General features: G+C 45.3%; 4 protein-coding genes across 12 annotated transcripts in view; 3 read left to right on the forward strand and 1 right to left on the reverse strand.

Annotated features, from left to right (window-relative positions):
- The first annotated feature begins 18207 nt into the window (after positions 1 to 18207).
- On the forward strand, positions 18208 to 104176 carry ECEL1 (endothelin converting enzyme like 1). The gene is made up of 17 exons (XM_068112028.2): positions 18208 to 18837; positions 21070 to 21138; positions 21297 to 21407; positions 23855 to 23944; positions 49817 to 49941; positions 52359 to 52581; positions 56575 to 56673; positions 61679 to 61753; positions 65149 to 65252; positions 75218 to 75276; positions 75736 to 75787; positions 77888 to 77955; positions 80500 to 80624; positions 80945 to 81010; positions 92622 to 92717; positions 93987 to 94063; positions 103739 to 104176. The coding sequence occupies exons 1-17, from the start codon at positions 18235 to 18237 to the stop codon at positions 103836 to 103838; spliced, it is 2142 nt and encodes a 713-aa protein (XP_067968129.2). The 5' UTR covers positions 18208 to 18234; the 3' UTR covers positions 103839 to 104176.
- A 234-nt stretch (positions 104177 to 104410) lies between these two features.
- Positions 104411 to 151069, reverse strand: LOC137425826 (uncharacterized). Its single transcript, XM_068114550.2, has 2 exons — positions 150973 to 151069; positions 104411 to 109992 (listed from the first exon to the last, which is right to left on the reverse strand). The coding sequence occupies exons 1-2, from the start codon at positions 150995 to 150997 to the stop codon at positions 107909 to 107911; spliced, it is 2109 nt and encodes a 702-aa protein (XP_067970651.2). The 5' UTR covers positions 150998 to 151069; the 3' UTR covers positions 104411 to 107908.
- A 5920-nt stretch (positions 151070 to 156989) lies between these two features.
- Positions 156990 to 194574, forward strand: LOC137414574 (uncharacterized). Of its 4 annotated transcripts, XM_078775529.1 has the most exons (13): positions 156992 to 157090; positions 160230 to 160340; positions 163582 to 163811; positions 164088 to 164142; positions 164232 to 164293; positions 173220 to 173266; positions 174282 to 174327; positions 174642 to 174938; positions 177140 to 177190; positions 177727 to 177868; positions 180580 to 180691; positions 192806 to 192905; positions 193824 to 194574. In XM_078775529.1, exons 3-13 carry the CDS (start codon positions 163591 to 163593, stop codon positions 194074 to 194076), a joined length of 1386 nt encoding a protein of 461 aa, XP_078631655.1. In that variant the 5' UTR covers positions 156992 to 157090; positions 160230 to 160340; positions 163582 to 163590; the 3' UTR covers positions 194077 to 194574. The 4 variants fall into 4 exon arrangements, with proteins under 4 accessions (XP_078631654.1, XP_078631657.1, XP_078631655.1 ...); XM_078775528.1 differs by lacking the exon at positions 160230 to 160340 and having other exon boundaries at positions 156990 to 157090; XM_078775531.1 differs by lacking the exon at positions 160230 to 160340 and having other exon boundaries at positions 156990 to 157090; positions 192806 to 192909; positions 193824 to 193963.
- A 6223-nt stretch (positions 194575 to 200797) lies between these two features.
- EXOC8 (exocyst complex component 8) overlaps positions 200798 to 220000 on the forward strand; it is a 69621-nt gene continuing 50418 nt past the window's right edge. For 2 of the 6 annotated variants that reach the window (XM_068112035.2, XM_068112034.2), the window contains exons 1-11: positions 200798 to 201157; positions 201262 to 201417; positions 204916 to 205011; positions 205359 to 205459; positions 206708 to 206850; positions 207003 to 207082; positions 207169 to 207242; positions 208130 to 208244; positions 208451 to 208597; positions 208706 to 208757; positions 208985 to 209123. In XM_068112035.2, the coding sequence (XP_067968136.1) occupies positions 201097 to 201157; positions 201262 to 201417; positions 204916 to 205011; positions 205359 to 205459; positions 206708 to 206850; positions 207003 to 207082; positions 207169 to 207242; positions 208130 to 208244; positions 208451 to 208597; positions 208706 to 208757; positions 208985 to 209123 (1164 nt within the window). In that variant the 5' untranslated portion in view covers positions 200798 to 201096. The remainder of the gene's footprint in view (positions 201158 to 201261; positions 201418 to 204915; positions 205012 to 205358; positions 205460 to 206707; positions 206851 to 207002; positions 207083 to 207168; positions 207243 to 208129; positions 208245 to 208450; positions 208598 to 208705; positions 208758 to 208984; positions 209124 to 220000) is intronic. The other 4 variants (XM_078775533.1, XM_068112037.2, XM_068112036.2 and 1 more) reach the window with 3 other exon arrangements.

A 220000-nucleotide genomic window follows, 5' to 3' on the forward strand; every position in this document is an offset into this window, starting at 1 on the left:
CTGCATCCACCACACATCGACTGTCTGACATGTTTTTATATTTATTTTTATTTTTGCATGGCCTGTGGCTAAGCAATGGAGTTTCTGCATCCACCACACGTCGACTGCCTGACATGTTTTTATATTTATTTTTACACAGCCCGCGGCTAAGCAATGGAGTTTCTGCATCCACGACACATCGACTGTCTGACATGTTTTTATATTTATTTTTATTTTTGCATGGCCTGTGGCTAAGCAATGGAGTTTCTGCATCCACGACACATCGACTGTCTGACATGTTTTTATATTTATTTTTATTTTTGCATGGCCTGTGGCTAAGCAATGGAGTTTCTGCATCCACCACACGTCGACTGCCTGACATGTTTTTATATTTATTTTTACACAGCCCGCGGCTAAGCATTGGAGTTTCTGCATCCACCACGCATCGACTAGCTAACTTTTTTTATATTTATATTTATTTTTACACGGCCCGTGGCTAAGCAATGGAGTTTCTGCATCCACGACACATCGACTGTCTGACATGTTTTTATATATATTTTTTTTTTACATGGTCTGTGGCTAAGCATTGGAGTTTCTGCATCCACCACACATCGACTGTCTGACATGTTTTTATATTTATTTATTGTCTTACAGGGTCTGTGGCTAAGCAGTGGTTTGTTTGCATCGACCATGCATCGACTATCTGACATATTTTTATTTTTGTTTTTACATGGCCCGTGGCTAAGCATTGGAGTGTCTGTATCCACGACAGATCGGCTGTCTGACATGCTTTTGGTTGTACTGTAGACAATTTATTTTTTCCATGATTCAATTCATAATTTCACAACAAAATGTCCCCGCCAGCCTCACAACAATTATAGAAAGGTTTTTCTGCAAAGCAGCTTGGGTTGGATGGTTTGTGGCAATGTGGAGAACTCTCTTCCTCTCTCCCACTCTCTCTCCCCCTGTGTTGGTCGATGTTAATCGAGTTACCGGTTGCTTCACCATCAATACGTATATAACGACAGTAAAGTGAGTTCAGAAAACCTTTTGCCATCTGGTTCGGTATATAAAAATAAACAAAAACAGTTCACACGGTACATGGAGAATTGAATGTCTGCGGCAGACATCGCATGCAACCTTCGGTGTCGCAACTTGTGACTGGTCACTGTCTCGCGGCATTGCGGATGAACTCTGGCGTCAAAATGAGATCTTTCGATAATAAACGCCATGTTCTCCTGGACTGTAACGATGTGATCAATTTCATTTGATGGCAACATTCATCTGCGGACATCAACTTTTTGTGTGTTGTGTTTTTTTTCTGCAGGGTTGGGTACGTTGCTCATGGAAGAGCATTTTAAAAACAACGTCAAAGAGGAAATGCATTAAAGTGTGTTTATGTGAAGAAATAATCTATACCATGAGAGCTGTTTGTCTGTGTTGCCGTTTTTGCGCAGATGGCTGAACGGATCTTCATCAAACTTTCACAGGTTCATCAGTGAGTGCCTGGGAGTGTTTTCGGGGAAAAAAATTTGGAAATTTATTTGGCCTGAAATTTGGCCTGAGCCTTTGTAGCTTTGTGAAAGGGAATATTAAATTGTCTCGGATTAGTGTGCATGTGTGTAATATTAAATATTACATATAAAGTTTCCTTGGTGGGTGTAGGGACATGTTTTAGGCACCCACCCACAAAACCCGCAGAAAAATAGGAAAAAAAAAAGTTTGATTTCTTTAAAATGCAACAGGATTAGAAACTTCACCGGGCAACGCCGGTACTCCTGCTAGTAGATTGTAAAACAGAGGAAGCGAAGTTGGGGGAACATATGGCATAATCAGGGCTGTGGTCCGTGACCAAGCGGCTATCTAGCGCTTGCCAAGCCAGCCGTTCTTTATCAACGGTTTCTAGTGGAGTACTTGCTTGAGTGCTGAAGCCAATTGGCGAGCGCTCCACAAGAAACTTGGTCACCGAACACACTCACTGGCAAGAGGGAACCCTCATATTACATCATACAAATGTCAAATCCTTATTTGACACACATTCACACACACTCACACACACACACACACACACATACACACACACACACACACACACACACATTCACACACACTCACACACACTCACACACACACACATACACACACACACATTCACACACACTCACACACACACACACACACACACACACACACACACATACACACACAGTCACACACACACTGACACACACACACACACACACACACAAATTGTTGCTCACAGCTTGCCGCCTCGATGACAGAAGAGGCCATTTGCATTGTTGCTGCCCCATGACCCGTTTAGAATCCCAGGTGGGTACAGGTAACTTGCTAGTCATAACGAATACAGTCTTTTGCTTTCCTCAACGCTTGTGGCCTTTCCCGGACTGGTTTAGGGCAGTTCTAGCAAATAGGCCTGTGGGTCTGTCTATGTGCGGAAATTGCAAATTGGATTCGGGTAAAATATACAGTATATTATTACACAATGCGGACCTCATATTAACATGTGTTTATTACCTCCGATGTGTTCGCTTCATCTCTTATTTGCGCTCTCAGTTGGAATTACCTCCCGTTTTCGGCAGCTCCAAAGATCCTTCCTCAGCATCCCAAATTGGTCAATAAGATCGCACGGTCACGTCCCATATTTATCGCAAAACAAAATTGAAAATTTTCTTCAATGATTCGGGATTAACCGTGATCAATAATTCCAAGATTTTGCTTTTGATATTGCGTTGCGTACAACTAATCCACTACAAATGGACGAGGTGTGTGTGTTGTGTTTTTTGGTGGAGTTATAATGGAGCTCTCTAATGTGGAATATGATTCATAACTAGAGCTTCCAGGGAAGCAGAACTCAACTGAACTGACTACCTTGTGTGGTAAGAGCCTCACACACCAAGTTTGATCAAAATCCATAAATATTTGTGGACGTTAAAGTCTTAACGTCATTTCGGAGCTGAAAACAATATGGCGGCCTATGGCGGCCATTTTGTGACGGATCGGGTTGGAATGCAATTGCAACCTACCTTGTGTGGTAAGGGTTAAACATTCTAAGTTTGATCAAAATCCATAAATATTTGTAGACGTTAAAGTCTTAACGTCGTTTCGGAGCTGAAAACAATATGGCGGCCATTTTGTGACAGATCGGGTTGACATGCGATAGCAACCTACCTTGTGTGGTAAGAGTCTCACACACCAAGTTTGATCAAAATCCATAAATATTTGTGGACGTTAAAGTCTTAACGTCGTTTCGGAGCTGAAAACAATATGGCGGCCTATGGCGGCCATTTTGTGACAGATCGGGTTGACATGCGATAGCAACCTACCTTGTGTGGTAAGAGTCTCACACACCAAGTTTGATCAAAATCCATAAATATTTGTGGACGTTAAAGTCTTAACGTCGTTTTGGAGCTGAAAACAATATGGCGGCCTATGGCGGCCATTTTGTGACAGATCGGATTGACATGCGATAGCAACCTACCTTGTGTGGTAAAAGTCTCACACACCAAGTTTGATCAAAATCCATAAATATTTGTGGACGTTAAAGTCTTAACGTCGTTTCGGAGCTGAAAACAATATGGCGGCCATTTTGTGACGGATTGGGTTGACATGCGATAGCAACCTACCTTGTGTGGTAAGAGTCTCACACACCAAGTTTGATCAAAATCCATAAATATTTGTGGACGTTAAAGTCTTAACGTCGTTTCGGAGCTGAAAACAATATGGCGGCCTAAGGAGGCCATTTTGTGACGGATTGGGTTGGAATGCAATAGCAACCTACCTTGTGTGGTAAGGGTTAAACATTCTAAGTTTGATCAAAATCTGTTAATATTTGTGGACGCTAGAGTGTTAACGTCGTTTTCATGACCAAAAACAAAATGGTCGCCTAAGTCCGCCATTTTTCAACGGATCGGGCTGAAATGTAATACCAACCTGGTCCTTGGGGTAAGGATGCTGCATCTCAAGTTTGATCAGAATCGGTTGATATTTGTGGACGCTGCAGTGTTAACGTCGAAAGGTTAACGGACGACGGACGCCGGAGGGTTCAGTATGTGATGAACTCAACTGGACGGTCGTCCAGTTGAGTTAAAAATGATCCTCCTGAAATTCCTCAGTTGATTAGGATCATTAACTACAAATAATCCTGGAGAATTCCCATGTTACTAAGCGCACGCCATATTAAGGTGTATAGAGAAGCTTAATAGGTCCTTCCACGACATGGCATTCTAATTACAAAATAAATAACAAAAACAATGATAACATTGTAATATAGCATTTATTCATTAAAACTAATAATATTAACAACAACAACAATAACTAGATGGTATTCATAGAATACTTACAATGTGCAGTCAACTTGTTGCGAGCCAACTCTTCTGTTTTTGAACATTTTTTTTTCTTTCATCCAATATGGCTGCCAGACCACGTGAGCGATGACATCATGAATTTATATTCTCTAATATAATTGTTGCATAGATTGTAATGACATAATGGTTAAGATATGTTGTAGTTCCTCCCCGGCGGCTGAGATAAGCACATAGTTGTGAATTGAAATCATCACATAGATTACGCTCAATACATTTCAAACTGATCGGACTAAGCGTTGTCCCTGTCGAATTATGACGTCCTAATTATGGCACCAATGACGTCATCGTTAACAGCACCTATTCCCCATATGGAGTTCTTTACAATGAGCCACGTTTAAATTTTTTCCATGCAGCGGTTATGGAGATATAGAGGTGTAACATTTTTCGTTTTTTCCAAGATGGCGCCTGTACCACATGACCTATGACGTTATAATTATCATTTAAAATTCTACAGGAGGAGCCGCACATATTCTGAAAAGTTCGTGTCCATCGGTCTAACAGTTGCAGAGGATTTTTTGTTTTATTCATACTGATCAGATCAAGCGTTGTACTTGTCGAATTATGACGTCATCGTTAAGGCACCGATGACATCACCATCAACATATCTTATTCTTCATGGTGAGGACTTGACAATTAGCATGTTTAAATTTTTTCCATTGAGCGGTTTTTTTTTGTGTACAAGATCGAGGCTCGTGCAAGAGCTAAGAGCGTGTAAGAGCTCCTTCCACTCATCCATCCTTCCGTCCACTCATCCATCCCTCCTTCCCCTCCTCCATCCCTCCTTCCACTCATCCATCCTTCCTTGCACTCATCCATCCCTCCATCCACTCCTCCATCCCTCCTTCCACTCATCCATCCTTCCTTCCACTCTTCCATCCCTCCTTCCACTCCTCCATCCCTCCTTCCACTCATCCATCCTTCCTTCCACTCATTCATCCCTCCTTCCTCTCCTCCATCCCTCCTTCCACTCATCCATCCTTCCTTCCACTCATCCATCCCTCCTTCCACTCCTCCATCCCTTCTTCCACTCATCCATCCTTCCTTCCTTCCACTTATCCATCCCAACTTCCACTCATCCATCCTTCCTTCCACTCATCCATCCCTCCTTCCACTCATCCATCCTTCCTTGCACTCATCCATCCCTCCTTCCACTCCTCCATCCCTCCTTCCACTCATCCATCCCAACATCCACTCATCATCCATCCGTCCTTCCACTCACCCATCCCTCCTTCCACTCATCCACCCTTCCTTCCACTCATCCATCCTTCCTTCCCCTCATCCATCCCTCCATCCCCCCTTCCACTCCTCAATCCCTCCTTCCACTCATCCATCCTTCCTTCCACTCATCCATCCCTCCTTCCACTCCTCCATCCCTTCTTCCACTCATCCATCCTTCCTTCCTTCCACTTATCCATCCCTCCTTCCCCTCATCCATCCCAACTTCCACTCATCCATCCCTCCTTCCCCTCATCCATCCCTCCTTCCCCTCATCCATCCCAACTTCCCCTCATCATCCATCCGTCCTTCCACTCACCCATCCCTCCTTCCACTCATCCATCCCTCCTTCCACTCATACATCCCTCCTTCCACTCATCATCCATCCTTCCTTCCACTCCTCCATCCCTCCTTCCACTCATCATCCATCCTTCCTTTCACTCCTCCATCCCTCCTTCCACTCATCCATCCTTCCTTCCACCCATCCAATCATCCATCCCAACTTCCACTCATCCATCCCAACTTCCACTCATCCATCCCTCCTTCCCCTCATCCATCCCAACTTCCACTCATCCATCCTTCCTTCCAATCATCCATCCCTCCTTCCCCTCACCCATCCCAACCTCCCCTCATCCACCCCACCCTATCCATCCCCCCCATCCATCCCAACCTCCACCCATCATCCATCCGTCCCTCCACCCACCCATCCGTCCCTCCACCCACCCGTCCGTCCCTCCACCCACCCGTCCGTCCCTCCACCCACCCGTCCCTCCCTCCACCCACCCACCCACCCGTCCCTCCCTCCACCCACCCGTCCCTCCCTCCACCCACCCACCCACCCGTCCCTCCCTCCACCCACCCACCCGTCCCTCCCTCCCTCCACCCACCCACCCACCCACCCACCCGTCCCTCCCTCCACCCACCCACCCACCCACCCACCCGTCCCTCCCTCCACCCACCCACCCGTCCCTCCCTCCACCCATCCACCCGTCCCTCCCTCCACCCATCCACCCACCCACCCGTCCCTCCCTCCACCCATCCACCCACCCACCCGTCCCTCCCTCCACCCATCCACCCGTCCCTCCCTCCACCCATCCACCCGTCCCTCCCTCCACCCATCCACCCACCCTCCACCCATCCACCCACCACCCACCCGTCCCTCCCTCCCTCCACCCATCCACCCATCCACCCACCCACCCACCCACCCGTCCCTCCCTCCAAAGTCCCTCCCTCCACCCACCCACCCGTCCCTCCCTCCACCCATCCACCCACCCGTCCCTCCCTCCACCCATCCATCCCCCCCGTCCCTCCCTCCACCCATCCATCCCCCCCTCCACCCATCCATCCCCCCCTCCACCCATCCATCCCCCCCCCCCTCCACCCATCCATCCCTCCCTCCATTCACTCATTGATCGGCACATGTGCAAGATTGGAGGTCACGTCTCTTCAAAGCTGTCCATGCGCGCACGCTTTCGAAGTTAAGTAACTTTTCACAATTGTGTTTCCGTCGAAACTGTATCCCTCCCTCGGCGCGTGCAACCGCGTTTGAGAGATATTGAGGTGTAACTTTTTCCAAGATGGCGTCCGTACCACGTGACACCAATGGCACCAATGACGTACCACGTGACCTATGACGTCATAATTATGAATAAAAAAATTCTACAGACGGAGGCGTTTCTATGGTAAACTTTCGTGTCAATCGGACCAATGGTTGCCGAGGAAATGAATGTTTAAAATGCAGGCACGTACGACACACGGCACACCGCACGCGAACACAACTGAATACTTAACCCCGGTTTTCGCTTTGCGAGTGAAGGGTGATAATATTAGTATAACTCCTCTGCTCCCCCCTGCTCCACCCCTCTCTTTGGAGGGCATTGAGGAGGATTAATTTAGATCATTATTATTAGGTCAACACAATTGTAACTAGATGGTGTTCATAGAATACTTACCCTGCGCAATCAACTTATTGTGAGCCAACTCTTCTGTTTTTGAACATTTTTTTTTCTTTGATCCAATATGGCTGCCAGACCACGTGAGCGATGACATCATAAATATATATTCTCTAATATAATTGTTGCATAGATCACGCTGAATGCATTTCGAACTGATCAGACTAAGCGTTGTCCCTGTCGAATTATGACGTCATAATTATGGCACCAATGACGTTATTGTTAACATCACCTTATTCCCCATATGGAGTTCTTTACAATGAGCCACTTTTCAATTTTTTCCCATCCAGCAGTTTTGGAGATAGAGGTGCAACATTTTTCGGTTTTTCCAAGATGGTGCCTGTACCACATGACCTATGACGTCATGATTATCATTAAAATATTCTACATGAGGAGGCGAGGCGCTCCTATGGTGACAATTTCGTGCCCATCAGACCAACAGTTGCTGAGAATAAAAAAATTCACAATGATCGGATAAGTGTTGTACTTGTCGAATTATGATGTCATAACGAAGGCACAGATGACATCATCATTAACATATCTTATTCCCCAAGTGGAGTACTTGACAATGACCCATGTTTCTTTTTTTCCATGGAGCGGTTGTCTGTTTGTGCGCAGTACTACGTCTACATTGTTGCACATAGCATCGCCATACTTTACACACATATTTGCCTTGCCCTGGAATAGACTGTGCCCAATTTTTAACTCTCAAGGCCCAAGGTCAAGCTCAAGGTCACCCAAAACTTGAAAATCGGTTTTTGCTAACTAGCAACAGTACCCACCATCACGGTCATCTTTCCAACTTACAATCCCACGAGATATATGGAAAGGATGACCCAAAACCAATTATGTTCTTTTTGATTCGTATATAAACATCATTAAAAGTAAATAATCACCTCTGCCAAAGTTCAAACGACATGACTTTAATTTCTACATGAGAGAATTCCACATAGCTATTTGGGCGGTGTATAAGCTAACAGATCCCTGTCTCCATCGATCTTGCCAAGGCCGTAACACCTATTGGCTCAAAATCCTTTTAACTGTTGACTTGGTGGTTTTTACAATGAAGGAAACACGTATCGGGAGTACATACGACATAGCGATTGTGAATGTGACAGCTCTGAGGCGTCTTTCGCTTCGCATCGCAGTGACGGTGAGCACCAACATGGATGGCGGCTGTAAGATTAAAATCTGGCTTCAAGCCCCCTCACCACCCAAAGCCTTCAACCACACATATTAACACGCCCCTCCCCTTCATTCCCATTCTTCAAAGCAAAGCCATAAAAATTGTTGTATCGCCATTATATATTACTAGCAACGGTACATTCCGGCAAGTCCTCGGTCTCTGACCGATTTTTCATTACTTGCCGGAAAAGATTCCGGCAAGTATGTTGGTTGGTTGGTTTGTTACTTGCCGGAAAAAATTCCGGCAAGTATGTTGTTACTTGCCGGAAAAAATTCCGGCAAGTATGTTGATCTGTTCGTTTGTCTGTCTGTTTGTTACTTGCCGGAAAAGATTCCGGCAAGTATGTTGATCTGTTCGTTTGTTTGTTACTTGCCGGAAAAGATTCCGGCAAGTATGTTGATCTGTTCGTTTGTTTGTTACTTGCCGGAAAAGATTCCGGCAAGTATGTTGATCTGTTCGTTTGTTTGTCTGTCTGTCTGTTTGCAGCACTACGTCTACACCGTTGCATGTAGAATCGCCAAACTTTGCACACATATTGGTCTTGCCCGGGAATAGACTGTGCCCAATTGATGACGTCATCGGTCACGTGGTTCGGCCGCCATCTTGGAAAAAATTTGCACCTCTATATCTCAGAAAGTGCTGAACAGAAAAAATTGAGACATGGCTCATTGTAAAGAACTCTCCATAGGGAATAAAATATGTAATGATGACGTCATCAGTCACGTGGTTCGGCCGCCATCTTGGAAAAACGGAAAAAAAATTGCACCTCCATATCTCCGAAAGTGCTGAATAGAAAAAATTGAGACATGGCTCATTGTAAATAACTCTCCCTGGGGAATAAAATATGTTAATGATGACGTCATCGGTCACGTGGTTCGGCCGCCATCTTGGAAAAACCGAAAAACATTGCACCTTCATTTCTCCGAAAGTGCTGAATATAAAAAATTGAGACATGGCTCATTGTAAAGAACTCTCCATGGGGAATAAAATATGTTAATGATGACGTCATAGGTCACGTGGTTCGGCCGTCATCTTGGAAAAACTTAGCACCTCTAAATCTCCAAAAGTGCTGAATAGAAAAAAGTGAGACATGGCTCATTGTAAAGAACTCTCCATGGGGAATCAAATATGTTAATGATGACGTCATCATTCACGTGGTTCGGCCGCCATTTTGGAAAAACCGAAAAACTTTGCACCACTATATCTCCAAAATTGCTGAACAGAAAAAATTGAGACATGGATCATTGTAAAGAACTCTCCATGGGGAAAAAAATATGTTAATTATGACGTCATCGGTCACGTGGTTCGGCCGCCATCTTGGAAAAACCAAAAAACTTTGCACCTCGATATCTCCGAAAGTCCTGAATAGAAAAATTTGAGACATCACTCATTGTAAAGGACTCTCCATGGGGAATAAAATATGTTAATGATGACGTCATCGGTCACGTGGTTCCGCCACCATAGTTGTCCTAAATGGCCGATAAAAAAGTACATTCTGGCAAGTCCTCGGTCTCTGACCGATTTTTCATCTGTCTGTCTGTCTGTTTGTCTGTCTGTCTGTTTGCAGCACTGCGTCTACACCGTTGCACGTAGAATCGCCAAACCTTGCACACATATTGGTCTTGCCCTGGAATAGACTGTGCCCAATTGATGACGTCATCGGTGACGTGGTTCGGCCGCCATCTTGGAAAAACCGAAAAACTTTGCACCTCTATATCTCCGAAAGTACTGAATAGAAAAAATTGAGACGTGGCTCATTGTAAAGAACTCTCCATGGGGAATAAAATATGTTAATGATGACGTCATATGTCACGTGGTCGGCCGCCATCTTGGAAAAACGGGTAACTTTGCACCACTATATCTCCAAAAGTGCTGAACAGAAAAAATTGAGACATGGCTCATTGTAAAGAACTCTCCATGGGGAATAAAATATGTTAATGATGACGTCATATGTCACGTGGTCGGCCGCCATCTTGGAAAAACGGCAAAACTTTGCACCACGAAATCTCCAACAGTGCTGAACAGAAAAAATTGAGACATGGCTCATTGTAAAGAACTCTCCATGGGGAATAAAATATGTTAATGATGATGTCATATGTCACGTGGTCGGCCGCCATCTTGGAAAAACGGCAAAACTTTGCACCACTATATCTCCAAAAGTGCTGAACAGAAAAAATTGAGGCATGGCTCATTGTAAAGAACTCTCCATGGGGAATAAAATATGTTAATGATGACGTCATATGTCATGTGGTTCAGCCGCCATCTTGGAAAAACCGCAAAATTTTGCACCTCCATATCTCCAAAAGTGCAGAACGGAAAAAATTGAGACATCATGGCTCATTGTAAAGAACTCTCCATGGGGAATAAAATATGTTAATGATGACGTCATCTATCACGTGGTTCAGCCGCCATATTTGTTCTAAATGGCCGATAAAAAAGTACATTCCGGCAAGTCCTCGGTCTCTGACCGATTTTTCATTACTTGCCGGAAAAGATTCCGGCAAGTATGTTGATCTGTTCGTTTGTTACTTGCCGGAAAAGATTCTGGCAAGTATGTTGATCTGTTCGTTTGTCTGTCTGTTTGCAGCACTACGTCTACACAGTTGCATGTAGAATCGCCAAACTTTGCACACGTAGTTGTCTTGCCCTCTAATATACTGTGTCCAAATGATGACGTCATCGGTCACGTGGTTCGGCCGCCATCTTGGAAAAACCGAAAAACTTTGCACCTCTATATCTCCGAAAGTACTGAATAGAAAAAATTGAGACGTGGCTCATTGTAAAGAACTCTCCATGGGGAATAAAATATGTTAATGATGACGTCATATGTCACGTGGTCGGCCGCCATCTTGGAAAAACGGGTAACTTTGCACCACTATATCTCCAAAAGTGCTGAACAGAAAAAATTGAGACATGGCTCATTGTAAAGAACTCTCCATGGGGAATAAAATATGTTAATGATGATGTCATAGGTGCCTCCATTATGACATCATAATTCGACAAGTACAAAACTTCGTCCGATCAAGATGAAATTTCTTGAGCATCATCAAGGAATAAATTAGTTTAGAAAAATAATGACGTCATCGGTCACGTGGTTCGGCCGCCATATTTGTCTAAAATGGCCGATAAAAAAGTACATTCCGGCAAGTCCTCGGTCTGACCGATTTTTCATCTGTCTGTCTGTCTGTCTGTCTGTCTGTCTGTTTGCAGCACTGCGTCTACACCGTTGCACGTAGAATCGCCAAACTTTGTACACATATTGGTCTTGCCCTGGAATAGACTGTGCCCAATTGATGACGTCATCGGTGACGTGGTTCGGCCGCCATCTTGGAAAAACCGAAAAACTTTGCACCTCTATATCTCCAAAAGTACTGAACAGAAAAAATTGAGACATGGCTCATTGTAAAGAACTCTCCATGGGGAATAAAATATGTTAATGATGACGTCATATGTCACGTGGTCGGCCGCCATCTTGGAAAAACGGCAAAACTTTGCACCACTATATCTCCAAAAGTGCTGAACAGAAAAAATTGAGACATGGATCATTGTAAAGAACTCTCCATGGGGAATAAAATATGTTAATGATGACGTCATATGTCACGTGGTCGGCCGCCATCTTGGAAAAACGGCAAAACTTTGCACCACTATATCTCCAAAAGTGCTGAACAGAAAAAATTGAGACATGGATCATTGTAAAGAACTCTCCATGGGGAATAAAATATGTTAATGATGACGTCATCAGTCACGTGGTCAGCCGCCATCTTGGAAAAACGGCAAAACTTTGCACCACCATATCTCCAAAAGTGCTGAACAGAAAAAATTGAGACATGGCTCATTGTAAAGAACTCTCCATGGGGAATAAAATATGTTAATGATGACGTGATATGTCACGTGGTCGGCCGCCATCTTGGAAAAACGGCAAAACTTTGCACCACTATATCTCCAAAAGTGCTGAACAGAAAAAATTGAGACATGGATCATTGTAAAGAACTCTCCATGCGGAATACAACATGTTAATGATGATGTCATCGGTCATGTGGTCCGGCCGCCATCTTGGAAAAACCGAAAAACTTTGCACCTCCAGTGCTGAATAGAAAAAATGAGACATGGCTCATTGGAAAGATCTCTCCATGGGGAATAAAACATGTTAATGATGACGTCATCGGTCACGTGGTTCGGCCGCCATATTTGTCCTAAATGGCCGACAAAAAAGTAAATTCCGGCAAGTCCTCGGTCTCTGACCGATTTTTCATCTGTCTGTTTGTCTGTCTGTCTGTTTGCAGCACTACGTCTACACCGTTGCACGTAGAATCACCAAACTTTGCACACATATTGGTCTTGCCCAGGAATAGACTGTGCCCAATTGATGACGTCATCGGTCACGTGGTTCGGCCGCCATCTTGGAAAAACCGAAAAGCTTTGCACCTCTATATCTCCAAAAGTAATGAACAGAAAAAATTGAGACATGGCTCATTGTAAAGAATTCTCCATGGAGAATAAAATATGTTAATGATGACGTCATCGGTCACGTGGTTCGTCCGCCATCTTGGAAAAACCGAAAAATTTGTACCTCCATATCTCCGAAAGTACTGAATAGAAAAAATTGAGACATGGCTCATTGTAAAGAACCCTCCATGGAGAATAAAATATGTTAATGATGACGTCATAGGTCACGTGGTTCGGCCGCCATCTTGGAAAAACCGAAAAACTTAGCACCTCTGTAACTCCAAAAGTGCTGAATAGAAAAAATTGAGACATGGCTCATTGCAAAGAACTCTCCATGGGGAATAAAATATGTTAATGATGACGTCATCGGTCACGTGGTTCGGCCGCCATATTTGTCCTAAATGGCCGATAAAAAGTAAATTCCGGCAAGTCCTCGGTCTCTGACCGATTTTTCATCTGTCTGTCTGTCTGTCTGTCTGTTTGTGCGCAGTACTACATCTGCATCATTGCACATAGAATCGCCAAACTTTACACACATATTTGTCTTGCCCTGGAATAGACTGTGCCCAATTTTTAACGCTCTCGGCCCAAGGCCTCCATTATGACGTCATAATTCGATAATTCGACAAGTACAAAACTTCATCTGATCAAGATGCAATTTCTTGAGCGCCATGTCAGCATAAACTGGTGGAGAAAAAAATAATGATGACGTCATCGGTCACGTGGTTTGGCCGCCATCTTGGAAGAACCGAAAAACTTTGCATCTCTATATCTACGAAAGTGCTGATTAGAAAAAATTGAGACATGGCTCATTGTAAAGAACTCTCCATGGGGAATAAAATATGTTAATGATGACGTCATAGGTGCCTCATTTATGACGTCATAATTCGACAAGTTCAAAACTTCATCCGATGAAGATGAAATTTCTTGAGCATCATCGAGGAATAAATTAGTTTAGAAAACAAATAATGATGACATCATCGGTCACGTGGTTCTGCCGCCATATTTGTCCAAAATTCTGCAACTGGACCCGACGGCATCAGCCCACGGGTCCTAAAATCCTGCTCTGCTGCTCTATCTCACCCTCTCTCTGTTCTCTTCACCCTCTCTTTTGCTCAAGGTCAACTGCCATCTGCTTGGAAATCAGCCAACATCACCGCTTTGCACAAAAAAGGTGCAAAAACAGATCCTAGCAACTACAGACCAATCAGCCTTCTCCCAATTATCAGCAAAGTCATGGAATCCATCATTGCTTCTGATATGAAATCTTTCCTCTTCTCCAATGGCTTGATCTCTGATCATCAATTTGGTTTCAGACCAGGTCACTCTACTCTGGACATGCTGCTTCTGCTGTCTCAACAATGGATGGAGGTCCTCAATGCCAAACAGGAAATTAGAGCTGTCTCCCTCGACATATCACGTGCCTTCGACACGGTCTGGCACCCCGCTCTGCTCACCAAACTCTCCTCCTTTGGTATCCATGGAAATCTCCACGCATGGCTGGCGGACTTCCTCTCTAGTCGTCGTCAACGTGTGGCCCTGAATGGGTTTCTCTCATCTCCTCTTCCTGTTCAGGCTGGAGTTCCCCAAGGCAGTGTTCTGGGCCCCGTGCTTTTTCTGGTCTTCATCAATGATCTCTCTGACTCTCTCGAAAATCCTCTCTATCTCTTTGCTGATGACTCCACTCTCTGCCGCTCCATTCCTCTTCCCTCAGATCGGCAGTCTGCTGCCTCCTCACTCTCTGAAGACCTGGACAAAATCACAGACTGGTCAAACAAGTGGAACATGTCTTTCAATCCTGACAAATCTCACACTCTTACTATGTCTCTCCGAAAAGATCGACTGGACAACCCTCCCATCTACTTTCTCAACAATCCTCTCCAAGAAGTTCTGTCGCTCAAGATTTTGGGTCTCACTATCTGTCATGATCTTTCTTGGGAAAACCACATTTCCAAGCTGGCCTCCAAAGCCAGTCGCCGACTGGGCATCCTCCGTCGTGCGAAGTCCTTCCTCGGCACACCTGAGCTCCTCACCACATACAAGGCGTTCATCCGCAGCTCAATGGAATACTGTTCTCCCCTATGGGCCGGTGCTCCTGCCTCACACCTAGCTCGGCTTCACGCTGTTGAAACCAAAGCTTTCAGAATTATTGGAATCTCCCGCGATGAAGCTATCTCTGAGGGCCTTTCACTCACCCACCGCAGGCAGGTAGGTGGTCTTTCTGTCTTCTACCGACTCCTCTCCGGCCTTGCACCCCCAGCTCTCTCTGTGCTCTGTCCCCCAAATATTCCTACAGGTCGCACAAGATCTGCCAGCAACCCTCTGATGGTTAAACTGCCGAAATCTCGGCTCTCCGCTCACCTACACTCTTTCATTCCTCTTTTCTCCCGCCTCTGGAACAAACTCCCTCACTCCCTTCAATCCCACTCCTCCCTCCAGGTCTTTAAAACAGCTGTTCACCACCATCTCTTATCTTCCCCCATCCAAAACCTTGATCTTTTCTACCCCCGCTAATTCACCCCAGATCCACCTTGTTTGAAATTCCAACTTCTTTCCTGGAAGTCCCGGCAGTGTCCATATGTTTTATACCTCTCCCACCGCCCCCTTCCCACGCCCCCCCCCCCCCCAAAGCCCTCGCCCTCTCTCAGATCTCTCGATGTCTCCATGTCTCTCGGTCCCTGCTCTCAAATGTTGTGTTTGTGTCCTTCCCCCTCTCTCCCCATCTTGTCTACCGCTCCCTATGTTATATGTTTTATGTGTCGGTTTGTCTTTCTGTGTAATTAATGTTCGCTCTTTCACGAGCCTCGATCTTGTATACAAAAAAAAAAAAAAAAAAAAAAAAAAAAATGGCTGATAAAAAAGTACATTCCGGCAAGTCCTCAGTCTCTGACCGATTTTTCATCTGTCTGTCTGTCTGTTTGTCTGTTTGTCTGTCTGTCTGTTTGTGCACAGTACTACGTCTACATCGTTGCACATAGAATCGCCATACTTTACACACATATGTGTCTTGCCCTGGAATTGACTGTGCCCAATTTTTTAACTCACTTGGCCCAAGGCCTCCATTATGAAGTCATCATTCGAAAAGTACAAAACTTCATCCAATCAAGATGAAATTTCTTGCGCCATGTCGGCATGAACTGGTGGAGAAAAAAAAAGAAATGATGACGTCATCGGTCACGTGGTTCGGCCGCCATCTTGGAACAATCGAAAAACTTTGCACCTCCACATCTTCAAAAGTGCTGAATAGAAAAAATTGAGACATGGCTATTGTAAAGAACTCTCCATGGGGAATAAAATATGTTAATGATGATGTCATAGGTTCCTCAATTATGACGTCATAATTTGACAAGTACAAAACATAATCCGATCAAGATGAAATATCTTGAGCATAATCTAGGAATAAATTAGTTTAGAAAACAAATTATGATGACGTCATCGGTCACGTGGTTCGGCCGCTATCTTAGAAAAACCGAAAAACTTTGCACCTCTATATCTCCAAAAGTGCTGAATAGAAAGAATTGAGACATCGCTCATTGTAAAGAATTCTCCATGGGGAATAAAATATGTTAATGATGATGTCATAGGTGCCTCAATTATGACGTCATAATTCCACAAGTACAAAACTTCATCCAATTAAGATGCAATTTCTTGAGCGCCATGTCGGCGTAAACGGATGGAGAAAAAGAAATGATGATGACGTCATCGGTCACGTGGTTCGGCCGCCATCTTGGAAAAACCGAAAAACTTTGCACCTCTATATCTACGAAAGTGCAGAATAGAAAAAATTGAGACATGGCTCATTGTAAAGAACTCTCCGTGGGGAATAAAATATGTTAATGATGATGTCACAGGTGCCTACATTATGACATCATAATTTCGACAGGTACAAAACTTCATCTGATCAAGATGAAATTTCTTGAGCATAATCTAGGAATAAATTAGTTTAGAAAACAAATAATGATGACGTCATCAGTCACATGGTTTTTATTCCGGCAAGTCCTCGGTCTCTGACCGATTTTTCATTTGTTAGTTTGTTTGTTTGTGAACAAAATATCTGAAAACGTTGTGGACAGATTCGGACGAAATTTGGCAGAGATGTAGTGTATGTCACAAGGACGAAATGATTAGATTTTGGTTAAGATCCCGATTCGGATCCGGCTACTAGAAATTTTTAAATGATTCTTCACCATTGGGAGATCTGGCCAAAACGACATATAGCAGGATATCTCAAAAAGTTGTGGACGGATTTGGACGAAACTTGGTGGACCGGTTGAGTGTCTGACAAGGAAGAATCGATTAAATTTTGGTGAAAATCTTGATATGGATTGGAATATGAGAATTATTTAATTTTTTAAGTGATTCTTCACCATTGAGTGATAAGGCCAACCAGGTGGAGGTATACTCTCTACTGAGTACTGTTCTAGTTCATTACTAGATTAGCTAGAACCAGGTGGAGGTATGCTCTCTACTGAGTACTGTTCTAGTTCATTACTAGATTAGCAGAGTAGATCGAGTTACTTTTTTGGTTGGATGCACCTTGTTCTATATTATGTACTATATATATGTATATATGCATGTAGATTGTATCGGTGGTAGTAGAGAGGGGGTGTTTATGATGAACCGGGCCAGCTTGCTTCATTTCATTACGAGTTTGATTTATACGACATTACACAAATTGCCATCGGGCGGTCAGGGGACTAAAATGAAGGACGTCCATTAAATCAATTTTCTTGGCACCAGTTTAGCTCCGAGAAGCCTCGGTTATTGTGATACTTTAGTCCAACCCACCGGTGTCTCACGGGTCTGCGCCAGGGACCTGGTGAGCTTGGGAGACTTCAGTTTTAATACTCATGAGGGGAGCACCAATCGACGGTGTTCGCACGACTGAAGACCCTTCATGTTTCTAGGTACCGCGGAGATGGCCAACAAAGGTCGCTCTCAATCTTTCGTGTGTAATTACCGAGACCTAGAGAGTCCATCGGGGACCCTTTCGCGGGGTGCTGGGCCCGTGCTGGCGGTGTGTGTCCGCCCGGCGGGTCTCGCCTCGAGCGGTGGTTGCAGCGCCCGGGAGATGGCCCTGCTGGTGGTGTGTGCGCTGGCGCTCGGGTTGTGCGGCGTGCTGGGCAGCGTGCTTCTGCTGGGACGACTCGCGGGGACAAAGCACTCGTTCTTTCCGACGGGAGGAAGCGGCGACCGGACTCCACGCTTCGGACAGGCGGCTCGGTTCCTGCGGCTCAATGTGAACGCGTCTGCCGACCCGTGCCAGGACTTTTACGCGTTCGCATGCGGAGGATGGCTCGCCCGGCATCGCATGCCCGAGGATCGACAGAGCTTCGGGTTAGTGAGCGTTATCGAGCTGGAGAACGAGCGCAAGCTCCGGGCGCTGCTGACGGAAGGTCAACGCTCCGGGAGGGCGACCTCGTTCGCTGAGGAAAAAGCGCGGAAATTCTACCGGTCGTGCACGGACACAGCCGAGCTGGATCGACGAGCCGGAGAGCCTCTACTGGACGAGGTTCGCACTCTCGGGGGTTGGGACGTGCTGGGTTTCTGGAACCCTGAGCAATGGGACATGAATGAGCTGCTGTTTCGAGCTCACGGCGTCTACAACGTCCCGGTGTTCCTCTCCCTTATTGTTGACGTCGATGGAGAGAACTCCAGCAGGAATGTCATTCGGGTAGGAAAGTTTCTCGCGAATGCTGAATACATATATCGAACTGCCTGAATTATCGTTAAATACCTGAATTTGAGGCTTGAGCGAATGACGTGAATCGTGGCGAAGGAATGCAGAGAAATACCTGAACTAGTAATTATAACTCATCCACATAGGTGTATAATTATCCAGGAATTTTTTTTTGACTTGTAATACCCCCACCTACCAGGAGCGGCACTATAACATACACGTGCACAGTGCCTTCAAAAAGTATTCACACCCCTTGACTTTTTTCACATTTTGTCGTGTTTCAGCCTGATTTAAAAATTGATTGAATTGAGATTTTTTTGTCACCGATCTACACAATACCTCACAAACTTATTGAAAATGAAATACAGAAATATCTAATTTACGTAGGTATTCAACTCCCTGAGTCAATACATCGTATAAGCGGCTTTGACAGCGATTACAGCTTTGTGGCTTCTTGGGTTTGTCTGTATCAGCTTTGCACATCTGGATTTTGGGGAGTTTCTCCCATTCTTCGTTGCAGATTTGCTCAAACTTTGTCAAGTTGGATGGGGAGCTTCGGTGAACAGCAATCTTCAAGTCTTTCCACAGATTCTCAATGGGATTCAAGTCTGGGCTTTGGCTGAGCCACTCAAGGACTTTCACGTTCTTGCTCTAAAGCCATTCCAGTGTTGTTTTGGCTGCATGCTTGGGGTCATTGGCCTGTTAGAACGTAAATCTTCGCCGCAGTCTAAGGTCTCTTGCACTCTGAAGCACGTTCTCTTCAAGGATTTGTCTACATTTGGCTCCATTCATTGTTCCCTCTATCCTTACAAGTTTCCCAGTCCCTGCCGCTGAAAAGCATCCCCATAGCATGATGCCGCCACCACCATACTTCACAGTCGGGGTGGTGTTGGACAGATGGGTGATGAGCTGTGCTTGGATTCTGCGAAAATTAGTGCTTTGCATTCAGGCCAAACATTTCAATCTTCGTCTCACCAGAGCACAGAATAATTTGCCTCATGCTCTCAGAGTGTTTCACGTGCTTTTTTTCAAACTCCAGGTGTGAGGTCATGTGCCTTTTTCTCAGAAGTAGCTTCTGTCTGGCCACCCTTCCATAAAGCCTAGATTTTGGAAGTGCTGCAGAGACTGTTGTGCTTCCGGCAGGTTTTCTCATCTCAGCCAAGGAACTCTGTAGTTCTGCCAGAGTGGTCATTGGGTTCGTGGTCACCTTCCTAGCCAACGTCCTTCTTGCCCAATTCCTCAGTTTAGTTGGATGACCAGTTCTAGGAAGAGTCTGTGTAGTTCCATATTTTTTCCATTTCCTAATGATGGAGCTCACTGTGCTCTTGGGAACTTTCAACACTCTAGAAATTGTTTTGTACCCTTTCCCAGAACCCTTTTTATACCCTTTTATACCCTTTTTATACCCTCGCTAAGCCTCCTCACAATTCCATCCTGGAGTTCTAAGAACATTTCCTTGGACTTCATTGTAGAGTTTCTGCTCTGACAAACACTATCAACTGTGGGACCTTGTGTAGAAAGGTGCGTTTCTTTCTAAATCATGTCCAATCAATTGAATTGACCACAGGTGGACTGCAGTCAAGTTGTATACACATCTCAAGGATGATCAAAGGAAATTGGATGCACCTGAGCTCAATTTGGAGTATCATAGCAAAGAGGTTGAATACTTATTGACTCGAGACATTTCAGCTTTTCATTTTTGATGAATTTGTAAAAAAAAAAATCTAAAATAAAAATTCCACTTTAACATTATGAGGTATTACGTGTAGATCAGTGACAAAAAGAAATCTCAATTCAATCCATTTTAAATTCAGGCTGTAACACAATAAAATGTGAAAAAAACATCAAGGGGTGTGAATACTTTCTGAATGCACTGTATATAATAATACGCTAAAGCTCTTCTGTCGTGGTATTTTTAGCATGGGCTTCTGTTCGTATATATATTTATATATTGGTTTCGTTGTCTTGGGGATGCAATCCAGGATGGCTCGCCATTCTGGCCCGAGTGCAGGAACTTGTAATTTCCTCAGGGTTCTGGTGATGTCTTACCTATTCTCCACAAACACCATAGGATCCTTAATGTCGTCTAACTATAATTATTTACCATACTCCCTGTAACCTGGATATGTACATATATTTCCATGTCTTATAATTATGTGCAGTACGTCTTACATATTTTCGCATCCACCTCCTTGCCCCCACCTGCGCACATGACAAATCCAACAGATAGACCAAGGAGGTCTCACTCTACCAGAATGGTCTCTGTACCTTTGGCAAGATCGGGATAGCCTTAAGGTCTGTGATCCTGTCCAATTCTGACAGACATCTGATGGGTCTTACGCATCAGTCTATCTGCATCTGTAAAGTTTTGTCCCATTGTGTTCGTTTTCCTTCACATTAAATTTGATATTTGATGAAATGTGATCGCTTTCGCTTTTCTTCAACTTGTACAGGTGATCAAGGCATACAAGACGCTGATGAGAAAACTTTCCACTCTACTTGGGGCCAGGAGACCCGGACACAAACTCGCACACGTGTTCGAACTTGAGAAGAAGCTTGCAAAGGCAAAATTATTATTAAGTCTACGTTAGATGTTTAATTCGTAATTGTATTTGCCATTTACAATAGCAATGTAATTACAAGGATATACAAGGAATGTTGGCACAGGGGGGAGGCCATTCGGCCCATCATACCTGCACTAAACCAACCCCAGATATCCTCACCCATCCACACACAAGCATTCCTCCAAGTCCTGCAAATATCCCTGTACCCCTCTATCTCCAATGCATTTAGGTACCTATTAAATCATACTATAATTCGCCAAATGTCTGTCTGTCTGTCTGTCTGTCTGTCTGTCTGTCTGTCCGCAGGGTACCAGGTACTGCAAAAACGGCTGAACCGATCGCAAGGAAATTTTGTGTGGGTAATCCTGGGACCCCCTGGAGTAAAATAAGCTATATTATTTTTCCAATTTTTTTTCCAATTTTCCAGTTTTTCCAAACACGATGGAATGATATTTACCGATATGAACAGTGATGTGGCTTATATTGAAATTCTACAAATACTGTTTAGATTTTGATGATTTGCGTGTGATGTGATTTAACGGATGTTTATATAAATCGTTTAAAATAAAAAAAGGCTTCAATTTCTGATATTTTGCCTTTTCATTTGGGCCTCCCAATTGAAGCCCCGCCCATAGGGCGGGTACCGTTGCTAGTATATATAATTTCAATTTCAACATATATACTCTTTCTCCTGGTCCTACCTTTCTTTATATGTAGACCATTTCATACATTTACTACTCTCTAACTAAAATAACCTTGCCTCATTACTGTCCTAACTCTCTTCTTCTTTACTTCCAGGCCAATCACTGTCTATTCTGCTGAAAAACTCTCTGCTTATTTTGTCAATACCCTTCATTATCTTAAACATCTCCATCAAATCCTTTTATGAGCTCACTTCCTTTCTCCTCCACCAGCCTCATAACTAAGTCTACCTATCCCTGGAATCAATGTAGTTACTTTATGCTTAACCCTTTATAATGGCAGCTATGTCCCCCGACGTGGTGACCAAAACTATGCACAATATGAGGCCTCACTAAATTGCTGTTCAATGTTAACACTACCTCTATTGATTTATAATTTACCCCCCTCCGAATACAACCTAACACCCTGTTAACTTTACCTGTAGCTACCTGGCACTGTGCTGTCTGCATTACAACCCCTCCCCCCCCCCCCCCCACCCACTCCACTCCCTATGTATTACCACCCCCTTATCTCTGTTTTACATGCTCTAAGACCACCCCTTGCATCAGGTAATCCCTCTTTTCATTGTTATTACCCCTCCCCAGCTCCTTGCATCTCTATGTTAAATTGATTGCATCTGCCAATATTTTGCCAAATTTATGAAAGAATGTAGACTTTGCTAAATCTGATCAATAATCCCCCATAAACCCCCACCTCTCTGCTATCTATTTTACCTACAAGCGTTGTCATCTGAAAATTTACAAAGCGGACTCTTGACCCCACTATCCAAATTGTTGATGTAAATTATGAATAATAATGGTCCCAGTACTGATCCCTGAGGTTCCCCATGACTTATATCCTCCCAACCAGACATCCTCCCACTTACAGCCACTCTTGGATTCCTATCACTAACCCTCTTTCAAATCCAGGTAGCTACCTGACCAGCCACTCCACAAGCCCTCGCCTTAGTTAACAACCTCCAATGCGGTACCTTATCAAATACCTTCTTTAAGTGTAAATATACTATGTCCACTGCCATTCTTCCCTCATGCACCAATTCAGTAACTCATTCATAGAACGCCAAAAGATTTGTTAGACAAGACCTGTCTTTAGTAAATCCATGCTGACTACCTTTAATCAGATTGAAATTATTGATACTAGCAACGGATTATTGATACGAGCAATTATTGATACCCTAACCCTAACCCTAACAACTCATATCTACAATTGGGAGGCCCAAATGAAAAGGCAAAATATCATAAAGTGAAGGGTTTTTTTTTAATTTTAAACGATTTATATAAACATCCGTTAAATCATATCACACGCAAATCATCAAAATCTAATCAGTATTTGTAGAATTTCAATAAAAGCCACATCACTGTTCATATCGGTAAATATTATTCCATCGTGTTTGGAAAAATTGGAAATTGGAAAATTGGGGAAAAAAATTGGAAAAGCAATATAGCCTATTTTACTCCAGGGGGTCCCATGATTACCCACCCAAAATTTCGTTGCGATCGGTTCAGACGTTTTGGCGGTACCTGGGAACAGACAGACGGACAGACAGACAGACATTTGGTGAATTAATAGTAAGATGGTTCCCTATCTGTTCCTTTATTAACGTCTCCAACACCTTCCAACAAATGAAGTCAAGCTAGCAGGCCTCTAGTTGCTTAATTATTCCCCAGACCTTTCTTAAATAAATATTAAATAAGATAAATCATTGTTAGTTATCTAAGTCTATAATTAAATTCTCTTTTCTCCAGGCCATGTCAGATTCAAGGCGAACACACGGAGACGGGAACTCCAGACCCGATGGCATTTCCATCGAGGCCCTGCAAACCATTACCCCAGTGGTGAGATTATTTTTCCTTACCCTCGCCTGAGGATAGGGTATTGCATTTGAGTCCGTTTGTTTGTCTGTTTGTTACTTGCCGGAAAAATTTTCCGGCAAGTATGTTGATCTGTTCGTTTGTCTGTCTGTTTGCAGCACTACGTCTACACAGTTGCATGTAGAATCGCCAAACTTTGCACACGTAGTTGTCTTGCCCTCTAATATACTGTGTCCAAATGATGACGTCATCGGTCACGTGGTTCGGCCGCCATCTTGGAAAAACCGAAAAACTTTGCACCTCTATATCTCCGAAAGTACTGAATAGAAAAAATTGAGACGTGGCTCATTGTAAAGAACTCTCCATGGGGAATAAAATATGTTAATGATGACGTCATATGTCACGTGGTCGGCCGCCATCTTGGAAAAACGGGTAACTTTGCACCACTATATCTCCAAAAGTGCTGAACAGAAAAAATTGAGACATGGCTCATTGTAAAGAACTCTCCATGGGGAATAAAATATGTTAATGATGACGTCATCAGTCACGTGGTCGGCCGCCATCTTGGAAAAACGGCAAAACTTTGCACCACTATATCTCCAAAAGTGCTGAACAGAAAAAATTGAGACATGGCTCATTGTAAAGAACTCTCCATGGGGAATAAAATATGTTAATGATGATGTCATAGGTGCCTCCATTATGACATCATAATTCGACAAGTACAAAACTTCGTCCGATCAAGATTAAATTTCTTGAGCATCATCAAGGAATAAATTAGTTTAGAAAAATAATGACGTCATCGGTCACGTGGTTCGGCCGCCATATTTGTCTAAAATGGCCGATAAAAAAGTACATTCCGGCAAGTCCTCGGTCTGACCGATTTTTCATCTGTCTGTCTGTCTGTCTGTTTGTCTGTCTGTCTGTTTGCAGCACTGCGTCTACACCGTTGCACGTAGAATCGCCAAACTTTGTACACATATTGGTCTTGCCCTGGAATAGACTGTGCCCAATTGATGACGTCATCGGTGACGTGGTTCGGCCGCCATCTTGGAAAAACCGAAAAACTTTGCACCTCTATATCTCCAAAAGTACTGAACAGAAAAAATTGAGACATGGCTCATTGTAAAGAACTCTCCATGGGGAATAAAATATGTTAATGATGACGTCATCAGTTACGTGGTCGGCCGCCATCTTGGAAAAACGGCAAAACGTTGGGCCACTATATCTCCAAAAGTGCTGAACAGAAAAAATTGAGACATGGCTCATTGAAAAGAACTCTCCATGGGGAATAAAATATGTTAATGATGACGTCATATGTCACGTGGTCGGCCGCCATCTTGGAAAAACGGCAAAACTTTGCACCACTATATCTCCAAAAGTGCTGAACAGAAAAAATTGAGACATGGATCATTGTAAAGAACTCTCCATGGGGAATAAAATATGTTAATGATGACGTCATCAGTCACGTGGTCAGCCGCCATCTTGGAAAAACGGCAAAACTTTGCACCACCATATCTCCAAAAGTGCTGAACAGAAAAAATTGAGACATGGCTCATTGTAAAGAACTCTCCATGGGGAATAAAATATGTTAATGATGACGTCATATGTCACGTGGTCGGCCGCCATCTTGGAAAAACGGCAAAACTTTGCACCACTATATCTCCAAAAGTGCTGAACAGAAAAAATTGAGACATGGATCATTGTAAAGAACTCTCCATGCGGAATACAACATGTTAATGATGATGTCATCGGTCATGTGGTCCGGCCGCCATCTTCGAAAAACCGAAAAACTTTGCACCTCCAGTGCTGAATAGAAAAAATGAGACATGGCTCATTGGAAAGATCTCTCCATGGGGAATAAAACATGTTAATGATGACGTCATCGGTCACGTGGTTCGGCCGCCATATTTGTCCTAAATGGCCGACAAAAAAGTAAATTCCGGCAAGTCCTCGGTCTCTGACCGATTTTTCATTTGTCTGTTTGTCTGTTTGTCTGTTTGTCTGTCTGTTTGTCTGTTTGCAGCACTGCGTCTACACCGTTGCACGGAGAATCGCCAAACTTTGCACACATAATGGTCTTGCCCTCTAATATACTGTGCCTCAATGATGACGTCATCGGTGACGTGGTTCGGCCGCCATCTTGGAAAAACCGAATAAATTTGCACCTCTATATCTCCGAAAGTACTGAACAGAAAAAATTGAGACATGGCTCATTGTAAAGAACTCTCCATGGGGAATAAAATATGTAAATGATGACGTCATCAGTCACGTGGTTCGGTCGCCACCTTGGAAAAACGGCAAAACGTTGCGCCACTATATCTCCAAAAGTGCTGAACAGAAAAAATTGAGACATGGCTCATTGGAAAGAACTCTCCATGGGGAATAAAATATGTAAATGATGACGTCATCAGTCACGTGGTTCGGTTGCCATCTTGGAAAAACGGCAAAACGTTGCGCCACTATATCTCCAAAAGTGCTGAACAGAAAAAATTGAGACATGGCTCATTGTAAAGAACTCTCCATGGGGAATAAAATATGTTAATGATGACGTCATCAGTCACGTGGTCGGCCGCCATCTTGGAAAAACGGCAAAACTTTGCACCACGAAATCTCCAAAAGTGCTGAACAGAAAAAATTGACATGGCTCATTGTAAAGAACTCTCCATGGGGAATAAAATATGTTAATGATGATGTCATATGTCACGTGGTCGGCCGCCATCTTGGAAAAACGGCAAAACGTTGCACCACTATATCTCCAAAAGTGCTGAACAGAAAAAATTGAGACATGGCTCATTGTAAAGAACTCTCCATGGGGAATAAAATTTGTTAATGATGACGTCATATGTCACGTGGTTCGGCCGCCATCTTGGAAAAACCGAAAAACTTAGCACCTCTATGTGTCCAAAAGTGCTGAATAGAAAAAATTGAGACATGCCTCATTGTAAAGAACTCTCCATGGGGAATAAAATATGTTAATGATGACGTCATCGGTCACGTGGTTCGGCCGCCATATTTGTCCTCAATGGCCGATAAAAAAGTACATTCCGGCAAGTCCTCGGTCTCTGACCGATTTTTCATTACTTGCCGGAAAAATTTTCCGGCAAGTATGTTGATCTGTTCGTTTGTCTGTTTGTCTGTTTGTTACTTGCCGGAAAAGATTCCGGCAAGTATGTTGATCTGTTCGTTTGTTTGTCTGTTTGTCTGTTTGTCTGTTTGTCTGTTTGCAGCACTGCGTCTACACCGTTGCACGTAGAATCGCCAAACTTAGCACACATATTGGTCTTGCCCTCTAATATACTGTGCCCAAATGATGACGTCATCGGTCACGTGGTTCGGCCGCCATCTTGGAAAAACCGAAAAAATTTGCACCTCCATATCTCCAAAAGTACTGAACCAAAAAAATTGAGACATGGCTCATTGTAAAGAACTCTCCATGGGGAATCAAATATGTTAATGATGACGTCATCAGTCACGTGGTTCGGCCGCCATCTTGGAAAAACCGAAAAAATTTGCACCTCCATATCTCCAAAAGTACTGAACCAAAAAAATTGAGACATGGCTCATTGTAAAGAACTCTCCATGGGGAATCAAATATGTTAATGATGACGTCATCAGTCACGTGGTTCGGCCGCCATCTTGGAAAAACTTTGCACCTCTATATCTCCGAAAGTGCTGAACAGAAAAAATTGAGACATGGCTCATTGTAAAGAACTCTCCATGGGGAATAAAATATGTAAATGATGATGTCATATGTCACGTGGTCGGCCGCCATCTTGGAAAAACGGCAAAAAATTTGCACCACTATATCTCCAAAAGTGCTGAACAGAAAAAATTGAGACATGGCTCATTGTAAAGAACTCTCCATGGGGAATAAAATTTGTTAATGATGACGTCATATGTCACGTGGTTCGGCCGCCATCTTGGAAAAACCGAAAAACCTAACACCTCCATATCTCTGAAAGTGCTGAATAGAAAAAATTGAGACATGACTCATTGTAAAGAACTCTCCATGGGGAATACAATATGTTAATAATGACGTCATCGGTCACGTGGTTTAGCCGCCATCTTGGAAAAACCTAGCACCTCCATATCTCCGAAAGTGCTGAATAGAAAAAATTGAGACATGGCTCATTGTAATGAACTCTCCATGGGGAATAAAATATGTTAATAATGACGTCATCGGTCACGTGGGTTAGCCGCCATCTTGGAAAAACCTAGCACCTCCATATCTCCGAAAGTGCTGAATAGAAAAAATTGAGACATGACTCATTGTAAAGAACTCTCCATGGGGAATAATATATGTTAATGATGACGTCATCGGTCACATGGTTCGGCCGCCATATTTGGCCTAAATGGCCGATAAAAAAGTACATTCCGGCAAGTCCTCGGTCTCTGACCGATTTTTCATCTGTTTGTCTGTTTGTCTGTTTGCAGCACTGCGTCTACACCGTTGCACGGAGAATCGCCAAACTTTGCACACATATTGGTCTTGCCCTGGAATAGACTGTGCCCAATTGATGACGTCATCGGTGACGTGGTTCGGCCGCCATCTTGGAAAAACCGAAAAACTTTGCACCTCTATATCTCCGAAAGTACTGTACAGAAAAATTTGAGACATGGCTCATTGTAAAGAACTCTCCATGGGGAATAAAATATGTTTATGATGACGTCATATGTCACGTGGTCGGCCGCCATCTTGGAAAAACGGCAAAAATTTTGCACCGCTATATCTCCAAAAGTGCTGAACAGAAAAAATTGAGACATGGCTCATTGTAAAGAACTCTCCATGGGTAATAAAATATGTTAATGATGACGTCATCAGTCACGTGGTTCGGCCGCCATCTTGGAAAATGGCAAAATTTTGCACCACTATATCTCCAAAAGTGCTGAACAGAAAAAATTGAGCTCATTGTAAAGAACTCTCCATGGGGAATAAAATGTTAGTAATGACGTCATTGGTCACGTGGTTCGGCCGCCATCTTGGAAAAAGTTTGCAACTCTATATCTCCGAAAGTGCTGAACAGAAAAAATTGAGACATGGCTCATTGTAAAGAACTCTTGATGGGGAATAAAATATGTTAATGATGACGTCATCAGTTACGTAGTTCGGCCGCCATCTTGGAAAAACCGAAAAACCTACCACCTCCATATCTCCCAAAGTGCTGAATAGAAAAAATTGAGATGTGACTCATTGTAAAGAACTCTCCATGGGGAATAAAATATGTTAATGATGACGTCATAGGTAACGTGGTTCGGCCGCCATCTTGGAAAAACCGAAAAACGTTGCACCTCCATATCTCCAAAAATGCTCAATATAAAAAATTGAGACATGGCTCATTGTAAAGAACTCTCCATGGGGAATAAAATATGTTAATGATGACGTCATATGTCACGTGGTTCGGCCGCCATCTTGGAAAAACCGAAAAATTTTGCACCTCCATATCTCTGAAAGTGCTGAATAGAAAAAATTGAGGTATGGCTCATTGTAAAGAACTCTCCATGGGGAATAAAATATATTAATGATGACGTCATCTATCACGTGGTTCAGCCGCCATATTTGTTCTAAATGGCTGATAAAAAAGTACATTCCGGCAAGTCCTCGGTCTCTGACCGATTTTCTGTCTGTTTGTCTGTCTGTTTGTTACTTGCCGGAAAAGATTCCGGCAAGTATGTTGATCTGTTCGTTTGTTACTTGCCGGAAAAGATTCCGGCAAGTATGTTGATCTGTTCGTTTGTTACTTGCCGGAAAAATTTTCCGGCAAGTATGTTGATCTGTTCGTTTGTTTGTCTGTCTGTCTGTTTGTTACTTGCCGGAAAAATTTTCCGGCAAGTATGTTGATCTGTTCGTTTGTTTGTCTGTCTGTCTGTTTGTCTGTCTGTTTGTCTGTCTGTTTGTCTGTTTGCAGCACTACGTCTACACCGTTGCACGTAGAATCGCCAAACTTTGCACACGTATTTGTCTTGCCCTCTAATATATTGTGCCCAATTGATGACGTCATCGGTGACGTGGTTCGGCCGCCATCTTGGAAAAACCGAAAAACGTTGCACCTCCATATCTCCGAAAGTGCTCAACAGAAAAAATTGAGACATGGCTCATTGTAAAGAACTCTCCATGGGGAATAAAATATATAAATGATGACGTCATCAGTCACGTGGTTCGGTCGCCATCTTGGAAAAACGGCAAAACGTTGCGCCACTATAACTCCAAAAGTGCTGAACAGAAAAAATTGAGACATGGCTCATTGTGAAGAACTCTCCATGGGGAATAAAATATGTTAATGATGACGTCATATGTCACGTGGTCGGTCGCCATCTTGGAAAAACGGCAAAACTTTGCACCACTATATCTCCAAAAGTGCTGAACAGAAAAAATTGAGACATGGCTCATTGTAAAGAACTCTCCATGGGGAATAAAATATGTTAATGATGATGTCATCGGTCACGTGGTTCGGCCGCCATCTTGGAAAAACCGAAAAACTCTGCACCTCCACATCTCCAAAAGTCCTGAATAGAAAAAATTGAGGTATGGCTCATTGTAAAGAACTCTCCATGGGGAATAAAATATGTTAATGATGACGTCATATGTCACGTGGTCGGCCGCCATCTTGGAAAAACCGAAAAATTTAGCACCTCCATATCTCCGAAAGTGCCGAATAGAAAAAATTGAGACATGGCTCATTGTAAAGAACTCTCCATGGGGAATAAAATATGTTAATGATGATGTCATTGGTCACGTGGATCGGCCGCCATCTTGGAAAAACCGAAAACCTCTGCACCTCCACATCTCCAAAAGTGCTGAATAGAAAAAATTGAGACATGGCTCATTGTAAAGAACTCTCCATGGGGAATAAAATATGTTAATGATGACGTCCTCGGTCACGTGGTTCGGCCGCCATATTTGTCCTAAATGGCCGATAAAAAAGTACATTCCGGCAAGTCCTCGGTCTCTGACCGATTTTTCATCTGTCTGTTTGTCTGTCTGTTTGTCTGTTTGCAGCACTGCGTCTACACCGTTGCACGGAGAATCGCCAAACTTTGCACACATAATGGTCTTGCCCTCTAATATACTGTGCCTCAATGATGACGTCATCAGTGACGTGGTTCGGCCGCCATCTTGGAAAAACCGAATAAATTTGCACCTCTATATCTCCGAAAGTACTGAACAGAAAAAATTGAGACATGGCTCATTGTAAAGAACTCTCCATGGGGAATAAAATATGTTAATGATGACGTCATATGTCACGTGGTCGGCCGCCATCTTGGAAAAACGGCAAAAATTTGCACCACTATATCTCCAAAAGTGCTGAACAGAAAAAATTGAGACATGGCTCATTGTAAAGAACTCTCCATGGGGAATAAAATATGTAAATGATGACGTCATCAGTCACGTGGTTCGGTCGCCATCTTGGAAAAACGGCAAATCGTTGCGCCACTATATCTCCAAAAGTGCTGAACAGAAAAAATTGAGACATGGCTCATTGGAAAGAACTCTCCATGGGGAATAAAATATGTTAATGATGACGTCATATGTCACGTGGTCGGCCGCCATCTTGGAAAAACGGCAAAACTTTGCACCACTATATCTCCAAAAGTGCTGAACAGAATAATTGAGACATGGCTCATTGTAAAGAACTCTCCATGGGGAATAAAATATGTTAATGATGACGTCATCAGTCACGTGGTCGGCCGCCATCTTGGAAAAACGGCAAAACTTTGCACCACAAAATCTCCAAAAGTGCTGAACAGAAAAAATTGAGACATGGCTCATTGTAAAGAACTCTCCATGGGGAATAAAATATGTTAATGATGACGCCATCGGTCACGTGGTTCGGCCGCCATCTTGGAAAAATGGGAAAACTTTGCACCACTATATCTCCAAAAGTGCAGAATGGAAAAAATTGAGACATGGCTCATTGTAAAGAACTCTCAATGGGGAATAAAATATGTTAATGATGACGTCATATGTCACGTGGTTCGGCCGCCATCTTGGAAAAACCGAAAAATTGTGCACCTCCATATCTCTGAAAGTGCTGAATAGAAAAAATTGAGACATGGCTCATTGTAAAGAACTCTCCATGGGGAATAAAATATGTTAATGATGACATCATAGGTCACGTGGTTCGGCTGCCATCTTGGAAAAACCGAAAAACGTAGCACCTCCATATCTCCAAAAGTGCTGAATAGAAAAAGTTGAGACATGGCTCTTTGTGAAGAACTCTCCATGGGGAATAATATATGTTAATGATGACGTCATCTATCACGTGGTTCGGACGCCATATTTGTCTTAAATGGCCGATAAAAGAGTACATTCCGGCAAGTCCTCGGTCTCTGACCGATTTTTCATCTGTTTGTCTGTCTGTTTGTCTGTTTGTCTGTTTGTCTGTTTGCAGCACTGTGTCTACACCGTTGCACGGAGAATCGCCAAACTTTGCACACATATTGGTCTTGCCCTGGAATAGACTGTGCCCAATTGATGACGTCATCGGTGACGTGGTTCGGCCGCCATCTTGGAAAAACCGAAAAACTTTGCACCTCTATATCTCCGAAAGTGCTGTACAGAAAAAATTGAGACATGGCTCATTGTAAAGAACTCTCCATGGGGAATAAAATATGTTAATGATGACGTCATATGTCACGTGGTCGGCCGCCATCTTGGAAAAACGGCAAAAATTTGCACCACTATATCTCCAAAAGTGCTGAACAGAAAAAATTGAGACATGGCTCATTGTAAAGAACTCTCCATGGGGAATAAAATATGTTAATGATGACGTCGTCAGTCACGTGGTCGGCCGCCATCTTGGAAAAACCGAAAAACTTAGCACCTCCATATCTCCGAAAGTGCTGAATAGAAAAAATTGAGACATGGCTCATTGTAAAGAACTCTCCATGGGGAATAAAATATGTTAATGATGATGTCATCGGTCACGTGGTTCAGCCGCCATCTTGGAAAAACCGAAAAACTCTGCACCTCCACAATTCCAAAAGTCCTGTATAGAAAAAATTGAGGTATGGCTCATTGGAAAGAACTCTCCATGGGGAATAAAATATGTTAATGATGACGTCATCGGTCACCTGGTTCGGCCGCCATATTTGTCCTAAATGGCCGATAAAAAAGTACATTCCGGCAAGTCCTCGGTCTCTGACCGATTTTTCATTTGTCTGTTTGTCTGTTTGTCTGTTTGTCTGTTTGTCTGTTTGCAGCACTACGTCTACACCGTTGCACGTAGAATCACCAAACTTTGCACACGTATTTGTCTTGCCCTCTAATATACTGTGCCCAAATGATGACGTCATCGGTCACGTGGTTCGGCCGCCATCTTGGAAAAACCAAAAAATTTTGCACCTCCATATCTCCAAAAGTCCTGAACAGAAAATATTGAGACATGGCTCATTGTAAAGAACTCTCCATGGGGAATAAAATATGTTAATGATGACGTCATCAGTCACGTGGTCGGCCGCCATCTTGGAAAAACGGCAAAACTTTGCACCACGATATCTCCAAAAGTGCTGAACAGAAAAAATTGAGACATGGCTCATTGTAAAGAACGCTCCATGGGGAATAAAATATGTTAATGATGACGTCATATGTCACGTGGTCGGCCGCCATCTTGGAAAAACGGCAAAACTTTGCACCACTATATCTCCAAAAGTGCAGAATGGAAAAAATTGAGAGATGGCTCATTGTAAAGAACTCTCCATGGGGAATAAAATATGTTAATGATGACGTCATGTATCACGTAGTTTGGCCGCCATATTTGTTCTAAATGGCCGATAAAAAAGTACATTCCGGCAAGTCCTCGGTCTCTGACCGATTTTTCATTTGTCTGTCTGTTTGTCTGTCTGTTTGTCTGTTTGCAGCACTACGTCTACACCGTTGCACGTAGAATCGCCAAACTTGGCACACATATTGGTCTTGCCCTCTAATATACTGTGCCCAAATGATGACGTCATCGGTCACGTGGTTCGGCCGCCATCTTGGAAAAACCGAAAAATTTTGCACCTCGATATCTCAAAGTGCTGAACAGAAAAAATTGAGCCATGGCTCATTGTAAAGAACTCTCCATTGGGAATAAAACATGTTAATGATGACGTCATAGGTCACGTGGTTCGGCCGCCATCTTGGAAAAACGGCAAAACTTTGCACCACTATATCTTCAAAAGTGCTGAACAGAAAAAATTGAGACATGGCTCATTGTAAAGAACTCTCCATGGGGAATAAAATATGTTAATGATGATGTCATATGTCACGTGGTCGGCCGCCATCTTGGAAAAACGGCAAAACGTTGCGCCACTATATCTCCAAAAGTGCTGAACAGAAAAAATTGAGACATGGCTCATTGTAAAGAACTCTCCATGGGGAAAAAAATTTGTTAATGATGACGTCATATGTCACGTGGTTCGGCCGCCATCTTGGAAAAACCGAAAAACTCTGCACCTCCACATCTCCAAAAGTCCTGAATAGAAAGAATTGAGGCATGGCTCATTGTAAAGAACTCTCCATGGGGAATAAAATATGTTAATGATGACGTCATCGGTCACGTGGTTCGGCCGCCATATTTGTCCTAAATGGCCGATAAAAAAGTACATTCCGGCAAGTCCTCGGTCTCTGACCGATTTTTCATTTGTCTGTTTGTCTGTTTGCAGCACTGCGTCTACACCGTTGCACGTAGAATCGCCAAACTTTGCACACATATTGGTCTTGCCCTGGAATAGACTGTGCCCAATTGATGACGTCATCGGTCACGTTGTTCGGCCGCCATCTTGGAAAAACTTTGCACCTCGATATCTCCAAAAGTGCTGAACAGAAAAAATTGAGACATGGCTCATTGTAAAGAACTCCATGGGGAATAAAATATGTTAATGATGACGTCATATGTCACGTGGTCGGCCGCCATCTTGGAAAAACGGCAAAACTTTGCACCACTATATCTCCAAAAGTGCTGAACAGAAAAAATTGAGACATGGCTCATTGTAAAGCACTCTCCATGGGGAATAAAATATGTTAATGATGTCATCAGTCACGTGGTCGGCCGCCATCTTGGAAAAACGGCAAAACTTTGCACCACTATATCTCCAAAAGTGCTGAACAGAACAAATTGAGACATGGCTCATTGTAAAGAACTCCATGGGGAATAAAATATGTTAATGATGACGTCATATGTCACGTGGTCGGCCGCCATCTTGGAAAAACGGCAAAACTTTGCACCACTATATCTCCAAAAGTGCTGAACAGAAAAAATTGAGACATGGCTCATTGGAAAGAACTCTCCATGGGGAATAAAATATGTTAATGATGACGTCATATGTCACGTGGTTCGGCCGCCATCTTGGAAAAAAATTGCACCTCCATATCTCTGAAAGTGCTGAATAGAAAAAATTGAGACATGGCTCATTGAAAAGAACTCTCCATGGGGAATAAAATATGTTAATGATGACGTCATCTATCACGTGTTTCGGCCACCATATTTGTCCTAAATGGCCGATAAAAAAGTACATTCCGGCAAGTCCTCGGTCTCTGACCGATTTTTCATCTGTCTGTCTGTCTGTTTGTCTGTCTGTCTGTTTGCAGCACTGCGTCTACACCGTTGCACGTAGAATCGCCAAACCTTGCACACATATTGGTCTTGCCCTGGAATAGACTGTGCCCAATTGATGACGTCATCGGTGACGTGGTTCGGCCGCCATCTTGGAAAAACCGAAAAACTTTGCACCTCTATATCTCCGAAAGTACTGAACAGAAAAAATTGAGACATGGCTCATTGGAAAGAACTCTCCATGGGGAATAAAATATCTAAATGATGACGTCATATGTCACGTGGTTCGGCCGCCATCTTGGAAAAACGGCAAAACGTTGCGCCACTATATCTCCAAAAGTGCTGAACAGAAAAAATTGAGACATGGCTCATTGTAAAGAACTCTCCATGGGGAATAAAATATGTTAATGATGACGTCATATGTCACGTGGTCGGCCGCCATCTTGGAAAAACGGCAAAACTTTGCACCACGAAATCTCCAAAAGTGCTGAACAGAAAAAATTGAGACATGGCTCATTGAAAAGAACTCTCCATGGGGAATAAAATATGTTAATGATGATGTCATATGTCACGTGGTCGGCCGCCATCTTGGAAAAACGGCAAAACTTTGCACCACTATATCTCCAAAAGTGCTGAACAGAAAAAATTGAGGCATGGCTCATTGTAAAGAACTCTCCATGGGGAATAAAATATGTTAATGATGACGTCATATGTCACGTGGTTCAGCCGCCATCTTGGAAAAACCGAAAAATTTTGCACCTCCATATCTCCAAAAGTGCAGAACGGAAAAAATTGAGACATGGCTCATTGTAAAGAACTCTCCATGGGGAATAAAATATGTTAATGATGACGTCATCTATCACGTGGTTCAGCCGCCATATTTGTTCTAAATGGCCGATAAAAAAGTACATTCCGGCAAGTCCTCGGTCTCTGACCGATTTTTCATTACTTGCCGGAAAAGATTCCGGCAAGTATGTTGATCTGTTCGTTTGTTACTTGCCGGAAAAGATTCCGGCAAGTATGTTGATCTGTTCGTTTGTCTGTCTGTTTGCAGCACTACGTCTACACAGTTGCATGTAGAATCGCCAAACTTTGCACACGTAGTTGTCTTGCCCTCTAATATACTGTGTCCAAATGATGACGTCATCGGTCACGTGGTTCGGCCGCCATCTTGGAAAAACCGAAAAACTTTGCACCTCTATATCTCCGAAAGTACTGAATAGAAAAAATTGAGACGTGGCTCATTGTAAAGAACTCTCCATGGGGAATAAAATATGTTAATGATGACGTCATATGTCACGTGGTCGGCCGCCATCTTGGAAAAACGGGTAACTTTGCACCACTATATCTCCAAAAGTGCTGAACAGAAAAAATTGAGACATGGCTCATTGTAAAGAACTCTCCATGGGGAATAAAATATGTTAATGATGACGTCATCAGTCACGTGGTCGGCCGCCATCTTGGAAAAACGGCAAAACTTTGCACCACTATATCTCCAAAAGTGCTGAACAGAAAAAATTGAGACATGGCTCATTGTAAAGAACTCTCCATGGGGAATAAAATATGTTAATGATGATGTCATAGGTGCCTCCATTATGACATCATAATTCGACAAGTACAAAACTTCGTCCGATCAAGATGAAATTTCTTGAGCATCATCAAGGAATAAATTAGTTTAGAAAAATAATGACGTCATCGGTCACGTGGTTCGGCCGCCATATTTGTCTAAAATGGCCGATAAAAAAGTACATTCCGGCAAGTCCTCGGTCTGACCGATTTTTCATCTGTCTGTCTGTCTGTCTGTCTGTTTGTCTGTCTGTCTGTTTGCAGCACTGCGTCTACACCGTTGCACGTAGAATCGCCAAACTTTGTACACATATTGGTCTTGCCCTGGAATAGACTGTGCCCAATTGATGACGTCATCGGTGACGTGGTTCGGCCGCCATCTTGGAAAAACCGAAAAACTTTGCACCTCTATATCTCCAAAAGTACTGAACAGAAAAAATTGAGACATGGCTCATTGTAAAGAACTCTCCATGGGGAATAAAATATGTTAATGATGACGTCATCAGTTACGTGGTCGGCCGCCATCTTGGAAAAACGGCAAAACGTTGGGCCACTATATCTCCAAAAGTGCTGAACAGAAAAAATTGAGACATGGCTCATTGAAAAGAACTCTCCATGGGGAATAAAATATGTTAATGATGACGTCATATGTCACGTGGTCGGCCGCCATCTTGGAAAAACGGCAAAACTTTGCACCACTATATCTCCAAAAGTGCTGAACAGAAAAAATTGAGACATGGATCATTGTAAAGAACTCTCCATGGGGAATAAAATATGTTAATGATGACGTCATCAGTCACGTGGTCAGCCGCCATCTTGGAAAAACGGCAAAACTTTGCACCACCATATCTCCAAAAGTGCTGAACAGAAAAAATTGAGACATGGCTCATTGTAAAGAACTCTCCATGGGGAATAAAATATGTTAATGATGACGTCATATGTCACGTGGTCGGCCGCCATCTTGGAAAAACGGCAAAACTTTGCACCACTATATCTCCAAAAGTGCTGAACAGAAAAAATTGAGACATGGATCATTGTAAAGAACTCTCCATGCGGAATACAACATGTTAATGATGATGTCATCGGTCATGTGGTCCGGCCGCCATCTTCGAAAAACCGAAAAACTTTGCACCTCCAGTGCTGAATAGAAAAAATGAGACATGGCTCATTGGAAAGATCTCTCCATGGGGAATAAAACATGTTAATGATGACGTCATCGGTCACGTGGTTCGGCCGCCATATTTGTCCTAAATGGCCGACAAAAAAGTAAATTCCGGCAAGTCCTCGGTCTCTGACCGATTTTTCATCTGTCTGTTTGTTTGTCCGCACAGAATAAATATGATTTTCTCTGCAACATTTGGTCCGTTGTTGTCATAGGTCACGTGGTTCGGCCGCCATCTTGGATAAACCGAAAACCTTTGCATCTATATATCTCCGAAAGCGCTGGAAAGAAAAATTGAGACATGGCTCGTTGTAAAGAACTCTCCATGGGGAATAAAACATGTTAATGATGATGTCATAGGTGCCTCCATTATGACATCATAAATCGACAATTACAAAACTTCATCTGATCAAGATGAAATTTCTTGAGCGTCGTGTGGGCATAAATTGGTGGAAATAAAATAATGATGACGTTATTGGTCACGTGGTTCGGCCGCCATCTTGGAAAAGCTGAAAATTTTTGCACCCCTATATCTCCGAAAGCGCTGCATAGAAAAAAATTGAGACATGGCTCATTGTAAAGAACTCTCCATGTGGAATAACATCTGTGAATGATGATGTCATAGGTACCTCCATTATGACGTCATAATTTGACAAGTACAAAACGTCATCCGATCAAGATGAAATTTCTTGAGCATAATCTAGGAATAAATTAGTGGAGAAAAAAAAAACGACGTCATCGGTCACGTGGTTCGGCCGCCATATTTGTTTTAACACAAATGCCTTAAAAACCACTAAAAATACATCCTGGCGAGGGTTTGCAATCCCTGATTGCTCTTTTTCTTGTTACCGTTGTTATTAGAAGCGACCTACGAAAAATGCAACGTTGAAGTGCTATCTATACTCCTTAAAATTGCATTTGTCCAATGTGGAAAAACCCCTGGGTGAGGGGGTAGGGGTCTCTCTCTCTCTCTCCAAAAGGACCATCTGACTCATATCTACATTATTTCTTAACAACCTCTTAAAGAAGTTCAGTCACTCAAAATCTTGGGTCTCACTATCAGCTTTGATCTTTCTTCGGCAAACCACATTTCTAAGTTGGCCTCCGAGGCCAGTCGCCTACATCCGCCAATGTCCTTGGCATACCTGAACTATTCTCCACCAACAAAGCCTTCACCCACAGCGTGATGAAGTATTGCACTCTCCTCTGGGCAGGTGCTCCTACCTTACACCTTGCACAGCTTGACGGTATGGAAACCAAGGCCTTCAAGATCATTGCAATCTCCCACGATGAAGCTGAGTCTGTGGGCCTAACGCTTCGCCATTGCAGACAGGTTGGTGGGCTCCCTGTCTTCTACCACCTCTTTTCTCGTACTGCACCCTCTGTCCTCTCTGTACTTTGTCCTCCCATAACCCCCAGGTTTTTGCAGGGTGCTTGCAGTCCACCATCAACCCCTTTCTGGTGAAAATCCAGGATCACTGATCACTTCCAATCATTCATTCTTATTTTCTCCCACTTGTGGAATCAACTTCCACATTCTCCTCAATCTCATTCTTACCTTCAGTATTTCACAACAGATGTTCAATTCCATCTCAGATCGTCCCCCATCCAAAATGATGATCTTTTCTATCCCCGTTAACTCTCCCAAAGTCCAACTCTTTTCCAACTTTTCTGTTTTCCTTCGTCAAAGTTTGCTTCTGTATCCATCTTCTCCACTCCTTTTGTCATCCCCTTGTCCTCATTCCCACTCACATCACATTGGAGGATCTCGCGAGATCTTGGAGACGGCGGCAGGGATTTTCGAAGCTCCACACGGTCTCCACGTTTTTCGAAGTTAAGTCTGTTCACAATTGTATTTTGTCGAAACTGTATTTATCTTTCGGTGTGTGAAGTTATTGTGTGCAACTTTGGTTGTTTCTCGGTGTTTATCTTTCATAAATTGATCGTCTGTTTGCCGTGTCGTGTCTTGAGGCCTTGTACAGTGTGCACTGTACAACCTTGAGGCTTTGTTTTTCTCTCAGCGGTCCGTCTTTTGTGATCCAATAACTTTCGTTCTCTGTATTCCCAGTCTTTTCACCCATAGCCTACTTCCTTGTGTAAATCTCAACTCAAAAAAAACAAAACAAAAAAAAAAAAAAACAGTTTCCTTCTCTGTTCTCATTCGTTTATTCATTCTTATTCGTTCGTTCGTTCTTCGACCACGTTTTTCTCCCCCATTTCCCCAGATAGTTTTCACTCATTAACCTTCAATGTTTACACTTTCCCCTCAAGTTATGTATTCCGTCATATTTTATAACACCTTTTTCTTCTTCTTCTTTAAAAGGCTGCTTTCGACTTGCTCACCAAATCAATTCATCCCAAAAAAAATATCCATCTCCTATAGTGCCTTTTTTCTACATTCCCTAAACTCTCCTGCACTCCATCCTCCATCCAGCGTCCTTAAACGTATTTTTAACTCGAAGGTCACAAGAAACTCATTTTGCAATAAATGTTCGTTTCCCATAAATCGTACACTTTCAAAAATCCAATCTCACCCCTCCCCTCCAAATCTTCCCCATAACCCCTCCCCTCCAAATCTTCCCCATCACCCCTCCCCTCCAAATCTTCCCCATCACCCATCCCTTTCAAATCTCCCCCCTTGCCCCCTCCCTCCTAAACTACCCCCTCACCCCTCCCCGCCAAGACGCCCCCTCGCCCCTCCCCTCCTAGACTCCTGCCTCACCCCTCCCCTCCAAATCTCCCCCATATCCCATCCCTTTCAAATCCCTCCCCTTGCCCCTTCCCTCCCAAACTCCCCCCTCACCCCTCCCCTTCAAATCTCCCCACCCTCATTGCTTCTCAATTTCCCCCCTCTCACTCCCCCTCCTCAAAGCGTCCTCCCTGCTTCTTCCCCCTTCAAACTCTCACCTCCATCTCCCCCAACCTTCTGCCTGGCTCTTCCCCCTCCTCAAATAACACCTCATTGTGGCTCACCCAATCACCATCAAACCTTTTGTCCGCCCCATCCTTCCCTTTCTCCGAGCTATTCTGAAATCTCTGACACACCTTCAACAGCTCTCCCTACCTCTTCCACCTCTTCCACATCTTACCCTACCCCTCCTCCCCCCTGTTCTGTATCTGATGCTCCCCCTTCCTCTTCATTAACGGTATGGACCTCAAACATCCGGGGCCTTCGTTCAAACTTAACTGATCTCTCCATACAGGTTGCTTCTGTCAAACCAGACGTGATCTGCTTAACAGAAACTTTCCTCCTTTATGATGTCTCTGATTCCATACTATCTCTCCCGGGCTACTCCCTCCTCCGGTATGATAGACCTGAGCCTCGTCCTGGAGGCGGGGTTGTTATCTTTATCAAAAACTCTCTTCCTCACTCGCCCTGCACTGCACTCTCTCCACCTCACCCCCAGGAATACCTCTGGCTACGGCTTCCCCTTCGCTCCCACCTCTTGTTCATATGTGTGTTGTACCGTCCACCAAACAGTGATGACTCAATCTACATCTCGCTGTCTGATGATATGGACCAACTTCTATCTACTCATCCCAACTCTCTCTCCCTCATATGTGGTGATTTCAACTGTCATCATGCCAGTTGGCTGGGTGTGGGTACCTCTCTCACCAGCCATGGCTCCTCAGCAAAGGACTTCTGCGACTCACTGGGACTGACACAATCTGTCAATTTCCCGACCCGGATCTCAGTCAACGGAACATCTTCTCTTCTGGACTTGGTTATGACTAACTTCCCTGAAAATGTCTGCTGCTCTTCTTCTGCTCCGATCGGATCATCTGATCATGTCCTTGTTAAAGTGGACATCTCTCTGACCATCCTCAGGGAGCCTGCTCAGCGTCGACGAGTCTGGCATTTCACTCAGGCCAACTGGCACGGTCTTCAAGCAGCCATCAATCATCTGGACTGGTCTCCCATCTCTACCACCTCTGACATCAACTCATCCTGGGAATTCTTCCAAAGTAAATTGCTCTCTCTCATGCACAGATTTATCCCATCTCGTCTTCAGTTGTCATACCCTTCCTCCCGTCCATGGTACACGGAATCTTGTGGTGAGGCTGTTGCCCAGAAACAACTTGCCTTCGTCTCCTGGAAAGCAAATCCAACGGAAGGAAATCTCATTTCCTTTCACAAAGCCCGAAACAAGTGTGTGTCCACCCTCAGGAGAGCCAGGAAACAATATCTCTCCGTTCTCAAGACCGAACTCTCTTATCTGTCTCCCTCTTCCAAATCCTGGTGGCGTCTGGTCAAATCCGTTTCTGGTGTTTGTTCCCCCTCCATCCCCTCCCTTACCTCAAACGGCTACACAGCTGACTCCGCACGTGAAAAAGCTGAATGCCTCAACTCTGTGTTTGCCTCTAAATCTTGTGTCCCAAACCCATCCCTCTCTGTACCCACCATACCCAGTCGTACCCTGCTGCTCCTGGACTCCGTGTCCTTTCCTCCTGACAAGGTGGAAAAGTTTCTGTCAACCCTCGACTCTGATTCTGCAACTGGACCCGACGGCATCAGCCCACGGGTCCTAAAATCCTGCTCTGCTGCTCTGTCTCACCCTCTCTCTGTTCTCTTCACCCTCTCTTTTGCTCAAGGTCAACTGCCATCTGCTTGGAAATCAGCCAACATCACCGCTTTGCACAAAAAAGGTGCAAAAACAGATCCTAGCAACTACAGACCAATCAGCCTTCTCCCAATTATCAGCAAAGTCATGGAATCCATCATTGCTTCGGATATGAAATCTTTCCTCTTCTCCAATGGCTTGATCTCTGATCATCAATTTGGTTTCAGACCAGGTCACTCTACTCTGGACATGCTGCTTCTGCTGTCTCAACAATGGATGGAGGTCCTCAATGCCAAACAGGAAATTAGAGCTGTCTCCCTCGACATATCACGTGCCTTCGACACGGTCTGGCACCCCGCTCTGCTCACCAAACTCTCCTCCTTTGGTATCCATGGAAATCTCCACGCATGGCTGGCGGACTTCCTCTCTAGTCGTCGTCAACGTGTGGCCCTGAATGGGTTTCTCTCATCTCCTCTTCCTGTTCAGGCTGGAGTTCCCCAAGGCAGTGTTCTGGGCCCCGTGCTTTTTCTGGTCTTCATCAATGATCTCTCTGACTCTCTCGAAAATCCTCTCTATCTCTTTGCTGATGACTCCACTCTCTGCCGCTCCATTCCTCTTCCCTCAGATCGGCAGTCTGCTGCCTCCTCACTCTCTGAAGACCTGGACAAAATCACAGACTGGTCAAACAAGTGGAACATGTCTTTCAATCCTGACAAATCTCACACTCTTACTATGTCTCTCCGAAAAGATCGACTGGACAACCCTCCCATCTACTTTCTCAACAATCCTCTCCAAGAAGTTCTGTCGCTCAAGATTTTGGGTCTCACTATCTGCCATGATCTTTCTTGGGAAAACCACATTTCCAAGCTGGCCTCCAAAGCCAGTCGCCGACTGGGCATCCTCCGTCGTGCGAAGTCCTTCCTCGGCACACCTGAGCTCCTCACCACATACAAGGCTTTCATCCGCAGCTCAATGGAATACTGTTCTCCCCTATGGGCCGGTGCTCCTGCCTCACACCTAGCTCGGCTTCACGCTGTTGAAACCAAAGCTTTCAGAATTATTGGAATCTCCCGCGATGAAGCTATCTCTGAGGGCCTTTCACTCACTCACCGCAGGCAGGTAGGTGGTCTTTCTGTCTTCTACCGACTCCTCTCCGGCCTTGCACCCCCAGCTCTCTCTGTGCTCTGTCCCCCAAATATTCCTACAGGTCGCACAAGATCTGCCAGCAACCCTCTGATGGTTAAACTGCCGAAATCTCGGCTCTCTGCTCACCTTCACTCTTTCATTCCTCTTTTCTCCCGCCTCTGGAACAAACTCCCTCACTCCCTTCAATCCCACTCCTCCCTCCAGGTCTTTAAAACAGCTGTTCACCACCATCTCTTATCTTCCCCCATCCAAAACCTTGAACTTTTCTACCCCCGCTAATTCACCCCAGATCCACCTTGTTTGAAATTCCAACTTCTTTCCTGGAAGTCCTGGCAGTGTCCATATGTTTTATACCTCTCCCACCGCCCCCTTCCCACGCCCCCCCCCCCCCCCCCAAGCCCTCGCCCTCTCTCAGATCTCTCGATGTGTCCATGTCTCTCGGTCACTGCTCTCAAATGTTGTGTTTGTGTCCTTCCCCCTCTCTCCCCATCTTGTCTACCGCTCCCTATGTTATATGTTTTATGTGTCGGTTTGTCTTTCTGTGTGATTAATGTTCGCTCTTTCACGAGCCTCGACCTTGTATACAAAAAAAAAAAAAAAAAAAAAAAAAAAAAAAAATCCCTTATCTTCAAAGTCTCTCTCTATTTTGTCCCTCAATTAACCCTGCTGTTATGTGTTTCACCCTCTCCTTCTGCTGTTCATGTTTTGTTGCATCCTGATCCATTTGATATCTAGCTCCTCCACGAGCCTCAACTCTGTATTAAAAAGGGATGTGGGGAAGAATGTGAGCTCGGGGAGGACACACAGGGTTGACAAGATAAATATAGAAGCAAACTCTCTGGAAGGAAAGAGATAGGCTTGGGGGAGAGGGTTAATTGGGGTACAAAAGGTCATGGTTTTGGCTGCTCTGTGATGGTGGTGAACAGGTTTGAAGACCTATGTGAAGACCTATGTGGTAGAATGTGATTGAAGAGAATGTAGAAGTTGGTTCTACAGGTGGCAAAAAAGAGGAACGAATGAGTGGAGGTGAGCAGTCATTCTGGATTTTGAGAGTTTCACTATAAGGGGGTTGATGCTGGACCACGTGCACCCTGCAGAAATCTGGGGGTAGGAGAGGACAAAGCATGAGAAAAGCAGAGGGACCAAGACCAAAAGGAGGTGGTAGAAGATAGAGACCACCAACCTGTCTACGATGGGAAAGTGACAGGCCTATTGACTCAACTTCATCACAGGAGATTCCAATGATCTGGAAGGCCTTGGTTTCCACTGTGTCAATCTGAGCAAAGTCTGATGCAGGGGTGTCAGCCCAGAGGGGAGAACAGTACTCTATCAAGCTGCAGATGAAGCCATAGTAGGTAGATAAGAGTCCAGGTGTTCCAAGGAAGGACTTTGCATAATGGAGGTGCCGAGTCGGCAATTATCTTTGGATGCCATCTTTTAAATGTGGTTTGCTCAAGAAGCATCATGGCAGATAGTGAGGCCCAAAAGTTTGAGTGACTGAATTTCTTCAAGAGGATTGTTAAGAAAATAGATGTGAGTGTTTGCCAGTCGGTCTTTTCAGAGATAGACAGTGTGTGGGATATCTCAGGTGTGAAAGCCAGTCTAAGTGTTTAACCAGCTCGTGATTCTATCAAGGTCTGTAAAGAGGGAAGAAGCTGCAGCCTGCCTATCTGAGGGATAAAATATGTTTTGGCGGAGGGTAGAGACATCATCAAATTAATAAAGAGATGTTTCCAAAGAGTCAGAGAGATTGTTGATGAAGATTAGGAAAAGGGTGGAGCCCAGAACACTGCCTTGTGGCAACCCAGCCTTGACAGGGAGAGGAGATGAAAGGTTCCCAATGAGAGTGACACATTGGCTCTGAGAATAGAGGAAGTACGTATGCCAAGTGTGGAGGTGGCCTTGGATGCCATAGGCAGAGGGTTTGATGAAAAGGGCAGTGTGGCAAACTGTATTGAATGGTTGAGATATATCTACAGATATGGCCCTGATCTCATGACTGATATTGAGGGCCTCCATCTATTGTTGGGAGAGGAGAAGTAGCATGTCCAAGATAGAGTGACCTGGTCTGAATCCAAACTGTTGGTCACAGATCAGACTGTTGAAGAAGAGGAAGGAGTTGATGTTCACTGCGATGATGGATTCCATGACCTTGCTGATGATTGGAAGTAAGCTGATAGGTCTTAAGTGGATCGGTTTTTGGACCTTGTTTTTGTAATGTGGTGATGTTGGGCCGTTGGATGACTTCTCAGCAGATGGAAGATGATCGAGGGTAAATGATACGGTGAACATAGCAGAATGAGGATGTGTAACAGCAGCAGCGCAAGTTTTTAGGACAAGTGAGCTGATGCCATCCAGTCCAGTTGCTGAATCAGAATGAAGAGATGCAAGAAATATCTCCACTTACTCAGGTACAAATGACACAGTGCACGAGCAGTTTGGTGTGACAGGTTAGGTTGGGTAAAGAGGTGAGGAGTTGTGGACACAATCTGATGAATCAGAAATGACCATACTTGAGAGAAAATAAGCGAAAATTAAGTACATGGTGTCAAAGCAGAGAGAGTAGTGGCAATCCGACTACCCGAGGCCTAGGCGAGTAGGCCGGAATTTACAGAGACACAAGTTCGACAATTCAACATGACTAGGTTTGGTTTCACACGAAAAAAAAGATCATTTCCCCCTGTTACTGGAGCTGAACACAAAGGCCCACATACCTTGCGGTGTCCTTGATGACTTTTAAAACACAGTCCCAGAATTGCCTCACGATCTTTGGCTACTTCACAATGATGTTGGTTGCGTCTTTGCACACAGCATTAAAACACGATTCCCAAAGACTAACTCAGGCACCGATGATGAATAAGGGCAAGAGTAGTACCTGTAAATCTGCTTATAAGCTGAGGCAGAGGGTCAGCAGCTACAGTGCCGTGCAAACGTATTCAGAAGTCAGAAATAAAGAAGTCAGAAATAAAGTCAGAAATAAATAAATAAATTCAGAAGAAATAAATAAATAATAGAAATAAATAATTAATAAATAAATAAATAATAATAAATAAAGTATAAGAAATAAATAATAAATAATAAATATAAATAATAATAAATAAATAATAATAATAAATAAATAAATAAATAATAGAAATAAATAATAATAAATAAATAAATAATAATAAATAAAGTATAAGAAATAAATAATAAATAAATAAATATAAATAATAAATAATAAATAAATAATAAATAAATAAATAATAAATAATAAATCAATAAATAATAATAAATAAATAATAATAAATAAATAATAATAAATAAATAAATTAAGAAATAAATAATAAAAATAAATAAATAAATAAAATAAATAAATAAATTCAGAAGTCAGAAATAAAGAAGTCAGACATAAAGTGGTGGAGAAGCACTGTTCAGGAGAGGGTTTAAGAGGATTTCAAAGTCACTCATTATCCCTTTGAGTACAGTGAAATCCATCATTAAGAAGAGGAAGATGTATCACACCACCCAGAGTCTACCCAGATCATGGCCACCATCCAAACTCAGCAGCTGAGGAAACAGGAAACTGGTTCATGATTTCATTGTAAATCCACCAATGACTTTGAAAGATCTACAAAGCTCTACATCTGAGATGGGAATCAGTGTTCATCAATCAACAATATCCCACTCCCTTCACAAAGATGGCCTCTATGGACAGGTGGTAAGAAAGAAGCCATTACTGAAAAGGACACATCTAAAAGCTTGTATGGAGTTTGTGAAAAAGCATCTTAATGATACTGCAGGCTTGTGGAGAAAAGTTTTGTGGTCAGACGAGACGAAAATTGAACTTTTTGATCTAAATTGAAAGTATTACGTCTGGCACAAGCCTAACATTGTATATTATGCAGTCAACACAATCCCGACTGTCAAGCATGGTGGTGTGAGCATCATGTTATGAGGCTGCTTTTCATCAGTAGGGACTGGCAACCTTGGCAGGATAGAAGGGACAATGGATGGTGCAAAGTACAGGAGAATCCTTGATGAAAACCTGGTTGAAATAGCCATGAATCTGAAGCTGGGTAGGAGATTCACATTACAACTGGACAATGATCCAAAGAACAAAGCTAAAGCCTCAGATTGGCTGAATAAGAGGAAAATAAATGTTCTTGAGTGGCCCTGTCAAACTCCTGACTTGAACCCAATTGAACATTTATGGTGAGACCTGAAGATTGCAGTCCATCGACGATCCCCATAAAACTTGGCAGAATTATCACAATTTTAACGTAAAGAATGGGCAAAGATTTCACCATCTCACTGTGAAAAGCTCGTAGAGACCTACCCACGTGAAGAATGGGCCGAGATTTCACCACGTCACTGTGAAAAGCTTGTAGAGACCTACCCCAAAAAACTCGTAGCAAAATTACTGATCTAAGTGGCTGAAAACTTTTGCAACCAGTGAATTTTGATTTGTACATGTTTTTGCAACTATTCCTGACATGTGACTTCCTTCAACTATAACAGTGTTTAGTCTGATCTCTTCAGTTATGGATTTTTAAAAGTTCATTTGGAAAAATTGTTTCCACATAATTTGTATTTCATCTGAATGTGGCATTATTGGTAGGGGGTGAATACTTTTTCAGGCCAGTGTAGTTGCCATTGTTATTATTAAGTAGCAGAAAAGTGTTGTAAAGTTTCTCATCTGTGTTTCATTGTAAAGCATCATGAGTGACGCATTAAAAGCTTAACACAGTAAAAAAAAAAAAAAGTTTACAATGTCACAGGCACTTGGTTTTTTGTGATAAAATTGCAAGCTGTGTCAATGGTTCCCAGAAATGTTGAGAGCATTTCCCTGCTGCTTGTTTTTTCAGGTTTTCTCATAAAAATTAATAGGAACTTGATGTAGTATGTGCAGGAAGAAGGTTGTGAAGTCACAATGTCACCAAGACATTCTGGCGAGGGAATGGATTTTTCAGGGCGCTAATCGGTTGTGCTTAACCACCAGGATTGATCGGCACTGACAGCAGCTCATCAGTGAAAGTTTCCAGATTGAATTGGAAAATTCAACAGGAACATTTAAAAGCAAAGCCTCAATTTCCAGAAAGACGCATTGCCTTGAAGACAAACAGATACTTGAGAGAACTCTGTAGGAATGTAGGTAATCGGAGGTACTCGGAAGGAGGCCGAGGTGCGTACGACTTGCTCCTGAGGTATCATTGAGACAGGTTGGTGGCCGAGCAGTTTCAAATTGCCTCATCAATGGTCTTGCCATACCTTCAAATCCAGAGTAATTTTGTCCCTCTTTTCTCTTGACTGTTGAATCACCTCCTCAATTTTAGCCAATCATTTTCTTCTCTCCATTCCTTCAAAATGGCGAGTCATCACTACCTCATGTTATTCCTTATTCCTAATCTTTTCACTTCTCACTGACTCTCCTCTACTGACCATCCACACTTTTCCCACATCAAACCCGATTCGTCCACATTTCCTGTCTGCTTACGCGTTCTTCATCTATTCGTTCCACTCAATTCCCTCCTCCTCTCTGTGTGTCCTTACTTGTGCTGCCTGAGTACTCGTTCCTTCTCCTCCCTTGTCTGCCAACTCCCTCGACCCCATTCCATCACTTCACTGTGTCACTGTCACTTCTCTGTTATTCAGCTCTTCCATAATCCTCGACCTCTATAAAAATACACAGGACTTTTGCTGTTTCTGCAACTGAACAAAACGGACAGTTGTTGGCCATTGCTGCATAAGTTGTGTCTGACGCATGTGATAAGCCTAAATTTTAAATATTAAATTATTTGAGATAAAGCTGAACCAACGTCATTCCTCCACATAACTTTGCCATCACAGAGATTGTTGCACGCATAAGAGATGCTGCCCGCGATGAAATGCCATTGCTTCATCTCATTCTCTACTTTTCCTGTCCATTTTCTTGAATGTTGTGATGCAGATTAATTGGAAGCTTCTGCTGGAGAAGATGACACAGCAGGAAATGCAAGATGAAGATCTAATTGAAGTTCTTGCACCAGAATACCTTCAGAAGGTGTCGACCATTATTGCGGGAACACCAGCGAGGTACACCTGCTGAGTTGGAGATTTCACTTCAGGGTTTTAAAAGATTTTATACCAGGAAATATTAGGAAGTTTGATGCAGGAGGAGGCTATCAGGCCCATCATTAAAAAATAACCTTCTGCACTTAATTTGTCTCTATCCTTCATTATCTTAAATATCTCGATCAGCTCCTCTCGTGTTCACCTCCTTTATAATGAGTAAAGCGCCATCTCCTTCAGCTGCTCCTCCCAGATCAGACTAGCGATACCTGGAATCAATCTAGTTGTTCTACGTTGAACCATCCTGATGGGAATTTTGTCCTTCCTCTGATGTGGTGACCAAAACTGTACACAATATTCCAGATAATATCTCACTAAAGTCCTCTACAGTGTTAACACTACCTCTTTTGATTTATATGTAATCTCCATTTCCATTATTCTTACTCATCTCCAGCATCTTACATTTCCTTCTGTCAAACTGCATCTGCCAATCTTTTACCCAATCAATGAAGGTAGCTCGCTAGACATTCCTGAATATGATCACCCCCATCTCTGCCGTCTACCATACCTCCAAGCTTTGTGTCATCTGCAAATTTGTAAAGCCGATTCTTAACCCCACTTTCCAAGTCATTGGTGTAATTTATGAATAACAAGAAAGAGCAATCAGAGATTGCAGACCCTCGCCAGGAAGTGTTTTCAGTGATTTTTAAGGCTTTTGAGTTAAAACAAATATGGCGGCCGAACCACATGACCGATGACGTCATCATCATTATTTTTTCTCCACCAATTTATCCATAGATGACGCTCAAGAAATTTCATCTTGATCGGATGAAGTTTTGTACTTGTTGAATTAAGACGTCATAATTAAGACGTCATACCTATGACATCATCATTAACATATTTTATTCCATGGAGAGTTCTTAACAATGAGCCATGTCTCAATTTTTTCTATGCAGCACTTTCTGAGATATAGAGGTGCAAAGTTTTCGTTTTTTCGAAGATGGCACCCATACCACGTGACGTATGATGTCATAATTATCATTAAACATTATAGAGGTGGAGGTGCACCTATGGTGAAAATTTCCTATCAATCGAACCAACGGTTGCAGAGAAAATCATATTTATTCTATGTGGACAAACAAACAAACAGACAGACAAACAAACAAACAGACAGACAAACATTTAGGCTTACTTTCTTTATCTTTCATTCACTAGGCTTACTTTATCTTTCATTCACTAGGCTTACTTTATCTTTCATTCACTAGGCTTACTTTATCTTTCATTCACTAGGCTTACTTTATCTTTCATTCACTAGGCTTACTTTATCTTTCATTCACTAGGCTTACTTCATCTTTCATTCACTAGGCTTACTTTATCTTTCATTCACTAGACTTACTTTATCTTTCATTCACTAGGCTTACTTTATCTTTCATTCACTAGACTTACTTTATCTTTCATTCACTCGGCTTACTTTATCTTTCATTCACTCGGCTTACTTTATCTTTCATTCACTAGACTTACTTTATCTTTCATTCACTAGGCTTACTTTATCTTTCATTCACTAGGCTTACTTTATCTTTCATTCACTAGACTTAATTTATCTTTCATTCACTAGGCTTACTTTATCTTTCATTCACTAGACTTACTTTATCTTTCATTCACTCGGCTTACTTTATCTTTCAGTCACTAGGCTTACTTTATCTTTCATTCACTCGGCTTACTTTATCTTTCATTCACTCGGCTTACTTTATCTTTCATTCACTCGGCTTACTTTATCTTTCAGTCACTAGGCTTACTTTATCTTTCATTCACTAGGCTTACTTCATCTTTCATTCACTAGACTTACTTTATCTTTCAGTCACTAGGCTTACTTTATCTTTCATTCACGAGGCTTACTTTATCTTTCATTCACGAGGCTTACTTTATCTTTCATTCACTAGCCTAACTTCATCTTTCATTCACTAGGCTTACTTTATCTTTCAGTCACTAGGCTTACTTTATCTTTCATTCACTAGGCTTACTTTATCTTTCATTCACTAGGCTTACTTCATCTTTCATTCACTAGGCTTACTTTATCTTTCATTCACTCGGCTTACTTTATCTTTCAGTCACTAGGCTTACTTTATCTTTCATTCACTAGGCTTACTTCATCTTTCATTCACTAGGCTTACTTTATCTTCCATTCACTAGGCTTACTTTATCTTTCATTCACTCAGCTTACTTTATCTTTCAGTCACTAGGCTTACTTTATCTTTCATTCACGAGGCTTACTTCATCTTTCATTCACTAGGCTTACTTTATCTTTCAGTCACTCGGCTTACTTTATCTTTCATTCACTAGGCTTACTTTATCTTTCATTCACTCGGCTTACTTTATCTTGACTTGCCATCATTTGACCTTTTATGATGAATGCAGGTTCCTTAAGAGTTTCTCTTCTGCAGGACTTTGCAAAGCTACATGATGTGGCGCCTGGTTGTAACGCTCAGCGTTCACCTCTCTGCGGAGTTCCGCGCAGCGCTGCACGAATTTCGCCACCACCTGAACGGTGTCGTTGAGCCAAAAAAGTGGCGGCACTTCTGTCTGGAGCACACCAATGATCACTTTGGCCTTGCGCTGGGGTCTTTATTTATCAGGCAGAATTTCCCCGGATCCAGCAAGCAGCGGGTTTGCCACTCGAAGCATGCACATGGAGATGATTTGATTGTCTATCGTGTTTGTATAATGTAATATTGTTGGAGATCATTCCAGCGAACCCACAGCCAAGGGAACGGGCTTGGCGGAATCAGTGGGGAAAGAAAACCCTTTTGAGCTTGACTCTAGCCCGACTCTGTGAAGGGACTTGAGAGGCCGGAGGCACTCAATAGGGCTGGACCCGTGAAATTTCGGGGATTTTTGGTAAAATTACCTCAGGGTAAAGTTACATAGGAAAACACCGTGTTAAATTTCCGTCGCCGAAGGACTTTATTTTTATTGCAAAATTCATCCCGACTTCGCCTCTAGGAGGATAGAGGGGTATCCGTGGGTAGCGGGAACCTTTGTTTGGCGAGGATTAGGCAACAATTGACCGAGTTATTGAAAATATGAACTTATATAAAAATTAGTTTTCTAAGACTGAAGCGCAGTGACGTCATCACGCCCCCGCCACGAGTGTCGAAGGTCCTTCGAAGAAGAAGAGTTCGGAGTTGGACTGGACACGAGGCAGAGCAGACACCATTTGGGAGAGCTGAGAGGATTCAGTCGTGATAGAGTGCACTGGACAGTTACCTGTGCGAGGGTGAGTCTGAGTGAGTATATCAAGACAAGAACAAGAACTAGAAGGAGGTATGTACGGTGCGAATCATATAATATATTGTTTAGTTATCGTCGATGAGGAATTTGGGGTCGGGATGCGTGGTCGGCCTGGGTGACTTGGTCTTGACTAGATGCTAGGCCGCACCTCATTTTGTCCAATAAAGTGGTTTTAAAATATTTTTTGATGGGTCTTATGCTTATCATTAGATGCATAACGTTCGTAGCGAGGTGTGGATATATGGATTGACATCGGATGGCATGGGATTTGGGATTTAGGAACTCTGGAGTTTTTTTCATTAGAAATATATGCGATTTGTTGTGGGGGGCCCTTAGAACTAACGGAGGCTCGGATTTTAATTCTGATTCCGGATTTCGCAGTCGCTAGTATGTCTTAACACTCGACAGAAACTGGCCCCGCGAAATTTCCAGGATTTTCGGTAAAATTACTTCAGGGTAAATTTACATAGGAAAACCCCATGCTAAATTTTCGTCGCCGAAGGACTTTATTTTTTGTGAAATTCATCCTGACTTCGCCTCTAGGAGGATACAGGGGTATCTGTGGATAACGGGAACCTTTATTTGGCGAAATTCGGACTGGTATTGACCGAGTTATTCAAAATATTAACTTATATAAAATTGCCGGTTAAGCCTGTAAACGCAGTGATGTCATCACGTCCCCAGCACGACTCGATTCCGAGGAAATTTTGGTTTTATGGTGCACGGCTCCATTTCACAACGAATGTGAATTCTGTGTACAGTTTTGCCACGAAAATGAGATCCCCGCATCAAGTGTGGTATCTTATTTGGTGAAATTCGGTCGATTTGAAGTGGTGAAAACAAAATGTGATCGTGGAAAATCGTAGCGAGGGGCCATTTTGAATCGGTTTTCGATTATTGCACCGGGTTATTGCAAAGATTGGGCAAAAATTGACCGACGAATTCAAAATATTAACATATCAAATAGGTCTTTCAAGGTGAAAACGCGATGACGTCACCACGTCACGCGGCACGAATGCGCACCTGTGTCGTTGGGGGTATTGACTTATATAGGGTTGGGTTTCTAAGGCTTATATCAAAATATTAACTTATATCAAATAAGTCTTTTAAGGTGAAAGCGCGATGACGTCACCACGTCACGCAGCACGAATGCGCGCCTGTGTCGTTGGAGGTATTGACTTCTATAGGGTTGGTTTTCTAAGGCTTATATCAAGATATTAACTTATATCAAATAAGTCTTTTAAGGTGAAAGCGCGATGACGTCACCACGTCACGCGGCACGAATGCGCGCCTGTGTCGTTGGAGGTATTGACTTCTATAGGGTTGGTTTTCTAAGGCTTATATCAAAATATTAACTTATATCAAATAAGTCTTTTAAGGTGAAAGCGCGATGACGTCACGCGGCCTTGCCTAGATGTAGGCCGCACCTCATTTTGTCGAATAAAGTGGTATTCGGGTGGTTCCTGTATTTGGGACCGCAGGGACGGAAAGTGCAGGTACGGGGTGCCAGTCACTCCCCAGCCGGCCCGCTCTGAAGGTTCGGATCGGGACACCGGGATTCATTCCGGTCGCCCGGTCGGCCCGGAGGTGGGGGTGCGGGGCCTGTCACGGAACGTCAAAACAAACGGCCTGCCGGGGCCGCCCAAAAGTCGGGCGTGAGGGGCGCGTCCACTAATGGAACGCCTCTCGCTTCCCAGATCGAGGGCCACGTGGTCAGGAGAACCTCATCCCTTCTGGTTGCCTTGCCGTCCCACCGTGAGCGCTGGTCAGGGTGTACTTCAAACTAAGCTTAAGTGTCAAGCGTTAAGTTCCTCCTTGCCCTCGCAAGGGAAAGGCTAGGGTCAAGCTCTTCCAAATTTCCAAACACTAGAAATCGGACGTCTCAAATTAATTAATTAATTTGTTAATACATCTCAGTCGCCCGCGACCTCTCCAGCGCGGGCGTCGAACCAGTTCATTCCCGGTGCGACCGGGCCGAGTATCGGCCCGACCGTGGCCGAAGCCGTTGATTCCGCCGTAGCACGCTAACGCGTAGGCTCGCGCGTCCCTGGTCCGCCGGGGCTCCGCGGGTGTCCTACCGTGCCCGGCGCCGCTATTCTCTCAAACTTCCGGGAGTAGGTGCCCGGGGACGGAGTTCGCTGTCTAAACATGGTAGCGCTAGGCCAGTGGGACCGCCGGGACCCATGTGCACTCACAAGTTGTTCTGCGCGTGGGCGGCAGTATCAGACCGGGGCGCCCAAACGCTCCCCGGCTAAAGTTCATCCTGAAAGCACCCACATTGTGCGGACAAACCCCACCAAGTCGAGGGCCACGTGGTCAGGAGAACCTCGTCCCTTCTGGTCACACTGTGCCTATCGGCCGGCCTCGAAGACCGAAATTGTGACTATGTCACCCGATCCTGGTGTTGGGCTAGCGGCTAGGGTGCCGGCTTAGGATCCCAGGATCCTGGGTTCGAATCCCGGTCGATCGCTGAATTAACGCCAGGGGGGTTGACTCAGCCTGTCATCCTTCCGAGGTCAGCTAATTGAGTACCAGTTCACTGGTAATTCCCTGTTTGTCGCTAAAGGCGGCAAAAAGGGTTGGCGTCAGGAAGGGCATCCGGCCGTAAAACATTGCTTCAAAAAGGGGACCAAAAAACAACAACAACCACGGTTCCCGAAAAAGGCCAACCCCCGCTTGCGGGGAAAAATGGCCTCTAAAGGTGGTTATATATATCATGGAGATCAATATGGAGGCAAACAAGTGTGAATGATCAGTCGAGTTTACATTGTAAACTAGATGGTATTCATAGAATACTTATCCTGCGCAGTCAACTTTTTGCGAGCCAACTCTTCTGTTTTTGAACATTTTTTTTCTTTGATCCAATATGGCTGCCAGACCACGTGAGCGATGACATCATACATTTATATTCTCTAATATAATTGTTGCATAGATCATGCTCAATACATTTCAAACTGATCAGATTAAGCGTTGTCCCTATGGAATTATGACGTCATAATTATGGCACAAATGACGTCATCGTTAACAACACCTATTCCCCATATGGAGTTCTTTACAATGAGCCACGTTTCAATTTTTTCCATGCAGCGGTTTTGGAGATATAGAGGTGCAACATTTTTCGGTTTTTCCAAGATGGCGCCTGTAACGCATGACCTATGACGTCATAATTATCATTTTAAATTTTCTAAAGGAGGAGGTGCTCCTATGGTGAAAATGTAATGTCAATCGGACCAACAGTTGCCAAGAAAATGAATTTTTAAAATGCAGACACGTACGGCACATGTACGCACCTGAATGCTTAACGCCGCTTGTCGCTTCGTGAGCGCAGGGTATTAATAACTTAATGTTGTATCGATTGTTTGATCGTAGGTGCAGCAGATGGTGGAGGACATAAAATATACGTTCTCTCAACGCCTGGACTACCTTGACTGGATGGATCGACAAACTCGAGAAGCAGCACGTGACAAGGTCTGCATCCCTCACCTTTTACCTATATTTGAAGCAAAATTACAAGCGTTTTTTGTGTTATACAAAGGATGTGAGAATGGAGGAAAATAAATGAGATTGAGAAAATAAATGGAGGCAGTTACACCAAAACGTCCACCAATCAGAGCTGAGGATCTGGTCACATGACTGGGGTACGGCATATTTTACTAAAAGGATACAATAACATGTGTAACATGTCCCAGTGGGTGTCGTAAGGTAGGTATGAGGTTTCAAAAATTCCCCAATACAATTATGATCATCCGCCACCAAAGGCGGATGGAGGTTATGTTTTCACCCCTGTCTGTTTGTTATTTGGCAAAAATATATATATATTTGACAAGTTGTTGATCACTCTTGTTTATGTGTTTGCGTGTGTGTGTGTGTGTGTGTGTGTGTTTGTCTGTCCGCTCACTTATACTTGCCTGCAGATTACAATTTTAAACCGATATTCTCGAAACTTCACCGGAATCCCATATATTTTTTAGGCCAAAGGTCAACCACTGTTTTTTTCAAGTTTTTCTAAAATCCTCAATTTTCATCCGATTGACTTGAAATTTGAATAGGATTTTTATATTAGTGAACTTATTTCAACCACCAACTATTTTTGAGATCAAAATAGGCCAAAAGGTCAACATAGGCCTAAGTTCAACCACTTATTTCAAATTTCTAAAATCCTCAATTTTCATCCGATTGACTTGAAATCTGAATATGATTTGCATATCAGCTCACTGAAACCAACCACCAACTACTTCTGAGGTCAACATAGGCCAAAAGGTCAACATAGGCCAAATTTTTTAAATTGTAAATTTTCATCCGATTAACTTAAACTTTGAAGACGATTTGCATATCAAGTTAGCTAATTCAACCTTCAATTATTTTTGAGGTCAAAAGGATGCTCTACCGAGTGCCATTCTGCTTTGTTCTCTTTTGCCATGTGTCGCTCTATGAGTGATTTTTTCATTTGTCTGTCTGTTTGTGAACAAGATATCTCAAAAAGTTGTGGACGGATTCGGTCGAAATTTGGCAGAGAGGTAGTCTATGTGACAAGGACTAAATTATTAAATTTTGGTGAAGACCTGGATTCGGATCCGGCTAGTAGAATTTTAAAGTGATTCTTCACCATTGGAAGATGGGGCCAAACACTATAAATAGCAGGATATCTCAAAAAGTTGTGGATGGATTTTGACGAAACTTGCTGGAGAGGTCGGGTTTTTTCACACAAGGAAGAATTGGTTCAATCGTGGTGAAGATCCAGGTCCGGATCTAGCTAGTAGAGTTTTTTAAAAGTGATTCTTCACCATTGAGTGATAGCGATAAAAACTGATATATAGCATGATATCTCAAAAAGTTAAGGACGGATTTGGACAAAACGTAGTGGATCGGTTCGGTGTGTGACAAGGACGAATCAATTCGATTTTGGTGAAGATCTGAATATGGATATGAGAATTATTTAATTTTCACGTGATTCTTCACCATTGAGAGATCGGGCGAAAAGCGATATATAACATGATATTTAAATAAGTTATGGATGAATTATGACAAAACTAGGTGAATGAGTTGGTTAGGTGACAAGAACATGCCGATTAGACTTTGGTTCAGGTCCGAATCCAGATCCGGCCTATCAGTGGGATAGAAAACAAACTGTTCACCAGGTGGAGGTATGTTCTCTACTGAGTTCCATTCTAATGTTTCTGCACGTTTAGGTCTCGGTGTCACGATGAACCCATCTCCTTCCAACATCCTGTTCCAATATCCAATAGCCATTGCACAAATTTGTAAATAGATTTCCTTCTATCTGCACAATATTACCCAAAATCTGCTCGCACTGAAATCTGAAGTCTACTGAAACTCTGGTTCATGGTCTCATAACGTCACACTTGCATTGCTGCAACTTGCTGTTTACAGGCTTATCTCCTGCTCTCTCATCCTTTATCAACTTAAGAAATGGCAGCCAGGCTCGTAGATAAAACTCGTAAATTCTATCACGTCACTTCAATCCTCAAACACTTCAACAGCTACAATTGCGCTAACGGTTAGATTTTCAAAACTATGCCGTTAACCTCTAAAGGCCAAAATAAATTAGTTCTTACTAAACATTTCTAACTCAATCGCTCCTTACACCCTCCGGAAAGGCTACAATCCAACAATGGGAATCTCGTAGCTCCTCGCACTAGGATGAAGACTTTATGCGATCAGAAATCTTCACATGCATGGAACCCTCTGCCTTTTATCATTTGCACAGACCCATCAATCATGTTGCATGAGTAGGTTTCATTATACCTTCATTTAACTTTTTTACATACTTTTCCTGCATGCCTCCACTCATTTTTGGGAAGCATCTTTAGATTTCACTGAAATGAAAAGAACTAGATAAGAAATTAATGGATTGCTCCTCGAATTGTAGTTTTTCTTTTTTAAGTTTCAACAATATCTCATTCAAAGTACAATGTCTGGGTTGCACAAATCATATTGGAATATCTAAATCCCAGACAACAATGGTAAGTAACTCGGGTTTTGATGAGACAACAATGGTAAATGACTAGGGTTTTGACGAGACAACAATGGTAAATAACCTGGGTTTTGATGAGAAAACAATGGTAAATAACTAGGGTTTTGACGAGACAAGAATGGTAAATAACTAGGGATTTGACGAGACAACAATGGTAAATAACTAGGGTTTTGACAAGACAACAATGGTAAATAACTACGGTTTTGACGAGACAACAATGGTAAATAACTAAGGTTTTGACGAGACAACAATGGTAAATAACTAGGGTTTTGATGAGACAACAATGGTAAATAACTCGGGTTTTGACGAGACAATAATGGTAAATAACTAGGGTTTTGACGAGACAACAATGGTAAATAACTAGGGTTTTGACGAGACAACACTGGTAAATACCTCGGGTTTTGACGAGACAACAATGGTAAATAACTATGGTTTTGACGAGACAACAATGGTAAATAACTAGGGTTTTGACGAGACAACAATGGTAAATAACTCGGGTTTTGACGAGACAACAATGGTAAATAACTAGGGTTTTGACGAGACAACAATGGTAAATAACTAGGGTTTTGATGAGACAACAATGGTTAATAACCTGGGTTTTGACGAGACAACAATGGTAAATAACCTGGGTTTTGACGAGACAACAATGGTAAATAACCTGGGTTTTGACGAGACAACAATGGTAAATAACTAGGGTTTCGACGAGACAACAATGGTAAAGAACCTGGGTTTTTACGAGACAACAATGGTAATTAACTAGGATTTTGACGAGACAACAATGGTAAATAACTAGGGTTTTGATGAGACAACAATGGTAAATAACCTGGGTTTTGACGAGCCAACAATGGTAAATAACCTGGGTTTTGACGAGACAACAATGGTAAATAAGCTGGGTTTTGATGAGACAACAATGGTAAATAACCTGGGTTTTGACGAGACAACAATGGTAAATAACCTGGGTTTTGACGAGACAACAATGGTAAATAACCTGGGTTTTGACGAGACAACAATGGTAAATAACTAGGGTTTCGACAAGACAACAATGGTAAATAACCTGGGTTTTTACGACACAACAATGATAATTAACTAGGATTTTGACGAGACAACAATGGTAAATAACTAGGGTTTTGATGAGACAACAATGGTAAATAACCTGGGTTTTGACGAGACAACAATGGTAAATAACCTGGGTTTTGACGAGACAACAATGGTAAACAACTAGGGTTTTGATGAGACAACAATGGTAAATAACTCGGGTTTTGATGAGACAACAATGGTAAATAACCTGGGTTTTGATGAGACAACAATGGTAAATAACCTGGGTTTTGACGAGACAACAATGGTAAATAACCTGGGTTTCGACGAGACAACAATGGTAAATAACCTGGGTTTTTACGAGACAACAATGGTAATTAACTAGGATTTTGACGAGACAACAATGGTAAATAACTCGGGTTTTGATGAGGCAACAATGGTAAATAACCTGGGTTTTGACGAGACAACAATGGTAAATAACCTGGGTTTTGACGAGACAACAATGGTAAATAACCTGGGTTTTGACGAGACAACAATGGTAAATAACCTGGGTTTTGACGAGACAACAATGGTAAATAACTAGGGTTTCGACGAGACAACAATGGTAAATAACCTGGGTTTTTACGACACAACAATGATAATTAACTAGGATTTTGACGAGACAACAATGGTAAATAACTAGGGTTTTGATGAGACAACAATGGTAAATAACCTGGGTTTTGACGAGACAACAATGGTAAATAACCTGGGTTTTGACGAGACAACAATGGTAAACAACTAGGGTTTTGATGAGACAACAATGGTAAATAACTCGGGTTTTGATGAGACAACAATGGTAAATAACCTGGGTTTTGACGAGACAACAATGGTAAATAACCTGGGTTTTGACGAGACAACAATGGTAAATAACCTGGGTTTCGACGAGACAACAATGGTAAATAACCTGGGTTTTTACGAGACAACAATGGTAATTAACTAGGATTTTGACGAGACAACAATGGTAAATAACTCGGGTTTTGATGAGACAACAATGGTAAATAACCTGGGTTTTGACGAGACAACAATGGTAAATAACCTGGGTTTTGACGAGACAACAATGGTAAATAACTAGGGTTTTGACGAGACAACAATGGTAAATAACTAGGGTTTGATGAGACAACAATGGTAAATAACCTGGGTTTTGACAAGACAACAATGGTAAATAACTAGGGTTTCGACGAGACAACAATGGTAAATAACCTGGGTTTTTACGAGATAACAATGGTAATTAACTAGGATTTTGACGAGACAACAATGGTAAATAACTAGGGTTTTGATGAGACAACAATGGTAAATAACCTGGGTTTTGACGAGACAACAATGGTAAATAACCTGGGTTTTGACGAGACTTTTACCACTCTTTGCTTGTTTCTAATGGTAATTCATCCACATTGCCTTTACCAGCTTCAATATATGGTGGACATGATTGGTTATCCGGACTTTCTCCTGCATACAGAAGATGTGGACAAAGAATATGGGGTAAGAATCATATTTTTTGTCATTAAAATAATGTGTAGCACTTAATGCTGAACCTCTTCCATCTATGAATGGACCAGGAGCCACAACCTTAGAGTAAAGAAGAGGAGTGTTAGTTCAGTAATATAATGTGGGTCTTCCACTCAAAAAGTAGTAAATGCATGGAATAGTATCCCTCAAAATGTCATTACCACATAAACAGTAGATAAGTTTTAATTTTAGTTAGATCGGTATTTAGAGGGGTACATGCATACTGGCAGGAATGATAGAGAGCTGAGGTATCAATGGGTGATTGTATATGAGTGTTTGATAGTGAGGTCTGTGAGAGTGTCTTGTCAAAAGGTGAAAGTGCTGTCCGTGTTGGTTCATTCTTCACCCTACAAATGTAGTATGATGATTTCCCCACTTTTATTATGTTTTTTTGCAGACAATTGGCGTCTTTTGGTATAACTTGCAATACTCGTTCACACCGAGAGTGGCGTATGACATACATACTTACATACAGAAAAATTGCCCCCCCCCCCCCTCACCTTCCCCCCTATCCCGCCACCATGATGTTCGGGGGGGGGGGTGGGTAGGTATAAAACTCTTTATCGCCGAAAACCCTCGGGCTCTTACCCGGGTACAACCACCACTTTAACCTCATTCCATCCAGTGGAGTAGCAATGTATCCCAGTCAAACAATCAAAGAAGCAAACCCACAAAATTATAAATAGACTTCTGAAATTACATATCGTTTGATAATAATAGAAATAATAATAATAATAATACTGATATATTTTTGTCGTATTATGTTTGTGTATAAAACTCCCTGGAGATGTCTGTGTTTGCCCAATGTGCAATGTGCTGAATATTCTGACTTGCGCTGCAATGAAATGAGGGAAGTCGGCCACAGGGCTTGGTTATTTGATGGACAATATCAATGGTATCCAGAGCTATAGCTTCCACTACATCCAATAGTAAGTTGATGATGCAGACATGGAAGTTACTGGTGATTAAACTAGAGTGTCCATAGAACACCTAACCCCGCACGGTGTTGAGAAAAGCGATATTGGAAGGGACTTTTAAACTCTTGCTTTGCGTTTCCGAGCACAATCTATATCTCCTATGAGCTGCCATTTTGTATGAATCTTGATATTCCCCAATACTGAGAGTGCGAGCGTCAAATTTTATTGGTCGAGATGGCGTAAAATGGCATGATATTTTGTCCAATTACTGCTAAATTGGAGGTTTATGGAAGTGCCAAGAATGTGATTTGTGTTTCCAGTGGTCAAGTATATAATTCACTTTAAATAAAATAAAGGCTTCAAAGACTGCAGGAAAAAATAAAAAATTAACTTTTTTCGGAAGTTTACCGCCATTGATGCACCATCTTTTACACCACCTTATTTGCACGTTCAGTCTGGTTTTCATGCCTGTTGGTTGTGTCCTTTATGACGTCGCTAAAACCAGTAGGTTTCCTGTTTGGAATGATTTTCAATTTAGTTTGACTGCCAGACAAACAAAGTAAAAAAATATTAACTCACTCCACTCTGCGCATGCGCGATCGAGACGAGATTCCGTACAATTTGCCAAATTCAGAACCAAAGTACCGCTAAACTACAGGTTCGTGTTCCGATTTGTGTTCAAAAGAAATATTTCAATTGTAATAAAGTAGTTCCTCGATTATTAGCTGACGTCGGAAGACAGACAAAATTAATCAATTGCTTTACCCTGCTTTTTGCTTTGCGTGCGGGATAATAAGATGGGGGTGTAGCGGTTACCTTATGCGCATGTGGCGGTTACCTTATGTGCATGTAGCGATTACCTTATTTGGTCATAATACACGTGCACGGGCCTGTGGGGCTTTTTGTTGTGTGGACGTGACGCACGCGCGGTTGTCGGAGCCACGCCCTCCAAAGAGGGTTTTGGCTTTATAAAAGCGTGACGACTTCCGTTCGCGTGAGAGTGTGCTGGAGATTCCTGTTTGAATAAACAAGCTTTGAACCCTACGAAATGGCCTCGTCATCTCGCCTTCCGCAACTTCTAAACTGGTGACCACGGCTGCCCCGGAACGGATTCGGGGGCTGCAAACGAACACGGCAGTTTCGATCGAACTGCCGGAGTTTTGGCGACGACGAACGGCCATGTGGTTCGCGCACCGCGCTCGGCTCCTCCTCTACGACCGGAGGGGCGAGCCTGCTCCAGGACCCTCCGAAGGGACGCAGTTACGGGATGTGGGTGGCACTGCTGCTCATCTCTTGCGTGCGCACTGACGTTGGTGGCACGGCTGCTTCGTTCCCTTCGCGCGCGCTGCTGCTCATCTCTTGCGCGCGCACTGACGTTGGCGGCACGGCTGCTTCGTTACCTTCGCTCGCGCTGCTGCTCATCTCTTGCGCGTGCACTGACGTTGGCGGCACGGCTGCTTCGTTACCTTCGCGCGCGCTGCTGCTCATCTCTTGCGCGTGCACTGACGTTGGTGGCACGGCTGCTTCGTTACCTTCGCGCGTGCTGCTGCTCATTTCTTGCGCGCGCACTGACGTTGGCGGCACGGCTGCTTCGTTACCTTCGCGCGCACTGCTGCTCGTCACCTTCGCGCAACTTCACTCTACAACTCCAGCTGCAACTCGCGCAACTACTTCTCTGACTCTGCCACCTCGGGAGGCCCGCGAGGAACCTCGGCAGCCTCCCCCGAGGACTTGACCAGCCCCTCGGTTGGCTCAACCGCTTTTCGCGTGCACCGAGGCCGAGCACTGCTCGAGCCTTCTCGGCACTGCCCGCGACCTGCAACCTCGGGAGGCCCGCGAGGAACCTCGGCAGCCTCCCCCGAGGACTTGACCAGCCCCTCGGTCGGCTCAACCCCACGGCAGCGTTTTTTTCGCGCGTACCGAGGCCGAGCACTGCTCGAGCCTTCTCGGCACTGCCGAGCGCGCCTGCGAACTACGTACATGCCCGTGGAGTGCATTCTGGGGGGACGCATGTAGCGGTTACCTTATGCGCATATGGCGGTTACCTTATGTGCATGTAGCGATTACCTTATTTGGTCATAATACACGTGCACGGGCCTGTGGGGCTTTTTGTTGTGTGGACGTGACGCATGCGCGGTTGTCGGAGCCACGCCCTCCGAAGAGGGTTTTGGCTTTATAAAAGCGTGACGACTTCCGTTCGCGTGAGAGTGTGCTGGAGATTCCTGTTTGAATAAACAAGCTTTGAACCCTACGAAATGGCCTCGTCTTCTCGCCTTCCGCAACTTCTAAAGGGGAATGAATATGAGCTTTAATAATTAATGGGGTTGCACAGAGATGTTGCAAGTATAATCCCTAAGCATTAACATTTCTTGTTGGATTGTTGGATTGTTTCATTTGGCAGCCATTAACCATATGTGTCTGTCTGCTTGTGAAATGTTCTGCTTTTCACAGTTTGAAGTCAATGAGAAAACTTACTTCCGGAATGTGTTGAACAGCATCGCGCACAAGTTAAAAATATCCGTGCGGAGGAATCGCCGATCCAGCAAGCACAGCTCGTGAGTCACTTCCTGGGACCTCGGCTGTCCCTAAAATCATGGATCAACACCAAAAACAACTGTGGCCTGCCTCTTTACTAATAACTTGGTCGTTGGAGTTTACGACCTTAATCTGCGTTGCATGAAATGGAGGACAACTTGTGAAGTGTTTTTGTTCGTCAATGACAGGGTGATAGAGTAAGTGGAGGCAAGATGTCTGATCTGGCCTGAAAGTTGGTGCAAGATTCCCCCTCCTTCTCTGTTTAGCTCGTCGGCCATGATTGTGTTCAGTATCCTGAATGTTGGCAGCACTGTGCTGTCTGGCTGCCTTTACAGTGGTAACTTTCTAATGGGAAATTTACAGTTTACCAAGCAAAATGAGTGAGTATATGTCGTGGGTTTAATAAGCACCTGGTCGAACTCGGACAGTGTACAAGATATTTATTATAGATAAGAATACATGCATGGAAGATGTTGGCGTCCACAGCCGGCCCCAACATCTCAGCGAGCCACAACCCGTAGTCGGCTTAACATACTTCCCTCAAAGATCAAAGAACTCAAAACAATGTCCCAAGTTTACAAGGCAGAATAAGCCTCATTCGGAAAGAATGATTTGCCAAGGCCAAAGCATGGGACAATTGGGACATTGTCAACAGTTTTTCAGATCAATATAATCCCAATTTCTCTCTTTCCCCCTCTTCCCCTCCCCACTCTCTCTCTCTCTCACCCTCTCCCACTCCCTCCCCTATCTCCCCCAGTCCCCTCTCTCCCCTACTTTCTTCACCCTCCCCCACTCCCCTGTCTCCTCCACTTCCCTGTCTCCCCTGGCTCCCCCACCTCCCTCCCTCCCCCACTTCCCTCTTTCCCCTACTTCCTTCTACCTCACCCACTCCCCTGTCTTCCCCACTTCCCTCCCTCCCCCACTTCCCTCTTTCCCCTACTTCCTTCTCCCTCCCCCACTCCTCTGTTTCTTCCCCACTCTCTTCTCCCTCACCTCTCTCCCGTTCCCCTCCTACCGTTGTCCCCTTCCCACTCTCTCTTCTCCCTCCCTCCCTCTCTCCCTCCCTCACTCACTTAGCTTCCCCTCCCTCTTTCCCTCACCTCTCTCCCGTTCCCCTCCTACCGTTGTCCCCTTCCCACTCTCTCTTCTCCCTCCCTCCCTCTCTCCCTCCCTCACTCACTTAGCTTCCCCTCCCTCTTTCCCTCCCCTCTCTCCCATTCCCCTCCTCCCTTTGTCCCCTTCCCTCTCTCTCTTCTCCCTCCCTCTCGAGTCTCTCCCTCTCTCACTCACTTATCTCCCCCTCCCTCTTTCCCTCCCCTCTCTTCCGTTCCCCTCCTCCCTTTGTCCCCTTCCCTCTCTCTCTTCTCCCTCCCTCCCTCTCTCCCTCCCTCACTCACTTATCTTCCCCTCCCTCTTTCCCTTCCCTCTCTATATGTCAGTGTCCAACCTTTTTAAGCAGCTGTAATTTTTGTTTCAGTTTTTTTTTTCCGCTTTCACTATTCTGTTGTAACTTTTATTTGATATTTGATGCACAATACTTGTTACAGAGTGTCTGTTCCGCCAAAGCAGCTTCCTGAGCAAGGGTTATACTGGGTGGTTTGCCATTGCCTTCCCAGCAGTAGTTCAGGCAGGAATTTGTAATTTGTTCAGGGTGCCGGCGATAGCTCCCCCCACTCTTTGTGAAGGGCACCATGGGGATCTTTAACGTCCATCAACTAATGTTGAAGTTTCACGTCCATGGGAGGGACAACACAAATTGATGCATCAAACAGTCTGTGAAACATCAGGATGATAGTTAATAGCTGGGTGGGGATTCAAACCCAGGCTAGACAGTTTAGAGGTGATGGTGGGTACCCCCAAGGTTATCCTGTCAGCATAGGTCGTATCTTAATGCATTGTGAACAAACAAACTGCGATTCCATGTTGTTGTATCACTATGCATTAAAAATGTAAAATAAAAGTAGAATCTGAATCCAAAAAGATCGCGAATGATGTCCCTGGACGATGTAATATAAAATCAGACATACAATAATTACCTTTAAAAGCGTGAAAAAATGAATTTTGGAGCCATTTTACCTCACATTTCATGGAGCCTATTATTTAATTACTGGTAAAAAGCCTGTCAAAAATGACGCTATTATAGCTGCCGCATGAGTGACACTGTCGTGAATCGACGGTGCAGCCTCGTTAGCGTGCCAAAGTCTGAAGCCTCGGCCTAGTAGTAGTGTAGCGGTTACCGCTGGATGCACACAATCGCCTTGCACCGGCCAGAACACGGCCAGACGCGCCTCTCCCGGGCATGCCCGGACTCACTGTTCCCGGGCATGCCCGCTCTCGCCTTTCCAGGGCTTGCCCAGAGCGTCCGGGCATGCCCGCTATCGCCTTTCCAGGGCTCACCCAGAGCGTCCGGGCATGCCCGCTCTCGCCTTTCCAGTGCTCGTCCAGAGCGCCCGGGCACGCCCAGCCTCGACTTGCCAGGCCGCAGCCAAACACGCCCGGGCAGGTCCAGACTCGCCTTTTCAAGGCTCGCCCTTGACACCCGGGCATGCCCGGTATAGCTTTTGCCGGGCAAACTTCCCGACATAAATGTGTATATATATTGCTGCCCGATAAACGGGCTTTTGTCAGAATACCTGAGCTGTTTTGTTTCAATAAAGCAACTCGGACGAATTCCGTCTTTGGTCGCGTCAATTCTCTCGACTCACGTTGGAGCGCAGCTCCTTCACTGGTGACCTACCGACATGGACACGGCAGTGACTCTTAAACTGCCTACCTTCTGGGAGGCTCACGCGGCTGTTTGGTTCGCCCAGGCGGACTCCCAGTTCGCCCTGCGAGGCATCACCGCGGACGACACCCGCTTCCACCACGTCGTGGCAGCGCTCGGTTCCGCCACCGCGGCCCGCGCCCTGAGCCTCCTCGAGCACCCGCCGGCTGCCGACAAGTATGACGTGCTGAAGACACTCCTCCTCGACGCTTTCGCCCTCTCACCGGCGGCACGCGCACGGCGCCTGCTCGACCTGCCCGAGCTCGGCGACACGCGCCCGTCCGAGCGCATGGACTATATGCTCTCGTTGCTCGGTGAGCACTCTCCGGATTTTCTGTTCCGCGAGTTGTTCCTTCGCCAGCTGCCTCACCCGGTACGCCTCGCCCTGGCTGGCACGTCGATCACCGATCCCCGCGCCCTCGCCAGGGAAGCCGATAAGATCTCCTCGGCGGGCCAACACATCGGCGCGGCTACCTGGAGCCTGCCGCCGTCCGAGGCGACGCCCACGATGCCCGAGCGCCCTGCGCGGTTGGAGGCCGAACTGCCGGTGAAACTGGCGGCCGCCACGCTGCACCGACCGCTTCTGACACGACGGCCGGGGCCTCCACCTGACCAGGCGTGGTGTTATTACCACGCCAGGTTCGGACACAAGGCTCGGACGTGCCGACCCCCGTGCACTTTCGGCAAGTCGGGAAACGGCCGGGCCGGCGTTCATTCACAGCCATGAGCGCCGGCCACTCGGGCAACTTGCTTTTTATTCGGGACAAAGCGTCCGGGCGGCGTTTCCTTTGTGACACCGGCGCCCAACTGAGCGTCATACCCGCCTCCGAGCAGGACAGGCGGGACGCCGTTTGCGGCCCCTCTTTGGTCGCTGCTAATGGCTCAGCCATACGCACTTTCGGCCCGCGCAACGTCACCCTCTGCTTCGGCAGCCAGCGCTTTCAGTGGACCTTTGTGACCGCCTGCGTCCCCATGGCTTTGCTGGGCGCCGACTTCCTCTGCGCGCACGGGCTGCTGGTCGACGTCAAACGTCGTCGCCTTGTCAACGCCGAGACCTTCAGCTCCCTGGCATGCACGATGAGCAGCTCCGCGCCGACCGAACTGGCGTGCGCCCTCCCGACGGCGAACGAGTTCGCTCACCTGCTCGCGGAATTCCCGGCCCTCACACGGCCGACGTTTTCGGCCGTCGCAGTGCGGCATGGGATCGAGCACCACATACCCACTACGGGCCTGCCGGTCTACGCCAGGGCCCGCCGCCTCGACCCGGCCAAGCTCGCCGTGGCAAAGGCCGAGTTCGACGCGTTGGAGCACCTCGGCATCGTGCGGCGCTCCAATAGCGCATGGGCCTCACCACTGCACATCGTGCCAAAGCCGGGGGGCGGATGGCGCCCGTGTGGCGACTACCGCCGCCTCAACGACGCTACCACCCCCGACAGGTACCCGATCCCACACATCCAGGACTTTTCCGCCCGTTTGGCGGGACGGGTCATATTTTCCAAAATTGACCTGATACGGGGATACCACCAGGTACCTGTCCGTGCGGCTGACGTCCTGAAGACGGCCGTCATCACACCGTTCGGCCTGTTCGAATTTTTGAGGATGCCGTTTGGCCTCAAGAACGCGGCCCAGGCGTTCCAGCGCTTAATGGACGGCGTGCTGCGCGACCTGCCATTTCTTTTCGTCTATCTGGACGACATCCTCGTCGCCAGCACGTCCCGCGCCGAGCACCTCCTCCACCTCCGAACACTGTTCGGTCGCCTCAGCGAGCACAGCTTAATTGTCAACCCGGCCAAATGCCACTTCGGCACGACGACCGTTGACTTTTTGGGCCACCGCATCACCAAGACCGGGGCCGTGCCGCTGCCGACCAAGGTCGAGGCCATCACCACGTTCCCGCGTCCCCGTTCCATCAAGGCCCTACAAGAGTTCCTCGGCATGGTTAATTTTTATCACCGATTCGTGCCCCGCGCTGCTCAGCTCATGCGGCCCCTTTACGAGGCCCTCCGGGGCAAGCCGGCCAAGCATGACATCGTTTGGTCTGCGGCCATGGACGCGGCCTTCGCGAGCGCAAAACGGGCCCTCGCCGACGCAACGCTGCTGGCTCACCCGGTGCTCAACGCGCCCATCGCCCTCACTATGGACGCCTCCAACTACGCGGTGGGCGCCGTCCATGAACAATGGGTGGACGGGGTTTGGCAGCCATTCGCTTTTTTCAGCCGGCAGCTCCGGCCGAACGAGTTAAAATACAGCACGTTCGACCGCGAGCTGCTCGGTCTATTCCTGGCCGTTCGCCATATCCGACACCTCCTGGAGGGCTGCCCATTCACGGCTTTCGTCGACCACAAGCCGTTGGTCTACGCAATGGCCAAAGTCACGGAGCCGTGGTCGGCCCGCCAGCAGCGCCACCTCTCCGCCGTGTCAGAATTCACCACGGACATCCGGCACGTCGCCGGCAAAGACAACGCTGTGGCCGACTGTCTTTCTCGGTCCAGCACGAACGCGGTCCACCTCGGCGTGGACTTCGCGCTAATGGCGGCCGACCAGACCACCGACACCTCGGTGCAGGCCCTCCGGGCGGCGGACACGGGCCTCCACCTGGCCGACATCCCCTTCGCGGGCACCGTCCTGCTCTGCGACGTCTCCCAGGGCCAGCCTCGCCCCATCGTGCCCGTTTCCTGGCAGCGCCGCATCTTCGCCTCCATCCACGGCCTTTCTCACCCGGGCCGGAAAGCTTCTCAGAAGCTGGTGTCGGCGCGTTTCGTCTGGCACGGCCTTCGACGGAACGTCCGCGACTGGGCCAATGCCTGCACGGCCTGCCAGCGGGCCAAGGTCCACCGCCACACCCAGGCCCCGCTGGCACATTTCACCGTGCCTGCACGGCATTTCGACCACGTCCACGTGGACCTGGTGGGTCCCCTGCCCCCATCGCGGGGGTTCACCCACCTGCTCACCATGGTGGACAGGACCACCAGGTGGCCGGAGGCTGTGCCCCTCACCTCCACCACCACCGCCGACGTGGCGCAGGCGTTCATCGCCACCTGGGTCGCGCGCTTCGGCGCACCGGCGGACATCTCGTCCGACCGCGGCCCACAGTTCACGTCCGAACTTTGGGGCGCGGTCACCCGCTCGTTGGGGGTCACGCTGCACCGCACAACGGCCTACCAACCCCAAGCCAACGGGTTGTGCGAGCGGTTTCACCGCTCCATGAAGGCCGCACTCATGGCCGGCCTTCAGGACGACGGTTGGACCGACCGGCTGCCGTGGGTCCTTTTGGGCCTCCGCACGGCCCCCAAGGAGGACCTCCGGGCGTCCGCCGCCGAGCTCGTCTACGGCCAGCCGCTCCGCGTCCCGGGCGAGTTCGTGCCCGACGCTACCTGTCCCTGGTCCGCCGCACACCAGCGCTCGGACCTCCAGGAGGCCGCCCGCCGATTTGCCCCCGTGCCAACGTCCCGCCACGGTGGCCCCCAGTCCTACGTCCCCCCGGCGCTTCGCACAGCGGAGTACGTCTTTGTGCGTCATGACGCGCACCGGGGGCCACTCCGGCCGCCGTACGACGGGCCCTTCCGGGTCCTGCGACGGGGCGACAAGTCCTTTGTCGTCGACGTTGGCGGCCGGTCGGACCGGATCTCTGTGGACCGCCTCAAACCGGCGCACATGGACGTCGACCGACCACCACGGTTGGCCCTTCCTCCGCGGCGAGGCCGCCCCCCGTCCACAGTTCCCCCCGCTCGACCACCCACCACCACGTCGGACCCCTCCCCACTACCCTCCAGGGGTCGCTTTGGCTGGGTCATCCGGACCCCCCTTAAATTGACCCTGCCGGTGCAGGTCGATTCTGGAGGGGCGTGTGTAGCGGTTACCGCTGGATGCACACAATCGCCTTGCACTGGCCAGAACACGGCCAGACGCGCCTCTCCCGGGCATGCCCGGACTCACTGTTCCCGGGCACGCCCGAACCTCCCGGGCATGCCCGGTCTCGTCTTTCCCGGGCATGCCCGCTCTCGCCTTTCCATGGCTCGCCCAGAGCGTCCGGGCATGCCCGCTATCGCCTTTCCAGGGCTCGCCCAGAGCGTCCGGGCATGCCCGCTCTCGCCTTTCCAGTGCTCGTCCAGAGCGCCCGGGCACGCCCAGCCTCGACTTGTCAGGCCGCAGCCAAACACGCCCGGGCAGGTCCAGACTCGCCTTTCCAAGGCTCGCCCTTGACACCCGGGCATGCCCGGTATAGCTTTTGCCGGGCAAACTTCCCGACATAAATGTGTATATATATTGCTGCCCGATAAACGGGCTTTTGTCAGAATACCTGAGCTGTTTTGTTTCAATAAAGCAACTCGGACGAATTCCGTCTTTGGTCGCGTCAATTCTTTCGACTCACGTTGGAGCGCAGCTCCTTCAGTAGGGTCAATATACGAAAAAAACTCACCTAACCCCCAAAAAATTGATACAAAAGGTTTTTCAATGGATTCTGGTACCATTGGGCATGCTAAATAACATACTAAAAATCTAGTAACATCTGACTTCCGGAAAGGGGTCATTTTCAAGATGGCGTCCAAGATGGCCGCCGGGAGCTTAAAATGGCCATATCTCAATTATTATTCAACCTAGAAAGGTGGTTTTGGTGTCTAACCCTAGGTTTAAGGGCCCAAGGAATCCAATTGAATCAATAAAATTACCATCAGTTAATTATTTATTGACAAGTCCAAGATGGCATCCAAAGGTGACATCCTGATCCACTAAAATGGCTCTGTCGAATAGTAGTCAACCTAGAGAGATTTTTTCAGTGTGTATACCTAGGTTTAAGGCACCCAGGAAATCATCAAAATTACTTAAATAAGCACAAAGTAATCAGGTAATCCAGTAAGCCAGGTTTACCAGCCCATTAGGCATTTGTTGTCTTATACAGTTAGTCGCTATTCATCGTCATCCTCCGACTCCTCTGGAAGAAACTTGTTATGTGGATTGTCACATTCTTCTTTAGCATGCCCAATGGTACCAGAATCCATTGAAAAACCTTTTGTATCAATTTTTGGGGGGTTCAACCATATATTGACCCCTCTATACTTTTCAGTATCCACGAGACTCCAGAAATTTGTGACAGATTGCCTTAAGTTTCAACTGAATGTCATTTTGAAGGCTGATAATATGGATTTTGTTTATGCATACATGTACCAAATAATATACTTATTCCTTTTGAGATGAAAATAAATTGTTTGTCAGATTATTCAGTCCCCCCCCCCCCCTCCCCAATATAAAATAGTCTGTCCCTTGCCATAACCTCTCAAGCTTTGTACAAACCTTTGTCTGTAATGATCACTGAATACTGTGGACTGGAGTCACAGGTGGCAGTGGTGTAGACACATTACACTCTTATCTCCAATCTGAAACACACACTTGGTTCATTAGCTGGTGAGTCGGAGGATGACGATGAATAGCGACTAACTGTATAAGACAACAAATGCCTAATGGGCTGGTAAACCTGGCTTACTGGATTACCTGATTACTTTGTGCTTATTTAAGTAATTCTGATGATTTCCTGGGTGCCTTAAACCTAGGTATACACACTGAAAATATCTCTCTAGGTTGACTACTATTCGACAGAGCCATTTTAGTGGATCAGGATGTCACCTTGGGATGCCATCTTGGACTTGTCAATAAATAATTAACTGATGGTAATTTTATTGATTCAATTGGATTCCTTGGGCCCTAAAACCTAGGGTTAGACACCAAAACCACCTTTCTAGGTTGAATAATAATTGAGATATGGCCATTTTAAGCTCCCGGCGGCCATCTTGGACGCCATCTTGAAAATGACCTCTTTCCGGAAGTCAGATGTTACTAGATTTTTAGTATGTTATTTAGCATGCCCAATGGTACCAGAATCCATTGAAAAACCTTTTGTATCAATTTTTTGGGGGTTCAACCATATATTGACCCCTCTACTAGTGCCAGATGTGCTTATATCTTTTTATGCCTCCGCTGACAAAGTCGCCGGAGGCATTACGTTTTAGGGTTGTCCGTCCGTCTGTCCTTCCGTCCGTCCGTCCGTCTGGGCTAAACCTCGTTTTTCTCAGCAACCATATAATCCAATTGAGACGAAACTTTCAAGGTAGGAGTGACACCCATGCAGAATGTTTATATGATAATTGTGACGTCATATGTCACGTGGTATGGCAGCCATCTTGGATTAAAAGCAAATAATTAAAATAATATTTCTCGGAAACCGCTGAATGGAAAAATTTGAAACTTGGCACATTGTCAAGTACTCCCAATGGGGAACAAAAGCATGATAATGATGACATCATAGGTGTAGTGGTATACCATCCAAAAATGTTTTAATCGAATTCCTTATTCTAAAAATCAGAAATTGCATGCACATGATCTCTGACCCATTTGTGTTGAAATATTAAATTTATGACATCATAGGTCACATAGTTTGGCAGCCATTTTGGATTGAAAGAAAATATTGAATAATTATATCTCTGAAACCGCTCACCCTATCAATGCAAAATTTTACAAATATCATCTAACAGCACTGTTGCATATAGTTTGAAAATGATGATGTAATAGGCCACGTGGCTTGGCAGCCATCTTGGATAGAAAAACGAACCTATCCGATCAACACGAAACTTCCACTGTGGGACTATGCGGAGGCCTATTGGTGACACAGTCACATTGTTCTCGTTTATTTATTAGACATCATACGGATGTAAATGAACACTTGTTTTACTCTGCGCGCTGTGCACATCACATGCATCGAATTTCACCTTGTATTTATTGTTATTTAGAAAAACGTTTCTGTACACCGCCCTGGAGGCTCGGTTTGCTAGCCACCGTCTACAATTCCAATAGAAGAGACATAATTACTCTTTTATGGAAAATGTTTTTCGAGCTTGTTTTATCTAAAAAAATAGACCGTAGTGCACACATATTCATGTTAAAAGATTGGCCTTTAAAACCTACCCTTATGAAGGGGACAGACATACACAAAAATACACAAACTGACATTGTGTTTTATATGGTAGATTTAATTTTTAAAACCACTTTTTAGGGAGTATGGGAATCTTGACGCAGGTTGCTCTATCTACTAAGTTCTGATGTGACATCCTTAAAAGTAATATGGCAAAATATCCTTATAAAACAATAGTTGTTGTGCATCCTGCTTATGGTCATTTACCAGTGTGGGTAATATGGGAAGCACTACCTTTTTGTGCTTCATGTGTGCAGCTGGTTGCTACCACCTCAGTCTCTGAACGCTTATTATCTGCCGACCAAGAACCACATGGGTGAGCAGCATGGCAGGAGAGTGGCAGTTCCAATGTTCCAAGACTTTCATTGGTAACACTCATGTTGTAATGTACAGTCGGAAGTACCTTCCTGTCATCGGTCCGGTTGGAGGAATGATTCTACCTTTTCTATTCCTTCACTGACTTAACTAAATTGATTTGTTTATACAAAAGCTTCCATGTAACATCCGCTTTTGAACACATCATACATGTGATTGTGTAATAATAGCATCCTATTTGAGGGGTAATGTGGATACGCAGAGGCAGGTTTACGGCTGAGCATACCTCTGTTGCTTGTTGAGACACTTTTACGGTACAAACATATTGTGGTAGTGTGGCATACTTACATGTGTGCATATTTTATTTACTCACGATTAATGCAGAACCCTTGTTTTGTGCATTCTGTTACTGACTATATTGCATGGAATACCTGCTACCCTCCCCCCTCCCCCACCACAGTGTTCCCTGCTGGAATCCTGCAGCCTACGCTCTTTGACCCCAACTTCCCACAGTAAGTGATTTACCACATGTATACGCCTCATTCCTCCCCCCCCGCCCGCCCCCCCTCCCACTCCCACATTAATGCTACTCTCATTAAAAGGAATACAGTAGTTTATATTAAAACTAGAGCAATGTGACTGCATTGCCAATATGCCTCCGCATAGTCCCTGCCCGTGACAACGTGTAGATGCCCTCATTAACGGTCCTAAAAAAACAAGTTTGATTTAAATCCCTTTAGCTGTTCTCAAATATCACATTTTTACCAGACATGACAGGTTTCACATCAATCGGGGAAGCGGTTTCGGAGAAGGTTTTTTTAAATATATATCGGCTTTCAAGCTAATATGGCTGCCAAACCACGTGGCATATGACATCATAAATGTACACTCTGCATATGTATGGGTAGTAGATCAAGTTTGTGAAGTTTTGTGTTGATCAGATAAGGTTCGTTTCTTTATCCAAGATGGCTGCCAAACCACGTGACCTACACCGCCATCATTTTCGAACTATATGCAGCAATGGAGTTAAATACCGTTAGTAAAGTTTTACATTGATAGGGTGAGCAGTTTCTGAGATATAATTATTTAATCTTTTCCTTCAATCCAAAATGGCTGCCACACCCTGTGACCGTTGACGTTTTTGTGATCAACTTCGAATCACCATGCCTAGTCGATGACGCACGCACGTAGTTTCAAGTCGGGTTTGGGAGAAGTTGTTTTTTTGTATTTAACTTCATCTGAACTTTGTTTGTTTGTCCCGTTTCAAATCTTTGAGCCGTTCGTCTTCTATGTTCCATACATCCTATAGAGCTGAAATTTGGCCCACGGTCCTCTTTTAGGGTACATTTTTATCAATAAAAATTTAATTGTAAAAAATTTTTTTTTTTTAATTGGTTTAAAACTTTTTAAAAAAAGAAGTGTGTAGCCCTAAAACATGTTTTTTCGTTTACCTGTTAAGGTTTTAGGTTGAATCCAATATGGCTGCCAAACCATGTGACCTATGATGTCATAAATTTAACATTTGAATACAAATGGGTCATCGTTCATGTGCATGCCATTTACATTTTTTCCGATAAGGCATTCAATTAAAACATTTATGGCTGGTATACCACTTCGCCAATGATGTTTCCATTATCATGCTTTTGCTCCCCATTGGGAGTTTGATACCTCATAAACTGACAATGTGCCAAGTTTCAAATTGTGGTCCATTTGTAAGTCCCTTACCTCGTAACCTGACACTGTGCCAAGTTTCAAATTTTTCCATTCAGCGGTTTCCTATTTAAAAAAAATATATTTGCGTTTAATCCAAGATGGCTGCCATACCATGTGACCTATGATGTCACAATTTTGATAATTACTACGTGGCATATTTTATGGAATTGCTGCATACCCAAGTTCATTTTACTTGGGTATCCCTCCTATCCTGAAAATTTCATATCAATCGGACATGTAGTTGCTGAGAAAAACGAGGTTTAGCCCGTACGGACAGACGGACGGACGGACAACCCGAAAACATAATGCCTCCGTCCACCTTCGGGGGTGGAGGCATAAACAAAGTCGTTTCATATATGAAGACATACTACTGTGTAGGTAACTCAAACCCTTGAAACAGCATCAGGGTATCCATGACAAGTCCTGAACATTTTTGTGGCTGAAGAACCAATCATGGACAGATTAGAACTCCATTGCAGGATGTGAATATTGTTCTGAGAAGCCGTTGGAATCGAACCCACAGCAGAGGGCAAGGCACGTTTTTCTTCTAAATTTTATGATTTCCAAAATGTTTTTAATTGGAAATTAATTCGCTTGTCATTTATCAATTCCCTCGTATATGCTTCATTCTTATTTTGTCTTAATTAAACCTCCTGCTGGTTCTTTCATAGTGAAATTTTGCATCAATAATGGGAATAAAAAGTGTGCGGAGTTGACATAATATTTTAACCTTGGCCTAATTTTAAGGCCATGACCTAATTATAGACATTTTAACATTTTTCACCATAACGTGACTAAAGTTTGTCCGATCGGAACGAAATTTCCCTCAGAACGAAACACATATTGAAGAAAGATGTTGAGGCATTTGATAAATGCTTTGTGGGGCTGCGTGCTTACAGATCAATGAATTATGGAGCAATCGGGACGATCATTGGACACGAGCTTACTCACGGATACGACGACTGGGGTGAGGCAGGCGTGGAACACCAGCTTGGTGTAGGCTGTGCCATTTATGAAGTGTCATGGACCAACCGTTACATAGTATGGAGTAAGGATGTAAAGTTGTGCGTTCAAACTTGGATTTCGATTCTCTGGAAATTGAGTCTCAGAATAATTACAGTACCATGCAAATAGAACTCAGTGACCTTGATTTTGTGTGGTTTGACCTCGGTGCACAGTTTGTGGTCCATTTGTAAGTCCCTTACCTCATAACTTAATATAAAATGTTGTGGGCAAAGCAGTGCCACCCTCATCCACCTATCCAAATAAGGAGAATACATTAAGTGCAACACCAATATATTGTGACGGTTGTTAGCCCGGTGAGGACTTTGTGCACCTCCTGGGAGAATAAAGCACATACACGTAGGATTAAGGTTAGTTATATCATAGTGTTATGTTTGGCAAATAAGTTATATCATGTACTGTACATGGGGATAGATTGGCGTTGGGAATGTGAGTTAGAATAGGTTTATGTTCTTTCATCTTCTCTATCTTCTACATCTCGCACCATCTTGCACCAAACGCACAACTCACACGGACCTCAACGTGCCTCTTCCTTTAGCGGAGAAATTAGGGTGAGCCTAACACAATCAGTTTGAGTCAGTGAGGGTACGCAACAGCTGTGTACCAATTCCTCCCTCCCCGTTCCCAGGAAAGGGATCACTACGGTGAAGCTCTGACAATCAGTCACAACAGTTGCGCTGCAAAGTGCCGAATGAACGAAGCTTGAGAACGCTTCACCCTCTGCCTTCTCTCTCCGCAACTTTTTCCACACCGACATTGCCTTTTCTTCTACACTTTCCTACTTACTTTTCTTGACAAACTTCCCACCTTTCTGACGCTTTTCATTTCCTTATTTTTGGTCTGTTTGTGGCTTTTTCATACGGCACGATCTAGCCCCCGGCGCGCCTTCCACGAACCCCTGTTACCGGCAAACTGCTGGAAGTTACTGCCTTCCCTTGCACCTCAACATGAGATACTGCAGACATGTACACCATCACATTTGGCCAGAGATTCCAGCAACCACCAAACAATCGGGCACTGTTGGAATGGAAGAAGCTGTCCAAGAGGAGGTGTGTTGGAGGCAAGCCCGAACCGTTGAGTGGTGGGTAATTGCAGCCTCAACCTGGGTTGAAAAAGGTGTGTCGGTGCATAGAAAACCACACACTTCATCTCTCACACTCTCACTTCCTAACCCCTCTTCCCGCACTCTCTCTGTTCTTCCTCTGGGTGTCTGGATACATTTTTAACGTAAAGGTGTTAAGTCATTGTAATAAGGCTTCCGAGGGTGGAAATTATCATGTAGGGGACAAAGAAAACGTGCGTGCCTGTAAATCGATTCATATTTATTGCGTTACCCATCCTGCCATTTCCCCATTTGAATGCCCCAACTTGCATTCCTCCCGCCAATTTCCCACTCTATATTAAATTAAAGAAGAGTTGATTTTGTCTCTTGCCTTATCCTGCTTGGGTTTGGTTCTTTGATAGCGTTTCTGGGAATAGTTAGCTCAATTGACCAATTGGCCCATTGGATAACAACAGTGTGACGAGTAACATTGGTTCGTTCGGCCAACTATTAGCCGCTACACAGCCATAGGCACAGTTCCCCATCTGCTTCATTAATCCCACAGGTACGGTAAACTGACCCTGGGCCTGAAGATCGGGCCAGAGGTGAGTACTGTAGATGGCGTCCATAGTCTTTTAATAGACTCGTTGGGTTTTGGAGTTATCTGACCCATGACCATTACAGTGGTGTGGTGGGGGATTTGCAACTCAACGACGACCATCCTACTATAATTCACCAAATGTCCATCCATCCGTCTGTCTGTCCGTCCGTCCATTCCCAGGTACCGCAAAAATGGCTGATCCGATCGCAACGAAATTTTGGGTTGGTAATCCTGGGACCCCCTGGAGTAAAATAGGCTATATTGTTTTTCCAATTTCAGCTTTGGTCTCCAGCATTTTCAGGTTTGAACTCCCGCCGAACGTTATTGTCCCGGGTACCGCAAAAACGGCTGCACCGATCGCAACGATACACCTCCATGCCCGTGGGATTCCCACGGGTGACCCCACGAGTAACAATAAATTTCTACACACAGCCACATCCTTTACAAAAATCTATCTTGAGATATCCTGAGCTGATCAACAAACTTCTTTCAAGTTCCATGAAAAATCATAGGATTTGTTAACAGTTTGAACTGCTGGTTGGATTTGAGATTATTAGAGGAAATCAGCAGGCGGTTGATCAAGGTGTGCTAAGCACTGTGGGAAGCAAGGAGAAGCTGATGTTTCCGGCGTTAACTCTTTAACAGAGGAAAAGGGCAATTTTTATTCCTTGGAAATTGAGATTCCCTCGAAACCTCGTTGCCATCGTATTGCAAATAAAACCCAGCTAACTCACTAATGATCTTGGTCAAGCCTGCCTCACATGATTTGGCCTCGGTGCACATTGAGGGCAACCCAGGTGTTTTACTTAGTTAGTTAATTACTTTCTTTTTTTTATTGTTTCCAGGTGGTCAGTATGACCGGCATGGAAACCTGGCACAATGGTGGACTGAGGAGTCCTATACACATTTCCTGAGAAAAGCCAACTGTGTGGTCAACTTGTTTGCAAACTTTTCTATCAATGAGCACCACGTGAGTCCAGAAACATCAGCGTAACACCCACGACAGATACATTTTACGTCACTGAGGTCATTCGGCCTTGTGAATCCCGGGCGATTCGCTTCTATGTTGCTGGAGCAAAAGCCTCGGCCTAAAGCATACCCCAAAGACCCCACAAAACACCTGGGATTTATGGCAGTGTTGGCATCATTGGGAAGACATGTTAATTGCCTGGGATGTCCATGGCCAAACTACCTCGGTGTCTGTCTGGCATAAATGACATATTCCAATTTTTCAACATTTCATCAACAAACGACTGACTATTGTTCCTTGAACATTGTTGTCACCCACAGGTGAATGGGCAGCTTACCTTGGGCGAGAACATCGCAGACATGGGAGGCCTCAAGTTGGCCTACTACGTATGATGTCTTTTGTATTTTTACTGATGGGTACAGTGTGAGTGGCAGTTGATCCTATGATAGTTCTTCAACTTGATTCCAACACGTGATCCATCAAAACCCCCAACTCAATTCTGATGCACACGGTTCTTTGTTGGGAAGTCGCAGAATCGGCACACACAACAACAAAAACATTTCACCAACAAAACCCAAATGTGATTATCTATCTATAATTCCAGTAATCTCTGTACGTTTGTACGTTTGTACGTCTGTACGTCTGTACGTCTGTACGTCTGTTTGTCTGTGACCGCTGTTTCTCGACAACCACGGGTCCGATATACTTTTAACTTGCCAGGTATATTGCTGGGGACCCGAGGATGTGCCTTTTCAAGGTTTCATATTAATCGGACAATTACTTACCGAGCTATGTCCAAAAAACGATTCAACCAATCAGAGAGCAGCGAACTATCGCGTGTGCCGAACGTGGCGGACACACTCTGCCTCGGATGGCACATTTGAGAGCGTATTCATTTATTTCACGTTTGCAAACTATGTTGGCGCTATGTTGGCGTTAAACGATGTTTTAAAACTAATAAAAACGAATTTGCGATTCATTCGCTTTCCTGCGCGTTTGTGCACGCGATGGCGATTTCTTTACCAAACTCCGGAAGCCGTTCGCTTTGGACCAAACCATTTCATGTAAATAGAGGGGGGGGATATAATTTTAGATATAGATATAGTACGGGCAATGCCCTAGTGTATACAATGATAATAATTACAACTAAAAGCATCTGAAAATGCAAAACATGTCCACGTATGCTTTGTATTCATACTTCTTCCGTATCCTAAACATAACGAAAACAGCTAAAAAAAATTGCAAAACTATTGACGATTTAGGTGAATTTGACCTTTTGAGCGCAAATGCAATAGGCTTCAGTGACCCAAAAATCATCATTTCAGTTTATTGGGATCGTCAAACACTGGACAAGGCAGTCTGAAGACTGATATTTGTCAAGTTTACAATAATAAAACAGTGTTTCATGAAACTTACTATCTACCATATAAAACACAATGTATATTTGTGTGCTTGTGTATTTGTTTGTGTGATTTTTTATTTACAATATTTACAATATTTTACATTATTTTTTTATACATACACTATTTTTATACAATACTTACAATATTTTATTTATTACAATATTTATTTTATTTACAATATTTATTACAATATATATTATTGTATTTTATATATATATATACATATATATATATATATATATATATATATATATATTATACAATATATATATATATATATATATATATATATATATATATATATATATATTATACAATATATATATTGGATATATATATTGGATATACAGACTTGGCATTTAATATGGAATATTATTTTTTTCTTGACTTGGGTTTACTTTCTTAACTCAGTATATCAATCTGGTGAGTTTCTTTTACACTTTGATGATTTATTTGTTAAAAGAACCATGTCACTGATTGTCTGTCGCAGCAAGAAGTCAGCAATAGGATTATACCACAGGTGGCGTGGCAAAATGTACGGACAGGTGCATTTGATGATTGGCTTCACAGTCGGGTATACAAGGGTTGTTGCGTTCTGTATTAGTGGAAAACAACTGCTGCACGTCTCCAAAAGTTATTGCCGCTTCCTCTGGAGATGGTCCGTCAACTCGACAATGCTGTTTGTCATGGAGTAGTGGCTTTACGAAATTACGGCATGAAACAGCGTGCTATTGCTCGGCAGTATGGCACCACTCAAGGTCAGGTGTCAAAGATCGTGAAACGAAATGCTCAGAGGGGTGTCCCTACTCCAATACCGAGGCCAGGACGTCCCCGCAGAACCACAAGGAGGGATGATCGCCAGCTGCACCGGTTAGTCCGCAATGGCCGAACCAAGTCAGCTAATCGACTTAGGGCTGAGTGGCAGCAACTGACAAATGTGCCTGTATCCCGAAGGCTAGTCAACCAAAGACTGGTTCAAGCAGGCTATCGTGCCAGGTGTCCCCTGAGAAAGCCACGCCTGACCAGACAACAACGCCAGTGCCGATTGCAGTGGGCCAGAGAGCACCATCAATGGCAGCCAGGACACTGGAATCACGTGATCTTCAGTGACGAGTCTAGATTTCTGGTCTATCGTCAAGATGGCCGCGTCCGACTGCGCAGACAAGTGCATGAAGCCTACAACAAAGATTGTATAGTGCCAAGAGTCCAAGCTGGAGGTGGTGGGGTGACTGTTTGGGCTGCTTTTCATGCAGGGGGCAAAACTGACCTGGTTGTTCTGAATGGAAACCTGAACCAGTTCAAGTACAGGGCCATTCTGGAAGAAACATTGCTTCCATTTGCTCGTGCAGCCTTTCGAGGAAACTTTGTCTTCCAAGATGACAATGCACGGCCTCATCGTGCTCGCATGATCCAACACTTTCTTGCTGACCGTGGTGTAGAGCATATGGAGTGGCCTGCCATGTCCTCGGATATGAATCCGATAGAGAACGTGTGGGCAGAATTAACGCGTCAAATCGACAACTTGGACCAGCAGCCTGCCTCTGTGCGTGAATTGCAGCAGACTATTGTCACTGCATGGCAAGCGATTCCTGTCCAAACCTTGGCAAATCTCGTGAACAGCATGCCTCGACGTGTACGTGCTCTCCTGAATGCTCGTGGGGGTTACACGAAGTATTGAACTGTAATTTTACTGTCCGTAATCCCAGTCGTAATTTAACTTTTGTTTTTGTTTAAAAAATTTTTGGCTAATGTGCAAAATAAAGAGATACTTCTGGAAAACGTACAGAAGTTTAACACAGTACTGTCCATGAATTGAGTTCGATATCAGTATACATCACTTTCAAGGATCAATTTATTTGTTTCGAAATGTCAAATGTGCTTTTTGTTTCTTTTAAAGGTCACATTAACAAAATCAAGAATAATTTCAACATAATTCCAATGAACTTTTGGTTCTAAGACATCTTGAAAAGTAAGTTCACCCCCACAAGAAAAAAATTCCATATTAAATGCCAAGTCTGTATATATATTGGATTATAGAATATATATTATAAATATCAACAATATTCCAATATTTATTAGAATATTTCCAATATATTTATTACAATATTTATTATTGTATTATATATATACAGTATATATATATATATATTATACAATATATATATATATATTTTTTTTTTTTTTAAATATATATATTGTATATATATATTGGATTATAGAATATATATTATAAATATCAACAATATTCCAATATTTATTAGAATATTTACAATATATTTATTACAATATATATATATATATATATATATATATATAGTTGATATCGCGATGTTCACTGTTTATAAACAAACCCACCATATCCGCGCATGCGCAGCAGCCTGGTTGGCAAAAGCGCAGTGTTTTCGTTTTGCACAATGGCGTCGCTCAACACACATGTGATCGTTTCAGAGTATTTTAATAGTCTTGACACTCTTGCAAAATCTCGGCACAAATCGAAGTTGAGTTATAGGAATGGTGAGGATATTCTTCCAGATCCATTTGCATTGAAAGGATGGCAAAACAATCCATCTTGCTGGCCAGATTTGAACTACGGCGACGTGGACACGTACTTGATCGACACACCGGGTATCTACACAAGGGAGTCACTGAAGGCATTCAGGGAGGCATACAATTTTTTTTTAAGTGGTCATGTGAAGCCACTGTGGTATCATGCGATCGGGAATGATGTACCATTCTGCCTTATCAAAGGCAAAGTCATACCATCACACGTCTCAACAACAAACCTCATGAGGCCTGGGTGTGTGTGGGGAAGAAGGAAGAACTGCCACTGCCACTCTGCCACTAGAACTGCCACTTTAAAACTGCTGGCAGTGATGACCGGTTTACTCGCACCCACTTTTGATACAACCCCACTTTTGATACAACCCCACTTTTGATACAACCCCACTTTTGATACAACCTCACTTTCATTGGACATGCTTTGACACAACCCCCTTGGATACAACCCCGATACACACACACACACACACACACACACACACACACACACACACACACACACACACACACACACATTCCCCCTTCCCCCTACCCCCACCCACATACACACACATACACACACACACACATACACATACACACATCCACACACACACACACATTCCCCCTCCCCCCACATGCACACCCCTCCACACATACACACACACACACACCCACACACACATCCACACATGTCAATCCATGCACTGATTGCAGAAAAAGCCATTTTAAAAAGAAAATTAACCTGAAATTGCAGAGACAGAATTGTTTATTTTATCTGAGAAGCCAAACGATTCTTCTTCTTCTTTAGTTTCTCACAACTTTGTGTGAAATGCGATCTAGTTAAAAAAAGTCAGAATTTGACCAAATCTGTTTCATTCGTTTGTTAATATACCTTACCTATTGAAAAATCTTCAATTGGAATTTCATTTGAGGTTGAAATGACCGCGGGAGATCGTGTGATAGTGATCACGTCCTGGAAGGACAAAATGGTGCGTTTCTGCTTCTTTAGTTGCTCACAACTTTGTGTCGAATGCGATCATGTTAAAAAAAAGTCAGAATTTGACCAAATCTGTATATTTCGTTTGTTAATATACCTCACCGATTGACAAATCTTCAATTGGAATTTCATTTGACGTTGAAATGACCGCGGGAGATCGTGTGATAGTGATCACGTCCTGGAGGACAAAATAGTGCGTTTCTTCTTCTTTCAACAATAAAGACTTATAATTATAGCTTCGAGACCGTACATGGAGAGTGGCTCTGGAATTCTATAGAAACTTATTCCCGAGTTCTTTTCAAATCTATTTGTGCAATTAACAACACAGCAGCTCACAGGCATTGTCCTTGAAATGGTGTCACGTCAATGATCGTAAAACTTCACCACTTAGAGACGGCCAGCATGGTTGGTGTTTTGCCAACCAAAACAAAGAGCGCTGTCACGTGATCGGGTACGTGACGTCACGGTTTAACATCGCTATACATACAACAAAAAAAACAACATGCATTTTAAAGGCCATTTTCCCTGCGAGAGCAGGGGTTAGCCTTGCGGTCCCCATGACAATCTTCTCCATTTTGTCCTATTTTCTGCATCTCTCCTTGTTAACCCCCTTGCCCGCATTTCTTCATCCACCATCTTTAGCCAAGTCTTTCCCAGTCTTCCCCGTCCTCTACTTCCTTCTACATTCATTTCCATCACTCTTCTCAACCAGTCACTTTCATCCTTCCTCAACACATGACCAAACCATCTCAACCTGTTCCTCTTCACAGCATCAATCACAGGCTCTATTCCCATCATCTTTCGCAATTCATCATTTGTCTTCCTCTCTCTCAACGATACTCCTCAGATCCATCGAACCATTCGCATTTCCACCCTTTCCAGTCTTCATTGCTGCTATACGTTCATTACCCATGTCTCGCTCCCATAAGTCATAACACTTCTCACGCATGCAGCATACACCTTTCCCTTCAGCTTCAACGACACTCCCCTCCTCATCAGCACGCCACTCAGTTCCCGAAACTTCTTCCATGCACATCTCACTCTAGCAACCGTTGCCGAGTCTGATCCACCTTCTCCATTCAGCATGTCTCCGAGGTAGCAAAGTGTTTTCACACCTTCCAGCTTCACACCGTCTCCAAGATCCAACTTAACATTTCCTCCATCTGCAGCTCCCTCTGTGCACACCTTACATTTGAATGTAGCTGCCACACTGGTTAATGACCCTCTCAGACCACTACATTTTTGATGAACCCACTCAGCGCACATTGTACATTGAATGGAGTTCACTCCGACACCCTTCCTGCACACAGCACAGGGCCACTTCCCAGTTCTTTCCACCTCACCACATGCTTTACGACTTGCCATCACCTTCGTCTTTCCGATATTCACCTTCAGACCTTTTGTCTCCATACATTCCTTCCACTTGTTCATCTTTTCCTTCAGTCCATCCATACTTTCCACAATCAACATCAGATCATCTGCATACAACAACTCCCACGGTAAACCCTCCTTTACGTTCTGAGCCAGCACCTCCATCACAGCTACAAATAATAGTGGACTTAGTAACGACCCCTGATGCACTCCCACCTTCACCTCAAACTCACCACTGTTCCCATCCTTTGTCCTTACAGCTGTGCGCGCTCTTTTGTACATTGCCATCATGACTCTGATCAACCATTCCTCCACTCCTAAACTTACTCAATGCCCATGTCAATACTTTGCGTGGAACCCTATCGAATGCTTTCTCCAGATCAACAAACCCAAGAAACAACTTCTTCCTCTTCTCCATGTATTTCTCCTGCAACTGCCTCACAATGAAAAGCACATCTGTCATTCCTCTTCCTGGCATAAATCCAAACTGCATTTCGTCGATCTTCACTTTCTTCCTTATCCTCCTCTCCAACACCCTTTCCAATACCTTCATTCCATGCTCCAATCACTTTATCGCTCGGTACGAACCACACTCCAGAGGGTCACCTTTCCCCTTGTATATAGGGACGAGGGTACTCAGTTCCCAATCCACTGGAATGTGGCCTTCTTTCACCACCAGATTACAGATCTCTGTCATTCTCTTCACACCCCAACTTCCTGCTGCCTTCAACATATCTCCCACAACTCCCGTCGGCCCTCCCGCTTTTCTACTCTTCATTGCTTTTATCGCTTCCTCAACTTCCTTCTCAGTTATCTTCTCTGCCGGTCCTAAAACTGGGTTACTCTCTATGTTGCCATCCCATTCATTCTCTGTATTCAACAGCATTTCCATATATATTTTCCATCTTCCTTTAATTCCATCTGGGTCCACAACGATTTGTCCCACTTCATCCTTCAAGCAACTCACCCCCATCACATCACACCTCTCTTTCGCTATCTGCTTTGCAATCCTGAATACTGCTCTCTGACCCTCTTCCGAATCCAAGCGTTCTCCGAACGTTTTCCTACATGCCTGCTGCGCCTTTGCTACCTCTTTCTTTGCAGCCTTCTTGGCTGCCTTATAACTTTCATGCTCTGCTGTTTCTGCTCCTGTACCCTTCGCCTTCTGCCACTCCTTGACCTTCTTCCTCTTCTCGTCAATCCTCTTTCCAACTTCATCATCCCACCACCATGTTTCCGAGTGCCTCGGTGGTCCTTTTGTCCATCCACATACCTCACCAACGGCTCCGAACAGACGAGCTTTCTTTGACATCCAACCACTTTCAAGCTCAACCACATCATCCTCTACCCTACTCAGCCTCTCTTTTAATGCCTCCCTTACTGTCACCTCTTTCAACCTCCACAACTTCATTCTCGGTTGGTACTTCACCCACCGAGCTCTCCTCGCACCTTTCACCCTTATGTCGCAGACAACCAAGTGGTGATGTGAAACAGCCTCCTCCCCCGGGATCACCTTTGTGTCCCGGAGGTGCCCCCTATCTCCCGCCTACGCACCATTAGGTAGTCGACGGTTGTCGTCGACCCACCTGACGTGTATGGAACAAGCTTATTATCCTCTTTCTGGAACTGAGTATTACAAATCAACAAATCAGCTCCATCAGCAAATTCCAAAATCCTTTCACCTTCTCCATTTCTCACACCATATCCGTAACCCCCATGAACTCCCTCAAAACTATCCATACTCCTTCCCACATGTCCATTTAGGTCTCCTCCTACCACAACAACTTCCTCATCTTTCACGTTTTCCATCAGCTTCTCTATCGCACACCAGAACTTGTCCTTCTCTTCATCGCTCTGAATAACCTGCGGAGCATATCCGGAGACGACGTTCACCAAGAGCTTTCCAATCATCATTTTCACCATCATCAACCTATCACTCTCTCTGGTCACACTCACCACACTGTCTACAAACTCCTCAGAAAACAGGTCACCAACACCATTCACGCCCTCCAGGCACCCTTGCCACACAAACTTGTATTTCTGTCCCTGCCTACCCTTCACCATTCTCAGACCACTTCCCTTCCATCTCGTCTCTTGCACACAACATATGTCCACTCTTCTTCTGACCAATACTTCCACCACTTCTCCTGATCTCCCTGTCATTGTCCCTACATTCCATGTCCCAAACCTCAGAAACCGATCTCCACTTTGGGCTGTACCCTGCTCATATGTAGTTGTAATTGTCATGGTTCTCTTTTTGAGGCAATGTTTTCATGGCCGGATGCCCTTCCTGACGCCAACCCTCTTATTCGCCTCTTACGACACGCAGGGATACGGTGTACCTATTCTAATCCAGGGTACACACTGGGAATAGTTGATATATATATATCAATTTTCGTCGTCATAGGTGGCATCCTATGACGGTGCCACGTTGAACGTCACTGAGCTCTTCAGTACGGCCCATTCTACTGCTAATGTCTGTCTATGGAGATTGCATGGCTGTGTGCTTGATTATACAGACTTGGCATTTAATATGGAATTTTTTTTTTGTGGTGGTGAACTTACTTTTCAAGATGACTTAGAACCAAAAGTTCATTGGAATTATGTTGAAATTATTCTAGATTTTGTTAATGTGACCTTTAAAAGAAACAAAAACCACATTTGACATTTCGAAGCAAATAAATTGATCCTTGAAAGTGATGTAAACTGATATCGAACTCAATTCACGGACAGTACTGTGTTAAACTTCTGTACGTTTTCCAGAAGTATCTCTTTATTTTGCACATTAGCCAAAATAAATTTCAACAAATACAAAAGCTAAATTATGACTTGGGTTACGGACAGTAAAATTACAGTTCAGTACTTCGTGTAACCCCCACGAGCATTCAGGAGAGCACGTACACGTCGAGGCATGCTGTTCACGAGATTTGCCAAGATTTGGACAGGAATCGCTTGCCATGCAGTGACAATAGTCTGCTGCAATTCACGCACAGAGGTCGACTGCTGGTCCAAGTTGTCCATTTGACGCGTTAATTCTGCCCACAAGTTCTCTATCGGATTCATATCCGGGGACATGGCAGGCCACTCCATATGCTCTACACCATGGGCAGCAAGAAAGTGTTGGATCATGCAAGCACGATGAGGCCGTGCATTGTCATCTTGGAAGACAAAGTTTCCTCGAAAGGCTGCATGAGCAAATGGAAGCAATGTTTCTTCCAGAATGACCCTGTACTTGAACTGGTTCAGGTTTCCATTCAGAACAACCAGGTCAGTTTTGCCCCCTGCATGAAAAGCAGCCCAAACGGTCACCCCACCACCTCCAGCTTGGACTCTTGGCACTACACAATCTTAGATGTGGGCTTCATGCACTTGTCTGCGCACTCGGACGCGGCCATCTTGACGATAGACCGGAAATCTAGACTCGTCACTGAAGGTCACGTGATTCCAGTGTCCTGGCTGCCATTGACGGTGCTCTCTGGCCCACTGCAATCGGCGCTGGCTGTGTTGTCTGGTCAGGCGTGGCTTTCTCGGGGGACGCCTGGCACGATAGCCTGCTTGAACCAGTCGTTGGTTGACTAGCCTTCTGGATACAGGCACATTTGTCAGTTGCTGCCACTTAGCCCTAAGCCGATTAGCTGACTTGGTACGGCCATTGCAGACTAACCGGTGCAGCTGGCGATCATCTCTCCTTGTGGTTCTGCGTGGACGTCCTGGCCTCGGTATTGGAGTAGGACCACCCCTCTGAGCATTTCGTTTCAGGATCTTTGACACCTGACCTTGAGTGATGCCACACTGCCGAGCAATAGCACGCTGTTTCATGCCAGAATTTCGTAAAGCCAACACTCCATGACAAACAGCATTGTCAAGTTGACAGACCATCTCCAGAGGAAGCAACAACTTTTGTAGACGTGCAGCAGTTGTTTTCCACTAATACAGAACGCAACAACCCTTATATACCCGATTGTGAAGCCAATCGTCAAATGTACCTGTCCTTACATTTTGTCACGCCACCTGTGATATAATCCTGTTATTGACTTCTTGCTGCGACAGACAATCAGTGACATGGTTCTTTCAACAAAGACATCACCGAAGGGTAAAAGAAACTCACCAGATTGATATACTGAGTTCAGAAAGTAAACCCAAGTCAAGAAAAAAAAAATATTCCATATTAAATGCCAAGTCTGTATATAGGATATATATATATTGGATTATAGAATATATATTATAAATATCAACAATATTACAATATTTATTGCAATATTTACAATATATTTATTACAATATTTATTTATTTACTTACAATACAATATTTATTTACAATACTGTATTTATTTACAAAAATATTACAATATTTATTTATTTACTTACAATACAATATTTATTTACAATATTTATTTTATAAATACTTAAATTTTTTTTTTTTTTTTACAATAATTTATTTAATATTTATATTAATTATTATTAATTAATAATTATTTATTTCAATATTTATTTACAATATTTATTTTATAAATACTTAAATTTTTTTTTTTTTTTACAAAAATATTACAATAATTATTTATTTACTTACAATACAATATTTTTTTGCAATATTGTATTTATTTACAAAAATATTACAATATTTATTTATTTACTTACAAAACAATATTTATTTACAATATTTATTTTATAAATACTTAAATATTTTTTAGTCCCCCTTCATTAGGGTAGGTTTTAAAGGCTTTGAGTTGCGCTTTAGGAGGGATTTGAGTGGGGTTTTAATGGGCAATCTTTGAACACGACTGTGTGTCCACCAGTTAAAAGACCGAAAAGACTCTGATGACCCAAAATACCCCCAAAGAACCAAAAGACCCATCATACCCCGATGATCCAAACGACCCAGATGATCCAAAAAGACCCCAAGGACCCAGAAGTGCCTAAGGACTCTGAAGACCCAAAACACCCTTAGGACCCAAAATACCCCAAAGACCCTGAAAGACCTCAAATATCCAAAAGGGGCCCCAAGGACCCAGAAGATCCAAAAGACCAGAGGATGCAAAATACCCAAATGACCTCGAAGACCCAAATGACCCAGAGGATCCAAAAAAAACCCCAAGGATCCAGAAGACCCCAAGGACTCTGAACACCCCAAAGACCCAAAAGACTGAAAAGACCCTGAAGACCCAATGGACCCCAAACCCCCCAAAATAGTCCGAAGACCTAAAAACCCTTGAAGACCGTTAAAGACCCAAAATACCCCAAAGACCCTTAAAGATCCAAAATAACCCGAAGACCGTCATTCTATAACTCATGCTGATTGACTGTGGCAGGTGGAACATGATTGATGCATTGTGACGTCATTGGCAAGTCAGGTGACTGTGGAAATGCATTCAGGGTGCTGCACGATTGTTCTCACAAGCCGACATTGAATTGTGAAGCTGTGTTTAACTTCCAGTGAAAAAAATCTTATCATCCACTGATGACGGTGCACAAGGTCAGAGTTCATTTTGAAACTCTGAGGCTCACACAACCTTCTCCAACCAGGAAATACAGAATAATGGAAATAAAGTACAGCACTGTCATTGCCAAACACGTGATCGACAGGATAAATGGATTATCGATTATCGGTTTGCCTTCCATTGTGTTGGATGTAACTAACCACTGATATGCAAATGTGCAGGATGGAACTTTCTGTGCACTTGGCAGGCGTATAGGAAGTGGGTGATGGAACACGGAACTGAGTTTCCACTTCCTGGCCTGCCTTACACCCACGAGCAGCTCTTCTTCCTTGCTTTTGCACAGGTGACTACGACTCGAAGTGGATAAGCTCTTATGGATTTCCTTTGTTTAGTGTTCCCATTGGAATAGTTGTCTCATGAAGCTGCCATTCCAGGTAATTCAAATCCCATATATTACGTTGATTCATCCACTATCGTCTCGTATCCTTGTAATCCATGTAAACGTAGCTAATGGCTCCTCATTAGTTTGTCCGGTATGTGATTTATGAGTAAGCTCCACCATTAGTGAACACTATAAAGCAAATCCTTTTTGATGAATCATTAGGACAATAACACTTCATCTGAACTTGCTATACACTGGCAAGTTTGTCACTTTTGTCACTTGACCGCATTAGATATCCAAATTGTGCTCAGGTGGGGCAATGTATCATTGTGTGCGCTGTCCCTCAGATGGAGCTTAAGCTGGGTGTCCTGTCTGCCAGCAATAGTTTGTGGACGGTAAAGGGTTCGTAGTGTCTTTCTGCGAAGAGTAGGCGAACTATCGCCGGCATTCTGGCCAAATTCCTGTCCTGACATACGGAGGGCACTGCATCAGCTGCACAGCCGCACCACCAAAAATGATGCAAACAGCAGCAGGCTGCATACAAAATGAATTAGAACGGCACTCAGTAGAACATACCTCCACCTGGTGGCCAGATCACCCAATGGTGAAGAATCACTTAAAAAGCTACTACCTCGATCCACATCCGGATCTTCACCAAAATTGAATCGATTCTTCCTTGTCACACACACAACCTGTCCACCAAGTTTTGTCCAAATCCATCTTTAACTTTTTTGAGATATCCTGCTATGTATCGTTTTTGGCCCCATCTCCTAATGGTGAAGAATCACTTGAAAAAATTAAATAATTCTCATATCCGAATCCATATTCAGATCTTCACCCAAATCCAATCGAATCGTTCTTGTCACATACACAACCTCTCTGCCAAATTTTGTCCGAATCCGTCCACAACGTTTTGAGATATTTTGTTCACAGACAAACGGACAGACATGGGTGAAAACACAACCTCCATCCACCTTTGGTGGCGGAGGTAATGAAGCCAAGTGCCAAGAGAGTAAAGTAAGGCCAAGTGCTGTTAAATGTGAGGCAGTGTATAAGTAGATAACACGTTGATGCTGGAGCAAGCCGAGTTATTCACAGTCGAGCATTTCCGTCATCTGTTAACCTGTTCACGGTGCTCAGTGATCCCCAAGTGCTGTGTTGTGTTAAGAAAAGAAACTTCTGATTTTTTTTCCCCTCTCTCTCTCTCTCTCTCTCTCTCCAAATGTTTAGAATTGGTGCATGAAGAAACGCCCTCAAGCATTGCTGATGCAGTTGCTCACGGACAAGCACTCACCTGAGATGTACAGGTAGAGCATACAGCAGAAAACACAAGTACAAGCCTATGAAGCTTCAGAATACACTACATCATGGTAATCCCATCGATTACACCTGGTGTTGGCTTACTGGTTAAAGTAGCTGGCTTGAGATCTTATAATCGCGAATTTGAGCCCCTGTCATGTCGTTGAATTAACACCGCATGGGTTGACTCAACCTATCATCCTTCCCAAGTCGGCAAAATGGCAAAATGAGTACCTGCAGATTTAGACGGGTCAATATACTGCCTGACCCCAAAAAAATTGCAAATTTTTGTTTTATGCTTATTTCTAGTAGTTTATGAAGTGGAAGACAACATATTAAAAGTTGGACAATTTTGACGCATGGGAAAGTCCCTCAGTGACGTCAGAAAACAAGATGGCTGCCGGCAGATAAAACGTAAAAAAATTGACTGATTATAATCATCAGACCACTAACAATTTAAAGTTAATTTTGCACCAATATTTGTATTATGATCGTTGCTGGTAGTTTATGCAGTGCTAATCCTGAGACCATTCGCAATTTAAAGTAAATATTTGCACAAATATATGTTCTTTGATTGTTTCTGCCAGTCTATGACATGGAAAGCAACATATAAAAAATTGGACAATTTTGACACATGTGGAAGTACCATATGCCTTCTAGTCTTATATTCCAGTTTCATCGTCCTCCTCCTCCTCCTCTATGTCTGGTTCAACACTCATATTGTCACAGTTGCTGTCCTGGCAATGTCCACATGCACTGGTGCACTCTAATCCATGCTTCCTACATGAACACCTTAGTGTTTTGCACCCCCCTGAACAGTTGCAGTGAATCATCTGAAGTAGTATGTCTGGAGCAGGGCTTTTGTCTGTCATCACTGGAACAAGTTTTCCTCCTTCTACCTTCCATCCCCACTCCGTTGGCTCCATTCCACAACAAAGGCCCATCCATTCCATTACCTGGTAATAGGTCCGCAGAGAATGAAACTTGCAGGCAGCGGATGTGGGTGGCAGTCTTTCAGGAGTGACAAATGCCTTAGCCCTTGCAACCTTTTTGCAGAGAATGTTGTATCTGATCGATGCCAATGAGTCGTTCTGATTTGCTTTAAACAATGCCACCATTGCTCTGCAGCCTGCAGTTTCAATAACATCCTGACTCTGCTGTGGTTTACAGAACACCTTTGAGCTGTCTATCAGTTCCTTTTCTTTCTTGATGATTCTTTGAAACCCTGACTTCTTTCCAATCCCAAAGACACGAGACGTTGCGTCACAGCCAGTTAATGCATGAAGGAACAATATATCTCTGCAGGCTGCATTTCCAAGTATCTGCTGAAGGACTTTGATATTGTAGACATTTGATTTTGCCTTGTCAGAACGGAAATAGAGTTCAATGCAGTTTGTCTCCACCATATAGAAGAGCAGGAGGAGAAGGAGATCTGTATCTTCTCCAATGAGGGTTGTAGATCTGGAAGCCGCATTTGCGACGGCCGCTTTTGCAATCTCAACATCAGCATCTCCCTCTGCTTGGATCACCTCACAGCCTTCCTTGTGCAACACCTCTATAATCAACAGTATCATTGCCTGCTTGTTTGACTCATTCGACAGAAAGTCCTCCTTTTTCCCAACAAATTTTGTTGACTCCGTAATGTTAACCTTGGTGGCATTCTTGTTTCTATTCCGACGTTGATGAGAACAGTCCTTTGTGCTTGGCCCAGCCTCATAACCATCAAACACAACAGTAGCTTTGCCATAGTGTCGTACTGTAAATGAGGCATATTCATCTGCAATGGAACTGTAGGTGAATCCCTCTGTCCACTTTAAGCGGTGAATAAGTGATCCCCCGTCAAGAACATAGTGATCTGTTCCTGGAACTGTCTGGTTGACAGCATTGTCAGATTTGGTTGTAGCATAATTCCTTATTGCCTCCGCCAACTGTGGTTTATCTGGCTGGCGCAGGATGTTTTTTGCCTCAAAAAGAGACATTGGGTATGGGCAGAGTTCATATTTCATCACTTCACCTATCTGGAGATCTCCCGTCTGTGACACCACTAAGAACCTCTGGAATAGTAACGCTGGATCTATTGTGCGGTCCTCAGCAACTTTGACTGCCCTGCTGAATGCAAGTGTCTTGGCTTTAGAACTCCTTTTGTGTGAATAGGAGTAAGCTGGGTGATCATCCATCTTCTTGACAATGTCACTACCTACTTTGAATAGGTCATGAACATTGACATCCTCATTTGCAGTAACCCCTGTGATGATATTGCGCAATGACTTGTCATCAGAAAATGGTGTGAAGCTGTCCAGTTTTTTGGCAACTTTGCCACGATCAGCTTCATCTCGACTCACCCTGGATGTTGTCAACTCCTTATGTTGTTCACTTGTTGAGTAGCTACTCGAGGTCAGTTCTTGCATAGCAAGGTTGTAGGAGGACGATATGGTTGAAGACAGAGTCCAAACTGCTCTCTGGTGCTCTGACATCCCACTTCCTCGAGTCAGCCCCCCTTGGCTTTTCAGTGAGCGCATTAATGTCTGTTCTATCACAAGATCAGAGCCTAGGCCAGCCCAGTATTGGTCACTGCGCCGGATTACATGATAACCAGATTGGAACTTCTGATGAACCTCAGGGTTGTCATCCTCTAACGCAAGCATCTTCTCGAGATAGAGTCGAGCTGACTTCAGGTAATTGGGATGGCCAGCAGCTGCAAATATCGGCAAGCAAGCTGATATGGCTTGGAGATGCATCTCCCAGGACCCCGTCCGATCAGCTGCCACAAGTGCCCTTGCAATTCCCAACATACGCTGGTAGTTGATCCAAAGTGCACTGGTTTTCGAGTCCTTTGCAAGTTTATTCCTTTCCTGATTCAATCTATTGTCAATGAAATGAATGCACTCTGATTGCAACACAGACTCTATAGTGTCACTTTCGACAGTCTCCAGGGAAATGTACAGTCGCTCCAGTTCTGCCACTTGTTCTTGAAACCCAGGGTCAACTTCCACAATCTTGCCAACAACCTGACGTGTAAGACACTGATCCACAAGCAAATGGCCACGAAAAGCACGTTGCACCGCCTTCCCACTCAGCATGTGCACAACAGCATTTTGACCATACACTGTTTCCAGGATCTCTTTCAGTCCACTTCCATCCATCAAACTTCCAATGGCACCCAACAAATTCATTAATGTGTGGAAGCTCCCAAGCAGTAGCACTGCATTATGGATTGGGTTATCAGCAGGAAGAGCATTCACTATCTCAGAGGCCTTCCAAAACAGCGGTTGGTCAAATGTGATGATTGCTGGCATGTTGTGTTTTGATGCAAGTTTGCTCAGGTAATCAAGAGTTGACAAGATGCAGGTTTTGTCACCTGGGTTCATATCAATCATTGGGAGAAACTGTATTGAGGCTTTCCCTGGGTGATCACACTCCTCATGCAGAAAGTGCATCATGCCTTGCCAATTTGGTGCACTCTTTTCGAAGCAAAATGACATCTCCCATAATATGTCAATTGGGCGATCACAAATTGATAACAAAGGGAGGGGCTGAAATTTGAGGTTGCGGTTGACGTGCTCTGCATAGCGGTAATCTATTATATTGATCTTCGTCAGTTCGACGAGCTTCCTGTCAGACATTTTCTTTCTAGATATGATGTGGCTAGATTGACGCCCTGGTGTAATAGCTGCTATCATGCCCATCCCATGAAAGGTACCCTTTCCATCCAACGTTATGATGTTTTGGTCCACATTGTCTCCAGCAAATAACAAGGATGTATCAAGAATGTCGGTGTCACCTCCAAACACATCCGGAGCAAGAGAAGAGGCTGCATTTACTTCAAACCGTTGCACTTCGGAGTAAGATGAGGAAAAGCCAAAGGTTGATAGACTATCTATCAAGAAACGAGACCTATACAAGTGATGCATTTGCACTGCAAGACCAAGCTGCAATGGTGCAATTACAGCCCTTGGACGCACTGCTTGGATGACTGCTTGTCCAATACCAGCAACCTCCCTAGATGTATCTTTCCCGACCAAAAGATGCTGCAGCAAGAATCGCAGGCTAGTTGGGACATACCCCAATGCAGCAGTAAGGCTTAGGTCTGCAGTAGTTGGGTATGTATCCCCATGTGGTGCAACTGTTGTTTTTATGTCACTTTTTATTAGTTTTGCAGCAGTCTGAAGAATTGCACGTTTTTGTGCTTCTTCATCATCTTCTCGTGGTGCATTGTAGTGGTCACGGAGGATCTGGGACATTTTTTCTCTGAATGTCACAATGTCTTTTAAGCCTCTACCCTCTGCCATGAATATAGATTCACCATATCGTTTTTTAAGCTGTTCCTTCATGTATTGGTTCCCATATGCATTGGATTCACTATCGCCCAGGTATTGTTCCATTCTAGCCACGAGGTCTGTAATTGTTAACTGTTCCTCATCATTGTCTTCAAGAAAAGAGCACACCTTATCGAAAGCCTCATTCTGGTCACTGTCCTTAGGCCTTCCCATTTTTCGTCTCTTGTTTGACTCAGTCGGCTTGAACCGTTGTGGAATGTCTCGCATTGTGCGGAAATTAATGTTGCAGGACTTGTGGTACACACAGTCAGCTGCATGGAGATCACCCTCAAAATATTCAATGCGGCCTTGAACAGCAAGGGCCCATTCATCGCTCCTTGTTTTGCAATGAACTGATATAGTTTTAACAAATGCGTCAGTCTTCACGTAGCCAAAACTGGCTGTTTCTGCATGGCCTCGCTTTGGGCCCTCTTCCTTAACTTCAGTGCCGCAGAAAAGGCAATGTGTTTTACTGTCATATGGTCCCAGGGAAATGCGAGCACTCCTCTTGACTGATGGACCTGATTCCGCATGATCCTTCTTGGTTAAAGCAATGTCCTTTTTGTTTATGTGATTCACTCGGCATGATTTGTGAACACTGGTACCAGCTAGAATTCTGATGTCAACACCCCTTTCGGCACTTGCACGGTTGATGCCTTCTGCTCCTTTCTCACGAACTGATACTGTTTCCTCACAGTCCAATCCCCTTTGGCATAAAGGGCAGGTCTCTTTACCATATAAAGAGTTCATTTTCTATCTCTGAAAATACAAAAATGAGATCTTTTAGAAGCATGCAGTCAATTTACATTGGCCATATACATTGAATGCCATCAGAGCATTCTCCGCCCCTGAAACTGAGATATTTATGTAAGATATATATTAGGAGGAAACATACTATGGAATAATCTGCATAGTGGTCATCCCATTGCTTTCTGCATCTGAAATGAATTATATACAAGGGCTCTGTTGCTTAGTCACAAGGTGCACCAGGAAAAGATATGTATAGTCCAGAAGAAAAACATACTGATAGAACCCCCCCCCCCCCCCCCCTTCCCCCAATCAACTGGTCCCATTCCTATTAAATAAATATGCATCCCCACAACTCTAGAACCTGGAAAATAAATACCATCATACACTACAGTTGTAGGAGTACAAAATACATGTAGAATATATGGGGCAATTGTATGCATAGGCCTACCTGTCTTTTTGCTACTGCCTTGGCCTTGGTTGTATTGTACTGTATCTCCTTGGTTGTATTGTATTGTATCTCCAATGTTTACCATACAACGTTGTCCAATTGAGTCCTAATTAGGTGTAATTAACTCATTCATGTGGAGTTGTTACTCAGTCAAGCTGCACAACTACCAGTGAGGAATTAGGTCATTAGCCTACATGCTGGGAGGTCATATTGTTAAAGACATGTGTCAGGTAGCAGATGTAAACATTGTTAAAGACACGAAACAAGTGTTATAAAATGTTGCCTTTGCAGCTGGTCTCAGTGGAACAAATTAATTTATATAAACAAAAAGAAACAAAAATAAAAAACCAAAGACGTTTTCGACGTAGTGAATCGTGCATGGTTTTGTGACATTTTTATCATGTCAAAAATTTTTACTTTCCCATGGTCCATTTCTGTCCAACTTTTGATATGTTCCTAAGTAAGTCTTAAAATATAAGGAAATGCAATAAAACTAAAATTTGCAATTTTTTTGGGGTACGGCTGTTCTAGTTGTATATTGACCCGTCTAATTGGTAATAGATGGCATTACATCAGCAGCACAGCTGCGCCCCCAGAAAATGATGCAACCAGCAGCCAAAGGCTGCGCACGAACCACCACCATCCCATTGATTATTGTAAACACTAGCAGAGTACCTGCCCTGTGGACAATCTTGTTCCAAGCGTGCAACATGTTCTTCTGACACGTCCCTGTTTTTTGGGGCGGTGTATAGGCAATAGACCACTGCTTCGATCGCTCACAAAAATAAGACTAACCTGGGCTGCGTACTTGAAGCAAAAAACATGCGTACTGATTATGTGCGTGGTCATATTGCTCAGGTCATTCCAGTTCAGTAATTCCCCCCAAAGGAACATGCTAAGATGGGTGAATTTTTTTTTTTTCTTAAAAAGTTGATGGAATCAAACGAAACTTGCAAAGGCATAACTTCAGGGTGCCCTGATGGATCTTCAGGGTGCCCTCATGGATCTTCAGGGTGCCCTCATGGATCTTCAGGGTGCCCTCATGAATCTACAGGGTGCCCTCATGAATCTTTAGGGTGCCCTCATGAACCTTCAGGGTGCCCTCATGAATCTTCAGGGTGCCCTCATGAATCTTCAGGGTGCCCTCATGAATCTTTAGGGTGCCCTCATGAATCTTCAGGGTGCCCTCATGAATCTTTAGGGTGCCCTCATGAACCTTCAGGGTGCCCTCATGAATCTTCAGGGTGCCCTCATGAATTAGAGGGGTCAATATATGGTTGAACCCCCAAAAATTTGATACAAAAGGTTTTTCAATGGATTCTGGTACCATTGGGCATGCTAAATAACATACTAAAAATCTAGTAACATCTGACTTCCGGAAAGGGGTCATTTTCAAGATGGCGTCCAAGATGGCCGCCAGGAGCTTAAAATGGCCATATCTCAATTATTATTCAACCTAGAAAGGTGGTTTTGGTGTCTAACCCTAGGTTTTAGGGCCCAAGGAATCCAATTGAATCAATAAAATTACCATCAGTTAATTATTTATTGACAAGTCCAAGATGGCATCCCAAGGTGACATCCTGATCCACTAAAATGGCTCTGTCGAATAGTAGTCAACCTAGAGAGATATTTTCAGTGTGTATACCTAGGTTTAAGGCACCCAGGAAATCATCAGAATTACTTAAATAAGCACAAAGTAATCAGGTAATCCAGTAAGCCAGGTTTACCAGCCCATTAGGCATTTGTTGTCTTATACAGTTAGTCGCTATTCATCGTCATCCTCCGACTCACCAGCTAATGAACCAAGTGTGTGTTTCAGATTGGAGATAAGAGTGTAATGTGTCTACACCACTGCCACCTGTGACTCCAGTCCACAGTACTCCAGTCCACTGTGATCATGCAAGTGATGCCATCCTAGATTCTGTACCAGAAACAGAGATCCACGTCCTTGATGGAGGTTCACTCCTTCACAGAATACCGTGGAAGAGTGGAGAAAGCTATGGTGAAATAGCGCAGTCGTATGCTGACTTCACCATCCAGCATTATGGTTCAGCTACGACCATTGTCTTTGATGGCTATGAGGAAGGGCCGTCCATTAAAGACAACACGCATCAGAGAAGAGGACACAATATTCATCCCATTGTTAGCTTCACTGCTGAGACAAAGTTCTCAGGCAAGAAGGAGGAGGTCCGGTCAAGAGATATCAATAAACAGAGACTGATCGGGATGATAAGTGATGAACTGAGAGAAAGGTATTGCACTGTGGTCAATGCACCTGGAGATGCTGACGTAGATATAGTAAAGGCTGCAGTGGAGGCATCTCTTCTACACACCACTACACTGATTGGAGAAGATACTGATCTCCTTGTCTTACTCCTTTACTATGCGCAGGGAGACAGTAAGAGCCTTTATTTCAGATCAGACAAGTCCAAAGCTGATGGCAGTTTTAAAGTGTATGACATCAACCGTCTAAAAGAAATCCTCGGACATGACATGAGTTCTCAGTTGATATTCATCCATGCCATGACTGGTTGTGACACGACTTCTCGGATTTTTGGTGTTGGCAAAAAGACTGCTTTCCAGAAGCTTGTAAAAGGAGACCCTGTCCTTCGGTCTTGTGCCAACACATTCACCATCCCAAACCAGACCACAGAGGCGATCGATGACCTTGGATGCCGAGTAATGGCTATCCTCTTTGGTGGCAAGTGCAAAGATTCCCTCGCAGCAATGCGATATAACACCTTCAGCAAGAAGGTTGTCTCTGCTTCGTCTTTTGTAACACCCGAACGTCTGCCCCCAACTGAATCTGCTACCAAACTTCACTGTCGTAGAGCGTACTACCAGATCATGGTGTGGATGGGAAAAGAAGAGGGTATGGATGCCATGAAATGGGGGTGGAGCCTGCAGGATAATCAGTTTGTCCCACTTATGTCAAGAATGAACGCTGCTCCAGACAGTCTCTTGAAGGTCATTCATTGTAACTGCTCCACTGCCTGCAAAGACACTCCGCTGCTCTTGTAGACGATATGGACTACCATGTACTACTGCCTGTGGACCGTGCCAACTTGAAGAATGTGACAATCCACATCACAAGTTTCTTCCAGAGGAGTCGGAGGATGACGATGAATAGCGACTAACTGTATAAGACAACAAATGCCTAATGGGCAGGTAAACCTGGCTTACTGGATTACCTGATTACTTTGTGCTTATTTAAGTAATTTTGATGATTTCCTGGGTGCCTTAAACCTAGGTATACACACTGAAAAAATCTCTCTAGGTTGACTACTATTCGACAGAGCCATTTTAGTGGATCAGGATGTCACCTTGGGATGCCATCTTGGACTTGTCAATAAATAAAAAACTGATGGTAATTTTATTGATTCAATTGGATTCCTTGGGCCCTAAAACCTAGGGTTAGACACCAAAACCACCTTTCTAGGTTGAATAATAATTGAGATATGGCCATTTTAAGCTCCCGGCGGCCATCTTGGACGCCATCTTGAAAATGACCCCTTTCCGGAAGTCAGATGTTACTAGATTTTTAGTAAGTTATTTAGCATGCCCAAAGGTACCAGAATCCATTGAAAAACCTTTTGTATCAATTTCTTTGGGGTTAGGTGAGTTTTTTTCGTATATTGACCCTACTAAATCTTCAGGGTGCTGTCATGAATCTTTAGGGTGCCCTCATGAATCTTCAGGGTGCCCTCATGAATCTTTAGGGTGCCCTCATGAATCTTCAGTGTACCCTCATGAATATTCAGGGTGTCCTCATGAATCTTCAGGGTGCCCTCATGAATCTTCAGGGTGCCCTCATGAATCTTTAGGGTGCTCTCATGAATCTTCAGGGTGTCTGAAGGAAGCGGTTCCGTTTGGCATTTTTAATATGAAATCGGCAAAGCCTAGTATTACCCTTTAGAACCCTTTAGAATGAAACATGGTGGGTGCGAAAGGTTCTTCTTCTTCATTTTTAAACGGATGGACATAGCCAAATAATGAAGCAGCGTCACCGCTTCAAAATTGCCAGTCAAATCCTCTCGGAGGATATATGAAACATACAACATACATATATGTACGGTCGGTACAGCATACGTTCCCTCCATCATCTAGAGATTTGTACTTAATTGCTTGATGTTCCCCCACCCTCTGGATCTCGCCTCCACTCTTGCCAGGGTTCTTGGCAGTGTATCCCAGTTCACGGAGTTTTCTCGAGCTTTCCAATGTCCGAATGGCTGCCCCATGAATCCCAACCGGAAATGCTCCATCTGGTGACCCGCACACAATGTTGAGATGGAGTTTCTGGGAAGTTGAGTCATTCCAACCCTGAAGGACACACTTCTGACTGCATGTGTAATTATAGAGGCTTCTCCAGGTAGTCCTTAAAAATGGCTCCTCACAAAGAGGTCAAAAGGCTGACATAATGTTTGATTCCATTGTCGTTGCGATAATCGCGTCCATTATGACGTCACTGAAAGCTGCAGCAAATGTCCACATCCATCAAAGTCCCGTATTAATGGGACGAAAAATATTTGTTTACTCATTTTACATCGTGTCATCCTTATAGTGTTTAAAAACAACGACAATAAATGAATATTATTGTTTAAATAGGACACATTTGTCAGTCATTCATTGACAGATGGTGAGGGTGAGTGGAAGAGTTTATTCGGTAGTTGTATGCTATCTGGTGCTTTTGTTGCTATTCATGACGTCATCATACTTCCTATCAGACTTGCAGATTTGGATTCCGATGATAGATCAAGTGTCTCAGATCTGTAAGCCTTCAGTCGTCATCACAGAAACACTGGGGTGTTCATGAATCTCTCAGAACAAGATACCCACAACGGTTCAAAACAAACACCAAAGTTTATTTTATTTTGTTAAAATATAAGTCAACAAAATTATCATGAAACTTTTTATCATCAAGCATCTGTATTATGGTACGGGTGCATATGCATTATGGTACAGGCATGATGTTTTTTTTAATACTTGGGCTAAGGCCCTAATAGAGCTCACACACACATGCAGCCACACAAGGACACACTCACAAGACAAACGCTTGCTTGGTGGGTCACTCAGCTTGGGGGAAGTGGAGACAAACGCTTTCTTGGTGGATCACTCAGCTTGGGGGAAGTGGTGACAAACGCTTGCTTGGTGGGTCACTCAGCCTGGGGGAAGTGGAGACAAACGCTTGCTTGGTGGGTCACTGAGCTTGGGGGAAGTGGAGACATACGCTTGCTTGATGGGTCACTCAGCCTGGGGGAAGTGGAGACAAACGCTTGCTTGGTGGGTCACTGAGCTTGGGGGAAGTGGAGACAAACGCTTGCTTGATGGGTCACTGGGCTTGGGGGAAGTGGAGACAAGCGCTTGCTTGATGGGTCACTGAGCTTGGGGGAAGTGGAGACAAGCGCTTGCTTGGTGGGTCACTGGGCTTGTGGGAAGTGGAGACAAACGCTTGCTTGGTGGGTCACTGAGCTTGGGGGAAGTGGAGACAAACGCTTGCTTGATTGGTCACTGGGCTTGGGGGAAGTGGAGACAAGCGCTTGCTTGATGGGTCACTCAGCTTGGGGGAAGTGGAGACAAGCGCTTGCTTGGTGGGTCACTGAGCTTGGGGGAAGTGGAGACAAACGCTTGCTTGATGGGTCACTGGGCTTGGGGGAAGTGGAGACAAGCGCTTGCATGATGGGTCACTCAGCTTGGGGGAAGTGGAGACAAGCGCTTGCTTGGTGGATCACTCAGCTTGGGGGAAGTGGTGACAAACGCTTGCTTGGTGGGTCACTCAGCCTGGGGGAAGTGGAGACAAACGCTTGCTTGGTGGGTCACTGAGCTTGGGGGAAGTGGAGACAAACGCTTGCTTCGTGGGTCACTCAGCCTGGGGGAAGTGGAGACAAACGCTTGCTTGGTGGGTCACTCAGCTTGGGGGAAGTGGTGACAAACGCTTGCTTGGTGGGTCACTCAGCCTGGGGGAAGTGGAGACAAACGCTTGCTTGATGGGTCACTGAGCTTGGGGGAAGTGGAGACAAGCGCTTGCTTGGTGGGTCACTGGGCTTGTGGGAAGTGGAGACAAGCGCTTGCTTGATGGGTCACTGGGCTTGGGGGGAAGTGGAGACAAACGCTTGCTTGATGGGTCACTGAGCTTGGGGGAAGTGGAGACAAGCGCTTGCTTGGTGGGTCACTGGGCTTGTGGGAAGTGGAGACAAACGCTTGCTTGGTGGGTCACTGGGCTTGGGGGAATTGGAGACAAAGGCTTGCTTGGTGGGTCACTGAGGTTGGGGGAAGAGGAGACAAGCGCTTGCTTGGTGGGTCACTGAGCTTGGGGGAAGTGGAGACAAGCACTTGCTTGGTGGGTCACTGAGCTTGGGGGAAGTGGAGACAAAGGCTTGCTTGGTGGGTCACTGAGGTTGGGGGAAGTGGAGACAAGCGCTTGCTTGGTGGGTCACTGAGCTTGGGGGAAGTGGAGACAAACGCTTGCTTGGTGGGTCACTGAGCTTGGGGGAAGTGGAGACAAGCGCTTATTTGGTGGGTCACTGGGCTTGGGGGAAGTGGAGACAAAGGCTTGCTTGGTGGGTCACTGAGGTTGGGGGAAGAGGAGACAAGCGCTTGCTTGGTGGGTCACTGAGCTTGGGGGAAGTGGAGACAAGCGCTTGCTTGGTAGGTTACTGAGCTTGGGGGAAGTGGAGACAAACGCTTGCTTGGTGGGTCACTGGGCTTGGGGGAAGAGGAGACAAGCGCTTACTTGGTGGGTCACTGAGCTTGGGGGAAGTGGAGACAAACGCTTGCTTGGTGGGTCACTGAGGTTGGGGGAAGAGGAGACAAGCGCTTGCTTGGTGGGTCGCTGAGCTTGGGGGAAGTGGAGACAAGCCCTTGCTTGGTGGGTCACTGAGCTTGGGGGAAGTGGAGACAAACGCTTGCTTGGTGGGTCACTGAGCTTGAGGGAAGGGGAGACAAATGCTTGCTTGGTGGGTCACTGAGCTTGGGGGAAGTGGAGACAAACGCTTGCTTGATGGGTCACTGAGCTTGGGGGAAGTGGAGACAAACGCTTGCTTGGTGGGTCACTGAGGTTGGGGGAAGAGGAGACGAGCGCTTGCTTGGTGGGTCGCTGAGCTTGGGGGAAGTGGAGACAAGCCCTTGCTTGGTGGGTCACTGAGCTTGGGGGAAGTGGAGACAAACGCTTGCTTGGTGGGTCACTGAGCTTGGGGGAAGTGGAGACAAACGCTTGCTTGGTGGGTCACTGAGCTTGGGGGAAGTGGAGACAAACGCTTGCTTGGTGGGTCACTGAGCTTGGGGGAAGAGGAGACAAGCGCTTGCTTGGTGGGTCACGGAGGTTGGGGGAAGTGGAGACAAACGCTTGCTTGGTGGGTGACTGAGCTTGGGGGAAGTGAAGACAAGTGCTTGCTTGGTGTGTCACTGAGCTTGCGGGAAGTGGAGACAAACGCTTGCTTGATGGGTCACTGAGCTTGGGGAAGTGAAGACAAATGCTTGCTTAGTAGGTCACTGAGGTTGGAGGAGGTGGAGACAAGCGTTTGCTTGGTGGGTCACTGAGCTTGGGGGAAGAGGAGACAAGCGCTTGCTTGGTGGGTCACTGAGCTTGGGGGAAGTGAAGACAAGTTCTTGCTTGGTGGGTCACTGAGCTTGGGGGAGGTGGAAACAAACGCTTGCTTGGTGGGTCGCTGAGCTTGGGTCAAGTGGAGACATGTGCTTGCTTGGTGGGTCACTGAGCTTGGCGGAAGTGGAGAGAAACGCTTGCTTGATGGGTCGCTGAGCTTGGGGGAAGTGGAGACAAGTGTTTGTTTGGTGGGTCGCTGAGCTTGGGGAAGTAGAGACAAACGCTTGCTTGGTGGGTGACTGAGCTTGGGGGAAGTGGAGACATGCGCTTGCTTGGTGGGTCACTGAGCTTGGGGGAAGTGAAGACAAACGCTTGCTTGGTGGTTGACTGAGCTTGGGGGAAGTGGAGACAAGTGCTTGCTTCGTGGGTCACTGAGCTTGGGGGAGGTGGAGACATGCGCTTGCTTGGTGGGTCACTGAGCTTGGGGGAAGTGAAGACAAGAGCTTGCTTGGTGGGTCACTGAGATTGGGGGAAGTGGAGACAAACGCTTGCTTGGTGGTTGACTGAGCTTGGGGGAAGTGGAGACAAGTGCTTGCTTCGTGGGTCACTGAGCTTGGGGGAGGTGGAGACATGCGCTTGCTTGGTGGGTCACTGAGCTTGGGGGAAGTGAAGACAAGAGCTTGCTTGGTGGGTCACTGAGCTTGGGGGAAGTGCCGTCACTGCCGTTGCTTCTTGGGATAGCCAGGATATGATGGACCAAATGACCTTTTTCTCTGCCTACGTTTCCTTGTACACTAAGTCAGAAGTAAGTGAGCGACACAGCGTATCCATCATCCTTTGAGAAATGCCTCAGCCGATACCAAAGAGTGCTATTCTCATGTCTCTCAGGGCAATCTCCATGTTCAGCCCTCCTCTTGCGCACATTAATTGGGTGGTTGATTATTTCGTTCTGGAATAGAAGAGACTGCAGATCTGCTTTTCTCACCCCTTTACGTGAATGCACGACCTTTCTGGAATTCCTTAATTTAAGGAGGCAGTAGAGCAGTAAAGAGGCCAAAAGTATGTGAAACAATAGGAGGAGTAAGCGAGGCATTGCAGTTGAGAGGCACGGACTCCCAAATATTTCCTCCCACAATGACGTCAAAGCAAGTCGCAGGGCCTCCCAGCCGGAGATCCTTGGGGGTGGTCGTGGCACCTTGCAAATCACTTGCACTGCTGGTACCTTCGTCGAAAGAGGAAAATGTGTTGGCTTACTTTTTGGTGGCGTCAACAATTGGGCAAGAGTGGTTGTGTCGTCGACATCAATGATGGTCGAAACCATTGGATCGTTATCTACACCATGACGTGTAGGTGATGAATAAGTATTGGAAGCATCATCCAGCACATCAGTTGAAGTCTGGCTTAGGGCTCCCCAGATTTTAGAGGTAGCAGTAGACATCGGAGTCGAGTCAGGAGATGTAGTGTCCAGAATTGTCTGGTGATTTGTGTGCATTTTAGATGTCACTGTGTTTGTCGGATCTGCAAAGGCTCCACTTGTATTTTCAGTTCTGATGATTGGCAATAATGATGAGAGCAAACTATGCATTTCAGCAGATGAAGAAGAGTGTGGTACAGTCAGTACTGATGTCTCTTCATGTAGCGGAGTGCTGCTGGGTGCTGATGTTGCTGTAGATATTAGCGATGAAGATGGAGCTGATGTAGTCGTCTTGGTGACATGCAAAGAAGTGGGAGATTCACCACTACCTGTGAAACTATCTGGTGAGGAGATATTGGATGTTGGTGATGGAAACTGTGATACTCTTGCAGATGTTCGTTCTAGAGGCCCGGTGGATGGAGATGAAAGAATGGTGGAGAGACGATCCAACAAAGTTCTACTAAATGAGGAGGTAGTTGCCATAATTGATAATTCTGTGGTTTGTTGTGGTTGAGTACTTTTCTGCAATTCCTCACTGAAAATGCGGGTGGTTGTAGAAACACTGGAGGTGGTTCTTGCTGCCATAAGAGGTATGGGGGTTTTTACACAAAGATCATCCTCTGTCAGTTCTCCTAGAGCTTTTCCTTTCTGCACCTTGGGTTCCCAGCACACAACACTGCTGTCATTGGGAAATGTATACTCATCGTAGAGACTTCCCTCATCCGAAATCCATTCGGCGAAATATAAAGCACTGCAGTCGCACTTCCAGAAGTTACCGAATGCATACAGGTACACGATGTAGACACTGTCAAAAAATCCTGGAGGGATGATGCGCAGAAGGTTATTGGAAATGTCCAACACTTCTAAATTTGTTCGGTCTTTCAGCAAGTTCTGTGGCAAAGAGGATAAGTTGTTATTGCGTAGATGGATGTGTGTGAGGCTGTGCAGCTTTTGGAAGATGGTATCATGTAACAAGCTAATGTTGTTATTTTTCAGGTGAAGTTCAATAATGTTTGGCAACTCGTTGAAGGCCCCATCTGCCAAGAAACCCAAATTATTGTTGTTGAGGTTCAGGATTGTGAGCTCTTCAAGGAACTGGAAAGATGGGAGCTCACTCATGTTGTTGTATGAGAGATCGAGGTGGTGCATTGGGCTGGAAGCTTTGAGCAAAATTGCAGAGATGCTGTTATGTGAAAAGTCAGCTTCCTCAAGGACAGTGAGCCTTTGTAAGCGTGACCAGTCTGGAGAGACCAGAAAGTTGTGATTCATCCATAAAACCTTAGTTGTTACTTCGATGTCCTCTGGAAGGTCTGTCATCCTTCGGAAACTACAATTTGCTCGGAGCCTTCCTGTCTTATCAAGAGCGGATTCGCATGCTGGTGGATGATGCATTCGACCCTCAGCCAATGTAGAGGGAGGTATAAGGTACAACAGCAAAAGGGCGAAAGCCGTGGTCACCATATCAAGTCCTGTAGGTGAAACAAACATGGTAATAATCCTGAAAGTATAATACAAACGCTAAAATATTATTCAACCCCCCAGCTTGTGGGCAATCAATAAGCATTTAAAAATACAAACATAAATGACAGCACACATTCAGATATATCTTTATATATATATATATATATATATATATATAGATATATATATATATATAGATAGATAGATAGATAGATAGATATATATATATATATATATATATATATATATATATATATATATATATATATATATATATATATATAGATATATATATATATATAGATATATATTGTTACGGACACGGCTTCAGATGTTGCTTGACCGAGCGGAATGGCCGCCGTGTTCGCACAGTTTACCCGATTACCCCCAACTCACCCGATTCCACTCGAACGTTGGCCAAATCGCGCTACGCTAAATCAATGATGGAAAGGACACAATGACTGGGATAGATGAAACGACGCAAGGGGGTACAGTTCTCAAGACCTCCGGAGGAGGATATAATTAGTGGTGGAGAAAAGGGGTAGATTACAAGGTAATGAGGTAAAGACACAGAAGAGATAGGCACTTAGACACAATCTTATCCAGCCCAGACAGACCACAGACAAACGGAACAAGACTGACTTACACAGGGATTGATGGCAGGGAAGGACAGGCAGTCGATAGCACAAGGTGCACCTTGGCTCAGGGACAGGATAAAGCGTGGTCCAGTCCAGAGATGCGGGGAGGTGTCACAGCGCTCGGAGGTGGCGTCCTTCTCTCTCCAAGCTCAGCGCGCATCTGACGTCACCTCCCTCTTCCTGCGCATGCTCAGCGGGGAGTCACACGCCCTCGGCTGGTTGACTCCGCCCCAGATGGGACCGGTCCGCCGCTTCTATTGGGTGCGGGGGTTACCGGGCTCCGCCCTTGACGAGGAGCTGACAGCGAGCCCCTACTTGGTAACCCCGTCGAGCACATGCTCGATGGCGACTCGTTGGAAAGGCCTGGTGCACTCCCAACACCCCCTACCAACCAAGCCGGAGTGAGGACGCACACTCCCCGCGCCGCCGCCGTTGTTGTTGTTGTTGTTGTTGCTGAACCGTGAGGAAGAGCTGCGGGGAGGTATTGGGAGGTCCTAAACTTCCTAACGGTGCCATACAATCACATTCTGGTGCAACGAAGAGTCAGAATTAATGGAAACGAGTCCTTAACTGACATAGACTAAGAATAACTAGCAAGATGTCCTATAGTTGTCTACGTGAGATGCGGTGGACCTGGATGCGACATTTAATGGGGGAAATAGGGGGAGGTCGGGTCTACAGAGTGTTGTTTACAGAAAATGGGACTAGGGAATGGGGGATTGGGGATAGTTGGGAAGTATTGAGGAAATAGGGGAATATTTACAAGCGGATATGGATGGATGCCAATCCCATATCCGCAACATTGCACCCTTCTCTACCTCGGGGCGTCCCGACCCGATAAATTTTTACCTACGTTAGTGTGGCACTCAGATGTAGTTCCCTTTACTATTAAATCAACCCTGAGTGCGACAGTTTTACAGATGTTCACAAATGAGTAAATATGTCCCCCTGCGACGTTGCACCCTTCTCCTAACAGAACCACACCCACAGGATAACCGAATCGCGGAAAGCATCCTCAAACTAAACATACAGCCGGTAGGGAGCATTATTTACAATTGACGCTACTTTATTTAGAAGACTAACCCAGGACCTGTGATTGTTCTTTCTGGGGGGAGACAGTCTGCTCTGCATCGACGCACCATGAAAACACCCAAAACGCACCAATACATTCTCAAGCACCAATCAGTGCAGTCACCACTGTTCATCAATAAAATAAAACCAACAAACCCAAACCCTGCAGGTGTCTCTTGCTCTTCGGCTCCCTCTGCTGGCTATTACTTTCTTCCAGATGTTGTCATTTCCTTTCATTTTCTTACTGGCGGCCTATTTGAGCATAAAATGAAATGCACCCAACGTGTCCATTTTTATTTATTTATGGCCCACAGGGCCGACTAGTGTGGTTCACCTGTGGGGCATCGGTGCCCTGTGGCCAAGGTCCGCCAGCAAGATTTCGGGCCCTCATGGCCGGTTCCAGCAGAGGGGCCATGCCCCAACCCATGGGGTCCATAAGTGGTGCTCGGCCACAGACATGTGGTCCATAATGTGGTGCATCGATGCAGACAGCTGGTTCTGAGAGTTCAGGGCGCACAATGGCCGACTCACGCACGCTCCCCTCGGCGCCCAATGGCACACAGGTCATGTGGGAGACAAAAGAGACAAATGAGCGAGGGGTAAGGTCACAAGGGTACACATCAATAAGGCAATGCAAGGCGAAATGCGTACGGAGAGCGAAATGAGAAAGCTTGTCCCTACCGTACGTCACCCCCCCTGTCACCTACACTACCCTTGCCCTTACCCCATATTTACAAAATCTACACATTTACAAATTCGTCGCTAATGTCTCGTCTCCCCATATTTCTCCAATACCAAATTCGTCACCACAATCCCTCTACTTCAAAATTTGCCATCACCCAATTCATCATCAATCCTCATAAGGAGGAAGAGATGGAACATCAAGCACAATGTCACACCCACGTCATGATGCGTCTCACATTCCAAACATCTGCACAATAAAATAACAAAACATGGCATGGTGTGGAGGTACGTCATCTCAGGTGAGTGCATGTAGATGGTGCGAGGAGACTTCAATCCTAACTATCCTCTAAATGACATTAACACACTTTACACTACCCGGGGTCTTTCCCTGCCAATCCATTGGCCAACTTACTCTATGGGTTCTAAAAACCAATTCCCATTGACCAAACTGTGGTGCTTCTCAATTTGGGGTCTCACTCCCCCGATTCATCTCCCGGTGCCCTCGCACAATTTCTGGGCTGTGACGTGTAGCTCTCCCAGCAGGTCTACCCACCTGCACACCTCCACCACTGTAGTTGCCACCCGAGCTTACCTGCTCCTTAACCTAACCTATCTACTGGGGAAGGCCCCTTCTGGCTCTGTCACCCCCACTCGGTGCCCTCTGGCACTGGGCTACCCGGGTCCGTCCTCCGGATCCTCGGGCCCCATCCACAACTACCGGCTCCCAGAGCCCACCTGCGGCCTCACCTGGCCGACATCCTCACAGTGGTGGAGTGCCCAAACCAACTACACACACTAACAGGCTACACGCCCAGCCATTTCCACAACACTAATGCACCCATCCAAATACCATTCTGTCACCCGCACCACAGATGCCAATATCCAACCACAATTTACCTATACCCTCTACCTAACACTTACACTACCCGCCCCGGGTATTCGTGATGGGGGTCCACTCTTCCCCCATTCACACCTTCGCACCACCCACTCCACTCCATCGTTTCCACCATACTCACTCCACGACCATCCATTCCAATACTCCACTTATTCCACACTCCATGTCTTCCACACAACCATTTATTCCATTCACCTGTTGGTGCACACCTGTGCACTCACACCTGGTGCCACCTGCACCCTTCTCTCCCCCAAGCGCATTCGCGCTGATCCACAACACTCACTACTCCCTCACTGCTCCACACACCTGTCCAGTTCTCACACAGCATCATCTCATCTAACTACTCCCCTCTGAAACTTGCGCTTCCCAGTCGTCCCTTTAAACTATTGCGCTCCCTCGTCATTATCATCCATACTAATCTACCTGCGTCCCCACTACAGGTATCAGTCACTAACTAAACCTTAACGTTACCTAATGTCAATCTCTTCTAGATCCCTACACACAATATCCTAACCCACCCGGGCTAGTTTTCACTGCCATCAACCCCATAATCTAGTGCTCCTTTGCCCCCCCCTCACCGTGAGGGATGGTGGATTGCCCATCCCACCACATCGGGGAGGTCCCACTATCAATTTTGCTCGTCCAAATTCCAACCAATTCAAAAATTTTCCATTTACTGCCAATTCTACCCACTATTATAAATTTCGTATCAAATCACTACCATCATCATCACAGTCCGCTATATCCTAGCCTCGGTGCGTCATGACATCATTAAACTCGGTTCGTAAAGCCTTGCAATTAATTTGGGTGGTTTGGTCGCCTGCAGGTTGAATCCGTCCGGCTTTCGGTTCAAGGGAGGTGGTTTGGTTGGACCGAGGTTCCACGCACCATCTCGGCGCGGCACCTTGCGGTCCCGGGCCCGATGGCTCAATCTCCCCCGGTCGGAACCCCGTCCCCACGAGGGGGCACCGTTCCGCTTCCTCCCACTCGCCCTTGAACCGGACCGGTCGCCTCGCCCGCCAAGGCCCGGACTCGACCGTGCGGGGCGGGGCCAAGCCCGATTCGGCAACGACGCTTCGAAGAGAAACAACGCAGCTTCGATCCGCGCTGGGCCTCGCATCCAACAAAGCACGCCGCGCCCCGAGCGCTCGCATCGGCTATCCGTCGCCCTAACCGCTAACCCGGTTACCGTCGATGCTTCACTTGCATGCTCACACGCATACGCTACCCCTTTCACCCTCACAAAACCCGGCGTTCCAACGCCGTTCGTACATTCCACCAACGCTCTCCCTGTTACACACCACACCTCTCGCGCACACTCTTGCGCACACTTTGGTCCACACCTCTCCTCCGTTACGTCCTCCGTAACACTCACCATGGGCGTGCACTCTTGCATCCACCCACTAACGCGCTCACATGGGCTCTCCCACACCCGCGCTACCACTAACTCAGGTGTGCTTCCTCGCACACCCTCGACCATTCCAAGTGTGCATTCTCGCACCCGCTCCACCACCAACTCACTCCTCGTGTCACACTCCGTACACCCCGACGTGCATTCTCGCTCGCACTCGGTTTCACTCCCACACTTTATAACACACCCACTCGCCGACGCACACTTTTTCCTCCCACGCGTGCCATTTCCACTCACACGGGACCCTTCACCAACGCACGGATGCTTCCTCGATCCCAAGCGCGTGAAAATTATTTTGTCGCTAAACATCCTCTTACAAAATCTACCCGCACAATATACAGCACGTCTCACCTTCGGGGTTCTTCTTCCTCCCTGCACCAAAACCTGAAAACTTCCATTCGGGTTAAGCACAGCATCGTGATGTGAGCAGGGACTTTGCACATTTTCCATTTCTCCCTGCAATTCCCGGGCTACCTCCGTCATCTCTTCAATTTTAATTCCCAGCACTGCTTTGTCTTTGTTCCCCTCGATGACCGTTGGCTTTAATAAAACACCCTCTACCTCATCGGTCGCCGGCTTTTCCAAACCCCGTGTCGCGATTTCTACCCCCGTCATTGTACCCGTGTTTTCCTCCGCTTCGCTCAACCGGCGCTTCTCGACCCGCGTTACCTCCTCGTGCACCCCTGGGACCCTTTCGCCCAACTTGCGGTCTCTGTCCCTCTGCTCCCTTGCCTCTCTATCGGCCCTCATTCCGTTCGTTGTTGCTTCAATTTGGTTTCTCAATTTCTCCCCCTCTATTCTCAGCATCTCGGCGAATTGCGCCATGAAGTCCCCCACATCAAAGCCCGCTGCTACGGTCATGGCCGCGGCAAAATTTGGTGCCGCTGTAACCACGTGCGCGAGAGCGCCATTTTGTGCACCTGATACCTCCTCAACCACACCTTCTTTACTCTCCTCCACCATTTTCCCCACTTCTTCCCTGGGGTCCTGGGTCGATTCTACCCCACTCTCCTCTACCGGAACCCAGCCGTCTTGATCTGCCATAGCGCGACTTTCAAAATTCGGGTTTTTATTTTAAAACAAAACAAATTTTGCCGTTAATAATTTCGAGCGCGTGAAGCGCGCTTCGGGTCCAATCCCACTTCCCGACACCAATTGTTACGGACACGGCTTCAGATGTTGCTTGACCGAGCGGAATGGCCGCCGTGTTCGCACAGTTTACCCGATTACCCCCAACTCACCCGATTCCACTCGAACGTTGGCCAAATCGCGCTACGCTAAATCAATGATGGAAAGGACACAACGACTGGGATAGATGAAACGACGCAAGGGGGTACAGTTCTCAAGACCTCCGGAGGAGGATATAATTAGTGGTGGAGAAAAGGGGTAGATTACAAGGTAATGAGGTAAAGACACAGAAGAGATAGGCACTTAGACACAATCTTATCCAGCCCAGACAGACCACAGACAAACGGAACAAGACTGACTTACACAGGGATTGATGGCAGGGAAGGACAGGCAGTCGATAGCACAAGGTGCACCTTGGCTCAGGGACAGGATAAAGCGCGGTCCAGTCCAGAGATGCGGGGAGGTGTCACAGCGCTCGGAGGTGGCGTCCTTCTCTCTCCAAGCTCAGCGCGCATCTGACGTCACCTCCCTCTTCCTGCGCATGCTCAGCGGGGAGTCACACGCCCTCGGCTGGTTGACTCCGCCCCAGATGGGACCGGTCCGCCGCTTCTATTGGGTGCGGGGGTTACCGGGCTCCGCCCTTGACGAGGAGCTGACAGCGAGCCCCTACTTGGTAACCCCGTCGAGCACATGCTCGATGGCGGCTCGTTGGAAAGGCCTGGTGCACTCCCAACACCCCCTACCAACCAAGCCGGAGTGAGGACGCACACTCTCCGCGCCGCCGCCGTTGTTGTTGTTGTTGTTGTTGCTGAACCGTGAGGAAGAGCTGCGGGGAGGTATTGGGAGGTCCTAAACTTCCTAACGGTGCCATACAATCACATTCTGGTGCAACGAAGAGTCAGAATTAATGGAAACGAGTCCTTAACTGACATAGACTAAGAATAACTAGCAAGATGTCCTATAGTTGTCTACGTGAGATGCGGTGGACCTGGATGCGACATTTAATGGGGGAAATAGGGGGAGGTCGGGTCTACAGAGTGTTGTTTACAGAAAATGGGACTAGGGAATGGGAGATTGGGGATAGTTGGGAAGTATTGAGGAAATAGGGGAATATTTACAAGCGGATATGGATGGATGCCAATCCCATATCCGCAACAATATATATATACATATATATATATATATACTGTATATATATATATATATATATATATATATATATATATATATATATATATATATATATATATATATATATATATATATATATATTGGTTATATTATATACAGGTAAAGGGTAAAAAATGGAAGCACCTGGGTAAACGAGGTACACCACATATATGGAAAGCAACGGATTCCACACAGGTTTAGCCCATGTGTTAAATAACCAAATAACATCCCAGCATGCTTTGTGTCATGTATGAAAATGCTGCACAGGCCGGGTTGACGAAAGTATGGCTAGCATGGCTGCAAGAAGAGACCTCAGTGACCTTAAAAGATGGGTGATTGGGGCGTATTTGGCAGGAGCTTCAGTGACAACGACAGCTCAACTTGCTGATGTTTCACGAGCAACGGTGTCGAAGGTGATGTCGGTATGGAACTCCAAGGGAAATACATTATCAGCAAAGGGAAACAGTGAACAGAAGTGCATACTCATGTATCATGATGCCCTTGTATTAATTAAACTGCAAGGCAAAGCAGGTGAGCAACTAAAGATAAATTGACTAAATTTCAACCTGGGGCAAGCAGCCAGTTTCATCAAGCATGGTCCGACGAGAACTCCACAGAGCGGGATACCATAAACGGGTTGCAGAGTACAAACCACTCATCACACCTGGCAATGCACGTTTGCAAGTCCAGTGGTGCAAAGAGCTATTTGTTTGCTCTTTGGCAATGGACTACAATGGACAAAACACACATCGGCAATGGACTACCGAGGAGAGGAGAAATGTGATATGGTCAGGTGAATCATCCTTCACCATGTTCTCGACAAACGGACGAGAGCACATGTGGCACCAACTTAAAGAAATGAGTGCTTGGTTCCAACAGTAAAGGGTTTTGGTGGTTCTGTAATGCTGTGGGGCACATTTTCCTGGCATGGTTTGGGTGCAGTCATGCCCTTAGAAGGCAAGGGCAATGCAAATCGCCACTTAATGGTTAAACTTAATCGTTAAATCGCCACTTAATCGCCACTTAATCGTTAAATGCCTCCACTTAATGGTACGGATTGATTATCTTCACTTAAAGGTTCATGTTGGAGCATTTCTTTCCTGCCAGGAGGGGCGTCTTCCAGGATGACAATGCCTCCATCTACAGAGCATGTGTGGTCACCCAATGGTTTGATGAGCATGACACTGATGCTATCCATATGTCATGGCCTTCTCAGTCACCAGATCTGAACCCAATGGAGCATTTATGGGATATTCTGGAATGGTGCCTGAAACAGCATTTTCCAACACCATCAAACAGGTGTGAGTTGATTGACTTTCTCGTGGAAGACTGTTGCCGCATCCCTCCTGCTGAATTGCAGACACTGGTGGACTCCATGCCACGATGCGTACTGGCCGCAAATAATGGTCCAACGCCCTATTAAGTGACTTTACAAATATATATTATACACATGGCCAAAAGTATGTGGACACGCGAACATCACACCCATATGTGCTCATCGAACATCTCATTCCAGAACCATGGGCATTAATATGGAGTTGGTTCCCCCCCACCCCCCTTTGCCGCTATAACAGCCTCCACTCTTCCCGAGAGGCTTTCCACTAGATGTTGGAACATTGTTGCAGGGATTTGCTTCCATTCAGCCACAAGAGCATTAGTGAGGTCGGCCACTGATGTTGGGCGATTAGGCCTGGCTCAAAGTCGGCATTCCAACTCATTTCAAAGGTGTTTGATGGGGTTGAGGTCAGGGCTATGTGCAGGCCAGTCAAGTTCTTCCACACCGATCTCGACAAACCATTTCTGCATGGACTTCGCTTTGTGCACGGGGGCATTGTCATGCTGAAACAGGAAAGGGCCTTCTCCAAACTGTTGCCACAAAGTTGGAAGCACACAATCATCGAGAATGTCATTGTATGCTGTAGTGTTAAGATTTCCCTTCACTGGAACTAAGGGGCCTAGCCCGAACAATGAAAAACAGCCCCAGACCATTATTCCTCCTCCACCAAGCTTTACAGCGGCACTATGCATTCGGGCAGGTAACGTTCTCCTGGCATCCACCAAACTCAGATTTGTCCATCGGACTGCCAGATGGTGAAGCGTGATTCATCACTCCAGAGAACGCGTTTCCACTGCTCCAGACTCCAATGGCGGTGAGCTTTACACCACTCCAGCTGACGCTTGGCATTGCGCATGGTGATCTTAGGCTTGTGTGCAGCTGCTCGGCCATGGAAACCCATTTCATGAAACATGAGCCGACGAACAGTTGTTGTGCTGACGTTGCTTCCTGGGGCAGTTTGGAACTTTGTAGTGAGTGTTGCAACCGAGGACAGACAATTTTTATCTGCTACGTGCTTCAGCACTCGGTGGTCCCGTCCTGTGAGCTTGTGTGGACTACCACTTTTGTTGCTCCTAGACATTTCCATTTCACAATAACAGCACTTACAGTTGACCGGGGCAGCTCTAGCAGGGCAGAAATCTGACGAACTGACTCGTTGGAAAGGTGGCATCCTATGACGGTGCCACGTTGAACGTCACTGAGCTCTTCAGTACAGCCCATTCTACTGCTAATGTCTGTCTATGGGGATTGCATGGCTGTGTGCTTGATTATACAGACTTGGCATTTAATATGGAATATTTTTTTTGTGGGGGTGAACTTACTTTTCAAGATGACTTAGAACCAAAAGTTCATTGGAATTATGTTGAAATTATTCTAGATTTTGTTAATGTGACCTTTAAAAGAAACAAAAACCACATTTGACATTTCGAAGCAAATAAATTGATCCTTGAAAGTGATGTAAACTGATATCGAACTCAATTCATGGACAGTACTGTGTTAAACTTCTGTGCATTTTCCAGAAGTATCTCTTTATTTTGCACATTAGCCAAAAAATTTTTTAAACAAAAACAAAAGTTAAATTACGACTGGGATTACGGACAGTAAAATTACAGTTCAGTACTTCGTGTAACCTGGTGTTGGGCTAGTACTTAACCCTGGTGTTGGGCTAGCGGCTAGGGTGCTGGCTTAGGATCCTAGGATCCTGGGTTCGAATCCCGGTCGATCGCTGAATTAACGCCAGGGGGGTTGACTCAGCCTGTCATCCTTCCGAGGTCGGCTAATTGAGTACCAGTTCACTGGTAATTCCCTGTTTGTCGTTAAAGGCGGCAAAAAGGGTTGGCGTCAGGAAGGGCATCCGGCCGTAAAACATTGCTTCAAAAAGGGGACCAAAAAACAACAACAACCACGGTTCCCGAAAAAGGCCAACCCCTGCATTGCGGAGAAAAATGGCCTCTAAAGGTGGTCTACTTCGTGTAACCCCCACGAGCATTCAGGAGAGCACGTACACGTTGAGGCATGCTGTTCACGAGATTGCCAAGGTTTGGACAGGAATCACTTGCCATGCAGTGACAATAGCCTGCTGCAATTCACGCACAGAGGCAGGCTGCTGGTCCAAGTTGTCGATTTGACGCGTTAATTCTGCCCACAAGTTCTCTATCGGATTCATATCCGGGGACATGGCAGGCCACTCCATATGAAAGTGTTGGATCATGCGAGCACGATGAGGCCGTGCATTGTCATCTTGGAAGACAAAGTTTCCTCGAAAGGCTGCATGAACAAATGGAAGCAATGTTTCTTCCAGAATGGCCCTGTGCTTGAACTGGTTCAGGTTTCCATTCAGAACAACCAGGTCAGTTTTGCCCCCTGCATGAAAAGCAGCCCAAACGGTCACCCCACCACCTCCAGCTTGGACTCTTGGCACTATACAATCTTCGTTGTAGGCTTCATGCACTTGTCTGCGCACTCCGACGCGGCCATATTGACGACAGACCAGAAATCTAGACTTGTCACTGAAGATCACGTGATTCCAGTGTCCTGGCTGCCATTGGCGGTGCTCTGCGGCCCACTGCAATCGGCGCTGGTGGTGTTGTCTGGTCAGACGTGGCTTTCTCAGGGTACGCCTGGCATGATAGCCTGCTTGAACCAGTCGTTGGTTGACTAGCCTTCTGGATACAGGCACATTTGTCAGTTGCTGCCACTCAGCCCGAAGCCGATTAGCTGATTTGGTACGGCCATTGCGGACTAACCGGTGCAGCTGGCGATCATCTCTCCTTGTGGTTCTGTGGGGACGTCCTGACCTCGGTATTGGAGTAGGGACACCCCTCTGAGCATTTCGTTTCAGGATCTTTGACACCTGACCTTGAGTGATGCCATACTGCCGAGCAATAGCATGCTGTTTCATGCCGGAATTTCGGAAAGCCACCACTAAATGACAAACAGCATTGTTGAGTTGACGGACCATCTCCAGGGGAAGCGGCAATAACTTTTGTAGACGTGCAGCAGTTGTTTTCCACTAATACAGAACGCAACAACCCTTATATACCCGATTGTGAAGCCAATCGTCAAATGTACCTGTCCGTTCATTTTGTCACGCCACCTGTGATATAATCCTGTTATTGACTTCTTGCTGCAACAGACAATCAGTGACATGGTTCTTTTAACAAAGAAATCACCGAAACGTAAAGAAAACTCACCAGATTGATATACCGAGTTCAGAAAGTAAACCCAAGTCAAGAAAAAAAAAAAATCCATATTAAATGCCAAGTCTGTATATACCTGTCAGCAATGGGTGTAGCTTAAACAGCCGAATCCACCAATTAGAAGGTGTGTCCGCATACTTTTGGCCATATGGAGTATATACATGTGCAGTATAGTAGGGCCTTCTGACTCGACAGTGGCCACACGGCATTAAGCGTCATGTGTGCATGCTCCATCAAGCTATGGGTTTAATGCATATATTGTACTGAGTATGAATATATATATATATATATATATATATATATATATATATATATATATATATATACATACAGGGTGTGTCAATGGAATGTGACGGTTTTTACAGCATTATTGTGGAGAACTGTGTTGAATAAAAAGCAAAACGCTTTCAGTTGAAAAACAACAGTACAATGCAATTTATTAATCTGTACTTATTTTTTAAAATAACATATTTTAAGTGGCCTCCACCAAAACGGATACATTCATGTAATCTAGATCTGAAGTCGTCCATAACCCGTCGCAATAAACCTGTCAATTGCTCGAATTTTTTCAGCCATGCGTTGTTTCAATACCATGGTGGTGCGAGGTTTGGCGGCATAAACTTTTGACTTCGAGTATCCCCATAGGAAGTAGTTGGGAGCTGTTAGATCAGGGGATCTAGGCGGCCAGTCGATATCTCCAAATCGGGGGACTACGTGCCGGGAAACATGGATCGCAAAACTTCCATCGGTGCCCGAGATGTGGGCGCCGTGGTGCCATCCTGCTGGAACCAGATCTTACCATCGATGTCCTCGTCACCAGGAAACTCTAACATTGTCAGCATTTGTTGATATTGCTCCGAGTTTACGGTCACAGTGCGGTTACCTTCTTCAAAAAAGTACGGTCCGATAATTCCAAAGGCAGAAATGCCACACCAAACTGTGACTTTCGCACTGTGTAATGGTCTTTGAAACACCTGTACAGGTTGTTCATCACTCCAATAACCGCAGTTCTGTTTGTTGACAAACCCGGAGAGGTGGAAATGCGCCTCGTCCGACATCATTAATTTCTGCAAAACAGCTGGATTTTCATTCAATATGTCCATGAACTGCTTACAAAATTCCAGTCGAGCTATTTTGTCGATTTCTTTCACACCTTCAGAATTTTATAGGGAAATCCCTACCTAAATTTATTAGTTCCCTACCTAAATCCCTACCTAAATTTATTAGTTCCCTACCTAAATTCCTATCCAAATCCCTACCTAAATCCCTACCTAAATCCCTACCTAAATCCCCACCTAAATTTATTAGTTCCCTACCTAAATCCCTATCTAAATCCCCACCTAAATCCCTACCTAAATCCCCACCTAAATTTATTCGTTCCCTACCTAAATCCCTATCTAAATCCCCACCTAAATCCCCACCTAAATCCCTATCCAAATCCCTACCTAAATCCCTACCTAAATCCCCACCTAAATCCCCACCTAAATCCCTATCCAAATCCTTACCTAAATCCCCACCTAAATTTATTAGTTCCCTACCTAAATCCCTATCTAAATCCCCACCTAAATCCCTACCTAAATCCCCACCTAAATTTATTCGTTCTCTACCTAAATCCCTATCTAAATCCCCACCTAAATCCCCACCTAAATCCCTATCCAAATCCCTACCTAAATCCCTATCTAAATCCCCACCTAAATCCCCACCTAAATCCCTATCCAAATCCCTACCTAAATCCCTACCTAAATCCCTACCTAAATCCCTACCTAAATCCCTACCTAAATCCCCACCTAAATCCCCACCTAAATCCCTATCCAAATCCCCACCTAAATTTATTAGTTCCCTACCTAAATCCCTACCTAAATCCCCACCTAAATTTATTAGTTCCCTCCCTAAATCCCTATCTAAATCCCCACCTAAATCCCTACCTAAATCCCTACCTAAATCCCCACCTAAATTTATTAGTTCCCTACCTAAATCCCTATCTAAATCTCCACCTAAATCCCTACCTAAATCCCTACCTAAATCCCTACCTAAATCCCTACCTAAATCCCCACCTAAATTTATTAGTTCCCGACCTAAATCCCTATCTAAATCCCTACCTAAATTTATTAGTCCCCTACCTAAATCCCCACCTAAATTTATTAGTTCCCTATCTAAATCCCTATCTAAATCCCTATCTAAATCCCTACCTAAATCCCTACCTAAATCCCTACCTAAATCCCCACCTAAATTTATTAGTTCCCTACCTAAATCCCTACCTAAATCCCTACCTAAATCCCTACCTAAATCCCTACCTAAATCCCCACCTAAATTTATTAGTTCCCTACCTAAATCCCTATCTAAATCCCTGCATAAATCCCTACCGAAATCCCCACCTAAATTTATTAGTTCCCTACCTAAATCCCTATCTAAATCCCTACCTAAATCCCTACCTAAATCCCCACCTAAATTTATTAGTTCCCTACCTAAATCCCTATCTAAATCCCTATCTAAATCCCTACCTAAATCCCTACCTAAATCCCCACCTAAATTTATTAGTTCCCTACCTAAATCCCTATCTAAATCCCTACCTAAATCCCTACCTAAATCCCTACCTAAATCCCCACCTAAATTTATTAGTTCCCTACCTAAATCCCTATCTAAATCCCTACCTAAATCCCTACCTAAATCCCCACCTTTATTAGTTCCCTATCTAAATCCCTATCTAAATCCCCACCTAAATCCCTACCTAAATCCTACCTAAATCCCTACCTAAATCCCCACCTAAATTTATTAGTTCCCTATCTAAATCCCTATCTAAATCCCTATCTAAATCCCTATCTAAATCCCTACCTAAATCCCTACCTAAATCCCCACCTAAATCCCCACCTAAATTTATTAGTTCCCTACCTAAATCCCCACCTAAATTTATTAGTTCCCTACCTAAATCCCTATCTAAATCCCTACCTAAATCCCTACCTAAATCCCCACCTAAATTTATTAGTTCCCTACCTAAATCATCAAATTGTGAATTCAAGGTTGGTGAAGTCATCATGGATTTGTTTGATCATATAGATTATGCACTGCAGTACATACAGTGCCCTCCATAAGTATTGGAGCAGTGAAGTCAAATTTATCAAAAGAGTAATATGAGGCGAGAGTAAAGAAGGTCAGCTTTTATTTCTTGGTATTTCTATGGATATATGCTTTACCGTTGTAGAATAATAGCACTTTTTACAGTTAATTTCCCGCCTCTCTCCACCCCCCTATTTTAGGTAAGCATAAGTATTGGAACAAATGACTGACAGGTGTGTCTTGTTGCTCAGATGTTTCTTGTTGCATTGATGGTTCACACATTAAAGAGTTGTGAATGTCTAGTCTTGTTTTAAGCTTTTGCTTTTGCCTTTGAAGTCGGTGGGCATAAACCAACATGAAGACCAGATAACTGTCTATGAAAGAAAATCAAACAGTTTGGAAGCTGATAAAGAACAGAGGAATCCAATTATAACCATAACACAACAATTTGATATGTTTTTAAAAATAAATAACCACCAGTGCTCGAAGCAATCAACAACGGCCAAGTTGGTCAAATAAAACAACTGCAGTTGATGACAGAAAAATCATCAGAGCTGTGAAGAAAAACCCTAAAACATCTGTCAATAACATCACCAACAACCTCCAGAGTGCAGGATGAAAGTATCACAATCTGCCGTTCACAGAACACCTTCACAGCAGAATTACAAAGGCTACACCGCAAGATGCAAACCTCTCATCAGCACCAAAAATAGAAAGGCCAGATTAGAATTTGCCAAGAAGTAGAGAGGTGAGCCAGTGAGTTCTGGAACAAAGTTTTATGGACAGGTGAGACAAGATAAACATTTACCAAAGAGATGTAAAGGTGAAAGTGTGGAGAAGGAAGGAACTGCAGATGATCCAAAACACACCACCTCATCTGTAAAGCATTGTGGAGGTAGTGTCATGACATGGCTGCCTCTGGAACTGGCTCACTCATCTTTATTGATGTTGTAACTAATGATGTCAGCAGCAGAACGAATTTGGAAGTGAACAGAAACATTTGTCTGCCTATGTACGAGAAAATGAATCCAAACTCATTGGGCAGCACTTCACCATGCAGCAGAGAATGACCCAAAACACACTGCCAACTCAACCAAGGAGTTCATCAGGGGGAAAAGTGGAAGGTTTTAGACTGGCCAAGTCAATCTCCTGATTTAAATCATAAATTTAAGAGGACTAAAGAGAGAGAAAGAGACTAAGAGGTCTAAATAAGACGAGACTAAAGTCAGAAACCCCCCAAAACAAGCAACTGAAAATGGCTGCTGGAAAGGCTTGGTAAGCATGTCACAGGAAGATACCAAGAGTTTGGTGATGTCATTGGTCACAGGCTTGATGCAGTTATTGTATGCAAGGGATATGCAACCAAATACTAACTATTATGTGACTTTAAGTTCATTTATTCCAATATTTATGCTGATTTAAATGGGGAGACTGAGCATAAAAAGTGCTATTGTAATGCAATGCTTAAACATCAATGCATAGAAATACCAATAAATAAAAGCTGACCGTCTCTACTATTGTCTCATGTTCATCTTTTGATCTCAAATCCAGAATTTCCTGAGAAAAGAGCAATAATAACAAATTTGACTTCACTGTTCCAATACTTATTGAAGGCCCTGTGTGTGTGTGTGTGTGTGTGTGTGTGTGTGTGTGTGTGTGTGTGTATATGTGTATATATATATATATATATATATATATATATATGTATATATATCTATATATATATATATATATACATATATATATAAATATATATATATATATATATATATATATATATATATATATATATATATAATATATATATATATATATATATATATATATATATATGTATATATATACAGTCACGTGAAAAAGTAAGTACACCCCATGTAAAGTTTTGACTTTTTCAACATATTTCAACATACAGCTATTTGATCTTCATTTCAACAATATTGATAGATAAAGGTGAAAAATACAACAAATATCATGAAACATTTACATTTTGTAGTCCATTGTATAATTTAAATAAACATAAATGCAAATTTCGCATGTGGAAAAAGTAAGTACACCCTTGGCTCTAATAGGTGGTATTGCCCCCTTTGGCAGAAACAACCTCAAGTAGGCGTTTCTTATAACTGTCTACCTGTCTCTGACATCAACTGGGAGAAATTTTTGCCCACTCCTCCATGCAGAATTCTTTCAGCTGTGCGATGTTTGAGGGGTTTCTTGCATGCACAGCTCGTTTCAAATCCCCCCACAACATCTCAATGTGTTTTAGATCCAGGCTTTGACTTAGCCATTCCAGAACCCTCCATTTCTTTCTTTTCAGCCATTCCTTGGTGGATTTACTGGCATGTTTAGGGTCATTGTCATGTTGCAAGGTCCACCTTCGGTTGAGCTTCAACTTCTCTGACAGATGGCCTCACATTATCCTCAAGCACCCTCTGGTACAATGAAGAATTCATTGTGGATTCTATGATGGTGAGCTGCCCAGGCCCTGATGCAGCAAAGCTGCCCCAAACCATAATATTTCCACAACCATGCTTGACAGTTGGTATCAGGTTCTTGTGGTCAAATGCAGTCTTTGGTTTTCGCCAAACATGTCTTCTGGTACTGTGGCCAAATATTTCTACCTTTGACTCATCTGTCCAGAGCACATTGTTCCAGAAGTGCTGGTCTTTGTCTAGGTATTCATTGGCAAACTTTAGTCTTGCCCTGATGTTCTTTCTGGACAGCAAAGGTTTCCTCCTGGCACACCTCCCATGTAGATCAAATTTGTGCAGCCTTTTTCTAATGGTAGACTCGTGCACTTTGACATCAACAGTGGCAAGAGCTACTTGTAGGTCCGGTGATGACATTCTGGGGTTCTTAGAGACTTCTTTCAGCATCTTGCAGTCTGCTCTCGGGCTGAACTTGCTGGGGCGGCCTGCCCTGAACAAGTTGGCAGTTGTTTGGAATCTTCTCCACTTATAGATGATCTTCCAGCCAGTCGAATGATTGATTTCAAATTGTTTGGAGATCTTTTTATATCCCTTCCCAGACTCGTAGGCATCTATAACCTTCTTTCTGAAGGCCTCAGAGAGCTCTTTTGATCTAGGCATGGTGACGCCGCACACTTCAACAACAAAGAGCAAACCAAACTAAATGTCTGAGGTTTAAATAAGACAGGTTCCTCCAAGATCCTCTCTAACGATGTTCTAATCATTTGCACTTGAGCTGGTGCACCTGATTCTAATTTTAGGTATTTGAAGTAGTGATAAATGTGGGGGTGTACTTACTTTTTCCACATGCGAAATTTGCATTTATGTTTATTTAAATTATACAATGGACTACAAAATGTAAATGTTTCATGATATTTGTTGTATTATATCACCTTTATCTATCAATATCTATCTATAATTCCAGTAATCTCTGTGTGTTTGTTTGTTTGTACGTTTGTTTGTTTGTCTGTGACCGCTGTTTCTCGACAACCACGGGTCCGATATACTTTAAACTTGCCAGGTATATTGCTGGGGACCCGAGGATGTGCCTTTTCAAGGTTTCATATTAATCGGACAATTACTTACCGAGCTATGTCCAAAAATCGATTCAACCAATCAGAGAGCAGCGAGCTATCGCGTGTGCCGAACGTGGCGAACACACTCTGCCTCGGATGGCACATTTGAGAGCGTATTCATTTATTTCACGTTTGCAAACTATGTTGCCGCTATGTTGGCGTTAAACTATGTTTTAAAACTAATAAAAACCATTTCATCTAAATAGAGGGGGGGGGGATTGTCACTGTACTCGCAAGCCGTTCGCCGTTCGCTTTGGCGTTGCGAATGGACCAACACATTCCATGAACCAAACCATTTCATGTAAAGCGTTCGCCGTTCGCTTTGGCGTTGCGAATGGACCAAAACATTTCATGGACCAAACCATTTCATGTAAATAGAGGGGGGGATATAATTTTAGATATAGATATAGTACGGGCATGCCCTAGTTGTTGAAATGAAGATCAAATAGCTGTATGTTGAAATATGTTGAAAAAGTCAAAACTTTACTTGGGGTGTACTTACTTTTTCACGTGACTGTATATATATATTGTTATGGATCCGGGGGACGGCACTCCCGTTAGCAAGGGGGTGTTAATCCCCTTGTCCTGTTAAGCTGGCCGTCCGCCGGTCCTGGAAGTATGACGTCACTTCCGGTCGGTGGTGAGTAGGGTTGTAAGCCCAATCCGTCTTACTACCTAATTACCACCACCAGCCGTAAGCGAGGAGATACTCCCACCCGGGCCGCAGCGTGAATGGATGCGCCGAGCGAAGCAAGCTGCGACTCGGGCCGTTAACAAAAGACTAAACCCGATTCCGAGCGTTGGCCGAATCGTGCCACAGGTACTCAATTGGGAAAGGACTAAAGCGATCGGGAGAAGAACAAACCAAAAGGGTAAGAAAGAACACAGGTTTATTCACTATCTACAAGAGGAAACGAAAGAAGGGAATATACAAGGAGAGGAAGAAGCAGATACACAGGGCAGCCTTAAAACAGTCTTATATTACCATACGCCCAGACAGAACAAACAGACTTACACGAATAGGGAATGGCAGGAAGGAATGGCTGGAAGGGGGAGAAAGTCCAAGCAGATGGCAGGGCAGGAAGGTCTGGGCAGATGGCACAGCGTCGAGGTCCGCTCCAGGTCGCGCTCCGGTCCACGCTCCGGGCTTGAGGCGAAACCCGGCGGCAGCTGCACGTATCGGTTTCACGCGGTCGGACAATGCGAATATATTGTGCCATTGTCGACGTCAACGGGCCCACTCTCCTGCCTTACGATTCAGCTGTATCTCATCTGGTACCTCGTATCTCGGACCTTCGCACTCATCTCCCTAAGCAGTCCCTCGCAGCCACTTTTATTGGGCGTTCTTGTATCCAGCCACCGGCTCCTAGGACACGCCTACCGGTCGGCTCACCTCAGCCCTGGTTGGCCGGCGAGGGCTCGCTGGCTCCACCTCTTGAGGAGACATTGACAGGCCACGCCTCGTTCCTGGCGCTCGAACCCACTCCTCCCTTTTTTCCTCCAGATTACCGCGTGCGTAATGGCGGCTTTGGGCCAGCAAATAAACCAAGACAAAAGGGCAGCGAATGCTGCCATACCGCTGCTGCACTTTGAAGAGGGAGAGATGATTGGGGATAATTGAAGGGGCCTATCTTATTTGATTAATGCAACGCAGATTCAACTATTGGGAACAGATCCTTAACTAAAACACATAATAATGAGATAACTGCAGAGAGGTCCTATGGTGTTCTATGTCTTGTACATGGACTAACTAGGGTGTGATCTTTAATATCAGCCAAATAATGGGGATATTTACAGGGCATTATTTATAAGGGAACATTTACCAAAATTTACAAAGTGAAGGTTCTAAAAACCGTAACACAGCACCCGTCTCTCCTCCAGGGCCGTCCCGGCCCGAAAGAGCTTTAACTTAATGTGACACTCAGGTGTAGTAACCCTCTACTATTAACCTTACCCTTGAGTGCGACAGTTTTAAAACAACTAAGTATGTCCCACCTGCTACGTTGCATCCTACCTAACAGATTCACGCCCACAGGATAACCGAATCACGGAATTATTTCCAAACTACACATAAAGCCGGTGGGGAGCATTATCTACAAGACACTAATTATGTACACTGCAAACCCAGGACCTGTCTTCTGGGAGACAAAAAGATGTTTTGAAAGAGGAAGGAGCATGCACTGCACTGTACCGATACACCATACCCACATGCCCGGGGATGCACAATTGATATTGCAGTGCACCCCCGAGCACAAGAGCATTACAATTCACCAAAAAGAGCACCAAAGCACCAATAAGTCCAATAAAGCACCACAGTCATCACAATAAAAACAAACTGATGACCTTGTTCGTGTTTCTCCTGCTCTGCTGGTCCGATGTTTCTTGATGTTGTCGTTCTTGTGGCTTGCTGCCTATTTGTAATAATAAAAAGGCACACAATGCGTCCATTTTTTTATTTATGGCCAACAGGGGCCAACTAAGGGTGATCCACCTATATGGCATAGGGGCCACCTCACCATGGTCCGCAAGCAAGCTTTTCTCTGGCCACCATGGCCAGTCCCAGCAGGGGGGCCAGGCCCCAACATGTGGGGTCCATAAGTGTGGTGCTTAGCCACAGAACCGTGGTCCATATGGTGGTGCTAGGCCGCAAGTCGTGCGGTCCATAAGGTGGTGTACCGGTCCAGGCAGGCTGGCAGCGGCAGCTCAAGCACACAACTGCGGCTACCTGCGCACTCCCCCCGGACCCAAAATAACAAGCCGTGAGTGGGGAAGGAAGGACACAGCAAGCATCAGGGCAAGGTCGCAAGGGTACACATTAATACAAGGTAATGCAAGGTGAGGTGTGCATGGGAGCGAGTTGAGAAAGTTCGTCCCTACTGTACGTCACCCCCCCTGTCACCTACCCTACCCTTGCCCTTACCCCGTATTTCCAAATTCTACACATTTACTAATTCGTCACTACTGTCTCGTCTTCCCCATATCTCCCCTAATCCAAATTGGTTACCAATCCCTCTAATCCAAATTTGCCCCCAATTCCAATTCCTCATCAATCCCTCCTAAGGAGGAAGAGATGGAATTACAGCACAATGTCACACTTACGTCATGATGCGTCTTCCAATCCAACCAACATTTACGAATACAACATCATGGTGTGGAGTCTATCTCACCTTGGTGAGTGGCTGCATATGGTGCGAAGGGATTTCATTCTACCTATCTTCTAAATGACATTACCATTCTTTACACTACCCGGGGTCTTTCCCTGCAAAACCATTGGCCACTTTACTCTATGCGGTTCTAAAAACCAATTCCCACTGACCATCTGTGGCGCTCACCAATTTGGGGTCTCACTCCCCCGATTCAACTCCCGGTGCTCTCGCACAATTTCAGGGCTGGGTCGTGTGGCGCTCCCAGCAGGCCTGCACACCTCCGCCACCGTAGTTGCCTCCAGAGCTTACCTGCTCCTTACCCTAACCTATCTTGGGGAAGGCCCTCTGGCTCTCTCCCCACTACCGCCCTCTCTGGCGTCAGGCTACCCGGGTCCGTCCCTGGATCCTCGGGCCCTACTGAACACTACTGGCTCCCAGAGCCTACCTGCGGCCTCACCTGGCCGACAGACTAGCAGTGGCGGAGTGCCCATTCAACCATACACACTAACAGGCCACACGCCCAGCCAATTTACTCTACTACTGCACCCATCCAAACACCATTCTACACACGTACCACAGACGTCAATATCCACCATTATTTACCTATACCCTCTACCTACTCTTAAACTACCCTCCCCGGGTGCTCGTGAAGGGGGGTCCACCTTTCCCCCATTCACACCTTCGCACCATGCACTCCCACTCCACATTTTCCACACTCTCACTCCACACCATCCATTCTATACTCCATTCATTCCAGACCATTTATTCCCACAACCATTCTCACCTGTATTTGCACACCTGTGCCCACACACCTGGTGCCACCTGCACCCTCCTTTCCTCCCAGGACCATTCACTTCAATACAATGCCAATCACACACTTTCACAATGACTCAATCATACACTGCATCATCTAATCTGACTACTCCCTTCTGAAACTCGTGCTCCCCATCTTCCCTTATACTAAGCACTCCCCCGTCGTTATCAACCAACTAATCTACCTACGTCCCCTACTACCTGTACAATGTCACTACTTAAATCTCAAGTCTCCTAAAGTCATCTCTAAATTCCTATTATTTTATCCTAACCCTCCCGGGCTAGTTTGCACAGCCACCCCATAAACTAATGCTCATGTGCCCTGACCAGAATGTGATGTGAGGGATGGTAAATCTACCATCCCTCGACACTGGGTATCAATTTCCAATCACTATTCCCAATTTCGAATCACTAGTTATTTCACGCCAATTCCCTACCAATTCCAAACAATAACACTACCATCATTACAGTCCGCTAAACTTGAGCCTCTCAGTACGTCCATGCATTTTCAAAGCTCGGCTTCACAAAGCCGCACAATGAATATGGGTGGTTTGGTCTCCTGCGGTTGGGTCCATCCGGCATCCGATTCAGGGGAGGAGGTTTCATCGGGCCAAGGTTCACAGCACCATCCCTACGCGGGGCCTTTCGCTCCCATGCGCGGTGGGCCAGCCTTGCCTGGGTGGAACGCCGCCACCACAAGGGGGCGCCGTTCCGACCCCTCCTACCTCCCCTCGAACCGGGCCGGTCGCCTTGCCCGGCAAAGTGCGGACTCGACCGTGCGGGGCGGGGCCCGGCCCGAATCTTGCACGATGCTCCGAACAGGAGCGACGCGACACCGATCCCCGCCGGCTCCCGCAGCCCACACCACCCGGCACGGACCGGGAGCTCGCGTCGGCTATACGTCGGCCTAACCGCTGCCCCGGTCAACGTCGATGCTCGCTTTGCATTCTCACACCCATTCGCTACCCCTTTCATACTCACAAAACCCGGCGTCTCAGCGCCTCTCATGCATTCCACACACTCCGTCCATTCCACCACCGCACTCCCTGTTACACACCACTCCTCTCGCGCACCTTCTTGCGTACACTCTCCCGGTACGTACTCCGTACCACTCACCACAGGTGTGCATTCCAGCACATACCCACTCATGCGCTCCGGTGTGCTCTCCCGCACCAGCGCCACCACCGACTCACTCTCCGTGTCACACTCCGTACACTCTGTTTCACAATCTTCACAATCGCTCCCACTATCATACTCTGTCGTGCATTCATTCACACTCTTACATCTCACCACGGACCTTTCAATAGCGCCCGGGTGCCGTCGCGACCCCAAGTACGTGAAAATGCCTTTTGCGCCAAACATCCTCCTGCAAAATCTCCCCGCACAATATACAGGCCGACTCACCTGGGTGCTTCTTCCTCTTCGCTCCAATACCTGCAAACTTTCATTTGGGTTAAGCACAGCATCAAGGTGTGAGCTGAGACTTTGCATGTCTTCCATTCCTCCCTCCAATTCATGGGCTACCGCTGTCGTCTTTTCAATTTCAATTCCGACTATTCCTTTTCCCATTTGAATTAATTCTTTTTCCTTTCTCTCGACGGCCGCTGGCACTAACAAAATTTTCCTTTCTACCTCAGTGGTCACCGTCTTCCCCATACCCCGGGTCGCGATCTCTATCCCGGTCCAGTTACCTGCGCTTTGCTCCAACTCGCTTTTCTTGCGCTCCTCAAGCCGCGTTACCTCATCACGTACCCGTGTGCCTTTCCCGCTCAACATGCGATCCATGCTCTCCCCACATTTTTGTATGCTCTCACCCATTCTGTCCCCAAATTTACTTATTTTCTCACTCATTCCGTTTCCAGACCCTTCAATATTGGCCCTCATTTCTCCCATACCCTTACTCAATCCCCCTAATTTGGTTTTCCAATCATTTCCCATTTCCCCAATTTGGTTTTCTAATCCCCCAAATTTGGTTTTCCAATCATTTCTCAATTCATTTCTCAATTGCTCCCTCCCCAATTTTATGGCTACCTGTACTTGCGCCAAAAAGGTCTGCAGGTCCACAACCCCTACTTGCGCAGCGGGCGTGGCCCTCGTCGCCACGTGCGAGGCGCCGCCATTTTGTGTGCCTGCAACCCCCACTGTTACACCTTCTTCAACCCCCTCTTCCATTGCTCCCACTGCCTCCCTGGGGTCCTGGGTCGCCTCTACCTCCTCATTCTCCCCTACCGGCACCCGATCGCCTTGATCATCCATGGCATGATTTAAATTTAGTGGCGTTAATAAAAATTTCGGCCGCTCCAAATTTTGACCAAATTTTTTAGATGTTAAAATTTGGTTGGGGTCCAATCCCACACTCCTGACACCAATTGTTACGGATCCGGGGGACGGCACTCCCATTAGCAAGGGGGGGTTAATCCCCTTGTCCTGTTAAGCGGGCCATCCGCCGGTCCTGGAAGTATGACGTCACTTCTGGTCGGTGGTGAGTAGGGTTGTAAGCCCAATCCGTCTTACTATCTAATTACCACCACCAGCCATAAGCGAGGAGATACTCCCACCCAGGCCGCAGCGTGAATGGATGCGCCGAGCGAAGCATGCTGCGACTCGGGCCGTTAACAAAAGACTAAACCCGATTCCGAGCGTTGGCCGAATCGTGCCACAGGTACTCAATTGGGAAAGGACTAAAGCGATCGGGGGAAGAAGAAACCAAAAGGGTAAGAAAGAACACAGGTTTATTCACTATCTACAAGAGGAAACAAAAGAAGGGAATATACAAGGAGAGGAAGAAGCAGATACACAGGGCAGCCTTAAAACAGTCTTATATTACCATACGCCCAGACAGAACAAACAGACTTACACGAATAGGGAATGGCAGGAAGGAATGGCTGGAAGGGGGAGAAGGTCCAAGCAGATGGCAGGGCAGGAAGGTCCGGGCAGATGGCACAGCGTCGAGGTCTGCTCCAGGTCGCGCTCCGGTCCATGCTCCGGGCTTGAGGCGAAACCCGGCGGCAGCTGCACGTATCGGTTTCATGCGGTCGGACAATGCGAATATATTGCGGTATTGTCGTCGTCAACGGGCCCACTCTCCTGCCTTACGATTCAGCTGTATCTCATCTGGTACCTCGTATCTCGGACCTTCGCACTCATCTCCCTAAGCAGTCCCTCGCAGCCGCTTTTATTGGGCGTTCTTGTATCCAGCTGCCGGCTCCTAGGACACGCCTACCGGTCGGCTCACCTCGGCCCTGGTTGGCCGGCGAGGGCTCACTGGCCCCACCTCTTGAGGAGACATTGACAGGCCACGCCTCGTTCCTGGCGCTCGAACCCACTTCTTACTTTTTTCCTCCAGATTACCGCGTGCGTAATGGCGGCTTGGGGCCAGCAAACAAACCAAGACAAAGGGCAGTGAACGCTGCCATACCGCTGCTGCACTTTGAAGAGAGAGAGATGATTGGGGATAATTGAAGGGGCCTATCTTATTTGATTAATGCAACGCAGATTCAACTATTGGGAACAGATCCTTAACGAAAACACATAATAATGAGATAACTACAGAGAGGTCCTATGGTGTTCTACGTGTTGTACATGGACTAACTATGGTGCGATCTTTAATATCAGCCAAATAATGGGGATATTTACAGGTGATTATTTATAAGGGAACATTTACCAAAATTTACAAAGTGAAGGTTCTAAAAACCGTAACAATATATATATATATATATATATATATATATATATTGTTGCGGATATGAGATTGGCCTCCATCCATATCCGCTTGTAAATATTCCCCTATTTCCTCCATACTTCCCAACTATCCCCAATCCCCCATTCCCTAGTCCCATTTTCTGTAAACAACACTCTGTAGACCCGACCTTCCCCTATTTCCCCCATTAAATGTCGCATCCAGGTCCACCGCATCTCACGTAGACAACTATAGGACATCTTGCTAGTTATTCTTAGTCTATGTCAGTTAAGGACTCGTTTCCATTAATTCTGACTCTTCGTTGCACCAGAATGTGATTGTATGGCACCGTTAGGAAGTTTAGGACCTCCCAATACCTCCCCGCAGCTCTTCCTCACGGTTCAGCAACAACAACAACAACAGCAACAACAACGGCGGCGGCGCGGGGAGTGCGCGTCCTCACTCCGGCTTGGTTAGCCGCCATCGAACATGTGCTCGACGGGGTTACCACGTAGGGGCTCGCTGTCAGCTCCTCGTCAAGGGCGGAGCCCGGTAACCCCCCGCACCCAATAGAAGCGGCGGACCGATCCCATCTGGGGCGGAGCCAACGAGCCGAGGGCATGTCACTCCCCGCTGAGCATGCGCAGGAAGAGGGAGGTGACGTCAGATGCGCGCTGGACTTGAAGCAAGAGAGACGCCACCTCCGAGCGCTGCAATACCTCCCCGCATCTCTGGACTGGACCGTGCTTGATTCTGCCCCTGAGCCAAGGTGCACCTTGTGCTATCGACTGCCTGTCCTTCCCTGCCATCAATCCCTGTGTAAGTCAGTCTTGTTCCGTTTGTCTGTGGTCTGTCTGGGATAGATAAGATTGTGTCTAAGTGCCTATCTCTTCTGTGCTTTACCTCTTACCTTGTAATCTACCCCTTTTCTCCACCACCAATTATATCCTCCTCCGGAGGTCTTGAGAACTGTACCCCTTGTGTCGTTTCATTTATCCCAGCCGTTGTGTCCTTTCCTTCATTGATTTAGCATAGCGCGATTTGGTCAACGTCGGGTGGAATCGGGTAAACTGTGCGAACACGGCGGCCATTCCGCTCGGCCCATCATAACATCTTAATCCGCGTGTCCGTAACAATTGGTGTCGGGAAGTGGGATTGGACCCGAAGCGCGCTTCACGCGCTCGAAATTATTAACGGCGAAATTTGATTTTGTTTTACAAAAATAAAAACCCGAATTTTGAAAGTCGCGCTATGGCAGATCAAGACGGCTGGGTTCCGGTAGAGGAGAGTGAGGCAGGGTCGATCCAGGACCAAATTGAGGGACATGAGGAGAGCGAAGCAGTGAGGGCGGCAGGTTCGCAAAATGGCGTCCTCGCGCACGAGGTTGCGGGCGCGCAAAATGGCGCCTCGCACATAGCTACGGCGGCCGCACCCGCTGCACAAGTGGGAGGGATGGCCCAAATGCAGGCCCTCATGGAGCAATTTATGGCGCAAATGCAGGCGTCCCTCAAACTGCAGAGTGAGCAATTGGGGGTAATGGGGAACCGGATGGATGCTCAGGGTGAGCGATTGGAGGGCCAAATGGGGGTAATGGGGTCCAATAGCGAGAAATTGAGGGAGGACATGGGGTCCAATAGCGAGAAATTGAGGAAGGACATGGGGTCCAATAGCGAGAAATTGAGGGAGGACATGGGGGCCAATAGCCAACGGTTAGAACAAAGGATGGGGGCCCAGATCGGAGGGTTAGGGAGTAGAATAGAGGGATTAGACAATAGATTAGGGGAAATACAGGAGGGGTTAATGGGGGTAGAAAACAGAATGGCCGCTCAAGAGAATCAAATGGAAGGGATGCAAAAGGGGTTAGAGGGGTTAGAAAACAGTATGGAAGGCAAATTGAGGGACATGAGGGACCAAGCGGAAAGGGAAGTTAAACAAATGGGGCAGCAGATAGAGGGGGTCAGAATGGGGGTAGAAACTAAATTGGATGCTCACAGGGAGGAAATGGAGCAGATGAGGGTGGCATCTGGGCAGGAGATGCAAGTGATGGGAGAAGAGATCAGAAGAGGTGTGAGTGAGGAGGTCGGAGGAGTGCGCGAAGAGGTGAGGCACTGTAAGGAGCGCATGGAGAAGGAGGTGAGAAAGGGGACTGTAAAATTGCAAGGTGGTATAGAGGAGTTGACGCTGGGAGTAGAACAACTGACAGTGGGACAAAAGGAGTTGGGGGACCAGGTAAAGAAGAACACAGCGGTAATAGAGGGTTTAAAATCGACACAGAAGGAGATGAAAAAGGACGTAGGGGTAATTAAAAAAGAGTGTCAGACGGTACATGAGGACCTGACGAGGAAAATGAACAAGGTGGTAGAGGTGATGGAGGTTAAAGAGCGGGAGGTGCGGGAGCACATAGAAAAAAATAAAGTGGAGTTAGAGGAAGAACTTAAAGGGGTGCACGAGGAGATGAAGGAGGTGAAGCAGAAATTAGAAGAAGTGGAAGAAGGGGTGAGCGAAATTAAGAAGCGACAGAGAGAGGATAAGAAAGAGATAAAGGAGGAAGTAAAATAATTGGTCCAAAGTCTGTGTTCGGATCGTGATGATGTGCTCATTAACCGGATGAGGGATTCGCAGGTGATGGAGGAGAAGCGAAGAGAAAGAGGACCCGGTGTAAGTGGTGACCAATATGGTCGTGCGTATGATGCGCCAGGTGATTTAATAAGCTTGGGGGTCGAGATAGACCCGGATGTTCGTGAGAGGCCAAGAGTGAGGTGTATGGCTGGTCCGGAGGGTATGGAACGAGGGTGCGAGCGAGAGGGTCCGGTGATGGGAGAGGTGCGAGGTGTGAGTGAGCAAGGTTGTGGTGGTGTGGAATGGGTAGCGGGTTGCGGAAGTGTGACCCATGCATCGACACCAACAGGGGTAGTTTTTAGAGGGACAGGGGAGGCACGAGAGCCCCTTGGGGGTAATGTACTGTGGGGGCCCGGCCGGTTCGGCCCCGCGCTGACCCCGCAAGGGGCGACGCACGGGGTCCGGCAGGCGGGCAACGACTCGCATACGAGGTGGTCCCACAAGGTCCCACTCGCGCCGTATGACGGCAAGAGTGATCTACGCGCGTACCTGGCGCAGTTTGACTGTGTGTGTAAGGGCAACGGTTGGGGTGAGGACGAAGGTGGAGTACACCTGGTGGCCGCATTGCACGGCGCGGCGGCGGAGGTGCTGACGGCATTACCACCGGGTGCTCTCACCCTGCCAGCCCTCCACGACGCCCTAATTAATCGATTCGGCATTGAACAGCAGAGCGAGCTTGTTAAAGCTCAGCTCGCGCTGCGAAAACGCAAGCCCCAGGAAGCCATCGGGGAACTTGCCCATGACATTCGCCGCGCAGTGGGGATCGCACATGCTAGCATGGCAGCGGATTCCCGGGAAAGCCTGGCGCTGGACCATTTTATCCAGGCCCTCCCGGATATTGAGCTCCGGCAACAGCTCGCCATGTGGCGCCCGCAGACTCTGAGCCAGGCGGCTGACGCTGCGGCCCGTTGGGAAGCAGCGAGGCCCCTGGCCCGGGGGAGCGAGCGTCACGCAATGGCGGTCCGCCAGGTGGGACCCCCGATGGAGGGCGGACCCCTTAGGGGGCCCGCCCCCGACGTGAGTCCTGACCTGGCGGGCATGGTCCGGAGGCTGGTGGACCAGCGCCTAGCGGGACCTGGACCATGGCAGGCGGCCCCGGAGGTGGCCCGCGGTGGACCACGAGCGGGTAATCCAATTCGGACCTTCAGGGGGGGAAATTTGGAATTCCGGAGACAAGCACCTTATCAGGTGAGGTGCTATACTTGCAACCGTCTGGGTCACCTGGCGCGGCACTGTCGAGCCACGCGCCGGGATGATCCCCGGCGGTTGAGGTCCTTAACTCCGCCCAGGGGGGAGTGGGTTAGCCGACCCCAGACACCCCCCCGCCAGACCCCGGGAAACTAGAAGGCCTTACACCGGCGAGCAGGCGCCCCCGTGGATTGCCTCGGCTTTAGATGCCGAGGCGGGACCCAGTACCTCTGAATAAGGGGGGCTTATTAGTGCCAGAGGACTGGGGGATTGATGAGCGATGGGCCCGGTGGGTAAGGTTGGCATCCCTGCCACCCTTCCCATGGGGGGCAAAGGAGCTATAGATTATGGGGTTTATGGCAGTGAAAACTAGCCCGGGTGGGTTAGGATATTGTGTGTAGGGCCCTAGAAGATGACATTAGGTAACGTTAAGTTTAGATAGTGACTGATACCTGTAGAGGGGACGCAGGTAGATTAGAGTGGATGATAATGACGAGGGAGCGCAATAGTTTAAAGGAACGACTGGGAAGCGCAAGTTTCAGAGGGGAGTAGTTAGATGAGATGATGCTGTGTGAGAACTGGACAGGTGTGTGGAGCAGTGGATGAGTAGTGAGTGTTGTGGATCAGTGCGAATGCGCTTGGGGGAGAGAAGGGTGCAGGCGGCACCAAGTATGAGAGCACAGGTGTGCAAGTACAGGTGTGTGGAATATATGGAGCAGAGAATGAGTGGTGTGGAGAGAGTTGGAGTAAGTGGTACGGAGTGGTGTGCATGGTGCGAAGGTGTGAATGGGGGAAGAGTGGACCCCCATCACGGATACCCGGGGCGGGTAGTGTAAGTGTTAGGTAGAGGGTATAGGTAAATTGTGGTTGGATATTGGCATCTGTGGTGCGGGTGGAAGAATGGTATTGTGGATGGGTGCATTAGTGTTGTGGAAATGGCTGGGCGTGTAGCCTGTTAGTGTGTGTAGTTGGTTTGGGCACTCCACCACTGTGAGGATGTCGGCCAGGTGAGGCCGCAGGTGGGCTCTGGGAGCCGTTAGTGTCAGTGGGTGCCTGATGATCCCGGGTGTGGATCGGGCAGCCCGTGCCAGAGAGGGCACTGAGGGGGTGAGAGTGCGAGAGGGCCTTCCCCAGTTAGTTAGGTTAGGGTGAGGAGCAGGTAAGCTCGGGTGGCAACTACAGTGGTGGAGGTGTGCAGGTGGGTAGACCTGCTGGGAGAGCTACACGTCACAGCCCAGAAATTGTGCAAGGGCACCGGGAGATGAATCGGGGGAGTGAGACCCCAAATTGAGAAGCACCACAGTTTAGTCAATGGGAATTGGTTTTTAGAACCCATAGTGTAAGTTGGCCAATGGATTGGCAGGGAAAGACCCCGGGTAATGTAAAGTTGTTAAAGTCATTTAGGAAATAGTTAGGATTGATGAACCTGTCGCACCATACGCAGCCACTTACCTGAGGTGATGATGATGACTCCACACCTGTGTTCCTTTGTTCTGTGTTGCAGGAAGGGAGAATTGCTGTGTGGATTTGTGAGACGCATCACGACGTGGATGAGACATTGGGGTGATTCCATCTCTCCCTCCTTAGGAGGGACTGATGATGAATTGGTGATGGCAAATTTTGATGTTGAGTTGGAGATGGCAAATTTTGATGAGAGTTGGAAATGGCAAATTTGATTGGTTAGGAGGGAGAGAAGACGAATTTGGTTTATGGGAGGAACGGGGAAGACAGTAGGGACGTTTGTTGATGTGTAAAGTAGATGTTTATGGGTAGTGTTGTGTTTTGTGGATACAGTAAGGGGTAAGGGAGGGGCAATGTAGGTTACCTGGTGGGTGGGGGCGTACGGTAGGAACGTACCTGTCTCACCTGGTTCCCATGTGCCCCCAGTGTGCATTACCTTGTATTGCGTGCACTTTTGCGCCCTTACCACCTTGCTCACTTGTCTTATTTTGTCTCCCACCTCCGAGGATCTGGCTTTGGGGCAGAGAGAGAGGAGAGAGAGGTGCTGGCTCTGCAGTTGTGGGCCTGTACTTTCGCTGCTTGCTGCCTGGATCGATACACCATATGGACTGCAATTTTTGTGGCCGCCCACCATGGACCGCAGTTCTTTTGCGGGCAAGCACCACCCATTGATGGACCTCTGGGTCAACGTGGCACCTATGCCATACAGGTGAACCACTTATAGTTGGCCCCCCTGACGGCCACAATTTAGAAATGGACGTGGTTGGCGCCTTTCTTTATTTCTAAGGAAGCCAGAAGGCCAAGTGCTCCATGAAGGCAAGACCAGCGGCAGAACATCGGCCGGCTGCGACACCACCGGTGACCATGGATACTTAATTGTGCATTATTGTTGAACACTTTATTGGTGCACCGGATGGTGCTGACTGTGTGTATGGGGTGGTGCTTTTGGTGCTTGGACGGGGTGCTCTGCACATTATTAAAGGCCGTAGGGCCACAGGGCACTCGTGGGTTGGTGTATCGATGCTGGCATGCGTGCTCTCTCTATGCATAACATCTGCATGTGTTCCTCAAAGAACAGGTCCCGGATCGTAGTGTAAATATCAGTCTTGTGTAAATAATGCTCCCTACCGGCTGTATGTTTAGTTTGAGAATGCTTTCCGCGATTCGGTTATCCTGTGGGTGTGTTTCTGTGAGGAGAAGGGTGCAACGTCGCAGGGGGACATATTTACTCATTTGTGAACATCTGTAAAACTGTCGCACTCAGGGTTGAGTTAATAGCAGAGGGAACTACATCTGAGTGCCACACTAACGTAGGTAAAAATTTATCGGGTAGGGACGCCCCGAGGTAGAGAAGGGTGCAATGTTGCGGATATGAGATTGGCCTCCATCCATATCCGCTTGTAAATATTCCCCTATTTCCTCCATACTTCCCAACTATCCCCAATCCCCCATTCCCTAGTCCCATTTTCTGTAAACAACACTCTGTAGACCCGACCTGCCCCTATTTCCCCCATTAAATGTCGCATCCAGGTCCACCGCATCTCACGTAGACAACTATAGGACATCTTGCTAGTTATTCTTAGTCTATGTCAGTTAAGGACTCGTTTCCATTAATTCTGACTCTTCGTTGCACCAGAATGTGATTGTATGGCACCGTTAGGAAGTTTAGGACCTCCCAATACCTCCCCGCAGCTCTTCCTCACGGTTCAGCAACAACAACAACAACAGCAACAACAACGGCGGCGGCGCGGGGAGTGCGCGTCCTCACTCCGGCTTGGTTAGCCGCCATCGAACATGTGCTCGACGGGGTTACCACGTAGGGGCTCGCTGTCAGCTCCTCGTCAAGGGCGGAGCCCGGTAACCCCCCGCACCCAATAGAAGCGGCGGACCGATCCCATCTGGGGCGGAGCCAACGAGCCGAGGGCGTGTCACTCCCCGCTGAGCATGCGCAGGAAGAGGGAGGTGACGTCAGATGCGCGCTGGACTTGAAGCAAGAGAGACGCCACCTCCGAGCGCTGCAATACCTCCCCGCATCTCTGGACTGGACCGTGCTTGATTCTGCCCCTGAGCCAAGGTGCACCTTGTGCTATCGACTGCCTGTCCTTCCCTGTCATCAATCCCTGTGTAAGTCAGTCTTGTTCCGTTTGTCTGTGGTCTGTCTGGGATAGATAAGATTGTGTCTAAGTGCCTATCTCTTCTGTGCTTTACCTCTTACCTTGTAATCTACCCCTTTTCTCCACCACCAATTATATCCTCCTCCGGAGGTCTTGAGAACTGTACCCCTTGTGTCGTTTCATTTATCCCAGCCGTTGTGTCCTTTCCTTCATTGATTTAGCATAGCGCAATTTGGTCAACGTCGGGTGGAATCGGGTAAACTGTGCGAACACGGCGGCCATTCCGCTCGGCCCATCATAACATCTTAATCCGCGTGTCCGTAACAATATATATATATATATATATATATATATATATATATATATATATATATATATATATATATATATATATATATATATATATATATACATATATATACGTATATATATATATATATATACGTATATATATATATATATATATATATATATATATATATATATATATATATATATATATATACATACATACATACATACATACACACACACACACACACACACACACACACACACACACACACACACATACATATACTGTATATCAAACGCTTGATGCAGCAAAATTTAAAGATTAAATATAAAGAGAGGCATTGCCCCTTGGAAGCTGGTGTGTAAGAAATCAATCAACAGCTCGCCATTTTAAAACTCTCCTTTGAGTCTGATTACATTGTTGAGATCTTCCATGAGGAAAAAGCTCTCTTATTCGCTGTCCTTAAAGTTTTGCATTCCCAGGATGCAGCTATGCAGCTCATGCCATTCCCCTTACATAAACGTACATAATTATAAGACAACGAAAATTTGCCCAAGGTACCAATACACAATGGTTTACCCTTTAGGAAAGGAAGTGTGGTATCTTAAACCTCCACCAACGATTGTTCTAGTGCACGGAACAGCCAAATTTATGTATACTGTGGAGGATGGTGCAATTGGTTGATACAACACTCTGCTTGCACAATGGAGATTCTTCTTCTCTCAGATTGGATAGTTGATGAAGAGAATTCGAGGGACTCTGTTATTGCCATGGAAGAGACTGCAGCTATTACAGTACTGAAAACTGTTCTCTGAGCCATTCCACAAAACAACGTCTTCACTTCCTTTTGTGGTCGTGTTGAGTAGCAGCAATTCCTACCTTGTCAGCCGGAAGGGGTTTGTGCTATTTAAAATCAGGCTATCTTGTTTGACGTTCTCAAATGAGTGCACAAATTGTGACGTTCAAATCCCATATACTCTACTGTATTGATTTGCCTGCTCTCTTGTAGAGTCAATGACTTGAATCGAGTCCATAGAGAAACTGTAGAGTCTATATAGAGTAACTGTATAGAGTCTATGGGGAAACAATAGAGTCTATGGGGAAACAATAGAGTCTATGGGGAAACAATAGAGTCTATAGAGAAACTGTATAGAGTCTATTGGGAAACAATAGAGTCTATAGAGAAACTGTATAGAGTCTATTGGGAAACAATAGAGTCTATAGAGAAACTGTATCGAGTCTATAGGGAAACAATAGAGTCTCTAGAGAAACTGTAGAGTCCATAGAGAAACTGTATAGAGTCCATAGGGAAACTGTATCGAGTCTATAGGGAAACGGTGGAGTCCATAGAGAAACTGTAGAGTCTATATAGAGAAACTGTAGAGTCTATATAGAGAAACTGTAGAGTCTATATAGAGAAACTGTAGAGTCTACAGAGAAACTGTATAGAGTCTACAGGGAAACAATAGAGTCTCTAGAGAAACTGTAGAGTCTATAGGGAAACTGTATAGAGTCCATAGGGAAACTGTAGAGTCTATATAAAGAAAGTGTAGAGTCTATAGAGAAACTGTATAGACTCTACAGGGAAACTGTAGAGTTTATATAGAGAAACTGTCGAGTCTATAGAGAAACTGTAGAGTTTATATAGAGAAACTGTAGAGTTTATATAGAGAAACTGTAGAGTCTATAGAGAAACTGTAGAGTTTATATAGAGAAACTGTAGAGTCTATAGAGAAACTGTAGAGTCTATATAAAGAAAGTGTAGAGTCTATAGAGAAACTGTATAGAGTCTACAGGGAAACTGTAGAGTCTATATAGAGAAACTGTAGAGTCTAAAGGGAAACAATAGAGTCTATAGGGAAACAATAGAGTCTATAGGGAAACAATAGAGTCTATAGGGAAACTGTAGAGTCTATAGGGAAACAATAGAGTCCATAGAGAAATTGTAGAGTCTATAGGGAAACAATAGAGTCCATAGAGAAATTGTAGAGTCTATAGGGAAACAATAGAGTCCATAGAGAAACTGTAGAGTCTATATAAAGAAAGTGTAGAGTCTATAGAGAAACTGTATAGAGTCTACAGGGAAACTGTAGAGTCTATATAGAGAAACTGTAGAGTCTAAAGGGAAACAATAGAGTCTATAGGGAAACAATAGAGTCTATAGGGAAACAATAGAGTCTATAGGGAAACTGTAGAGTCTATAGGGAAACAATAGAGTCCATAGAGAAATTGTAGAGTCTATAGGGAAACAATAGAGTCCATAGAGAAACTGTAGAGTCTATATAAAGAAACTGTAGAGTCTATATAAAGAAACTGTAGAGTCCATAGAGAAACTGTATAGAGTCTCTAGAGAAACTGTAGAGTCTATATAAAGAAACTGTAAAGTCTATATAAAGAAACTGTAGAGTCTATATAGACAAACTGTAGAGTCTATAGAGAAACTGTATGGAGTCTACAGGGAAACTGTAGAGTCTATATAGAGAAACTGTAGAGTCTAAAGGGAAACAATAGAGTCTATAGGGAAACAATAGAGTCTATAGGGAAACTGTAGAGTCTATAGGGAAACAAAAGAGTCTATAGGGAAACAATCGAGTCTATAGGGAAACTGTAGTGTCGAGTCTATAGGGAAACAATAGAGTCCATAGAGAAACTGGAGAGTCTATATAAAGAAACTGTAGAGTCTATAGAGAAACTGTATGGAGTCCACAGGGAAACTGTAGAGTCTATATAGAGAAACTGTAGAGTCTATATCGAGAAACTGTATAGTCTATAGGGAAACAATGGAGTCCATATAGAGAAACTGTAGAGTCCATATAGAGAAACTGTAGAGTCTACATAGAGAACTGTATAGAGTCTACAGGGAAACTGTAGAGTCTATATAGAGAAACTGTAGAGTCTATAGAGAAACTGTAGAGTCTATAGAGAAACTGTATGGAGTCTATAGAGAAACTGTAGAGTCTATAGGGAAACAAAAGAGTCTATGGAGAAACTGTATTAGTCAGGCAGATAGGTGTAACAATTGTGGGTTTATACGTACAAGCATGAAATTTGGCACAGTCATAGATAATAGTCTAATGAATAAATCCAGATATGGACCCACCGCGAAAACGTCCTATGGTAGCCGTGGCGGCCATTTTACAAAATGGCCGCTTTTAGTCTGGTGGCTAGACTATGCACGATGGGTGCCTGTCCACATTCGAAACATGATGAGTCTTAGCAAGTCACACCCAGATATTGCTACTGAATTCACCAATGGCAAATTCACAGTTCACAAGACAAAACGAGTTTTCTCATCTATGGCCATTGACTAGGCTCATGAGCAAAATAATGCTGCTGTGAAGAGTGACGGTGGTGCTGTTGGACTCACTCAAAATCCAAATGCTCTTAGAAGATGGATGGTGGCTGGGCCGGAACTGGTTAGAATGACTACCGAGTTTGAAGCATCCATGGAGGGAAGGAAAATAAGGATTAATCAAGACACACGCCACCATGAGCAAACATATAGTTCACAGGTAATCTTTACTCAACATGTCAAACGTCTGGTTGAAGTAATAGAGGAAATGGGAAACCCCTTCCTAGAAGAGAGTACAGACTTGCTGCGGCTGGACACAAGAGACATTGCTGACCCAACTGTTGTTTCTACTGTTCAACAGGCTGAGGAGATAGGTAAGCAACAGTACAAGACCTTCGTAGCAGACCGTCTACTGGAGCGAACCGTACCTCTTACTGAGCCAATAAAGAAGAATAAACTCCCATTGTTTAGTCGATCGTCTCCAAGAGAGAAATCCAAGACAAGTTTGCAAGTAACTTCGCTAAAGAGTGACTGCTCTTTATTCTCAAGACTCTACATTGCGTCTCAAACACGAGATGGTGATCTTGCAGAATTTTTCCGCCATGAAAACCAAGCATGTCCCCCGTCTTTATCTCAGCTTGGGAAGTTACGACTGGGAACCAAATCAGATCTATTGGTGTGTCTAGAGAGTTGCGCAGAGGTCAGAGGTGATGCTCCAAAACCAGATACTGACGTCACTATCCTTGACGGGGCAGTGTTGGTGAACGTTCTGAAACCAGTTGCTGCCAAAACCTTTGATGATTATGCGCTGAAAGTATTCTTGCCACACATACAAGGTCACTTGCAAAGAGCCTGTCGTGTGGATATAGTCTGGGACCAGTACCGTGACAACAGCCTGAAATCTCAAGCCAGGGACAAACGTGGGAAAGGCATTCGAAGGAGAGTTGACGGATCCAATGTTCTTCCAGGAAATTGGCAGCAGTTCCTGAGAATTGATGCAAACAAAACATTATGGCATATATGTGTACCTAGAGTCATTTCATTAGAACATAAAGAAGCATTTGTGTCGTCCGGTAAAAAATAATCGCGGTCAAAACGGCCATTTTACAAAATGGCCGCCATGGCTACCATAGGACGTTTTCGCGGTGGGTCCATATCTGGAATTATTCATTAGATTATTATCTATGACTGTGCCAAATTTCATGCTTGTACGTCTAAACCCACAATTCTTATGATGGATACACCTATCTGCCTGACTATATAGAGTGTATGGAGAGAAACTGTAAAGTCTATAGAGAAACTGTATGGAGTCTATGGAGAAACTGTATAGAGTCTATGTAGAGAAACTCTATAGAGTCTATGGAGAAACTGTATAGAGTCTATGTAGAGAAACTGTATAGAGTCTATAGAGAAACTGTATGGAGTCTATGGAGAAACTGTATAGAGTCTATGTAGAAACTGTATAGAGTCTATAGAGAAACTGTATAGAGTCTATAGAGAAACTGTATGGAGTCTATGGAGAAACTGTATAGAGTCTATGTAGAGAAACTGTATAGAGTCTATAGAGAAACTGTATGGAGTCTATGTAGAAACTGTATAGAGTCTATAGAGAAACTGTATAGAGTCTATAGAGAAACTGTATGGAGTCTATGGAGAAACTGTATAGAGTCTATGTAGAGAAACTGTATAGAGTCTATAGAGAAACTGTATGGAGTCTATGGAGAAACTGTATAGAGTCTATGGAGAAACTGTATAGAGTCTATGTAGAGAAACTGTATAGAGTCTATAGAGAAACTGTATGGAGTCTATGGAGAAACTGTATGGAGTCTATGGAGAAACTGTATAGAGTCTATGGAGAAACTGTATAGAGTCTATAGAGAAACTGTATGGAGTCTATGGAGAAACTGTATAGAGTCTATGGAGAAACTGTATAGAGTCTATAGAGAAACTGTATAGAGTCTATAGAGAAACTGTATAGAGTCTATAGAGAAACTGTATGGAGTCTATGGAGAAACTGTATAGAGTCTATGTAGAGAAACTGTATAGAGTCTATAGAGAAACTGTATGGAGTCTATGGAGAAACTGTATAGAGTCTATAGAGAAACTGTATAGAGTCTATGTAGAGAAACTGTATAGAGTCTATGGAGAAACTGTATAGAGTCTATAGAGAAACTGTATAGAGTCTATAGAGAAACTGTATGGAGTCTATGGAGAAACTGTATAGAGTCTATGTAGAGAAACTGTATAGAGTCTATAGAGAAACTGTATGGAGTCTATGGAGAAACTGTATAGAGTCTATAGAGAAACTGTATAGAGTCTATAGAGAAACTGTATGGAGTCTATGGAGAAACTGTATAGAGTCTATGTAGAGAAACTGTATAGAGTCTATAGAGAAACTGTATGGAGTCTATGGAGAAACTGTATAGAGTCTATGTAGAGAAACTGTATAGAGTCTATAGAGAAACTGTATGGAGTCTATGGAGAAACTGTATAGAGTCTATAGAGAAACTGTATAGAGTCTATGTAGAGAAACTGTATAGAGTCTATAGAGAAACTGTATGGAGTCTATGGAGAAACTGTATAGAGTCTATGTAGAGAAACTGTATAGAGTCTATAGAGAAACTGTATGGAGTCTATGGAGAAACTGTATAGAGTCTATGTAGAGAAACTGTATAGAGTCTATAGAGAAACTGTATGGAGTCTATGGAGAAACTGTATAGAGTCTATGTAGAGAAACTGTATAGAGTCTATAGAGAAACTGTATAGAGTGTATGGAGAGAAACTGTAAAGTCTATAGAGAAACTGTATGGAGTCTATAGAGAAACTGTATAGAGTGTATGGAGAGAAACTGTAAAGTCTATAGAGAAACTGTATGGAGTCTATGGAGAAACTGTATAGAGTCTATGTAGAGAAACTGTATAGAGTCTATAGAGAAACTGCATAGAGTGTATGGAGAGAAACTGTAAAGTCTATGTAGAGAAACTGTATGGAGTCTATGGAGAAACTGTACAGAGTCTATGTAGAGAAACTGTATGGAGTCTATGGAGAAACTGTATAGACTATAGAGTCTATGTAGAGAAACTGTATAGAGTCTATGTAGAGAAACTGTATAGAGTGTATGGAGAGAAACTGTATGGAGTCTATAGAGAAACTGTATGGAGTCTATGGAGAAACTGTATAGAGTCTATGTAGAGAAACTGTATGGAGTCTATAGAGAAACTGTAGAGTCTATAGCGAAACTGTATAGAGTCTATGGGGAAACAATAGAGTCTATAGAGAGACTGTATAGAGTCTATAGGGAAACAATAGAGTCTATAGAGAGACTGTATAGAGTCTATAGGGAAACAATAGAGTCTATAGAGAGACTGTAGAGTCTATAGGGAAACAATAGAGTCTATAGAGAGACTGTAGAGTCTATAGGGAAACAATAGAGTCTATAGAGAGACTGTAGAGTCTATAGGGAAACAATAGAGTCTATAGAGAGACTGTAGAGTCTATAGGGAAACAATAGAGTCTATAGAGAGACTGTAGAGTCTATAGGGAAACAATAGAGTCTATAGAGAGACTGTAGAGTCTATAGGGAAACAATAGAGTCTATGGAGAGACTGTAGAGTCTATAGGGAAACAATAGAGTCTATAGAGAGACTGTAGAGTCTATAGGGAAACAATAGAGTCTATAGAGAGACTGTAGAGTCTATAGGGAAACAATAGAGTCTATAGAGAGACTGTAGAGTCTATAGGGAAACAATAGAGTCTATAGAGAGACTGTAGAGTCTATATAGAGAAACTGTACTGAGTCTATCGGGAAACTATCGAGTCCATAGAGAAACTGTGGAGTCCATATCGAGAAACCATATAGAGTCTATAGGAAAATTGTAGAGTCCATAGAGAAACTGGAGAGTTTGTAGAGTCTATAAATATGCAAATTCCTCCATCAGGCTGCAATTACCAAACATTTCTGGTTCAGGGATTATGTCCATAAATGTTGACAATCCTTTGGCGATGTGAACAACCCCAATCCTTTTTCGAAGCCCCCAATCAAACTCTTTCTCGTCATCGAAAAGAAAAATAACTCTCCCACTACAGTCAAGAGACTTTTCTTTGGCATCCATGAATATCCGCATCCACAAACCCCTCGGAATCCTTTGAACGGAAGGTTAATTCATCAGCAAAAGCAATAAGGAAATCCAAAAACTATTTAACCACTTATATGCAAATCATATCAATAAGCTGTACAATTCTATTACTCTCACCTTTCATGCTGCATAATGCCTCCATCTCATCTTGTGCATATAGGAATCTTCTTTATTCACTTGGATGTCGTGGGAGTGACTCAACGAGGGAGGTTTTCCCCTCTCACTGTCTTCCTGAGAGCTGGCCTGGGATGCAAAGTTAGTTCTCAAAGCTTGGGTTCTAAAATGCTTCATCATTGGCCAAAACGAGAGTGCAGCGCTGGTCATTTTCACCTGTACACCTTCAAATCCTGTATTGCATGCAGGTGATTACTTGCAACGTGTATCTTAAAATGTCGCTAATTGGAGTTCATGGCGGCTATGTTTGCCTGTGTTGTAGTCGTTAAAGATGGTCACAAGCCATATAGGGTGCTGCAGCTTTATCTCACCCAAACAGTGGTCGCAGGAACCCCCTGATGACCATCCAAGACAAACAGCTGTTTTGATTGCCACTGTTGTCAGGAAGCCTGAAGAGGCACACCCAGCCATGGGCCTTACTTTCTACGACATATATGGGAGGTGAAGGCTTATTTTAAATAAATAATATGTAGATATCCATTATTTGAAATACATTTTAAGTCATAGTTTCACGTAATAATGTAAGATAATATGATATTGTTACGGTTACGCGAAAGGGAAAGGGTGGTCCATAGCTCGGTTATATTAAGAATAGTATGGACCATGTGATCGCGTAGGTTAGATTTACTCTTGTAACACATAATTTGTCAGATTAAGTCGCCTTGTTAAACGTGCACTGAGGAGGTACATTCACGTGAAAAAGTAAGTACACCCCATGTAAAGTTTTGACTTTTTCAACATATTTCAACATACAGCTATTTGATCTTCATTTCAACAATATTGATAGATAAAGGTGATATAATATAACAAATATCATGAAACATTTACATTTTGTAGTCCATTGTATAATTTAAATAAACATAAATGCAAATTTCGCATGTGGAAAAAGTAAGTACACCCTTGGCTCAAATAGGTGGTATCGCCCCCTTTGGCAGAAAGAACCTCAAGTAGGTGTTTCTTATAACTGTCTACCAGTCTCTGACATCGACTGGGAGGAATTTTTGTTTACTCCTCCATGCAGAATTCTTTCAGCTGTGCGATGTTTGAGGGGTTTCTTGAATGCACAGCTCGTTTCAAATCCCCCCACAACATCTCGATGGGATTTAGATCCGGGCTTTGACTTGGCCATTCCAGAACCCTCCATTTCTTTCTTTTCAGCCATTCCTTGGTGGATTTACTGGTATGTTTAGGGTCATTGTCATGTTGCAAGGTCCACCATCGGTTGAGCTTCAGCTTTTCGACAGATGGCCTCACATTATCCTCAAACACCCTCTGGTACAATGAAGAATTCATAGTGGATTCTATGATGGTGAGCTGCCCAGGCCCTGATGCAGCAAAGCTGCCCCAAACCATAATATTTCCACCACCATGCTTTACAGTTGGTATAAGGTTCTTGTGGTCAAATGCTGTCTTTGGTTTTCGCCAGACATGTCTTCTGGTACTGTGGCCAAATAGCTCTACCTTTGACTCATCTGTCCAGAGCACATTGTTCCAGAAGTGCTGGTCTTTGCCTCGGTGTTCATTGGCAAACTTTAGTCTTGCCCTGATGTTCTTTCTGGACAGCAAAGGTTTCCTCCTGGCACACCTCCCATGTAGATCAAATTTGTGCAGCCTCTTTCTAATGGTAGACTTGTGCACTTTGACATCAACAGTGGCAAGAGCTACCTGTAGGTCCCGTGATGACATTCTGGGGTTCTTAGAGACTTCTTTCAGCATCTTGCGGCAGCTCTCGGGCTGAACTTGCTGGGGTGGCCTGGCCTGAACAAGTTGGCAGTTGTTTGGAATCTTCTCCACTTGTAGATGATCTTCCGGACAGTCGAATGATTGATTTCAAATTGTTTGGAGATCTTTTTAAATCCCTTCCCAGACTCGTAGGCATATATAACCTTCTTTCTGAAGGCCTCAGAGAGCTCTTTTGATCTCGGCATGGTGACGCCGCACTCTTCAACAACAAAGAGCAAACCAAACTAAATGTTTGAGGTTTAAATAAGACAGGTTTCTCCAAGATCCTCTCTAACGATGTTCTAATCATTTGCACCTGAGCTGGTGCACCTGATTCAAATTTTAGGTATTTGAAGTAGTGATAAATGTAGGGGCGTACTTACTTTTTCCACATGCGAAATTTGCATTTATGTTTATTTAAATTATACAATGGACTACAAAATGTAAATGTTTCATGATATTTGTTATATTATATCACCTTTATCTGTCAATATTGTTGAAATGAAGATCAAATAGCTGTATGTTGAAATATGTTGAAAAAGTCAAAACTTTACATGAGGTGTAATTACGTTTTTCACATGACTGTAGTTCTTTTTCGTGTCGCTACCATTTTCCCATCTACTGCAAAACACAGGGCAACATAGGAGATGCTCCATTGTTTGAGGAGCCTCTCCACAGTCACAATCCATAGGGCCATTTTGATAATATCCCCGCCTCTGCATAAGGGATCTGGAGTGTCCATCTCCAATCCTGCGGCGGTTGAGACACAGCCAGGTTGGCCAAGTCTCACTGGCTCCTTTTGGAAGGGGCTCCTCAGGGTCAAGTGACAGTTTGTGAGGTCTTGATTATAGGTGTGTTGACCAAGCATCTATCCTGCAGCTGTGGTGGTTACCATCCAAGGGCTGAGCAGCATGAAGGAAACAATTCCTGGACTTCAACTTTCTGGGTGATGACTCGTGTTGAAAGAGTGGGTGGCAATAGTCACGTTCCTGCTTGGTCCTTCTGATCGAAGGTGAGCAATACCACATAGCGAATAGAGGTCGTCCACACGCATTGGTTTAAGACTGCAATAAATAGCTCAGCAGGCTATATTGAGGACTGGATGCATGTTCTTGGCATGTGAGGAATGGCCCCAAAGATGACAAGCATAACCTGCTCTGAGTAGTACAAGGCGAGTGCAGTACTTTGAATGGTCCCTGGGTCTGTTCCCCATTTAGAGTTGGTCAACCTCCAAGATGTTATTTCTGGCTCCTATCTTCACCTTTGTCTTAAATGCATGATTTTTGTAGCTTCGGTCCAGGGTAACTCCAAGGAATGTTGGCTTGGGGTTGTGAGTCAGCCTTCTCCCATCCCAGCGGACATTCAGCTTTCAGTTTGCATCCCTGTTCTTAAGATGGAAGGCACTGACTTGGGTCTTCTCTGGATTAGCCCACAAGTGGTTGACAGCGTAATTGTTAGTTAATCCAGTTCGTGCATCACTGAGGGACTGCTCCACCTTCTCAGATGATTGATCTGGGGATACAATGCAGAAATCATCAGCATAAAGGAAACTCCTGGTGTTTGGATGTATGGGGTGATCAATAGTGTTGACATAGTGTGTGGTGTAGATCAATAGTGTAAGGGAGCGAGAACACTGCCTTGAGGTAGTCCTTTCTTCTGTCTATGCTATCTGCTGCGATTACCCCTGAGGTCCACAAAGAAGCAGTTTACTGGCCAGAATGTTTTGGATCAGATCTGCCAGTCTTGCATATTTTGTTATCTAGAACAACTTCTGCACAATAATCCTATTATTGACTGCGTCTTGTTCCGCAGTCAGGTCCACAAAAGCAGCACAAGTTATCAGCCCTTTCTCATAACCAACTTCAATGGAGAAGACCACTCCTTTTGTATCTTCAGATGCATAGGGCTGCCGAAGCAGTTTCCTAGGCTATCGGGCACAATCCTGGACGGGTCGCCACTCCGACACAGGATACTCAAATGGCTCATTCTTTCCAGTAAGTGAGCTGGTACTCCTTTTGCCGACCTTGTAACAGGTTGAGTCAACCCACCTGGTGTTAATCAGTGGCATGACAGGGACCCAAACCTGTTTATAGTTAGGTAGATAGAGGGGATTCAGATATTTCGGAACATGGATGCTCTGCCGGTGTTGGCACTGCAAAAGGTAAGGTTTTTAGTTGCAAAGATGCAAGAGTTAAATAATGGGCTGGGATGTGGCTCATTGCATGTAAGTTTTTGCGGAAGGGCACCCTGGGTGTGCACTGGCCCAGAGCAGACCTAAAGAGAGGAGCTGAGGCAACATGCCAGATAGGGAACTTGGGGGAACCAGAGAAGACTCCCCAGAATTCGGCAGAGCAGGTAGCTCGGAGGTGGCCCCAGCGGCCGGTGGTGCAGCATCATGAAGCAGGCAGAGACCTGCAACCACATAACACATAAAGTTAATCAAGATAAGTATCAAAAACATTCAAAGCATTAATGCATCAGTTCTGCATGGTGATTGTCTCCCAAATTCACAATGAAATCTCAAAATCTGTAATTTTGTGATGTAGGTATTGAGTAGGGTGTCCGGCCTGTCGTGGTCTAGCCATGCCCCGGGGGTCACTTGCTGGCTCTGCCTGGAGGAATCACCAACATCCTCAATATATTCCTCCCCCCACACCTGTTCATGAACTTTCCCGATAAATCATCAAACTTGCGATATGTTAAACCGCCAACTTTGCCGAGCCTTTATTTTTTTGTTCTACCCTTTGTAATCTGTCATTTATGTGCTTTTTGGGGAAAGACTAGGCCATCGTCGCTAGTTTGAAAGAGAAACATCGTAGGGCTACACCGTCCCTCTGGAGCTCCTGTGTGACAAGATGCGGGTGGGGGGTGGGGCGGGGCAGTCTTCCATTCATCACACGGACGGTATGGACCCATAGCCCAATGGTAAGTGAGAGGGGAGGGGCGCTACGCGTCATGGGTGATGTGGAGGGTCGTAGTTCTAAAGGCGGAGGTGGGAAGAGGGGGGAGGTGCGCCTTGCAGAAACCAGGATATGCCAAGGAACCACGTCGCAGGAGTCTGCATTATTCGCCTTGAGATACTGTGGCCGAGCCATGACCTACGGGGCTATGAAACGAAGCGGCTCGTTTTTCCTGCAGAGCACAGGATGCAAACTGTGGCCGCAGGATGTGGTCATCCTGCGGTGTCCTGCCGGACATCTCTGGCATATTTTCTGTCTTTTGGAACCCATGCTCTGTCTTTCTATCGTGGTAGGAATAGGGCCTGATAAGATAGTTATTTAAGGATTTCCCGTTTGTTTGGTGGTTTGTGGGTGTGTATCGGTAAGGATTAAGGGGTGTGTATTAATTATAATCACTGATTGTATTGCTTCAATTGTATTCCCGCCCCATGTTCCTCATTACATGATAAAACCACCTGGTCTTGGGGTGAATTTGAACTGTGGTGATTGGAGGTGCCATCAGCATGGTATCATGGCAGTGGACCCGTAATCCGGCTCGGGGTCTTAGACTCGGCTGGCCGTTGTTGGCGCAGTCTGCTAGAATGAGGTCAGTTGGCCCATCATCGCCATATTGCATTCCCAAGTTAATTTTTGCTAGATTTAAACAACATTGTTCTTGATATTTTATTAAAGTCTAAATAATCCGATCTTGATCCAACTTGTAATAATATATTTACAGGTTCACCATCTTCAACTCCCAGGCTCAATCTTTAACCAGCACAAACGAACGCTAGCACACGAGATAGCCTGCTTAACGTACAGCACGCTGCCTGCAAAGCGTCAATCTGACAGTTTATCGTCCTGTCGGGAATCAAACTCAGACTAGACAGCCCAGTGGTAAGTGCACAGGGAAAAGTTTTTTACGAGATAATTAAAGGAAAGGGACAGCCGGCTTTAGAGGAGGGTGCTCCAGTATGCGGCACCTCCTGCTGGCACCTCGTCTCGAATGCAAATTTTAAAACGAGGGGGTGGAGGAGGTTAGGGTTAAGGGTCAATCGAAAGTCCTGGTCCCTAATGTCGTATTTTAACAGGATTTGGAACATTAGAACAAGGCCAAGCTCTTCAAAGAATGAACTACCACGAATGAATAGCGGGAACGATTCATTCCCTGTCGGAAGGTGGAATCGTTCTTTAAAAACATACGCGTAGCGCATGAATCACTCGCTACCCAAACGCGCCCAAAAAAGCGCGGCAACTCCAATTAAATAATTATTAAATCCCAAGCTACAGCGAGAGACGATAGCGGGTCACGTGACGCGCAGTTAAAGGCACACGGCGATCGTCGGCTCCATCTTGCGTTTCGGTGATCCCCTCGGATTTGGTGATTGTGTTGACCGACAGTAAAGCTTCTCCTCTCCAGCTCGTTCTCCTCATTGTTTGGGTTATTAATGGATTTGTTATTTACCAACCCGTTTTCGTCATCCCTGTCAGATATCACCATCTCTTGCATGTCCTTCCATGACATCCTGTTAATGTTATCCCATTCCCTTTCCTCGTTTCTCCGCCTATTAACCTTTCCTTTCTCCTCCCTTCACTTTCCTTCCCAACTCGTCTGTATTTTTTTTTTCCTCACGTCTCATCGTCCAGATCCTTCCCCCGACCATTTCGACAAAATGACGTCCCCCCCCCCCCCTCCTCCATCCCTCCTCCTCCATCCCTCCTCCTCCATCCCGGGGTCCTCTTTATTCCTTGTTCTTCCTATTCTGAGTGGGTTTACCTCATCACATGTGTCGATCTGCTGCATAAGCTCGGCCGGTCTGGCGTGCTCGCCTTTGAGCATTACCGTCGACGAACTACGTACGCTGTCGTTATAGTACAATGTGCAAACTGCGAGGGTGCTGCATCTCGGGGCACGCCGGAAGGGGGGCTTCCAGCCGGCCGTCCTGCATGGCTTTTTATTTATAGAGTCAAAGCAATTGGGGATGACAAAATATGGTGGTGCACTGCTTCCTTGAAGCCTTGGAGGGACGAGCGAGACAAAACAGTCTCTTGAAGGTGCTTCCAGAGATGGGAGAAGTGAGGAATAATAGAGTTGAGGTGTGCAGACATCCTGGATTTGGAAGTTTAACCTGGAGCCAGGAGCAATTTACTTGAAGAGTGCATTCTGGGAGAATGCGTGCATCCTGTGATCCTGGAAGAATGCGTGCATCCTGTGATCCTGGAAGAATGCGTGCATCCTGTGATCCTGGAAGAATGCGTGCATCCTGTGATCCTCGAAGAATGCGTGCATCCTGTGATCTTGGAAGAATGCGTGCATCCTGTGATCCTGGAAGAATGCGTGCATCCTGTGATCCTGGAAGAATGCGTGCATCCTGTGATCCTGGAAGAATGCGTGCATCCTGTGATCCTGGAAGAATGCGTGCATCCTGTGATCCTGGAAGTATGCGTGCATCCTGTGATCCTGGAAGAATGCGTGCATCCTGTGATCCTTGAAGAATGCGTGCATCCTGTGATCCTGGAAGAATGCGTGCATCCTGTGATCCTGGAAGAATGCGTGCATCCTGTGATCTTGGAAGAACGCGTGCATCCTGTGATCCTGGAAGAATGCGTGCTTCCTGTGATCCTGGAAGAATGCGTGCATCCTGTGATCCTGGAAGAATGCGTGCATCCTGTGATCCTTGAAGAATGCGTGCATCCTGTGATCCTGGAAGAATGCGTGCATCCTGTGATCCTGGAAGAATGCGTGCATCCTGTGATCTTGGAAGAACGTGTGCATCCTGTGATCCTGGAAGAATGCGTGCTTCCTGTGATCCTGGAAGAATGCGTGCATCCTGTGATCCTGGAAGAACGCGTGCATCCTGGAAGAATGCGTGCATCCTGTGATCCTGGAAGAACGCGTGGATCCTGGAAGAACGCGTGGATCCTGGAAGAACACGTGGATCCTGGAAGAACGCGTGCCTCCTGGAAGAACGTGTGCCTCCTGGAAGAACGCATGGATCCTGGAAGAACGCGTGCCTCCTGGAAGAATGCGTGCCTCCTGGAAGAACGCGTGCCTCCTGGAAGAACGCGTGCCTCCTGGAAGAACGCGTGCCTCCTGGAAGAAAGCGTGCCTCCTGGAAGAACGCGTGCCTCCTGGAAGAACGCGTGCCTCCTGGAAGAACGCGTGCATCCTGTGCATCCTGAAAGAAAACGTGCATCCTGGAAGAACGCGTACATCCTGTGATCCTGGAAGAACACATGCATCCTGTAGTTGCTGGCGATGGTCGGAGGATTGAGACAGCAGAGGGAGTAATGTTGGGGAATAGATTGAAGGAAACAGAGCGACCACTGACCTGCCTATGATGTGAGAGCACCAGTCCTTGTGCTTTGACCTCATCAGTCATCACAGGATATTCCAATAATTTTGAGAGCTTTATATCCCACAGAATCCAGGAGCGGAAGATGTGATGCTGAGGCACTAGCCCATAGCGAAGAGTAGTACTCCATTAATTTATTCTAACAGTTTATCTACTTTATTTCACTGGCGGAGAACAGTGGGAGAGTCACAGGCACATCAACAGGGTGTTATTTTATTTGGGGGTTGGGGGAGATGGGGTGGTTAGGAGAGGATCAACAAGCACCAACAGCATTTCCACCTTTTGAGCAGACCCTCTCACAGACATCACAATCCATACACATGTATCCAACCACCCCTCCAAAACAAAGCTACTGTCACGTCAGAGGGTCACGAACGTGTTACGCCTCGGTATTGAAGGCCATCTTATGAAAGCCTCCGCTGATTTTAGAAAACGGTTCTACACTGCGTTCAATTATTTTACCTTACAGTTACCGTTCCCCAAGGCCCATTCAATAAAAAATGAATGAGGCGATGGAACGCGCACAAAAGGGTAAGTGCAGGAAGATGGCTCTTATACTTATAAGGATGTTTATAATGAAGAAAAGTACAGGGAAGAGGGTAGACGAGACGCTATCACGGATAACGGTACGGACTAAGCGATCAATGGACACAGAAAGGTATGAGGGGCACGCAAACTTGTGTACAATGATTAATAAATATAGCCCGCGAAGGCGCCGACAATACCGATTCACACGAAGAACAATGGGGCAAGCAAGGTCTTGGATGGCACACAACGATTGGTATATGCAAGTCGCTGGTGTACAAAGTGCTGCTTAGGACGGGCAGTATAGCAGGAACGATGCAATGGAAGATCGCAGAAGAAGAAGCTGTGTTGGAAAATTAGAAGAAGAAGAAGAAGTTGTGGAAGGCCAGAGGAGAAAAGATGGCAGCCAAGCAGAGCTACGGCGAGAAATGTTTAATGGCTTAAAGTTAAGCTCCAGCCCCCGTGACTCTCTGTACGTTCTCTTGACCTACTCCTTCATCCCCCAGTCCTCTCGGCCGCCCTCCGTACTCTGGTACCACCGTTTGGTGCCGTTAGCACTGTAATTGGTCGCCCGCTCCTTGAGGGAGGTCCATACTCTGGCTGTCCACGCAGTGGCTGCAATAAAAACAACATTCTTCCGGTCTTCTGGCCTCCACAGCCTATTTTGCTGCCATGGCTCGCACACATTGGCCAGACAGATCGTGATGGTCCTACCGAGTCGCTTCTATGTGCCGTGAAACTTCTAATTCCTGGCCTCGCCTTAGAGAAGGTCAGACATTTTACAGCCTTACTCTGTCTAACCTGTCTATAAATGACATACGCTGCCTCCTCAGCATGACATTTTACAAACAATGTGTTCTGACATGTCCTGTTACATGGCAATCGAACCTGCTCGAATCACATGGACCATACTACACCTACTACAGTCTAGCTATGGACCCCTCCTCCTTCCGCGTATAACCCACCGGCCCTCCCAAATTGCATGTACCCCAATGTTTTGAGGTACCTTTCTATTTCCGTTTTTAACCTATCTACCGTTTCTGATGCCACTACCTTAAAAATGCACATAGAAGTTCACAGCCATGACACCCTGTGTCTGTTGTCTCGTGTTTCTTCCTCCAAACCTTCACCATGGCTGCCCATAGTCAACTCAAGCTTGCTCTTCCATACCCGCTCCTGCTCTCTTCTGCTCCAGCTGCCACCATCCCTTTCCTTTCTGCCACTCTTCTACTCATGTGTGATTCCTGTGTCTCCCTATTCCCCTTTGATCCCGTGTCACTTTGTGAACCTGCTGCTCTCTTTCCTTTAGCTCCTCCATGAGCCAAGATCACTGCACAAAAATAGATTAGAATATAAGGGCTAGACTGAGGTGTGCTACAGTAGAGATATGATGGGCCAAAAGTATAGTTTACCTGTGCTTTAACTACCTTGCGTGATACTCATTCCCTTCATGTTTCCTTCTTTATTCCTTCACATTTTCACCATTCCCGGTATTTTATCCACTTTTCATTCCCCTCCTCATTTCCTCCACTTTTACTGTCAATCACTTTCTCCATTTATTGATTGATTCTTCACTGGGACCTTCTCCTGAAATCATATAAAAAAGCAAATAAGGACAATCAGAGATTGCAGACCCTCACCAGGATTTGTTTTGTGTGGCAAATAAGTGGAAGGATGTACTAAATGAAAGATCTTTGAGTGCAAATGAAAGGTCTAAATGGTGTAGTTGTAAATGTGTGAAGGTCAAAGGTCTGAAATTTTGTGAAGGTCAAATGGTCTGAACATCTAAACTAAAGGTTGAAAGGTCTAAATGTGCCTAAAGGGTCTAAATGGTCTAAAGACTCTCAAGTGCCTGAAGGGTCTTCAAAGGTCGAAGGAGTCTTAAGGGTGTAATTTAAGGTCTTAAGGGTCAGAATTATTTGAAGGGGTCTAAAGGCTCTTAAAACGTCTAAAAAGGGCCGAAAGGTCAATGGGCTCTACAGGGTATTAAAACGTCTGAAAGAGGTCATGGTCTAAAGGGTAGAAATGAGTTTAAGGGTGTTTGGGGTTCTAAAGGGTCAAAGAGGATCTAAACGGTCTTGAAGCAATAAGTGTTCTAAAGGGTGTAATGGCGTCTATAGGGTCTAAGGAGTCAATAGGGTCCTGCGAGGTATTAGGGGTCGAAAGGTTCTTATCGGTCTTATCGATCTTAAAGGGTCTTAGTGGTCTTATGGGTCTAAGGCTATAGGGGTCTTAGGGGTCTAAGGGCATAGAGCTCTAAGGGTTCTAAAGGGTGTAACGGGGTCAAAGGTCTAAGGGGTCTATATGGTTATAAAGGGTCTTAGGAATATTAAAGGGTCATGGGTTGATAAGTTCTTAGCGGTCTTATCGGATCTTAGGGATCTTAAAGGGTCTTAGTGGTCTTATGGGTCTAAGGCTATAGAGGTCTAAGGGTTCTAAAGGGTGTAATGGGGTATATAGGGTCTAAGGGGTCTACAGGGTTATAAGGGGACTTAGGAATATTAAAGGGTCTTATGGGTCGAAAGAGTCTTTGGGGTCTATAGGGTCTTAAGGTTCTAAAGCATATTAGGGTTCTAAAGGTTCCTTGGGGTGTAGACAATAGATTGTGCTCGGAAACACAAGAGTTGAAAAGACCCTTCCCATGTCCTTTTTCTCAAGACTGCGTGGGGTTATAGTCAGGTTCACTATAGTCCGTGGGCTGAGTAGGGTTTACATGCACCCCCCCCCCCCCCCCCCCACAACTTAACTTCCCGGGTATGTCCATGTACCCCCCACCCTAGGGGTTAGGAAAAACCATGTTAACAGAAAAAAAACTCATTCCCAAGGTACCTCCCACGCATATTTTGATGTTACCCCCCCTGTGTCAGTGATTTCCGAAAATTAGGGGTAGGCGAAATTCAAATGGCCATAACTTTTTACCTAGTCATCCTATGGTTGCATATGACCCCTCAAAATGTTTGTCCTGGGACACTCTTTACAATGATATGTGTTATATGCAAATGAGGTCACTAATGAGGTCACCAGAGGTCAAACTATGAGGGAATGAGTTTTTTTCTGTTAACATGGTTTTTCCTAACCCCTAGGGTGGGGGGTACATGGACATACCCGGGAAGTTAAGTTGTGGGGGGGGTGCATGTAAACCCTACTCAGCCCACGGACTACTATGTTAACAAATATAATTTCGTTCAAAATTTTTTGTAGATTAGCAAACCTGTACATTTTTGGAATATTCAGAGCATGGAGAATACGAAAATTAATGTTGGCATTTGCGTAGACACCTGCATGGCCGCCATTTTGGATTTTCAAAATGGCCGCCATAAAATACATATTTTGCGCTATCTCGGCTTCTAGTCAACCTAGAAACTTCATTAAATATGCTAATCCTATGTTTTCTGGGTCAAGGAATCCAATAAAGGCCTCAAAATAGGGCTCAGGATTATAGAAAAGCAACAAACAAAGGTGATTGTAAACCATTGTCTTTATATTTGTGATATAACTGTATTACATAATACATGATATTGCAAGTCCTTTGAAGTTATAGGTATGGGTTTATAAAGCAAGAAAGCAGCCTTGTTAGTATCAGATTGAACTATAAGTCCTACACACAGGATCTACGAGGTCTACACCGTTCAGGAATATGCTTTTACAGATCTTCATCACCGTCCTGAGGGTCATTTTCGCAAAGGTGTCTCCGCAAATGTAAACATTAATTTTTGGATTCCTCATGCTCTGAATATTCCAAAAATGTATAGTTTTGCTAATCTACCAAAATTTTGAACGAAGAAACATCGTGAACCTGACTATAAGGTGTACTCTGAACATTCCAATTCAATAAGCGTTTCCTCCAGGTGTTTAAAACAGGGCTGATGCAAATGAAGTTTTGACTCCATGAGTGAGTCGACCTTTTTCATTTCATCCCGGTTATTTGAGTCGAACCGGATCGTGTTATCGTTGCTCCTTTCATCATACACGCTCGCTCTGAATTTCGTTTTTTGCTCTTTCCTTTGGAGACCCGGGCCATGGGGAGACGTCCCACAGGGCGCAGACCGGGCCGGAGCCCCGTGTATGCTTCCGAAGCGGAGCGGCGTGCGGCACGCCGCATGCGCGACAAGGAGCGCAAGGCACGCAGCGTGCACGTCGGGAGGCACAAGGAGTTCTGGGATGAATGCAAGCGGCGTGCCGCTATCCCACGTGACGAGGACTTTGCTGGAGAACTGCTTAACCTGCTGGACCGGGCAGGGTGAGCAGAAAGCCAGAGCTACTTTGACGCTCTTTCAACTCGCGCACAAAGACATTTTCAAGCATTCACATAGGAGATTAACAACTCTGATTCCAGAGTGCTATCGTTGTCGTTTTGAAATATCTGGGAAGACGATGAACCTCACACTGACTCCTAAAAATAAGCAGAGGAGGTGAAGGTTTAGCTCATCTTGCGCTTCAAAATACATGATGAGTTGTACATGTCTGATCACACGGTCAATGTTCATCCGGTGTATATTTGATTCTTGTGTTTCAGGTTCGGTCTACCTTCTCTGGAGCACGACCTCAGCCAGCAAACTGCCAAAGACAAGGTCATATTTATTCCCCTACGCAGCATTTGCCATAATCTTTCAAAATGAGATTCTGGTAGTAATGTGGCTGCACATCCTGTGCTGTGCAGGGGGCTAACCTTTCCCATGACCAGGTAGTTGGAGTTGCAGCTGCTACCAGACTACACTCAAGGTATGGCGCACGTTGTGCAGGACAACGATATTGAGGACCATCTGCTTATTATATAGTATCGGTATGTAAGAGTAGGTGAACGCTAAAGGTAAATTAGGGGAATAATTGATAAATGTAAGCAAAGAAGAACAGAAGAGAGAGGGTGGGGAAAAGGGGAAAAGGGTTTGTAAGGCATAGATAAAGTGAGAAGAGGGAGAAGTTGTGATGGTGGCTTGGGGGAGGTGAAATTTCGCCATTTTTGTGTCCATCATATATAATTACTGGCTGAAGTACTCAGGAGAGGGTGGTGGTATAGGTTGGGAGAGGTGGAGAGGTGGAGGGGGAGTGAGGGGGAGTGTGTGGGGAGAGGCGGAGGAGGAGTGAGGGGAGAGGGTGGGGAGAGTTGGAGGAGGAGTGGGGGGGGGGAGGTGGACGAGGAGTGAGGGGAATGGGGGGGGGAGAGGGTCGGGAGTGGTGGAGGAGGAGTGAGGGGGGAGAGGTGGTGGTATGGGTTGGGAGAGGTGGAGGAGGAGTGAGGGGAGGATGGGGAGAGGTGGAGGAGGAGTGAGGGGAGGATGGGGAGAGGTGGAGGAGGACTGGGGGGGACAGGGTGGGGAGAAGTGGAAGAGGAGTGGGGGGAGAGGTGGAGGAGGAGTGAGGGGAGAGGTGGAGGAGGAGTGGGGGGGGAATATGGTGGGGAGAGGTGGAGGCGGAGTGGGGGAGAGGGTGGGGAGAGGTGGAGGAGGAGTGAGGGGGGAGAGGTGGAGGAGGAGTGGGGAGGGAGGGCGGGAGAGGGTAGGTGGAGGAGGAGTGGGAGGGAGAGGTGGAGGCGGAATGGGGGGGAGGAGAGGGTGGGAGAGGTGGAGGAGGGGTGAGGGAGAGGGTGGGGGGAGGTGGAAGAGGGGTGGTGGATGGGAAGGAGGGGGGGAGAGGGTGGAGGGGGAGTGGGGAGAGGTGGAGGAGGAGTGAGGGGAGAGGATGGGGAGAGTTGGAGGAGGAGTGTGAGGGAGAGGGTGGGGAGAGGTGGAGGAGGAGAGGGTGGGGAGAGGTGGAGGAGGAGTGAGGGGAGTGGGAGGGAGAGGTGGAGGAGGAGTGGGGAAGGGAGAGGTGGAGGAGGAGTGGGGGGGGAGAGGGTAGAGAGAGGTGGAGGAGGAGTGACGGGGAGAGGGTGGGGGTATGTGGAGGAGGAGTGAGGGGAGAGGTGGAGGAGGGGTGGTGGATGGGAAGGAGGGGAGGGAGTGTGTAGAGGACAGAGGAGAAGGGGGACGGGAGGATGACAAATTTACCTTGGCAGAGCCATAGTGCTTTATCCTCAGTGTTGTCCAGGTAAAAAGGGAAATTGGAATACCCTCTACCACCACCACCAGGTGGCGCTACATGGTACACATTTACATAGCAAATTTACCCCCCACACCACGGTGTGATGCCCCGGCCACATAGCCTATGTTACCCCCCCCCCCCCCCCTTCACACACACACAAAATTGTATTTGTAACCCGAGTTTGGAGTTTGTAAATTAAAAGATGTATCCGTGCATAGAACACGTACAAAGAGAGAGAGAGAGAGATAGAGATAGAGATAGAGATATATAGAGATATAGAGATGGAGAGATAGAGATTTTTTTGCCTTTTATAGGTATATACTATATATATATATATATATTGTAATAGTGGACAAATTACATTTGTAATTGAAATTCATGTCACATCTATGATTCATTGAATGTATGTGTAATTGATTCCATTAATGTACGTGTAATTGATTATTGTAATTTACCTGAGGTCTCATGTGTAGATAGCCCATTAGGCTGTGGTAATATTGGAGATGTAATTCCGTAACATGCTGCCTAAATTGGCCATTTTCATGATTCGTAAGTGTCAATTTATCCATCGCCATCAGGCCAAACCACCAATTGCGTGCAGACACGTCTAACCGAATAGTCGAGTATTCTGATTGGTCATAATATGCCTCCTTCTTCTTCCTCTTTGATTAAAATTGCTCTTCTTATCCTTTTTAAGGACTTGTAACACTTTCACCATCACAATAACACCAAGTGATATTCCTCCATTTTCTACAGAACCTTTGTGAGTGTCAGTTTGGTTAATAGAATCGTACTCCAATCATATCACAATGAGAGATTTCCATCTTGGAGCACGTGACTCTTGGGGATGATCCCAATGGCAAGTTTACCTGCAATTCCAAGATGACAATGCCGTACTAAGAATTCCTGCCAGCGTTTATTTAAGGCTCATGGAGGAACTTGTTTTGGACAAGGACATTATGACATGTCGGTGTACTTTTGCATGAATTACAATGACAATAGTAGACGATAGACAAATCAACATCACATCGTATGTTGGATTTGAATGTTGGACCTCAACAGTTGGGAATGCCAAACAAGCTATCGTAGCTATGAGTGGTGATGAGATTTTTATACTCGGTTTGCTTGGGCTATCGAGTTTGCACAAAGTGGGAACATACTCTGGCACCATGTCATTGATGCGACATCACTGTCTAGACTCTAGAGACAGTAGTGTCTCAAACAAGGTTTAGTGACATGTCGCACGATAAAGCTTGGCAGCATGTTATGGCAAGAAATTACCACTTATACATCATCCTTGGGGGAGATCAGGGCACTTCTTACATGAATGACAAGAATATCACGATACATTGGACAATATAATCAATGATAAATACCACTCCCTAGTTGCCATATTTATATTGCCATTCCCGAGTCACTTTTCCTGCTGCCACTCCCTAGTCACCATGTTTCTATTGCTACTCAAGTAGTCACTTTTCCTGCTGCTACTATCTAGTCGCCATATTTATATTGCCACTCCCTAGTCACCATATTTATATTGCCACTCCCTAGTAGCCATATTTATATTGCCACTCCCTAGTCACCATATCTATATTGCCACTCCCTAGTCACCATGTTTCTATTGCTACTCAAGTAGTCACTTTTCCTGCTGCTACTATCTAGTCGCCATATTTATATTGCCACTCCCTAGTCACCATATTTATATTGCCACTCCCTAGTAGCCATATTTATATTGCCATTCCCGAGTCACTTTTCCTGATATCACTCCCTCGTCACCATGTTTCTATTGCTACTCAAGTAGTCACTTTTCCTGCTGCTACTATCTAGTCGCCATATTTATATTGCCACTCCCTAGTCACTTTTCCTGATACCACTCCCTAGTCACCATGTTTCTATTGCTACTCAAGTAGTCACTTTTCCTGCTACTACTATCTAGTCGCCATATGTATATTGCCACTCTCCAGTCACCACATTTCTATTGCCACTCTCTAGTCACCATGTTTCTTTTGCTACTCCCTAGTCGCCATATTTATATTGCCACTCCCTAGTCACCATATTTATATTGCCACTCCCTAGTAGCCATATTTATATTGCCATTCCCGAGTCACTTTTCCTGATATCACTCCCTCGTCACCATGTTTCTATTGCTACTCAAGTAGTCACTTTTCCTGCTACTACTATCTAGTCGCCATATGTATATTGCCACTCTCCAGTCACCATATTTCTATTGCCACTCTCTAGTCACCATATTTCTATTGCCACTCTCTAGTCACCATATTTATATTGCCACTCCCTAGTCGCCATATTTATATTGCCACTCCCTAGTAGCCATATTTATATTGCCACTCCCTAGTAGCCATATTTATATTGCCACTCCTTAGTCGCCATATTTATATTGCCACTCCCTAGTAGCCATATTTATATTGCCATTCCCGAGTCACTTTTCCTGATATCACTCCCTCGTCACCATGTTTCTATTGCTACTCAAGTTGTCACTTTTCCTGCTGCTACTATCTAGTCGCCATATTTATATTGCCACTCCCTAGTCACCTTTCCTGATACCACTCCCTAGTCACCATGTTTCTATTGCTACTCAAGTTGTCACTTTTCCTGCTACTACTATCTAGTCGCCATATCTATATTGCCACTCCCTAGTCACCTTTCCTGATACCACTCCCTAGTCACCATGTTTCTATTGCTACTCAAGTTGTCACTTTTCCTGCTACTACTATCTAGTCGCCATATCTATATTGCCACTCTCCAGTCACCATGTTTCTATTGCTACTCAAGTAGTCACTTTTCCTGCTACTACTATCTAGTCGCCATATTTCTATTGCCACTCTCTAGTCGCCATATTTATATTGCCATTCCCGAGTCACTTTTCCTGCTACTACTATCTAGTCGCCATATTTCTATTGCCACTCTCTAGTCGCCATATTTATATTGCCACTCCCTCGTCACCATGTTTCTATTGCTACTCAAGTTGTCACTTTTCCTGCTGCTACTATCTAGTCGCCATATTTATATTGCCACTCCCTAGTCACCTTTCCTGATACCACTCCCTAGTCACCATGTTTCTATTGCTACTCAAGTTGTCACTTTTCCTGCTACTACTATCTAGTCGCCATATCTATATTGCCACTCCCTAGTCACCTTTCCTGATACCACTCCCTAGTTACCATGTTTCTATTGCTACTCAAGTTGTCACTTTTCCTGCTACTACTATCTAGTCGCCATATCTATATTGCCACTCTCCAGTCACCATGTTTCTATTGCTACTCAAGTAGTCACTTTTCCTGCTACTACTATCTAGTCGCCATATTTCTATTGCCACTCTCTAGTCGCCATATTTATATTGCCACTCTCTAGTCACCATATTTCTATTGCCACTCTCTAGTCACCATATTTCTATTGCCACTCTCTAGTCACCATATTTATATTGCCACTCTCTAGTCACCATATTTCTATTGCCACTCTCTAGTCACCATATTTCTATTGCCACTCTCTAGTCACCATATTTCTATTGCCACTCTCTAGTCACCATATTTATATTGCCACTCTCCAGTCACCATATTTCTATTGCCACTCTCTAGTCACCATATTTCTATTGCCACTCTCCAGTCACCATATTTCTATTGCCACTCTCTAGTCGCCATATTTCTATTGCCACTCTCTAGTCGCCATATTTATATTGCCACTCTCTAGTCACCATATTTCTATTGCCACTCTCCAGTCACCATATTTCTATTGCCACTCTCTAGTCGCCATATTTCTATTGCCACTCTCTAGTCACCATATTTCTATTGCCACTCTCCAGTCACCATATTTCTATTGCCACTCTCTAGTCACCATATTTATATTGCCACTCCCTAGTCGCCATATTTATATTGCCACTCCCTAGTAGCCATATTTATATTGCCACTCCCTAGTAGCCATATTTCTATTGCCACTCCCTAGTCGCCATATTTATATTGCCACTCCCTAGTAGCCATATTTATATTGCCATTCCCGAGTCACTTTTCCTGATATCACTCCCTCGTCACCATGTTTCTATTGCTACTCAAGTAGTCACTTTTCCTGCTGCTACTATCTAGTCGCCATATTTATATTGCCACTCCCTAGTCACCTTTCCTGATACCACTCCCTAGTCACCATGTTTCTATTGCTACTCAAGTTGTCACTTTTCCTGCTACTACTATCTAGTCGCCATATCTATATTGCCACTCTCCAGTCACCATGTTTCTATTGCTACTCAAGTAGTCACTTTTCCTGCTACTACTATCTAGTCGCCATATTTCTATTGCCACTCTCTAGTCACCATATTTCTATTGCCACTCTCTAGTCACCATATTTCTATTGCCATTCCCGAGTCACTTTTCCTGCTACTACTATCTAGTCGCCATATTTATATTGCCACTCTCCAGTCACCATATTTCTATTGCCACTCTCTAGTCACCATATTTATATTGCCATTCCCGAGTCACTTTTCCTGATACCACTCCATAGTCACCATGTTTCTATTGCTACTCTCTTGTCATCACATTTTGTTTGCCACTTCCTCAACACATATTTCCTCCTACCACTCCCGATAGTCGCCATGTTTTGAATGCCACTCAAGTATTTACTTTTCCTGCTACCAATCCCTAGTCACCATGTTTCTATCACCACTCTCTTGTCATCATAGTTTGATTACCACTCCATAGTCACATTTTCTGATTATCACTCCAAAGCCTGGCGTTGGCTTAGCGGTTAGGGTGCCGGCTTGGGATCCTAGGATCCTGGGTTCGAATCCCGGTCGATCGCTGAATTAACGCCAGGGGGTTGACTCAGCCTGTCATCCTTCCGAGGTCGGCAAATTGAGTACCAGCTTGCTGGGATGAATGATCACGGTGTGTACCCCGATTCAGAATAGGTACACCGTATCCCTGCGCATTGTAACAGCGTGACCAAGGGTTGGCGTCAGGAAGTGCATCCGGCCATAAAAACATTGCCTCAAACAGGGAACCATGATTGTCATGGGGCCCGCAAGGCCAACCCCCGCTCTAGCGGGGAAAAATGGCCTTAAAACGATCATTCATTCATTCATTCACTCCATAGCCACTTTTCGTGATTACCACTCCACATTCACTTTTCTTCATTACCACTCCATAGTCACTTTTCTTGATTACCACTCCACAGTCACTTTTCCTGATTATCACTCCATAGTCACTTTTCCTGATTACCACTCCATATTCACTTTTCTTCATTACCACTCCATAGTCACTTTTCTTGATTACCACTCCATAGTCACTTTTCTTGATTACCACTCCAAAGTCACTTTTCTTGATTACCACTCCATAGTCACTTTTTGTGATCACCACTCCATAGTCACTTTTTGTGATTACCACTCCATAGCCACTTTTTGTGATTACCACTCCATAGTAATTTTTTGTGATTACCACAACATAGGCAATTTTCGTGATTACCACTCCATAATCACTTTTCGTGATTACCACTCCATGGTCACTTTTCCTGATTACCACTCCACAGTCACTTTTCGTGATTACCACTTCATAGTCACATTTCGTGATTACCACTCCATAGTCATTTTTCGTGATTAGCACTTCATAGTCACTTTTCGTGATTACCACTCCATAATCACTTTTCTTCATTACCACTCCATAAGCACTTTTCTTGATTACCACTCCATAGTCACTTTTCGTGATTACCACTCCATAGTCACTTTTCTTGATTACCACTCCATAATCACTTTTCTTCATAACCACTCCATAATCACTTTTCGTGATTACCACTCCATAGTCGCTTTTCGTGATTACCATTCCATCGTCACTTTTTGTGATTACCACTCCATAGTCACTTTTTGTGATTACCACTCCATCATCACTTTTCTTGATTACCAATCCATTGTCACTTTTCGTAATTACCACTCCATAGTCACTTTTCCTGATTACCACTCCATAGTCACTTTTCTTGATTACCACTCCATAGTCACTTTTCGTGATTACCACTCCATAGTCACTTTTCTTGATTACCACTCCATAATCACTTTTCTTCATTACCACTGCATCGGCAGTTTTCGTGATTACCACTCCATAGTCACTTTTCCTGATTACCACTCCATAGTCACTTTTCTTGATTGCCACTCCATATTCACTTTTCGTGATTACCACTCCATAGTCACTTTTCTTGATTACCACTCCATAATCACTTTTCGTGATTACCACTCCACAGCCACTTTTCGTGATTACCACTCCATAGTCACTTTTCTTCATTACCACTCCATAGTCACTTTTCGAGATTACCACTCCATAGTCACTTTTTGTGATTACCACTCCATAATCACTTTTCTTGATTGTCACTCCATAGTCACTTTTCTTGATTACCACTCCATAGTCACTTTTCTTGATTACCACTCCATAATCACTTTTCTTCATTACCACTCCATAATCACTTTTCGTGATTACCACTCCATAGTCACTTTTCGTGATTACCACTCCATAGTCACTTTTCTTCATTACCACTCCATAGTCACTTTTTTGTGATTACCACTCCATAGTCACTTTTTGTGATTACCACTCCATAATCACTTTTCTTGATTTATCACTCCATAGTCACATTTCTTGATTACCACCCCATAGTCACTTTTCTTGATTACCACTACATAGTCACTTTTCGTGATTACCACTCCATAGGCACTTTTCGTGATTGCCACTCCATAGTCACTTTTTGTGATTACCACTCCATAGTCACTTTTTGTAATTACCACTCCATCGTCACTTTTCCTCATTACCACTCCATAACCACTTTTCGTTATTACCACTCCATAGTCACTTTTCGTGATTACCACTCCATAGTCACTTTTCGTGATTACCACTCCATAGTCACTTTTCGTAATTACCACTCCATAGTCACTTTTCGTAATTACCACTCCATAGTCACTTTTCGGGAGTACCACTCCATAGTCACTTTTGTGATTACCACTCCATAGTCGCGTTTCCTCATTACCACTCCATAGTCACTTTTCGTGATTGCCACTCCATCGTCACTTTTTGTGATTACCACTCCATAGTCACTTTTCATGATTACCACTCCATCACCACTTTTCGTGATTGCCACTCCATCGTCACTTTTTGTGATTACCACTCCATAGTCACGTTTCTTGATTACCACTCCATAGTCACTTTCTTCATTACCACTCCATCATCACTTTTCTTGATTACCACTTCATCGTCACTTTTCTTGATTACCACTCCATCGTCACTTTTCTTGATTACCACTCCATAGTCACTTTCTGTGATTACCACTCCATAGTCACTTTCTGTGATTACCACTCCATAGTCACTTTTCTTGATTCCCACTCCATAGTCACTTTTCAGGCTACTAGTCCCTAGTCACCATGTTTCGGTTGCCATTCCCTGGTCGTTTTTTCTGGGTCGTTTCTGCCCTAGCCGCCATTTTGTTACTGGGCGTAGCTACTGTTTTCTGGATGGCACTCTTCGGCTGCAGTTACCTGAGCACGTTCCAATGACCCATCATTGTTTTCTGAGTGCCGTTTCACCAGTTCCCTTTTTGTGATCGACATTTTCTCGATAGATTGACTGATGCTGCACTTGTGTTTGTTCACCAGAAACCAGACAAACGGTTACTTTTCAAAGCACACAGGTGAGCACACCGGTAAGTAACAATAACCATCCACGAGCAACTCCCATCATTTCAAGCTAAGGATGTGAAGCTTTATCATGTGTTATGGATTACAGTTATTGATTTGAAGGATACACAACACAACAACATGCATTTTAAAAGCCATTTTCCCTGCTAGAGCGGGGGTTAGCCTTGCGGTCCCCATGACAATCTTCTCCATCTTGCCCTATTTTCTGCATCTCTCCTTGTTAACCCCCTTGCCCGCATTTCTTCTTCCACCATCTTTAGCCAAGTCTTTCTCGGTCTTCCCCGTCCTCTACTTCCTTTTACATTCATTTCCATCACTCTTCTCAACCAGTCACTTTCATCCTTCCTCAACACATGACCAAACCATCACAACCTGTTCCTCTTCACAGCATCAATCACAGGCTCTATTCCCATCATCTTTCGCAATTCATCATTTGTCTTCCTCTCTCTCAACGATACTCTGCACATCCACCGAACCATTCGCATTTCCACCCTTTCCAACCTTCGTTGCTGCTCTACGTTCATTACCCATGTCTCACTCCCATAAATCATAACACTTCTCACACATACAGCATACACCTTTCCCTTCAGCTTCAACGACACTCCCCTCATCATCAGCACGCCACTCAGGATGAAGGATGTGAGTGGTAAATCCGTTTTTTCCTCCACCTATAAAATTTGTCTGTTTCTGAATGCAGTGGAAACGCTCCAGCCAGGTCTCATTTTACCTGTATTTTATATTTTCATCACAGACAAAATCATTTCTTACAAATACGTTATTTCGAGGGACATTCTTGTAAACAGGGAGTCTGATTAAATTTGCAAACTTTTACAATTCTGTAGGTTTTCTTTTTCCTTCTGTAAATCAGATTACACATGCAACAAGCAGCTATGACTCACTGTATTTACCTCAACAGTAGTTTTACTCAATATTTATGATTTTCCTCAATATTTATGAGATTCATGCGAGAAATCCGCCAGGATAAGAATGTGACGGGATGTCCATGGTGCTTGTGTTCAGAGGCCGGTGCAGACACGCAGACAGCTGAAGCCAAGCGCTGTCGATTGTGAGTCGGGGATTGACTGTAAATGAGTGATATGAGTGTTAAGCCCCTGTCACACCTTGACGATTTAGCCAGCGTATGCCGACGTATCAAAATTGAGTGCTGGTGTGAGTCATACGCTGGCATACGTCGACAAATTTTGTGCATGCACGAAATTTGTCGACGAGCTCGGCGTACTACGACGTATGCCAGCGTGCTTCAGCGTGCTCTTAACGTAGCCAAATTTTTCATACGTCGGCATACGCTGGCTAAAACGTCAAGGTGTGACAGCGGCTTTAGAAGTGCATCTGATTTTTTTTTTTGTCAAAATTTTCCAGAAGTATGTGTGAAGATGACGATGATGATGACGAGGCGGAGGAGGATGAAGAAGAAAAGGAGGATGATGAATATGAGGAAGATCGAGAACAGAACGAATGGTCAGGAAAAGCAAGTGATGTCTTGAACCAGAAAAATGGCAGCAATAACTATCGCAATGCGGAGACCGGCCAAGGAGGAACCTCGCAGTGCAGAAAGCAGTTCACACAGCATAAAGCTGGCACCTTGTATCGTGATGGAGAAAAAGGAGTCAAGGAAGAGAAGGCACCTGCAGGCAACACTGTACGCTTTGCGGACAGGTAATTTTAATTTCACACGGCCATTTTGTAACCTTGTCCTATAAATCTGCTCAGAAATCTGGTGAAAACTGCGTGGTTTGGTGTAGTCATAGTGCTCAATCAAAGTATAAAGAGTCTTAAGAGGCCATCCACATATTGTGTACCCATGAGGGAGGGGAATTGAGATGGAGGTAACAGGAGGGATAGCAATGTAGGTTATGTGCAAGTGAGAAGTGCAAAGATTCCACGAATGTTATCCACATAATATGTGTATGGATTCGAATTGAAGCCCACTCCCCCATTTGATGGAAAGTACCACATGACATTCTTTAATTTGGTGGTGGCAGAACCATAGCCTTGCATTTGCCATATTTCTCTATTTGTTACAGAAACTGCAATCTGCATGGAGACGCATTGTTTTATCTGGAAAATTGTGTTTGTTTCTTCTTATAATCCAGAAGGAATTAATGAATCACTTTAAGCTCATTTGAGCCGGGCCCAACCAGAGACCGGTAGGTGAGGTGGTCTGAGGTTTGCGGCACAGCGGAGGGATTGATTGGAATTGGAGATTTATTTCAACTCAGCCAAACTGTAATCCTGGTGCTAACTACAACTAGAGGGTTCATACAACACGATACCCCGAGTCGTATTCCAATATACATATACTTCAATTTTAACAAAGAAAGTATTTTAAAGATCTTTTTTAAAATTCCGGAAGTTTAGGGCTATTGAAGCACCCTTATACACCACCTTATTTAACACATCCAAGTACTGCTGAACTGGAGGTTCTTGGAGGTATTATGAAGATTTGTATTCTTCAGTCATTCAAGTATATAATTCAATTTAAATAAACGTTTAAAGGCGTATAAATTAATTAATTCCGGGTTTTACTGCTGTTTTACCCAGTGTCGATTACACCACCTTATCGAATACATTACATTTGTTCTTCTTACCAGTTGTTTGTGTCCTTTATAACGTCTTTAAAAACAGTATGTTTCCTGTTTGTAATAATTGTACACCGCTCCTTTCCTATACCATCTCCAGGTGCTGTATGACGTCATTGCCGGGCACCGAAGAGGGCCCAGCAATGACGCGCGTTGAAAGGGAGTAATCAGTTTTCACTCCGGTTTCTTTCTTGTTTTCTTGTTTGTTTGTCCAGGCGATATCTCAGCCATCCTTTGAGCTGGGAAGCTGAAATTTCGGCTTTTTTGCTGAAAAAAGTTTTTAACTTTTGCTTTGGCAAAAAAATTATTTTTTGTTTTTTGATTAAACAATTAATTGATTAGTTACTTAATTATTATCGATCAATTAAGTACTTATTTATTTCCTTTCTCTTCTGGGCATTATCTCAGGCATCTTTTGAGCTAGGAAGGTGATAATTGGATGCGACAATGATCAAGTGATTTAGCTATAAAGCATGTTTTTGATTTTTTGATTAATCAATGAATCGATTGATTTATTGATTGATTAATTATTTTTTTCGATTTTTTTCGATTCATGACTTAATTAATTTTCAAACAGTTACAGCTTCGGGTGAAGAACTGGTGGCTTAGCGATGTATGCTATTAGCCAATTGATTAAGAAAATATTTTATGATTATTATTTATTGATTTTAATTATGCAATTAATCAATCACTTATTGTACACCTCTCCCTCCCAATACAGTCTCTATTAGCTGGAGGATATTTATTCATTTGGCATTGGGGCAGTGTACTTTGAATGTATCTGTACTTTTTTTTTTTTTTTTTGTTTGACTACCAGACATGTTTGACTACCAGACATGTTTGACTACCAGACATGTTTGACTACCAGACATGTTTGACTACCAGACATGTTTGACTTCCAGACATTTTTGACCACCAGACATTTTTGACTACCAGAGTAAAAACTGAATTAAGTTGTTTCTCGATCATAAATTGACGATCATAAGCTGATCAGACAGACGGACGGACATGAACCAATTGCTTAACCCTGCTTTTCTCTTTGCGTGCGTGAGTAATAAATGCCTATCTCATGTGACCTGGGGATATTACCTTTTCTTTTCTCTCCAAATCTATTACCAGAGAATCTCCAAATCTGTCACATGGTTGGAGTTATTTATTACATTACAATCACCAGCTTGGTTTTGCTTTGAAATTATGAGAAATGGGACAATAAAGTACTATGCCTGGACACGAGAAGGTGTTCAATTTTCTGTTCTGCCTGTGTTACGTGCTGTGCAGGAAAAAAGCTGGAGCGAGCGTTGTCAGTGTAGACAACAAGCCTGTGATGAGGTGAGAACTCCACTTTAACAGGGTGATGGTGCCAACGATGTAAGCTTAGCCTCCCACAGGAGGAGGTTACCTGCTGGCTCAGGTTTGGAAAGGAAATGCATATGCTTTTGCCATAATTTTGCTTACAACTCACTCTTCCTCAAACGCTCTTTCTCCTGACTCATTACACCACATATATACCCTTTAATTAGGCCTGGCGTTGGCTTACCAGTTAAAGTAGCTGGCTTAAGATCTTAGGGTCTTGAGTTTGAGCCCCTGCCGTGCCATTGAAATAACACCAGGTGGGTTGCCTTGTCATCTTCCGAGGTTGGCAAAATGAGTACCAGCTTACTGGTTACGGGGCACTGCATCAGCTGCACGGCCCTGCTTCCAGGAGATGATGCAACCAGCAGCCACAGGCTACAGACGAACCAACAACCCTTTGATTAACTAATTTAATGATACGCTGCATCAATGTCCAATGACAAGTCAAGATGATTTGATGTAATTGAGCCCAACCACTCAGGTGCACCCCTCTGCGTGCTCCCTGTGGACAGGCGGGGGACCTGCACCATGGTGAATCGTCCGAGTAGCGGTAAGAAAAAGGGCTCCACCCTGGAGGCGGATGGATTGCCAGCCCTATTCCACTGCATACACCCAGGTTGTGAAAAGGTCTACAGGGTCAAGGAGTATCTGTCGGTAGGATTCCATGCATGGTGGACTTGCCCATTGCTGTCTTCACAACCACAGTTCATTGTTTTTACAAATGTTTTTACTGGAATTTATCCGTCGTAATCACTTGTATTAAGTGATGGCATTTTAAAGTGTTTACAGGCAGCGGCAAAATTACAGAGACCTTGAGTCACTTTTATTTTACTGATGATGATTATTTATCGTTTGTACCCTCGTTAACCACGCCCCTCCCAATCCCTCCCCCTTTACCCTCCTGAGAGTTTCCTTCTGTATCCATCATGTCACCCCATGCATCCTCTCCTGCCCCCAATTCCTCTCCACACCACCCATTGTTTATCTGCCTCCCTCTATTTTGGCCTTCAGCTCTGCTGTTGGTGTTTCCCCCCTCTTTCTGCTGCTCCTTTTATCTTGTGTCCTGATCTGTTCAGTGTACTGGTACTTGCTCTTCCACGAACCTCGACTATGTATACAAAGAAATCGAGACGAGGGAGGCTGAAGGCTCAATAGTACCAAAGACCCAAACCTTTTGCCAGATTATTTAAACATGACTCAATCAAGTGATTTTGTTGTTGGAAATTTCATTGCACAATTTCATTTTGGAAATCTCATTTTGTTGTCGCAACTAAAAATTGTGAGCTTTTTTTTCTTTTTCTTTTTTCTTTTTTTTTGTATACAAGATCGAGGCTCGTGTAAGAGTTAAAATGTAAGAGATGATTTTGTGAGTAAAATTGTAAGTTGTTGGAAGTATAAATTGTGAAATCCACCTGAGATGCGAGGCTTTCCACCTGAGACACGGGGCCTTCCACCCGAGACGCGGGGCCTTCCACCCGAGACGCGGGGCCTTCCACCCGAGACGCGGGGCCTTCCACCCGAGACGCGGGGCCTTCCACCCGAGACGCGGGGCCTTCCACCCGAGACGCGGGGCCTTCCACCCGAGACGCGGGGCCTTCCACCCGAGACGCGGGGCCTTCCACCCGAGACGCGGGGCCTTCCACCCGAGACGCGGGGCCTTCCACCCGAGACGCGGGGCCTTCCACCCGAGACGCGGGGCCTTCCACCCGAGACGCGGGGCCTTCCACCCGAGACGCGGGGCCTTCCACCCGAGACGCGGGGCCTTCCACCCGAGACGCGGGGCCTTCCACCCGAGACGCGGGGCCTTCCACCCGAGACGCGGGGCCTTCCACCCGAGACGCGGGGCCTTCCACCCGAGACGCGGGGCCTTCCACCCGAGACGCGGGGCCTTCCACCCGAGACGCGGGGCCTTCCACCCGAGACGCGGGGCCTTCCACCCGAGACGCGGGGCCTTCCACCCGAGACGCGGGGCCTTCCACCCGAGACGCGGGGCCTTCGACCCGAGACGCGGGGCCTTCGACCCGAGACGCGGGGCCTTCGACCCGAGACGCGGGGCCTTCGACCCGAGACGCGGGGCCTTCGACCCGAGACGCGGGGCCTTCGACCCGAGACGCGGGGCCTTCGACCCGAGACGCGGGGCCTTCGACCCGAGACGCGGGGCCTTCGACCCGAGACGCGGGGCCTTCGACCCGAGACGCGGGGCCTTCGACCCGAGACGCGGGGCCTTCGACCCGAGACGCGGGGCCTTCCACCCGAGACGCGGGGCCTTCCACCCGAGACCCGGGGCCTTCCACCCGAGACGCGGGGCCTTCCACCCGAGACGCGGGGCCTTCCACCCGAGACGCGGGGCCTTCCACCCGAGACGCGGGGCCTTCCACCCGAGACGCGGGGCCTTCCACCCGAGACGCGGGGCCTTCCACCCGAGACGCGGGGCCTTCCACCCGAGACGCGGGGCCTTCCACCCGAGACGCGGGGCCTTCCACCCGAGACGCGGGGCCTTCCAACTTAGACGCATCCCTTAAGACTTGGCTCCTGGTCTGATTTTAACATGTTTTATCGTCCATCAATCTATCACCTATGCCAAAGAAAGAGTGAATTGGGAAAAGAAAGGGAAGGACAGGTTATAAATGTAAAAGGGCAAGAAGGTTTTATCCCAAGGCACATCGGGGGAATGTCTGGAGCATGCAGGATTGGAAAAGTTCAAAAATTGTTTTTGCCATATCTGCTACTACGTATTTGGTTCCTATGTTATGTTATGCTACATATTTGGTTCCTATGTTATGTTTTTCTTTTTCTTCTGTGTTCTTCGTTTTATATTTTACACAGAATATTTTAAACATTCGTCCATCCATTATTCTTTCCAAACCTAGTGATGCTGATATTAGCAGTTTGGTCTTCTGACTCATTTCATAGCTATCCCACTTGATTGGAGTCTGGGGATCTGGGGCAGCCAAGGAAGTTGGAAATCCTCGTCATGCAGTGCGAAGGTTTTGTTGTTATCCGATAGTGTAGAAAAAACCAAGCTGGCTTATTAATGACCTTCAGGGAAGGAGTAATCTATCTGTTTCCACCTGGCCTACATGCAGTGCCTGTCTTCACTTTATCGTTTAATCAGGATGTCTTTGGAGCAACTTGCGATAGACACAAAGAAATGGAAAGAATAGATTGCATCCAAACCAAATCTGAAATGTTAAACACATTTTGATGAATATGGATAAATGATAAAGTCAAGGTTAGTGTAAAAATATAATGTATCTGATGGTCTGAATAACCATGATCACTTCCCCATAGCTTGAGAGCGTAGTATTGAGTACCATGTCTTATAGTGATTTTTCTTTGTTATCATGTCCTTGTCCAATGTACAGAATCACGTGAAAGCGGTGCACGGTGCCAGGAGGCACGTTTGCCCACAGCCAGGTTGTGGAAAACGTTTTGTGCTGCAGAGGCACCTGCGGAAGCACCTGGTCCTTCATTCAGGTACTCATACGATACTGTTCTTGTGGGAAACTGTTTTTGACATATCTTGGTCGCTTTTGAGCGAACTGGTCCTGATTTTAGTCAAATTTCTTTCAATTTAAAACCACCTTTCTGGTACATTGGCATAGTGGAGCATGCCATCCAAGGTTGGCAGGATGGCCTAGAGGTAGGCACACTCATCTCTAAGCTGTCTAGCCTGGGTTTGAATCCAGGCCCAGCTATAAACTGTCATGCTGGTGATTCACAGGCAAGGTGATTCATCATAGTGTATGCCGTCCGTTGGATGGATGTTAAATAGGTGTCGCATCTACCGACATTAGTTGGTGGACATTAAAGCCCCCACGGTGTCCTTCGGGAAAAGTAAGTGAGTATTCGCCAGCACCAATTATCAGCACCAATTATCTCCCAATTACTGGTGTTGGGCTAGCGGCTAGGGTGCCAGCTTAGGATCCTAGTATGGAATTGTTCCTGGAAATCAACCAGATCCACAACGTGTTCCATATGTATGGTTTAAACTCAATCAGATCTGTACATCATCCTGTAAAGTACATCATGCAACATACATGTCAGGATCTAGGCATCATATGAGAAAGATTGAATATATCAGTCAATGCAAGCAAACCTAGAATATAGGCGGGTACGTACCATTCAATTCTACATGGCATTGTATAATGATGTCGCAGGAGTGGCCTCGAGTCACGGACGTCCAAGGTCTTATAGACACCGCCCAGCGGTTTAAGGGAGCACCACACCTGGGTTCAACTTTGGTACAATTTCACCACATTCTCCCCACCGTTAGAACTATACTGCCGCTCGGCAGGAAGCGAGTGCGCGTCAGCATTAATGGATTGAGGAAGTCATCATTTTATTATTGGGGTGTTAAAGACATATTTCCCTATAAAGTCAGTCGGTCCATCCATAGCGGTCAGGGTGGCGAAATTACCCTGCCAACACAGGGTCGGAAACTACCGGGTACGACATCCCCAAGCCCGGAGTCCCCCTGCTTCGGAGTAGCCGCTGGAGGCAGGTGTCGGAGGGGCACCTCAGTGACTTCACTGCTTCAGGCAGGGGTGTATCAGGCGAAGGGAGGGACGGTCACGTGGGTCACAATAGTCTAGTCTTACAGCGGGGTCGTCGGCACAGTAGCTAGATAGGATACGTTGTACCTTGGCAAAGAGCGAATGTCCATTCGTCGCAATGCAACACATGTGTAAATCAGTAAGCCTCTTTACAGTAAGCTGTAACCGTAAGTAAGGTTACATGACAGGAGGCCATTACAGTAAGTCCATTGCAGTCTGTACCTGCCTAGGCTCCCAAGGGTACATGATCGATCCATGTTAGGTCCATGTCATGGAATTACAGTAAGCAAGTACAGTAAAGAATTACAGTAAGCTGTAACAGTAAGTAAGATGACATGACAGGAGGCCATTACAGTAAGTCCTTTGCAGTCTGTACCTGCCTAGGCTCCCAAGGGTACATGGTCGATCCATGTTAGGTCCATGTCATGGAATTGCCGAGGGAGAGAATCGATGAGAGCCATAACGAGAGTTACTCGACACCGGCAGCGGCCCTGTTGAATCACGAGACTCGAGCGTCCTCTGACGGCAGCTCATACGCATTACAACTCTTGTTTCGGCACGTGAATCTACCGTTGGCAGCGATCCTTCGCACGAGACACGAGCGGCCTCTGAAGGCTGCCTGGACGACCGGCATGGCTGATTACGACGACGCACAAAACGACCGGAACGCGCCTCCCCAGCGAAGTGTGCAGAACCTCCGCGATGCATACGGCAATCCCGTCCTGCAGTACAGCGCTCGGAGGATCGGAGAAGATCGGCTTTACCGGCTGCCGAGAGAACGTCCCGGATGGACGACAAAAACGACCGAAATGCGCCTCTCCAGTGAAGCGCGCAGAACCTCCGGGATGCATATGGCAATCCTGTCCTGCTGTACAGCGCTCCGAGGATCGGAGAAGATCGGCTATACCGGCTACCGAGAGGATGCCCCGGATGGAAGGATTGTCCCATTCAAAGCGAATTGAATTGTCCCATTCACAAACCGAGAGAGAGTCCCGGCTGGACAAACCTTGTTTGTCTCAGCGTTGTCCCGGATGGATTGTCTAGATGTCGAGATGATTGTCATGCTAGATGTCCCGGATGTCATGGATTGTCTAGAGGATTGTCATGCTAGATGTCCCGGATGGATTGGCCATCCACGGATGTCCGGCCGATCCATCCATTCAACGCCTTCATTGCATGGCACGGATCCAGCCGGATCGCGTAGAGGATTGTCATGCTAGATGTCCCGGATGGATTGGCCATCCACGGATGTCCGACCGATCCATCCATTCAACGCCTTCATTGCATGGCACGGATCCAGCCGGATCGCGGATGGATCGACCATCCACGGACGCAAAGACTCAGAGACCCAAAGACAGCCATCGCCCCGGATGGACTGTCCATCCATGCTAGATGTCCCGGATGGATTGTCCATCCACGGATGTCCGACCGATCCATCCATTCAACGCCTTCATTGAATGGCTCGGATCGACCATCCATGGACTCAAAGACTCACTCAAAGACACAAAGACATCCATGGACGTCATCCTGGGTCCCCACAAGGGGCGAGGTGGGAGTCGTTATACCGAACGGCATCCGGATCGCGGATGGATTGTCCATCCCGGGTCCCCACAAGGGGCGAGGTGGGAGGCGTTATACCGAACGGCATCCGGATCGCGGCATCCGGATCGCGGATGGATTGCCCAACCTCCTGGGATCCCACCCCCCCCACCGAGGTTGCAGCGGCGCGCTGCATACCGAAGTCAGACGACCTTCACAGTCTGGGTCAGTCTGAGTCACAGTCAGTCTGGGGCAGAGGGAAAATGGAATCAGACGAGGCGTCTCGCAGTCTCGAAATGTGCGTGGATACGAGCCAAGAGCTCTGTCCGATAAACAACAAGCCCAGAGTCAAGGGCGAGCAGGCAGTACGGTGCCCCCGTTACTTGCGCAGGAGACAAGGGAGTCGGGCGCTACGCTCAATGTCACCATTTCACGAGGTCACCGTGTACTCCCTAACGGCGCGGGCGCGCGACCTCGAGGTAACGCCACGATACGTAGTTTACGTCGTTTACGTAAAGGACATTCGGTACGTAGTTTACCAAGGTACATGGAAAAGTAGACGAATCCCCGATGATGAGATCGCGTGAAGCACGCAATTACGTTAATGACGCCGTAGGGCAAACGCGTGATTAGTCGGTGACGTCATCAATTGGTTCGGGCGCGTGCGGGTTCGTTGGCGAAACCGAAAGTCGTCCTCGGCCTGTCGAGCCAGCGTGGCACGCTGAGACGAGAGGGCGAGCACGCTGGGCCGCAATAATTTGCATGGCCTGAAGTAGCGTCTCGTTCGATGGCTTTCGGGCCGGGTTTGTCCGGGGTTGAAGCGGGGAATAGCGGCAGCAGTGCGGTAGTTATCAACGGTATCTAGCATGATACGATACATCACGCCAACACAAATCACATTTCACAAATCCCCGAGTGCCGTGAACCCCTTAGAACCCTTTAAGATTGTTTATTAAGGTTATGACAGCGGAAGAAGATGAAAGTTTAGGAAGACCATGCTCGGCGAGTCCCCGAGTGGAGCCAAACGAGCCTCACGCGTTGAGGCGAGTCCGGGCAGCGGTGTTCGCCGGCCTCGCTGAGAAGCCATGCGTAGGTGGGATTCTGACCAGCAGCAACGGGGCCACAGAGTAGTGCCAGCGAGGGGAATCGCATGCGCTTCGCGTGAAGAAGGGGTCCATCCAGCGAAGATGCGGCGTGCGCGACTGGCGCGTCGTGCCTAGTGAGGATGCCATCCAGCGATGGTGCAGCGCGTGATTCGTGCATGAGGAGGTGATTCCGGCGAGCAGCGAGAGGAATCGTCGGCCTCGCCGAGTAGGGCCCGCGAAGGGAGCAACGTGCGGCTTCGCGGCGAGGAGGTGATTCCGAGCAGCGATCGGAATCGTCGGCCTCCCAGAGTATTGCACGCGATGGGTGCAGTGCACGATTCGCGTGGAGGATGTGATTCCACCGAGCAGCCGGAGTGAGCCGGCCATGTGAGGCACGGCGTGATTCCGACGAGCAGTGCGCGATTCGCGCGGAGGAGGCGATTCCACCGAGCAGCGAGTGGATTCGCGTGGAGGTGATTATTCCACCGAGCAGCCGGAGTGAGCCGGCCGTGTGAGGCACAGCGTGATTCCGACGAGCAGTGCGCGATTTGCGCGGAGGAGGCGATTCCACCGAGCAGCGAGTGGTCAGGGTGAGCCGGCCGTGTGAGGCACGGCGTGATCCCGACGAGCAGTGCACGATCCGCGCGGAGGAGGCGATTCCACCGAGCAGCGAGTGGTCGGAGTGTGCCGGCCCGCGCGGAGGAGGCGATTCCACCGAGCAGCGAGTGGTCAGGGTGAGCCGGCCGTGTGAGGCACGGCGTGATCCCGACGAGCAGTGCGCGATCCGCGCGGAGGAGGCGATTCCACCGAGTAGCGAGTGGTCGGAGTGTGCCGGCCGTGTGGTGGCATGGCCGACATGGGAGTCGTGATCACTCGCGTGGGAATCTCATCTCGGGCCGAGGCACGCAAATCTAGGATGATTCTCTCGGACGGAGCCGTTAGCATTTCGAGCAACCGAGGCTAGACTCGTACCTTCGGCGCCAAGCGGGTCCGTCGTTCCGACAGGGTTGCGGCCCAGGACATTTCCCAGTGGCCTCCTTCAGCAGGCGCCTTGCCGGAGTCCGTCACGCCTGCTCCGGCGTCCGGGCCCCAGGAGAGCAGTTCGCGCTTTGACGGCGCGGTTCCGCAAAATGCTTGCGCATCTGGTCCCGTCGAGGTAGACCGGCAGCGAGAGTCGTCGGAGCTCCGTGGCTGGAGCTAGCTCGATGGGCCTTCAGCTGGTCATTCTTCTCCGAGGTGGGCCGCGCAGGAGCATGGAGAATGTCGGGAAACGCTCGTCTGAGATCAGCGTTCATCCGGCCATCGCCAGACTCGTGTCCCGCCATTCCCGAAGATCTTGATTGAGATTAAGTGTTGTGGAAATCAACCAGATCCACAACGTGTTCCATATGTATGGTTTAATCTCAATCAGATCTGTACATCATCCTGTAAAGTACATCATGCAACATACATGTCAGGATCTAGGCATCATATGAGAAAGATTGAATATATCAGTCAATGCAAGCAAACCTAGAATATAGGCGGGTACGTACCATTCAATTCTACATGGCATTGTATAATGATGTCGCAGGAGTGGCCTCGAGTCACGGACGTCCGAGGTCTTATAGACACCGCCCAGCGGTTTAAGGGAGCACCACACCTGGGTTCAACTTTGGTACAATTTCACCACAGAATTGTTCCTCTTATCTAAGATAAAGGAAGACTCCACTTTTGTTCACTTTTGTTTCTGTTTATTACAACTCAAAAAGGTAGGGGATAACGTACTAATTCAAGATATTGACTAACTAACGAACTAATTAACTTTAACGAAGCCTCTCTATTCAGCCGGTCGTAGCATGATCTTCTCCTCCTTTGTAGATCTTCTCCTTTGCTCTTGGCCAGCGCAGCTCTCTCTTCTCCAAGTCTCATTCACCTTATATTATCAATGTTCACTTCAATATATGGTATGGCATTCAAGGCTCCGCACGGCTCAGACAGAGACACTCTGGTTTGTATCTTAGAGAATCCTAAGGGCCTTTTCCTAGACAGCTGTCACAGTTAAAAGTGATGTAACACCTTTTATCTATCTTTTGTAGGTCATCCTTTGACCTGTGCATGCAAGCTCTTTCCTCCTACAAATTCCATCTCTACAGAGTTATACAAAACATACATTTGGAGAAAGAAATATATGAACACATATATTTTTTTGTATTCTCCCTAACCCCTCCGAAGCAAGAATGTTCCAAGCTTCATTACAAGAGGAAAACACATTTTAAACAAGAGGGGAGAATATATAAATAATATATTCCTCCACACTAGGATCCTGGGTTCGAATCCCGGTCGATTGCTGAATTAACGCCAGGGGGGTTGACTCAGCCTGTCATCCTTCCGAGGTCGGCTAATTGAGTACCAGTTCACTGGTAATTCCCTGTTTGTCGTAAAAGGCGACAAAAAGGGTTGGCGGCAGGAAGGGCATCCGGCCGTAAAACATTGCTTCAAAAAGGGGACCAACAAAAACAACAACAACCACGGTGCCCGAAAAAGGCCAACCCCCGCTTTTCGGGGAAAAATGGCCTCTAAAGGTGGGGGTTTTTTTTTATCAGCAAAGTCATGGAATCCATCATTGCTTCGGATCTCAAATCCTTCCTCTTCTCCAATGGCTTGATCTCTGATCATCAATTTGGATTCAGACCAGGCCATTCTACTCTGGACATGCTGCTTCTGCTGTCTCAACAATGGATGGAGGTCCTCAATGCCAAACAGGAAATCAGAGCTGTCCCCCTTGACATATCACGTGCCTTCGATTCGGTCTGGCACCCAGGTCTGCTCACCAAACTCTCCTCCTATGGTATCCATGGAATTCTCCACTCATGGCTTGTGGACTTCCTCTCTGGTCGTAGGCAACGTGTGGCCCTGAATGGATTTCTCTCATCTCCCCTTCCTGTTCAGGATGGAGTTCCCCAAGGTAGTGTTCTGGGCCCTGTGCTATTTCTGATCTTCATCAATATCCCTGACGTTGGCTTAGCGGTTAGGGTGCCGGCTTAGGATCCCAGGATCCTGGGTTCGAATCCCGGTCGATCGCTGAATTAACGCCAGGGGGTTGACTCAGCCTGTCATCCTTCTGAGATCGGCAAATTGAGTACCAGCTTGCTGGGATGAATGATCACGGTGTGTACCCCGATTTAGAATAGGTACACCGTATCCCTGCACATCGTAAGAGCATGATCAAGGGTTGGCGTCAGGAAGGGCATCCGGCCATAAAAACATTGCCTCAAACAGGGAACCATGATTGTCATGGGGCCCGCAAGGCTAACTCCGGCTCTTGCGGGGAAAATGGCCTTAAAACGATCATTCATTCATTCATTCATTCATTCATATATCAATGATCTCTCCGACTCTCTGGAAAATCCTCTCTATCTCTTTGCTGATGACTCCACTATCTTCCGCTCCATTCCTCATCCCTCAGATCGGCAGTCTGCAGCCTCCTCACTCTCTGCAGACCTGGACAAAATCACAGACTGGTCAAACAAGTGGAACATGTCTTTCAATCCTGACAAATCCCACACTCTTACTATGTCTCTCCGAAAAGACCGACTGGAAAACCCTCCCATCTACTTTCTCAACAATCCTCTCCAAGAAGTTCTGTCGCTCAAGCTTTTGGGTCTCACTATCTGCCATGATCTTTCTTGGGATAACCACATTTCCAAGCTGGCCTCCAAAGCCAGTCGCCGACCTGGCATCCTCCGTCATGCGAAGTCCTTCCTTGGCACACCTGAGCTCCTCCGCACATACAAGGCTTTCACCTGCAGCTCAATGGAATACTGTTCCCCCCCTCTGGGCCAGTGCTCTTGCCTCACACCTAGCTCAGCTTCACGCTGTTGAAACCAAAGCTTTCAGAATCATTGGAATCTCTTGCGATGAAGCTAACTCCGAGGGCCTTTCACTCACTCACCGCAGGCAGGTAGGTGGTCTTTCTGTCTTTTACCAACTCCTCTCCGGCCTTGCTCCCCCAGCTCTCTCTGTGCTCTGTCCCCCTAATATTCCTACAGGTCGCACAAGATCTGCCAGCAACCCTCTTATGGTTAAATTGCCAAAATCAAGACTCTCTGCTCACCTTCACTCTTTCAATCCCCTTTTGTCCTGCCTCTGGAACAAACCTCCCCACTCCCTTCAATCGCACTCCTCCCTCCAGGTCTTTAAAACAGCTGTTCACCACCATCTCTTATCTTCCCCCATCCAAAACCTTGATATTTTCTACCCCCGCTAATTCACCCCAGATACACTTTTTTTGAAATTCCATCCTTCTTTCCTGGAAGTCCTTGCAGTGTCCATGTGTTTTATACATCTCCCACCTCCCCCCAAGCCCTCCCCCTCCCACATTTCTCTCGATGTCCTTGCTCTCAAATGTTGTGTTTGTGTCCTTCCCCCTCTCTCCTCATCTCGTGTTCCGCTCCCCTTATTTTGTGTTTTATGTGTCGGTTGAGTTTTTGTGTGATTAATGTTAGCTCTTTCACGAGCCTCGATCTTGTATACAAAAAAAAAAAAAAAAAAAAAGGCACATTGGCCAAAAAATTCCAAATTCCTGCCCTAACCAGTATGGGGAACTGTACAATTAAGTATCGTACATGAGGTTTGAACCCCATGAAGCAAGTGCTCAGATGGGATCACCAAAAGTGGGTCACAAAGAACCTACAGAATAAAGCGCAACCAGTGATTTATATGGAGGCAGTCAAGTCTTGCGTTTGTACGTTCGTGACATGGCATCGTTTTACTTTTCTTGCATCTACAGTTCCTTTTATTTATTATCCCCACATATTTTGCCAAAAGGGGGGGCTGGGGGGGGGGGATACTGCAATAAGTTCCATCTGTCTGTCTGTCTGCCATGCTATCTCCTCCTAAACAGTTGGGCAGAAATTAACCAAACTTGGCAGTTATGATCTGTGAGATGGGACAAAGGTGCAGGAACGTTAGCATTTGTGGTCCCGCTCCCTAGGGTATGGTCAAAAGGTCAAATACCCAAAAATGCAATTATGGGCGCATTTTAAAATTAAACATTGTATATGGAAGCAACATTGGGGGAAGCGTTAAATACAGTATGTAACGATTTGTTGGATTTGACTCCAAAGGTGAGGACTACGGGTCACAGATATATACGAGGGCCAGTCAATAAGTAACCTTAAAATGGCGATATAAATTCGAGAATGTAATGTGTGTAGTTGTAGACGACATATGTTATATCTATGGGTAAGAGTCATGTTTTGCCTGTTTTAGATATGGCAACATTGAGCATATGACGTCAGTAGAGCAGTTCCAAGATGGCGGCTCCCTTAGAAGCATGCACCAGGGAGGAGCAACATTCTGTCATCTGTTTCCTGGGAAGTGAGGGTGTGAATCCCAGTGAAATCCATCACAGAATGAAGATGCAATATGGTGATGCATGTTTATCGCTGCAGCAGGTGTACGACTGGGACAGGAAGTTTAAAAGTGGAGTGTCCAGTGTGGCAGATGCTGCTCGCTTGGGCCGGCCTCACACAGCTGACACACCAGAAATGGTTGCAGGAGTTGAGCGTGTGCTAAGGGAAAACCGTCGCATTACGCTGGATGAAGTGGTCTCCGAATAGAACATTAGCCACGGGGTTCAGCACACCATATGATTCACAACGTGCTGGGGTTCCGCAAAGTGTCTGCAAGGTGGGTGCCTAGACAACTCACACCCAAACTGAAATAATGGCGAGTGGACGCATATGAAGAACTTCTGCGACATTACGAAACAGAAGGCAACGCTTTATTACAGCGCGTAGTGACGGGATGAAAGCTGCTTCCACTACTTTCAGCCAGAAACGTAGAGGGCAAGCAAAGAGTGGCGCCATTCAACTTCACCGAAGCCCAAAAAATTCCACACACAGCCGTCCGCTGGAAAAGTGATGCTGATGCTCTTCTGGGATAGCCAAGGCCCACTTGTAGTGCATTACATGCCCAGAGGGACCACAGTCACCAGGGCATCATACTGCGACCTCCTTAAAAAATCATCTGAAACCAGCAATCAGATCAAAACGTTGTGGACTACTCACTACTGATGTTTAGCTGCAGCATGACAATTCGGATTATTACATCTTTGGGCCACTTAAAGAGGCGCTTGGTGGAACGACTTTCCGATCCGATGAAGAGGTCCAAGGGGCGGTGCATGAATTTCTACACAAGCAGCCAAAATATTTTTTTCAAGAGGAATCCAGGTCTCAGCAAAACGCTGGAAAAAGTGCATTGAACACAATGGAGATTATGTTGAAAAATAACAGTTGTTATCCACATACATGCAATAAACAAGTTGCAAAACATATTTTAAGTTTACTTATTGACTGCCCCTCGTGTGTGTGTATATATATATATATACATATATTTTTTTTCCCCATGCTCTTCTAGCAGAAGAAACCATGAAAAGATAGACAAGGTAAGCCCTTTGCTGTTTCATTCATCCACAGCTACAAATCATTCATAAGTAGTACATATATGAAAATCCCAATGCTACACACCCCTCAGCCACTCCACCAGTTTCATTGCTTTCTTATCGAGTCATCAGTGACAGTGTAGATGGAAACACTTACAATCGAGGCTCTCATGCATGTGCAACCATCATTAGCAGTCAACATATAAAGGAATAACAAGACCCATAAAGCACCAATACCTTTAAGATTATTGGAATCCCCAGTGATGAAGCTCAAGTCTATGTGCTTATCGCTTCGCCATTGCAGACAGGTTGGTGGCCTCTCTGTCTTCTTTCTGTCTTCTCTGTCTTCTCGCCTCCTTTCTGCTCTTTCCCTGACTTGTCGTCCCAAGATTTCTGCAGGGCACACACAGTCCACCACCAACCCCCTTCTGGTGAAGCTATCCAAATCCAGGATCAATTTGCTCACACCTGATTTTCGTGTTGAGACATGCCAGTGTGGGCGGCCCTGCAGTGCTTCGTCCCTCAGGTGATCTTTCGGCTTTGTCACAGCAGCACACCACAGCTCCTGATAAGCTCCTTGTTTTCAATTACTTATTGGGCTCCTGATAACAACACACTTTGTGTTTTTTTTTTTTTTTTTTTTTTTTTTTTTTATACAACATCGAGGCTCGTGAAAGAGCGAACATTAATCACACAGAAAGACAAACCGACACATAAAACATATAACATCGGGAGCGGTAGACAAGATGGGGAGAGAGGGGGAAGGACACAAACACAACATTTGAGAGCAGGGACCGAGAGACATGGAGACATCGAGAGATCTGAGAGAGGGCGAGGGCTTTGGGGGGGGGGGCATGGGAAGGGGGCGGTGGGAGAGGTATAAAACATATGGACACTGCCAGGACTTCCAGGAAAGAAGTTGGAATTTCAAACAAGGTGGATCTGGGGTGAATTAGCGGGGGTAGAAAAGATCAAGGTTTTGGATGGGGGAAGATAAGAGATGGTGGTGAACAGCTGTTTTAAAGACCTGGAGGGAGGAGTGGGATTGAAGGGAGTGAGGGAGTTTGTTCCAGAGGCGGGAGAAAAGAGGAATGAAAGAGTGAAGGTGAGCAGAGAGCCGAGATTTCGGCAGTTTAACCGTCAGAGGGTTGCTGGCAGATCTTGTGCGACCTGTAGGAATATTTGGGGGACAGAGCACAGAGAGAGCTGGGGGTGCAAGGCCGGAGAGGAGTCGGTAGAAGACAGAAAGACCACCTACCTGCCTGCGGTGAGTGAGTGAAAGGCCCTCAGAGATAGCTTCATCGCGGGAGATTCCAATAATTCTGAAAGCTTTGGTTTCAACAGCGTGAAGCCGAGCTAGGTGTGAGGCAGGAGCACCGGCCCATAGGGGAGAACAGTATTCCATTGAGCTGCGGATGAAAGCCTTGTATGTGGTGAGGAGCTCAGGTGTGCCGAGGAAGGACTTCGCACGACGGAGGATGCCCAGTCGGCGACTGGCTTTGGAGGCCAGCTTGGAAATGTGGTTTTCCCAAGAAAGATCATGGCAGATAGTGAGACCCAAAATCTTGAGCGACAGAACTTCTTGGAGAGGATTGTTGAGAAAGTAGATGGGAGGGTTGTCCAGTCGATCTTTTCGGAGAGACATAGTAAGAGTGTGAGATTTGTCAGGATTGAAAGACATGTTCCACTTGTTTGACCAGTCTGTGATTTTGTCCAGGTCTTCAGAGAGTGAGGAGGCAGCAGACTGCCGATCTGAGGGAAGAGGTATTGCCAAATATTGATGTATCCACGAACTGCATGCACTTAGAGTTGGGGCAACCCCTTTCTCCCCCAAATCCCTTTACACCTCTCTCCTCCTACCCTGCCCTCCACTCCACGCCCAAGCTATTTGCACATAGAACCACCATCATCCATAAACTGAATGATTTTCTGGTATTTTTAATGGTTATGTGAGCTTATTTGCGTATCTGTTGTGTTGCTTCTACAGAAGAGCGGAACTTTCTGTGTGCAACATGTGGAGCATCCTTCAAATCCAAAAAGAACCTCCTCGTCCACCTACGCATCCACACCGGGGAGAAACCATTGCAGTCAGTCAGAGCCTCACTATTGACACTGCATCCCATGATAAGACATCACTATAAACACAGAATTATCAAAACAAAAAAGCCTCAATTGCTGCAAACAATCCCTCTAACGTATTGTGGCTTGTTGCTGTTTTGCAAAAGTAGCTGCTCGTTTGCATCATTTATGGGGACACAACTGTGCCACGAATGCAGTACACCTACCCCATCTCACCCACCCCCATAAAGTATGTCAGGAAGTTAGAATTTGGGCAAGGGATCACCACAGGGGCCTACTATTTCCGAAGGGTACTTGGAATCTTTACCATACACAAGCTCCTCCAACAGATGGCAGAAGCTGCTTAACATCCCTCCCAAGCCACTGATGTAATTCTTCAGAGAAAAAATCCCTTCATTGGAGCAAAAAGGTGGAGCAATCAATGTGAGAGTAATGTTTTTTGCTCCGACGAAGGGTTAACACTCGAAACGTCATCTGCTCCTTGCTCCCCACAGTGGTTGGCATCCCTAAATCAGCTTTCTGTTGATTCTATCCAATGTTGTACGTGCTCACCAACGCATCTCGACACTAGCCCTCACGAACAAGACTAGGTCTTCCTTCTGCTGTTGCATTTCATTTCCTGCTTGTGAAGAAGGCAAAAAGAGCATGCCCATGATGTCACAATCCTTCGAGACAACATCCGATAATAATACCATGTAAACCTTCCCAACAATATTCTTCAGGCCATGATGATGTAATTGAAAAGGCCCCTCTCCATTTTGTGCTTTTTTTTGTTTGTTTTAATTAAAAGCGCTAAGAAATTGGCAATTTCTTACCTGTTTATCACCTGCTGTGTCCTGTCGTTCATTCAAACCTGACAATTTTTGTCACCTTACTGAGCACCTCATTATGAAAACAACCTAACAGATTACTTTTGTGTTGCACAGATGTGAGTTGTGCGGATACCGCTGCCGCCAGAAGGCCTCACTCAACTGGCACATGAAGAAGCACAACGTGGAGTCCAATTTTGCCTTCGCTTGTGGTCTCTGTGGAAAGCGCTTTGAGAAGAGCGACAACCTGCGTTGCCACCAGCTCAAGAGTCACCCGGACCGTGAGCAAAGTAGCTCGGCCTGCCCGATCAACTTTCCGGTAATGCCCGACAGACTTTCTGAAACCTCGACTCTACTCTCCTCAACCTAGGGACCCTCAACCACCTTTAGAACCACCTTTAGAGGCCATTTTACCCCAGCAGAGCAGGGGTTGGCCTTTTTTGGGCACCATGGTCCCCTTTTTGAAGCAATGTTTTACGGCCGGCCGGATGCCCTTCCTGCCGCTAACCCTGTTAGTCGCCTCTTGCGACACACAGGGAATTACCAGTGAACTGGTCCTCATATTTGCCGACCTCGGAAGGATGACAGGCTGAGTCAACCCCCCTGGCATTAATTCAGCAATCAACTGGGATTCGAACCCAGGATCTTCGGATCCCAAGCCAGCACCTTAACTGCTAAGCCAACACCAGGCTAAACCTAGGGATCCTTGATGGCAATAATGGCGCTTTGCATTTTTCCTGACGACTTTCCTGCTGATTTTTTTTGTGTACATTGCCTCATGATGTATGGACATCAAGGTGTCGTGGTGACACAAAACAAGACGGTAAGAAGAAGGAATAAAGGTCACAAATTATGTGACATACCTGGTGATCTGCGATGGTCGGTGATTTTTTTTTTTTGGGTGGTTCAAACCCGTAAGTACACCAGACTGTGTGAAGAGTGGAAACATTAGAGTGGACAGTATAAAGATGCCGCAGGTTTTCTTTGAGATGACTACATTTTTAATCTGTTTAGCTTTTGGAACTTTAAGTGAACATGCTGAGGAGTGGAAGTCTGGCACAGCAGTCTTCTTCTTCGTTGGTATGCAGCACAAGGCTGTGGCACAGAATCATTGGCTGCTGCTGATGCCCTCTGCTGGTTAAGGTAGGAATTTGTAATTTGTTCAGGGTACCCAGCGATACCTCGCCTACTCTTCGCAAAGGACACCATGGGATCTTTATCGTCCACCAACTCATGCTGACAGTCGGGTCGCCCGTTCGATGTCCATCAGAAGGGTGGCACACACATCGATGAATCACCCTGCCTGTGAAACACCAGGATGACAGTTTATAGTTTGGTCGGGATTCAAACCCAGGCTAGACGGCTTAGAGGCGAATGTGCGTACCACTTGGCCATCCTGTCAGCACAAACGTGACCACGCCGCTTCAAAGGTTTCACATTATTGACGTACGTAATAAATGTAGAGCGGCCATTTTGTTTTCCCAAGTTACAAAAATTCACATTTATAAATTACCTCTACCAGCGAAGGTGTTTTCACCCTTGTTACTTGCGAAAATTGCAAATTATTCAAGTATATTGGTTGGTCTGTCTGTTTGTATGTCAATCGCCTACAGGTCACAATTTTAAACCGATCTTCACGAAACTTCACGAAATGCTAGAGTTCGTCATAAGCAAGAAGCCTATTGATTTTCAGGTCAAAAGGTTAACATAGCTCAAAGGTCAACAACTTTGTCAACTTTCTAAAATCCTCAATTTTCATCTGATTCACTTGAAATTTGAAGAGGATTTGCACATCAGGTCACTGAATTCAACCACCAATTAATTATTTTTGAGATCAACTTAGCCCAAAAGGTCAACATAGGCCAAAGCTCAACAACCTAGGTGCGATTTCTAAAATCCTCAATTTTCATCCGATTCACTTGAAATTTGAAGAGGATTTTCACATCAGGTCACTGAATTCATCCACCAATTAATTATTTTTGAGCTCAACTTAGGCCAAAAGGTCAACATAAGCCAAAGATCAACAACCTAGGTTTGGTTTCTAAAATCCTCAATTTTCATCCGATTCACTTGAAATTTGAACACGATTTGCACATCAGGTCACTGAATTCATCTACCAATTAATTATTTTTGAGCTCAACCTAGGCCAAAAGGTCAACATAAGCCAAAGATCAACAACCTAGGTTTGGTTTCTAAAATCCTCAATTTTCATCCGATTCACTTGAAATATGAACACGATTTGGATATTTGGTCTTTGAATTCAACGGCCAATTATTTTTAAGGTCAAATTTGTTTTAGGGATCTCGCAAGTATTGTGCTCAGCACAACGTATTTCTTGTTTGTTTGTCTGTGAGCATGATATCTCAAAAAGTTGTGGAAGGATTATGACAAAACTTGGTGGATCAGTTGGATAGGTGACAAGAAGAATCCGATTAGATTTTAGTTCAGATCCGAACCGAGATCCGGCCTATCAGTGGGATACAAAACGTTAACTGTTCAACCTGCCGCAGGTATGGTCTCTACCGAGAGCCATTCTACTTTATTAATGAGTTCCCTTACAAGGAACTTCGAAGCTTTAAGAGGCCATGAGGTTCATCAAAGCCTGCGCTTTTTTTTTTTGTAAACAAAGCTGAGGCTTGTGGAAGAGCTCATACTAGTACTGTACACAGTGAACGGATCAGACAACAGGAGAAAATGAGCAGCAGAGACAAGGAGGACACCAACAGCAGAGTTGAAGGCCAAGACGGAGAGAAGCAGACAAATAATGGGTGTGAGAAGGAATGGGGGCCAGGAGAGGATGGGATAGATGGATACAGAGGGACAACTGGAAATTTGGGAGGAGGGACTGGGGTGTGTGTGTGTGTGTGTGTGTGTGTGTGTGTGTGTGTGTGTGTGTGTGTGTGTGTGTAGGGGGGATTGACGAGGGTAGAAAAGATCATTGTTTTGGATAGGGGACGATCTGAGAATGGTGGCGAACAGCTGTCTTGAAGACCTGGAGGTGAAGGATGAAATTGAAGAGGATGTACAGTCACGTGAAAAAGTAAGTACACCCCTACATTTATCACTACTTGAAATACCTAAAATTAGAATCAGGTGCACCAACTTAGGTGCAAATGATTAGAACATCGTTAGAGAGGATCTTGGAGGAACCTGTCTTATTTAAACCTCAGACATTTAGTTTGGTTTGCTCTTTGTTGTTGAAGTGTGCGGCATCACCATGCCCAGATCAAAAGAGCTCTCTGAGGCCTTCAGAAAAAAGGTTATCGATGCCTACGAGTCTGGGAAGGGATTTAAAAAGATCTCCAAACAATTTGAAATCAATCATTCGACTGTCCAGAAGATCATCGACAAGTAAAGAAGATTCCAAACAACTGCCAACTTGTTCAGGCCAGGCCGCCCCAGCAAGTTCAGCCCGAGAGCAGACCGCAAGATGCTGAAAGAAGTCTCTAAGAACCCCAGAATGTCATCATGGGACCTACAGGTAGCTCTTGCCACTGTTGATGTCAAAGTGCACGAGTCTACCATTAGAAAGAGGCTGCACAAATTTGATCTCCATGGGAGGTGTGCCAGGAGGAAACCTTTGCTGTCCAGAAAGAACATCAGGGCAAGACTAAAGTTTGCCAATGAACATCTCGGCAAAGACCAGCACTTCTGGAACAATGTGCTCTGGACAGATGAGTCAAAGGTAGAGCTATTTGGCCACAGTACCAGAAGACATGTTTGGCGAAAACCAAAGACAGCATTTGACCACAAGAACCTGATACCAACTGTAAAGCATGGTGGTGGAAATATTATGGTTTGGGGCAGCTTTGCTGCATCAGGGCCTGGGCAGCTCACCATCATAGAATCCACTATGAATTCTTCATTGTACCAGAGGGTGCTTGAGGATAATGTGACGCCATGTGTCGGAAAGTTGAAGCTCAACCGCAGGTGGACCTTGCAACATGACAATGACCCTAAACATACCCGTAAATCCACCAAGTAATGGCTGAAAAGAAAGAAATGGAGGGATCTGGAATGGCCAAGTCAAAGCCCGGATCTAAATCCCATCGAGATGTTGTGGGGGGATTTGAAACGAGCTGTGCATGCAAGAAACCCCTCAAACATCGCACAGCTGAAAGAATTCTGCATGGAGGAGTGGGCAAAAATTTCTCCCAGACGATGTCAGAGACTGGTCGACAGTTATGAGAAACGCCTACTTGAGGTTGTTTCTGCCAAAGGGGGCAATACCACCTATTAGAGCCAAGGGTGTACTTGCTTTTTCCACATGCGAAATTTGCATTTATGTTTATTTAAATTACTAGGGCATGCCCGTACTATATATATGCCCGTACTATATATCTATCTAAAATTATATCCCCCCCCTCTATTTACATGAAATGGTTTGGTCCATTCGCAACGCCAAAGCGAACGGCGAACGGCTTGCGAGTACAGTGACAATCCCCCCCCCCTCTATTTACATGAAATGGTTTCGTCCATTCGCAACGACCACAGAACCCCCCCCTCTATTTACATGGAATGGTTTGGTCCATTCGCAACGCCGGCACACGCGATCGTTCGCTGCTCTCTGATTGGTTGAATCGTTTTTTGGACATAGCTCGGTAAGTAATTGTCCGATTAATATGAAACCTTGAAAAGGCACATCCTCGGGTCCCCAGCAATATACCTGGCAAGTTAAAAGTATATCGGACCCGTGGTTGTCGAGAAACAGCGGTCACAGACAAACAAACGTACAGACAGACAGACAGAGATTACTGGAATTATAGATAGATACAATGGACTACAAAATGTAAATGTTTCATGATATTTGTTATATTATATCACCTTTATCTATCAATATTGTTGAAATGAAGATCAAATAGCTGTATGTTGAAATATGTTGAAAAAGTCAAAACTTTACATGGGGTGTACTTACTTTTTCACTTGACTGTAGAAGTTGGTTCCACATGCAGGAAACTGGATTTTGGTATAGTATCACCAGAAGAGAGTTGATGCCGGACCATGTGCGCCCTGCAGAAACCTGGGAAGGGACACAGCAAGGAAAGAGCAGAGGATGTTATTACAAACTTGAGATTGTTTGTGCGTGTTCTTTCCTTTTTAGATGCTGCGAGTCAAGCAAGGCAGCATCACGGACCGTTATTAAATCTTTCGTGTGACTCGGACTGGGTTTGAACCACTGACTTCCCAGACTCAGAACAAACCATGACGTCACCGCGTGAGGCTGATAAACTGACAAGGTTTTTCTTAAAGAAATAAAGATCTATATGGGATTGATGGAGGAGGTTATACATTAATAACATTCAGGCCAAGGACATTAGGAGATAGCTCTGATAATGTACTATCTATCATGAACCATCAGTTAAAATGAAAATACTCAACAGGAAACACCATCAAAGTCTGGGGAAAGGAAATTACTAATAAGGGTATAATATAATGATGGGGATGTGTCCCCAATACCCCCAGCCTCGTACCCAGCACCCCTATACACACCACCACCCCAGTGCGTACGTCACAAAATATACTTATACAGTACCCTAGACAGCACATACAGCTGGGAAATATGTGGTTTTGATTGGCTCAGCTGGGCTTGGGTCCTGTGTGGGTTTTTTTTAACTGGGTTCCACATGGGTCTCATGTGGACTGCCGATGTCGTTCTACAACTTTAGAACGACACTCTTTGACGTCATATCCCATCTCACAAAGCTAGCTGGGGCCCTCATGGGTTTTTGGCAGCTAGGTGGTCAGAACTGGACTTTGAGTGGGCTTTGAACTGGGTCTTATGTGGGACACAGGTGGGCCAAGCCAATGTTAGTTTCAGAAGTTTAAAAAATGGCAGCCAAAAGATGGCAGCCAACGTGTTATCGAGAGCAGTTCAACAACAGTTTTTAAACGTGAGTTTGTTGTCTGAAGTGAGTCATTCCGTTTGAAGAAACATTGTTGTTTACAATCAGCAGCCATGTTGTAGATCCTGATGTAGATCGATAATACTTGAATCGTCAATTTTATGGTACTTCGGATGGTGGTTCTATGTAGAGGGTTGAAGGTTTGATATACAGCATATATATATATATATATATATATATATATATATATATATATATATATATATATATATATATATATATATATATATATATATATATGGTCAATCTATACATACTATAAGAGGTGTGTGTGTGTGTGTGTGTGTGTGTGTGTGTGTGTGTGCGTGTGTGTGTGTCACAATTTCTCTGAGGGATGGGTGAACGGATCTTATCTTCGTCAAACTTCCAGAAGTTCACACCCTTGGTATTCTGGAAGCAGGAATTCCACAGCAAGATGTTCCAAGACATTTCAAATACCACAGGAACATCATTGAATTATTAAAATATTTACCATTATTAGCTTGTTTTTACAGATCCCAGTGAGGATGTTCTTTAAGATCACTTCAAGCAAAAGCCTCTCTGAAAATACACTCCATTCTATATTTCTACTGACAGTAAAGCAGGCAGGATGTGATGTTGTAGCTAATGCAGTATTGATTTACACCCAATTTACATTCACATGACGCCTAGGAAAAATCCATGTATAACCCATGCAAACCCCATGCCCAGCCGACATGGGGTAGCCCACGAAAAACCCATGCCCTGCCCACATGGGGTAGCCCACAAAAAACCCATGTCCTGCCCAGTGTGCAACCCAACTGGCACCCTGTTGGAGCCTATGGACAAATCCTGCTGTGGTCTACGTGTGGGATCCACAAGTTAGCCCACATAGGGCTCATATGGGCCCCAGCTGCATGTGCTGGCTCGGACGACATCCTCAATCACTGTGATCGATCGTAAATATTACAAAACATATGCGATAAATAAAAGCTGATTTTAATCGTCTGGAGTCTAGATTATAAAGGAGTCATATTTCAGTACGCTTGATTGTATAAATATAATACATTTCGTTTAGATTTTGTATATGTTCTTGAGGTGTATAGAAATATTGTTTAGCTCAGGTAGTGCGTTCCACTCTTTATGACTTTATTTTCTTTTTGACGGCAAAATGAAATGTCTAAAGAAGGATTTTTATACGTAGCACATCCAATTAACATCGCATCTTTTAGAGGAAATAATATTCGACGGCGATATCAAAGAATAATAAATGGATTCTAATTTGTTTAATAATTTTATGGAAACGTTTTGGTTGTAATATACTTCGGTAATATCAAACGTAAAACACGACTCAAGCGACCAAATAAACACTGGAAAGGGTTCCGAAACAGGAAGTTTTCTTGGTCCGTCGAGCAGCCCCGAGCTCGAGGCTCGAGCACTTCAGGAAGGGGAGGGAGCGAGTCTCAGCTCGCTGGTGATGTGAGTTGAGGCGAGGTGAGGCGAGGATCGAGTTCGATCTGTGAGCAGTGATGGCAGAAATGTCGAGACTGCAACGACAGATGATGGCGCCGCTGTTCGATCCCCAGCAGTGTAAGGTTCACCGGCTAATTACGATGAGCTCGCACCGGCCGCCCTTAGCCCAAGAGTGAGGTCTTCCTTGTGATCATGACATGTCCTCGCCCATGTCCTTGCAGATGTTCAGACGCTGTCCCAGCAGTCAGATGCCGACAGGGATCTGCAAGAACAACGTCTGCACGTACAGAAACTCGTGGACGACACGGCGCTGAACTTGAAGAGGAATGTGTACAAGAATTACCATCAGTTCATCGAAACGGCCAAGGAGATCTCTTGTATCCGCTGTGTTTGTGTTTTCCGATGTAACCGATGATGGGATTCATGGAGGGTTCACATCCTGGCAATGTGGAACAGATAGACATGGCAGTTAGAATATTCAGGCTAATGGTAAGTAGAGAGTTGTGGGGTCGAAGGGGGAGGTGGGGTGTACCTGGGAGCGGGGGGAGGTGGGTGTGCTTGGGAGGTGGGGTGTACCTGGGAGCGGGGGGAGGTGGGGTGTACCTGGGAGCGGGGGGAGGTGGGGTGTACCTGGGAGCGGGGGGAGGTGGGGTGTACCTGGGAGGTGGGGTGTACCTGGGAGGTGGGGTGTGCCTGGGAGGTGGGGTGTGCCTGGGAGGTGGGGTGTGCCTGGGAGGTGGGGTGTACCTGGGAGGTGGGTTGTACCTGGGAGTGGGGGGAGGTGGGTGTACCTGGGAGTGGGGGGAGGTGGGTGTACCTGGGAGTGGGGGGAGGTGGGTGTGCCTGGGAGGTGGGTGTGCCTGGGAGGTGGGGTGTGCCTGGGAGGTGGGGTGTACCTGGGAGGTGGGGTGTACCTGGGAGGTGGGTTGTACCTGGGAGTGGGGGGAGGTGGGTGTACCTGGGAGTGGGGGGAGGTGGGTGTGCCTGGGAGGTGGGTGAACCTGGGAGTGGGGGAGGTGGAGTGTACCTGGGAGTGGGGGAGGTGGGGTGTACCTGGGAGTGGTGGGAGGTGAGGTGTACCTGGGAGTGGTGGGAGGTGAGGTGTACCTGGGAGTGGTGGGAGGTGAGGTGTACCTGGGAGTGGTGTGAGGTGTACCTGGGAGTGGGGGGAGGTGGGGTGTACCTGGGAGTAGGGGAAGGTGGGGTGTACTTGGGAGTGGGGGTAGGTGGGGCATACCTGGGAGTGTGGGGAAGTGGGGTGTACCTGGGAGTGGTGGGAGGTGACGTGTACCTGGGAGTGGTGTGAGGTGTACCAGGGAGTGGTGTGAGGTGTACCTGGGAGTGGGGGGAGGTGGGGTGTACGTGGGAGTGGGGGGGAGGTGGGATGTACCTCGGATGACCTAGACCCTAGAGGTACGCACACTCGCCTCGAAGCCATTTAGCCTGCGTTAGAATCCCGACCCAGGTATTTAATTATTATTATTATTATTATTATTATTCTTTTTTGTATACAACATCGAGGCTCGTGTAAAAACTAACAATCACAAAAAAAACTGACAACATACAATAAAGGGAGCGGGAGACAAGATGGGGAGAGAGAGGGAAGCACACAAGTACAACAGCAGAGAACAGCGACATCCCGGTGTTTCACTCGCAGGGTGATTCGTCAATGTGTGTGCACCGTCCCTCAGGTGGATGTTAAACTGGACGTCCTGTCTGCCGGCATTTGTTTGATGTTAAAGACACCACGATATTATCCTTCTCGAAGAGTACGTGAGCTATCGCGAGATCAAGGCCAAATTCCTGCCATAACTACTCCTGGGACGGCAATGGCAAACCACCCAGTATATACAGTCACGTGAAAAAGTAAGTACACCCCATGTAAAGTTTTGACTTTTTCAACATATTTCAACATACAGCTATTTGATCTTCATTTCAACAATATTGATAGATAAAGGTGATATAATGTAACAAATATCATGAAACATTTACATTTTGTAGTCCATTGTATAATTTAAATAAACATAAATGCAAATTTCGCATGTGGAAAAGTAAGTACACCCTTGGCTCTAATAGGTGGTATTTCCTCCTTTGGCAGAAACAACCTCAAGTAGGCATTTCTTATAACTGTCTACCAGTCTCTGCCATCGACGAGGAGAATTTTTTTCCCACTCCTCCATGCAGAATTATTTCAGCTGTGCGATGTTTGAGGGGTTTCTTGCATGCACAGCTCGTTTCAAATCCCCCCACAACATCTCGATGGGATTAGATCCGGGCTTTGACTTGGCCATTCCAGAACCCTGCATTTCTTTCTTTTCAGCCATTCCTTGGTGGATTTACTGGTACGTTTAGGGTCATTGTCATGTTGCAAGGTCCACCTCCGGTTGAGCTTCAGCTTTTCGACAGATGGCCTCACATTATCCTCAAACACCCTCTGGTACAATGAATAATTCATAGTGGATTCTATGATGGTGAGTTGCCCAGGCCCCGATGCAGCAAAGCTGCCCCAAACCATAATATTTCCACCACCATGCTTTTCATTTGGTATCAGGTTCTTGTGGTCAAATGCTGTCTTTGGTTTTCGCCAAACATGTCTTCTGGTGCTGTGGCCAAATAGCTCTACCTTTGACTCATCTGTCCAGAGCACATTGTTCCAGAAGTGCTGGTCTTTGCCTCGGTGTTCATTGGCAAACTTTAGTCTTGCCCTGATGTTCTTTCTGGACAGCAATGGTTTCCTCCTGGCAGACCTGCCATGTAGATCAAATTTGTGCAGCCTCTTTCTAATGGTAGACTCGTGCACTTTGACATCAACAGTGGCAAGAGCTACCTGTAGGTCCCGTGATGACATTCTGGGGTTCTTAGAGACTTCTTTCAGCATCTTGCGGTCTGCTCTCGGGCTGAACTTGCTGGGGCGGCCTGGCCTGAACAAGTTGGCAGTTGTTTGGAATCTTCTCCACTTGTAGATGATCTTCCGGACAGTCGAATGATTTATTTCAAATTGTTTGGAGATCTTTTTAAATCCCTTCCCAGACTCGTAGGCATCTATAACCTTCTTTCTGAAGGCCTCAGAGAGCTCTTTTGATCTGGGCATGGTGATGCCGCACACTTCAACAACAAAGAGCAAACCAAACTAAATGTCTGAGGTTTAAATAAGACAGGTTCCTCCAAGATCCTCTCCAACGATGTTCTAATCATTTGCACCTGAGCTGGTGCACCTGATTCTAATTTTAGGTATTTGAAGTAGTGATAAATGTAGGGGCGTACTTACTTTTTCCACATGCGAAATTTGCATTTATGTTTATTTAAATTATACAATGGACTACAAAATGTAAATGGTTCATGATATCTGTTGTATTATATCAACTTTTTCTATCAATATTGTTGAAATGAAGATCAAATAGCTGTATGTTGAAATATGTTGAAAAAGTCAAAACTTTACATGGGGTGTACTTACTTTTTCACGTGACTGTATAACCCTTGCTGAGGAAGCTGCTTCGGCAGCACCAACACTCTGTAAGGAGTGCGGTACCTCAGAGAGTGCTGGTACATGATGAGGCGCAACCGTCCCAAGAAGTTAGGGGAGGAATTTGTCATTTGTTCCAGGTTCTGGCGATAACTAGCTTGCTCTTCGGGAATGACCCTGTGGGATTTTTAACGTCCATCAACCTGTAGTGAACAGATGGGACACCATGGATTAACGTCCCGCTGAGGGTTGACAGATTTCATGATGAAGTAGGGTAGGGGGCACTGCATCAGCGGCACAGCTGCGCTTCCAGATAGACGATGCAACCAGCAGCCGCAGGGTGCATCCAAAACACCAACAAATAACAATTTGCCTTGCTGTTTGCGGATATTCTTCTTGACGTGGATGTCAGACCTGGAAAGTGAGATGTACCAGCTGAGCCACATCCTTACGGAACAGAAAAGCGTCATGGAAAGCATCACACAGCACCTGCGTTCCACAGATAAAGGTTCATGTCAACCGCCGCGGATTGCATTTTTAAGAAGCCAGGTGCTAAACCTGTACCTCTAGCATACAGACTTGCAGGGAAGAGGAGCGAGTACTCTCAAAAAAGGATAAATCCCAACGTCTCTCCTGTCTGTAAGCCACATTTATTTTGTGATTTCATCCTGCTTTTGTCCAGTCTGGTTTACTTGTCAATTCCGTATCTACCTGTCCGCTGTACGTACCATTGTTGATATGCAAAGCTTCCAGCCTACTATTTTTTTTTGTTGTTGATTTGTTTGATGCTGAAACATTCCAAGACGTTGACCCCGTATCTCCACACTGCAAATTCATATTCCTCTTTCTTTCCAGAAGAGGCGTCCAAAGAGAAGCCTGCGGCGTTCCCAAAGGAGACTGAGGAAGTGAAGCAAAGAACGCTCACGACGCTGCTGGAGAAAGTGGAGGGCTGTGGGGTGAGAGACCGTCCTCGAGCCTTTGTGGCCAAAGTTTCATGTGAAGGGGGTTGCTGGTGGTGCACGGGGTTCACCAACAACCGCCTTCTCTTTTTATTTATTTATTATTATTTAGTAGGCACCTGTGGCTGCAGCTGTGCCGCCGATGCAGTGCCCTCCCGTTTCCGGTAAGCCGGTACTCATTTTGCCGACCTCGGAAGAATTACCGGCTGTGTACAAAGGAATGCAGTTTAGCATAATTTTTCGTGGAATCCTTTCAAACTCGTAAGATTACGATAGCAAAGGATGCTTTTGCCATGGTCTGGAGTACTGAAAAGTGTTAACTACTTCACTAACCAGCAGAACAGACCTGGCAGGCTCTCGTATGTAGCGGATGGGACCGACATTCTTTCCGTGCCATCCCAAATGCATATATGATGGCACCTGGGATTCGAACCTTGGCACCCAACATAACAAGCCAACCAATGGCTGTGATGCATGAAAGATGGCCATCCTCATGGACATCTTCGCAAAATTCTTCTTGTGAAAGATTGTGAAACTTTTTTTAAAGGCCAGAACAATCCTACGTATGTGCAGAAGTACCGGTGCGCTTCATGACAATTTGTGTTGTGTTGTTTATCAGTGATTTTTAAGAGAATGGAAGAAGTTTCGAGAACTGAGTGGCGTGCTGAAGAGGAGGGGAGTGTCGTTGAAGCTGAAGGAAAGGTGTATGCTGCATGTGTGAGAAGTGTTATGATTTATGGGAGCGAGACATGGGTAATGAACGTAGAGCAGCAACGAAGGCTGGAAAGGGTGGAAATGCGAATGGTTCGGTGGATGTGCGGAGTATCGTTGAGAGAGAGGAAGACAAATGATGAATTGTGAAAGATGATGGGAATAGAGCCTGTGATGGATGCTGTGAAGAGAAACAGGTTGAGATGGTTTCGTCATGTGTTGAGGAAGGATGAAAGTGATTGGTTGAGAAGAGTGATGGAAATGAATGTAGAAGGAAGTAGAGGACAGGGAAGACCGGGAAAGACTTGGCTGAAGGTGGTGGAAGAAGAAATGCGGGCAAGGGGGTTAACAAGGAGAGATGCAGAAAATAGGGCAAAATGGAGAAGATTGTCATGGGGCCCGCAAGGCTAACCCCTGCTCTAGCAGGGAAAATGGCCTTAAAATGCCTGTTGTGTTGTTGTTGTTGTTTATCAGTGATTGCAGGTTTTTAGGGAGAAACATCATTTTCTTGGTAATTGAATTTTTCCCCACTAGGATATATTGGAGACCCCTGGCCGGTACTTGGTCTACAACGGAGACCTGATCGAATATGATCCTGAGAGCATGAGCCAGGTGCAAAGGGTGCACGCCTTTCTCATGAATGACTGCCTGTTGGTTGCTTCCTGGTTGCCTAACAGGTATAAAGCCACCTATAGAATGTTCCAATGGACCCAGTAGGTTTTCAATACCCTATGGCCTATGCTGTGGCCCAATTCGACTTTTGGATGTGGATGTCAATTGTGACATTCCATGTTCCATGTGACATTCATTGGTAAAACGTGTGTTGCAGGAGAGGGGCGGTACGCTATCGATACAACTCGCTCTACCAGCTTGGGGACCTTGCAGTTGTCAACGTAAAGGATAACGGACGTAAGTAAGGCTGTTATGAGTTTGGTTGAGGGAAACTACTGATTTAATATGGCATCCCTGAATGCAGTTGTCTATCCCCACTGCAGCCATGAAAGACATGTTCAAGGTCATGAGATATCCTGACTGCTGCATCTTTCAAGCGGAGAGCAGCAAGATCAAGGTCTTCTTGCTATTTACCTTTGTAGACTCAAATTTCAAAGTGCTAGGTTGAGATGCACTTGACTCTCAAGATGTTGGAGCTTTAAACCTTTTCCTTTCTTTTAAAGCTTTAAAGGTGCACCGCTCCTTTCTTATGCCATATTCAGGCGCTGCATGACGTCATTGCCGGGCACCTAAGAGGGCCCGGCAATGACACGCGCTGAAAGGGAGTACAGTACTCAGTTTTCACTCCGGCTTCTTTCCTGTTTGTTTGTCCGGGCGATATCTCAGCCATCCTTTGTGCTAGGAAGCTGAAATTTGGGCACAATAGTGAGCAAGTCCTTTGTCAAAAACGGTATTTTTTTTTTTTGATGAATCTATTTATTGATTATTTATTTAATTATTATCGATTTATTAAGTACTTATTTCTTTCCTTTCTCATCTGGGCAATATCTCGGGCACCTTTTGAGCTCAGAAGCTGATAATTGGACATGACAGTGACCAAGTGATGTGCCTATAAAGGATATTTTTGATTAATTGATTAATCAATTAATCTATTATTATGTATTGATTAATCAACGATTTAATTTTTCTGATTAATGACTTATTTAATAAATTTTCAAAAAGTTACAGCTTCTTATGAAGCACTGTTGGTTTCGGTATGCTATTAGCCAATTGATTAAGAAAATATTTTATGATCATTATTTGTTGATTTTAATGATGCAATCAAGCAATTATTGTACACCTCTCCCTCCCAATACCGTCTCTGTGCTGTACGGCGGTATCGCAGGGCCCCGAACGTGCCCCGGTAATGCCGCACACTGGAGGATGTTATTTATTTATTTGGCATGGGGGCAGTGTACTTTGAATGTACCTGTACTTGTTATGTTGTGTCTTCTGGGGATGCAGAAAGAATGGCTAGAAATACTGGATGAGACAAAGAGAAACAAAGCTTTGAGCGACAAGCTTAAGAAAGAGCAAGAGCGACCATTGTCACCCAAAACACCCGACACACCTCTTGATCGTGAGCCTTGCACTGCTCATCACCTTCGTACGCGTAGGATGACATTCTTGAAAGACCTTGCAAAAGATTCGAGTAATTCCGAAAGCACAGGAAGTTCTAAAAGTACAACTTTCTCATGAGATGATGTTGCACAAAACATCAAATGGACAGTAGTGTTGAGACCTGTGCAGCCAGCAGGTGTATTCTGATTGAAATGTCCATCCCAGCATTTGCAGAAGAGCCAGAGATGAGCCCAGATATTGAGGAAGATCCCATTGAATTGAGCGAACCATGGATCCAGGACTTACCAGAAGACCTGGACGTCTGCATTGCACAACGAGATTTTGAGGGTGCTGTTGACCTTTTGGATAAATGTAAGCATTGCCCGTCAGGTTTTGACTTTGCTGTGTTCCATATAGCTTCCGCACCATCATTGGTTCATGAAATTTGAAATGCCGTTTTTACTTGTACCCTGATTGTAGTTGAAGAGTTTGTCAAGGAGCAACCTGTGACGCAAGCTGTTACCCAGCTCAGGTAGGAACCCTGTAACTTCTGCACTGTGTGAACATGCATGTTTCATGCCAGGGACTTATGATCCCTTCAGTCTTTTATAGTTTTTCTCCATGTTATGCCTTATTGCCACTAGATGTGCCTGAGAGTGTTTTCAGAAGAAACTCTTTGGTGTATAGACAATCGGATGACTTTGTTATGGTTGCTGTCCGAGTCCATGCTTTGTGATCCGTTTTACGACTTGTGTACAGAAGTCGAGTGGGTGAACGTGTGAAGCAGCTCACTGATGTACTGGTGTTTGAGCTTTCCCCTGACCGATATTTGCGAGGAGGACCCAGAGCAACTCGCCGTGCTGTATCTCAGCTTATCCGCCTTGGGCAAGCCACAAAGGTTATTTCCCACCGCTCTTCTGGAGTTATTGTGTAATATATATATACGAATATACATATATATTGTTGCGGATATGAGGACTGTATTTTTTTGATTGTGTTGTATTGTGGTAAATTGGTGATGAATATTGCTTGAGTCTGCGCCTCCTGCCTCCGGAGCTGTGTAAAGGTCAAAAGGGCGTCCCATAATTAGTCCACAAGCATACACGTCAGCCAATCATAGAATACCCCTGTTCGATAGTTATATCTTGTTCTGTGTTTTAGGGTAAGGCTGTGTCTCCCATTAATAGAAGTACTCCATTGCACCAAGTGAAAGAGATAGATTCCCTTCATTCCCATTCCCAAAACCTCCATTCCCCCTTTTCGTCGATTGGAAACTACCTCCGCTCCAATTGCCGCCATTGACCACGAGGCAGGGTTGGGGAAGAAAGGCGGGTCCCCACCTCGTCATAGAGGGGAGGAGTGAGTCAGCCCCACTCAACCAACCACGAACAAGGGGTTGGACTTGGAGAGGGTGTGGAAAGAAACATCGAGGAGGTTCGCGAAGGTTGAGGGGTGGGGCCTATATAACCCACGGCAGGGCGTTTCCCAAGCAGACAAGGGAGATGAGCTTTGACGACAGAGAAACTGCGAAAGAAGTCCAGGGTTGAACTGCAGCTCGAGCCACCGAAACTGCACTCACTGCAGCTCGAGCCACCGAAACTGCACTTGCTGCAGCTCGAGCCACTGAAACTGCATTTGCTGCAGCTGGAGCCACCGAAACTGCAGCCACAGCAGCGTGAGGCCTGGACGGCAGTTTGGAGCAAGGCCGCGAAGGAGCGGCGGCTGCCCACGAGTCGATCAGCTGCAGAACTAGTTGGACCCCCTATCCCGCCAGCCATCCACCTGCCATCCCTATCATCATTCCCCGTGTAAGTGTGCTCGTAGTCTGTCTTTTGTCTTGTCCCTGGGTAGTAACAATAAGTCTGTATAAGCTAGTATTTTCACTGTGTCACCTGCGTCTCATGTGCTTGTAAATAAACGTGACTGCTGTCTTTTTGCTCATGTGTGTGAATAGTAAATAAATTTAGTAGTATTTCCAAACCTTTCTTTGCCTTCGTTTTCCTCTTTGCATTCGGTTGCTTTAGAGTTTTCCCGATTGAATAGCGGTGGCGCGATCCGGCCAAAGTTTGGGGCAAATCGGGTATTAGTCGGGGAATAACTGTTCGGTCGCGGTAATACCAACCGCTCGGTAAATAACATCTTTAACCGCGTCCGTAACAATATATATACAGACTTGGCATTTAATATGGAATTTTTTTTTGTGTGGGTGAACTTACTTTTCAAGATGTCTTAGAACCAAAAGTTCATTGGAATTATGTTGAAATTATTCTAGATTTTGTTAATGTGACCTTTAAAAGAAACAAAAACCACATTTGACATTTCGAAACAAATAAATTGATCCTTGAAAGTGATGGAAACTGATATCGAACTCAATTCATGGACAGTACTGTGTTAAACTTCTGTACGTTTTCCAGAAGTATCTCTTTATTTTGCACATTAGCCAAAATTTTTTTTAACAAAAACAAAAGTTAAATTATGACTGGGATTACGAACAGTAAAATTACAGTTCAGTACTTCGTGTAACCCCCACGAGCATTCAGGAGAGCACGTACATGTTGAGGCATGCTGTTCACGAGATTTGCCAAGGTTTGGACAGGAATCGCTTGCCATGCAGTTACAATAGTCTGCTGCAATGCTGCAATTCACGCACAGAGGTCGGCTGCTGGTCCAAGTGGTCGATTTGACGCGTTAATTCTGCCCACAAGTTCTCTATCGGATTCATATCCGGGGACATGGCAGGCCACTCCATATGCTCTACACCACGGTCAGCAAGAAAGTGTTGGATCATGCGAGCACGATGAGGCCGTGCATTGTCATCTTGGAAGACAAAGTTTTCTCGAAAGGCTGCACGAGCAAATGTAAGCAATGTTTCTTCCACAATGTCCCTGTACTTGAACTGGTTCAGGTTTCCATTCAGAACAACCAGGTCAGTTTTTCCCCCTGCATGAAAAGCAGCCCAAACGGTCACCCCACCACCTCCAGCTTGGACTCTTGGCACTATACACTCTTTGTTGTAGGCTTCATGCACTTGTCTGCACACTCAGACGCGGCCATCTTGACGATAGACCAGAAATCTAGACTCGTCACTGAAGATCACGTGATTCCAGTGTCCTGGCTGCCATTGACGGTGCTCTCTGGCCCACTGCAATCGGCGCTGGCGGTGTTGTCTGGTCAGGCGTGGCTTTCTCAGGGGACGCCTGGCACGATAGCCTGCTTGAACCAGTCGTTGGTTGACTAGCCTTCTGGATACAGGCACATTTGTCAGTTGCTGCCACTCAGCCCTAAGCCGATTAGCTGACTTGGTACGGCCATTGCGGACTAACCGGTGCAGCTGGCGATCATCCCTCCTTGTGGTTCTACGGGGACGTCCTGGCCTCGGTATTGGAGTAGGGACACCCCTCTGAGCATTTCGTTTCTGGATCTTTGACACCTGACCTTGAGTGATGCCATACTGCCGAGCAATAGCACGCTGTTTCATGCCATAATTTCGTAAAGCCACCACTCCATGACAAACAGCATTGTCGAGTTGACGGACCATCTCCAGAGGAAGCGGCAATAACTTTTGGAGACGTACAGCAGTTGTTTTCCACTTATACAGAATGCAACAACCCTTGTATACCCGACTGTGAAGCCAATCATCAAATGCACCTCTCCGTACATTTTGCCACCCCACCTGTGATATAATCCTGTTGTTGACTTCTTGCTGTGACAGACAATCAGTGACATGGTTCTTTTAACAAATAAATCACCAAAGTGTAAAATAAACTCACCAGATTGATATACTGAGTTGAGAAAGTAAACCAAAGTCGAGAAAAAAAAAAAATTCCATATTAAATGCCAAGTATATATATATATATATATATATATATATATATATATATATATATATATATATACACACATATATTTATATATATACATATATATATTTATTTACATATACAGTCATCCCTCGCTATATCGCGGTTCACTTTTCGCGGATTCGGTACATCGCGGTTTTTTCTCGCTAGTATATGTAAAATTATATCGCGGATTTTTCGCTATATCGCGGGATTTTGCGGTATAAATGTATTTTTATATACTATTATTTTAAATATTTTTGTGGTAAAATAAGCATTTTCTAGCCTAAAAAATTAAAAAACGTAAAGAAATAAGAAAAATACAGTATTTAAAACATATTACAAGAAATAAAATACTGTACATAGTGTACAGTAGAAGGGTAGACAAAGAGTCGTGCGTATGGAAAACGCCAGTACATTCATCATCGTCATCACCTTCATCGTCATCAGTACTGCACAGCTAATTCATCATCATCTTCATCACGCAAGTTGTAGTATTGAAGAGCCGGGGCTCTTGCTTGATACGGACGAAATGACGGGCAAGACACAAACTCGTCCGAGAAGATATTTATTCTCAAAACCAACTCGGGAACACTGAAAAGCCCATTTATCAGGCTGCATTATAAAGCACAACCAGAAACCGAAAGCCACGCCTCTCAAGCGTGGCGTGCTTCGGTGAATCGGTGGTCACATGATCAACAGGTGTAGCTGATTATACCCGCAAAGCGCGGCACGCTTTAGCGGTCACGTGACCAGCCACTCTCGCGCCGGGAATCCCCGCCGGTGACGTCACCGGCTGGAGCAAGGAGATTCTGATGCTGGTCTTGCTTGGGGAACCCATGGGTAGCTACAGTATCTTCAATGGTGAGTACCCATTAGAATTTTATATGTTGTTAAAATTACGTATGTTTAAGAGTGTAAAAAGTGTTTAAGAGTATAGGAAGTGTTTATAAGAGTATGGGAAAGGTTAATAAGAGTGTGGGGAGTTCATAATGCTTTAAAATATATATATATAAATAAAAAAAAAATGGTCGCTACTTCGCGGATTTTCGTTTATCGCGGGGGGTTCTGGAACGTAACCCCCGCGATAAACGAGGGTTCACTGTATATATTTATTTATATGTATATATATATATATATATATATATATATATATATATATATATACAGTATATATATATATATATATATATATATATATATATATATATATATATATATATATATATATATATATATATATATATATATACGTATATATATATATATATATATATATATATATATATATATATATATACGTATATATATATATATATATATATATATATACGTATATATATATATATATATATATATATATATATATATATATATATATATATATATATATTGTTGTGGATATGAGGATTGTGTTTTTTTTTATTGTTGTGTAAATTGTTGTAAAAATATCGCCCTCCTTCCCCCAGTTGTGTATAAAGGTCAAAGTGCGTCCCGTAATTAGGTCATAAACAATCACGTTAGCCAATCATTGATTTCCTCCTTGTTGGTAGTTATTTCCTTATTCTGTGTATTAGACTAAGGATTTGTCTTCCATTAATTGACACTCCATTGCACCGAATTCAAATAGATAGATCCCCTTTCATTTTCATTTAATAAAGCCTCAATTGCCAACTGCATTCACCGCGACTCCATTAGCCACGAGGTAGGCTTGGAGAAGAAGGGGGAGGAGCTGCCGAATCCTGGGCGTGCCCGCCCATCGTCATCAAGGGTGGAGCCAGAGGGCCCGTGCCGACCAATCAGGGCCGAGGCGAGCTCACCGATGGGCGTGTCCTGGAGGCCGGCGGCTTGATCGCCGGCGGGGTTATAAAAAGCGCACGCGGAAGCCTTTGAAGGGAGTGATGAGAAGGAGTCGAAGGTGGTTGCAGTTGCAACAAGTGCGCCAGAGACAGAAGAGAGTCAGAGATACGGCAGAAGAACAAATGCCAAGTAGAACAAGTGCCAAGTGAGAAGCGCCAAGAGAGAGTTGCACAGAGGTGCCAAGAAAGAGTTCAAAGGAGCAGCTTTGGAGAGTGCACGGTGCACCGGAGGAGCTTCGCCGTGCAGTTTGGAACCGCGGCGGTTTTGGCGATCCCAGCTCGAGGATTGACGGCGGCTGTCCGCTTCCAGCCCGACCGATCCCCGCTGAACCTTCCTCTCCCACCAAGCTATTCCTCCTTCTAGCCAATCCACTCTGCAATTCCCCGTGTGAGTCTGTCTTTGTTTGTTCTGTCCCTGGGTTAATTAAGACTGTAATAGATCAGCTAGAATTTTCACTGTGTCCTTCTGGTCCGTCCCTCTTTCTGCTTTATTTTCTTATTCTTCCTCCTCCTTGGTTTCTTTTGATTGTAAATAGCAAATAAATCCTATTCGTATTTCAAACCCTTGTTGTCTTCTTCTTCTTCTTCACATCCGTGTCGTCTTTGTCTTTTCCCAATTGAATACCCGTGGCACGATTTGGCCAACGTTTCAGAATCGGGTCTAGTCATTGTTAACGGTTCGGGCCGCGGCTACCATCCGCTCGGCAATCCAGTAACATCTTATCCGCGGTCCGTAACAATTGGTGTCTGGGAGTGAGATACGGACCTGAAGCGCTTAGTGCGTTCAAATTACGAGTGGGCCGAAATTTTGTTTTATAAAATCCGGAATTTGAAAATCGTGCCATGGATAGTCAAGGCGGCGGGATGCTGGTGGGGGAAATAGAAGAGGGGTTAGGGGTAACCCAGGACCAGAAGGAAGAAATGGTGGAGGAGAACAATGAGGGGGTGGTTGAGGATGTTTCGGGCACGCAAAATGGCGCCCTCGCGCACGTGGTTACAGCGGCACCAAATTTTGCCGTGCCCGTGACCGTAGCAGCGCCGCCAATGGACTGGGGCCTATTCATGCTGCAAATGAGGGCCCTTATGGAAGAGAACAGGGGGCTGGGAGGCCAAATTGGGGCAATGAGGGACGAAAGGAGGGCTCAGGGAGAAATGTTGGGAAATCTAATTGAAGGGTGTTGTAATAGAATAAAAGGGGACAAATTTAAGGACATAACTGCCCAAGCCAAAGAAGTAAACGAGGGACTGGCGAGGGACAAGGCCAGGTATGAGGCAAAGCGGGTGGAAGGGGACAGAGACCGCAGGTTGGGCAAGCAGGTCCCAGGGGTGCACGAGGAGGTAACGCGGGTCGAGAAGCGCTGGTTGAGCGAGGCGGAGGAAAGCGCGGGTACAATGACGGGTGTAGAGATCGCGACCCGGGGTATGGGGCAGCCGGCGACCGCTGAGGTAGAGGGAATTTTATTAAAGCCAGCGGTCGTTGAGGTGAATAAAGAACAAGTACAAAAAGTTTTAATTAAAACAAAAGCCGCGTCGATGTTACACAATGCCTAGATGCAGCTGTGCCTATAACGTCGATCTTATAGGCACAGGACATTCCTATTGATTCGATTACTTGATGTTATTTTTGTGCAAAGTGAAAATATATCTCGGCAATTTCCCGTGTGTGGCGACGAATTTTTAATATATCTCAGCATTTTCCCGTCTGTTATTTCAGGCGGTGTATGACTGACCATGCTGCGATTTTAAAAATATATATCTCGGCAATTTCCCGTGTGTGGCGACACGTGAACGAAGCTATGCTCCTCTCTCCACATTATTGTGACGACGTATAAATTAAATATTTCATCGTGACGATTGTCATCAAATGGACGAATTTTTAATATATCTCGGCATTTTCCCGTCTGTTATTTCGGGCGGTGTATGACTGACCATGCCGCGATTAAAAAAAAAAAAACTCAATGGACTTGAAGTTACAGGCCTTTGAGAATTCATTTCGTTCTATAAAGGGCAACTTTCATCGGATTTTCTTCCCGTTTTTTTTCAACCGAGTCTAAAACTATGTTAGCGACTGTGAAAAATGAAATGATATATCGAATTTGATTTGAAATAAAACTGTGTGAGAGAGGAAGACACCACGGGCCTACAAAACAGGCCTCAAAGCTATGCGAGTTAATAAAATGGTGGATATTTGTTTATATGAAGCCTCTCCCAAAATGGGTGGAGCTATGGTTCCCAGAATGGGTGGAGCTTTGAGGTTTTGTCTTCTCTGCAAGAACAACAAGAAGAAGAAGAAGAACAAGAAGAACAACAACAACAACAACAACAGCAGAGGGCACTCTATGACCAGCGTCTGCGACGCGGCTAAAAAACAGTAGTGGGTATAATTGAAATTGTAGAAACGACAGACGTAGAAGAGCAACAGTCGGAGGAAGGAATGGAAATTGCTCAAAGTCCGAATACACATCACGATGCTGTGCTTAATAACCCAAATGAAGATTTGCAGGTGTCGGTGCAGGGAGGAAGAAGAACCCCGAAGGTGAGACGGGCTGCATGTGGTGCCGGGAGATTTTGTAAAAGGGGGTTTGGCGCGAAGAGAATTGTCGCGCGATTGGGGTCAATATGGCACCCGGGCGTTCGTGAAGGGTCCCGTGTGAGTGGAAATGGCACGTGTGTGAAAAAAAAAGTGTACGTGCGAGGGTGAGTGTGACACGGAGAGTGAGTTGGTGATGGCGCAGGTGCGAGAGGGCACATCGGAGCGCGAGTGTGAAACCGAGTGCGAGCGAGAATGCACGTCGGGGTGTACGGAGTGTGACACGGAGAGTAAGGTGGTGGTGGAACGTGTGCGAGAGTGTACACCTGAGTTGGTAGTGGCGCAGGTGCGAGAGGGCACATGGAAGCACGTGATGGGGTGTGCAAAAGAGTGCACACCCATGGTTGTCACAGAGTATGTGACCGAGGAGCGGGTGCGAGGATGCACGCTTGGGATGAGTGTGCGAGGAAGCACACCTGAGTTGGTTGTGGCGCGGGTGTGGGAGAGCCCATTGAAGCGCGTGAGTGAGTGGATGCAAGAGTGCACGCCCATGATGAGTGTTACGGAGGACGTAACGGAGGAGAGGTGTGGAACGAGGTGTGCGAACGGCGAGTGTGCCCGAGAGGTGTGGTGTGCAACAGGGAGTGCGGTGGTGGAATGGACGGAGTGTGTGGGATGGCACTGGAGGCGTTGGAACGCCAGGTTTTGTGAGTGTGAAACGGGTCGCGTATGCAAGTGAAGCATCGACATTGAACGGGTTAGCGTTTAGGGCGACGGATAGCCGACGCGGACGCTCGGTGCGCGTTGCACTTCGTTGGATGCTGGGCCCCGCGCGGTCGAGTCCGGGCCTTGTCGGGCGAGGCGACCGGTCCGGTTCAAGGGCGAGTAGGAGGATCCGCGGCGGTTTTGCGGTTTTGCCGCAACCGCGGCGGTTTTGGTAAAACCGCAAACCGCAAAACCGCGGCGGTTTTGGCGATCCCAGCTCGAGGATTGACGGCGGCTGTCCGCTTCCAGCCCGACCGATCCCCGCTGAACCTTCCTCTCCCGCCAAGCTATTCCTCCTTCCAGCCAATCCACTCTGCAATTCCCCGTGTGAGTCTGTCTTTGTTTGTTCTGTCCCTGGGTTAATTAAGACTGTAATAGATCAGCTAGAATTTTCACTGTGTCCTTCTGGTCCGTCCCTCTTTCTGCTTTATTTTGTTATTCTTCCTCCTCCATGGTTTCTTTTGATTGTAAATAGCAAATAAATCCTATTCGTATTTCAAACCCTTTTTGTCTTCTTCTTCTTCTTCACATCCGTGTCGTCTTTGTCTTTTCCCAATTGAATACCCGTGGCACGATTTGGCCAACGTTTCAGAATCGGGTCTAGTCATTGTTAACGGTTCGGGCCGCGGCTGCCATCCGCTCGGCAATCCAGTAACATCTTATCCGCGGTCCGTAACAATATATATATATATATATATATATATATATATATATATATATATATATATATATATATATATATATATATATATATATATATATATATATATATATGTATGTATGTATATATATATATGTATATATATATATATATATATATGTATGTATGTATATATATATATGTATATATATATATATATATATATGTATGTATGTATATATATATATGTATATATATATATATATATATATGTATGTATGTATATATATATATGTATATATATATATATGTATATATCTATATTATAATAGCCGTAGATGATTCTGTCTGTCTGTCTGTCTATCTGTTGGGTGTCTGTCCAGGGTGTGGCTTACTCGGTTTGCAGAGTAGCTCCACCCATTCTGGGAGTGGCTATAAACAAATATCCACCATTTTATTAACTCGCATAGCTTTGAGTCCTGTTTTGTAGGCCCGTGGTGTCTTGCTCTCCCCCAGTTTTATTTCAAATCAAATTCGATAAATCATTTCATTTTTCACAGTCGCTAACATAGTTTTAGACTCGGTTGATAAAAAACGGGAAGAAAATCCGATGAAAGTTGCCGTTTATAGAACGAAATGAATTCTCAAAGGCCTGTAACTTCAAGGCCATTGAGTCTCTCTCACGCCTTTATCTCCAATCTAACTCACCATATGATTTCATTTTTATCGATGGTTTTACTTTTAGACTCGGTGTCAGCAATAATTGAGAACAATCCACACACGCGGGAAAATGCAGAGATATATTTTTTAAAATCGCGTCATGGTGTATCATACACCGCCCAACATGACACCGCCGGCAATGTGTCGATATATATTAAAAATTCGCTTTTGCTTTTCCGTTATGATATATTACTATTTCGTTTGATGATAGTCGTCACAAAAACGTCAACAATGATGCCGACATATATTTCTTCGTTTTTATTTCATTCAACATATTAGCCGGAAGTAAAATATGTTTCAGGAAATTACCGAGAGATATTTCTTCGTTTTTTTTATTAGTTATGTGCGCATACACTTTAAATAGGTTTATTTGAAATCTTTAATTTTCCACAAACATTCCACACACGCGGGAAAATGCAGAGATATATTTTTTAAAATCGCGTCATGGTGTATCATACACCGCCCAACATGACACCGACGGCAATGTGTCGATATCTATTTTAAATTCGATATATCATTTCATTTTTCACAGTCGCTAACATAGTTTTAGACTCGGTTGAAAAAAAACGAGAAGAAAATCCGATGAAAGTTGCCGTTTATAGAACGAAATGAATTCTCAAATGCCTGTAACTTCAAGGCCATTGAGTCTCTCTCACGCCTTTATCTCCAATCTAACTCACCATATGATTTCATTTTTATCGATGGTTTTAGAGTCGGTGTCAGCAATAATTGAGAACATTCCACACACGCGGGAAAATGCAGATATATTTTTTAAAATCGCGTCATGGTGTATCATACACCGCCTAACATGACACCGACGGCAACGTGTCGATACATATTAAAAATTCGATATATCATTTCATTTTTCACAGTCGCTAACATAGTTTTCGACTCGGTTGAAAAAAAACGGGAAGGAAATCCAATGAAAGTTGCCGTTTATAGAACGAAATGAATTCTCAAACGCCTGTAACTTCAACTTCAAGGCCATTGAGTCTCTCTCACGCCTTTATCTCCAATCTAACTCACCATATGATTTCATTTTTATCGATGGTTTTGGACTCGGTGTCAGCAATAATTGAGAACATTCCACACACGCGGGAAAATGCAGAGATATATTTTTAAAAATCGCGTCATGGTGTATCATACACCGCCCAACATGACACCGACGGCAACGTGTCGATATATATTAAAAATTCGCTTTTGCTTTTCCGTTAAGATATATTACTTTTTCGTTTGATGACAGTCGTCACAAAAACGTCAACAATGATGCCGACATATATTTCTTCGTTTTTATTTAATTCAACATTATTAGCCGGAAGTAAAATATGTTTCAGGAAATTACCGAGAGATATTTCTTCGTTTTTTAAAATTAGTTATGTGCGAATACACTTTAAATAGGTTTATTTGAAATCTTTAATTTTC

Source organism: Myxine glutinosa, chromosome 4 (assembly GCF_964187855.1).
Source record: "Myxine glutinosa chromosome 4, kmMyxGlut1.1, whole genome shotgun sequence".
Lineage (NCBI taxonomy): Eukaryota > Metazoa > Chordata > Myxini > Myxiniformes > Myxinidae > Myxine > Myxine glutinosa.

Bases quoted from the DNA above. Each gene is read 5' to 3' on its own strand.
- LOC137414574 (XM_078775528.1), top strand. From the start codon at position 163,591: ATGGGGAGACGTCCCACAGGGCGCAGACCGGGCCGGAGCCCCGTGTAT. The intron at 164,294-173,219 runs GTATGGCGCACG...TTTGTTCACCAG, and splicing joins GCTACCAGACTACACTCAAG to AAACCAGACAAACGGTTACT. The intron at 174,328-174,641 runs GTGAGTCGGGGA...AAAATTTTCCAG, and splicing joins GAAGCCAAGCGCTGTCGATT to AAGTATGTGTGAAGATGACG.
- ECEL1 (XM_068112028.2), top strand. From the start codon at position 18,235: ATGGCCCTGCTGGTGGTGTGTGCGCTGGCGCTCGGGTTGTGCGGCGTG. The intron at 52,582-56,574 runs GTTTGCCACTCG...GTTTGATCGTAG, and splicing joins CCGGATCCAGCAAGCAGCGG to GTGCAGCAGATGGTGGAGGA. The intron at 94,064-103,738 runs GTAGAGCATACA...CACTCTTGCCAG, and splicing joins CACTCACCTGAGATGTACAG to GGTTCTTGGCAGTGTATCCC.
- LOC137425826 (XM_068114550.2), bottom strand. From the start codon at position 150,997: ATGGAGGCATTATGCAGCATGAAAG. The intron at 109,993-150,972 runs GTGAGAGTAATA...TTTCACCTACAG, and splicing joins GGCATTATGCAGCATGAAAG to GACTTGATATGGTGACCACG.